General features: G+C 42.1%; 4 protein-coding genes across 7 annotated transcripts in view; 3 read left to right on the top strand and 1 right to left on the bottom strand.

Moving 5' to 3' along the window:
• Positions 1-3,536, top strand: part of Pdcd1lg2 (programmed cell death 1 ligand 2) — a 30,940-nt gene extending 27,404 nt beyond the window's left edge. Inside the window, exons 5-6 of the mRNA XM_059253771.1 lie at positions 2,304-2,396; positions 3,413-3,536. Coding sequence (XP_059109754.1) covers positions 2,304-2,396; positions 3,413-3,536 — 217 coding nt within the window. The remainder of the gene's footprint in view (positions 1-2,303; positions 2,397-3,412) is intronic.
• Positions 3,537-22,427: 18,891 nt separating this feature from the next.
• On the top strand, positions 22,428-104,675 carry Ric1 (RIC1 homolog, RAB6A GEF complex partner 1). Of its 2 annotated transcripts, none has more exons than XM_059259142.1 (26): positions 22,428-22,727; positions 37,598-37,705; positions 48,995-49,074; positions 62,827-62,934; positions 67,936-68,078; positions 68,196-68,332; positions 70,165-70,256; positions 71,360-71,448; positions 74,786-74,930; positions 75,858-75,906; positions 77,539-77,691; positions 79,819-80,022; positions 84,780-84,818; positions 85,099-85,209; positions 86,435-86,524; positions 87,261-87,421; positions 88,312-88,450; positions 93,482-93,610; positions 94,063-94,791; positions 96,785-96,943; positions 97,032-97,168; positions 98,703-98,989; positions 99,722-99,913; positions 101,351-101,528; positions 101,678-101,866; positions 102,814-104,675. In XM_059259142.1, the coding sequence occupies exons 1-26, from the start codon at positions 22,584-22,586 to the stop codon at positions 103,100-103,102; spliced, it is 4,281 nt and encodes a 1,426-aa protein (XP_059115125.1). In that variant the 5' UTR covers positions 22,428-22,583; the 3' UTR covers positions 103,103-104,675. The 2 variants fall into 2 exon arrangements, with proteins under 2 accessions (XP_059115125.1, XP_059115133.1); XM_059259150.1 differs by having other exon boundaries at positions 22,429-22,727; positions 93,482-93,598.
• Ermp1 (endoplasmic reticulum metallopeptidase 1) lies at positions 95,608-152,446 on the bottom strand. Of its 3 annotated transcripts, none has more exons than XR_009378542.1 (16): positions 152,055-152,445; positions 150,409-150,710; positions 143,840-143,967; positions 142,883-142,988; positions 138,239-138,385; positions 137,558-137,650; positions 135,138-135,350; positions 132,679-132,899; positions 126,132-126,306; positions 125,607-125,797; positions 120,239-120,391; positions 117,909-118,111; positions 116,858-116,973; positions 111,080-111,243; positions 110,482-110,990; positions 95,608-97,158 (listed from the first exon to the last, which is right to left on the bottom strand). XR_009378542.1 is itself a non-coding variant. In XM_059259169.1 (16 exons), the coding sequence occupies exons 1-16, from the start codon at positions 152,375-152,377 to the stop codon at positions 97,137-97,139; spliced, it is 2,688 nt and encodes an 895-aa protein (XP_059115152.1). In that variant the 5' UTR covers positions 152,378-152,446; the 3' UTR covers positions 95,608-97,136. The 3 variants fall into 3 exon arrangements, 2 of the variants coding, with proteins under 2 accessions (XP_059115152.1, XP_059115141.1); XM_059259169.1 differs by having other exon boundaries at positions 110,860-110,990; positions 152,055-152,446; XM_059259158.1 differs by lacking the exon at positions 95,608-97,158 and having other exon boundaries at positions 110,432-110,990.
• A 61,435-nt stretch (positions 152,447-213,881) lies between these two features.
• Positions 213,882-231,899, top strand: Mlana (melan-A). The gene is made up of 8 exons (XM_059253769.1): positions 213,882-214,009; positions 215,077-215,174; positions 216,099-216,236; positions 222,266-222,361; positions 223,697-223,778; positions 227,303-227,399; positions 230,067-230,195; positions 231,619-231,899. The coding sequence occupies exons 1-8, from the start codon at positions 213,882-213,884 to the stop codon at positions 231,685-231,687; spliced, it is 837 nt and encodes a 278-aa protein (XP_059109752.1). The 3' UTR covers positions 231,688-231,899.
• Positions 231,900-239,677: the final 7,778 nt, after the last annotated feature.

Raw genomic sequence — 239,677 nt, 5'->3', positions numbered from 1 at the left:
AAACCTGACAAGAAGCCCATGTCCAAGGAGGTCATAGGCCCTAGAAGTGAACCTACCTGTTGTTTTCTAAATGGTCATGTTGTCAAACTGCCTTCTAAATATTTATATTTACACTCATAGATCTGTGCTGCTCTAACCCTGGCTGGAGAAGCTTCTTTTTGCAGTGGGCAGTGGTCAATGAAGAGAATCAAGACTGGTTAGAGAGCTAAGTGACTCTGAGTGGTCAGCCACAGATGGGACATTGACATCAACCTCCCCGATCCAAGGCTTAGGGAACACCAAGGAAGGGGGGCGGGCAGAAGGATTCTGAGAGCTGAAGGATGAGGATAACTGGGTTGGGGCACTCATAAACTTATAGCAGATGTGATGACCTGCACAAGACCCATACGAGGTCGGCCAGTCAAAACTCCAGCATGACAGGGCTCCTGAGACCACAACCCAGTTGGAAGCATAATTGTTAGCTGATAGATGATGAGGGAGGGTGATAGGGATTCACAATCCGCCCCCATGTTGGACATGATTGAGCATGCCCGCCGGACCTAGACACTTCTGCCTAGCCATTTCCGGGTCAAAACATCTCGTGTGACCAGGACCCGTGGCTTTGCGTTGCACAAAGCGCACAGTACAACCATGTGATCTACGCGCGCGTGCATGGAGTAGCCACATGGGCCTGTGTGTGCAGGCGCGGCCCAGCCTTTATAAGCCAGCGCCATGTTTCCAACTCCATCTTTATTCATGTGTCTTTTCACAGGCCTGTCACGTCTGTCTCTCTTTCATATCTTAATAAAACTCTTATTAGTGGATTCTGTCGTGTTTCGTGACATTTCCTCGCAGGGTAAGAGCACTGCCAAATAACTAACAGAGGGGAAGTTGCTTCTCTATGGGAATGTGGTTAGCGACAGGTTGGCCAGGCCCCGGCAGATGGCCCCACACTCTTGAGCACATGAGCAGCACTGGCTGTATTCAGTGGGTTATTAAATTAAATAGAAAGAAGGGCATGAAGTTGGAGGTAAATATGGTGGGGCTGCGTGGGAAGAACTGGAGGAATGGAGGTGGTAGGGGTGGATGTGTTCAAAATACATTGTACATACCCATGAAAATTTCAAATAATAAATAAAAATAGCATTAAAAAAGAATATCACAATATGTAACTTGAGGTGACTTCACTAACTAAAAGCATAAGAATCGAATGAAATTTCATATTACATCCTCTTGCAGGCCGCAAGAATATATTATAGAGATTCAGCTGGATATTAAAGCTATACCTAGAAATTTCAAGGTATTTTTTTCAGAGGCAAGCCATTTATTATTAAATATTTGGTGTTATCCAGATTTTAATATTTCAGCTGTCTTCTGCTAAGAAATTCTTGTGTGTCCAAATACTGTAGACCATTTGGCAAACAGCTAAGCTTCTCAGACCTGCTTAACTTCTAGGTAACTAACTCCCCTGCTGAGCCTAGGAGACTAGCAGGCTCCTAGATGCATAGCTTTGCTTCTTATGCAAATGAAGCTCAGACCATCCCCTTCTCTCAGGCCTAGGGGCATGGCAGAGAGATTGACTGAGGAGATAGGACTTTTTGCATAACCAGGTTCGGTAAGGACTGGAGCAGAATTCCAGAAGCAGACACAGAACCATGTGGCCAGAGAAATGAGAGGAAGACAGAGGTTCAGTAGAGGGTAAAGCAGATCTCTTGTGGGGTTTATCAGGGCCAGGGGTAAGGAGCCAGGAAGGATAGATGGAGGATGAAGGAACAGAGGACGAAGATCAGGTCAAAAGCATAGGAGCTTACTAAAACTATGAGGACAGGAAAACTGGGTACAGAGAGGAGCTGAATGTGAGGACAGGGCTGAATCTATGTAGATAGAATTGACTTGGAAGAATAAAGTGAACAGACTAAAGAACTCAGTGTGCTTAGATTCATTTGATATCCCTCAGATTAGAATCCTTAGTCATTGTAGCATCTGTTCTGGACCCTGATAGAAATCTTCTCAAGGCAGGCACTTGGGGGGAATTCATTAACATGCTTTTTCGTGGTGTTTAGATATTTGGTAATAAATGCTTTATACTAAATCAGATCAATGAAAAAAATCTAGTTTCATAAACTAACAAATTAGAAAGCTATTGTTTAAAATTGCAACTTTTTCACAACAAAAATGATTTGCCACAAAAATCATTAAATGAGTATCTCCACTACTGCTTTAATAATTTAATGTAAATCATGGTCGGCTTTCTGAGAACTTGGTTTCTTTTTAAGATTCATTTTATTTTTGTGACTCTATGGGGGTATGTGTCATGAGTGCAGTCGCCTGCAGAAGCTGGAGGAAGGTGTCACATCCCCTGGAGCTGGAGCTCCAAGCCGTGGAGAGCTGCTCCACAAGGGTCCTCTGCAAAAGCAGTAAGTGTTCTTAATTGCTAAGACCTGTGATTGCTAGTGCCCCCACCTTCTCTCTCCATCTTCCTGTCTCTTTCTGTGTTTACAGAAATGATTTACTATGTTTTTCATTTTTAAGAATTTTGTCACATTTTAATTGATTTTGACTCAATTTTTAAGATGACTTACAATAAAATGACTTCACAGTCCTACTTTTATGAATACTGTATTCAGTGAGTTGTGCTCTCATACCACTATTTAGCACAGACCTCTCAACAGAGACACAAACTTCCCCTGCAAAGCGACATCAGTGCTGCCCATCAGCAGAGTTCCACAGGACTGCTTTCACTTCCTGCCCTTATCCTTTGGAGTGGAGACCTGTGGACTCACTGAGATCTGTGTACGTTAGCTTTGCACCGTTTATGGTGGGGGCAGTTTGTCAGGGAGCGCTCAGGGGTCAGATCAGTCTATCGCCTGTGCTTAGGAAGTCATGCCCTCCATTCTACGCTAGGGGAAGACAAATCTAAGGACATGTAAGATCCAGTTCCTTTATACGAGCAATTTTCTTTCTAGCGTCAACTTTGAAAAAAAGTTTATTTTTTATTAAGAAAGGCAACATTCTTCCAGGGGTGGTCATGTAAACTTGAAGTCCCAACACTTAAGAGGCAGAAAGAAGAGGATCAGGTTCAAGGTCAAGTGGGCCACAAGAGGCCCAAAACAAGAAAGAAAAACTGCAGTTGCAATCTTCATGATTGTGACGGGTGTTAGGATTTGGTCCTTATTTACGTCCTTTAATTATGTCATCAGCCTTCGCCGGCTTCCCAGCCTAAAAAAGCGGTTGAGCCCTCTGTGGGCTCTCTCTCTGTCCCCTCTCCTTTGTGCTCCTTCCCCCCATTGGTCCCCCTCTCTCCCTCTCCCCCCCTTCTCTCTCTCTCTCTCTCTCTCTCTCTCTCTCTCTCTCTCTCTCTGTCTTTCTCTGTCTCCCCTCCCCCCCAATAAAGCTCTAAAAAGTTAACCATGGCTATGATTCTTTTAATCAGCACGCTCCTCCGCTGGCATGGCCATGGGGGGGGGGTGACCAGCCACAAGGGGCAGCGCCGTGGCATAACCAACATTGGTGCCGTTCAGACTCGGATTCACCACCGAACACCAAGGACCTGCTGACTGCTGCTGCTTGCCGCCTCTTCCCCCATCCAGCGAGACCAGGAGACCACGAGTGCGCGCGCGTGCATCCCTCGCCTCCGCTGGACCCCCACACCGCTACCGCCATGATTCTTCACCACAGTAAGTCCGCGGTTCTCGCGGCGTAGTCCGAGTTATATTCTTTGCGACAGAGACGGACACCCCGGGGGTTGTCCTCAAGTTGCACCAACAAGGGCACATTTTCGAGAAAGTAAATGATGTCTTGGTCTACCAGGTGGATCAAGTGTGGTGCAGCTGCAGCCCTTCGCATCCCTTGACGAAGAGGATGGCAAACTTGAGCTGATTCATGGATCTCTCTCCACTCTTTGGGGACGCCCGAGATTGTAGTCTGATCCCGGTTTGTTATTTTATTTTTTTAATTTTTTCTCTCGGCTACAGCCATGGGACAAAAGGGCGGATACATTGGCGGATAGAGGCGGGCACCAGTACACCTGGCCTCATAACAGGGTAAATCTGGCCGCATAACAGAGTCGCGGGAACTTCTGCCAGAGAATGGGCAAATAAGAGTTACTTTATCTCCAAGCTTTCTGCTAAAGTTCTAAACCCTTCTCCTTGCCCACTTTTGTGTCTCCATGTGCAACCTTTTCTGTCTGACTTCCGCTGGCGGTGGGCGGGCTCAAGTGGGTGGGCTTAGGCGGCTTCTACGACTCGCCCTAACTCACCTTAACTCCACCCACTCATTCTCAAACTGCCTTGAGAAGCACAGACGGGTCTGGAAGCGGCTAAGATTCATACAAATAAGTTTACAGTAGTCAGGATGGCTCAGCCAAAAATATTCAGCTTATAGCCTCAGACAAGTCTTCCGGAAAGTATCGGTTTATAGTCTGCCTCCTGGCAGATCTTCCAAAAGCTGTCCTTAAGCCATCGATCAGCAGGAAAAAAAAAAAATTCAGGACATAAAGTAAAATCCATCTCTTGTTCCCCAGACCTCCCCGACTAAAACTTAAGCATCTGGAGATCAAGGCTCCTGACCCCACAGGCAAAAGAGTCATCTGTGGCATTTAAGGTGTGCCAGGGAAAAGATAAAGTCCGAAAACAAAATTGCCAAGTGCTGGCATTCGCTGACTCCTAAAAGCTGTTGGGTCCCTGTTTTAAGTGAGGAAAAGGCCACGGGCTAGGGAATGCCCTGCCAGGCCATAGACAGCCTTGTCAAAAGTGCTGCCTAGAAAGATGAGTCAGCTGACTGCCCCCAGGTACCAAGATGCATGGGTACATCAAGCTAAGACCTCCAGCAGACCTAGGCTTGGCTACAGACATGGCAGGGAACTCAGAACGCAGCAGGGAAGCGATCTGTTTCTTTCCTTCTGGACACCAGAGCCACTGACTCAGTCTTGGGAGTTTTGGGATGCCACCTCTCCTTTATTGTCGGGTACAGAGGACAGCCTTACCACCTCACCTGATTTAATTGCACTTTCAGAGTTACTTAATGAAAAAAGATTTCCACCTAAAATAAGAGCTCATTGCTTCATTCCAGATCCACTGCCTGTGTTTCTCATGTGCATACAGACAGGGCCCTGATCTTTGCCTTGTCCCTAATTCCAGAGGGGGAAAAAAAATTCTCATGTACCACAAGCTTTTCTCTTCCCAGTTCCCTGTTCTAACTCACTGTTCAGCTAATGGTACAGGACCACCACAGAACCGGAGTCCAGAGATCATCAAATAAGACTGTAACACTTGCCGGGCGGTGGTGGCGCACGCCTTTAATCCCAGCACTCGGGAGGCAGAGCCAGGCGGATCTCTGTGAGTTCGAGGCCAGCCTGGGCTACCAAGTGAGTTCCAGGAAAAGGCGCAAAGCTACACAGAGAAACCCTGTCTCGAAAAAAAAAAAAAAAAAAAAAAAAAAAAAAAAAGACTGTAACACTTAAAACGTATTTACACCCCCAGACCCAAAAGCGTCTGGGCGCTACAAAGACTTTAATGTAAACATCTATTACTATGAGATGCTTTTAACAATTGATCACCTGTCTCCTAGATGCTGAACCAGTAAAGGAAACAGGTGCTTTAAAATAATCTGTCTCTGATAAAGCTTAACATGTTTCAAAATCCATAGGGACAGGCCAGATCTACCTCAGATAAATGCCAACATAAAATAATAATGATTCTTTTATCTCTCTAAGTTTTTTCTGTGTCACCAGCATCTTGTCAAACAGAAAGTTCCCAGCCACAGCCAAGAGGGATACATGTCTCCAGAGCAAACGGATGACAGACAGCATCCCACAACGCCTGTCTACCTCAGAAAACTCCCCTTCTCCATTCCCCCCAGAGCCAACCAACGTCCAAAAGTCAGCTGGAAGCAGTTTTTGAGAGGAACAACGCCCCTAGTCCCATCTACCTGCTTTTTTTTATAATAAGGGAAAGTCTGGGATGTTAGGATTTGGTCCTTATTTACGTCCTTTAATTATGTCATCAGCCTTCGCCGGCTTCCCAGCCTAAAAAAGCGTTGAGCCCTCTGTGGGCTCTCTCTCTGTCCCCTCTCCTTTGCACTCCTTCCCCCCATCGGTCCCCCTCTCTCCCTCTCCCCCCTTCTCTCTCTCTCTCTTTCTCTCTCTCTCTCTCTCTCTCTCTCTCTCTCTCTCTCTCTCTCTCTCTTTCTCTGTCTCCCCTCCGCCCCAATAAAGCTCTAAAAAGTTAACCATGGCTATGATTCTTTTAATCAGCATGCTCCTCCGCCGGCATGGCCGCCGTGGGGGGTGACCAGCCACGAGGGGCAGCGCCGTGGCATAACCAACAACGAAAATATAAAAATACCACATTGCACAGACATACATCACTCAATGTATTATGTAAACGTTTACTTCTAGCGATCCCAAACATGGCAAAAATAGCGGCAGCAGGTTTTGCTTTTTTCCCTTCTCTCCTTGCTGAACAGTCAGATTACATTCCTAAATTCCAACCTCTTTTCCCTGTTTGCCCACTGACTTATTCCTGAGACTGATCACCAAGGTCCCACTATCAAAACATCAACGTCCAGCAATCGAAATTCCTTATTTTGACTAACCTAATCAAAATACCCAAGCAGAAGTTACCAACAGGTCCTAGCCCATTCTAACACAGCCTTCTCCTTTTCCCTCTCTAAAATTAACCCTTGCAAAGCTGTTTGCCGCTGTTTCTGCCTAAGTCAGGTCGAGCCGCTTTGTCCCTTGGCGTTGCTTAATAAAGGATCTCTTTGTGTTTGGTTTGTGCTTGGAAACTGGTGTTTGGGTGTGGTCTGTGCCTAATCGGGGTCCAGAGTGGAGCACCCTACCATACTTGGGTCCCTTCAGTCTTGGGAGATTGAAAAGTCAGGGCTTTCTTCTTTTTGAAAATAACTTTCCCTTACCAAGTTTTGTTTAGTTTTACGTGGCATCATGAGGGTTTTTCATACATTTTATAACCTCCTTTCAAATCTGTTCCAATGGTCGGGTAAGCAGATGTTCAACAGCAGACCAAACCCCAAGCAAACCTACCCTGTTTCATACTGTGGCTTGAGTTTTCCCAAGTCTGGCCTTTGCTGACTGAGCACTGGGAAAAAAAAATGCCTTGAGTGTGTGAACAATGTAATTTCATTTCAACTGAGGAATTCTACATTCTTATTTATTGAAAGGGTGGTTATGTTAGTGTGTTGGGCTGTTACAGAGGATGAAGTACAGCTTCTGTCTTCCCCTTCCTCTCTCTCACAAACATAAAACAAAATTAAAAACTCTCTGAGTGGAGAGGTAAGCTGGCTTGGTGAATGGAGCTACCCAGAAGCTATTCTATCCTTGGAAGATCTGGGTAACTATAGAGCCTCGTGAGGCTTGGGGCCACTGTCTGCCCTGCTGATGATAATTCAAGGGCTTCTAGCCACTAATTTGAGATGACTTCCTTAGACCAAGACCCAGGGATGCCATAAGTTCTGCTCACTGATGCCACCATAAATACTGTGCCAGAGGCATGATTCCATCTTCTGACCCCTTGGGGTGCACTGTGGCCAAGCACAAACATGGTAGGTCCTCTTCAGCTTTATGTCTCTATGAGGTGATGTGTTAAAATAATATGAATGTTAGCATTTGGAGGGATTTATAGTGGTGCCATTCACAATTCCAAGTACTTTTACATGAATTACATTGTTTAATCCCTACAAAAACTGTTTATGGAACTTTGAGCCTTAGATTAAGAATCTGGATTTTTGTTGCTGTTGTTGCTTTTGGTTTTTGTTTATTAGGCTGGGGATCAACCTCAGGGTCTCCCACAGGCTAGGTAATTGCTCTACCACTGAACAATAGGTCCAAGAACCTAGGCTATGGAACAAATCAGTATGTCCCTAGAGCCTTTGATATTCCGGGGTTCATGAGCCTTGGCTTTTGATAATGGGTCTCGGTGTACTTGATGTCAGAAACCAGTGTACTAGATATTGTTGGTGCCTTACCCATGCCTCCTTGGGCCTTTTCAGCTGCCAGCAGCACACTACCTTCCCTATTGGCTTTATGTGTTAACTAGAGCTCCAGCTGTGAGCATGTGTGTGTGTGGAGATACAAGGCCTCCCCAAGGCACCCTCTAACCAATGACATGTAGATGTAACCAACTGTCTTATTAAATAAGAAACACAGAGCCGATTCAGAGAAGAAAGCCAAGAGGTCAGAACTAAGAGCCTCACCCTTCCTGCTTCAGCGATCCTCTTCAGCCAAGAGAGCTCTCCAAAAAGGGACCTACTTCCTGTGTGTATGTCTTTATATAGTCTAGCTGCTCTGCCTTCTCATTGGTTGTAAACCCAAACATGTGACTGCCTCGTCACTGCCTGTCTGTAGAGACTTCCAGGTCTTCTATGGTTGGTATTGAGATTAAAGGCGTGTGTCTCCAATGCTGGCTGTATCCTTGAACACACAGAGATCTACCTAGCTCTGTCTACCAAGTGCTGGGATTAAAGGTGTGCACCACCACCGCCACACTCTTGCTATGGCTCTAATAGCTCTGACCCCCGGGCAACTTTATTTATTAACATACAATTAAAATCACATTTCAGTACACATAAAATACCACCATAATGACCGGTGGTATCAGTTGGTGCACTGATATTCTCATGAGTTCTACACTGGTATCCAGAGCTCTCCAGAGTGATTGAGCCTCAGTTAGCCATAGCAGTAACATGCTTTTTTTTTTTTTTTGACTACATATATTAGCCACAAGAGGAAACTGCATGAGCAATAATAGGCTATTTTGAGAGAGCCCTCTGAGTATCTAACCTTCATTCCTGCAGTCTAGAAGGTTCCCAGTATGCTTGCCACATTTTATGCAATCAGTGTTTTCACTTGAGAAAAAACTAGATAACCACTTGCTGTTTTTAAACAATCATTAAAGGGCGAACTGATTTATCTGCTTGATCACCAGGGGACATGGACTTAATGACAAGTTTATATTGGCAATGGCCAATTTCGTTTTCTAGTTCACACACGGCTGGTCTGAACCCATGTTTTTCCCTTTCCCTGGTCAAGATAAAACCATGGAAGCAGTCTTGCCATCCTTACTCATTTTTGTTGTTGTTGTTACAGAAGAATCCTGAGAAAACTTAAAACACTGTGTTTGCGTGGGTTGGGGACAGGCAGGATGCAGAAGCTAGGATACCGTCCTTCCTGCCTCAGGATCCTGCAGACGATGGCCCTCTGATTTGGAATTAAAGGCAGTGGTGGCACAAGACCAGACCAGGACCAACTCCCAGGAAAGTGGGGCAGAAAAGGGGGAGCTTGTAATGAGCTACATTGGCATCTTTAGGCTGTGCCTAGAACAGGGGACACTCCTATGATGCTGTGTATGTTAAATGATCTGCATGAGCTAGAGTTAAAAGGTGATTCTACTGTTCAATGTTAATTCCTTGATTTCATTTGTAACTTCCAACATCATGTCTGCATGATGTATTTACTCTTCCCTCTCTCTCATCCTTCTGTGTTCATGTACGCTCACCACAGAAAGTTCTAGAGAAATTGCTAATTTTCAATAATCCACAAGACCCTTGGTTTTGCTCAACATTAAAAGACGCTATTTCCCAAGTGAATGTAAAAAATGTGATTTCATTTGTTTCCTTACTGAAAGAATTAAGAGAAAAACATGTTTAGGAATTGGAAAAACTAGTAAATCAAGTTGACATAAATTATTATGTGTACTTAGCAAGAAAAGAGTTCGTTAAATTGCTAAAAATTTGGACCCTGTATTCAAGTGTAATCTTCCTCTGTAATTCTGTAAACTCCCATCTGTTTTAAACCTCAGTTTCCTCATCAGTGAAATGGGCTATAGCATTTATCTCCTATCATAAAGAGGATGAAAATTAAAGTGCATAGGGTGGACCTTAACACGCATTAATACAGACTGAATATATGCTAGTTATTATTATTTGTGCATCTACACCAAGCACAATACACAAAAGCTTTTTTGTGGGTGAGTATATGTTTAAAATCTCAATTCTCTGATCATACGACCAAGACGTTCTAATTCGAGAAGTCTGGCATTTAGCCAGGGAACCTGCACATTTAACCTATCTGCAGGCAACAAAGACGCGGTGACTGTGTGACTATTCCTTGAAAGTGATCTCCTTGACAGGAAACAGAACTCATCTTTAAATAATATTTCCTATCCTTCTGATTGAAAAATATATAGGAGACACTCCAAATACAAAGTTAAAAATCATAGTTAATACTTTTTAGAAATATGATTATAAATATTTTGATAGTTGTCTCTTTTAATATTTTACAATAGATGCCACTGAGGACAAGAACAATGCCTTTGGGGGGCACTGTCAACTATTTGGCCACATTTCCTTTTAAGTACTTACAATTAGATATACTGAGCATTCAGTTTTAGAGATATTCCACTTACGTCAATTCTTTGGATTTTCTAAATGATTCTTTTATGCATGAAGTGCATGTAAATTGACTCTGATATTCAATATCTGTTCTAAGAAGTCACATTTGTGAGATTCACTCAACTCTTTGATTATAAAGAACAACTATCTTTGGCACATGCCTTTAATCCTAATGCTCCAAAGGTAGACAGGCAGATCTCTGTGAGTTGAAGCCAGTCTGGTCTACATAGCAAGTTCTGGGCTAGCCAGGACTACATAGTGAGACCCTGTCTCAGAAAATAAGGTAGAAAGCAACAGAGGATGGTAACTGTAAGCTTATTATTATACGATACCAAATATTTTACACTATCTTCAAACTTGATGCAGAATCTAAAATTATATCCTCTAGAACGTAAACTCAGATATTATCTCATGACCTATGATATTTTGTGCAGGTTTCTTGATGTCACAGCCTATCAGCGATAATAGCCATGGTTCACATTGTTGCGGGAACATTGTGGAGTGTGTTTACATAAACCTAGATGGTACAGGTTATTCTGTTCATGTAACCTTTCGATAAAATCAAAAGGCATGGTAAACAGAAGACATGTGAGGCTGCTGTTGGCAGAACACAGCACAATGTTTTGTAGAATCTTTTTAATAAGCAGAAGGGGTATACGCTAATAAAAGAAGAAGAAAGCATAGTAAGTGTGGTGGTTTGAAAGGAAATGGCCCCTAAAGGGAGTGGTATTACTAGGATGTGTGGCCTTGTTGGAGTGGGTGTGACACTCAGTCCACTTCCTATTACCTTCTGATCAAGATGTAGCCAGCACCATGTCTATCTGCATGTCACCATGCTCCCTGCCATGTTGATAATGGACTGAACCTCTGAACTGTAAGCTGCCACCTCAACTAAATGTTTTCCTTTGTAAGAGTTGCCGTGGTCATGGTGTCTCTTCACCACTTAGTTAGAAACCCTAACTAAGACAGCAAGTAATAAATAAACAAGGAACATTGTTGCTATAACTACCAAGATCATACTTGATGCATAATACATATGCTATACTTTTTTTTTTAAGATTTATTTATTTATTATGTATACAGTGTTCTGCCTGCATGTGTCCCTGAAGGCCAGAAGAGGGCACCAGATCCCAATACAGGTGGTTGTGAGCCACCATGTGGTTGCTGGGAATTGAACTCAGGACCTCTGGAAGAGCAGTCAGTGCTCTTAACCTCTGAGTCATCTCTCCAGCTCATATGTGCTATACTTTTATAAGCAACTGTGAATACAAATTTGTTTACACCAGCATCACAGACACCGCAGTAAACACTGCATACACAATGATTACCATGCCACTACTTGATAGGAACTCTTCAGCTCTGCCATCATCCTGTAGGACCACTGTTGTGGCTTATTTTTTTTTAAATAAACCATTATTTATGCTGTAACTCTAATAACATTTCTCTAAAGTGGCCGACAAACACATGAAACGATGTCCAACATCAGTAACCATCCAAGAGTCACAACTAAAAACAAGGATACTATTTTATACTAGTAGGATGGCTAGGAAGATGGCTCAGTGGTAAAGTGCCTGCTGAGCAGCGTGAGGATCTGACTCTGATTCCCAGCACCCACCCACGTCAAAACTGGGTATGGTGAGCTCCAAGTTCAGTGAGAGACCCTGTCTTGGAAAATAAGAACAACAGAACATGACTCTGACTGTCCTCTTTCTGCATGTGCACACACATGCATGCAGAAGAGAGAGAGAGAGAGAGAGAGAGAGAGAGAGAGAGAGAGAGAGAGAGAACCTGATGAGAATGTGGAAAATGTCAACACCTCTCCCCACCAGCACTGTTGCTGGGATTGAGAAACAATGCAATGCTATGAAAAACAGAATGGTGGGTCCTTAAGAAATAAAGGTAGAACCATCCATATGGTCTGGGTACATGTCCAAAGGACATGACATCAGAATCTCAAAGGTATTTGCATACCCATTCATGGCATTCCACCTCACAGTAGCCAGAGGTGGAAGGAACGCAAACACCCGGAGATGGATGGATGTGTTCATAGAATGTGGCATTAATACAGAACGGAATATTCATGGCATTCCACCTCACAGTAGCCAGAGGTGGAAGGAATGCAAACACCCGGAGATGGATGGATGTGTTCATAGAATGTGGCATTAATACAGAACGGAATTTTGCTTTTAAAAAGCAAAAGATAACTTGTCACAGGCCACATGGCTGGGACACTATGTTGAGTGAAATAAGCTAGTTTAAAAAGGCAAATACTGTAGGATTCTATGTAGCTTGAGTTTTCCTGCCTGGCCCACAGTCAGGGCAAATCTCTTTCACCTGCCAGTCCCACAGCCGCTCAAGTAAACACAGAGACTTATATTGGTTACAAACTGTATGGCCGTGGCAGGCTTCTTGCTAACTGTTCTTACAGCTTAAATTAATCCATTTCTATAAATCTATACCTTGCCACATGGCTCGTGGCTTACCGGCATCTTCACATGCTGTTTGTCATCGTGGCGGCTGGCAGTGTCTCTCTGACTCAGCCTTCCACTTCCCAGCTTTATTCTCCTCCTTGTCCCGCCTACACTTCCTGCCTAGCCAATGGCCAATCAGTGTTTTATTTATTGACTAATTAGCAACACATTTGCCATACAGAACATCCCACAGCAATTCTATTTATATAAAGTATCTAAGTAGACAGATTCATGGAAATAGAAAACAGAATGGTGGTTGTCACAGTCTTGGGAAGGAGGAAAACTAGATTTTTGTTTAGTGAGTATGGTTTTGTTTTTGTAAGATGAAAAGGTTCTGGAGATGTTTCACAGTATAAACATATTTGCACTACTGAGCTGTACACTTAAAATGTAGGGTTGTAAATGTATTTATTACTATCATTATTATTTTGGAGACAGGATCTTGCTACATAGCAGAGGCTGGCCTGGAATTTCTAATCCTCTTGCCCAAGCCTCTAAAGTGCTGAATTACAGGTATGTAGCACTATGTCCATCCTCTTAAGTATTTTTTTAGTTTATTTACAATAAAACTGTAAGTAACTAAAAGTGGTAATGATAAAAGAAAACAGTGGTCACTTTACAACATCTTGGATGTTATTAAAACATGACATACAATTAATATTATGAGTTGGTCTATTTTAATTTTTTTCATGAGAACTGTATATTTCTAGAATTATACTTCTTGGGATTTATAATCCCTGAATAATCATATTAAACCTAGTGATAACAATAAGAGAAAGAAAGTTGCTAGGTAGTTACGGGAAAGAGGCCTTGCACACAAGCCATTCTGCTACGGCCAGAGTTCTGTTGACAGTTCTGTCCCGTTCAAAAGCCAGACATGTATGTACTGGCCATACACACTGCTTTGGGTCTGTGGATTTTTGTTTGTCTTTCTTCTTTAGTACAGCAACCTAATGAGCTGCCTGGAAACTCTGCACAATCAGATACTTCATTGGTCCTTGGAGGTATTCACAAGAACCCCAGTCCAGTTACTGGGATAGAGAGGCACATAGACACCTAGTGGGGATCTATGATTAGATAACCTGGCTAACTAGCTTACCTCCCCCATCTCAGTCCAGTCATTTTGAAAGCCAATTTACTTCCTCCACGAGAAGCCATATTAACCTCTAGACAAAGCCTCTTAGCAGCTAACCTTCTCTTGGGACTCCTTCCTCCACACAGGAGCTCTGCACATGTCCTCGCTGCAATAATTCTCCTTCTTAAGCTTTCTCTCTATAGTAACTCCCCCTTTGAAAATTTACCCTGTGAAATTCAATCTTTGAGTTCTCAAAACAGACTCTGAGTCACTGACTCATGGAGGCTTTGGAGACCATAAAAGCCTACCACCCTAGTCCCCAAATTAAGCACACCTGAGACAAGAATGTCTGTAATTCTCAAAGGCCTATTTCCTCTCATTTCATTCCTAGAAAACATAAAAATAACTGACAAGAGCAGGACCCATAACATTACAGAATGGCTTGTTACAAGAAAATATTATATTTACCCTACGTGATACAGGGATAACACAACAGATACAAAATTTTGGCTGAATAAAGAGGCAGAGAGGAGCCGGGCGGTGGTGGCGCACGCCTTTAATCCCAGCACTCGGGAGGCAGAGTCAGGCGGATCTCTGTGAGTTCGAGGCCAGCCTGGGCTACCAAGTGAGTCCCAGGAAAGGCGCAAAGCTACACAGAGAAACACTGTCTCAAAAAACCAAAAAAAAAAAAAAAAGAGAGAGAGGCGACTGAGAGAGGTGTCTGATAAAATCATGGTGAACTTTCCTGTTATGGGGATGTGGTGGTTTGAATAAGAATGGCCCCATAGGCTCATATGCTTGGTCCCCAGTTGGTCAGACTATTTGAGAAGGATTAGGTGTGGCCTTGTTGGAAGAGGTGTGCCACTGGGGGTGGGCTTTGAGGTTTCAAAAGCTCACAACATTCCAGTTTGCTCTCTCTCTGCCTTATGATTGTGGTCTCAACATGTAAGTACCAGGCAACCAGCACCACGTCTGCTGTCTGCCTGCTGCCGTGCTCCTCACCATGATGATCATGGACTCACCCTCTGAAACTGTAAGCAAGCCCCCAATTAAATGCTTTCTTTTATAAGTTGCCTTGGTCATGGTGTCTCTCACGGCAACAGAACAGTGACTAAGAGGAGGGTTAACAACATGTCCTTCCTCTTTTAAATAAAGGATACACATAATATTCAAGTCCGGCATTTTGCTAGACTTGGAGAACTGGTTGAGACATGGGCAAACAGAATAATTGTTGTTGATGACTAAATTAAATATGTTACCAGCTAGTTTTTCTTTCCTAAAAAGACCAAGCAGGGTATGGTAGCTGAATCCTGTAGTCCTTGGGAGCTGGAGGCAGGAATACAGTGAGTTTGAAAATAGCCCAGGCTACATAGCAAGACTCTGTCACAAAATTACAAATGACCAAAAGTGTGGGGGAGGGGGAGTAGTAACTCTCCCCTTCACTTGGCTAGGATAAACAATAACTTCTTTCCTTGTTTTCTACTTTGTGCTGATGTCCCATCCCAGAAATCTCACTTGCACTTGTAAAGGCTTATTAGTAATAATTGTGCCTTTATGGTACACTAGTGATTCCAAGTAATATTTAACTGTGATTTGTGAGAAATGTGGACAAGATAGATTTATTAGTAGCATACCAGTTACATGTACATTGTTTCATATTGACATTTTCACTTTTACCACAAATCTGCTAATATTCCCTACATTTGCATCCTGGAGGAGCCCAGGTGATCACTGAGCAACATGACACACACCTACCTGGGCATGATTTCCTCCTGAACAATCGAGGATGTGAGGAAATCACCATTGTGCCCAGCAAGAAGCTTTATGAGATGGCAAGACTGTACTGTGTATCTAATGAAGCAGATTGAGATAGACCAGGTGAGGGCTATCCCTAGCCCTGATAAACTGTAGCAGGAGGACAGTTGTGCTCCTGGTGCTGCCCATATCCCACCTCCTAGAGTGGTAAACAAGCAGCTCCCCTGAAACAAGGACCTGAAGTCAGCTATGAGATAAGAATGTAGGAACCCTCACCAAAGGAGGTGAGGATAATGGGACAGAAACCAGGGAAGGCTTTACCTTAAGCTAAATGATGCTTGTGAATCATTTTTAAAGAAAGGAGGAGCACAAGAAGAATCCTTGGTTTCCAGAAGAAGGAACTTTTGATGAAGAAGCACGGGCCACAGTCCGAAAGGATATTGAAGAGGCAGCAATAACAAGGGGGGATGAATGATCCCTGTTCAATTCTGGATCACCTGGGCATTGATTTGAACTGTTATAAGATACTTAAGAGGGTCAAGAAGGATATAAATCATGAGGAAGAGATGGCTAATTCTTTGAATGACTATATCCTGGATGATCAAACCTAAAACTGGCAAAAGAACCAAAGAAAGAGGTTTTCCCAAAATCAAAAGTAATAATGGCGCCACCTAAGCTATGACAGTTCCTCAGCTCCCTTACTGAAGCCTCCTTTAAATATGTGTCCTCCATTGCATGAAAATGATCCTGAAGCATGGGATGAGGAATTTGATAATCAATCTAAAACTGAATTCTCTCCACTTTTTTATGAGGACTTAGGAGAGCCTGTGAAAAAGCTAACTTTACAACCGAGGCAAGCTAGGGAAATGAAATTCATTTAGCAAATTCTCCCTGGTCTCATCAGGTGCAATTTCAGCAAAATCCAAGTGTTTATATGCACTAACCTCAAAACTCTAGAAAGAAAGATGGTGTTAGACAGTCTTTGCATATTATCTTGAGAGGCAAGAAAAGTACAGCCATTTGAATTCAGACTAAAAGAAGCATTTGTGTATCAAGTGGATCCTTCACTGCCTTTAAACTTATTTTCCCACTAAATTGTCTCCCACAGGTATTATAGTACAAAAGGATAGACCTTTGGAATGGATCTATTTACACCATAAGGGTCATAATATCCTAATATTTACCTTACTCTTCTTTCTCAATTAGTAAGTCAGGGAAGGACCTGATGTCAGCAATTACATGGGTTTGATCCTTGTTGTATGGTATTATCCCTAACTAACAATCAATTTTTAAGAGCATTACAAAACTCCATGGATTTTCAAATTTCATTTGCAAATTACTATGAAGGATACAAAATCATTATCCAGCTGGCAAACTACCAGATCTCCTCTTATGAACTGAATTGGTGATCACTAAAATTGCCCAACCTTCCCCCATGCCACAGGCAAATACTTATTTTATTTATGGCTCATCTAATGGTACAGGAGGGATTCATGGTCCAGATATTCATGAATCTATTCATACTTTTATTTTCTTCAACCCAACAGGTGGAACTGGCTGTTTTGATGAATCTATTACAATTAATTCATGAATCCTTAAATATCATTTCAGATTCTGCTTATGTTGTAGGATTGTTTCCAGCAATGGAAATAGACTCATATTGTGCACACCCTAACCTTCCTGGCTTTATTGCAGAAGGAAATAAACAAACTGATGCATTAATCTGCCCTATTTTTACTTCTCCAGAAGAAAATTGGGAAGGGGTATGTGTCTGTCATTGCAGATGGAGCCTACTGAAATATTATGGATTTCTCCTCTACTCCTCTGGGTTCAGGACATCAATGACAATAGCGGAGGATGAGGAGACAGTGGGAGTCACCAGAAAGATAGCAAACCTCTAGCAGAAGGAGGTATTGACCACATCTTCCGTCAGAAGTCAAGTTAAGGCCCTGTGCACCAAGGGAGAAGTTATTTTAATTAAAGACTCTGTTTATGAATGGACCTTGGGACCATAATAGATTTATTCATCCATCTGATGAAGGGACTGCATTAAATTTTCCCTTGGGATTTAAATAATCTCCCATTTGCATAGGACATAACATTTGTAATCAGTCCTATTACAGGTAAATGTTGGGCTTATGATCTACAAGATACTAGAACTACTAATTATATGGGTCTCTTTTCAAGCTATTCTCTAGATTTTTCTGATCAATATAATGATAGTAACTAATAGTACTGGACAAAGTTTGGATCTCTGTTCTTGGCAGAATATTAAACACAATGCTTTCACTGTTCTAATATTATAATGTGCTTGCTTATAGGATACTCATGCATCAAATGACAATTAGATTGATCTACAACATCTCAAATCCAAACCACTCTTGATACGCTATTAAAAAAATAAAACACAGTCCAAGAATGGAGTCATGTGAGAATTCTGAGTGCTTGTGAGAAAACTCCAAGAACGTAAGACAAGAGTCTTCTGCCCTCAGGTTCTTCACCACAGAACTGTTCTTGGAATGTGTTTTTGTGCTCCCCCCTGGTGTAGTGGATAAGAGTGAGTTGACTTCAGCTGTTGTTATCCATGTGCCTCATGGAGAAACATGTGCTTGCCATGTGTGGTTTGTGTGATTGAGTACTCATGTGAATCTTCCTAACTCTGAGTATAAATTGCCTTATATTCTAAATAAAGTTGGCTATTGCATGAGATTTTAGTCCACCTCACTTTTAGGCCCTGCTCTCCCAGGGTCACACTGCCAACTAGAGCAGTAAACAGGGAAGCTTTTGGCCTTCAGCAGTCTAACCAGAAAAGTCCTGCGGCTGGAACTAATTTCAAAGCTCCAGGTTGAGTCTGAATCTTTCTGCTATGCTGTAATATTTTCAATTAAATCTCTGGCAAATTTTGAAAGATAAAGTGGGGGAATAACAATGAATTCCCAAGAATTAGTTCATCATGCAGCTTGCAAGTTTATCAACCAATCCTGTTTAATATATATTATATATCTTTTCATGTACCCTGACTACTTCTATATTATTTTAAAGCAAAACACAGCTCAGTTATTCATTATCAGTTTGCAGAAAGTACAAATAATCAGGAGTCATCCCAGAAGCAAACGCACAGGATACAAGTGTAATAAAGCAGATGTTGAAAGCATAATGGAGACACAAACTGAAACTTCCTCATCAGTGGTTCTCATCATAGGCTCTTAGAGGGGTCCCCAGACATTAGAAATGGCATGTTCAGAACCGAAATCCAGCTGTGGTGTTGTCTCAGAAGCCTGTAACTGTATGCAAATACACACAGCCTACTTTTAGACTGGTGACTATTTTTTCCTAATCCTTCTCTCAATACCATGCCTGAAACTCCACATTACTGTATTACTGTCTTTGATTTGCAAGTGGTGCACAGCCCTACTTGAAGCAGGACAACTGGGACATTTCAACCATTGACAAGGTTACTGTTTCATAAACAGTCTTGTTACAAAAGTAACACGAATTCCTTGAACATAATTTAGAAAGTACCACAAAAAGCCCAAAGAAAACATATTAAATACCCATATTTAAAGGGCTTTTTAAACATCAACACTTTGGTACTTTTTTCTTTTCTTTCTGTTAAATGTGTTTCTTCATAAACATGGAATAGTTTGTGTAATAATTTCATTACTTCATAATACATGGTTAACACACTTTTATAACAGATATTCTCTAACGTATTTTACAAAATATTACATCATAAGTATAGACAATTCTATTTAAGTGTGTGTGTGTGTAATTTACTTAAGGTAGGGCTTTATGTAGGTCAGGCTGGCTTGGAACTCATAATTCTTGTCTCCATCTCTCAAGTGCTGGGATTATAGGTGTATTAGTCAGGGTTCTCTGGAGGAACAGAATTTATAGAATGAATCAATCTATCTATCCATCCATCCATCCATCGGGGATTTATTAGAATGGCTTACAGGCTGTGGTCCAGCTAGTCCAACAACGGCTGTCTACCAATGGAAGGTCTAAAAACCCAGTAGTTGTTCAGTACACACGGCTATATGTCTCAGCTGGTCTTCAGTATACACCAGAGTCCCAAAGAAGAAGCTCTAATGCCAGTGAAGGAATGGACTTGCCAGCTGGAGCAAAAACAAGCAAAGTGCAAGAGCTTCCTTCTTCCATATCCTTTACATAGGCTGCCAGCAGAAGGTGTGGCCTACATTAAAGATGGCTCTCCATACCTCAGATGCAGACCAGAAGTGGATCTTCCTACTTCAAGTGATTTAATCAAGAAAAAAATCCCTCACATGTTTTAGGTTTTTAGTTTTTTAGTTAATTCCAGATGTAGTTAATTTTTTAGTTAATTTTTTGTAGTTGTTTTTAGTTAATTCCAGATGTAGTCAAGCTGACAACCAAGAATAGCCAACACTATAGGCATCCATCATGCCTGCCTTATGGGGTATATTTGAAGGCTAAAACTCAGTTTCCTTAGAAAATAATTATAGGAAAGAAAATAGGGTCTGGGTGTCTTTCTTTCTCTATACACACACCATACAATGCCACTGGTCTTTATAGACATTGTTCCAAATTATCCTCCAACAGTTTACAAATGTACTTATTTCCATACACCCTTATCAAAAGTACCACCCTCATAATACAAAATTTGTTAAATTTGATAGAATCAAATATGAACCCGTTAACTTTTATCGGTTTACTTGTGGCTCAAGGTAGTCCAGATAGTTTGACTAGAGTGGTGACCATAGAAGGAAATAGGAACAGAAGACTTGAACACTAGAATTGTTACTATGTTTTACAATGTTAAAACATGATTTGAAAGTTACTTCTGTCACAATGAGTAACACTTACGGAGTTTTAGAGTAAGATATTTTACCCTATCACTCCCAAGGGAGAAAGGCCCAGAAGGTCTCTTTCTGTCCATATTCAGGCCATTATCACAATTCACCTCAACCTGGTCTAAAGACCACTGGGTCCTTGGAAGGAAGAGCAATTCCCAGTCCATGTGACTTTAGGCACATCCACAACTTTGGTGCTATGTCCCCTTAAGAAAAGAATAGCATGATACAGCAACATGATGTGCTTTGGAGCTTTTCTGTGGAATGAAATCAAATCATCCCCTTCAAATTATTTTGTAAACCTTAGTTGCTACAAAAGATCACAGCAGAGAACTCCAATCCTGAAGCTGGCAAGTAAGGTCAAAACTAAGAACAATTAAAAATTACTTAAAAATCACCTATGCAGGAAGACAGCCACATAGGTGAGGCCCATGAAGACAGTCTGAAGCAGAGGTGGAGCAAATATTCTGAGTGGAACTGCTACACATTTTTATTTTCTATCTGCCACGTGTTCAACTGTCTAAAAAGTACTAGACAATGAAGTTCTACAATTTTGCAAGGCAGATCTCTCTGGACTTATTTGTTCAACGGTGTAACTCCAGTAGATCAAGGTTTCACCCACACTTTCATCTGAAAAATATTTTCCAGGTTTGCTATGCTTAAGACACTCCAGGTATGCTGTGTTGGGGGTGGAACACACCAGGAAGGCGACGCCAACCGGCACAAAAGGCTGGTGAGCAGCCAGGCATTTCTTTGGTCAACTTCTATGAAAAGCAGCAAGCGTTAGATCAATTACGGAAAGTTACATTGTGTGTTATAAAAATCCAGATTGTTACTTTGTTTTTCCTGTTTGCTGTTGACCCTGCTACTTTTAAACCTTGGTTACCACATGTTTGAGAAAAGTAACTCGGAAAGATGAAAGGTGAACATGAAAAGAGAAGTACTCTTTATTCAGCCCGCTTCCCCCTAAGTCCACTTCCTATCTTTTCCTTCATGCCCTCAAGGGGTTATCAGGTCAATCTGCTAAAAGCTGTAGCTATTTTTAAGGCTCCAGGTACCCAAGTTAAACACTGCCAAAAGTTGACTACCCCGATACAGTTATCTCTAGTCTGGTCCAACTCAGAAAATTAAGTCCATTTCTTTTCCAGAACATAGTTTACTGGGGGGGGGGGGGGTTGCAAAAGACACCATCTGGGCTTCGTCTAGCGCTATAGCTGGTAGAGGGGCAGAGGGATGCAAACTAAATTAGAAATATATACTGTACTAGATTTAGAACGCCTGGAGACCCGAAGACAGGGGTGAGGCATTTTTTGGCTAGGCAGTTTAGTGAGTGAATTACGATCCTGCCTAGAATGCAAGCTCCGTAAGGGCAAGGACATCCCCCGAGCGAGCACTCACTTGAAACCACGGCACACAAAAGTTCTCTCTCTCGGCACAGACCCCCTCCAGCCTTGGAGTCGCAGAGACCCAGGGCCAAGCGCAGCCTGGGTGTCACGTGACGCTCGCTCCGCCTCCCCCCGCCCCCCCCCCCGCCCCCGGCCCCGGAGCTCGTGCCAATCGAGGGGACGTCCAAGTGGGCCGGGCCGTCGGGATTGTCACTGACTGTGGGCTCTGTCGCCTCTTCCCGGTCCCCAGCCTCACGCTCTCGGTCGTCAGCAAGACGCACCGAAACCGAACAGCCGGCGTCCAGCCCGGCGACCCGCGGCGTGCTGACGCGCGGCGGCCGGAGAGCACCGGGCGGAGCCTCAGGAGCCTCCCCGCCCGCGCCGTGCGGCGTGCTGACGCGAGCGGCGAGCGGGGCGGGCCGGCCTCGGCTCCTCCCGCCGCGGGCCCACTGGCCTCCCGCCTCCCCCACCCGCGGCCCGTCAGCGCCCGAGACTGCGTCGCGAAGCATCGCGTCGGCCCGGCCCGGCCCGGCCCCCGGGCAGATGCCCCGAGTTGCCGCTGTCGCCGCCGCCGACTCGGCCGGTGGCGGTGTGGGAGGTGGGCACCCGGCCCGGGGCCGCCGAGCGTGACAGACGCGGCCGGGGCCGCCGGGGGTGCTGTCGGGGCCGCGCGCGGACCATGTATTTCCTGAGCGGCTGGCCCAAGAGGCTGCTCTGCGCGCCGCGGAGCCCGGCCGAGGCGCCGCTCCACGTCCAGTCCGACCCTCGGAGAGCGTTCTTTGCCGTGCTGGCCCCGGCCCGCCTCAGCATCTGGTACAGCCGAGTAAGTAGGCGCCGCCGTCCCGTCCCGACTTCCCCGGAGAGGCCTGGATCTAATCCCGACTCTCCCCGAACGACCCCGGCCCCGTCCCGACTCTTCCCGAACGACCCCGGCCCCGTCCCGACCTCCCCCGAACGACCCCGGCCCCGTCCCGACCTCCCCCGAACGACCCCGGCCCCGTCCCGACCTCCCCCGAACGACCCCGGCCCCGTCCCGACTCTTCCCGAACGACCCCGGCCCCTTCCCGATTCTCCCCGAATGACCCCGGCCCCGTCCCGACTCTTCCCGAACGACCCCGGCCCCGACCGGACCTCCTCCGAACCCCCCTGGCCGGGTCCTGACTCCCTCCGAACGACGACCCCTGGCCCGACTCCCCCGCGAGCGACTCCGTCCCGGTCCCGACTCCTTCCGAACGACCCCGGCCCCGTCCCGACTTTGCCCGAGCGATCCCGGACCCGTCGCGACTACTCCCGAGCGACCCCGGCTCAGTCCCGACTCCCCCGGAGCGACCCAGGTCCCGCCCGGAGCGACTCCCCCCGGCCTTCAGCCCCTCTCGCCCTCGGGTGGGCTCCACGCACGGGCAGTCTCCACAGCCCCCAGCCCCCGCGTGGCGCCCACAGCCCCGCGCCGGGCCCGGAGCTCCCTGGCCGAGTCCAGACTTGCCTGCCTCTCTCTCTGCCCTCCTTGCCGAGGAGCCAATCTGTTGGAACGTCCCCCAGCACTCCGGCAGCTGTGGCGGGCCGGCTCCCCACTGCCTTTAAAGGTCGTTGTTTTGGAGTCCCGGAAAGCCTGTTGGTCCTTCCCCGGTGTCAGACTGTTGTAACTAAAACTTCAAGAGCTGTTCGGTTGTAGAGGCCTGGTAACTCAGCTGCCGGTCTCCTCCAAACATCGCGGACTCTATAGTCCCTTACTCCTTTTCTTGGCTCCCCTTGGACTCGGGGAGCTGCTGGGGGGAGGGGAGGGGGAAAAGAGTCGAGGAATTCACATCTGTCTGCGCCGCACCTGGAAATAATAAGGCTTGGAGAGAGCGTGGGGCAGAGTTCTTGGCTTTGAGTCCTGGCTTTTTCCTCCTTGTGTCTGGAGTTCCGAGTTGATAGGAGAAATAACTTGGAAAGTAAGTGGTGAGTGGCGTAGCCCCTGTTCGGACGTTGCCGCTTGCTGGAAATCTGTCTGTAAAAATGACAGAATTCTGAGTTCAAAATTGCCCCCTCCCCATTCAAAGAGACAGTACTAATCGATTTCAGAGTGGTGTTCTCGTTGAAAGAGATTGAAGGTTGGTTGACCTTGCTCTTGGTACATGTATGAAACACTGGTTTGGGTTTGGTTAAATCCTTTAGATTTCTGCTTGTTACTGCTGGAATGCCGATAATGCCCTTGATTGTCCTCACACACAGCTGTGGTAAAACCGGTACTAGAATATAGGTAATTTTGGTTTCTCCTCTATTTTACTATTGCATAGTTAGGCTGTAAATCAGACTGTTTGTCACTAAGTTTTGGCTGACCTAATTTTCAGAAAGGTATCAGAACACAGCAGGCTACTAAACAATTACAGCGTCAGCAATATGATGCTCCATTCTGTGCTTAATTGAATTTTTAAACATATGCGCTGTAGTTGGTACCTAAATGAGATTCATTTTCAACATATGTGGCAGTTGAACAACTTTTATTTAGGTCTAACTGTTTAAAGTTAATAGTTTATGTAGAAAAGCATTATTAGAACTTGAATTTTACATTGTTTTCTAAATTTAGTAGTTTTATTTGAATGTAACACATTGTAAAACCTAACAGTTTACTTTTTTTAACCTCTAAAGATAAAAATGTGATTTATGTAAGTTTAGCATGATGGACCAGAAGCCTGTAAGTTACCTTATTTCCCCACACAAAAAGAACATTAAAATGTGTCCCAGTTGACTTAGGGACATTGTGAATATTAATAAAATCTGTTGTTTGGATTTGGGGTTAGGTGCAGTATTATGGAATTTAAATGTCTCCTTTCCTTCAAACCCCCGTTCTACACACAGCTGTGGTTCGCAGAAGTACATTGATTACTACTGATCTCTAGTTTGTAAAACTTAGAATTTTGCATACATACAAAACAGTACATCACATACAGGGAAATAAAAAATGTTCCAAATTTAGATTTGGGGGAATATAAGGGTTCAGAGGCATGGAGTGAGATAAATTTCCTGAATACCTTAGGGAGGCTGCACGGCACTCTAGTTTTACATGGAACTGTGAACACAAACTTTGTTACTTAGAAAATCAGGTTTAAATGTGATGATTCTGAGGTCTGTGATTATAAGGCCAGGTGAGTGGGGAACAAGAGCCAGGCTCCACCTGCCAAGTCTTCTCTTGGAATGTATGTGTGTAGCTCTTCTTATCCTGTGAAATGTTCATTTTAATTTTCTCCTTCCTAAAGTTCACAAAACGTGTGTGTTAAAATAAGATTAGGTTACAAAATGTTAAAAGCAAAAACATCTCTAGGTAAATGAGAGGCTATGAATGGACTTAAAATGGCTTCACTGAGTACATGAATGAGGGTGTTGGTTGACTCAGTAAGGTAGGCCTCCAGAGGAAAAATGCAGTTTTAAAAGAGAAAACTAGCATTGTGGAAGAAATGTGTGTTTAGTCTCAACTGGTTGTTTGAATGTCCAAAAAAGTTGCTGTGTGTGAAATGTTGGTTACTCGTGAGACTATGGGAGCATTAAACTAAAATCTCTAGCACTAAGTACATTTTATGGGTCTTTTAGTAAACTTTATGGACCTCTTATATTTCCCATTCATATACTAAGTTGCTGTTTGGAATTCCAGTGTTTTAGAGTCATATCTGCTTAGACTAGTTTTCTAGCCAAATTTGAAAGATACATGTTAGTGTTGCTTGGACTTGTTTATGAACAAACGTTTCTATAGATACTCATTTTACTTTTTGATAAAGATTTTAAAATAGCACATTTCATCAATAAATTGGGTTTATTGCTTTGTTTCCATTGTGATGTGTTAGTAGGGGTTTGCTTTTTTGACATTTGTGATTCCAATTCAGAATTCTAAATCTAGTCCAGGGGCCAGCAAAGGTCTAAATACATGGCTGAGATGCAGGAAAGTGCTGCCAGCCCTGGTGACCCACATAGCAAAAGGAGAGAGCGGACTGCAGGTCATTCTCGCCTCCTGCTTGTGCCCAGGCATGTGCATTTCCACATCCACAAGTACACCCAGTAAATAAATAAATACCTACTGAAGTCTGTAATAGTATTAGCCATATTTTTCAAGCCCTAAATGGCTTGAAAGCCACCTCGGCTTGGTGGCTTACTCCTGTGATCCCAGCACTTGAGATTTGGGAGGACAAGACAGGAATATTGCTATAAATTTGAGGCCAGCCTGTGCTACCTAGTGAGTTCTAGATCAGTCTGGGCTAGAGTAAGACCTTGTCAAGGAAAGGGAGGGAAGAAAGGGCTGGAAGGAAGGAAAAAGGGAAGAGAAAAAGAAAGATTTAGTATATGTGTGAGGATGAAGTGGTAGAGGTAGTGTTGACGGGATGATATATTTCCATCAGGAGTATTGTTGAAGAATTCAGCTTGGAGGATGGAGCTGCTCTATAAAATGAGATAGGATTCGTGACTGATGAGTATAGTGAGATGAACTGCATTTTGTAGTATATCAGGGGCTATGGGTATTTCTTTAATAGATTCCCATCATGTCTTCTGTCCACCCAAGGGAATTGAAAACAAACAAACCCCCACATGTTATGCTTTCTCCTTATACACAGAATTGCCAGGTAGGGTGGTGCATGCTTTTAATCCCTACACTCAGGAAGCAAAGGCAGGAGATCTCTGAGTTCAAGGCCAGCCTGGTCTACAGAGTGAGACCTTGTCTCAAAACAAACAAACAAAAAATCCCCACAAAACCAAACCAACCAACCAACCAAAAAAACCAAACCAAACCAACCAAAAAACCCAGCACCATCAAACAAAACTGTATAGACACAGTCGCATTCAGCTAAGCCTAATGACATGAGCTGTAGCTATGAAAGTCTACGGATGTTAACCATGAAATATTTAGGATGCTTCCATTCTGAATTGGATACATACTCATCTCAATTTTCGGGGTACTGTTTTCAAATATTTAAATTGCTTTCAGACGTATTTTTGAATACTAATTGTAAAGGATAGCATAAATAGGCAGAGCATCGAAGTGATGAAGCAGCTTATGATATATAGAAAACATTCTGCCCAATGCTGTATGTTAGCTCGTTTGTTGTTGTTTGTTTGTTTGTTTGTTTGTTTGGACACAGGGTCTCACTCTGTCACTAGCTGACCTGGAATTCACCATCACACCCAGAGAATGAAAATCTTTTGAGTTATCACTGTGAGTTGCAAATAAAAAGCTGAAATTGGCAAATCACCACTGTCATATAAATAATGTAGTTGAGGAACTCTGAGCAGAAACTTGCATTCTTGTTGATGTGTGCTAATAGTGAAAAGTCCCTGTTAATATGCACATGGAAAACACAGTGAGGTAGATGTCTCAAGAACCAAGCTGTAAGGATATGATTAGCTACACATCCTCAGGAAAGCTGTGTAATTTCTATCTCCTTTTTCCTAACATTCCCACTTCACTGTTTTAACTCTATTCTATTTACTGCTGCCAGAGACCATCTGTTTAAATTCACATGTCTGAAAGTCTTCTAGGGTTTAACTTTTTGTTAAAGAGTAAAGTTCAAACTCCTTAGTTTGATATCAGAGACACTCCTATCCTGGAATGCTCTCTTGCCTCATCTCTGATCATTAGTATATTACCTATCTTTTTAGCTTCTGTTGTAATCCTTTCTCCATGAGTCATTGTTTATAACTGGAAGTGGTCATTTGTTGATGAACTACTGTTTTGGATTTTTTCCTTCTAGCTTTATTGAACTATGTATGACAAAACTGTAATACTTATGATGTATGGTCAAATGTTTTTATATACATGTATAGTGATGGATCTACCACCTCACATAGTTCCTTTATGTGTGATGAGAACACTTAAAATCTACTTTCAAGTTGTAGAGATAACTCGATGGTTTAGAGCACTTACTGCTCTTGGAGAGGACCCAGGTTCAGTTCACATGCTAGCTGATGACTTGGTATAACTCTAATTTTGGAGAATCTGATGCCCTCTTCTGGCCTCCATGGGCATAAGATAACCTATTTGTGTATATACATACATGCAGACAAATATGCATACACATAAAAATCTTTTGAGCAGTTGTCCTCTGACCTCTACTGTTGTGTGGTACTTTGATTACATTCTGACAATAAAGTTTGCTTTGAGGCAGAGGCAGAGCTAGCCACTAGCTGACCAAAATTAACCATAGAGGTCTTGAAGGACTGAAGGTAGATAGGAGACAGGAAAGTAATAAGGCAGGACTGAGAGAGGATCTCAGCCCTTTTGGATTGAGGAATGGAAGAGAGAGGAGGTCACTGGTGGCTTCTCTGTCACTTCTCTTATCATTCAGGTTCTTACCCCAATATCTGACTCTCGATTTTTTTATTGATAAAGAATAATTAGATAAAAACTTCACTTTACACATACATTGTGACACATTCCCCACACACAATACACACACACACACACACACACACACACACACACCCCTCATGTATAATAATAATAAATTAAAAAAATCTGTTCTGAGCAATTTTCAAGTATATACTAATATTATCTGAAGTTATCAAACTCTGCATTAAATAATAAAAATTGACTAGTCTTATAACTGTGTGTTCGTATTTGACCCAAAACACCCCATTTCCTCCACGCCCAACTTCTGGCAATCTCTGTTCTACTTTTGGTTCCTATGAGTTTTACTTCTTGAGTGTCTACATATGTAGTAGCTTATGCAATATGTGCCATCCTGGGTTTGGCTTATTTTATTTAACATTATTTCATTAAAAGTTCATCCGTGTTATATTCAGTGTCAGGATTTCCTTTTTTTTTTTTTTTTTTTTTTTAAAGACTGAATAATAACCCATTGTATATAAAGCACATTTCCTTTATCAGTCCATCTGTTGATGATCACTTCGGTTGTTTCCACATTATGGTGATTTTGAATAAGACTGTAGTGAATATGGGCATGCAAATAACTTTTAAAATACTGATTTCAAATCCTTTTTTTGTACATATTTGGAATAATACCATTTTGGGGAGGGAGAAGCACAAGTGCACACACAGATAGGTAGGTAAGTAGACAGACAGACAGACAGACAAATAGAGAAATAGGATTACTAAACTTTGTGGTTCTTTAAAAAAAAATTGTAAAGAATGCCCCACACCATTTTCCACAATTGCTGCACTAATTACAGTCCCATCAACAGTTTTGAGCAGTTCTCTTTTCTTTCTCTCCACCCACATTTTATCACTTCATTTCTTGATGAAAACCATCCTCATAGGTACAGAGCACTCTCTTATGGCTTTGATGTGCATTTCCCTGCTAATTAGCAATGCCGAGTACCTGCTGGCTTACTGGCTGTTGTTAATGTTGAAAAAATGTCAGTTCAGGTACATTGCTGATTTAAATTGTTTTTCTTTTTGTTGTTAGCTTTATGAATTGCTTAAGTATCTTGTATCTATGCTAGGTTTGTATTTTCTCCCTTCGCACAGATTGTGTTTTCATTTTATTGAGTGTTTCCCTTGCTGGTTGGGAGCTTTTTAGATTCATGGAGTCCCACCGTTTATTTTTGCTCTGTTTCTTTGCTTTTGGTGCTATTCAAAACTCTTTACCAAGTTTTTCTCCATTTTCATCTGGAAATTGATTGTTTCTGACCCTGTGTTTAAGTCTCTAATTGACCCTGAGTTGATTATGAGTGTTTTATTCTTTTCCATTTGGATGTCTAGTTTTCCCAGCACCACTTGTTGAAAAGGCTGGGTTCCCTTTTGTTCAGTCTTGGAGTCTTTGTCAAGGATTAGGTGACCATGTATGGGGGTGGGGTGCGTGGTTTCTCTCTAGGACTTCTCTTTTGTTCCATTGGTCTCTGTGCTTTGTTTTTATCTAAGTACCATGCTATCTTGATTACTGTAGCTATATACTATATTTTGAAACCAGGTAGTGTGAATGAAGTTTTGTTTTTCTTTTGATTGCTTTGGCTATTTGGTCTTTTGAGTTCTGTATGAATTTTAAGATTGTTTTGTAAATTTCTATGAAAAATATTATTGAATTTTGGTAAGGATTGCATTGGTAATATATACATTTAAACAGTATCAATTCACTATCCATGAACATGGGATATCTTGACATTTGTGTCATATTCGGTATCTTATAGTTTTCTGTGTCATGTGGTTAAATTTATGTACTATTTTTATTTTTAAGTGCTGTTTATAAATAGAATTGCTTTCCTAAGTTCTTTTTCAGTTTGTTTTTAGTGTATAGAAACAATGGTTTTTTGCATATATTTTATGTCTTATTACTGAATTTGTTTGCTTATTTTAACTTTTTTTGTACTTGTGGAATCTATAGGGTTTTCTGTATTGTGGAGGAAGTTGCACTTCTTTCAACTTCTGCTTTGTATTGTAAGTTTTGCACTTAGGCCTTATTTTTAAAACTAAATTTAAAGCTTTTTAGGCAGCAAAACCATCTCATTTTATATTAGCCATGGTGCATTGCACACAGTACAGACCTGTGATACTGGCTACTTAAGAGGTTGAGGCAGGACAATCACAAGTTCAAGACCCTGCTTTTCAAGGAAAGATACACTCTCATTTAAAAAAAAATTTTTTAAAGACTTACTTTATGTGAGTGCTGTATCTGCATGTACACTTGCATGCCAGAAGAGGGCATCAGTTGTGAACCACCATGTGGGTGCTGGGAATTGAACTCAAGACCTCTGGAAGAACAGCCAGTGCTTTTAACTGCTGAATCATCTCTCCAGCCCCTACTATCTCATTTTTGAGATATTAGATTGCTTTTTGGTGCTTTGAAATATTATTTCTTAGATTTTTCCTGTTGTCTACAGGAGGGTTAATCTAATTATATTCCTTTGCCATTACCTGAAGTCATTTCATGGAAAAGAATTTTTGTGTAGTTTTGCTTTTCCATTTTTAATAGTGTAGGTTGTTACCTAAACCCCACTTTTTATTTAATCAATACTCTACTTTTAGACTATCATTACAATTTATTATTGTTGGTCAAAGTCATAAGAATCTTATGTGACTGGAAAATATTTGGAAACTACACTTTGGTATTTATAGTGTTAAGGTGAAAAATCATTGTCATATTTGAGATCCCCTGGCAATTTTGCTTTGTTATATAGCCCTTTTGCTTAAGCATTCCCTTTCTAAAAGTTCCCTACAGTCGAGCATCAGGCCATTTCTCTGTAGTCTTGGGCACCTCTTGAGCTTTGTTGATGTTACTTCTTTGGCTTGAACTGTACTACCTACCCAAATTGATTAAAATGTTCCATTGATGTCTGTCTTGGCTGTGTTTCCATTATTTTATTACTTAAGGCGTTCATGCTACCAAACAACGTTATAAATATGAAAATGTTTGAGAAACTGAAGAGCTGCCTAGATGCATTATTATTAGATTGCTTAGAATTTGGTTATGTGCTGCTCTGTCTCCCTGGATTCCTACTTTCATACATTGCTTTTTCAGAGTACATTATAATCTTTATAAAATTAGAATTTTGATTTAGTATTTATTGTATCTTTTAACCTTTATTAGGAATTGACTGAAATTTTTGTGTTTCTTACTCTTGCTTGAGTGGTGCATTTGTTACAATCAATGGCCTCACACTGACCAGTGATTATTACGCAACATCCATATTTACCTTAGTATTCTCTCGACATCCTGCATTCTATGGGTTTTGAGAAATGTATAATATTATGGTATGTGTTAGCCAACTTTTGTTACTGTTCCAAAATATCTGAGATAACGAGCTTAAAAGAGGGAAAGGTTTGTTTTGAGTCAAAGTTTTGGAGGTTTTGACTATGATCAAAAGACTTGTTGCTTTTGGGTCTATGGAGAAATAGTATATGATGATGAGAATACATGGCAGAGGAGGCCACTCCCCTCATGTCAGCCCAGAAGTGAAAGAAGGGACAGAGAGGAGGGACTCATGTCCCAGTATCTTTCTCAGGGGTGTGCTCCAGTGCCTAATTTCATTTCAGGGGCAGGGGGCTACTTTCTAAAGGTTTCCCTACCTCCTAACAGCGCCATACTCTGGAAACCAAGCCTAAAATACACAGGCCCTTGGGGGACATTCATGACTCAGACTGTAGCATACAGAATATTTGCTGCAGTAAGTAATTCTCAGTGGTCTACCTACTTAGTTCCTTCTTCCAGCACTGGCAATCCCTATTTCAAAACAAACAAACAAACAAACAAACAAACAAAGAAAAACCCACAAACAAAAACAAAAAAATTCTGCCTGTCCTTTTCCAAGTGTCATATAATTGGAACTGTGTAGTATGCTTTTTTTTTTTTTTTTTTTCAGTAATAATTCACGGAAGGCTTCTCCGTGTCTTCATGTCTTGGTGTCTGGATCTGCTGTAGTTAATCAGTTACTGAGGGGCTATCATGGTTACTTCCAAGTTTGATGATATTTATGAAACTACTATAATGTTTGTGTTCTACTTTTGTTGTTGTTGCTATTTTAAACAGGGTCTTGCTTACTGTGTAGCCCAAACTAGTCCGTCAGCCCAGGCTGGCCTTAAATTCATGATCCTCTTGCTTCAGCCTCCTAAGTGCTGGGAGCCACCACACTCGGCTTTTTAAACTGGGGTGTGTGTGTGTGTGTGTGTGTGTGTGTGTGTGTGTGTACATGTTTTCAGCTTATTTGGATAAGTAATGAGTAAATACTACCTTAGTAGGATTAGTGTGTTTGGTTTTGTAAGAAAGCCAGTTATGTAAAGTGGATGTATCATTTTGCATTTTCTTTTTTTTTTTTAAAGATTTATTTATTATGTATACAGTGTTCTGCCTGCATGCCAGAAGAGGGTATCAGATCTCATTACAGATGGTTGTGAGCCACCATGTGGCTGCTGGGAATTGAACTCAGGACCTCTGCAAGAACAGCCAGTGCTCTTAACCTCTGAGCCATCTCTCCAGCCCCCTCATTTTGCATTTTCAACAACAAAGAATGTGAATTACTGTTGTTTTATATCTTTGCTAGCATTTGGTATCAATCTTCTGAATTTTGATCACCCTAATAAGCATTTAATGGTATCTCATTGTTTAAATTTACTTTTTTCTAAAAACAGAGGATGTTGAATATCTTGTGAAAGATTGTTTTCCATGTGTATTTGTTTCATGCTTGTTGAGATCTTTTGCCCATTAGGTTATTTTGTTTTTTACTGAATTTTAAGTTTGTGTGGTTTTTATAGCAGTTCTTTATCAGGTATTTACAAACATTTTCTCCACTCTGTGCCCTCTGTCCTCATTCTCTTGATAGTGTTTCTCACAGATCAGTTTCTAATTTTGGTGAAGTTCATTTTATGAATTGTTTACTTCAGATATTGCATTTTTGGATGAGGTCATTGCCATATCTGAGGTCATCTAGGTTTTTCACTGTTGTATACTAGGACTTTTACACTTTATACACAGGATTTTTATTAATTTTGAATTCTTGAGGATTGTATAAGCTATGCATCATGATGAAGTTTTGTGAATCAGTTTCCATTCTAGCACTATATTGCCTTTGCTCCTTTGTCAAAGATCAGTTAACTCTGTTGACTCTAGGCTCTCTTCTGTTTCTTTGATCAATGTGTCTATTCTTTCATCATGTTTATTGTAGCTTTATAATGATAAGTCTTGAAATTAGTGTTAGCACTCCAACATTCTTCATCACTCTTTGTCTTGAAACTCATCTAAAGATGAGTTGATTTATTGACATCTGTGGTAGTTTGAATGTAATTGGCCCCCATAATCTCATAGGGAGTGGCACTATTAGGAAATGTGGCTTTGTTGGGGTGAGTATGGTCTTGTTAGAGGAAATGTGTCACTGTGGGGGAGGGCTTTGAAGTTTTCTAGGCTCAGGATACTGCAAGTGTCTCAGTTGACTTCCTGTTGCCTGCAAGATGTAGGACTCTCAGCTACCATCATGTCTGCCTGCATGCCATGCTACCCATCATGAAAATGAACTGAACCTCTGAAACTGTAAGCTAGCCCCCCAATTAAATGTTTTCTTTATAAGTGTTGCCATGATTGTGGTGTCTCTTCACAGCAATAAAAACCCTAACAAAGACAACATCCCCCAAATAACTACTGGGATTTGGGCTAGAATTGCAGGGAGAATTGCTATCTGGACAGTATTGACCTTTCGTATCCATTAATATAGAATATTTTCATCTATTCTCTGATATCTTTCATTGGTATTTTATGTAATATTCCTTATATACATAATTCTATTAGATTTATGACACACTTTGGGTAACACAGTATAAATGGAAACATGCTTTTTATTATAAATCATACTTTTTCATTACTGGAATTTGTGAAGATGATCAACTCTTGTATTAATTTTGTGCCTTGCAGCCTTGCTTATTTATTTCAGAATATGATGTTGATTCTTTCAAATTTTGTACCTGTCACTGTTGTCTGTGAATGCAGTTTAATATCTTCCTTCCCAATATGTATATCTTTTGTTTTCTTTCTTGGTCTTGTGACAGTCTGTAGTCAGACTTTCTTTGTACTGCCAGCTCCCAAATCATGACCCAGAGACTTATTACTAAGTTTGAAAGCTTGGCCTTGGCTTAGGCTTGTTCCCAACTAGCTCTTAAAACTTAAATTGACCTGTTTATATTAATCTCTGTTCTGTCATATGGCTTGTTACCTCTCCTTCATACTGTACATCTGAATCTGTGTCGAATCCGTGTCTCACTGGTGAATCCTACCTCTGTTCTTCCCAGAGTTCCTATCTCTGCCTGGAAGTCTTGCCTTTTCTCGCCTACCCAGCTTTTGGACATTCAGCTCTTTCTTTTTTTTTTTTGGTTTTTTTTTTTTTTTTTTTGGTTTTTCGAGACAGGGTTTCTCTGTGTAGCTTTGCGCCTCTCCTGGAACTCACTTGGTAGCCCAGGCTGGCCTCGAACTCACAGAGATCCGCCTGGCTCTGCCTCCCGAGTGCTGGGATTAAAGGCGTGCGCCACCACCGCCCGGCTCAGCTCTTTCTTAAACCAATCAAAAGGTGCCTTGGGGCCGGGCGGTGGTGGCGCACGCCTTTAATCCCAGCACTCGGGAGGCAGAGGCAGGCGGATCTCTGTGAGTTCGAGGCCAGCCTGGACTACCAAGTGAGTTCCAGGAGAGGCGCAAAGCTACACAGAGAAACCCTGTCTCCAAAAACAAAAAAAAACAAAAAACAAAAAAAAAAAGGTGCCTTGGCAGAAACACATCTTCACAGTGTACAAAAAGATTATCCCACAACAACATTTGTTAGGAATTGTGCTACTGCATTGGATAGTAATAAATGCCTCCTTGCCTTGTTCCTCAGATGAGAAAGCTTGGAGTTTCTCATTACTAAGTATAATAATAGGTATAGGATTTTTGTAGCTATTGGAGGTCTCTGAATAAATGTTATATATGTTAGGATTTTTTTTTTTTTTGGCGTTTATAGATACCTTTTTTTTTTTCTTTTTTAGCCTATTTAGTTGGTTTTTGAATGTTGAACCAGCCTTGCATGCCTGGGATATTGTAGCTGAAGTTTTCCTGTGTCCACCCGGCTCCTGCAGCCACTTAGACCCAAGTAAACGCACAGAGACTTATATTACTTATAAACTGTATGGCCATGGCAGGCTTCTTGCTATCTAGTTCTTATATCTTAAGTTAACCCATTTCTATTCATCTATAAGTTGCCTTGTGGCTTGTGGCTTACCAGTACTTCTACATCTTGCTTCCTCTGTGTCTGGCTGGCGACCCTGACTCAGCCTTCCTGTTCTCAGAATTCTCCTCTCTGCATATCCCGCCTATACTATACTTCCTGCCTGGCTGTTGGCCAATCAGCATTTTATTTATTAACCGATCAGAGCAACACATTCACAGCATACAGAGCGATATCCCAGCACTTCTTCTATGCAATCTCTTTCTAAAGAAGAAAAGGGGATAGTATAGATACAATAGGATGAAAGGGTAGATTCATGAACCTACTTTTAAAGAGCAACAACTTGTTTGAAATGTTTTACATTGCTATGGATTTTAGTTTATTGATACAAATTTATAGTTGATTTTGTTTTATATATATATATATATATATTTCTACTCTCGTTTAAGGTATTATGTTTGTGTAGCTCACTTGAAATTGTAGCAGATAATTTAAAAATACAGATTAACAATTAGCTTTCTATGATAGTCAAACTTATAGTCATGTTAAGTTTTCTAGGTATAAATAGATATATTTCAGATAGATAGGTAATTGTCAAACACTTCAAAGACCTACAGAATATGGCATTTAAAATGTTTTAAAAACTTGGACTTTCAGCCGGGCAGTGGTGGTGCACGCCTTTAATCCCAGCACTCGGGAGGCAGAGCCAGGCGGATCTCTGTGAGTTCGAGGCCAGCCTGGGCTACCAAGTGAGTTCCAGGAAAGGCGCAAAGCTACACAGAGAAACCCTGTCTCGAAAAACCAAAAAAAAAAAAAAAAAAAAAAAAAAAAGAAAGAAAAGAAAAACTTGGACTTTCTGGACAGTGAGACACGTCTGCTCCTGGCAGGATCAATTTACTTCAGAGAGGAGGATGGACATTGAAGACACTCTTTATGGAGTTTATCTTCTTCTTGGCAAAAATAGCCATTTGGACAAGAAACTGTTTTTGCCTGAACTGCTTGACAAAATGTTGTATCAACTGGACTTGCCGGAAGGTGACCACTGAACTTTGCAAGGCAAAATGGTCCTTTAGGTTCCTGCTTTGCAAAAGAAACTGCCAGACATTCTACAGGATACAGAGAGAAGTGACTGAGAGACTCTAGGCCTGTGGGCTGAAGACAGATGCCCCAACTTTACAGAGGAACTTTGGATAACTGTGAATATGTTCTATATGCTGTGAATGTGTTGCTCTGATTTGGTTGATAAATAAAACGCTGATTGGCCAGTAGCCAGGTAGGAAGTATAGTATAGGCGGGATAAACAGGAGAATTCTGGGAACAGGAAGGCTGAGTCACAGCCAGACACAGAGGAAGCAAGATGTAAAGGCAGAACTGAGTAAAGGTACCAAGCCACATAGCTAAACATAAATAAGAATTATGGGTTAATTTAAGTGTAAGGGCTAGTCAATAGTTAGCCTGAGCTAATGGCCTAGCAGTTTTAATTAATATAAGCCTCTGTGTGTTTACTTGGGTCCAAGCAGCCACAGGCCACAGGAGCTGCGCAGGACCAGGAAAGCTTTAGTTACACGATATAGTTCACTTGGTCCTGGTACATGATTCTTTGTTGGATTTAATTTTCTAATACCTTGTTGAGGATTTTTGCATCGAAGTTCATGAGAGATTTTGGTCTGTTTGTTTTGGTTTTCATGTAGTAATTTTGTCTGCTTTTGGTAGGATAATGTTGGATTCACAAAATGAATTTAAAAGGATCCCCTATCTACTATTGGCACTTCTGCCTAGGGAAGGTTGTAGAGAACTGATATAATTTATTTAAATATTTGGCTTAATTCATCTATGGTTGTGTGTGGTCATGGTTCTAATTTGGAAAGTTACTAATTATTGATTCAGTTTACTCATTCAGTAGATGTATGTATGACTAACAAATTATTTTTCTTTTTTCATGATTTGCATGGAATACTGAAGGTTGATGATTTGATATTAAATATGCTATAGTTTTAAAATATTGCCAGTATTTTCTATAAGTAACACTCAAATTTTGTTTGTATCTATTTCTACGATATACTACTAAAATAAAATGTACCTGTTTTCTTCCAGCCTAGTGTGTTAATCGTAACATATAAGGAACCAGCTAAATCATCTGCCCAGTTTGGATCTTACAAACAAGCTGAATGGAGGCCAGATAGTACCATGATAGCAGTGTCAGTAAGTAGATCTTTCAAATTTAAAATTATTTGCTTAAGAAGTCATGAAGTTGCATTTAAATGAGATATTCTAATATTCATTTAGTCTTTCACAGGTTTTTTTTTTTTTTTTTTTGTGTGTGTGTGTGTGTGTGTGTGTGTGTATGTGATAGGAAAGCTGTACTGATTTCTACGGGCCTATGCTATTCTACTCTCCACTATATTTTCTTTGTTGACTTGACTTTACATCATGGTATGAGCCATGATGTAGTGCGGGGAATGGAACTTGGGTCCCTGCAAGAGCAACAAGTGCCCTAACCACTGAGCATCTTCCCAGCCCTAATTGCTCAATTCTTGATGAATTATCAAATGGTGTAACACTACTTTGCTGTAGTTTGTTTGCAGGGCCAGTGCTGTGTGAAAAAGCTGAGAATTACTCTGTATGCATATACAGAGTAACTTCAGATTCATAAGCTGCTCAAAGAAATTGAGAAAACTAATTTAGTACAAACTGAAGTGGATTCCACTAAGATGGGTGTTAATTGAAAGCAAAAATTACAGAAAAAACTTAGTTGGACAAATTCCAAAGCTTATGAAGATATCAGACTTTTAAAGCTTGTCATTGTTTTACGTTTTCATCAGAGATAAAAGCAGAATGTCTTGACTTGTGTTGCCTGACAAGTGTTTGTGGCTTAGTGTGGTAAGGATTTGGTGGAAACTTTCTTAGCTTTTGTGAATTTAAAGAGTCACTTTCTGCTACTTAATAGGCAATGAATGGCTTTGGAAAACAGCTGTTTTTGTGTGTGCTGGGATTAAACCTTGGGCAACACACAGGCTTCACCTATTTCTTCCCATGTGACTGGGTTTCCATTGCTGTGATACAAAACCAGGACCAAAAGCAAATTGGAGAGGAAAGGGTTTACTTCAGCTTATTACTCTCGGGTCACACTCTCCTTGAGGGAAGTCAGGGCAGGAACCTGGAGGCAGAAACTGAAACAGAAGCCATGGCGGAGTGCTGCTTACTGGCTTGCTCCTTGTGGCTTTCTCAGCCTGCTTTCTTATAGCAACCAGGATCGCCAGCCCAGGAGTGGCACTGCCCACAATGGGCCTTCCCACTCCATCACTAATTAAGAAGATGTGCTGTGGAATTGCCCACAGCCTAGTCTTAGGGAGGCATCTTTTCAGTTGACTGTCCCTCTTCCCAGATGACTAAGCTTGTATCAAGTTGATGTAAAACTAGCCAGGATACCATGTCAACCAAGGTAATGACTCTAACCCATTTCCCCCTTGCTCTGTGCTTCCTGACAGACTCTGGAACTTCCTTGACATGTTTGTATACCTTCCTCCCCAAACTGTAAATGGGAAATTCTCTAGTCTATGGTAGTTGTCTCCTGACCTGTTGACCATACCACACATGAATAACAACAGCAGGTCCATGGTTTCTTTTAGATCACTGACATATTTAAGCCTGTTGATTTAATGTTTCTGATTAAGAATTTCAATATTTGGACTTGCTTAGTGATAATTTTTGACATATTCTTCATTTCCCATAGTTGTGCATCAAGGTTTTAAATTTTAGTGACTACTGTGTCGTGGTAACTCTGTTTTTTTGGTTTTTGTTTTTTCAAGACAGGGTTTCTCTGTGTCCTGGAACTGGAACTGTTCCCGGTGTCCTAGAACTCATTCTATAGACCAGGCTGGCCTCGAACTCAGAGAGAGATCTGCCTGACTCTTCCTCCCATGCTGGGATTAAAGGCATGTGCCAATTGCGGTAACTCTGAAAAGCAAATTCTTCTAGCTTTCAGAGGTTGGGTTGCTAAATTTTCCCCCAACTATTTATGTGAAGTATTTCTTCTTGTGCCTGCAGTCACTATAGTTTCTCTTCTCTTGGCAGCCAGTTACCTAAACTTTCTTTAAGTTCTACAAGGAGACATACAGGGAATAGTTTCAGTCTCCAAAAATAACTCTCTTGGCCCAGAAACCACTTCAGTACCTGAGACTGCCCCCTCCTCCTCGTTGGTAAGCAGAAGCTACGATCAACACCTATAATCCAGTGGTGGGGGACAAATATTGTCCACCTAACTCCAGCTAGACACACTTGACAGAGTTGGCCAAATATGGACAGCTAAATTGATAAAACTGACCAGCTCCATCAAGCTCTTTCCTGGGTGTTGTAAGTGTTCCACTTAGATTGAGAGTTTGATATTGTTTGAGCTCAATCCTGTAAGAAGAAACCAAACTGAAGCTGTTTTGAATAAAACTTCCATTTTGAATAAGGGTCCAATAAAGTTTAAGTTCCCAAGACCTCCCAGACTTCCCTGGGTACTGACATCCCAGTTAACAAGGTATGAGACGGAAATAGTAATCAAGCCGCCCCACCACACCTGAGTAAATCAGCCAATGAAACGTGGTAAGTGTAATACATAGGAAAATGATCTTCAGAAAGTCCTTCATCCCTGAATCCTGATTGGGAAAAACTTGGCATAGATGTTTGTGGTTTTCAGGCTTAAAAGTGATGTAACATTCTGCTTGGCTCACAGTTTAGCTCCTGGGTCTGTTCTGTGGCCCTGATTGATCAGTAGTGGCTTGATTACAATAAATTTTTGTTATCTGCATTGACTTGGTGTGTGAGCTTGTTGGCTCCAAGAGGACCCCATAGCATTGTCAAGTTCAGTTGTTTTGATAGGTGAATGGATTTTTAGAATTTCCTCTTCAGTCTTTCATGATGTAACCCTGTAACAGTGGCTCTCAATCTGCCTAATGCTTTGACCCTTTAATACAGTTCCTCATGTTGTGGTGACCCCCAACCACAAAATTATTTCATTGCTACCTCATAACTAATTTTGCTACTGTTATGAATCATAATGTAAATATCTGATATGTAGAGTATCTATATGCAACCCCCCAAAGGGGTTTCGACACTGGTTGAGAACCACTGCTCTTGTTTTAGGAAGTTTAGATGTATCTGTTACTAATCATAGTTGAAGTTTATGAATAGAATGAAGAAGTTCCAGGAGTCAGATGCTCTCTAGAGTGCATATAAGGTAGATTATGTGCAGTTACTGTCAAAGAAATGATGGAGTCAGTTTTATAAACACATGGAAATGTTTTCCCTAGAGTACTTTCACAGAAATTTTACCTAGTGTTTAGTTGGATTTCATTTATTTTTCCTTTACTTTTTTGAACAACCAATAGACTTACTTTGATATAAAAATTGAAATTCCTATGTTCAGTGGCAGTTGTGATTTTATTTTAGAAATAAAAACTTGCCTGCTCAGTTTCATTCTGGAATGGGTGCACCAAAGTGAAAGTACCCTGAGATGCTGGCTTATGTGTGCTGCCGGCTCTCGTACCATTAGCTTTGAGGTTTGTAGTAATGTGCATGTACACCGCATATATGGAATGAAAAGAAATAGATTGTGGAGAAATTCTGTACTTTAATTGAAATAAAATCAGAGTCAACTTTTTCTTCTTTTATCTCTGGACTTTAAAATTATATATATATATATATAGTTTGATTAAAGAAGTATAACACTGAATTAAAGTAGTAACAATGTCAAAACATTGATCTTTTCAACAAAAATTTGTAAGTAAATTTCCAAAGGTCATACTCATCCTAAGATCAATACTCAATTAATTGACAGTCTTTTATATAAGGGAAACAGGGAAACATAATTTAGATTACATGGAAGTATTAGTATTATTCAACTTATTACAAGTTTTGTGGCTATAAGAGAAATCAAGATGGATTCATTCTCTTGTTAACATTGATGGAGTCCCTGTATATTCCCGGTAGGAATGAAGATACAACCTGTGGAAAAATTGCCTTGAACCGTGGAGTGTGATTTCCCCCTCCTCTTCCTCCTTTCTTGAGATCCTCTCATGCTCATGTTGCCCGGCCTGGCCTCCAACTGTAGAGATGAGGGTAGCCTGGACAAACACCACATTTTTCTGCTTCTAGTTTCCAAGTTCTGGGATCACAAGGACATCTCACTGTGCCCAGTGTTTTGTTGTTGGTGCTTTTGTCTGTTTGGTTTTTACCTCCATTTTCTTGGATTCCTTTATTTACTTTCAATTTTTTGGAAGGGTATTTTTGCTAGGTATAAATATTTGGCTTTGTCACTAGACCCCTGTTAACTTGTTAAGCAGTTAAAAAAATAGTAAATACGAAAGTACAAGAATAAAATTTATATCAGACCTAGTGGTTTGGGCCTTTAATCCCAAGTACTTAGGAGGCTTGAAGAAGGAGGATTGTCAGTTAAAGGCCTGACTAAGTTACATAGCAGTTTCAAGGCCAGCCTGGGCAACTGAGTGATACCCTGTCTCAAAAAGTAAAAGAATACTGGAGATATAGTAATAGCTCAGTAGTACAGGGCACAGCCGTAGGTTTGAACACCCAAACATTGCAAAAAATAAACTAAATTTACTTAATTCTGTAATATTTATCCCATTCTGCTTAGGTAAAGATGTTCATTTCAGGAGAATATTTTAAGGGGTGTCTAATCAACATTGATGATTATTTAAGTTAAAGATTAGGCTGGACGGTGGTGATACACGCACTCAGGAGGCAGAAGCAGGCAGATCCTGAGTTTAAGGCCAGCCTAGTCTACAGAGCAAGTTGCAGGATAGCCAGGGATACACGGAGAAACCCTGTCTCAAAAAACAAAAAATAAAAATTCATTGTTCATTGTCTTCACTTGTTTCTATGGAGAAATTAGTAAATAGGCTTGTTAATGATCCTTTGAGAGCAGTGTAACTTCCCTGCTCTTCCTACATCCAAAACTTTCTCTATGTCTTTGGATTTCGTAATTTAGCTATGATGTGGTCAGAAGTAATTTTTATTGTGCTCATACTACTTGATGTTCTGTATACTTCTTGAATCTGTGAGTTGAGATCCTCAACTTGAAGATGGTCAGGCATTAACTGCCTTTGCTTTGTCTTTGCCCCCTTTTTATATCTTTACCTTTTTGTTATTTTGTTTAGTTAATATATAATTACATTATTTTCCCCTTTCCCTTTCCCCCTCTAACCCCTTCCATGTCCCCTGACGCACACCTTGCTCCCTCTCGAAATTCATGGCCTTTTTACCTTTATTATTGTTACATATATATCCATAAATATATAAATACATTCTTCTGTGATAGCAGTTGACCGTGTGTGTGTGTGTGTGTGTGTGTGTGTGTGTGTGTGTGTGTGTGTGTTTACACCTCATGGTTTCTGTTAGTCTACTTTTCCCCTCGTTTTTTCTATACTTTTAAAGTGACTATTTTCATTGGGTAGATTGCTTAAATTACCAAACCTGTCCAGTCTGCAGTATGCAATATGATCTCCATTGGGATATTAAGTTGGAGTTATGTATATTTTAACTTGATAATTTTTTTGGAGGGGGCAGGTTTCGAGACAGGGTTTGGCCGTGGCTGTCCTGGAACCTTACTCTGTAGACCAGGCTGGCCTCACACTCAACAGAGATCCACCTGCCTCTGCCTCCTGAGTGCTAGGATTAAAGGGGTGCGCCACCACTGCCCAGCTTAACTTTATAATTTATATCTATATAAAATATTATATATACACATATATAAAATATATAATATTTTATATAGATATAAATGTAATATATAAAAATTAAATATAACATTTAAATTTCCCATGAAAATTTTATTCTCTTGTCTGTGGTTTCTTTCCTTTTATCTGAGCATATTGCCTTGAAGTTCTTGTCTAATTCTAGTATCCTGGTCCTTTGCTTTCCTTTTCCTTTTGTTTGAAAGTCTGTGATGTTGCATTTTAATGTCTGAGAGTTTGTATTTTCTTATGGACACTGCAAGTGAACTATAGAGAATTACAGTTGTTACCTTCAAACTCAGAAAGATAAAATCGAATGCTTCTTCTCATTTGTGGAACCTAGATTTAAACTTGTATGTGTGTGAAAGGGAACTATGAAGGGAAGATCTTAAGGTAGAGGGGAAGGACAGAAGAAGGGATAATGGAACACATGTGACTTCAGAGTAGAAGAGGAGCAATTGGGTAGGAAGGGGACCTGCAAGACGGGCCAGTGAAGGGAGGAAGGGGCATTGGGAAAGTGGGACAGGTAAGAACAGTGTAGATATGAAGGTCCCATAAGGAAGCCCATTACTTTGTTTACTAACTTTAAGAAAAATAAATAGGACATGTTTTTGTTTTTAAATGTGGGTTCATGCTTGCTACCACACATAAAGAGTCTGAGGACAACTTGTGGGCCTTGGGGGTGGACTGTGGCTGTCAAGTTTGACAGCAAGCATCTTTATCCACTTCATCAATCTTTCTGATTCCTTGAATAGTTTTTAGAAGTCCAAATTAGAATCACAGTCATGGAAGAACCACATCTTAGAGTCACTGCCAATTAAGATGACCTGAGTTTGATCCCTGGTACCCGCATGGTATTAGGTGGAAGGAGAGGACCAACTTCCACAGGTTGTCTTCTGACCTCTATGTATGGGTTGTGGTACTTGTGTACACATACATATACACCACTCCATGCGAAAACACATCAGCAAAATAAAGTAAAAAAATTTTAATCCAAGTAAAGGAAATAAAGGCTCAATTAAATTTAAATGCATCATTTGAGGACTTGGAATATTTATATTAGGCCACATGAAATTTCAAAATTGAATTATTCCTGTCCTATCCTTTTTTCCCCATTTCATTGTGAATAGTTTGATAGCTATGATCTTATGATCAAATTTTATCTCTTCGGTATCTAACCTGTTGGCCCTATTGTGTACTTCTAATATTGCATGGTTTGGTTTTTATCCCAGAGTTGTATTTTGGAAATTTTTATTTTTCTAACCTTTTGAAGATAAAGAGCAAAGTAACCAGAGGCTGGAGAGATGGCTTGGTGGTTAAGAACACCTGTAGTTCTTGTAGAGGACCCAGGTTCAGTTCCCAGCACCTGCTTGGTGGCTCACAGCCATCTGTAAATAGCTCTAGTTTACATAAGATCCAGGGGATCTTATGCCTTCTTCTGACCTCTGTGGGCACCAGGCACACCACATGTGATACACATATGTACAGACAGGGAAAACACTCATAAAATAAAATGAAAATCTAAAAAAAAAAATTAAAAGAATGTTTTAACTGTTCAACCTTTTTTTTGTTTGTTTTGTTTTTGTTTTTTGAGACAGGGTTTCTCTGTGTAGCTTTGCACCTTTCCTAGAACTCTCTGTTCTCCAACAGCTTTGGAGACCAGGCTGGCCTCGAACTCACAGAGATCCGTCTGCGTCTGCCTCCCGAGTGCCGGGATTAAAGACGTGCGCCACCACCGCCCGGCCTGTTCAACCTTTTTGTGTTCATTTCAGTTACTTGTGTTCTGGATTGTTTTGTTTGGTTAATTTTCTTCCCAGTTCTCTTTGCTAGTGTCCTGCATCTCTCTATGTAGTAATATGTAGTAATCATTTATTGTGTGTAGATGATGCTATGTGATGTGATCTAACTTTGTTGAGTGCTGGGACTTTTGCAGTCCTGTAAGTCTTTCTGGGATGCAGTTAGTTCTTTGGAATAGTTTGATCTATTCATGCCTTGTTCTATGCTTGCCTTTGAGAATTATTAACTACTCAACTTACTAAAGCATGGATCCTTTCTAGGATTATTGTATGAAGAGGTGAGGATAACCTTCCTGAGTAGTCCACCTTGTGCCCTGTGAACTATGGTTTTTAGTCCTGTTTCTGAGACAGATGCTGTTAGCAAGACTCTTGAGACATCATGCGCTGTTGCCGTTACAGTTCTTTTTCTCTTCTCTTACCAAGAGCTTTCCTCACATCCCCGCCCTTGCTGGTCCTCTAGAATTGCTATTGTGTGTAGTTCTTTCCTGTCAAGGACTTCGTCACATAAATTCTATCTCTAAGAGTTTCTGTCTTCCAGAACTCCCAGCTTCATTTCCGCAGTTTGGAGAAGTCTACCAACCAGGCTGTGCTTCAACTTCCTTTGTCTGTCGTTGTAATTTGAAAATCTTCACAGGGCAGTAAGCTGTGTGAGAGGAATAGGGCCCGCCTTTGTTTCCCACCTTCCACGGATGACAGGCCTTGGTGTATGCTTTGAAAGTCAAAGTCATTGTTGTTGTAGAATATTATTTGAAGGTGTGTTACTGTTGTTTATGTTGCATTTGTTTAATTCTGAAGCTGTGTTACTATGCCTGTCTAAAACACCTGATGGTCTAAAAAGGACTGAATAGTCAATAGCAAGGCAGGAGAAAGGATAGGCGGGGCTGGCAGGCACAGAGTATATATAGAAGGAGAAATCTGGGAGATGGAGGAGTGAGGAGGAGCCAGAGGAGGAGGACTCCAGGGGCCAGCCACCCAGCTACACAGCAAGCCACTGAGGAAGAGTAAGATTTACAGAAATAAGACAACAGGAAAAGCCCAGAGGTAAAAGGTAGATGGGATAATTTAAGATAAGGAAAGCTGGCTAGAAACTAAGCCAAGCTAAGGCTGGGCATTCATAATTAAGAATAAGCCTCCGTGTGTGATTTACTTGGGAGCTGGGTACAAACACAAATACAAAAATGCAAATACAAACAACAACCCATTGTTTTATATATAAAATGTATATTATAAGTATTTTTAAAGTTATTTCAGATTGAAGCATAAATCAACTTCAATTTTAATCCAGTTTTGTTGGAAGCTGAAATCTGGCTCCCCTCCTTCCCTTTTTTTAGAACAGAGGTTAGACCCATAGTATAAACAATGTGATAGTGTTAGGAATATAATTAAATAAATTTATTTGTGCATGGGGGTGTGCATGTCCACAGCATGAATAGAAGTCAGAGGACAACTTACAGGAGTCTGTGCTCTTCTTCCACCATGATGCTCCCAGGGATCAAATTCAGGCTGTTAGATTTGGCAGCAAGTACTTTATCTGCTGAGCCATCTTGCTGACTTAGGATTCATTCGTTCATTGAGGGAGGGTCTCAGAACCTTCTGTGTAGATCAGGCTGGTCTCAAACACAGAGAGATCTGCTTGATTCTGTCTCCCCATTGCTGGGATTAAACCTGTGTCACCATGCCTGTCTCAGAAAAAAAAATTATTTGATGAATGTTGTTCAGATCAAAAGATACTTATCACCTTTATTTTAGCATATTTGTTACCTTACCATTTTCCATTTATGCGTATGCATGTCTGTATGCACAATAGTTACATTATTGTCTTGGGAGAACAGTATATTTTGAGGTGATTTATATTTATTTTAAACATATATAACAAAGAATATGAAAATTAAAATACAATTTACAGATTAGTGTGTGAAGAATTCGGATATTGCAGTCTGCTATTTCATTGTTATTTGAAATTAGTGAATTTTAGATGGTTGTATGTATGTGTGTGCCTGTGTGTGTATGTGTGTATGTATGTATGTTATCAGAGGGAATTAAGATTGCTGCCTGAAAAGATTAAGCAATAGTTACGTGCTTCCTTTATATTATTTTGGGGTCATGGAGAGAAAGGTCATTATAATGGTGCATAGTAATAGGTTTGGTGACTTCTAAAGGGACATCATTTATTACCAAGACTTTAAAAACTTGGTCTAAGGCAGAACTGTTTATGAAATGTCAGTAGTAGATGTCATTGAGATTTAGAAGTATATGTTTGGTATACACAGAAGTCTGAAATAGTTACTTAAAATGATTGATACCAAATATCAAATAGTAAATCACGGTATTATTTGTGTTTTCACTATTGTATTAGATGAAACACTAGCACAAAGTGATGCTTTATTCTCACTGACATTATTTTCTGTGTATGCTTTATTACTTTGGTATGTATGTTATTAGCATTTGATTGTCTGAAGTGTTGAACTTTTTGACCTTTGAGTTAACTGATCTTCCAGACAGCATTTGTATGTCAATGTTACCCTCTTAAGAACTGACCGACCGTTCTGTGTTGCCTTTCCCGCTCTTATGAGTGGCAGTAAAGTTCACAACACTCATCATTCGTGGGAGAGGAGGTTTGTGGCTTTTGCCCTGGTTTGCTTGGAAGCTATTTTTCTTTTGTTTTTCTTTTGCAAGAATGTAAAATTACCATGAGGAATTTGAAAGATAATCTTTTCTGAACAATCTTTATCTTCTTTAATATTCAGTAAATTAAACTGTAGTTTTTGAAAATATATTGCAGAAGGGTAAGTTTATAGTTAAAAGCAAACCCTGGCTGCTCTGGGAAATGTTTCCTCTGTCATTCCTTTAACTGAAAACAGGAAGCCAGTGCTGGGAAGAAATAGGAAACACTGGATGATTTCTTTGGTTTTGATTCTTTCTACTTTGGATTTGGCCTCACTTACCTCTGAGATGATAGAAATTCAGTGTTAGGGTAAAGAAGTTTGGGTAAAAAACTGCTACTTCACTCTATTGCTTGATTTTACAATGAAAACATCTTGAAGGAGCAATTATATATGCATATTTATGTAAATGTAAAGTGGTTGTTTGAGCCCTGTAAGTCACAGATGGACACCGTGATCATATAACATAACAATGGTTTTGTGTTTCTGTTGTTGAGTTGGTTTTGTTTTTGAGATAGAGTCTCTTAGGGTAGCCCAGGCTGGCCAGAAACCTGCTTCCGTCACCCAGATGCTAATACAATTTCTGTCTATAATATTTAGTTACTTTGGAAATTTAGATGTTCAGATTTGAACTTCAGACGTTCATATTTTGGAAATTAGAGACTGACTTTAGTTAGCTGATGTTTAGATTTTGAAATTTCAAGATTTGCTTTTTCCTCCTGTCTCAGAATATATTTTATAGTAAGAAATTTAAAATTTTTATTTTTAACTCTCTCTCTCTCTCTCTCTCTCTCTCTCTCTCTCTCTCTCTCTGTGTGTGTGTGTGTGTGTGTGTGTGTGTGTGTGTGTGTGTGTGTGTGTGTGTGTGTAATGCTGTATTGAAGTAAATGATAAATTTATTTGGGTACAATCAGACATTTTATACTTTTGCTATTTGATAGTATTGCTTTGTAAGATTAGAATTATTACGTGCCCCACTTCTGTAGAGGTCAGAAAGGGCTGTGTATTTTGCACAGTACTCATCTATTGAGTTATAACTTGTTTTAGAATGTCTATGTCCATAATATTCTACAAACTTGATTTCAGTTACATAGTTTATAAAATATTTTTAAAATTTGTTAAGCACATTTTATGATAGATTATATTAAAAGTCATTTTCAATATGTAAAGAGTCTATAATTCTTCAAAGGAGGGTTGAGTGAGATTTCTTTTTATAGTCCTGGTATATAAAATTATAGCCTAGGGTGGCAGTTACAACATTCTAATTTATGGTTAATACAATTTCTCTTTCAGACAGCAAATGGCTACATCTTGTTTTTTCATATTGCTTCTTCAAGAGGGGACAAATACCTTTATGAACCAGTATATCCCAAGTAAGTTTATTGGTTTCATTCTTCTAATACATGGCTTGCAAACTAAATATTTTTTAAAGACTCATTTGGGATTATCTAACATCAGTAAGATGTTAAGTTGCATTTCTGAAATGATGCTTCAGAAATTGCCACTCTTTTAACTGTCATTTTTTTTAATTTAAAAAATATGTAATTCAATAAGTCAAGGAATACTGAGGACTGTGTTATATCCTTTCTTAGACATTCAGAATTACTACTAATATACTCCAAGTCAGATACTCTCTAGTCTTCATTAAAATGGAGAGCTGAGAGATAATATGAAGAGACAAACTCTTAGTCAATTACAGGCTCCTTTGCCTGTGTTTATATGTACTCACACGGAAAAAAACCCCACACAGGCAGTAGTTACCCCCTAGGTAAACTTTGGGGGAGACATGGACTTTTGGTCTTTAAATCTTTAAATGGTGTCATTATGTTTTGCATATTTCCTTCACAGCATGCTTTATTTTTTAATAAAAAACCATACTTTTAAAGCACGACATTTTTTTTTCCTAGGGGCAAACCACTTCTATGTCAAAAATTTGCTTGATGTTACGTGAGAGACTGTTGCCAATATGATTAAGAGGAAACTCCTGAGAAGATTACAAAAACCTTAAAAAAATAAACTATTTGTATATTATTATATACAAATAATATATTAATTATGTAACATAATTATATAAATGATATATTAAAGCAATATATTAAGATATTCCTAAAATATGGATATCTCATTTGTGTATTATTAATCATTAGTAATTATCAGCATAATTATTTTTAATATTAATATTTAATAATATAACAAAATAGTATAATTAGAAATTAGTAATAAATATATTGTTTGTATAATGTATGATATTATTAAATATATGTTAAGCATAGATATAACATATATTAAAATTATATATATATACACACATACATATATGTATTAAAAAGGCCTTACTGAAGAAGACTAAGCCCAGTTATGAAAGAAAACTAGTGGGATGAAGAGATGTGAAATGTGCCTGACACTGTAATACTATAAGGATTGTCCCAAATAGTAGTTGCACTGAGCTGTTCATAATTGTTCATATTAGATAAATGCCACAGCAAACCAGTTGTATTAGCATATGTCTTGATTTCACATTTAGTTTGCACATTATTTCACACCTAGAGATAAATTTCTTCTAGTGTGAGCAGATACTACATTTTTTGGCTGCAAAGATGGCTCAGTTGATGTAGACCCCAGTCAGTTCCCCAAACCCACATAAAAAGTGCCGGGCATGGTGGCCTGAGCTCATCATCCCAGGACTGGAGAGGTGGAAACAGGCAGAACTTGGAGCTTGCTGGTTAGCCAGCCTAGTCTACTTGGATCCTCTGACCTACACACACTTTGACACACAAAAGACAATGACATTTTGGGCTTTTCTTCGTTTCTATGAAGTGATTTCTGCCTATCTTATTGCCTATTTTACTTGACTGAACTTTTCCAAGTTCTCATTGTATGTTAAATAATTTAAGAAAAGTTTTATATAATAGAATTAATGAAATACGATCTTTAGGGTTTCCATTGCTATGATAAAACACCATAATCAAAAGCAACTTGGGGGAAAAGGGCTTATTTCCATTTTATGTCCCGGGAACAGTCCATCGTGAAGGGAAGTCAGGGCAGGAGCCCATACATGAATGCTGCTTACTGGCTTGCTCTTCATGGCTTGCCACCTGGTTTTTTATACCATCCAGGACCACCTGCCTACAGGTTGCACACCCACAATAGATTGCACCCTCCCACATCAATCATCAGCCATGAACATGCCCCACAGGCTTGCTTACAGGCCAGTCTGGTAGGAACATTTTCTTAGCAGAGAGTCCCTCTTCCCAAATGACTCTAATTTCTGTCTAGCCAGCACAGCACTTCAGTGGTATATCATCTTTTTATAATCAGTATATTCACATAGGTAAATCACACTTGTTACATGTAAAAATAATTTAATGATTAACATTAAGTGTGTGTAAAACTCAGAAAACAACCATCATGGACAACCAGGATGTCTGCTGCTAGATAGTGCTCCCTAGACGTGACAGACAGGGAAAATGCACCCATGAACTCTCAACAGTAATGACAATACCAGTTGACATGCCAAAGTAGATGGGGGAAAGTCCGTAAGATCTGCCCCTAGATGAATAACTACAGGTGGTCAGTGACTGCTGGGAAGGGGAAAATCAGTTTCCTCCAAGGACAAGCTCTAGCATAGGATGTCCGGTCCCAGTGGTCAGCCCCGGACACATGTCCATACAAGGAATGCTAAATAAACATGAGAGGCTGTATATATACCATGTGTGTATTTATCTATGTAACAATAATAATTAAGAATTTGGTAGAGGGTAGAACATGAGAGGAGCTGGAAGGGGGGAAGGGGGAGTAACAGGAGTGATGTAGACATAGTCCTCGTGTATGAGTGTCTCAAAAAGTGTTTTTAAAGTAAGTTAAAAAGAAAAAAAAATAGGGCTGGAGAGATGGCTCAGAGGTTAAGAACACTGGCTGTTCTTCCTGAGGTCTTGAGTTCAATTCCCAGCACCCATATGGTGGCTCCCAACCATCTGTAATGAGATCTGGCTCCCTCTTCTGGCCTGCAGGGATACATGCAAACAGAACACTGTATGCGTAATAAATAAATCTTTAAAAAAAAAAAAAAAAAAGACCCGAGAGAGAGGCACATAGGCCGAGCTCTTCTCTCCAGAAAAAAAATAGAAAATAAAATACACGTAATCTTTTTACTTTGCGAGAATATGACTTATAGTAGCTATTCTATGAGTTATTGGTACAAATAGGGTTCTGTTGACTAAATCCCGCCTGCAGTATTTGTGTACTCCAGTACTTTCTAGAGTTACTTATTTCAGTAAGTTTTCTGAAGAAATCATTTGTAAAACAAAAAAAGAATGCTAGCAAAAGTACCTTTTTGGGGAGTTGGTGGTTAGGAGTTCATGATTTTTTGTTTGTTTGTTTTTTGAGACAGGGATTTTTTGTGCAATGGTCCAGAGTCCTGGTACTCACCCTTTAGACCAGGCTGTCCTCAAACTCAAGATCCACCTACCTGCCTCTGCCTCCTGAGTACTGGGATTAAGGGCGCACGCCACCACCGCCTGGCTAGAGTTCATGATTTTAAAACCTGAAAAGTTGTGATCATGTAATGGTCAGAGGAGAGTGAAAAAAGTGGTTTTGGTGATGTTGCCATGTGTATTATTGTAAACACCTATATAATTTAAGATACTTGTTGCCCAAACTGCTGCACAGAAAAGCTGCCCGTTAACACAAGCTGATGCAGTCACAGACGAGCCAGGATTCAGACATGGTGTTACAGTTCCACAGTCCGTACTCCTTAGTCTCTGATACTACATACTTCAACCCTGTTTGCCTCATCCAGCAATCTCCTGCTTCTTAAGACTTGGGGAATAAGAAATAGAAAAAAAGAAAGAATGGGAAAGGTTTGCAATAGCCCCTGAAGATAGAGGCAGCATAACAAAGGCTGGCAGATAATTGTGTCCTCTTCAGTTATAGAAGTAGCCCTGCCTCTTGTTTCTTCTCTCTACATCTTAGGAGTTCATCACATGGACTTTATTTCTAGAGCATCTCAGCTTTCCTGTATTACATGACAGCATCTTAACCTCAGACTCCACATGATTTCCATTACACTCCAGCTGGGCACGCAGCTCAGATACCTCCACCTAATGTTCCTAGCATTCTTGTAGATGCAGGGAGGCAGTCTTCAACAATGATGGCAGTCTTATTAAATAACTTCTTTCATTTCAGATGTCATTCTTTGATGTTCTGTTTGCCTTTTGTATCTTTATAAGTTCCACCCTATATTGAAATCTCTCTTTATCTTTACCAATATGTAGACTGGCTGAAGGCTTTAACGTTTTTTTGCATTGTAAGATTCACTGTGAAATTTTTGATGGAAACTTTGACGTGGATAAATTAGAAATAATTATGTTTAGCTTTGAAATTTGTTTACTTAACTATATTTAAATATGAGTTTAGGAGATTTTGAAATTGCTTATTTCTTCATAATGAAAATAATTTCAACAAATTAGTTCTCATGTACTCTTGGGTTCTTTTGTAGTTGTGTGTTTGTTGGTTGGTTTGGAGGCAGGGTCTCTATATAGCCCTGGCTGTCTAGAACTCACTGTAGAACCAGCCATCGCTCTGTTTGTTTGTTTGTTTGTTTGTTTTCTCAAAACAGGGTGTCTCTGTGTAGCCCTGGCTGGCCTAGAACTCACTCTGTAGACCAGGCTAGCCTAGAACTCATAGAAATCTGCTTGCCTCTGCCTCCTGAATGCTGGGATTAAAGGCGATCACCACCACACTCCTGTACTCTTAATAGCAGAGCTCTCCTCCTGTGATCATTTTTCCACCACTAGTAACATTTATTTGTTTGTTTTTGAGGTAAGGCTTTATTGTGTTGCCCAGGCTTGCCCTTGAATTTATAGGCTCAGATAATCCTCCCACCTCAGCCCCTGAAGTAGCTAAGAATACAGACATATGACACCATGCCCAATTTAACCTCTTTTTTTCTTTAACCAGCTTTATTGAGTCCAGCATTCACTGGAGCTAGAAATATGGTTTAGTCTGTTTGTCTAGCGTGTGCAAGGCCTTGGAATTGATAACCAGCTCTGCAAAAATTTACTAACGGTACTAAAATTTGGGATGTTTAATTAACTGATATTAAACATATAGGTACGCAGTTCTCCACTGGAAAAATTTTTTCCAAAACAATCACTATTAAAGCTCTCACCTTATTCTCCCTTACCTCTTTCTTCCTAACACTTTTCATCAGATATGTGAAACTTCTTACCAGTTTGCTGTCAGTGAGTAGTACTGGTTGGAAAGAGAAGAAATTGAGATTAGCTGTTGTTAATTTCCACAGTTTATCTCCAAAACTCCAGCTGTTTTTGGTAGAAGAAGCCTACATTGTGGGACAGAAATGTCCACTAACTCACATCACACGGAGAAGACAAAAGAGGCCAGAATTAGTTATGTACACACTATAGTTTCCTAGGATATGCTTATAGTCATGTATCACTGTGAGACAAGGACATGTCTGAGAAATGCATCCTGAGGGCACTTCATTTGTCTCAGTGTTACAGAATAGAATATACTTCCAGAAATATAGGTGTTCTAGTGTATGGATCTACAGCTATTACAGCCTCAGTTACGAACTTGGACAGCATGTTACTATGCTGAAACTATAAGCAGTGATATTTGTACCATTGTACAATGATACTTGTGTATCTAACATATCTAAAAGTAGGAAAGGAACCCTCTTGCCTTTACATTTTTTTATAAGCCCAGTTTTGACATCTTTAGGTAGCCAACACCAGGAACTCTGAATACACTTCTGTACAACTGGCAACTCAGCAGTCTTGTTTGTATTAGCATCAGCACCATTACAAACACATGGTGAATGTATTGTGCTTCCTGTTAACAGTGGCTACAGCATCACTAAGCAGTGGGATTTTCCCACCCTGTTTAATTTTATGGGACTACCACTATATATGAAATCCATCTTTGATTGAAACATTTTGGTGGCACATGACTGTACTTTTTTATTACTGCTAATGAGACATTGGCGTTAGTTTTTGTTGTTGGTGTTTTGTTTTCGTTTTATTGTTTGGTTGGGTTTTTGTTTTGGTTGTTTGAGACAGGGTTTCTGTGTGTAGCTCTGACTGTCCTAGAACTCACTCTGTAGACCAGGCTGGTATCAAACTCAGAGATCTATCTGCCTCTGCCTCCCTAATGATGAGATTAAAGGTGTGTGCCACCACTGCCCAGCTGTGTTAGGATTTTAGAGAGAAAATTTTAACTAATTTTTCTTCCTTCCTTCTAGTAGGTGCCTTGTTATTTGGGAAATAGGTGATAGCGGTCTTAAAAATGTTTCTCTTTGAGAGTTTCAAAACATCTATATCTAGTTTGATTTTAGCCTGTGTCAGTTCTGTAGATTTACATGTGGATTTTTAGCTTTTGAGCTCTACATATCTCATGCATCCATTAGCATTTACATTGTAATTGTACTAGCATTTATTAATAGGATGAGTTAGAATATTACACAATCCTAAATTCTGAAACTCCTCTTGTCATAGCCATATCCCAAAGGTGCCATCTGAATCCAAAGACTGATAGAATTATTAAAATATCTACCCAGTTCGTAGATCCCCGCACATTGTTGTTGTTGTTACCACCAGATTAAAGGCCATAGGAATAAGTGTTCTCTTGTAGTTTCTGCCTTTTTTTTTTTTTTTTTAAGTCTCCAGGAACTGTGAAAGCTACTAGCTGCTAGAGATGTAGCGTGGGATGAAGTGCGGGACAACAAAACAGCTTTACTTATATAGCTTGCATAATTATAACATGGTGTATGTTATGGAGACAAATACATCAGGGTTAGGGAATGAAGAGTGGACTACAGCTTGAAATTGAATCCTTAGGATCTTCATTGAGACGATAACACATAAAAAAAGGATCTTAAGGAGTTTGAGAGGAACACAGCATGCACTTAGGGGAATGACATTTTGGGGTGAGAAAATAATGAAGTTTTAGGTTCTAACAAAGGATTTATAATTAGTAAGAAGGGATGTTTTTATGTAGTTAACTATAAAAATGAAATACTACATCGTGATTTTTTTAAGTAATTTAATCCTAGAAAAATGTAGAGCCAGTTCCCTTCTGTGCAGAGAACCACCATGTACTTGAACTCACTCTCCCCTGTCATTCACACCTGAGCCAGTATACAAAGTCCATTTTAGCCTACCAGTGCATATTTCCCGTATCTCTTCCATTGCCTCCTAATTCCCAACAAGACTTCTTTAGTTTGGAACTTGTAACTTTTTCCCTGGATTATTATTATCTTTTATAATTTACCTCTAAATGATTTAAACATATAATTTACTTGCCCTTTCCCTATATAAATTTTCTCATGGTTTTTCTTAGGTTTTAGGATTAGTTATGTTGCTATTGTGTGTGTGTGTGTGTGTGTGTGTGTGTGTGTGTGTGTGTGAGTGTGTGTATTTTTTTCTTTTTTCTTTTCTTTTTTCTTGGTTTTTCAAAACAAGATTTCTCTGTGTAGTTTTTGGAGCCTTTCCTGGAACTCGCTCTGTAGACCAGACTGGCCTCGAACTCACAGAGATCTACCTGCCTCTGCCTCCCGAGTGCTGGGATTAAAGGCGTGTGCCACCACCGCCCGGCCGTGCGTATTTTTTTTTAAAGATCCATTTTACTTATTTGATAGGTAAGTGTTACTAATGCCATCTATTCCATGACTTTGTCAATGGGTTTAAATCAGCACTCTCAATTATAATACTTGAATTATGCTTTAGTGTTTTTAAGAGGTGGGGTGTGTGTGTGTGTGTTTTCTTGCCTTTAACTGTGCTGTATGTAAGTAGATGAGGTCTATATCTGATCATTTCTTGAGTGCCAAGTTTACCTTTCTACGATTAAATCAATTTAAGTGGTTCAGTAGCAGCCTTAAATTCATGTTGTTTAAACTATACTTATTGCCTCCTGCCAAACCAAACCTGAAATTGCTTTACCCAACCTGACTGCAAGTAATCCTTTATGTAGTCCTATGAAGTGGAAAACTTCGAATTCTTTGTTTCTCTTTACTTCCTGTATTTGTTCAGTAATCAAGTTTCATTGACTAACTACACTTCTCCAGTGCTTCTAGAATCATCTGATCACTAGTTTTTCTTCTAGTCTCTCCTGCATAGTGAAATCTACCCTTTATGTTATTTTTTCCAAAGAGAAGACCTAAATATGTGATTCTTAAAAACTTTTATTACTCTCTATTTGCCACAAAATAAAGTCCAAGGTCTCTGGCATGTAATTTGGAGCCTACATTTCTCATATGTAGACTATGGTGGGAGTCACAATTTCTGTGTTTCTCCGTTCTTTGCCCTGGGTGGTATGCTTCCCCACCATCATTTTATGTAAGCGAGCCATCTGGCCCGGCTTTTGAACTCAGAGCCACCATCTGCTGTATCCTATAAAGTTTCTTCCCAGCTCTCTTGTCCTCCTTTATACTCAGGGAGTCACTAGTCCTCCAGATATATTCCATAGCACTCTATAAAATTTTATAGTAGCAATCAATGTTTTATTTCAAAAATAGTGAGAAGTGTATAAAGATTTAAAATGTGAATTTTGCTTTTTTAAATTATAATCTCATCTCACTTTCCATTTGTCCTATATTTCTTGAGTAAATAAATACCCATGTATAGAATTACTGGGTCGTATCACATGCCTAAGTTATTTTAGTTTGGATACTGGCATCATCCTACATAGTTGAGTATCTGATCTTCATGTTTTCCTTTGGAAGAGTTTTGTGGTTTTCCTTTAAAGAATGGTGAAGTTTGTTATGGGTGACAGGTTACTTGGAAAACTTCTGAACAGTTTGAGGCTTGTTTGTGTACTTTATGAGGATGAAGTGAGCCTTTACTTTAGACTGTCTTCCACGGTCTCTCCCCTCTAGCTTGTCAGAACTAGAGCCCTCCTCCAGGGAATCCCAAACGTTACTGGTTTATCCTGTGTCTGACTCGGTGTGGCGTTTCGTACGAATGGCCTCCTACCCAGTATTGTAAGGGACGGAGGTTCTACAGCTCTTCCTTCTGTGCTCTAGCCTTTTACTGCTCTGCTCCACACATTTGTGTCCATGAACGTTAGTCTTTTCCTTTCTTTAACTTAGCGAGACCTCTGTGTTCTACTTGGGTTCTCCCACTGTATATAGTAGTCTGGAAAGTGACTTTTGCTAGAAAACTCTTCAGTTTTCTGTTTGTGACAAGTTCTCACTTTGTAGCCCTAGTTGGCCTTGAAATCATCATTCTTCTGCTTGCTATTGGATGACCGTAGTTTTTGTGTGTGTGTGTATTTTGTCCATTTTTTTTTATTGTTTTCTGGCTGGATAATTTGGGACCATTATAATAGTAAACATGACTACCTATAAGATCATTAGTTTGAACATTTTCAGTTATTTTCTATTGGAGAATATTTAGGCACATTTAAAATTATTCTATTTCATTCAGAAACACTTTCATTAATTATGGGCATACTGGTAAATAGTTACATTAGTATAGCTCAGTGATGAAGTATGACTTAGCATGTGTGAGGCCCTGCATTCAACCCCCAGCAGGTCTTTCCCCATAGAAAGGAAACCAAATCAGATTATCTACAACTGATGAAATGTGTGATGTAGAGAAAGAAACCATTCTGAACTTCAGAACTGGGAAAGGAGAACCAAAGCCTTAAGTTTGGCTAGGAGAGCCAGAACTCCTTAGATCAAGACTAGTCCATTTCAAGCCCATCTTAGAGTTGAGAATTCATGCTCATTACCATAACTGACTATTTTTTATATGCCCACTAAATTTGTGAGACATTTGTTATAAACTGATATTTAAGAGGCCTAAGATAGTAATAAATAAGTAAAGTTAATGTCAGGGCCTGCAGGTCAGTGGTAGTCCAGTGGTAGAACACTTGCATGCATGCACAAGGCCTTGGGAGTCCTCAGCACTGCAAAAAAAGAAATTTGAAAATAAATAAATGAACAAAAGTGAATAAACGTCCTGAAAAGTCATACTAATATTTCAAGGGAAACACTTATGAGAAAGAAGAGCGTTTTATAGATACACACATTTGAGTTATTTGCTGGAAAAAAAGACAGACCTGAAGTAAGTTCTGTGGGGGAAAAACACGGTATAAAAAATTGCACCTGTACTGTACTGTTTTGTTTTATTTTGCTTTGCTTTGTGACAGAATCTCACTTTGTAGCCCAGGCTGCCCTTGCACTCCGTTTATGCTCCACCTGAGTGTAATCACAGACCTGAGCCACCACATCTGATTCTAATTAACTGAACTCTTGAAATTTCTATCCCATACCCCAAATCCATTATGTTATCTGCCCTATTAATATTTTCTTTAAGTGGTACTTAATAGTATTTGAGATCTCTGCACCTGAGACTTTGTTCAAACAAAAGCTTGTTGAATTTGTGTTGTAGCAGTTAACTGTATCACTGGCATAAACCTCCAGAGTGTATTTGAATTTAAAGGTGATATTAATTTTTTCATATAAAATTTATGCATAATTTTATGGTTCATTTGAGTCTTGGTTTTTATAAGTTCATTGGGAACTTAGTCACTCCTGAAGGTCATTACAAATTTGAGCAGTAACTGACCTACCCTTCCCCACCAAAACATTTAATTTTTTTCATTGCTCTTTATTGACGTGAATATGTAATAGCTCATTAGAATAGAAAAGTAGAGATTTTCATTTATATTAAGTACATATTTAGAACAGCATAGGAAACATCACATGAAGAAGGAATGAGATACTTTACAGAAGTCTTTAACAGAGTTTTACAAAGCATTAAGTTGCTGGCTCCATCTGGTCCCTACAAACCAGTTAACACATCATTGTTTATCAATCAGTAACCATAAATAGTTGCTTTCAACCTTTATGGTAAGTTTTAGGAAGTTGCTTTGAACTTCTGTATCTGCGGCTTTCAGCAAAGATATACCTGCATTATCTGGGTCAAGGGCATGGGGCAGTACATAAGATTGTAGCTATGCAATAGCTTAGGTTATAAAAGTTGACTGCATGGGAAATCCAAGACAAGTAAGGTTGATTGTTCAGTTGTTCTCTTAAAGGCAAATTAAACAGGCTGAGTACACAATAGGCTAGAAGTCTTTAAGTCTTAATGATTTCAAGATATGTTATTAACTTTGGTTGTGAGGTCCAGCAAAAGTTCCAGTCTCTTAGAATGTAAGAGACACTTTTAGAATATTGCATCACCATAAGAATGGGCATGAAAAGGGGTAATGGGTTAAAATGACCAGATTTTAGTATATACACACATGAAATTGTCAAAGACAAAAAATGTACCCAGACGCAGTAGCATACGATTGTAATAGCATTTTGAGAGGTGGAGGCAAGAGAATCACAGATTTGAAGCTGGCCTGGGTTACATAGTGAAACATCCCAACATACACACTGTAGGTGGAGACACAAAGCCTTTAAGATACAGAGGGAAATATTGCTTTGAGCATGTGTAAAGAATTTTTCCTACATACAAGAGAAAAATATGCTGAAAACCTGTACACTTATCCCCTGCACTCAGGTTATTATCAGCATCGCCCTTTTCACAGAGTGAGTTCCAAACACCGACCATTCTTTCAGATGTCTCCATTTTAACTCAGGGCTTTCTTCAAGGTTGACTTATTCTTAGCATAGCCTTCAGAGACTACTTTGGCTTTTCCTTTTTCATAAGTCTTACAACACTATTGAATTTTAAGCATTACTTTGAAAAAATGCGTGATTACCACCTTAAATGTGACTATGGTAAATTACTCATTTTCTTTTTAGAGACTGCCACATTAGCCAAGCATACTAGCTGCACACAAACCTGAATGGATAAACATCAACTAGCTTAGCCTGTCAGACGTAGAAAGAATCAAATATTCCTGGTCACTGCAATAGCAAGATGACAGTAAGCCACCATCAAGCTTATATGTGAAAAAAATTAAAAACTCACAATTAAAAAGGAAGCAAAATGGGTTTCTGAGCAACAAAGTAATTTTTACAAAAACCAGAAACCTTAAAAGTTATTGGGTCTCGTTGAACTCTTTGTATATAACTGTGGTAGTATTAACAAACTGAGTGGCAGGATTGTAGATGATTGAAAAGAGAAGTGATGTTAGCAGACCAGTTGTTGACAAGATTGATAGCTGCCACAAAAGATACTGTGTTGGTTACTTTTATGTCAACTTGACATAAGATAGTCATTTCAGAAGGGAGACTCAGTTGAGGCAATGCTTCCATAAGACTAGCAGCCTATAGATAAGCCTATATAGAGCATTTTCTTGCTTAATGATTGATGTGGAAGAGTTCTTACATGTAGGAAAATTTCTTATATACAGCCTATAAGAAAGCAGGCTGAGTAAGACATGAGCAAGCTAATAAGCAGTGTTCCTCCATGGCCTCTGCTTCAGTTCTTGCTTCCTGGTTCCTGCCTTGAGTTCCTTCCCTCACTTTCTTCAGTGATGGACTGTGATCTGGAAATGTAAGCAAAATAAACCCTTTCTTCCTCGAGTTACCTTTGGTCATTATGGTGATATTTTATTTGTGTTAAAATGTGATTTTATTGTATGTTAATAAATAAAGTTGCCTGGAGATCAGAGGTAAAAGCGAGCCATTAAGCAGAAGTCTGGCAGTGGTAGCACACGCCCTTAATCTGATCACATGGCAGGCAGAGTCTCTGTGTGGTCAAGAACACAGCCAAGCGTGATGACCCAAGTCTTTAATCCCAGTACCAACCATAGAGACCAGGAGGTCTGTATAGACAGGCAGTGACGAGGAAGTCATGCGGCTGGGCTTAGAGCTAATGAGAAGGCAGAACAGGAAGGCAATAAAAAGACAGTCACACAGGAGAAGCTCACTCAACGGCAGCGAGTGGTAAGCTAAAGGTAGTCTTGGCTCCTCGCTAGTGCTCTGACCTCTTGGGCTTTTAACTCTGTATTTGGCTCTGTGTTTCTTACTTAATAAGACTGTTTAGAATTTCGTCTACAGGTCAATAGAAACCCAAAGACAGATACATAACTATTAATCCCAGCACAGGCACTGAGGAAGAATAGGCTGGTGATAGCATACACCCATGCCATGTGGAGATAAATTCAAGACAGTTCTGTAGTCTTTATGAGCTGTGTGCTCAGTTTCTTGGCATTGATCTAGCAATATTTTTATGTAGCCATTAATCACCATGGATTTAAATACACACACACACACACACACACACACACACACACACACACAATTATTGCCAAGTTATTTATGAAATATCTAATTACATCCCTGAATCTGACATTAATTCTGATAAATCCCCAGAGAATAAGAATCACAGATAGGGTGTGGAATAAGGTAAAATGAATGAACAGTTTGGACCATACACTGCTGTATGTTGTAGCTGGAGTTTTCTCCAGTCCTGCCTGGCCCACAGTCAGAACAAATCTCTCTCACCCGCCAGTCCTGCAGCTGCTCAGACCCAACCAAGTAAACACACAGAGACATTGCTTACAAACTGTATGGCTGTGGCAGGCTTCTTGTTATCTAGTTCTTCTGTCTTAAATTAACCCATTTCTATAAATCTATACCTTGCCACATGGCTCGTGGCTTACCAGTATCATTCATGTTGGTACTCATGGCGGTGGCTGGCAGCGACTCCTGACTCAGCCTTCCTGTTCCCAGAATTCTCCTCTCCTTGTCCCACCTATACTTCCTGCCTGGCTACTGGCCAATCAGCACTTTATTTATTAACCAATCAGAACAACACATTCACAGCATAGAGAACATCCCACAGCAGTATGTGGAATGATATAGTGCATTTGAGGTTTCCTAGCTAGCGAAGCTCTTTTAGTCTTTTTAAACAAAATGTTTGTTGGTTCTCTTGAGAGTTCACCATAATCTCCCCTTCCCTCCATCCCTCCTCCTGTGATTTTTCCCTCAGTCCCCCAACACAAGTTACATTAGTCAAGCTTACTTGTATCTAGTTTGTATATAAATGTGTCTACTGTGGTAGAATTCAAGTTTGATGTTCATTTGTGAATCTTTAGGATGAACACCTGTAAGTTTGCTTATGTTTGTTTACTTGAATGTATATTAGGTACAGAGTAGGAGCAAATTTAATATCTTTGTCTCAGCCTTGTGCTTTTTCTCTTAGAGGAAGTCCACAAATGAAGGGGATACCTCATTTTAAGGAAGAACATTGTGCCCCAGCTCTAAATTTAGAAATGAAGAAAATATTGGATTTGCAAGCACCCATCATGAGGTACAGTATGTTGGTTAAGATTGGCACTTTCTGACCACAAAAGTCTATGTTGGTTAATCACATGACCAACAAAAAAATTGTTTTTGTGTCAAAATTTATATATTAAGTGTTTGTTGTATGATATAACATACTAAAAAAGATTCTGATAGAATCATACATGTTGAGGAAAAGATAAGCTGTCCCTTTCTACAGCCTCCATACATTTCTTGGAAGTTAAGCTTTTGGATTCCAGTGTGAATAAAGGCTGTATGACAACCAGTGAGAAATACTAAAATACCGAAAATCTATTAGTACCCAGTGATTTTTTTCAAGTGACTTTTACAATTTAACTTTATTTTCTTAATTGTTCTTGATTGACTTTTGGTTGTTACTTAAGACAATTGCTTATTGTGTCCTCTGCATTGTGACTAATACAAAGACTATACAGCTGTGAAAACAGTGAGACTCATTCCCCCAAATAAACTGTTGAGTAAAAAGCAAGATATGTATGGTAATAAGAATATCTGGTTTTAAAGGGTATTACAAATTTGTTGTTCTAGAAGAACACATAAGAAACTAATGGACAGGGCTGGAGAGATGGCTCAGCTGTTAAAGGCTAGGCTCACAACCAAGAAACTAATGGACAGATTTGGGGAAGAGATTTTTTTTTTTTTAACTAGGTATCTTTTAAAAATATTGAGGCATGGGGACAGCAAGATAGCTCTGTTGGTTTAAAAAAAAAAAAGTGCTTGCTTCTGAGCCTAATGTAATGACCTGAATGTAATTACCTCACATGGTGGAAGTAGAGAATTGATTTCCAAAGTTGTTCTCTGGCCTCCAAACACATTCCATGGCATGCCCAAGCATCTCCCCACCAACCACTAGGTAAATAAATAGTAAATGTGAAACAATTTAAAAAAATAAAAAGACTGAACATATAACTATAAAATGAAACTATTGGACTATCTAAATGTAATTCCTATTTTTTAAAAGACCTTTCTGATTTATAGTTCTAACAAAGGGCTTCTTGCATTGTTTCTGTTGTTAAAATAACACTGGAATAAACTGTACAAGATTGGCCTGCAAGTGGTGAGCTGTTGTCATTGCCCTGTTTAGTCTGTCTTCTTCTTTAATCCTCCCATGGAAAAGAATGTCTTTGTTATTTGCTTAAATGTGACTAAGCTGGGACAATTTAGTTTAGCTTATTCACTGTGTTGATCAAAGATTGCTGATCACTTCAGATTTTATTTACTCAGGATGGAAGCCTTTTGAAGAATATAAATTGAGATGGCTTAGTGGGTAAGAATGCTTGCTGCATAAACATGAGACCTAAGTTCAAATACTCACACCCACATAAAAATATGCGTAGTCATGTACAAGGCTGAAGCTCGAGTGCTGTGATGGGCAGACTGGAGAATTGCTAGGGATTGCTGGCTGCTAGCCTAGCTCCAGTTCAGTTGAAGACCCTTTCTCAAGGAAGTAAGGTGTAGGGTGATAGAGCGGTACACAACTTGGCCTACACACACACACACACACACACACACACACACGTAAAATTTTTATAGACTATTACTTGATGCAGAAGGAATTTTAAATATATGTGGGTACCAAACTAGGTAGAACAATCCAACTTGGTTTTATGCCTCCACCTGGTGGTAAAGCCATGTAACACATGGAAATAGGAAAAAGCATTTGCAAAAAGAATTTCTGGGACTGTAAGTGTAGCTCAGTAGTAGAGCCTGTTTTCACCATGCTCAAAGCCCAGTGTCAAGTTCTAGCACCATTAAAGGGAAGGGAGGAATTGCTTCCAACTGTATGACTGTGTTGTATAGTTTATGTCAACTGGACATAAACTAAAGTCATCTGAGAGGAGGGAGCCTTAATTAAGAAAATACCTCCATAAGATAGAGCTGCAGGCAGTAGAGCATTTTCTTCATTAGTGATTGATGGGGGAAGGAAGGCCCAGCTCATTGTGGGTGGGGCCACATTGCTGGTGGTCCTGGGTTCTATAAGAAAGCGGGCTAAACAATCCATAGGGAGCAAGCCAGTAAGCAACACCCCTCCATGGCCTCTGCGTCAGCTCCTGCCTTCAAGTTCCTGCCCTGTTTGAGCCCCTGTCCTGACTTCTTCAATGATGAACTGTGATAAGTAATATAAGCCAAATAAACCCTTTCCTCCCCAACTTTTTGGTCATAGTGTTTCTTCACAGCAATAGAAACCCTAACCAAGACAGTGACTTTCACCTCTGTAAGAGTAGATTCTGAAACTTTAGGTAGTTGGGAGTCTCAGATTTCTCTCAAACTAACAAAAAATTACATTTCAAACAAAACTATTAGCTGGCCTAATATAAACATTCTGGAAATTCCCTATACATTTGTGAAATGAGAGAGAAGACACTGAAAGATTATATAATCAGCTATTTTCTACTATCACAATCAACGTAATCAATTAAAATTGGGGTTCCTGGTTATAATGTTGCTTATAGGAGCAAAAGTACTGTTGTCTTTTATTTTTGATTAAATAAAAAAGTAAAGATTAATACTAAACATCCATCTTTTGTTATTGCTTGAATACAAAGAATGTTTAAAAGATTAATAATTTATAAGTTTTAATAATTGGTTAATCAGAAACACTATTCTACTTCAAGTTATGTGACAGCATGCGATGACATGCATCATATTCCTTGCTAACTTATTAATCATTTAGAACTCGATATCCTAAATTGAAAAATACCTATGCTTGAAAAAAGGAATAATCTGTGGAGCCAATGGTGCAATAGTCTCATCAGAACATACCTGCAGTGAGTTTGTGTGTCTTTCATATGTAGTTACAACTAAGGATGATATTCAGTTGTAAGAACCAGTACAGCATGAAAAGACCGAATTTGTTGGGCTTGATATTTGTTCTAAAAATTAAATGACAATTGGGTGGTTTAAGACAAGGCCCATTTTTAAACTTTTTGGAGAAATATTTATTACTTTATCAACTGACATTAGCCATTGTTTAACAAGTTTGTTTACTTTTTAATTGAAAAGGGTGAATGGTATATATTACATTTTCATGTAGGTAGGTGTTTGTGTGACAGGGGAGGAGGGAGGAAAGAAGGGGGGGGGAGAGAGAGAGAGACAGAGAGAGAGAGATTGATTAACATCTGGTGCTTTTCCAGTCGCTCTCCATATTATTTTGAGATGGCATCACTCACTGAACCTAGAGCTCAACCGTTTGCTTAGACTGGCTGGATCTACTTCCCAACACTCCCAGCACTAGGATTACAGATGTATGCCGCCACACCTGGACATTTTAAGTGGGTAGTAGGAATCTCAACTCAGGTCCTTATGCTTGTGTCATGGAACAGAATCCAGCCTTCCCGGGGAGAGAGCATTGCAGAGAGAGAGAGACAGGAAAACAGCCACATGACCCTGGCTTTGCCCAGGCTGCTCTCCCACTCCCAGACCTGCAAGGAGGCAAGCATTACCGACTGGGCTAGCTTCTCAGCCCTCAGATAGTCTTCGTCATTTATAACACAATTATTTTATGTCATTATCTGCTAATCCAACATTGGGATTGTATAACAGTCTATTTATATTGATGAACTTTTCTTTTTCCTCTGGTTCACATTTTCCTATCTCTATATCTGGTCATTTTTGATGCAGCTTTGTTTATTGTAATGTAGAGATTATAAGCTCTATTAATTTTCAGGTATATTGTCACTACATGTGGCTACTGTTATCAGATTGTACAGGTAAAGAATTTCTATTTTTGAGAACTTTATTAGACAATGCTAGAGGATTGTTTGTTCCATGTACATTCTGTGGTTTCAGTTTATCATCTTTTGGTTAGTTACATCTATTTTTCCTCTTTAGTGGCATCAATCACATCATGCTGACATCATCCTTAGTCTTCTTTAATTTGTTGCCTCATTATTTCAATTTTTTAATATAGATTAAAATTATAATAAAGTTTGTAACTAGAGTTTTCCTGCTTGGCCCACAGTCAGGGCAAATCTCTCTCACCTGTCAGTCCCACAGCCTCTCAGACCCGACCAAGTAAACACAGAGACTTATATTGCTTTCAAACTGTATGGCCATGGCAGGCTTCTTGCTAACTGTTCTTACAGCCTAAAATAATCCATTTCCATTAATTTATACCTTGCCACGTGGCTCGTGGCTTACCGGCATCTTCACATGCTGTTTGTCATCATGGCGGCTGGCAGTGTCTCTCTCTCTCAGCCTTCCACTTCCCAGCTTTATTCTCCTCCTTGTCCCGCCTACACTTCCTGCCTAGCCAATGGCCAATCAGTGCTTTATTTATTGACTAATTAGCAACACATTTGCCATATAGAACATCCCACAGCACAGGTATATAGACAGGTAGTGTTCTATAAGTATTTAATGATCTGCTTTGCTAAAGCTAAAAGTTTTGTCATTTTTGTTTTGTTTTTATTATTTTGTTTTAGGTGACAGTCTCACTGTGTAATTCCTGACTATCCTGGAACTTACACAGTGTAGACCAAGCTGGCTTCAAACTTAGAGTTTTAAGTTTTCCTACCTTACAGATGTTTGGCCTTGCTTGCAGAGGCTTACTCACTGCCTGCCTGCCCTCCCTCCCTCTGTCCCAACTACCCCCCTTTAATGTTTCCTTCTTTCTTCCTTTCTTCCTTCCTTCCTTCCTTCCTTCCTTCCTTCCTTCCTTCCTTCCTTTCTTTCTTTCTTTCTTTCATCTATCTATCTATATCTATCTGTCTGTCTATCTATCTATCTATCTATCTATCTATCTATCTATCTATCTATCTACAGGGTCTTACTGTGTAACCCTGGCTAGCTTGGAACTCATTTTGTAGACCAGGCTAGCCTTGAACCCACAGAGATCCACCTGCCTCTGCCTCCTGAGTGCTGCAAATAAAGGTGTGTGCCACCATACCTGGCTTGCAGAAGCATTTTTTGAAAGCAGTTATATTTATACTCATTGCCTTCCCAGTATGCTTCTTAAGTTAATTGATGTATGTTGCTTGCTTCCCCCCAGTTTACAGTCTGTGCTGGAAGATCTCCTTGTGGCGACTTCTGATGGACTTCTTCATCTTATTCATTGGGAAGGGATGACAAATGGAAGGAAAGCCATCAATCTTTCTACAGTACCATTTTCAGTAGATCTTCAGTCATCTAGAGGTACTTATACTTTCCATATGAGGTGGAACCTGTTTAGTATATGACATATGGTTTGCTACCCAGATATATGAAGTAGTAGTGGATTATAACCCATTCTGTTTCCATATTTTTTATTAGTAGGTTCATTCCTTGGCTTTGCAGATGTGCACATTAAAGATATGGAATACTGTGCCACGCTTGATGGGTTTGCTGTGGTGTTTAATGATGGTAAAGTTGGATTTATTACACCAGTATCCAGTAGATTTACTGCAGAGGTATGGATTGTGTATTCTGAATTATTTTATTTTTCATATATTAATTTTGCTTTGTTATCAAATCCTGTGTTCTCTTAGTTTGCATAATTTTTATTCAAATTATAAGACAGTTGCAGGGTTATTAACTTTATCCTGTGGGAAATTACTATTTGCTTCAATCTTCTCCAGCCCCAACACAAAATCTTTCCATCTTTCCAATAAAGTTAGTTTTAATAAGGTTACTAGCCATTGTTTATAGGATAGTCAGTATGTAAATTTTGTTGATACCAAGCCGTAAAATATGTTAATGATTAGGTTTTCCTTTCCTGCTGATTTTTATTTCCACTGGGAGTTAATAATTCTTTTGTTGTTTATGTTTAATTCTGTGTGTATGTGTGTGCCTTTGCTTATGCACACATGCATGTTTGTATATGTGCAGGGTGTGTGTGCTTGTAGAAGCCAGAGGACAACCTAGGCTGACATTCTCAGTCACTGTCAATCTTGCTTTTTGAACCAGAATCTCTCTGGTCTAGAGCTTACCAAGTAGACTAAACTAGCTGGCCAATGAGTCTTCACCTCCAGCACTGGGATTACAAGTACATAAGAAACAAAGCTGGCTTTTTACATGGGTTCTGGGGATCGAACTCAGGTCCTCACGCTTGCACAGCAAGCGCTTGACTGAGCTGTCCCCTGGCCCGCCCTCCATTAGCTTATTCTTTATGTACTTACCCCTTAACCCCAAACTGATTGTCAGTGCGGTAGGGTCTTCTCCATTCTTTAAATCACTATGTGTTTGTTTAATCTTCTTTAAGAAATTTCTGTTGGAGCTTTCTGGACTACTCCAGACTACACTTCTCCAGACTGGTTGCTTTAACAAAGATATATTTTCTGGTTTATCATCATCATCATCATCTCAAGAATCTCTTTCTTCTTTTAATTATCTATCCTTTGATAGCTATTGATTTTTTACTTTTAGGTAGTAAATGTGTAGGTTTTGCTGCCGTTTGAGACCCAAACTAAAATGGAATTATTCTGTTTTGGTATTCTTTTCTTCTGTTCCTTTCCCCTCCCCTCTTTGTAGCTCCAGTGTTCCTTATAAAAGAGTTCTGAAGTCCCTTCCAGAGGATTTGTAGACCTGACCACCTAATACTCTGATGTTTGAGTTCTTGAAGAGTTAAAAACTAGCAGGTTCAAGGTGGAAACTTGCACTTTTCTTTGATGTTCACTGTTTCTCTCAAAGGAAAAATGTTCAGCTTTCTTTTGGAGTAGAAGTTGAGTCTTTGTTGTCTATTCACATCGGGAGTGTGCTCAGAGAGGATCCAAGTCTTAACTAGACTTTGAACCAACTCTACCATTCTTTTAGAGACACCCAAATTCGCAGCCCTTTTGTGTACCCAGTAGTTCGAAGTGAGCTATTTCTTTTTTTGTTTGTTTTTTGTTTTTTGTTTTTTTCGAGACAGGGTTTCTCTGTGTAGCTTTGTGCCTTTCCTGGAACTCACTCTGTAGTCCAGGCTGGCCTTGAACTCACAGAGATCCGCCTGGCTCTGCCTCCCGAGTGCTGGGATTAAAGGCGTGCGCCACCACTGCCCATGAGCTATTTCTATGCGTTCTTTACCATTTGTGTGCTTTTCAATCTCTACAGTTGGCTAATGCCTTCCGTTTTTTCTTTGTCTTCACTACTTTGTGCTTCTTGGGAGAAAATACTTAGATGATAGTCTTTGTAAGAGATTTCTTATGCAGGTGAAACCAAATGATACCTTGTTAAACTGAATCTTTCATTGAATGAGAATTATTTAAACTAGAATAAGTTTAGGGGAACACTTTTTAAACTTTAACTCTTTTTCTTGTTGTAGCAACTTCATGGAGTTTGGCCACAAGATGTTATTGATGGGACATGTGTAGCAGTAAATAACAAGTACCGACTGATGGCATTTGGTTGTGCAAGGTAAGATGTAGACTTTGACTCTGAGTTAAACTTAAGGTATCTTAACATACTTAGGGACTTGATTATGTCATTTTCATATAAAATATAAAGAAAGGTGTTTTTATTATTTTGAAGCAAAGGTAAAGAATAGATTTCAGAGCCTGAACATTTTAATTTGTAAAGTGAGATGTTTTAAACTGTAGAAAGCTGAAATACAAATAAAAAAGAATAAATAATTTAAAATCTAGAGTGTTAACTGTTAATCCTTTAAGATATCAGTGTTAATATTGCCTTTACATGAGTATGTAATTTTATTTATTGAATATTCTTAAAGCTCACATATAAAATCAATTTTTTGCTGCAATTAATGCAATGGAGAGTTTTAAAATAAAATTGAAACCTGAACACTGTGACATATGTTTATAATCCAAGCATTCAGGAGGCTGAGGCAAGAGGATCAGGAATTTGAGGATATTGATTATAGGCAGGGTTACATAGTGAGGTCCAGACCAGTCTTAGTATTAGTAAATTCCTTTAAAATGGGGGCTGGGGGAGGCTAAAAAGAAGGAAAAAAATTTTATATTCATGGATTTGATTTGGTCATATTCTATTTAGAATTAAAAAATGTATGGTTATAAGTACATTTTTCCTGTGTTTCTCCTTTATCTGAACCTTATAGGTATGCAAAATTATGTTTGTCTCATAAAGCAAGTTGAAGAGGAGGGTATCTGTGTAGAACACACTATGTACTTGCTGTCCATGTTAATGCATATTGTTAAAGTTCATTCTTTCAATGTTATAGATATGGTACTGTATGAATATACCAGTTTATTTTTCTTTCCTCATGTTGCTATGTGTTAAGGTTGTTTCCATTGTTTTTCAGTTATATACAGTAGTATAGTAAACAATGTGTGTGTTTCCTGGAAAATGTTAGGAATTTCTAGAGTATTTAGAAAGGGAATGACTAGACTGTAGCATATGCATCTGTTCAGATTGATGAGATGACTACTAATTACTTACAGAATGGTTTTCTACTTTGTACACCTTTCACTAGAGCATAGATTCCCATGATAATGCCTTTTCTATTTATTTGTCATTTTTCACTAAAAGTGTTGTTTTCACAGTGGTTCTGTGCAAGTTTATACGATAGATAACACTACTGGAGCCATGCTGCTGTCTCATAAATTAGAGCTTACAGCAAAACAGTATCCTGGTGAGTATTTGTAATGTCTCTCTTGATCTGTGAGATTCAGTTCCAGCACTGCCACGCCTCCAGTGGATGGCTGAAAGCATAGGTAATACTGAACCCTGTATACTGTTTCTCCCTTACACATATAGTGAGTTTTGCTTATAAATTAGGCATAAAAAGAGATACTCTGTATATTAGTAACTTTTCTCATTGTTATGACAAAATGCCTTACAAAAGCAACTTAAGAATGGAAGATTTGGGGGCTAGAGAGATGGCTCATCATTTAAGAGCACTGGCTGCTCTTCCAGAGGACATGGGTTCAAATCCCAGCACCCACATGGCAGCTTACAACCATCTGTAATTTCAGTTCCAGAAGAAAGATGCTTTCTTCTGCCTTCTACAGGCATCAGACATTCAAGTGGTCCATTACATGTAGACGAAACACCTATGTATGTAAAATATTTTGGGAAAAAAATAAAGGAAGCATTTCTTTGGGTTTACAGGTCAAGGGGTACAGCCTGTCATGATGGGGAAGAGTGTGGTGACAGGAAGATGAGGCAGCACTGGTTACAGAGTGTCTGTCGTCAGGAAGTAGAAAGATGCGTTCTGGGGTTCACGCTGCTGTCCTGTTTGTAGTCAGTCCCGGCCCCGGCCTCCAGCTGATAGGACAGTGCTGGCCGTCCTCAAGGAGTCTTTCTGGAAACACCCTCACAGATGCCCAGAGGTGTGTTCCGACAGGATGGCGTGAAGATGAGTGCTTTTATTTGAACAGCCACAGTGTGTGCATGTATTGCACTATCACTGTGTGTCCTATAAACAACACAGTTAAAATAACCAACACCTTAAAAATAAGTGAGAATAAAATAGAACAATTAGAACTAAATGGACTCTTTATCTCAAACTTTTTTTTCTTAATTTTTGGGAGTATGTGGGTTCTTGGCTTTGTCTACTATACTACTATACTCGACTTTAGCAGTAAGCCCTCAAGTATCATAGTGCCAGTTAATCTATGATTATATTTTATATCTTATTCCAGAAAACTCAAAGGGTTTAAAAAAAAAAAAAAAGGAAGACTTTGTATAGCTGGTGTCCCTTTCTCTTAGCTCAGGTTCTTCAACTCTATTAGATAGATTCTTGACAGCCTCCTCTCCATTAGCAAATACAGCAACTCACTCTCTCTTTTACACACACACACACACACACACACACACACACACACACACACACACTGGTTTTTCAGTGTAAACCTATTTTCAATTCTATGTCACCATGCAGTTTCTACGAAATGACTCATCATTTGTTTTAGGGGCCTCCTTGCTTAAGGTCTTCACGGGGGCTTGGCATTTCCTGGTGTGGTGTGTCAATCTTTTTTCTGCTCGTATCATAAGCTAACAGGTTTAATGCCTTTTCTGCTTTAATAGTGCATTTATTACATACTAGAGTAAAAACTTTTGCAATTTTAGGTATGACAGTAAAACAGTACATGTTGCTTTTTCATCAGTTTCACACGGGAAGATTTTTTTTTTAAAGACGACAAGCGTGTTAGCCCTGGCTCTCTGCAACTCTTAGCCCAGGTTGGCCTTGAGTTATAGCAGCCATCTTGCCTCAGCCTCCCAAGTGAGATTTGTTCTTAGCAAAGTCAACATACAGTTTTTTTTCTTTCCTTAAGAACTTCCACCTTTTGTTACAACAGCTTTTCCTTGTTTTCTTTTGTCTATCTGAGCTGCCAGCACCCACCTTTGTGCTTTATGGCCTTAAGAAAAATAAAGGTTACTTGAATGCAAGGCTCTACTGTACTGAAACTGCTTGTTTAATTGAATTTTGAATTTTTTACTTCTTGAATTTTTCCATTTAATACTTTGAGGTCACAGTTAATCTTGGGTAATTGTTAAGTATGAAAAATGAAACCACAGATAAGGGGGACTACTGTGCTGGTAATGCTACCAGCTTCCTTTTTATTTCCTTTATTATTGAGGAGGGAGGGGGAGACACATATCACAGTGTGTTGTTGTCATGTTGAGGGCAGAGGGCCACTTTAGAGAGTTGGTCTCTATGCGACCATGGGTTATAGGGAATCAAGCTCAGGTCCTTGGACTTGGCGCGACAAGCACTTTTTCCCACCACTGTATCTCACCAGCCTTTTATTTCTTTAGCTATAAAAAGAATGGTTGTGTGCCAGGCAGTGATGGCACACACCTTTAATCCCACCACTTGGGAGGCTGAGGCAAGCAGATCTCTGAGTTCAAGGCCAGCCTGGTCTACAGAGTGAATTGCAGGACAGCCGGGGCAAAACAGAGAAACTCTGACTGGAGCAAAAACAAACAAAAAGGTTGTTTTATAGTCTGTCTCCATTAGTCCTGGTATCCAAACACTTTGAGTCTACCTCTGCTGTGTCTTATTTCTTAGGATTTGTTAGTTTATTTTAGGATATTTTACTGAAAGCTGGTGTTTCTTGACAGTTGTTTGTGGAAACTTCAGGACCTGGATTACATTGTATTTCTTTCAGAGGTCACTTGAGGGATACTCCACTGTTCTGGACCCTTTGTTGTGTTCTCTGTATAAGGGTTTTTTGTTTTTTTTTTCTTCAACCACACTAATTACACAAATTCTAAATCAGAATGAGAACTGAGTTGATATGTGACTAAGGGCTATCATGGGACTTTTGTTTCTGTTCTGTGGAATAGATAAAATATGGAAAATTTCCCTGCCTCATCTACATGGCAGTTTATCTCTTATTCTCCTTTGTACCATGGATGCAGCTTTTATAATCTTGGCATTGCCAAGTGTCTTTACTAGATTTCCTGATGTGGGTAAGCTCTGAACTTTATCCTCTGACTTTCACATGCTGTGTGAGTCACCAGTAATGACAGATTCTCAGAGTTTGACAGATGAATTCAGAGGGAAAGTACTTTGTCCCAATATTGGGGGACGTTCAACATCATAGTTGTTTCAGTGTGAAAAATCATATAGGGTATTACTTGATGTACTGCAAAAATAAGATATATGCTCCCAACATTCATTTTTATCATGCTCACTATGTAAAAGACTTAACTGTATTTTTCTCTAAGAAGAATGTTTCTGCACCCTTATCCCCATTTTATAGAAGCTGAGAGCTTTGACGTTTATTACACAGTGGTAGTTATTCAAGCTAATCATGGCAAAACTAGCCTTCACTTCCTACAATTCACCTGCATTCTGAGGTTGTTTACATTGGCTCAGGGAAACCCTCCATGAACAGGACTTATCTTGGAATTCAAGTAGTCTGTGCCATTCTGCTTGTTCGGATTTGAACATAGAGCTTGTAAAAAGTACTGAATATTTCTGAGCAATCTTTTTGACCCTTCTCACTATCTTTTCACAGACATTTGGAACAAAACAGGAGCTGTTAAGTTGATTAGATGGTCTCCTGACAATAGTGCTGTAATAGTAACCTGGGAATATGGAGGTCTTTCTCTATGGAGTGTGTTTGGAGCCCAGCTGATTTGTACACTTGGAGGAGACTTTGCGTGAGTGAACAAAGAGAAAATCACTTTAAAAAATTTTTTAGTAGCATATAAAACAGTAGAGCTTAATGAGTACATTTTCATATGTACGCATCAATGCACTTCGCCCGTATTTTCCCTAAGTAGTTCCTCTTCCTTTATGCAATGTTATCTGTGTATTTAAATCTAGAGTGTACACATGATAGAAACACGCAGTATTGTGTCTATATTTCCCCAGTCCCCATGGGCCTCTCTTATTTCTCCATCTCTTCTTTCTTTCAGGACCACTACCACCCTCATAGTTCCCTCTCACTGTCATGTCCTATATTTAGATTCTGCATATGAGAGAAAATGGGATAATCTATCTGTCTGGGTCTGGTATATTTCACTTAACATGATCTCTAGTCCATCCATTCTTTCTTTATTCTTATACCAAAACATTTTGTGAAATTTAGATTTAATTTGTTCAGAATATGTTGATTCTCCAAACATTCAACCTCCTAAAACTGACAGTTGGTTCAATAAAAATGACTTACTGGTCCCAAACACTAGGGAAAATACTCTTCTTTTTTTGAGCTCAGTAAAGTATATGACCTCATGTTAAGATTTAAGGCTGACTGCTGGACTTGGTAGCACATACCTTTAATCCCAGCATACAGGGATGCAGAATCAGGGGGTCTCTATGAGTTTAAGGCCAGCCTGGGCTACATAGTAAGACCCTGTCTCAGAAACAATACTATAAAATACAAAACCAGAAGTGAAAGTGACTGTTCCTTTAAAATAGAAATATGTAATAATGCATAAGTGTTTCATTTTCATAAAGTATTACGAATTTCTGTTTTAAAGGGGCAAAGTCAGTTTGATTTTTTTTTTTTTTTAAGCTGAAGCTAAGTGGTATGTGTATTGTGTGTAATTGGAAGATGATCAAGTTAAGTTTCTGTTCTGTTTCAGTTATAGGTCTGATGGTACCAAAAAAGATCCCCTTAAGATAAATTCTATGGTAAGTACTTTCTACTTAAAAACAGGTGTAACCTATAAAGTGCAGTTTTTTTCCGTTTTCCTCACATTGATTTCATAACATCAGAAAGCATTTTTATCTCAGCAGATTTTTTTTTTCCTACATAGTTCATTTTTGGTGAAGTTTATTGGTGTGTGTAAGATGGGGTTTGCCAGGTGGTGGCGCACGCCTTTAATCCCAGCACTTGGGAAGCAAAGGCAGGTGGATCTCTATGAGTTTGAGGCCAGCCTGGTCTACAGAGCCAGTTCTAGAACAGCCAAGGCTACACAAAGAAATCCTGTCTTGAAACATGCCCCCACCCCCCAAAAAAGATGGGGTTTCTTGCTATGCAACCAACATTTGGCCTCAAACTATATAGGCCATGCTAGCCTTGACCTAACAATCTTCTTGCCCTTGCCTTTGGAGTGACTTTGTCTCGAAAAATAAGGTAGATGACTTCTGATGAATGACATCATCTGGCTTACACACAGCGCGCGCACACACACACACACACGCATGCACACACACACGCATGCGCACGCACACACACACCTTCATGTACTTCATATATAGACACACAAATGTAAGTTTTCAGTATAATAATATTTCTGAAACTACTAGCCAATGCCTTTGAATGGCATCAACTATTATTATTGGAAGTTTACTAGGTTGGAATTTCAGCCACAAACTAAGGATCCAAGCATTTATTTAGCTCCAGGTTCAGAGAGACCTTGTCTCAAAGGAGTAGAGAAAAAGCAATAGAGTAGGCTATCAAAGCCCTCCTCTTGCTTCCATGTGCACCTGTGCCCACGCTGTGCACACACAGGACACACACACAGAGGAAATCAACATTTTGCAGCAGTCTGAACCTCACTCACCATTTTCTTGGATTACAGATTAGAAATTACTATCTTGAAAAATACTATGATGGAATCTAGTTACAGAATATTAATTCTGGTTGGGCTTGAAGAAATACATTTAAATCTTCTCACTGTACACTTCACAACTGAAGAAACCTCTATCTAGAGAAACTAGATAAGCCAAAACTTTTATTACACTGTTTTTGCTGTATACAAAGCTGCATCGGTTGTAGATGCTTCTTCCCTGAGCCTCTAGTCATACGCTGAGTTGTCTTCTGTAAGAAATTTCTTTGTACTTGAGAAGCAGGTAAATTAAATTGGAATGCTACGGAAGGATTTTTAGAATTGGAACCCTGAAATTGAAGCTGAGAACATTATTTAGTGTTTTACCATTCTAAGTAGAGGGCAATGATGATGATTTCCTCTGGAAATAGATAAGGTGTACTAGATGTCTAAGAATCATGGGTTGTAGTTTTCTTATAATTATTTTGTGTATCTATGCATGGTGTCTGAATGTGTGGGCACGCTACCATATGGCTGTCAGAGGACAACTTTATGGAGTTAGTTCTCTCCACTATAACATGAATTCTGGGGGTCAACTCAGGTTCTCATACTTCCACACCACATGCCTTGACTTGCTGAACCACCTTTCTAGCCCTGGGTGTGATTGATCCTTGTCTCTGGTATTTGTCATGGTTTCTCTGTTTTCAATATTTAACTGAAGTTAGAAAGGAAATAAAAATAACTTTGTGTTGCTTTCTCTTATTTCTTCAAGAGCTGGGGTGCAGAAGGCTATCACTTATGGGTAATCAGCGGATTTGGTCCTCAACACGCTGAAATTGAGTCTGACCTCAGGAGTATAGTTAAACAGCCCAGCATTTTGCTATTTCAGTTTATCAAGAGTGTACTCACTGTAAACCCTTGTATGGTAAGTAATTAAAACTGCGTGGTTTTGTTTTAATGCCTCTTAGCAGAATTTTAGAACCTTGTCTATGACCCAAGGATTTGAATATATTCCTAAATTAACTGTACCTTCGTTGTATATTTTCTGTGATTCGTGTACTTCTATAAAATTTATTCCAAAATCTTATTTCTGAACATGTTTTGGATTTTTGTTTTATTCTTTAAAAAAAAAAAAAAAAACACAAGCAGTCTGAAAGAAGCAGTATTTACATGTAAGCTAACTTGAATAATTCAGTCTTAATCTGAGTAAGAGTTACTAAAGTGTGTTGCACTTAGATACTACTTAGAAATATTACTAGAGGCTCCTCAGGGTTTAAAACAAAACAAAAAACCATTCTAGGTGGTTGGGGGTGGCTTAGTTGGTAAAATGTTTGCTTCACTCACATGCATGAGGACCTGAGTTTGATTTCCCACCCCCATTGTCAAGGTTGAGCATGACAGTGTGCACCTATAATTTCCGCTCTAGGAAGGTAGAAACTGGAGTCAGCAAGCTCCATGTTCAGTGATGGACCCTGTCTCAAAACATAAGGTGGAGAGCGATTGAGGAAGACCTTTACTTGACTTGACACACATACATACAGAATAAAAATTCCGAGGCTAGGTATAATAGCACACACTTGTAATCCCAGTGCATAGGAACCTGAAACAAGAGGATCACAGGACAAAAACTAAACAAGACAAGACAAAAAATTCTGTTTTCATGAAAGAAAGGCTTTAAACCAAAGAGTATATTAGGACTCCAGAACTTGAGTTGTGATCAGATCACATCTGGCACAGAAATGTAGCTGTGATGTAAAAAGCAGTGTTCCTTTTACTCATTCAGCTGTAAATTTTAATAAGCTCTTTGAAGAATATATCTAAGAACCTGCTTTGGAAAACATTGCCTATAATTACAATAGAAATATTTTGTAATATTTGTGATAAATATTACAGAATGTAATATAAATGCAACATGAACTTCCCATGTTTACTTCTCTGAATTAATATATATTATATGATTATGTATTTTAATATGCTACATTTATATGCTATGAGTACATATCTCAGTACCTATTATCAATAGCTTTTTAAAGATATTTGGTGTAACCAGTTATTTAAGATTTACAACATATTAAAAATTAATATGAAAATAACCCAGATCTCAGAACTCTATACTATAGTTGAAAATTAAGGATTCCCAGAAAAACAAGAATAGAGTATATTTCCTGCCCATCCCCTTCCAGATCATTTTAAAGCATCCCTCTGTGGCTGATAGGGTAGCTCAGTGAGTGGGACTAGATTCTGAATCCCCAAAACCTACATAAAAGCCAGGTGGGCATGGCAGCCTGTCTGTAATCCCAGCAGGAAGGAGGTAGAGATGGGGATTCCCGAGCAAGCAGGCTAGTCTAGTCAGAGTAACATGCTCCAGGTTCACCAAGAGACCTTGCTTCAGTATATAAGGTGGAAAAGAGATATTGAGGAAGAGACCTCAAGTCAGCCTTAGGTCATCACATACACACACGCAAACATATACATACATGTACACACACACACACACACACACACACACACACACACACACACACTTACACAAAACAAATAAAGCGCCCTTGATTGTATTTTGGACTAAATGGGAAGGGATAGGATACCACTGTCTGATTTTGAATATAAGAAATTTTCCCACCTTAAGAACCCTGGCCCTCTAATTAAAAACCAGGGCACGATTAACTAAAAACAGGAGCTATTGCATTTGTCTGAATATCCATTGAAATTTGCATGGTCAACTGTAAACAATGTGTACTTACATGTAGTTTTCCAGGTGGAGTTCTCATAGTACCACCATTTAGCAATTCTACCAAAAGTTACTCTTCAAACATTTGTAAACCTGGGCATTAGCAAAACACACTCTATAAAAACCTCATTTACAATAGAAATCACTAAACTATTGACTCTTTCCTAAATATAATTACGTAGATTCTGTCATCTGGAGAAAATCAATATTGAGATATGGTACACATTCAATAATAAAACTAAAACAGCATGTTACTTAATTGTCCCTACTCAATGCTGAGTATTTTTATTTTTGCCCTTTTGCCCTTCTTTCTCTTTCTAGAGTAACCAAGAACAGGTGTTGCTTCAGGGAGAAGATCGCTTATACTTGAACTGTGGAGAAGCCTCACAAACCCAGAATCCGAAGAGTTCTTTGGCACGAACTGATCATATGCCAAATCGGGAGAAGAGCCCATTTGCAGATGGAGGTCTGGAGTCTCAGGGGTTAAGCACTTTACTTGGACATCGGCATTGGCATGTTGTACAGGTCAGTGTTCATTTACTGACCACTAGTGACTCATTCATTGGTAATGTATCACTTGGAATCAGCTTTTAATTATTTCATTGCTGTATTATCTCTCAATGCTTTTTTATGTTTTTTCCTTGCCCTTTTTTCTTTCCATTTGATACAGAATATATCCTCACCATTAATAGTGTCGAGAATTAGAAGTTTACTTCTTTTCCCCTCAGTAAAGATGATTTTATTTTACCTTGAGCCTCTGTTTTGCTTCCTCTAGCTCTGGGTTTGCATAGCCTGAAGTATATCCATTGCATGGAGAGTAGTGATTTGACCAGTGCCCGGTCCAGCTGACTTTCTAATTTCCGTGGTTAATCACTTAACAGTGGACCCAAATTGCAAACTTGAGAACATTTGAGAAACTTGGTGTTTATAATTTTATTATTATTTGATGTTTTTCCAAATTATGGTTTCATCCTGATACCATATTTAAATTAGGTTCTTTTAGCAATTTTGACAGATTGATATTTGATATGGATTAATTCTGAATTTTGATGCCAATTAAGATTAATTTGGTATAGTGAGTAAATTGAAATTTCTTGAAAGAAATTTGTATGCATAGTTTCAAAATCCTAAACATTTTCTTTCTCCTTTTGCTACTAAAGCGGATCAGAGCCTTTTCTTGTATTAGTTTCCTTTAGTCTGTTTCTTCATTTTCTTTTAACTTTTCTTTCCTTTTAAGATAGGATCTTGCTGTTTAGCTGGTCTGGAATTCACAATTCTCTTGTCTCGGCCTCCCGAATGCTGGGACCATGCATGTACACTACCACACTAGCTTCTTTTCATTGGTTTCTATGTCCATAATTCTTTGCCTTCTCTGCTTTTATCTTACTCGTTTACTTCAGCTCTCATGTTATTTTCAGTTGGTTTTGAATGAAGATAATGAAAGACAGAAAAATGGTCATTCTATGAAGGGTTGAAGGAGGCATAGCGCCTACATTGACTTACAGTATGCACTAAAAGAAAGTGTATTTACCATACATTAATAAACTCATGGAATCAAGCAATGTACATACCATTTTATAATTAGTAACTTTTTTTTTAAATATAAAACTGCATCAGCTACTTCCTTGACTAAAATTTTCCACTGCTCCCTTCTCTCCTATAGCCATTTCTCTGCTATTTTCATTTCCCCATACTTTGAACTATTCATTCTACACTGACCTAGCATCAATGCCAGTTCTGCCTAGCCAGGTCTGTGTTACCAGAGAGCCAAGTAGAGCAGAGGATCAAAGAAGGTAGGTCTGGAACTAAAAAATCCATCAGGCAATAACAAAATTGAATTTCCTTCCAGCTCAAAAATTCAGTGATTCTTAGTGGCTTGTCCGTGAAGCCTTCCACTAACCAAGCACATAGCACTGACTTAAGGACTTTGGGTACCAGCAGGGCTTGTTGTCCTCTGATAGCTAACTGTGTTCATTTCCACAGATGAGCTTTCTAAGTGTGGATTTACCTAGTCTTTTCATTTCCTTATCCGTCTCTGTTCTTTTAGGTTTAAATAAATATAAAATGGTTTTGGTAAAATAGTTATTAGATGATTAATTTATTTACCATAAGGGTAAACAAGTGGTTCACAAAAAAGTAAGGTAAAAATGCCAAAACTTTATTCTGCTTTGGAGACCTCACAAACTCTAATGAGAAAAAAACACTTTAAAAACTCATAAAAATATAAATAAAAATGCCACAGTTGTGCTCCCAAGACATTTAAATTGTAATAGAATTTCAGTTTCAAATTTCATGGAATTTTTAGAGCTGGAAGGATCTTAGAGGTCATATAGCCCAACTGGATCTATACATGAGGAAACAGAGCTCAGAAAATTACTATGACTCATGCAGCATCACACAAAGGGGTACTGGCCAACCTAGCCTTAAAACAGTCTACATTACAGTAAAAAATCCAGTGTACTTTAAAAGTCCAGGTACTGAATGTTGAATCATATAATTGCTGTTGACCTTGTACTGAAATTTATAATTTGCCCTTGTGGCCATTTTTTTTTTTTTTTTTTTTAAATTTAGCATTGCTCTGCTCTTCGCTAACACTGGAGCCTGGCAATTGGGTGCAGAGTGACAGTGATCTTTCTGGGTAGTGTTTATTAGTGCTAAGGCTTTGCCTAGTCATGTCGACTGCTTGGAGAAATGAGGGGTGTGCTTTCATTCCCCTTCCTACTTATCCTATCTTGTGGGATAAGACCACATTCTCCATTAAAGTCGATTTGTTTGTGTGATTCCTTTTTTTTTTTTTTTTTTTTGAAACAGAGTTTCTCTGTGTTGTTTTGGTGCCTGTCCTGGATCTTGCTCTGTAGACCAGGCTGGCCTCGAACTCACAGAGATCCGCCTGCTTCTGCCTCCCAAGTGCTGGGATTAAAGGCGTGCGCTACCACCGCCCGGCTGTTTGTGTGATTTCTATTTTGTGTGCTTACTAGATAATTTAGAGTTCATCTAATAAGCTCCAGCAAATTCTGTGCTTTCTGCTCATCATCTGGAATACTGAACTATTTTTTTTGTTTGTTTGTTGAAGCCTTCTCTTTTGTATACAACTTAACTTCTACATTAGAAGGTTTTGTTAGTTAAGTGTCTCTAGCCAAACCAAATGCATACACACTGTTAGAAGCAAAGTTAGTAGCTGGCAGTATAGACAGTGTATTTTTTTTTTTAATTTAGTTTTCTTAGTTGCAAATTTAGAAAGTACTGCTCATTGGTTTCTAAAAGGTCTTTATTATTTTAATGTTCTAAGGATACTGATTTTATACTTAACCTGTCTCTAACTATTTTGAAAGATTATCTGTCGCAAAGTAAGAGGTAAATATCAGGCACTTCATTGGGGGAGGTCAGTAGTGAATTGTAAAGGCTATTTTGCTTCTAAGTGATTGGCTCACCTTCCCCTAGTTGTATCAGGAGTGGAAGATGTGGTATTTGGCAAAGATCTAATCTCATCTTCAGTCTTACTAGTTAGACAAAACTAGTCTAGGCTGGAGAGTTTATCAGGAAAAAAGAAGGAAAACAGTTTCCATTTAAGAGAGACTGTAAGAACAGTGAGAGGCCGCTCTGTACCTTAGCACTGTCTCCCAGTGATGTGGCATGACTCCTGTGCCCTGACTTTATGTCTCAGGGTTATTTATTAGCTGCCTCTTTCTTTTCACTATTTCTAACACAACATTAAGTATGTAGGACAAAGTTCAGATGACACATAGCTCAAAAAAGGTGATGCTAGGAAAAAATATATACTTTGTCCTAGTCATAAAATATTCTGACAAAATTAAAAAACCCATTAATTTTAACTTATATTTGGGTTTTGAAGATACATCATTTATAATTTGTAGTATGTCATAGACTTTTGAAGGTTAAAAAAATAGCTTTTTTTTCTGTAGAGATATACATTAGAGTGTGATAATTTGATAAGCTTTTACTGAGCCTTTGTGTTGGAATCACTTTTGCATTGACATGCTAGCTCACATATCACATTTCATAGGAATTAATCAAACATCAAGGTTTGCAGATTATAGGGTTCTTTGATTTTTATTTATTTTACCCAGTGTCATTGATAATGGGCTGCTTGCTCTGGTACACCTGTTACATTCTTTTTTGAATAATTGAAAGCTATTAATTTAGATCTGGTTTTAAGTTGACTTACTGGATAACTGCATTCTAACCCTTTATGAGTTAACTTTATCGAGAGTGATACAAGTGCTTTGGGTATATTGCTTTTACTTGATTCTCTTTTATCTTTACATAATTTCATTGGATTTGATTATACTTTATGTGGCTTTCTGATTTGGATTTGTCTTTCGATATGTATCCGGTTTTCTTGAGTCAAATTAAAATAAATTTGAATAAATTGAAGTTTTTCTTATTTTAGGAACAGAAGACTCTTCCGTTGTTCTGTTTTTCTGTTAATTCATACTCCACCTCCTCCAACTGCTCACAAAAACCAGTTAGTAACTAGTCTCCTAGTTAGTAGACTAGGAGAGACAAAAGAGTCTGTAGAGCTAAATCTTACTTCACATTAATAGCTCACAGAATTTTGTTTAAGTTTGAAAGTGTCATACCAGTGATACAATGACACCATGAACAAAGGTGTACACTAGATGTCATGGGAAACTGCTCACCATTGATGCCTCAGAAGGAGACTTAATATCTGTACTATATAAGGGTTCTTGTGGATCAATCAAGTTGAACAGCCTAATAGAAAAACATAAGCATATCCATACAGGTTTGTAGCGGCATCTCAAGAAGTAGGATAAAAAACAATCCAGTTTCTATTCTCAAGCAACAGAATTTTTGTTTGTACTTACATTGATTGATTTTATATGCATTGCTTTTTTAATCATAACAGTATAAAAGTAATAAAGATTTCCAGTAAAACCAAAACTCTTGCTGAAGCTGTCATTTGTTTGGGGGTGGTCTTTGTCAGCAGACAGACTGTAGTCTGCAATTTGGGGCTGCCATCACACATGCCTCTTAGTCAGTTTGTATTGAGTTTAATATTAGAAACAAGCAATGCTTTGGTGGAGGGAGGAAGTGTGGTGTCTAAACCTTGAAATGATAAGATAGAACATGTGAAATATTGGTTCATAAACAAAGGCTCAATTCCAAGGGCTCTGCTTCTAAAGCCACTACTTTGGCACCTTAAACGTGCAGGAAGCTGAATCTTAGGCTATGCTAAGTTAATGTTGTAAGTTGAAGTATATTTCCTAAGTCTCACCAAACTGATATGTTATTTTCTATAGATTTCCAGCACCTATCTAGAAAGCAATTGGCCTATACGGGTGAGTTGTTATTTTGTTGGTGTTGTAGTAGTCATTCTGGGAGTTGAGCCCTTGTGGATTTATAAGAGTGAAATTTTAATGCTTGATCCACAGTGTATTGCTAATGGATTGCCTCTACACTTTTGTCAAATATAGCTATCAATATTTGAATTTTTAATTTAGCATTTTATATTTAAATCACTTAGTAGTCTCTTCACCTTCTATTTTATTAAGTACTTTGTACCTAATAAAGTGTATATAGTTGTAGGAAAGAGGTTTTAATTTTTTTTTTTTTTAACAGTTCTCAGCTATTGATAATCTCGGACAGAATATCGCTGTTGCTGGCAAGTTTGGGTTTGCACATTACTCTTTACTCACCAAAAAATGGAAACTTTTTGGAAACATTACTCAGGTTAGTGTTTTGTTTTTGTTTTTGTTTTTGTTTAACAAAAATACATTTCAAGATACAAAGCATAAAAAAACTGATAGTGAGGCTGGAGATGTAGCTTGACTGTAAAGCACTTGCTATATTCCCGGGTTCTGGGAGGAACAGAGAATTGGGGAGAGAGACTTGACATTTGATAATTGCCAATAAGTCAGTTTTGATAAAATACTTGATAATTTGATAAAAGGTCTTGAATTGAGATAGTTGGCTTTTTATGTTTTGTTAAGATCATTTACAAATGCTGGGAGATGACTTAGCCATTTGTGGTTTCTATATAAGCAAGGAGACCTCAGTTTATATCCCCAGAGAAGCCATTTAGATGCTGGGCAGAAAGGGCAAGTCACCTGTAATGCCATCCTTGGGAGGTAGAGCTGGGGGATCCCTGGAACAAGCCGCCTGGAGAAACTAGCCATATTAGTAGCCAGCTTTGGCTTTCATTGAGAGATGCTACCTCAAAGAATAGAAGAGCCATCAAAGAATATTCCAGATATCAAATCTTGGTCCATATGCACCCCCTACACACACATCTACACACCCACATATATGTACATACATAACATTTGACAGGCACATAGGCATGAAAAGAAGAAAAAAAAGATTAGTAGCAATAATTGTTTAACTTAGAGTTTAATATTATCTTTAAGACTGAGTTATCAGATGTGGTAAGACTAAATGTCTACAAAGTTAGAAATCGTTCTGTGTGTGATATGTGCATTTGTATAGCAGGGAGGGAGGTGGAGGGTCAGAGGGCGAGTGAATTAGATATTATGAAAAGAAATGAGGAAAATTAAAGTAGGTATCTTTTGTGTACCAGGCACTTTAAAAATACTTTTTTGTTCTTAGAAACCCAGTTAGGACACTAATACTACCATTTGTTAAAGGATTGGGATTCAGGTACTCATCTGAGGAAGAAGAAAGCCAGAATGTAAAGCAGATTGTTTTAGATGTATGTTTAATTATGCTGCTATCTGGTATTGAGATATTTTGAATGACACAGGCATTTCTTTATAGGAATATTTATTTTTTTAAAGATAGGATATGGTACATTATTAGTAAAGACCCTGAAAAAAAAAATTTAGGCAAGAGAGAATGAATCAGAAAAAAATCTGAGCTTTCTAAGAGTATTTTGTTACTTCATTGAAATTTTGGGTAACATAATTAAGGTAAATACATCTTAAAATTTTCTTTTAAGGAGCAAAATATGATTGTGACTGGTGGCTTAGCCTGGTGGAATGACTTTATGGTCCTAGCATGTTATAACTTAAGTGACCGTCAAGAAGAGGTAAGAGGTAACTTCTTTTTTCCCTCAGAAATAATCGATTTTTAATTTTGGAGCTAAGCAGAATTTAATTTTAGGTAGACAATAATCCATTAAAAACTAAACAACATATTATTCCAATAATTTAGCATATTTCAGTAATGGAGTTACTATTTTAGGCTATTTGTGTTGTTTTTTAAGGTGGCAATTTGAATTTGTAAGATGACCTTTTATATCATAATACCCAAAAGGCTGAGACAGGAGGATTATGAGTTCAGGTCTATTGTGAGCTAAATATTGACCCTGTCTCAAAAAGTAAATAAACCTTAAAAGGATAATCTTTTAGCTAGTAGATAATCTATAAAGATTGGTAATAAAACATTAGAAACCAAAAATACGTAAGTATGACTGTTCTTAAGGATAGCTTTATTAATTTATTGGTTTATCTGTTGGTTTTGAGGAAATGGTAGTCTCATTAGTCAGGTTTGAGTACACAGATCTGAAACATGGTCTCATAATATTACATTTACTCTTGATCACATTATCTTTGGTTATTTATAAAGAATTAGCTAGCCAAAATAAAAACATCATTCATTTTTTTGAGAAATCATTGGTAATTCTTTCAACTCCTATTACTTTAAAGTGAGTTGGAGGGGGGGTGGTCTGTACATAAAAATATGACTGATACCAAACATTCTTGGGAACCATCTTTTTTTATATATATATATTTCTTTCTCCCTCCCCCCCCCCCCTCCTTCAGCTCCGACTCTACCTACGAACATCCAATCTGGACAATGCCTTTGCTCATGTCACCAGAGCACCAGCGGAGACGTTACTGCTGAGTGTCTTCCGGGACATGGTGGTGGTGTTTAGAGCAGACTGCTCAATATGCCTTTACAGTATTGAAAGAAAGTTCGATGGGTAAGTCGTAAGTCTTTCACTCCTGCTTATGTTTCCTCCGTTAGGTTTTCTAAAAGGCTTTCTCCATCCTCATATTTTGTTTCATTATAACGAGTTTTGATGATATTTAAGTAGAAGCTGTGAAGAAAAGAGAAAGAACCTGTACTAACTGCTTGAGCTTGTCTTCCGGTGTTATTGGGGGTTGGGCATATAATTTTAGCTGAGATAAATCTTAGATACTTTTTCACAATGTACAAGTAAGTGGCTAATAACTATCCTACTCTCCAGACACATGGAGAAAGTGAAGGTACCGTTCTTAGAGCATCTAACCCCTGCTGCAGTAGATGATACAGTCTGCAGCACACAAACTGAAATCCTGCGGCATTACATGTAGCCTTATATTAGTGACGTCTAGTCAGCATACAGCATGTAGGCCATACTTCTTGGCTTTTCTTTTGTTCTTAGAAGTGTATCCGTTTAATAAGGACATGAATTATATATCTGCTGAAGTACTATGAGGGGTCAGTAATGCAAAGATAAAAAATTAAGACATTACTACTTCAATAGTTAAACTTTTGTCATTTTACAACCAAATAGTTGTCCCTGCCCCCCAACTCCCTTATTTCTATTCGTATAGCTTCTTCCCTGCTGCTGGTTTTCAGGGCATTTTTGTGTTATGGTTTTGTTTTTCCTGCTTTCTAGCATTTTACTGCCTTTCTTGTCTTATTTCTGTATATGTTCCTTAGGTCCCTCAACATTAATAGTCCTGACAGAAGGGTATTTAGGGAGCAGAGGGCAGTAGGGAGAAGACATTTGGGTCTGCTGTAGACGTAAAATGTGCTGTAATGGTGGCTGAAAGGAGAAAAAAATATGTGAACATTGTTGAGCTATGAACTTTTTTTGTTTTTCAGTTCGAATATTACGGCTAGTGTTCAGGTTCTTCAGGAGGTCTCCATGTCACGGTACATTCCTCATCCTTTCCTGGTAGTGTCTGTCACACTGACGTCAGTGAGTACAGAGAATGGAATCACCTTGAAAATGCCACAGCAGGTACAGTGCATTTTCAGAGCTCTTAGGAGTTTATATTTCAGTCTTCTGTGTCTTAGGTCAATATTAGGGCCTGTTTATTTGTTCAGCAAATTCATGCTAAGTGTCTGCAATGTACCTTGCATGAAGCTGCTGAGTTTTAGTGGCAGGCCAAACAGACCAGTTTCTGGTCAACATTAAACAAGTAATTATACATATAAACTATTCTGAGGGCATATACTAGAACCTGATAGTAGTCTGTATAATCAGTCAGAGGAGTTTTATATACCATTTGAATTGAAGCCTGGAGCAGAAGTAGGAGTGTTCTAAGCAAAGAAGAGGAAATTCAGGCAGTCATGCAAAGGTTTACAGACAAGAGACAATATGATGTAATCAGAGGGATAAAAAATTTTAGTGAGTAGAGCCTAGGGTATGAGAGAAGATAAGTCTTATAGATAATATTAGTAGCTTTAGACTTTCATTTCAAATCTTAGAGTTTATTCTCTACAGAGGAAAATGACCATGGAACAAAACTTCATGAAGTATTTGGGAGGGATGCTGTGCTGATTGTAGTGAGTGGTGTTAGTGGCCTGAGCATAGGGAGGGGGGAGGGGAGATGGAAAGAAGGAAAATGAATTTAGCATGTAGGAGACTCGTGGTGGTTAGGAGGGAAGAGGAAATAGAATCCCATAGTTTGTGGGTGTAGTAACCAGGTACATGGTGCTCCCAACAGCTGGTTGTAATTGTTTCCTGTTCCAGGGCTGCTTCTGCTACTGCAGCAGTTTCAAAACTTTATGTCTGTCAGCTGGGAACCTGTTCTCAAGGGGAAATTCTTAATATGGAAATTTGTCATCTCTTAACTGCACCATCCCCCCTTTTCTTCTAATTTAGTTATACATTAAACTTTAGCATTCTCATAAAATTATGGAGAATTAACTGCTTTGTTGGAGAGCCTCTTTCCACTGCAGTTAAAATTGTTATCAGCTTTTATTTATAAGAGTTCTGACTGGGACCAGCCTACTCGAGATTTCTCATTATATGGGATAATATAATTCACATTACCAACTATGTCATACTTGTTCTGTACTCGTTAACTGTTCTGGTCTCCCTCTTGAACTTAATCGATTGCTTTATTCCTTACAACACAGCTCCAGGTCCATCTGTAAGCTCTGTCATAGTAACCAACTAGTCCTGTTTCACACAATTCCCACTACAAGAGTTTAAGGAAAGGTGAGAATTAAAAGAGTCATCATTTTATGTCCCAGGAAACTACTGATTCAGCAGTGATCGTTATTGGATGAAACTCTACCTCACACCCAAGCCTTAGATATCAGAGTATCGTTAAAAGTAGGGAAGAAACAAATTTAGTCTGTTTCCTAAGTTGGCATAATAGGAAATTCATATGAAGACTTTTTACCAAAAACATTGAACCTAAATGAGTTAAGTGTCTAGAATCATCTTCCATTCTCAGAAATTATAGAGGTAAAGAATTAGTATAGTTCTACCACAAGGAAGAAGACTGTCAGTCCATAGGTTAGCTATAAATGAACCACCCAATGCAGTGTTGGTGAGCTGCATTTATGAAGGAAATGTGATTACCGCTGTCTTAGTTTCTTTTCTATTGCTGTGATAAGACACCATCACCAAGGCAACTTACAAGAGTTTAATTGGGCTTATAGTTCTAGTGGATTTGAGTCTATGATGGAGGAGTGAAGGCAAAAGGCTGCTGGACAGCAGCTGAGAGCTCACATCTTGATCTACAAGTGGAGGGAGGGAGGGAGGGAGGGAGGGAGAGAGAGAGAGAGAGAGAATGAGAATGAGAATGAGAATGAATACTGGGAATAGTTTGAGCCTTTTGAAACCTTAAAGCCTGACCACAGTGACACAACTCATCCAACAAGGCCACACCTCTTAAACCTTCCCAAACAGTGCTATCAATGGGATCAGGCATTCTAATATAGGAGCCTATGGGGGCCATTCTCATGCAAACTACCATATTGCTATGTAGCTAGAGTTTTCCTGCCTGGCCCACAGTCAGGACAAATCTCTCTCACCTGCCAGTCCCACAGCCGCTCAGACCCAACCAAGTAAACATAGAGACTTATATTGCTTATAAACTGTATGGCCATGGCAGGCTTCTTGCTAACTGTTCTTACAGCTTAAATTAATCCATTTCTATAAATCTATACCTTGCCACATGGCTCGTGGCTTACCAGCATCTTCACATGCTGTTTGTCATCGTGGAGGCTGGCAGTGTCTCTGACTCAGCCTTCCACTTCCCAGCTTTATTCTCCTCCTTGTCCTGCCTATACTTCCTGCCTGGCCACTGGCCGATCAGTGATTTATTTATTGACCAATCAGCAACACACTTGACATACAGACCATCCCACAGCATTGCTATGCTTCAGAAACAAGCCTTTAAGCTTATTTGTACCCTCATTGAAATCAGCTATTAAAAAGCACTATTGTAATAATCAAGGATAAATATGAATTGAGAGAAAAACCAAAAAAAATATTGTTTCAGTAACATTGTAGGTTTCATGTAAATGCCTATACATTTTAGGATTGGATATTAGGTATCAGAGAATAGATGGCATAGTATTTTGCTTTAACATACCTTGACAAGATTTAGAGAGGGAAAATCTTTATATGAGTCAGATATAGTGGTGATCAGTAGCGTCATTAATAAGGGGTGCAACAGTTTAAGAGGGCTTTATAAAAAGATGTCTAACTTAGTGGCAAGCAAATTAAAAAGTTGAAATGTAATAAGAGTTAGCCTGAGGCCCCAGCACTACAAGGCAAGTCTTGCTTTACTAATCATCATCCTTAAAAACAAATAATGAGACTGATTACAGTCAGATGCCTCTCATGAAAGAGTGTAAGCCCCCTTTTAAACGCTGCAGACTCCCAGGTAGGATCATCTGCCAGGAATCTTGTAGGGCAAGATGGTTTGACTTTTCTAAGCTTAGAATTTTGAGCATACAGGTAGCTCTTGTTTTTCTAAAAACTTGTGAAGTTGCCCCAGAGTATTATAATCATTTGTAATAATGTCAATAAAAATATTAAGACTGTTTAGTAATAATAGCCACTTTTTGAAGAAAAGTCAAATATAGTCTTCTATGGAAATAAGTGAAATATAATGGTGAAATCTACCAGCTTAAAATGAAGTGAGGAGCTAGATACACGGCTCAGTGGTAGAGCATTAGCTAGCGTGCCCAAGGCCCATTATGAAAATTAGTCATACTGTAGTAAGTTCTAGTAAGTCCTTTCAAGGTGAACGCCTGTGTCTTAATCCATGTGTCACATTTGTTCTCCTTCACCTGCTGCCACTTAGCTGCATTGTCTCCTGTCTGAGCGCCTGACGTTCCTACGTGCACTCTCACTCCTACATGTTATTAGAAGAGTCTTCTTTTTTATGACAGACATCCAAAGACACACACTTTCTTGCACATTCTGGGCAAGTGTTGTATCACTGGGCTACATCTGCAGCTTGCCAGTTCAGATACAAGCAAGAACATTAAGTATTATAAAACTAGATTACATAGGGTAGCTGATTTTTTTCTTTGGCTGAGCCCTAAATGATACTGAAAGCTTAAACTGATTGATCCAGCAGGTATCAAAATCTGAGACACAGTACGACCGCAGAATAGTACTATCCCTCTCTCTCTGAGTCTTCTTTAGCTTGTGTAGCCTTAGGCTTCCCTATTTCTGTTCTAGAAGAGCTCAGGTGATGTCCCCAGCCCTTTCCTTCTATGTATTATGAAAGCTCATCTACTTCAGCTTTCCAGCCTTAGCATAATACTTATGTTAACAATTCTCTGCTCAGTTGTCATACACATTTCTATTTGAAAATTTAAGGTTCTTTCTAGCTTAATGTGGGTGAGTGGGGGAAAACAAACTCATTTGCCATTCCCTGAGTTTTCCTCCTTGCCAATGTCCACGACTTTTCAAAAAAGATTTATTATTTGTAATTATGTGTTTTATGTGTGTGTCTACCTGTGGGTATGTGCATGTGAATGCAGATGCTGGAGGAATTGAGAAGAAGGCATTGACTCCTGGAGCTGGAGTTAGAAAGCCTCTGTGAGCAGTCAGTGTGGATGCTGGGAACAGAACTCAGGGCCCTGTCAGCAGGAAATGCTCTTAACCACTTAAGCCATCACTCCAGCACCAACCTCAGGTTTTCCAACACCTCACTTAGATTTTGTACCTTGGAACTATCTTTAGTTCAGACATACTCTTTCTATTTTTTCATACCTAAGTCAGCAGTAAATTCTGTTTGCTTTTTATGGCAAAATAGTCTTCCCCTTTACAGGTGAAAATACTTGATTTATCTGATAGTTGGTTGAAAGCAGTATTTCTCAAACTCTACAGGGTGCTTGTTTAAGCAGGGTAGTGGAGTTTAACAGTAATAATTGTAGACTCTTTACTCTAGCATTTGATTGAAACATCCATAATAAAATGGCAAACTAGTTCCTCATTCCTGAAATCAATATAGTAATTCATCCTGGCTAAATAGAATTTTTTTATGATACTTTTGTTTGAGAGGCATGTGTGGAGGTTTATGTTCTACTGCCCTTTTGACTGACTTTCCAAGCTTTCCTTGAAGATCTGTTGCCATGCAGCTAGGAGATCATTCTCGAGTTTCCCAATGGAGGGGTCCTAGCTCATGTCTTCATTTACACTTCATGCTGAAGTTAGAATACTAGTCCTTTCCCTACTACCCATGACTTCTTGACCTTCCGGGTCTCTCCATGTCCTTTTCCACCTTCTCTAGTGATGCCGGCTAGATGACTGAAATGAGCTCCAATTTAATTAGTTCTTCCAGCATAATTCAGTTTCTGTACTCATTGGTCACTAACTGCACAATGCTATGCTTTGTTCCATCATAACCAGGAAACTTGTTATTCCCACAGTCTAGCAAAGTGGCTGTACACAGTGCAACCCCAGTAACTGTTGTTGGTTGTTTAACCTTTAAATATTACTAGGTGGCGAGGGAATGCTAAGAACAGATCTATATATTAGTATGATGAGTTTCTCTCTCTCCTGAAATTCCAGGCTCGGGATGCAGAGAGCATAATGCTGAACCTTGCAGGCCAGCTCATCATGATGCAGAGGGACAGGTCAGGCCCTCAGATCCGGGAAAAGGACAGCAACCCTAACCAAAGGAAGCTCGTGAGTAAAAGTGTAAGGCATTTCAGGCCCTGAGAAGTTATGAGGCTAGGCTTTATGAATAGAGAAATGTGAGGAGAAAGCAGTGTGTTGTGATTTAGAAGCTAAGAAAATATATAAAATTCATCTTACAACTGGGCTAAGAGAGAAGACTGAAGGATAAGTCCCAAAAGAAGACAGTGTCTCATTTTCCGGATATTATACTGTTTAGGCACAGATTTGTAAACTTCATTTGTGTACTTGAAAATAAAGAGATTGGTACATAGGGTTTTGTTTTTATAGTTCAATGCATATCCTTGGAAAGATTACTGCTACTATTATCTCTAATTCTAAATAAATGTCCCTACTTAAAAACAACAAGAAAAAAACTAATTCTGAAAGTTTACAAAGCTAGTACCTATGAACTTAGAACCTACATGTTCAATAGGAAAACCAAAACCCAGCAATTCTTGTGTCTCCTCCTTCAGCTGCCGTTCTGTCCTCCAGTTGTGCTAGCCCAGTCGGTGGAAAATGTCTGGACCACCTGTCGAGCAAATAAGCAAAAACGTCACCTTCTGGAGGCCCTCTGGCTGAGCTGTGGTGGTGCAGGGATGAAAGTTTGGCTCCCCCTCTTTCCTAGGGATCACCGCAAGCCCCACTCTTTCTTGTCCCAGCGGATCATGCTGCCTTTCCATATCAACATTTACCCCCTGGCCGTGCTGTTTGAAGATGCACTGGTCCTTGGTGCTGTCAATGACACTGTACTCTATGATTCTTTGTATACACGGACCAGTGCTAGGGAGCAGCTGGAGGTGCTCTTCCCTTTCTGTGTTGTGGAGAGAACCTCTCAGATCTACCTCCACCATATCCTCCGTCAGCTTCTGGTCAGGAACCTTGGAGAGCAAGCCCTGCTGCTGGCCCAGTCCTGTGCTGCATTACCTTACTTCCCTCACGTGCTGGAGCTCATGCTCCATGAAGTGCTGGAAGAAGAAGCTACCTCACGGGAGCCCATTCCCGATCCTCTGCTTCCCACAGTGGCAAAGTTTATCACCGAGTTCCCCCTTTTCCTGCAGACAGTCGTGCACTGTGCCAGGAAGACTGAGTATGCTCTGTGGAATTACCTTTTTGCAGCTGTTGGAAACCCCAAGGACTTATTTGAGGAATGTTTGATGGCTCAGGATTTGGACACAGCTGCCTCTTACCTTATTATCTTACAGGTAACAGTTCTCCTTATAAAGGGATAAGAAGTAGTGATCTTAGTTTTAGAAGGGAAGGTATGTCTTATGATGGTGTTTATGGAATTAATGGTCATATTTTCTCTATTGTGTTTATCTTTCATTTTGAAGAGCTAAAGCTTGCCAAATGACCACAGATTTCCTTGAATGTTATAAAAGTTACATTACAAAAGTATTTTGGTATTTATCCCTAACTAGGCCTAAAACAGATTAATGATTTCAGAATATAATTTTAAGTAAGACTGAAGGAATGTTGTAGCTAGAGTTTTCCTGTCTGGCCCACAGTCAGGACAAATCTCTCTTACCCGCCAGTCCCACAGCCGCTCAGACCCAACCAAGTAAACACAGAGACTTATATTGCTTACAAACTGTATGGCCGTGGCAGGCTTCTTGCTAACTGTTCTTATATCTTAAATTAACCCATTTCTATTCATCTAAGTTGCGTGCACACACACACACACATACACACACATACATTCAGGTATACACATACTTTGGCATGCATGTCAAAGAGAAATCTCTAGTAGTGAGCCTTACCTTCAACCTTGCTTGAGACAGCGTGTGTCCAGCCTTTCACTACTGTAGAAGCCAGGAGAGTTCCGTGCTTCTGCAGATTCTCCTGTCTCTACTTCCCATATATCAGTAGAGCTCCATGAGACTACAGAGGTATGGACTGCTGTGTCAGGTGTTTTTTTTGTTTTTTTTTTAACAGATTCTGAATTCATGTCATCAGGCTCGCATAGTAAGAAAGTCACCCACTGAGCCATCTCCTCAGCTGAATTTTTTTTTATTATATGTAATATATATGATGTACATGTTCCATTAGAAATACTACATTAGACTCATGTAAGAAACATTAACAGTGAAAAAAATGGTACTTTGGACATTAGTGCATTCATTACCACAATAATAGATTTTTTTTCTTACAATGTGAAATTGCTGAAAGGATTCTGAATAACTTTAACACAGCATCCAATCTTAGCCTTTCTATGGACAGCCAAGAAGGTTCAGGACTGCCACAATAATAACCTTCATAACACATTTTTCTCAAAATAATGAGACCCCGGAAAATTCATTTCATTATATATTTGATAAAAGGGCTAGAAAGCTTGTTACTACTGTAAATCTGATGTGGATTTCAAAGGCTGCACTAAAGTTCTTTCATTTATACAACAAGCTAACCATAAACCCAGTTTGAATCTCAGACTGAAGCAAACTTTTTACGACATTATTTAACTTCATGACAATGAACTGAAACCAGAGGAGATACTCAAGCAGAGGCTCGCGGCCCTGAGCTTCTGGGATTCATTTGGCTAGTCAGTCCTAATGTTCATAAAAAAGAAAGTCCAGGTAGCTGTGTTCTTCTTCTGCTGACCCTTGTTGCTGTCCCCATTGTGGAGTGGGGACTTTGCCCCCACAGACTGCCTAGGTTGGTGGGAAAGGGGCTGTAACTAAGCTCAGCCTGTCAGGCAGCTTTCGTGAAAGCAGGCAGGGCCAGAGTGGGAAGGAAGTGCTGGCCATGCCCAGTGTGCAGTAGTGCTGCTGCCTGGTCCTGTTGGAGGCAAAACTTTGTCAGCTCTTCAGAAAACACTCTAGGAGACAGACCGAGTGTTTTGGAGTCAGGTAATACTAGATCGATCTTGCTTTTCTACTGACCTTAAACAATTGAGATAACTTCTTTTTTCTGACCCTGTAAACTGGGAATGATGTAACTTTTTACAGTAAAGAGAAAGAAAGGCGTGAGGAATGTAAGAGATGTCTAACGTGTAACAGTGCAGTGAGTCATAGAGGGAACACTCCTAGCAGAGCAGCTGCCTCGCTTTCCCCGTACGGTCCTTCTAAACGCTCCTTTTAGTATTCTGTTGCCCCCAGCCAGCTAATTCCTTGGGCTGAGGGAAGTATCAAGAAAAGAACGGCTCTGCCTATTAAAGTGTATCCTGTAAATGGATTGTCGTCTTCCTTGTTGTTCGTGTAGAATATGGAAGTCCCTGCAGTTAGCAGGCAGCATGCCACCCTCCTGTTCAACACAGCACTGGAACAAGGCAAATGGGACCTGTGTCGACATATGATTCGATTTCTTAAAGCCATTGGTTCTGGAGAAGCTGAGACCCCTCCCTCCACACCTACAGCTCAGGTTAGTTGCAGAATTGTACAGCTTCTTTAGGGCATACACCCACAGGGCATCTTTGGCTAAAACTACTGTATGCTGTGTGTGACCGCAGGAGCCCAGTTCAAGTGGAGGATTTGAGTTCTTCAGGAATCGGAGCATCAGTTTATCTCAGTCAGCTGAAAATGTTCCTCCTGGTAAATTCAACTTACAGAAAACACTAAGTATGCCATCTGGTCCTTCTGGAAAAAGGTAAAAGAATAAAGAACAATTATAATTTTCAGAGCATTGCATTTCAAGGCATTTGTATAATTAAGTCTTAAGAGAATATTTACAGTTGCAAATCATTTTTTTTTTCATTTGCAAAAGACTTAGAGAAGCTGTCTCTATCTTTTTCTTTCCTGTTAAGTTCACTCCTGTTCTGTGTACGTTTTATGCCTTGGTACTAAAGTAACTCTAGATGCACTTGTTCTAAATGTAATTCATGTAAATTACATCCTTCTGATGACAGAGGACCAGAACAAAATGTTAGGTATTGGGAAAGCTAAAGGATTGGAGCATTCTGAAGACCAAAGACTACATCTCTCATAATGGAAAACTGTCTCTTGCAGTGTGGCTGTGAACTCAGAGCGATGGTGACAGATGGGTGGGATTTTCTCTGGCTTGTGAAGTCCTTGCATTGCTTCTGGTGTTACCTGTTCTTGGCTCTTGGGTTTTCTCCTCCCTAGGTGTTTCTTTTATGTTATTTACATTTTTACCGCAATTCTGGGCACATATCAAGACTTAACATGTTTTATTATGATATTTTACTTTTTATCCTGTCTCTGGTAATTAACACTCCTCCCCCAATACAAACACACTGTAAAACACAGCCATAGTGGAGTATCAACAACTGCCAGCCATACTCTGAGTTTAAATATTGGTTAATACCTTACCAAGAGCTCAAATGCCAGGCACTGTTCCGTGCATTTGCATGTTTAGGTCTTAATCCTTAAAACTCTGGGGTTGTTAATAATTGTGCAGGTGAAAAAACAGAGGCCCACAAAAAGACTTGATTACGTTCACATGACTAATCTAAAGTGGAGTGAAATCTGAATCTGAGAAGTCCTGCTTCCGATGCCAGGCTCTCTGCTGCTCCATGCCCTGCTTCTCACTTCAAACCCACTACTCAATTACCAAACTGGCTACACACTTACTCATATCGATGAGAGATGATAAACTATATTTACTTGTCATTAATTTTTTTATAAGTTTTGTTTTCATATATCTATATAACTCAAGTAGAGAGGTTTTCTTTTATGTTTTCCCCTCTTTTATTGGGATTTACAAATGCATTATTTGTTTACTCTACTTTTCCCCCTTCAATTATACACCACCTCTTCCTGGTCTGACTTCTTTTGTCTCCTATTTATTCTTATTCCATATATTCAGTCCTACAAATTGATATTAAGAGATAACTTTGTACCTGGCATGGTTGTGCACACCTTTAGTCCCAGCACTCGGGAGGCAAAGACAGGATGATCTAGCTCTGTGAGTTCGAGGCCAACCTGGTCTGTATAGTGAATTCCAGGACTACATAGTAAGACCCTGTCTCAAAATTTAAAAATGCCTTATGTTTATTTAATAGGTTGTGGTATGATATGGAGAAGCCCTGAAGTTTTTCTTCCTGTTCAGGCACAGTTAGATATTGGATCTCTTACTTCCTTTTCAACTTTTATCAATGCTCCCTAACAGTGTGTAGAGTTCTTCAGCAGGTTGTTCTTTAGCTTTCTTCTGTTTCTTACAGATGGAGCAAAGACAGTGACTGTGCTGAGAACATGTATATTGACATGATGCTGTGGAGACATGCTCGGCGTCTCTTAGAAGATGTGCGGTTAAAGGACCTTGGCTGCTTTTCAGCCCAGCTAGGCTTCGAACTAATCAGTTGGCTTTGCAAAGAACGTACTCGAGCTGCTCGTGTAGACAACTTTGTAGTAGCCCTCAAGAGACTTCACAAGGATTTCCTGTGGCCATTTCCCATTATCCCGGCCTCTTCTATCAGTTCCCCTTTCAAAAATGGAAAGTGCCGAACAGGTAATGTGGAGTTCTGGCAGTTTTACAAAAATTGTATTTTATTTTAGATATTTAGACATGTTACCATTGGTAGACAGTCAAGGAACTCTTTTCATTCAAATTTAAGCAAATAAAAGCCAACTTCTTGTACATTAGTTGGAACATTCACCATTTGGTCAAAGATACATATCAAGTAGAAACTATTCTCTCTTAAGTCTTTTGGGCTTGAAGTTTAACTCACAGATGTAACCATTATTAAATTATGAACAGGTTGAAAACTGAATGTAGAAGCTCCTGTATTGACCTTACTGCAGCAAAGAATCGAGACTGAGTTAGTAGGGAGCCTCAAATGAGCTCAGCTATGACTGTCTGACAGAACTCATCCCAGGTGATGAGTGTCTGTGACAGTTGTGCCATTTTCTGAACTTGGAGAGGGAAAAGTGAAACTGTGTTTGAGTAAAAGAAAAAAGTTGGTAAATTCAGATATTTTTCCAGTTATTTAAACAAAACCTTTTTATCGTGGTATTCGGAAACTTTGGGTTTGTAAGAACCAAGGCAAGTCACTTAGATCAAGAGACTAAAGTGTGGCCTAGGTACGGTAAGAGACATAGGACGGCTCAGAGATAGTCTCTCCCATAATCTCACATCCATAGTTTGAATAATGATACCATACATGATGATTGGCTTTGAACTGATCATATTCGGAACTGCAATACACCTTTTTTTTTTTTTGCTTCTGGACTTACCATGCAGTGGGAGAGCAGCTGTTAAAGTCTCAGTCAGCTGACCCTTTCATAACCCCTGAGATGGATGCTGGCATCTCTAACATCCAACGAAGTCAGAGCTGGCTCAGCAACATCGGCCCCACCCATCATGATGCAGACATAGTCTCATCCCCTGGACCACAAATGCAAGATGCTTTCCTGTCACCATTATCTAATAAAGGTATATATCTAATAAAGGAACAAACTTCTTGAGTTTTGTTTGGGGAAAGATTGTGTGCCATAGCATTTCCAAGATACATCATCATACTTTTTTGAATGTCCTGAAGAATTAATTAGCCTTTAAACATCTGCCTACAGAGATAGATAAGAACAAATTGGCTTTAACAATGCTTTACCATATTTATTTTAGTTATATGAAATACAGGTCAGCACTACGTAAATCTTTGCAATCAAGTATTTTAGTTTATATTTAGTTTATATTTATTGTGTATGTGTGTCTGTTATGTGTGTGGGAAAATACACGTGTGGAAGTCAGAGGACAACTTTGTGTGATTCTCTCCTTCAATCTTTTTGTGAGTTTCTGAGATCAAACTCTGGTTGTCTGTAGGGCTTGTATTATGTGGTGGCAAGTGCCTTTACTCTCTGAGCCATCTTGTTGACCCTTTGCTATTAATTTTGATAAGGAAATACTATCTTTGAATTCCAGGTAATAAAATGTCATCATCATATAAGGAATTCTATTTTGTAGAATAAGTAGACTTTTGTCATAAAAATGTACTTTGATCACTAGTTTTTATTTCATTAATAAAGTTTATGAAAATTCTTTTTCATTTGTTATATATAATTTTCATTTTACCTCTTGGCTTTCAAAGCCTGAAATACTTACTATGTGACCATTTTACAAAAACGTACCAATGTCTGCTCTACAGTAATCGTTAAACCACAAGCAAGAAAGGTTTGAAGCCATGTGTGCTGCTGTGGGATTAGGAAATACAAAAGCTTCAATAGTAATTGGGCTTTGTTTTTGTTTTGTTTTGTTTTTTTTCTGTGGAGGAGGAGATAGCCAATACTTGGGATGGAACCTAGGACCTCCTGCATGCTAAATAAGCATGGTCACTGAACTATACCTCAAGCCCTCCCCTTTATTGATTTATTGATTTATTTATTTGGATTTGTTGTTTTTTTGTTGTTGTTGTTGTTGTTATATTTTAAATCTTGAGATAGGGTCTTACTAAGTTTTTGATTCTGCCCTTGATCCTCCTGTCTCAGCCACCCAAGAAATTGAGACTAAATATCTGCTCTACAAGCCCAGATTAATTTTTTCCTGTTTTCTTAATAGGTATTTACCTAGTCTTGGGCTACCATTTTGTCATCACTGTTACTGAAGCTTCTGTTGTGGGTGAAAGCTTCTAACTGCTATTCTAATTGTAAAATTAGAATGTTTTCCCATTTTAAGGCATATAATTTATTTTTATTGCCTTGCTAGCTCTTAAAATATATGTGTTGTTCATATAATGACTGTTTTTGCAATAGATTGTTTTCATTTTGAAATCTTGAGAAATCAGCATTTAGGAAATAACTAATATTTATAATGAAAGGCAGGTACTCACTTATGAAATGAAAAGCTCTTTTTTAACTTCTGAAACTTCTTCATCAGGTGATGAATGCAGCATTGGTTCAGCCACAGACTTGACTGAAAGCAGCTCCATGGTGGATGGAGACTGGACAATGGTGGATGAAAATTTCTCCACACTCAGTTTGACTCAGTCTGAGTTGGAGCACATCTCCATGGAGTTGGCAAGTAAAGGCCCTCATAAATCTCAAGTCCAGCTTCGGTGAGTTTCTCAGATTGTTGAAAACACAAAAACTTAGCCAGGGTTCTGTGTGCAGGTAGAAATTGGAGCTACTTTCTTAGTACTTACTGCCCTTGGTGTATCAACGGATCTCTTTCATAAAAATCATTCTCTTGTTGCTTTATATATAGTTATTTGCTGCACATTTTCATGGAGGCAGGCTGTCTGGATTGGTGTGTTGTCATTGGCCTGATTCTCCGAGAATCCTCAGTAGTCAGTCAGATTCTGAGTATTGCCCAGTCCTCAGAGATGGATGGAGAGATGTTACAGAACATAAAAACAGGGCTGCATGCTGTGGACCGATGGGCCTCTACAGACTGGTAAGTGCTGGTTTCCACCCCCACCCCACCCCAAAAAAAACAACTTATAACTCATTCATTTTAGAGGTTTTTAAGTGTGTGGAACTAAAAATGCTTTCATGTTTATGTTTTAAAGTCATTTTCTCTAACCATTGTGTCCTCAGCCACTTGAATGGGTACTGTCCATTAACTAGTTTATAGTGTTGGTTAGTTTATAATGTGGAAGCATATGCTGGCTTATGAATGACCCCATACAAGTGGTGGAAGAATGAGACTGGGACTTAGATGGTAGTTGTGTGGTTAAAATAGTGTAAAGTCTGCATGAAAAGACAGGTTATGGAGTCTAGATAAATTTCAACACTCGGTGACAGTTACTAGCATTTCCAGATTAGAAGTAGTGGGTGGTAGTTAGAGGGCATGTCTTTGTCAGCAGTCGTGTACAGATTTGGAGCTCTTTCCTTCCCTTACGTACCAAATGTATTCCAGTTAGTTTCCAGATGATCCCTTTGGGTCTAAAATCTATTATTCCTTGTTTCTTATTGTAATATTAATTTTGAAATAACAGTCCTTGCCCTTACTACTAAGAAATTGAAGACTGCACTGATGTCTGTTAGGAGTTTTTCTGAACACTCGTGTGTGTATGCCATTGTACCTGTGTCCACATCAGAAGACAGAGGTCAGCTTCAGGTGCCAGTCCACAGGAGCTGTTCACTTGTGTTTTGATAGGGTCTCTCCCTGGGATCTGGGGCTGGCTGATTTGGGTAGGCGGGCTGTCCAGCACACCTCCAGAAACCTTATCTGTGCCTTCTCAGCACCACCACACCAGATTTTTATGTGGGTGCGAGGGCTTGAAATCAAGACCTCAGGCCTACACAACAAGTCGGTTATTGACTGCGCTATCTCCCCAGCCCCTCTACCAAGTCTTTGAATTACAACAGATGACAACTAATTTTCCCCCCTTTACTCAGCCCTGGATATAAGCCATTCTTAAACATCATTAAGCCACAACTGCAGAAGCTCAGCGAAATAACAGAAGAGCAGGTCCAGCCTGACACCTTCCAGCCAGTAACAGTGGGTAAGACTCCTGAACAGAGCAGCCCCAGAGCAGAGGAGAGCAGGGGCTCTTCTAGCCGTGCAAGCATCTCTCAGAGTGAGACTGGGAGTAACAGTATGGTCAGCCGAAAAGAAGAGGACACAACACAAGCAGATGAGGAGGAGCCATTTCAGGATGGGGCTTATGACTGTTGTGTGTCCTGACAGCAGCGAGTAACATCACAACAGGCAGTATTATCACAGCAGCGTGTAACTGAGTACATGCTGACTTGGCTGAATGACTTAACAGGTAAAAACAAGGGTCAGAAACTCTTTCATAAAGTATTATATTTTAATGAACTCTTCCACTAAATCTCTTTGACTCCATAAAAAATGTGGTATCAAAGTATCTTTCATAAGGAAAATGTAAGCTGCAGTAGAAAGTAATGAGCATAATATTCATATACATGTAGAGTATTTTGGTTTTATTCACAACAGATTGTTAGTGTGTAGGGATTATTTTGCCCCAGGTGAGCTTTTTCACTACTTATAGCTTATATATTTTCTGGTTCAGTGTATGTCTAGGCTGGTTTTGTTTTTGTGGGGTGGGTTGTTTTTTAACTTTCTTTTAAATAAATGCTAAGGTGCTTGCTATAGCTCATCAGGTACCTGAGCTACTTGTTTGCTTCCTTGTATAGTCAGCTGGACTCTAGTCAGTACTCTGAATAGATGCTACTCTCACACAGTATGGTTCATGGACAGAGACCCCTTGGATTTAGTACTTTGTTCTCTAACAGTCCTGAACTGATGGAAGCTATACCTGTGAGTTAATGTGCCTGTTTGAGCAAGCTTAATTCCTACTCGATCAGTGTGGACAGAGGGTAAGGGGTTCTTGTCAATTATGCTGACACCACTAAATTTTTGTATCAAAGAACTATATCTTTTTGTGAATACTCTTATGTAAATATATGCAAAGGCACTGTCCATATTTTTAAGGCATGTATTATAATCTGTAAGGTTTTATGCTGGATTCTGCATGACTATACTCACTCTTGGAATAAAGACGAGACTTGTTCTTCTTTCCAAAATGAGAGGTCTTTATAGAGACAGGTTTATTGGCTCAGCTGTAAAGTAGTAGTAGTCCCACTGATCATGAAGTGGAAGAGGTTTTGTGCAAATTAATGTAGTTTCTTATTTATTGCTTTTGTAAATTGAATAAAAATGGGCTTTTATGTAAATAGACTGGGATCCTGTATTATCAACTACTAAAATTAGTATGTAAATTCTTCATTGTAAAGTTTAAAAATATTTTATGTATTTCTAGACATGACTTAAATTTTAGTTTTCATACATTATGAAAGCAGAACTACATATTCAGTTGCTTCAGACTAAACACATACCCACCATATGTAATTCTAATTAATAACAGTATTAATTTAGATAGCTTATTTGTACTGTGCAATTTGAACAAGGAATGCAATGTTATTTTTTATGAAATCTTGTTTATTTTTATAACAATGTATTTGATGTGGACCAAATTCGTACCACTATGTAAAACAGCCTCTTATAGTGCAGATATAGCTTAGAAATAAAACTCAGCTCTCTATTCTACTTTTTAAAGAGACAGATTTAGTCCTCTTAGGCAACAATCTTTAGAGGGAACTTCAAAATTATTTTGAAATTACTTCAAATTTCACCAACTATTTAAAATTATTGAATTTGGTAATTTACTGTTATTTACTTTCTACATTAGAAGTGCAATAATTTTACATAATAAAACTCCTGAGTGGGTAAAATATGTGACTCTTGTTACCTGGTCCTTCTGGTGCTACTTTATTTAAGTCGTCTCAAACCACCACCTTGTTCTGAACTTTAAAATACAGAATAAAGTTTCCTATGTAAGTACATGCAGTGCAGCAAAAAACAACAAAAACAACAAACAAAACAAAAAAACTAAGCTGAGATTTCTTCTGTCTCATTCCATTAGGGAGAAGAGCCAGAATTTCTTTTGTGTTATGTCAGTTTCTAGTGTGACTATTTAGTTAATAAAAACAATTTACCATCACAAGCAGCAAATTTCAGATGTCTTAAATAGCTGCTGCTGAGTTAATCTCAACTTTTTTGGTGGTGGTGGGGCAGTATTAAAGATGAGCCTAGGGCCCCTAACCAAGTCCTTCACTAGTAAGTCATCACATCCCCGCCCCCACCCTCCTTTTTTTTTGAGGCAGAGCCTTGCCCAAGCTGCACAGCAATCTGTAACTTGTCAGCTGCTTCAGTTGCTGGGATTCTAGAATTGTGTGCTGCTGGGCCCAGTCATCTCTCGTCGCCTCACAATCTGAACAGCAGGGTCGGGGTTGTTAATGCTTCTCCTGTGGTTCAGGCTGGGAATGACTCTTTGATGAAATGTAGTGTCTAACTAGGAGAACTAGGAAACACCAACGCAAGAAAGTTGGTGAGCTTAAGAAAATTATTCTTTGGTGGTTAGATACTTTTTTAAAAATTTTGTTTTGCTGTATTGTTTGGTTCAAAACATATCAACTCTGTAAGCCATATATTTAATGAGCTTAAATACTCGGCATAAATATTTGAAAGTTAATATATATGGTTAAATATCTTGCTGATACCAAAACAAATCATTTGGGGATTAAAAACAACCTTTGCTTGTAATTAAAGTTGCTGCTACTTCTGTACTGTGTATCCCTCACCCCTTGGTAAAGGTAATAAAACTATTACATGAGCTTTTGTTTACTTATCTCAGGCTAACAGCACAAAAAATAAGGGTATGTATTAAATGCCACAAAAACCAATTTTCATTTTACAGTCTCACCATTTACATTCTTGAAGGTACAGTTCAGACAAATACATTTAAAATATTTATATGTAGATACAAAGTGGGAATATCTAAGTACCTGATGACAGAATATTGAACCATTCATAACATGGGCGTACAAGTTCAAATATAGTGAAGAAATGATAGAAAATGATGCACACCATGTAATCACCAAACAGAAGTGTACAGGAAACTAGGTGTCTTCCCTAGTAGGTAAATAGAAAATGATTAGCACAGTTCCTCATGTCCCTTAAATATACTTTGTGGATTTCCTTATTCCAGACATTTCCAAACAGAAACATCTAGTACGTGGGTGTTTATTACCTTGGCGTTATGTTTTCAAAATTTTTTATGTATAGTATCTACTTTACTTTTTTTAAAGCTGAATAATGCTGTTGTGCAGATATGTTTACTATCCATTTTGAAGGTTACAGTTTGAGTTTTCAATTTTAGAATGTAACACTATAAACATAGCAGTTCTCCCTTACCCTGTTTTGTCTTCAACTGAGGCCCAAAAAGTACTAAATCTAAAATACAGACATAAACAGTTTCTAAATTTTTAATAGCTTTTATTATAGCACACTGTTACACCTATTTCTTGTTGTACCTAACTCATAACTTCTATCATAGATGTATATATAGGGAAAAAGTATGATGTATCACATATCTAAGGCTTCAAGAACCCACTGAGGATCTTGGATCATATCCCCATAGATGAGGAAGAGGATTTGGGGAACCAGGCTTTTCTGTATGGATGTGTTTTCAGTTCTCTGTAGAACTGGAGTTGCTGGATGATAAAGTGACTATGTCCTTGGGCAAATACCAAGTTCTATATGCCAGGGTGCCTACACTAAAGTTCCCATTAGCTGTGAATGAAGGCTCCAGCTTCTGCTACCTAAACCTATCATCTTAGTCCAAGTCTTTCAAGAGCTGCATGAAAGTGGCTTATGTGTATCTTTTTATGTGGTTAGTAGACACGTGGATACCTTTGAAACCAAACTCAAAGTCGTTCTTATCTTAGGCTTGCCAGTGATGTTATATATTTTTGGATACGAGGCCTTACCCAAGTTTATGATTAGTATTTTCTCACCCTTTATGATTTCCCTTCCTCGATACTGTCTTTTGAAACAGCTTTTCTTGTTGATAGGAGTCCACAGTTTATTCTTTCCTTGTTGCTGTGCTTTTGTTTCAAGGCTGGGAAACTACAATTTAGCCCAAAGTTATAAATATTTATATCTGTGCTTTATAGTTGTAGCTCAAACACTTTGAGTTAATTTTAAATTAATTTTTGTATATATGAAGAACTCTAACTTTAATCTTTTGCATATGGATACTCAGTTGTCTGAGTACAATATATGGAAAAGACTTTCCCCCCTGTGAACTGTCAAAAACAGACTATAAATGTGTGAGCTTCTTTCTGGACCCAATTATAACTGTTACAATGATCTGTTTACCACAACAGCACACTAGACGATTCTTGCTTTCTATAGGAAGTTTTGGAAGTACAAGCACTACATTTATTTATACATTCAAGGCTATTTTGGCTATTCCAGGACTCTTGCGGTTCCATGTGAATTTAGGACCATCTTTTCAGTGTATGTACATCCAAAGTGGGACTTGCATAGGAATTGTATGGAATGTGTAAAGAAATCTGAAGAATACGGTCCTTTTTAGTGTCTTGCTTCCCAATCCAGGAACGTATCTTTCAATTTAGACCTTTGATTTCTTTCAGCGGTATCTTGTAGGTTTTGCTTTTTGTTCTGTTTCATTCTTCATGGTATTCTTATAAATGGAATGCTTAATGATGAAATCTTTATAAAGACAGTCATGTCATTTGCAACCAGATATAATTTTGACTCTGCATTTAGGATCTGAGTGTTTTGTCTTTCCTTGCCAGATTGCCCTGGCTGGAACCACCAGAATGATGTTCAAAAAGGAGTGGCAATGACGGACATCTTGTCTTCTTCCAGTCTTTTATCATTAAGGGTGATGCTCTGGGTTCTCACTGATGACCTTTACCAGCTAGAGGAAAGCCTCTTCTGGGATGCTCAAAGCAGAGCATCATTTATTCTGTTAGTATGGTACATTTCACTAGTCCTGCTTGGTCAGGATAATTGGATTAAGTAAATTCTCAATAATTTTTGCAGTCAAGTATGTTTTAAAAAGTTCAACATAATGAGGCATACATACATGCATTGTATCTTTATTGGCCCTAAAAGGAGAAGAACAAAAATTGTTGTTTCACCTTGTATTGAACTGCTGGGAAGGAATCCCCTTAGAAAACTAAGAGCGTGGAGAAATGTCTTTGTCCTGATGCTAGCCTTTCCTTGGGTGCTGAGAATTACTGTGAGTTACAGACTGCAAGGTAACTTCTTTCCCTGCTCTTATCCCTGGCTCCCAGTTTAAAAAAAAAAAAAAAAAAAAAAAAAAAAAGATAATCCTTTTGTGATTTCCTCTCCCAGTGGAGAGGATTTAAGCCTAAATATGCTCAGGATTTTACCATTTGCTAAGCAGGTTATTTTTATTTCTTTGAAATTCAGATGCATCATTTCATTCCAGGTAAAAAGACTCCATGTGAAGTGAGCATTCCCATCTTGAATTCTTGGCTTACACCACTTGTTAAGCAGTTATGCTTAAGCCGTGTAGATTTTTTTTTTTGATATATATATATAAAAGACTAGGGACATAAAGTAGCCTTAATATATGGAGATAGAATAAAAGCAGTTGTAAAAGAGCCATTTTTTTCCAACCAGTATGTTAAAAAGTTTATTTCAGTAACATCGTAAGGCAACAGTTAACCCTCAATAAGTCAGCAAAGCAGTGAAGAAAAGAAACAGACCACACACATTCTTCTAGCAGCTTCCTGAGTCACATATGCTGGCTGTAGTCCAACCTCCTTCATGGTAGAACCTTGGGGGAATCTTAAACATTTAATTACAGCTGCTAAACTGGAAACACGTTGTAGGACAATCATTCTTAAGTATTAAGAACTGTGAAATCACAATTCTTTATATTCCTCCTATTGTGCTGCCTATATTTACTCTCATTAGGGGGGAAATGCATTACTGAGACCTTGAAAATGTCTTTTTAGAAGTGAATTACTCAAGTGATCAGATAATCTTTAAAAGAGAGGGTTACTGATAACTACAGAGTGTGCTTATTAAAAGCTGAAAAAATACTGTATGTTATTACTTGACCATTTCTGGCCTCTAAGCATGCCCTGAAACTGAGCATCTTGTTACTGGATGCATAATATCAAAGTTTCATAATGTTAAAGAAAATCAAAACTGTTGGTATAGAGAAATAACCCAAAGGCAGAAAACCATGATTTTGCCAAAAAGGACAATGGCACCCTGCCAAAAGGAAAGACATCAGAGAACATCTTGTTTTTCATATGCTTCCTCAGCATGATGTTTTACTTCCCCTCCCCTATAATTTCTAGTAATCAATTTCAGATTAAACCAAGACCAGAACATGAGCCCATATTTTGAAATTCATTGAGCTATTAGTACTATTAATTATTTCCATCGACTGTGGTTCTGTACAGGCTGCGAATCTTAAGTACTACCGGACAGATAGATAATACATATACAGCAGGAGCCAGCCACTTGAAGCGCTGATAGATAGGATTTCTGTTAAGTCCAGCAAAAACAGTGGCTCCACTGTAGAGTGTCAATACATGTGGCAGTCAGCACATTACCATTCAGCTCTAGCTGCAGCCCTATGTCTGCATGGGCACAGATAGTTTTTAAGGAGTTAGAGATTAAGCAGGCAATACAAGGAACATGATTAGAAACTTGACATATCACACAAGCAATTTTAAGGAAGTTTTCTCCTGCAGTGCACACTTAACTATGCTCTTGCTGAAATTCAGATGGTTCTGAGGGCCACTCTGAGAGACACCCTCCTGTTCCTCCCTGACAAGTACATTTTTGTTTTGTTTCTGCTTTTCTGTGGCTTTTCTTTCAACTAGCTCTTGGGTCATATTTGTTGACTAACTCAAATTTTGTCTTTTTACATTTGTTAATGTAAAAAAGAAACTAGCATATTTTCCTGTTCATCTGTCACCAATGGAACCCAGAGAAGCCACAAGAGGCACTGCTATGACATACTTCACAAGCTACATCCTTGTCTTCCAAGTGAAAAGCACCATTAAACCTTACTGCTGCTTTTATGCAGGATCTGAACACAGATGAAGGTATAGTTTTCTCCTTCTTATATAAGCCACAACTCAGTGTCAGGCTAGCCAGACTCACTGACAGCAAGTTATAAGACTTCTTCACTTGCTAGAAAACAGAAACCCAATGCAGCAGTAAAATTATGTTCTTAGGATTAACCTTGTATAACAGAGGATGCCTATAAAACAAAGGGAATACATGTTCTATAGAATACTCCCCCCTCCCCTTCCACCACAGAGCAGCCATGCTAGCCACTCAGTGCTCTGGGGAAGAAGTGTGGGTCTTATGCTGCACAAATAAAATAGCCATGAACTGTGAGGAAATGCAGCTGAAAAATGTTCTCTTCCTAAATGACAGGAACATGTTTGAGAGGAAAGCAGACAATGAATGCTACCTCAGGAGAGCGGCCCAGAAGTGGCTTCCCGGACTGGGAGTCAGGCCCAGGGCTTGAGCTTCAGAGCAGACACAAATACACCCTAACGGCTGCCTGAAGAAATGTAGCTCTCGGGCCTTCCTTCCTCATGACACAGTCACTTTCCTGTGACTGCAGTTATAGACAAGGAGAGCCACCATCCACTGACAACAAGTGGACTCACCTATTTCATTAACAGGAGTCTAACAGTGTACATCTTCCTTGATCTGCAAAGGAAAGCTACTGAAGTGGTATGTTGCTGAGTCCTTACAGTCATATAAATGACTCTATGAATGGCAGTATCCACGTGTGCTTAAGTGCCAGAAAACTGGAATTTTCAAGTGACAAAAAGGCCAGGTGCCACTACCCCAGAGTTTAACCCATATGGTACTTGGCCTTGAAGAGTGTTATATCAAAAGTTCTTTGAACATACGCTCATTAAAATTCATTGACTTGGGATATATAACATATAACATGGGAGAGAAACTGCCCAATGGAATGTCCATGGGGCATGTACTCGAAGCACTATTAAAACACAAAGAGACTGTAGGTGCAAACCCACGCAGAGGGGAATGTCCAGTCCGGGAACTTCTCCTTCAGAGCATCAAGCTGAGAAGATCTCTTGTCTTCCCCTGATAGGTAGTGGGCAGCAATGGCCACCGTGACCATTCCTTCTGGCTGTTCTTCTGATACCTGATAGAGAAAATCAGTTAGCCACCTTGGAGTTCAGTGTTCTGGCTTCTGAGAACTAAGTACTATCTGGGAGGCTGGGGAATTCCCACCTGTACTTCTATCCAGAACTGCCATGCAGAGGCCTGGAGTCCATGGGAATAAAAGACAAAGTAGTCCCCTCCTCTGCTTGTGACTGGAGTGCCATTGCCAAGAGACCACTGAGAAAGTGTTGATCCTTTGTGGGTCCGAACATAGAAAGACATATGGCTTGGTCCTGTAAGAGGAACATTTCCATCAGTCAGCAGTGACAAGTGGTACAGTTAACACCGAAACCATACTGTCATGGTTCATCTGTGCTGTGACTTTACGCATACTCTCCACAAGGCAGGAGGTGTACCAGCCTGGACGTTCAGTATCTAGTCACAAGGTTAAGTAATGAGAACAGAAAAAGCAGAGCCTCTAAATGAGAAAAGTAACTGCTGATGTAATATACCTAATCCCACCCCAGCCCAGAAAAGGTTGCAGGAAGAGTTGGAAGGTAATCTGCCTGTGGCAAGTTCCTTAAGGCTCTCAGTGTTTGGACTACGGTAATGGATCAACCTGACTCAAATCCACTCCCTCTATTTATATGTTATCAGAAAAGTCTAGGATAATTTGGCCAAATATCAAGGTACTATTTAGTCGTGCCAGATTGACACAAAGTTAACCATCACATTTCCACAATGGACAATTCATCAGAAAGGGAAATAATTCTGATTTGTTTATTGAAGAATAGCTTGAGATGCCTATGAGGCTTTATACCAAAGACCCAAAATGCTCTGCCAAGAAGTCTGGGGTCAGTCTGCAAGCAGCAGAACTTCATTAAGTTTTCTTAGGTGGGAAGTGACAATCAAATGTAGTACATCAGCCGGCAGCACTATGAGGGAAATCCTAGAAGACTCAACATGGAAAAGGGAAAAGTCAAGTCTTCAGGTCAATGCGTATCTGTTTGACAATGAACTGTAACATAAGATTTCAGTAAGGCTTCTTAAAAGTCATAACCAGGCCAGGCAGTGGTGGCTCTTGAGAGACAGAGGCAGGTGGATCTCTCTGAGTTTGGGGCCAGGCTGGTCTACAGAGTGAGTTCCAGGACAGCCAAGGCTACACAGAGAACACTCCAGTAACCCCTCAGGAGGCTGAGAGCAGGGAGACCATGAGTTTGAAGCTAGTTTGTCCAAAAGTAAATAAATAAAAGGCAGAATAAGCTGTAATCATCTTGAAGAAGCACAGAAGTGTCACAGGACTTGCCTGTTGCTTTTGAGGCCAATTCCATGTCCTCCTAAGGGGGTGAAATGAGGACATGGACTTACTGCAAGTCTGAAGCAACCATTAAAATAAGTTGAATTTTGGACTAAAAAGATGTTCAGCTATTAAGAGCATCTGCTGCTCACTATGTTACCTGGCTAGCCTAGAGTTCCATATATAGAACATGTTGGCCCTGGACACACAGAAATCTGCTTGCCTCCACTGGAATTGTGTATAAACACACCCGGCCTGATTTTAATTGGCCTTTGTATTTGACTATACAAAGGGTTAAAATTTTCATAAACTAGTTGGCCAAGTATGGTGGCACACCTGTAACCTCAGTACTGGTAAATCAGAGGCAGAAGACTCATAAGCTGAGGCAAGATTGAGCTACAGAGCAAGACCCTGTCTCAGGCAAATCAAAGGCATACCCACCAGGCAGTACAGTGTTGTTTGAAAGTGCAGCTGGATTAGTTGCAGATACACATTTCAAACTCAAGGGCAATTACTAAAAATAAAACTATAGCAGGGCTAGAAAGATGTCGCAGCAGTTCAGAACACCTGCTGCCCTTTCTGAGAACCGGAAGTTAGTTCCAGCATCCACATTGAGCAGTTCACAATTGCCTTCACTACAGTTCCTGGAGATTCAACACTCTCCTTCAGGCCTCTTTGAGTCCTGCAGACATATGACATGCATTGACACAGACACACATATGCAAATACAAAACTTTGGGGTGTTTTTGTTTTTGTTTTTGTTTTTTTTCAAAACAGGGTTTCTCTGGCTGTCCTGGAACTTGTTATGTAGACCAGGCTGGCCTTGAATTCACAGAGATCTGCCTGCTTCCCAGGTGCTGGCATTAAAGGCATGCACCACCACTGCCCAGAACAAAAAAAAAAAAAAAAACTTTTTAAAGATAGTTAATAGCTCAGTGAAAATTACATTAAGGCATAAAAAGAGTGGAAGACAAAAAGAACAAAGGCAAAAATATTAACCCTTTAAACTGGGTAATAAAACAGACCCACCTAAGTACTGTCTATAAGAAATCCTCTTTAGATACGAAGACACATAGATTAAAAGAAATGGAAGGTGCTAGAGATAGAGCTTAATGATAGAGTGTTTACCTAATATGTATATAGCACAAAAATAAATATAGGCAGAAAAATACACCATTTTAAATTAGCAGTAATCAAAAGAAAGCTTTGGGGAGCTACAGTTGACTCAATGAAAAACTTCACTGGTGAAAAGGCAATTCTATAAGGTCAAAAAGTAGTCTATAAGACATAACAACACTCAACTATATTCACCTACCAGCATAGCCTAAGTATGGGTAAGACAAAACCTCACAACTAACTGAAACTGGGCCCACGTGACAGTTACAGAATGTCCATCCTACAGTAGCCGCTCACAAATGCTGCAAGCCGCAAAAATATACAAAGTCGGAGTTCAGCTGATTACGACAAAGCTATACCTGGAAGAAGCCAAGGGCCTTCCAGAGGTCAAGCTGAGGCTCGAGGAGCTGTGGTGATATTTGGCTTTTGATTATCAGCCATTTCCTGCTATGAGTTTCTTGTGTGCTATTCTAGCTTTTCCACCATTTATTGAGCACCATTTCCCCTCTACTAACGGAGTATTTAGATAACCTGCGCTAACAGCTATGGCCAGTCAGAACCCCAGTTCAAGCCTCCCTGTAATTACCATCATTGGCAGCATCCGGCCAGGTCTATCCCCAGATGGAGGAAAGTACCTTATCAGAGATACCTCTGTACTCTCTAAGAACAGACTTAAGCATCCAGGCTACCTGTTTGAGAAGGCCTGTCGGATGTGCCAATTAAGCTTAACTTCCTCCTTTCCCAAATCTTATCTCCAGTTCCAGATCTCCCTTTAACTATCACCAGAGGCATCTAGCTGTACACAGGCTGCCTAGCGACCAAGCACACTTTCCCCCACCCTGCAGATAAACGGCAGATAGCCTGGACAGATAGGAGCCACAGGAAAAAAGAAGGCAGTTTTATTTTCTCCCAATGACCTAGCAACTTATAGATTCTTAACATTTTCTACCAATCACGTTTAAGACTATAGTTGAGCACATAAGATCCCTCTTCTTAGATATTACCTGAATTCAGCCTTTAGTTAATTCATTTCCCTTTGGGGTTGCAAATGAATTAACGGTTATTGCCCCTCTATGTGATTCTTACCACCCCTCTGTTTGATCCTGGAAGCCTGGCTTTGCACTGCCAAAGGATTACTGCTTGTAAGTGTATATATACCGGGACTCCCAGGGCCTGGGAGGAAGAAGATTTGGAAGAATAAATGACTAAGAGCTCTGTGTGCTGAGATTCTATTTCCTGAAAATAGTCCTCGCCATTCGTAGTTTCTCTCCTGAGCCCCTGGGATGTATGGTATTAAGGCTGGTCCCTCTAATATTATAGAAGACAAAAGGAGTATTGCCCAAGCCAATGAATCCTTAGCATACAGCACACCTTAACGTATTTACAATAGAAATCATGGAAACTGATTTCTTGGCTCAAAATGAGATTAAAGAAGAAACTGATGTCAGAAAAGAAGGTGGAATATCTGGAATTATTTGGAAACTAAAGAACACACTTCTGATAACAAATGGGTCAATACAGAAGTCTCAGGGGCTGGGATATAGTTCAGTAGTAGAACCCTTGCTTTGCATGGGTGAAGTTCTAGGAACAAGTGTCAAGAGAAAGGGTTTTGTTTTAGTATTTTGAACTAAGCACTAAAACATAACTTAAACTTTGTGGAATCTAGAGCCAGCCTCATAAACTATGGTTTGTATAACTTGCAGGTTGTATAACTAAATGTGTGTATGGGGGTGGGGGGCGGGGGGAGGGGGTGTCAAGGGAAAGTTAGCAACAGTAAAAGGTTTCTGAATAAGCACACACACACACTATGACAGTCTGCATGAGAATGGCCCCCACAGGCTTGTCTAGTTAATGCTTACTCCCCAGTTGGCAGAACTGTTTGGCAAGGACTAGGAGGTGTGTCCCTGGGGGCAGGCACTGAGGTCTCAAAAGCCCACACCATTCCTACTTAGCCTTCCCTGCTTTATGCTCATAGACCAAAATACAAGCTCCCAGCTACTGCTCCAGCACCATGCCTGTCACCTTGTTCCCCATCATGATGGTCATGGACTCTGACCCTCTGGAACTGTGAGCCCCAAACTAAATGCTTTTATTTTACAGGTTGTCTTGGTCAGAGCGTCTTAGCACAGCAACAGAAAAGTAATTAAGACAAACATCAAATGAATCCAAGGTATTTCTAAAGCCTTCACCTATAATGTAGTCCATGACTTAAACACGGCCTTGGATCTGAACACACAACATGAATACTTTGTATTATGTATGCAATGTACCAAATGCTGCCTGAAACATATTTGCTTAGATTTGATATTCATTAGGTTATGAATTAGTGTTTATACTGTCTGTACAAAATTTTCTTCTCTTGCAGAAACATAACAGTCATGTAGTCATACACTTACAATATTTTTACCTTCATTCATCAGCATGTAAATATCAAATCTGACTATCTTCGGACTGGAATGTGTTAGACTTTAATTTTTAGACTTGCTGTTTGAGTTCCTGACAAGTTTCATAAATGAATTTTGTCTTCAGATTAGAACAAAATTTTACCGTTTCTGCATTGGCCCTAACTATACTTCTGCCATTTGTACTACGTATTTATTTGGAGTGGCACTCTCGGCACTGATGACTATAAAGTCAAAATACTGATCAACTTTTGGAAATACAGAAGATGCTCTAAATCCAAAAACAGCAAGTACTCAAGTTGTAATTCTTCATGTAGAAAATAAACGAGGACAACCATTTCCCTACTGTGCAAACCTGCTTTTGTTGTTAGTAACTGGTAAAACTGTATGTACACCAAAGAACTTTTAAAATAAATTTCTCTGATTTATTATCAGTAAATGATTTATTTGTATACCTATTTTACAGCCCCAGAGCCAAATAAAATTTTCTCAGGTGTAAAAAGTTGCAGGTATAAAAATTTTAAGGAACCTTAACCAAGAGCCTGAGCAGTATCCAAAAGGAAATTCATAGCACTGAATGCATGTATTAGGAATAACAATCTAAAGGAGGTAGTTAAGCTTCCACTTTACTAGACAAGAAAAAGAAGAGTAAATTAAATAAAAACAAGTAGGACAAAAGTGGTCTAGAGCAGAATTCAAAGGAGAGTATCAACCAATCCAAAAACTGTTTTTGGGGGAAAATAAATAAAATCGATAAGCTTTAAAGTGTAGTTTCTGCGCAAATTTTTTGTAATCCTAAAACTGTTCTAAGCAATAAAAATATATTAGATTTTCTTGAAGAAGGAAGTTTCAGTTACTGTTAGAAATACTATAAGGTATGACAGCCCATGGTTCTAGCACTCAAGAGGCTAAGGCAGAAAGATTGTGAATCGGAGACCAGCCTGAGCTCTACAGTGAGACTCTCGGAAGGTGGGTGGATGGATGGATGGATGGATGGATGGACGGACAGACGGACGGACAGATGGATAGGAAAACATATATGGCAACTTACTGAAAAGCTTAGGAAGTGAGGTGAAAAGAAAACTGTCTCACCTGTTGCTTCAAAGGTCAACTTTATAGAATCCCATGGTGTCTTCTCTTTGGATATAAGTCTGAAATGAGCAGGATTTCTTGGAGAAATTTCTGGAGCCGGAAGATACCAATTTTTCCTATTGGAAAGGTAGTGTTAATATTTAGGATGCCTTATTAACTGATAGTAAAACATAACTCAGAGAAGAGTTCAGAATATACAAAGGGTTATGAAAAACACCTAATGAATATGATAAATAATGCCAGTTCCTCTGATGCCCAGGCTGTGTAACAAATGCTTTCTAACTTTAAGATCAAAGAAGTTAAGGGCTAGGGAGATGGCTAAACAGTTAAAAGCCCAGGCTGCTCTTGCAGAGGACCCAGGTTCAGTTCCCAGCATCTACATGACTCCAGAACCAGAGATTCAATGCTCTCTTCTGGCCTCCAAAGGCACAAGGCACACACACTGTGCACATAAATGCAGGGAAAACATACATACACATACAGTGTATCGTTTTAAAAGAACAAGAACTACCCAGGCATTTCCACTACCCCTCCTATTTCCTTGATGCAGTCCTGAGATGCCAACTCTAAGACCATCTCAAGCTGGGATGAAGCTGTAACTGTTGTTTGTATTATTTCAGGAGGGTCACCCTTTCTAACTACTACTCAGGTTTCTTGAAGAAAGACTTCTTGCCGGGCGGTGGTGGCGCACGCCTTTAATCCCAGCACTCGGGAGGCAGAGCCAGGAGGATCTCTGTGAGTTCGAGGCCAGCCTGGGCTACCAAGTGAGTCCCAGGAAAGGTGCAAAGCTTCACAGAGAAACCCTGTCTCGAAAAACCAAAAAAAAAAAAGAAAAAAAGAAAAAAAGACTTCTTAAAACATTCTCCTGAGTCCATTATCTGACTAAAGAAATGAGAATTTTGTAGTTATATTACAAACAAGCATTTTTTTTTTGTTCTTTGTAAAGCATTACAAACAAGACTAAGTTGATAAGTTTCAATTAATAAGAACCCTGATACATTGACAGAATTTGGGAACTGACCCCCAACTTAAACAAAAAGTAATGACCAACCTGATCAGAAAGTGCACTGGCAGATACCAAGGGAAGCCACAGAGTGGGGCATTCTCCTCACAGTGAGCTCGGATTGTATCATTGATCTCAGGAATGTGAGGTGTTATGTGAGACATTCCAGTGTAATCAAACCCATTGATCCATATTCCAGAGTCTCTTTTTACTACATTTCCTTCCAAGTTATGAAAAGTTCTACTCATGTGCTAAAAAGAACAAGACTAGTAAGGAAACGGTTTCAGCTACTTCACCCACATTCCTACCCCAGTTCAGAAATTATTAGAAACGGGAAACAAAAAAGACACTTTATAATTACTAAGTTACTATTAGTGTTTTTTTTTTTCTTTTAAACCAGATGACGGATATGTAAATGACTGTTTTATTGTAAATCACAAATGTAGTTGAGTGTATGTTTAAATTATATATAAAATTTAGCTGGGCACTGGTGGCACACACCTTTAATCCCAGCACTCAAGAGGCAGAGGCAGGTGAATCACTGTAAGTTTAAGGCCAGCCTGGTCTACAGAGCGAGTTCTAGGACAGCCAAAGCTGTTACACAGAGAAACCCTGTCTTGGGGAGGGGTGTTTATATAAACTTGATCAGGAACAGTGTGTGTGTTTATGGTCTCAATTACTCAGAAGGCTGAAGTGAAGGATCATTTGAGCCCAGGAGTTGAAGGAAGTCTAGGCAATACTGCAAGAGTCTGCCTCAAAAAAACAAACAAGGGCTGGTGAAATGGCTTAGTGGTTAGAGCGTGTACTGCTCTTCCAGAGCACCCTGGTTCAATTCCCAGCACCCACATCAGGTGGCTCCTAACAACCTGTAACTCCAGCTCCAGGGAATCGATGCCTCTGGCTTCATAGAACACCTGCACTCAGATTCACATACCCACACAGATACATGTATATACACAATTAAAAGTAAAGTACCTTAAAAACCAAATGACAAAAAATTAAATTCTATTCAAATGTAAGTTAGAATTCCTTTCAGAGAAAGATTTAAAACATGGGAAGCATGTGTGTATATTCACACTCATTTCCTCCTCGGTGCATTACAGGAAGCTAATCCATATGCAGAACAAGACAGAAGTGGCAGCATACCACGTGTCAGTCTGAATGCCCCAAAGGCTTACAGTGCATTTAAAACAGCTACTCAGCAGCAGCAGAAAACAACAGCCCGAAGTCAGGCAACAGTGCAGAAAGGGCTCCCGGGGCATGGGTGGGCAAATGGAGGCGCATGTTGGAACTCAGGGCTATCAGCTTTGGGCAGAATACAGCTGCTTTCACTCTATAGAAGCAGGCTATCAGGGATAGAAACTTGCATGGCTGCCAGGGCTTAAATAGCCATTATTTTTTCTTTATGGGGAAAAGAACCCAAAACAAATCACAGTCCTTTCAAAAATAAAAATGTAACTTTTTCTAAATACTACTGCCATAGTTAGAACAATTGGCATGCCACTGAAGATCACTTAAAAACTTCTTCACCAAAGGTATTACACAAAACGGATCACTGTCCTTTAAGACTACAGCCAAGGAGCCGGGCGGTGGTGGCGCACGCCTTTAATCCCAGCACTCGGGAGGCAGAGCCAGGTGGTCTGTGAGTTCGAGGCCAGCCTGGGCTACCAAGTGAGTTCCAGGAAAGGCGCAAAGCTACACAGAGAAACCCTGTCTCGAAAAACCAAAAAAAAAAAAAAAAAAAAAAAAAGACTACAGCCAAGGACTATTTGGCTTCCTTTCAAAATCTCTCAAATTGCAGTATTTTTAATTTTTCAATTCTTAAGTACTGATCTAAATGATGACCCAGGTGGCATTGTGTGACCACACTCTACAACCTCTGTTTAACAAAAGCAGAGACAAAGCTCTGGCTATATAGTACCACTTCTAAGAGGTTTTGGAAAAAGACCTGAAATCTAAAGTCCTAAACTTCATTTTCGTAACCCCTTTTTAGGTTATTTCATCACATATTACTTTGAATGTTACTACGGCTCACTTTTACTAACAATTTTTAATTTCTATTTTATTTTGCTAGTAATAGTGTAAGCCTTTTAGTCAGCCTACAGATATTTATGCAATTGGTATTTTTAAATGCTCATAATTTCCACATGATATATATATGCATATATTATACACACACACCATGGAAAGTGTATCTAGCTAATAAAAATGCCCACCAATGGTCAGTGTTCCTTGTTGCTTTATACACAAAGAAATCTAAACCAACTAAATTATGTCAACAGCAGAAAAGTCAGTTTTCCTGTTCACTAGTGAATCTCAAAACAGACAGAGCAAATTTTATCTCCTGAATCTCACTGTTTATGAAGAACTGCCCTTACCTGAAGGAACACTCTCTTTGGCTTTGGACTCGCAGGATTGGAGCTGTATGGGAAAAAGGTTCCACTGCAGACAAGGAGGAACGTGACTGCACACACCAGTGTCAGAGTCAGCATGGTTTTCTTTGTGCTTTTCACAAGGTAGATGAATTTAATCTAAACACGAGCACAAAACCAGAAAAGTTATGAATTCCTACCATTGGTAGAGAGGTCTTCTAAATGATCTTTCTTAGTGGGTATTGTCACTAGGAGCCTGTGTATTATGACACCCAGTAAACAAAGCAGCAATTCCTCAGGTATTTCCATCCTAAGTCAGAGCCTAGAAAAGGACAGATGCCTTCAACTGGCCAGAATGGAACTTTCTGAGTATGGGCCGAAAGCAACAGGGAGAACGAAAACAAAGCGCAATGATCCTGTGCTCATACATCAATGGAGAAAGGACCGGAACCCATTAGCACCAAGCCACTGCCTTCTCACTGCCGACAGTGGCCAACCCTGCACGACAGATCCCACTGAACTGAACCCAACCATGCCATCAAAGCTGCCAAACTGCCCAAGGTAAGTTTTTATGCCTAAGCATGTGTTTCATTAAAGTTCAGATTCCACTCTAGTGTTTATAACATGCTAATAAGAGTTGGAGTCGCCGGGCAGTGGTGGCGCACGCCTTTAATCCCAGCACTCGGGAGGCAGAGCCAGGCGGATCTCTGTGAGTTCGAGGCCAGCCTGGGCTACCAAGTGAGTTCCAGGAGAGGCACAAAGCTACACAGAGAAACCCTGTCTCGAAAAACAAAAAACAAAAAACAAAAAACAAAAAACAAAAAAAAAAGAGTTGGAGTCATATAAACTAGTTCTTAGATGGATCTTCTCAAAGTTGCATTTGAGGAAAAACTACACTATGAAACGGTCTTGTCCTTTTCAGTTAACCACTGTGAACACTAGACAATGAGTCTGAACTTGGGACAGTGAACATGAATCAGTTGCAAGGTTGGCATCCAAAAACTATATTTAGCTTTTTTATTGTAGACAAATCAGCAAATTGAAAGAAGAGTGCACACCAAATGCACCTGCAGTCCCTCGGGTCTGAGAAACACCTAAACCAGCTGTTAGCTCCTCCTGTTGTTACTTCAGCTTCCTGCCTATACAGAGATACTTCCATTGAGAGGAACATAAAAACATCTATCAAAGTCTGTGCAAAGATAAAGACTCCTCATATCTAGTGTTCCCATATCCTTTTCTGGGCAATTTCAACCAAACAGTACTATTCTTGGATGGGAGATCTTACTCTCGTTTATTACATTAGGAAATAATCACCCTAGACAGCAAAACAACTGTAACCCGATCTGCTCCTCTATCACACTGTCATAATGCCCATAATGTTTCAAATATCCCACCAAGTAATGAGCTTCCCCTCCACTGGAAGCCTGGTAAATTTGGACATACAGAAGCTGTTCAGTTAAAGTTGGATGAAGGAAGGGAAATGGAGAGAAGTGAACATATATAAAATGCTTGCTACAGGGCTATAATTCTGGCACTTCCAAGCCCAGCTACTGCCAAAGCTGTCCTAAAATCCGACTTCAGCCTACCATTTCCCACTGAAGTCCCCTCTCCTCCAAACTGTGAGACTCATCTTCTGGGTGGTTATAAATGATGGACTTGCAGAATGAAGAAGAAGGAGTGGCCATAAAGAGACAGTATGCTTGGAGTCCACAGTTAAGCACCTTTACAGTTGTATTCTTTTACCACTTTTAAGTTCTTAAATGAGTACAGAATCAAATGAAGAAGCTAAGTGTGGTAGCACAGTTGTGTAATCCCAGCACTTAGTAAGTGGAGGCAGGAGGATCAGGAGTTCAAGGTCATCTTCAGAAAGTTGAAGGCTAGCCTGGGCCACATGAGACCTTATCTCAAAACACCAAAATTACTGAGTAGCGGAGCTGGGAGGATGGCCCAGTGGGCACGAGCACTCTGTGCACACATGAGGACCTGAATTTTAACCCCTGCACTCCTGTAAAAAGCCAGGCACGACTATCCATGCCCCTAGCACTAAGGGGTAGAGACAGGAGCTCACAGGTTGGCCAGCCTACCTGAAAAGCAAGCTTCTGGGTCAGTGAGAGTTATTCTCGCAAGGGAATAAGGAAGGGCATGGCAGGGGAAGGTACCTGATGTCATCTTGTGCCCTCAGAATGCCATTCACCCACACATGTATATACAACACATATTAAAAGGGGAAAAAAAAAAAAAGCACATATAAAGGCCCCGGGTGTAGCCTGTGAGTACTATGACAGGGCTGCTTCTCGTGAGTGTCCTGACACCACACCTATCATCAGGCTCTTTCAGCTCTCAGCCAATCGACAGAACCATGACACCCAACAAAGAATAACTCCAGGAAATATGGTAACTTATCACTTAACAAGAATGTAACTGTTTTCTAAAATGTATATTTAATGAAGCCCCAATGGCTAAGAAACCTTTGAAGTAAAGTATATGGTTCAGTGCTCTGTTACCCAAGGAACAACCTCATTCAGTTAGGAAGCCACTGTCTTCAGCACAATGACATATAAACAAGGTGAAGGATAACTTACAGCATCTAAGAGTAACAGCACCGTTTCACATAGTAACAAAAAGGAAATAAATTGTTTTGTTTTAGGGGAAGAATGGTTGTTTTGAGACAGGTTCTTACTGCATAGCCTTGTCCTAATCTAACCTATAACTCACTATGTAGACCAGCCTGGCCTAGGACTCAAAAACGTTAGGATTATAGGTATATGCCAGTCTTCCTGCCTCTGCCTCCCAAGTGCTGAGATTACAGGTACATACCAACATGCTCAGTTGTAAAGTTTTTTTATATCCCAAGAGGCATTCTCTGCAAAAACTTTCCTAATAAGATATACTTTCTGATAATACACTTTTATCTCATTCTTCTGGCTTTCAAGATAGACATGCTTTGGGGACTTTCCTAATCTCCAGTTTCACAGGTTCATTATTCTCACTTGTACATGATCATGGAATAGAATTCAAATATCCTGTACCTGAATCACCTTTGTAGGCACCAAAGAATTGAGTGATTCTCAACCTGGGGGTCAAACAACCCATTCACAGGGGTCACCTTAGACCAATCAGAAAACACAGGTATTTGCATTATGATTCATAACAGTAGCAAAATTACAGGTATGAAGTAGTAACAAAATAATCTTATGGTTGGGGTCACCACATGAGGAACTGGGTCACAGCATTAGGAAGGTTGAAAACCTCTGCTCTAGTAGGATATGTACAACGAAAAGCTGATTCATAATATAGCTGCCTTCAGACTCCCATTTACAGAGGACAGAACTCCACTCTCTCCTTTATGGTTGTGTTGTTTGTTTTTTAGGACAGGGTATCAATATGTAGTTGAGGTTGGCTTCAAACTCATGATCTTCCTGCCTCAGCCTCCCAAGTGCTGGGATTACAGTTACGTTTCTCTGTGCCCAGGTCTCTATGTCCTGTAATCCTCACACAGCAAACCTATCTATTAGTATGGTTTGAATAGGAAATGTTTCCTTCAGGTTTATGTGTTTGGACACTTAGCCCCTAGCTGGTAGGTGCTATTTGGGGAAACTGTAGCAATTAAGGAGGCAAGGTCTAAGTGGACAGAGTGGGTCTCAGGTCTGTTGTCCCCAGTTTCTTGTCACAGTCTCACCTAGACCTGCCATGCCACAGGCTTCCACCACAGAAGCACCACATGCCTTTCCCACTATGATGGACAGTACCCGCAGGAACCATGAGCCAAAATAATTTTTTCCCTTCTTAAGTTATTTTTATCAGGTATTTTGCCACAGTGATAAGAAAAGAAAGAACACTTAACAAAGACAGGGTGGAAGGGTTAATACTAAAACTAGAAGAAGTAAACAGCAAACATTAGGATTCCATCCACCTCTGTAAATGCCAGCAAGAGCTAATCATTACCTTGCAGGTTTTGTTGTTTGTCGGGAAGAAGGTCATTTCAGTACTGGGGAAGTGAGCCTAGGGCGTCATGCATGTGAGGCAGGCAGGCACTCTATCAGTGCGCTGCAGCCCCAGCCTTTAATCTGTATCTTCAAGGCAGACAGTTGGGATGCCAGGTTTCTTTTAGTAAAATATAGCCAATAGCAAGTGGTGTGCATAAGTATTACTTTTTAATGTATGCGGAGCTTTCCTGGTAGCTGAAGAAATTCCTGTGGCTGATGTGGACTATGACTGTGGTATTCCCCTTACCTCCCTGGGTCTTCAGAATCCAATTTCCACAGGAACCACCTTTACTGCAGTGGTATGAAAAACCTCACTATCCTGTCCATGAACAACTAAGCTGTAAGAACTCCAATCCCTGTCTCCACTTGGTTCCCTACCCTCGGACCTCAAGGCATACCTATAGGTAATCAGTAAGTACTCCTTAGGGATTTGAACTGAAAAAAGCACAAAACAGAGAGCTGCTTTCTCTGGAGAGGCTCAGCATCAGCTTCAGAATCATGCCAAAAGAACTTGGCCTGAGAGTTCTGGTCCATACTAATTCACCATCTCTCTTTCCTTTAAAGAGTCCCACGAGGAAAGAAGGTACAAGCAAGTCGTACAAGGTACGACTCCGTCCCTGGGCAGCATACTCACAGAGACAGACAGACAAAAGCATGTTTGGGTGTCACTCCAAGAGGCGAAGTTAATGAAGTGTGGCTTGACATCAATGAAGTAGTAAAATGACAATAAAAATGCCTCAATGGCACACACACAAATATTACTGAAACTACTGGGCATTAACATTGGCCTCTTAACTACCTTCTTCAAAACATGCTCCTAAGGACTATTCTAAAAGTTCAGAAACAGAACACCTCACAATCCATTCTTGGTATATATTCCACACATTCATATCTTTGAGGATGGAGGGCTACCTGAAAAGAGGATTTGGGAACTAGATATGATGGCTTCCAGCACTTGGAAGGCTGAAGCAGAAGGAACACCACAAAGTCAAGGCCAGCTTGGGCTACAGAGTTCCAAACCAGAGTGAGAACCTGTCTCCAGGGGGGAGGAAGGAAGAGAAAGTGAAAGAGGGGATCCGGATAGCTAGGAAGGCAATATATACATTTTAAACCTTAAAACTGTAACAATAAAACAGGGTCTCACCATGCAGCTCTGGCTCGTCTGGAACTCACAGATCCTCTTGTTTCTACCTCCTGAGTGCTAGGATTAAAGTGTGCATCACCATGTCCTACATTTTCTTAGCATACTGAACCCATAGACACCCATCATATCTTTTGTTTAATTTTTTCTTAATGAAGTATAAGCAACATAATTTCACAGAATCCAGTATAGCTAAAGTTATCACATATATAAAAAATAAAAATAAACAAAACCCATTTTTCCTTACAAAATAGGAGGAGAGAATCATCACACAGATGGCCAAAATGGAGGCTAGTACAACATCTGGGGGTATTTCTGAACCACTTCTTCCAAGAATAGGAGTAAACATCTCAAATACAGCCCAGATGAGATACAGTCCATAAAGATATGGGATAAACATCCCCAAAAGGTAAAGAGCAATAAATCTTCCTTGGGCACCTGGGAAAAGAAAGAAAACAAACCTTTAAGATTCTATAAGATGCAGGGTTCATTTTCAGTGTTCATCTGCTTTGGCATCTGACAGAAACTGAGTCAGATGTGATCTAGTGCAATCAGACATTTTCATCAGGGAGAATAAAATACAAATAATATTAAAGTAATATAATAGCATGTGTTCAGAAACATGAGAATGGAATGGGGTATACAGTATAAGATAAATATTTGCATGGCATGAAAATTTAAATATTTTTGGAAAGCCAATTGGTTAAATAAATAATCTCTAGGAGCCTTGCATTTTTAACACTGTTTTTATCAAAAACCAAAATTACCCTACCGTGCTTGTTGAAGTCCTTGTACACGCAAAGCTTTGTGAGCAAAGGAAATGCTACCCAGACAGCACTCATGAATGCAGAGCAAAATCCTTGGTAAGTGAGAGCAACAAGAAAGGCACAGTGCACAGACAATGCAGTGTCAAAGAACACTTCTCCCAGATACTGGTTGCTGACATTCTGAAAGAAAGAGAAATGCAGTCTTGTTCAGTCATTCATAGAGATCTTTTATTACAATGTCTTCAAGCCAAATGCATCTTATTTTCAGCAGGGTCCACCCTTCAAACTGATGAAGGGAGCACTCACATTGCTATTCCTACCAGATGTGACTGATTGCAGCTGCTGCACAGGACGAGGCAGTTGGACAACACAAGAAGGCAGGCATCACACTGCTCTTCTATCACAAGGCTTGGAAACGCCCCCCAATAAAAAGATTCCTAAAAGCAGCCATCCCATGTGCTTTTTCTGTTTCTGCAACCTCCAAACACTGTTTCAAGCAATCTAGTGGTTCATGCAGGACATTACCAGCTGCTGCAGCATCACAGAACACATACCAAACCACCTCCCCTTCCCAGCGATGGCCACGGTGGACATGTGGCTTTATTTTCCTGTCTTTCCTATTGCTACTCCGCCACCTTTGCCACCCTGCCACCTTCTCTACTCTGGATACTTTCTTACACATCTGAAGTTCCTTTTAGAGACATGGAGTCCAAGGGCACCTTATACTATTTGAGAAGAAAGCTGCCTATGGAAGGTCAAACATTTTAACTTATGCCAAAGTGATTCCAGAAATGCAAACCTTAAATTATAACTACAATGCACAGATACCAAAGAGGGCATGGCAGGTCTATAAGCTTCTTTTTCTATCATCTCATTTCTGTCTTTAGGGACAGCACTTTAAAGTTCACTGACAAACAGGTTTGAGTTGTTAAATACTCAGATGTCCAACCCAGTGTGAAGAGGCGTGGTCTTAAAGGAAAATAATCCTAAGAATTCAACCTGAAGGCTAGATGGGTGATGCACACCTGTGGTCCCAGCACCCCAGAGGCTAAGTCAAACACCCTAAAGTTTGAAGCCTGGGTAGGCTACAGAGCAAGATTCTTACCCAATCTGGGAACGCAGACTCTGCCTCAAAATAGTAATAGCAGCAGTAATTCAGTCTGAAACCGAATGTACTCAAAGAGCTTAGTAAGGAACACTGAAGTTATTGAGCATGTTTTACAGGAAATGCCAAAGCTGAACAAATGAAACAACAGTCTTCGATCTGTTTTCATCCACACCTCTGTTCATCCCTCCCTCATGCTTGTCCTTTTCCAATACAGTTGCCTCAGTTTTCTTACCAAATCACGAAACTACTCGACTCTATCCTGCGAAGAATAGGTTAATGGTGGCCTAACTGATTTTTAGGGCCACGCTCCATTTTCACTCTGACCCACTTTCCGTGTGCTATGGTTTTTATTCCCTTGTCTTCACCACACTAGACTTTTTCTTACTATGGCCCAAATGTGTCTTGCACATTCCCACTTTTGACTGATCACCAGCCTGTTCTCTACCAGACACTTATGCTTCTAAAGCCCCATTCAAATGTCACCATCTTCATCAATAAAGGTTCACTCAATGCAAAACCCATGTCTCTTGCCCCTGCATTCTCAAAGCACTCTACTTCACATGCACAAAAACAAGAATCACTGTAATTCTTACATCTTACCAAATGCAGCTGATTGCAAAGAAAGATATCACATTCTCATGGAGCACTCAGCTAAGAGTCTCTAAAACAATGAGGCACGCTACTCAAAAAGCTGAGGCAGAGGAGCACATGTTCAAGACCTACCTGGGAGAGAGTGTGAGTTCAGGGCCAATCTGAGGAAATTCAGTGAGACCCTGTCTCAAATGCAAAAGCAAAAAAGTGGGGCTTGGGAGATAGTAAAGTGCTTCATATGCAAGGATGGGGACCTGTATTCCAACCCTAGAGCCCACATAAATGAGCCTGGTACAGTGGCACTCGCTGGTAATCCCAGTTTGGGGAGGCAGAGAAATGCAGGTAGGTCCCTGAGAATCAGCCAGCCAACCTAGCCCTATTAAGCAAGCCCCAGGCCAGTGAGAGGCCCAGTATCAAAACAGCAAGGTGCTCCTCTCCCCTTGACTGGTCCAGGCCTGCAGCCATCAAGAATGACACAGCAACAATCCAGACAGGGGAGCTCCTGACTAAGCTACCACAGAAAAAATAACTGATCACTGATGCCCTTCACCCTGGGAAGACAAAGAGTACCAAAGGCAGAAATGTGGGGAACGCTAGACAAAATGTACAAAGCCACACCAGACGACATTCTGGATTTGGATACAGAACCCATTTTGGTGGTGGCAAGACAAACTGACTTTGATATGATTTATGAGTGTTTGGAATATGCAAAGAAGAATGAGCCTAAACACAGACTTGCAAGAAAAAGGCATGGCCCTTATGAGAAGAAAAGACCTCCAGAGAAAGAGCTCTAGAGAACAGCGAAAGGAACACAGGACAGAATGAGGATAGGGACTGCAAAGGCCTGGCTGGTGCTGGCAGAAAGCAGATGGAGTAGAGAATCTGCATTTCTAAGGAGAGGACAAATAAACTAAAAGCTTCTGTGTGAAGGGGACAAAAACAGATGAAGGCTGAAGAGGAACACTTGAGGTTGTCCTGACCTGCACATATGTGTATGCTCACCACACATATACATACACGAACACACGTACATAAACATACACTGAAAAATAATAAAAAGGGGGCCAAGGATATAGATTAGTGCAGAGCACTTGCTCAAGCATGTACAAAGCCCTGGGTTCGATCTCTAGTACTGTCAAAGCAAATGCTTCCCTGAGAAATGAAAACTGAGCACATCATTCTTCCCCTGTGCCTTCAGCACCGTGTATACAATCAGACCACTGAAATCAGTGCGAGTAAGTGGAATTTACTCAGCATTTCCATCCCACAATCATGCAATCAACAATATTCAACCACATTCTGATTCACATAGAGAACCATGCTGAGAACAGGCATGTGATCCTCAGTCTCAGTGTGACTCTTTGGGAAACTGAAGCCACTCTGAGAAAAGTATGGTCTGAGCCATAGTAGATGGCTCACGTCAAAGAATCTTTCTTCAATGGGGCATCCTAACATGAAGGGCTCCTCACATCACATTAAATGACAGATAACAAAGACATCTAGTGAGAGGATGCTGATGATAATCTTCATGCATCCATCCTAATCCATGTCAGGACAAACTGACAAATTGGGGACTTGAAGGGGAGTCTGAAGTTGGCTGTGGTTTGTTCTGTCTCTCTGATCTTTTAGAATTTACCCCAATACTTGGCTATCAGGTTTGTTTTTATTAATAAGACAGTTTAAGATTCGTGTTACATTTGGCATCCAACGTTCATGGTACGAATTCTCGAAAAAGCCACTTGCCTGTGGCCTTGTAGTCCCCAGCTCAGGCCTGAGAACTGGGGGTCAGAGAACAGAACAGCCATTATATTAAACATAGAGGTTAGGCAGTGGTAGCACATACCTTTAATCCTAGCTATCCAGAGGCAGAGATCCATCAGATCTCTGTGAGTTCAAGGCCACACTGGAAACAGCCAGGCATGGTAACACACACCTTTAATCCCAGAACTCGAGATCTCATGTCTTCCTTGGAAAAGACACATGCCTTTAATCCCAGGAAATAATGGCAGGAAGCAGAAAAGTATATAAGGCATGAGGACCAGGAACTAGAAGCTTTTAAGCTTTCAGGCTTTTAGCAGCAGTTCAGCTGAGATCCATTCGGGTGAGGACTCAGAAGCTTTCAGTCCGAGGAAACAGGATCAGCTGAGGAATTGGAGAGGTGAGGTTGGCTGGGGCTTATCTGTCTCTCTGATCTTTTAGCATTCACCCCAATATCTGGCTCCCAAGTGTGTTTTTATTAATAAGGCCATTTAAGATTCATGTTACAGGTATCCATGGACTGTCCTGAAAACAAAGAGCTAAGATGTCCCCCTTCAGTTACATTAGAAAATTAAACTAGCCGGGCGGTGGTGGCGCACGCCTTTAATCCCAGCACTCGGGAGGCAGAGCCAGGCGGATCTCTGTGAGTTCGAGGCCAGCCTGGTCTACCAAAAACCAAAAAAAAAAAAAAAAAAAAAAAAAAGAAAATTAAACTATTACTTTCTCACTGTAGTTCATTTTTGGCCTATTATTTCATAACCATAATCCCTAATTTTTGCCAAACAGTTTTACACAATTAAAATCATAACAATATGAGAATATTCTCTAAAAATCAGTATGAATTATATAAAACCGTATTTCTCTTCTCATTCCTAATAATGAGGATTTTGTTTTGTTTTGTTGGTGCTTTTTTGGGGGGCAGGGGGTCTAGACAAGGTTTCTCTGTGTAGCTCTGGCTGTCCTGGAACTCACTCCATAGACCAGGCTGGCCTCGAACTCAGAGATCCACCTGCCTCTGCCTCCTAAGTGCTGGGATTAAAGGCATGTGCCACTACCACCCAGCTCTAATAATGTGTCATTAACCTTGATACTAAGACCATACTTTGCCAAAACTTAGATCTTCAGATGTGAGTATAAATGCTATGTAACTCCAGAAACGACCAAAGTAAAAAGGGACCACTGCTGGGACGTGTCGGGTGAGGGCAGAGGAGAATGGAAAGGGGAATAGCAGGGTACAAGTTATCTGACCAGGGAAATGGAAACGGGGGGACTCTAGTTGGGGACAGGGAGGGAGATAAATAGAGGAGGAGGAGGGTAAAATAACAGTAAGGATGTCTGAAAAAGTTTTATGGAATCATACTACAAACTACTATCTACCTTGTATATAAAATATACATATATAGTTTAATGGAAATTTTCATATAGGCTGACAGTGCTCCCTCCAAGAGCCAAAGACCATCTAACAAAAACCTTAACACCAGGCTTAAGAAGCCCTCTTTTGAGTTTTTGGTCAGAGCTGCCCAAGAGAGTCCCAAAACATTACAGACTATTGTTATTGCCCTTGGTTGCCCCACACAGGTGGAAGGGAAGTCCCTATTGCTCAAGACACCATGTACAGACACAGAACCCATAGGCCTGTAAGCTTCCAGCTTCCAGTTCCACTGACCTGAAAGCCTTCTTTCTCCCTGACCACCTTCTCCCTTCTTCCTTCCAAAGGAGGGAAGCAGCCAACAGTCCTGCCTACCCAGCTGTGAGGCCTGTGGAGCAAAGTGACCAGCATGGATGGTACTAAGGAAGCCCTCAGGGCACAGCAGTGACACACAGAGCTTGGTGGCGACCAAGCTCTAATTGGACTCAGACCTACTCAGAGAGAAATCACGCCGGGTACTGGAAACCTAGCCAACTACCCAGGGCTGGTGAAGTCATGGATCTTGGAGACCTACAACCACTGTTTTATCAAACCAGCATAATCCCTAACTACATTCTAAATGTCCTTATACCCACATATAAGTGTGGTCCTCACCCTACAGCAAAGAAACTTTGCAACAGATGGAGACCATGAGAGAAAATCACAACCAATCCAAATGTAAAGTTGTGAAGCCCAGTCCCAGTGGATACATGTACAAACAACTCTAGACCCAAAGGCTCAGGGAACATTTCAGAAGTGGGGGCACAAAGACTGTAAGAGCCAGAGGATCAGGGAGTTTGCTATGAGGCTATGTCTCCAGTAATGTCAGAAGCTACATACAGAGTCTCACCAACGTGACTGTCTAAACATGAGCTGCACAGTGACAATAACAGTAGACTTGGTAAAGTAGATGGGGAAGCCCACGAGGCCTCAACCCTACACAGAGAATGATAGGCACTGAGGAATGTTGGGAGAAAAATAGTCTTTTAGGGAAGAGCACAATTAGCTATCCAATACTAATGGCCAACTCTATAAAAACATATGTGAGTAACAGTGCATAGACTAAACAAAAGGATATATTATGAACATATACTTACATGCACGTAACAACAACTAATGAAAACAGAGGCCATGAATTTGAAAGAGAAGGAAGGGGTATATGGGAGGGATTAGAAGGTAGAAAGGGAAGGGGAAAATGATATAATCTCAAAAAGTAAGGAAAACCACTGAGAAAATTTTAAATGCATTGTTCTTTTAGGGAAGTGCTCGCTGTGTCAAGTTGTGCCGAAGTACACAATGGCCTGAATACAGACGATGCAGCAGACTTCAGCCTTACAGTCCAGAGGAGAATGGTGAGAGTCACACAGGGATGACTGAGTGGACCAGTATGGGCTGGTGAATGGAAACGCAGCTACAGAAACAACAGCGGATGCAGAGAGCCACACAAGCCTCACCATCACCACCACTCTAAACACTGTGGAAAACACAGCTTTGTAACTCACTTGAATTCTGCATCCCAATTCTGAGAATAAGAAAACGCCAGGAAATTAACACCATGGCAGCATTTTCTATAACAATGCTGAACAATTTCTAATAGTTCTAAAAGACCAGGCACAGTAAATTTCACTTCTGTGTCTTCTATTCTTGAAAGCAGCAAAAAGAAAAGAACAAACGCATCACCACTTACCACATAATAAAACCGTTTTGCAAGCGTGTGTATGAGTATGATTTTGGCCACGGTTGCCGTTCCATACAGGCAGACAGCCACATAGAAGTGGTTGTACCACGAGAGAGACTGTCCGATGAGGGAGACGAACACTGCTATGATGAGAACAGTGACAAGGCTGGTGAACCAGCTAATGAAAGTGATGGCAAGTCCGCACAGGAAGTCTCTCGTGTAGTCAGCATCTACGCAGGAGAAAACAGAGCTAATGTCACCAGCTTCATCAACTCAATTCCACAACCAGCTCGTGCTAAAGGGGCGAACAGGAAAGCAAAACATTCACTACTGTAAGTGAAAATATTGAAATGTCCTGGTGTAGAGAACTGTCAAACCCAAGAATGGATAGGAGTAAAGGAAGCAGTCAAGGAACACAGAGAGTCCAAGGATATTAACTCGTAAGAGTGATTCTGACAGCCTCCTTACCAGGGAAAGAGGAGGGAATCATCGTTTTGGGGATGCTTTGTTTATCCAAATATTAGCAAGGATTTTTAAAAGGCAAAGTTCCACATAAACTCTTGCTAAAAGACAGTAAGCAGAACAGGGCTGGCAGGATGGTTCAGCAGGCACGTACACTGGCCATATAAGCTGAACAGCCTGCGTGCAATTCCCTGACCCCACAGAACTGAAGCCCACAAGCTGTCCACTGACATATGCACCGTGGACACTACCATCCCCACATGCACGAATAGATGAGTAAATGGAAAAAATGTTTTAAAAGATGCTAACATTGGAAAACAATGACAGGGAAAATAACGGCGATAAAGAATTATTGCTAAAAACTTACCTTGAATAACATACAACAATTTAGACTCTGAAACATTTTGAACAGAAATGATTCAGGTAGAAGGAAACAGTTTAGCCAGAAGCAATGCATCCATCTTCTGGACTGTGATGATGGCCTGTAGTGTAGACTTACCAGGACCTTTCACTAACATTCAATCTACAGGGCCAGCAGAATAGCTCAGCAGGCCACCTTAGTGTGACCCCTAGGACCCACATGGTGGAAGGAGAGAGTCAATTCCCACAAGCTGCCCTGATTTCCATACTTGTGCCTGTGCCCACACCCACACACAAAAAAAATACATAAATATGTTTAAAAAATAAAAAGGGAACTTCTACAAACCTTTTATTTCTTTTTGGTTGTATGAAATTTTACTTTTAACATGGGTTATAGAGTTGAAAATAGTATAAAATATTACTGAATTTCAAGAAATATTAAAATTTATTACTAATAAGTAGGGAAAGCATTCTAACAGTTTCTATTTTTTCCTGAGAGGTACACATGCACACCTCTTTTTGTATCATTTACAATACTGAAGTTCTGTTTCAGTATTACTAGAAATTTATATCATAACAAAAGACTAACAACTCTGAGAGTCATGGGTGACAGACAGGCCAAGGAACACAGGGTATCTACCCACAGATCCCCGCACAGCACAGGATATCTACCCACAGATCCCCGCATGGCACAGGGTATCTACCCACAGATCCCCACACGGCACAGGGTATCTACCTACAGATCCCCGCACGGCACAGGGTATCTACCTACAGATCCCCGCACGGCACAGGATATCTACCCACAGATCCCCGCACGGCACAGAGTATCTACCTACAGATCCCCGCATGGCACAGGGTTATCTACCTACAGATCCCCGCACGGCACAGGGTATCTACCTACAGACCCCCGCACGGCACAGGGTATCTACCTACAGACCCCCACACGGCACAGGGTATCTACCTACAGATCCCCGCATGGCACAGGATATCTACCCACAGATCCCCGCATGGCACAGGGTTATCTACCTACAGATCCCCACACGGCACAGGGTATCTACCCACAGATTCCCCACACGGCACAGGGTATCTACCTACAGATCCCCGCACGGCACAGGATATCTACCCACAGATCCCCACACGGCACAGGGTTATCTACCCATAGATCCCCACACGGCACAGGGTTATCTACCCACAGATCCCTGCACAGCACAGGGTATTTACCCACAGATCCCTGCACAGCACAGGGTATCTACCCACAGATCCCTGCACAGCACAGGGTATCTACCCACAGATCCCTGCACAGCACAGAGTTCTACCCACAGACCCCCGCACGGCATGGGTATTGCACTGTGTAACAGGTCTTTGGCCTTATTTGGCTCTGCCTTTCATTAGTTTGGCTAAGGCAGACAAATCAGCTAATTTTACCCATTTCAGGGTGAGTGAATAAAAATGGTTGACTTCACCAACCCTGAAAGTATAATGAGCATACCAATTCAATACTTATCTAGGAATTTTTAAAAATATAAATCAAGCACTATTCCCCTAAGATGCTGTGCTTCCTGGGAAGAAACAAAAACAATAGCTGAAATCTCTCCAGCAAATCCCACCCCCGTTCCAGTCTCCACACCTTAGAGGGAAATACTTACTCCTGTGTCTGGGCTGCAGCAGTTTTGTCCCCAGGTACAGAACAACAGCCATGACCACCATGTAGTTTATTATTGCGCCAACACGAGAAGGGTACGCGATGACAAGCAGGCCGAACACGTCAAAGAAGACCATGTTTCCATGCCGATACTCAGACGAAGACGCCAGCATGTCGGATGTAGCTAGGTATTTAAGAACTGCTAAAATGTTGTCACCTTTTAGTAACAAAGATAAGAAGGTCTAGTAAACGAGTGGATGGTGACTTGCATACAGCCATGTAAGGCAGAAACAGATCAGGCACAATGGGAAATACAAGTGCCTGGGAAGAATGTGAGCAGGCACCCTTCCTACCATGCACTGCTCTCCCCGCTTCTTACCAAATTTCCTGGGTAAGGCCCTGCTCCTGCTCTTCTTCCTCTCCACTTAGAGCTCAGCCCTGGCCCTCTGTTAGAGCTATTCCCTAAGATGACTGAACAATGCCAAAGCTCCGCTCAGGCCTTCCTTGGGGGATACACTGTAGCCTCGGGAGACCCAGTTCTAAAGGCCAGAATTCTGGGGTGAGATAGAAAAAAGCCTCTTGAGAAGCTGGTCGGCACAGAACAAGTTGTTAAAGCATGTTAAGAAGTATTAGGAAGGGGAAGCAAGGCAGAATGATTGTGAATTCAAGGCCAGCCTAGGTCACACAGCAAGTTAAAAGCTAGCCCGAGCTACACAGCAAGACCTTCTCTTAAACAAAAATAAGCCAAAACCAGTTTTTTCTAAAAAGGGCTGGAGAGGTGGTTCTGGGACCAGTGAAACGGTGTTTTCCTAGAATGCATGCACAAGGCCTGGGTTTGGTCCCCAGGACTTCAGGGTGACAAACCAGAACAATAACAGTAAAAAGCACATGTAGTCAGAGCGCAGAAGGATGACAACTTCCAGGCCAGCCTGGCCTACACAGAGAAATCCTACCTCAAAACAATAACAACAAAAAAAATTAAAAATTTAAAACCTTAAAAGGTGAGCCAGGTGTGGTAATGTATGCCTGTGATCCCAGCATCTAGAAGCAGAGGCCAGAAGCTGACAAGTCCTAAGCAGTTGGGCTACACAGTAAGTAATAATGATAGGACCTAGCTAAAAAAGAGCCTGTCCAGATTGACAGAACTACGTCCATGAAGAGGGAAAGTTTCTTTCTCTCTCTCCCTCTTCCTCTCCCTCCCCCTCCCTTCCTCTCCCTCTCCCTCCCTCTCTCTCTCTCCCTCTCCCTCCCTTCCTCTCCCTCTCCACTCCCCCTCTCTTCCTCTCCCTCTCCCTCTCCCCCAGCACCCCTCCCTTTGTTCCTATCTTCATCTTCTGTCAACACCAGTCAAGGCTCTTCTTATCTATCCGCTGAAATGACCGACAGAATGCGAACTCCTCACCCTCTGCCCCATACTGCATTGCCAGACCTATAACACCTAAAATCACCTTAATGAGTTCACTTATAGACTCAGACCTGCAAGGATTCCTTATTCCTTTAGCTTATTTCTGAATTTAAAAACTTTGAACTCACACTCTTACTTATTGGGGTGCTGCACCCCCTGCACATATCTAGAGGTCAGAGGGACACTTTCCCGAGCTGGTTCTCCTCTTCCACCAGGTGAGTCTCAGGAATCAAACTCAGCTTGTCAGGTTGGACAGCAGGTGCCTGTATCTGCTGAGCTAGCTTATCAACCATTTTTTTTTTTAATGCCAGGGTTGGAATCTAGGGCCTCGCACATGTTAGGCAGCACTCTACCACTGAATCCTTGATGTTTTTTAAGTCATCTATAATTCCCTTCCCCTATATACTTCAACCTTATCTTCTACTTCTGAAAATATTTCATTCTAGTCTAAGAGCCTTCCACACCCACGCCCCACCCCCGTTTCTTCCTTCCCCATGCTGTGCTCTTACTTAAAAGGTCATCTTCTCTCCACAGGCCAAATCCCCTGTCAACTCTTTAAGGCTCAGGTTTGCCTCCCTAACGCCTCTAGATCTTTGGGAAGAACCGTTAACACTGCACTGGGTAAGTGCCTCATCTGTCCTCTGTGCACCCTGGCATGGGCCCCTTTATCATTCTCTACTCTCAGCTGGTGCCACAGACCCATGTCTTGATGCTACCTCCAATTCACAGCTCTCACTTCAGCTGCATTCTTTACTACTCAACAACCCTACAGGCCTGGGACCACCTCTTTCAAACCCTCACGGTCAAGCAGCATCCTTACCACAGCCCTGAGTCACTCCTTTCTGAGTAATCACAGTGACTTTCTAAGTTTTTAATTGCTAAGTCAGACAGTAAAGACTAAAATTCAAGCCCTAATCTTCCCAACTCCAAATCTAACTCATTCAACCACACAGGCTATAGAATGTACTTTCTAGCTATTCCATCACTGTATGTCAAAAGCCAAACCTGTTAATACCAACCTGCTCTCTGAATGGAATCTATGAGAATTCTGTCCGCTGTGTCGTACTTGGTGTGATATATGTAGCCATTCTCAATAAAAGCTAAGTCTATTCCTAAGACAAACAATGGAAAAAGTCATCTTACTTTAAAGATCACACTTGTGTTAGGCCTGTTTAACATATTAAATTCTAAAAGACCAAATGGCAAAGCAGGAGGTTAACTGTCTGTCATATTCATGATGTCATAAACCCTTTTCTGTTCTTACAAAATCTGTAACTATGGTCTATAATTTAAAACATAATAATTAAAGAAGCATTTTAAGTCACACATTAGGGAAGAAAGTTTGGGGAATAGAATTCAGGCAGTTAAGAGCAAGATTTACAGTTCAAATAAACTATATAAGTCACCAAAGGAGTTGGAAAGGTAAGACAAGAGGGTGGGAGTCCAAGACCCTGAGGATCTTTGGCATCTCTGGGGATGAAGTGCTAACCTGTTCTCTCCATCTCCCACACTGTGGTACACACCAGCCTACAGGCAGCATTTCAGTTACTATGGGTTTTTGAAAGAGAGCATCAAGAACTCTACTCTGGTGAGTCAGAAGATAAAGCTTTCACATACAGTGTCCTCTCAGAAGCTATTCCAGTGTTCAAGAAGTAAAGTTTGCTTTTGATACAACAGGCCTGGGACTGCTGACAGAATACCTGGAATGTTTCCAAAATCCCTATAGATTCGGAAGTCAGTATCGGAAGGAATGATTCCACTCTGAAAAACCTCCTGAGCCACCACAGAAGCAAATGGGTGTTTGGCTGCTGAAACATAAGCCTGGACCAACCAAGGGTTTTCAGGGCCTGAAATGAAAGGAGACAACACAATACAAGGTTAATCAGAAAGCTCTGTTCAACATACCCACACTTGGCTGGCGGCACAGAGGAAATGTGAGCGACAGCTAATTGATGAGTATGGGGATTCTTTCAGGAGTGAGGAGAAATGTTCTAGGAGCTGGAGAGATTGCTCAGTGGTTAGAGATTTGCTGCTCATGAGGACAAGAGTTCAGTTCCCAACACCCATGTCAAGGGGCCCACAAACACTTGGAACTCCAGCTCCAAGGGATCCTATGACCTCTTTGGACCTTTTTTGGGTGACTGCACAGAGAATGCACACACATTCACAGGCATGAATGAGTACACACACATAAATAAACCTTTCCTTAAAATGCTCTAGAATTATGATAGTGGTACACAACCATGTAGAAACACCTAAAAAGAAAGCCACTGAATTTTACCATTTAAGTTGGTGAACTATAGAACATTTAAATTGTATCTTGATATATATTAAGGCATGATTTAAATATATATATATATATATCCTAAAGAAGGATACAGTTACAAAATATTATCACATTTTTAAGGAAATAATTGTTGTGAAATGGCGCTCAAGAGGCCTTGGTGAGTTTGAGCCAAGGAGACACGCCATGGTGGCAGCGGTCAAGGGGACATGGCATCCACGTGGAAAGTTTTATTGGGGGAAGAGAGCAGGGAAGGGAGGGAGAGAGGGAGGGAGGGGGGGGGATGGAGAAGGGAGGTGTACACCTCATGGGAATAGAAAGAAATGGGGGGGGGAGTTTTCTCCTAAAGGGGATGACATGGTCAGGATGCTGGGTGGGTCCCCAAGGGGTGGGTCTGAATGCCAACATTCCCTAACAACAATGTCAGTGTTCATGTGCATACATATACATTATTAAAAAATCCCAGAAGGAAGTAGAGCAAATTATAACACTGGTTTGCTCAGAGTGCTGCGAAGGCCATGAGTGTTTTACTTACAGATTTCTTGTTCTCAGCTGGTAGAGCCTGGATTTTTCAAAATGAAAAATATATTAATAGTTTAAATCTGTTTAAATTTTATAAGATTGTATTTTATTAACACCTTCAAAAATGATGTCAGCAAGCCTTCCTGACTTTTAAAGTGCTGGTCTGATAGGCCACTGTTTCTGACATTAAGTAAGAATGATCATTCCAGCCACCAAAAAGCTCCCCAAATGAGCATTTCCCTCTGAAGAGTGGGATGATGGAGCTCTGGAGAGTACACACTGTTTTATCTGAAAAGCCAGGACAGGACAAGTTTCACTAGACAGACAAAAAAGGCTGAGGACAGCCATCTGGCACACATTCTCAATCTACATCTGCTGGTCTCCTTGTCCAACACGGAAACACTAACGTGCTTTCTAGAGGACAGCACCACAAGAGAGCTGGGCGTCCATCTCTAGGCAGTGGCGTTAGCTCTGGTTAGTGGAGTACAGAATGGGGTGCTGGGATCATGAGTTAGAGTGCACTTCTGGCAGGAGAAATCTATAAGACAGGCTGCTGCTCTACCAGAGCTTGGGATTTTCCCAGCATGTGAGACTCACTGTTCTCCGTCCTTGGAGTTCTCTGCTGCTCCGCTTTGATTTGGTAGCTGTTGAATATGTTCCTCCTATCCTGGATGATAGCCAAGAAGCTGGAGGTGGAGGGGGTGGATAGCTGCTACCTATCCCTATAGATGTTAGAGTTCAGCTGCTTCTCGCTGATTAAAGAGAAAATAGAAAAAATTTGAGAGCTAAAAAAATCTTGCTGTATCTCACCTTGTGACCTTGAATTTCTGTGTGTGTGTGTGTGTGTGTGTGTGTGTGTGTGTGTGTGTGTGTGTGCGCGCGCGCGCGCGCGCGTGCGTGCGCTTTTTGAGTCAAGGCTACTTAGCCTTGGCTGACCTGGAACTCCCTATGTAGACCTGGAACTCAGAGAGCACCATCTCTGCCTGCCACATACTGGGGTTAAAGGCCTACACCACCAACCTGGCAACCCTGAATTTCTTAAAGGTGTAACTGAAACACAATACAGATCTATTTTTAATGTTAAGAGTATAAAGTAAGTTTGAGAGAGTATTGAAATATGGTACTGTTTAGGTTACAAAAAACACTTAATACTTAGTGTAATTTCAAAACTTAAGCACTACCATGTCTTTAAAAGGTACTACAAAGTAAGTTTCTATCACCTTAGTCATTTCCTCTAGCCCATCTCACCCAAAGCACTACTCACCATTAAGACTCCTAGCAAATCAGGCATGGTAGGACATGGCTATAATCCCAGCACTCTGAAGGTAGGGGCAGAAGGATCAAGAGTTCAAGGGCAGCCAGGGATACCAAGTAAGACAGTCTTGACTAAAACATCAACACAAAAGCAGCTTTTGCAGAAGCTTTGTGTGTAGCTAAAACGCAGTGATGCTTTGTCCAGATTTCTAGCAGAGGCAGGACAAGAGACGGACTTTCCAACGTCAGGTTTAAAGGCCTTGGCTGAGCAAACCTGTGAGCTTCAGGTTCTACCAGGATAACAAGTATATGGTATTTATTGACTATATCCTCTCATCTTCAGGAAAGCTTCAGCCTAAAATTTAAACTCTCTCCAGCTATTAAATATAATACCAAAGAACTACTAAATAGAAATGGTTGCTTTCCATTTCTGATTTTTTCAAATTAATTCAGTGATGGAACTAAATCCCTTAAACTGTGGGTAAAATTTCTCATTTTAATTAATAATTATCATTTTAAATCCCTGTTGGGGAATTCCTGAAGAGCTGCCACTGGTTTGATTCCAGAGTGTTAGCACCTAGCTTTGATCTGCCTTTTGTGATTGCTACCTCCTGTCTCCTTACCTCCTGCTTGAAGTCTTATCTAAGTTTCCTAGGGATTCAAAGCCTATGCAGACTTGGTTTAGGAACAATCCAGAGCACTGTGGTATTCCTTTACTGAGAATTTGCATTCGGCATTGTCCCTTTGTGGGGCTTAGATAAGAGGTTTTGGGTAGAAATTAACTTGTTAAAGGTGTGAATTGTATAACAATAAATGGGCCCTTTGCTAAGCTACAGTGCTTTAGTCTGGAGAGACAATACCCCCTGCAGCTGGAAAAGGCTAAGAATCATCCTTGAGGTGCCTCTATGTCGATTCCATGGACCCATGTGAACACCCATGCCTGATACACAACAAATCCCTTATAATCATCCATAATTAATAAAAGTAACACTCACCATTATACGATGGTGATTTTTTTAAATGGTTTTTTGACACAGGGTTTCTGTGTAGCCCTGGCTGTCCTGGAACTCCCTCAGTAGACCAGGCTGGTCTCAAACTCAGAGATTCTCCTGCCTCTGCCTCCCAAGTGCTGCCACCACCGCCCCGCTAAATATTATTTTTAGTACATTTTTTGTTATAACATAATGTAAAGCATTACATATTTTTATTACATTTTATATGATGTTCTCATTTGCTTCTCTGCTACTGTGATAAAACACTGACCAAAAGGAACTTGCAGGGAGAAATGGGTTCATTTAGTTTACAGGTTACAGAGTCCATCACAACAGAAGCCAAGGTAGAAACTCGAGTTAGGAACCTGGAGGCAAAATCTGAAGCAGAGGCCATGGAGGAATGGCTGCTTATTGGCTTGCTTTCTGTGGTTTGCTCAGCCTGCTTCTTATAAAACTCAGGACGACCTGCACAGGGGTGGTTCCACCTACAGTGAGCTAGGCCCTCCCATATCAATCATTAATCAAGAAAATCCCCACAGACATGCCTGCAGGCGAGTCTGATGGAGGCAGTTCCTTAGCTGAGGTTCTCTTTCCAGTTAACTCTTGTTTGTGTCGTGTTTTCGAAACAATAGAGGAGACGACCAGCACATACCACAATCCAGTTACTGGCTTGGAACCAAGTCTGAGCCTGAATCGCTCAGGTTCCTACACCATGCTATACCAACTATAAAAGCTTACAAGTTAAATTCTCCCGTCTCTATCTTCATCTATAAAGTAGAAGAATGGCAGTATGTACTCCTCAAGTTGCTTTGAAAACTAACTAACTTAATGTACATAAGATGTTTCAAATAACATTTGCATATAATAAGCACTATACAGGAGCCACATGCTGATCACATTATTTTGTTTAAAAAAATTAACAAGGACAAGCAGGAAGACTGCTGGAGCTCAATGACCAGCCAGCCTAGCTGAATGGGTGAGCTCCAGGTTCAGCAAGAGGCCGTGTCTCAATAAGGTAGAATGCAACTGAGGAAGACACCAGATATCAACCCCTCTAGCTACCACAAACATGTACACACACACACCCCCACACACACCCATACAAACATGTGCACATACCACAAACGTACATACCAAAAAAATTCCACAAAGACAAATTAAAATTAGCTCACATCTTAAAAATAAATCTCATTCCAGAGAGTGCTCATTAAAGAGATTACTGACACTAAAAAACTTTCCACTGTCATGAAATTAGAATTGCATTGAAATGCTCAGTGCACAGCCTCACATACCTGTTTGGAATACAAGTTCCTTCCCTCCGACACCTGCTGCCTCCAGGTTAAGAAATGCACGAATCAAACTGGCCCAGGGATGCTGAGTAATAAAACCATGACTGGCCTTAATGAGGAGAGAAACAAATGTAGGTTAAAATAGGTTTTTATATTGCTTATTTGCATGACATAATGGCTATCTTGGAAAGGTGGGGACTATGAGGGCAAAATAAACATTTCTCAAAGGCAGACTCTAAGGCATCGTCCTGTATAAATGGTACGCAGTTGGCCAAGTGGGAAGTCACTGTGAGAATATGCAAAAGTTAAAAAAGGAAAATACAGGAGAGGCAATCCATATAGTTGGGCATTTCTGCGGTGTACCTTCCTCAAATCACCTCTCTGAAACTCGAAGGTTAAAAGTCTGAAGAGAGTAATTATAACATTAAAAAGCCCCTTGAATCAAACACTTTGCTGGGCATAGTGGCACATGGCTGTAATCCCAGCACTCAGAAAGCTGAGGCGAGAAGATCACAAGTACCAGGCCATCATGGGAGACACAGCAAGTCCCTGTTTCAAAAAGTAAAGTGAAAACAGCGGTGGTGGCGCACACCTTTAATCCCAGCACTCAGGAGGCAGAGGCAGGCGGTTTTCTGTGAGTTTGAGGCCAGCCTGGTCCAAAGAGCTAGTTCTAGGACAGCCAAGGCTACCAAAGAAATAGTCTTTGGAAAAAAAACATAAAAAACAACAACAAACAAACAAAAAGTGAAAATAAACAAAAGCATCATATGCTAGCAAGATGAGCTGTTCTCAGTTGCGTTTCTAACATACTGAGCATGTCTGCATTCATGGACATAAGTACAGTATTTGTTTTACATATTATTGAATGACATTACTCATATTACTAATAAAACACATCATTACCAATCATTATTACTCTCATTATTATCAGCTCGAATATTTAAAACAATAAAACCTTACTTGCAAGACATTTTCCTCGGCACCATTGAAGAGAAACACCACAGCATGCTGCAAGGGTTCTGACGACACTGCCATGCCTCGGAGAACTTCGAGCATCACTGCACAGCTAACTGCATCATCACTGGCACCTTGGAGTCAGAAAAGCAGATTCACTTCTCAGTTTCGGTACTTTCCACCACTGGTGTGGAATGCAGCTTTCCCCTCAGAGAAGCATCGTGACAGCTGCATGACCAGAAGCATAACTGTCATCGTGGAGTGACAACTACACCCGACTAGTCTGCTCCATGACACAATCAATACCCACTCAATAGCTGTGCTGATAAGTTAACCAAATAGGACCACAGACACATGGAATTTATCCTCTTCCACCATCCTCTGGGATGCTCTCACTTCTGGTACTCATGGCTTCCTCCGCTCTACCCCTTCCTTTACTTTCAAAATCTCAAAAGCTGCAGCACTTCATGTTTACAGAGGATGTAACTCTCTGTGATGGAAGTTTACACTGCGGGGAGTAACACTTTCTAAGGTTTTTCTGAAGGGATGAAGTACTGGAAAAGCACAAAGGCAGCCCCTGAACGGCAGGATGCAGAAGAGGGAACTGCTGACTGGGCCTGCCACAGCACTGAAAAGGTACAGCACTCAGTCCAATACTCCAGCTCTCCATCAGAAAATCACATTGATTAAAGACTATAAAAAGAGCTCCAGTGCTCTGATTTTTTAGAATAATGAAATCCATTATTTTGACATTTGTATGGACTGATTTTGTGTGCAGGTGGGGGGGGGGGCACGACACTTGCCACAATGCACACATGCAAGTCAGAGGACGCTCTTGGAGAGGTCATTCTTTCCTTCCATCAGTGGGTCCAAACTCAGGCAGCTGGGCTTGGTAGCAGGCATCTTTAAGCACTGAGCCATCTTGCTGGGCCCCATGTGCTGACTTTAAAAGCACTGTGAGAGGTAGTTAAAGGAACTAACTGGCTATTTGACGACACTAAAAAGTTATCGCTACATTTTCTAAGTGAAGTAGCTCATGATATTGCTAGCATTCAAAAGGGTCCTCATCCTTCACCAGGGCAGACTGAAATACAGAGGAGCCAATGCAGCAGAGAGCCACTTCAAAATAACCAAGTAGGAGGGCTGCAGCAGGAAGGAAGACTGGACTGGATGAGAGCGGGAGGCACACTGGGGGTCAATAAACAAGTCTGTTTTCTAGAGAGCTGATTTTTCTCCTAACGGAGTTTAAAAGGCATCTGGAGTAAGTAAGCACTACCCTCACTCAGGCAGGAGCACTTCTGGGTGTCCACACACACGGTGAGGCATGGTGCTACAGCCCTCAGTGGGGACTTGAGAGCAGAGTGTCATCTACTACTTCCTGGTCTAGAAAGCAGACTGATGGCTCCACCTCACAGGCTTTGCACAGATTATACAAGACAACGCCCATTGCCTGGCCCCTGGGAAATATCCCTCCTTAGTTTCCTTCTTTCTCTTTGAAAACTTAGGGAAGGCTCTGTAACCAGGTAAAATAAAATGCTTGCTTTGAGGCTCTGTTAAATTCCAACCCTCACTTCTGCTCAAAAAGAAACAATATTAATGAGACCTCTCTTAGTGATTATTGGAGTGTATTTTAGTCATTAGTCAGAGTGAAACAAAATAATGGCTACATGATTACTATTAATTGGAGCAGGGAGTATAAGGTGATATAGCTAATGTGTACCACTTTTCAGAAAACAGAGGAAATAAATATTTTCTTTTTAATTTGAAACTGTTCTTTAAAAATAAAAAGCAAACAGTAACACTTTCCTTTATTCAAAGTAAAAGTGAAATTGAAAAACATTTACCTTTATACGGTTGATTGACAAATTTAACTCCCCCTTCATATTCCCCTATTTTAATGATTCTAGTGTCTTAGAAAAGACCCAGGAAAGGGTCAAAATATCTTTAGGAAAGTGAAAGTCAGAGGACAGTAAAAGCTGAGTGATTAACTGACATCCCTTTCCATTTAGAATCAACCCTGAAATTGAAGCCACCCCAAAATAACTCAGATGTCTCTTTGGCACCACACAGCAGACCTGAGACGATAAATGAGGTCTTCTATAGGTAACATTACTACTAACTGGTATCAATTCCTGAGTCCAGATACGTTGCTGAGAACTTTAAAACAATACTCACAGGAAAACAAACATAGCTCTGCAGGCCTTCGGGCCCAGGCCTTGGGTGGCTAAAGCAGAACTGCTGGTAAGACTCAGGCCACCCTAGACGACACTGTTCAGGATGTCTCAATAAAACTCCTGGAGCTGGAGCACAGCTCAGTGGTAAGGCATTTGCCCAGCAAGTACAGGTGTCAGGTTCCAGCTCCAGCACGTGCACACACATACATAAATACTCACTCTTGTTTCAATGGGTTCATCCACTGAAAGGATTCAGTTGAAAACTGAATTTGGTGACTGAGTGAAAAGCTATTCTTAGCTTATTATTAGTAGATATTTCTTTCACATTATCAGTATGTGTACTATAAAATTTTAGGTAAAAATTATTTCTAAACTAGAAACAGAGCATTGCTTAGCATGCAGGAAGCCACAGGTTCAATCTGAAAAGAACCAAAAGTCTCTTTTAGTCAATTAAACCATGCATGGTGGGACACTCAGATCAGAAAATTCAAGATCATCCTCAGTTACATAGCAAGTATGAGACCAGTTCAAGAGACCCTGTATAAAAAGGGGGGGTGGTGGCATTCTAATGGCTCTCCAAAGAATCCTTTCATTAGTGGACACACATGTAAGCTGTACACCTGGCACTATGTGAAGAGCAGCAAAAAATGTCATTCAAAATACGTTAGTTGAACACAAGGCTATTTGGCACTCAGAAATCCAGAAGGAAATACAGTGAGGTTCTCTGCCCTCCTCCCATTTGCCTAAAAGCATTTGCCTATGCAGGTGTTCCTCCCCCTCTACCAGGAAGAACGAAGGTCAATCTTCAAAGACAACCTTAGACCCTGAAGAGCCTACAGAGGGCAAGCTCTCCTACTAGGCTTTCCTTCCCATACATGTCAGCTCCACAATTTGCTGCCCGCAGACTCCAGGTCCTTTCCCCTTTTCTGCTTCGGTTTGGGTTTTTCCCAGCACTAAGGATGGAACTTGGGGCTGCACAGACCAGGCAATCACTCTCCTACTAAGCTACACCCCACACCTAGTTCTTTCCCTTTGTCTTGTCACTTTTCAAAAGAAGTTTTGTTCTTTGATGACAACAAGATTTAAGCCAGAGAGCTGAAGCACCTCTTTGAAATGGTTCATTTTCCTTGGTATATCTGCACATGGAATAGCCATGTCTGCTTTTTCTTATTTATCTTTTCTTACAAGGATCCATCCATTCCACATAAGAATTATGAGAGGTAAAGAAAAAATTAGGGTGTTTCTACATTTGTTTGATATTTATATATCCAGTCTTTCTAATATAATGCTCTTCAATAACCACAGCATTATGTGTCCCTTTCCAATTTAAGCATCTTCATAATGAGCACAAGGTGGCCTTAAGCATTAAGTTAAGGCACTTCGGCCTTTTTAAAAATGAATGTGTGGGTACTTATTTCTGAAAAAGCAAAGCATACATTCTAAATGCAAAGAAATGTCCAGTCACAAAATTGTTTCACCAAGTTAAGGCTAGTTTATGTCTTATGTAACTCTAGATGGTTATATTGGGCCTGCTATACATTCAAGTAATCCAGAAATAAGTATTGTTATAATTGTTATCAAGGAAGATTTTCCTTGAGAGATGCTATCGTAATATTTTGCTTACACTTAATCCTTTGAGCAATACTATTAGGAAATTAACTATCATTTTTCTGTTTAACAGTTAAAAAGTTAAAGATTAAGTTAGGCAATAAGCCCAAGAAGGCCTAATGATACTTAGATATTCTCCTCCTGGCCAGGAGGCCCAGCATCTACTCTAGCTCTGTGTGATCAGAGGTGACCAGCCAGAAAAGGGGTCTTCTTAAGTCTAAAATCTCAGGATGCCATTGTAAAGCTCTACTTTCTATTCTTACCTGCCTATGTTAGCTGTTTTTTGGGTTTTTTGTTTGTTTGTTTGTTTGTTTGTTTGTTTTTGGGTTTTTTGCATGTTTTATTTGTGAATGTTTACATGATTATATAAAGAAGAAATTTTAGAGACAATGCAAGTTATTGGTTTTTAGACATGACGCCATTTCTAAGAGAGTAATGGAAATTTACTTACATGATAAAAGGTTTCAGGACTTAAGTACAATGAGCAGACTTCATATAATATCATTTCAATAGTGATTTTTGTTTCACTCTATATACTTTCCAAAAACATCACCATCTCCAAATAATAAAAAAAAATAGTCCTTGGAGCCAGGCAGTGGTGGTGGTGGTGGTGGTGGCGGCGGCGGCGGCGGTGGCGCACACCTTTAATCCCAGCACTTGGGAGGCAGAGGCAGGAGGATCTGAGTTCAAGGCCAGCCTGGCCTACAGAGTGAGTTCCAGGATATCCAAGGCCACACAGAGAAACCCTGTCTTGAAAAACAAAAACAAATCCTTGGAGCTCTGCAGTTAAGAGAGTTTGCTGCTCCATCATGAGGACCAGTTCAGATGCCAGAATCCGCATCAGCCACCACTGCTCACAGATGCCTAAACTCTAGCTCCAAGGAATCTGACACCCTCTTCTGGCCTCCAAGTGCACCCACACATATTTGGGCATACAAACACACAGATACACACACATAAATAAAATAAATATTTCATCAATACATATTTTTTTTTAAAAAAGCAAGAGAGAATCCTTGTAGTCCACAACTACATCAGTACCTCCACATTCTGGGCAAACTGGATCTCCAACTTTCAAGCAAACTGAATCTCTCTACCTCCAAGCTACTGCTGTTGACTATAATGCTCTTCCCTGAGATTAAGGTGGAAGCATAATGCCTCTTTTGGTTTAAGTTTAGCTACACTTACTTCAACCAATACCCTATAAAACAGCTAAGGAAAGTTTCAAATGCTTTTCTTACCATTACCCTTGCCAATACAGCTTGCACTCTTTGGTGCTACTGCAAGGAGAAAGAGGCCCAGAGTCTGGCTCAGGACACATGAAAAAACTATTCAAACTATTGAAAATATGCTTCTGAGAATCTTATATTAAAAAAACAACAACAAGGCCGGGCAGCAATGGCATATACCTTTAATCCCAGCACTCGGGAGGCAAAGGCAGGCAGATCTCTGTGAGTTCGAGGCCAGCCTGTCTACAGAGTGAGTTCCAGAAAAGGCGCAAAGCTACACAGAGAAACTCTGTCTCAAAAAAACAAAAAACAACAACAAGAAGAAACAAACAAACAAAAAACAAGTTCCCAATGACTCATAGCAATAAACACTACCAAGTAAAGATATATGAACTAAAAGGTATACTGTGTGACTCACTGGGCCACACTACAGCTTCCATGAAGAGATTTGTGTGTGTGTGTGTGTGTGTGTGTGTGTGTGTTTTATTTTGTTTTTATTTTTTTGGTTTTACTTTTAAATTTTGTTTTGTAGTGAGGTTGAAAGGGCAGTGGGTGGTGCTATGGGATGTTCTCTATGCTGTGAATGTGTTGCTCTGATTGGTTAATAAATAAAGTGCTGATTGGCCAGTAGCCAGGCAGGAAGTATAGGCGGGACAAAGAGAGAGGAGAAGTCTGGGAAGAGGAAGGCTGAGTCAGGAGACACTGCCAGCCACCACCAGAAGAAGCAAGATGTAAAGTGCCCATAAGCCACGAGCCACGTGGCAACTTATAGATTGATAGAAATGGGTTAATTTAAGATGTAAGAACTAGATAGCAAGAAGCCTGAGCCATTAGGCCAAACAGTTTAAATAATATAAGTGTCTGTGTGTTTATTTGGGTCTGAGTGGCTGCTGGCCCTGGGCAGGACTGGAGATAGCTCCAGCTACAGGGTAGAGGTGATGGGACAGGGAAATGAGTGGGATCGGGACGCATGATATGAAATCCACAAAGAATCAATAAAAAGTTAAATTAAAAAAAAAAAGTTCAATTTAGTGGATTCACGCTGATTTGACAAATATGCATTATGTCAGTCACATCAAGTTCTCTATCTTGCCAGTGTCTACTCAGAGCATAATGTTAAATATTCTACCAGTATGTAACATCCTCAGTGGATGGAAACTGCTAGAAGTAATGTCCTCCAAACCATGTACTCCTTAAATGCAGGGATCCTTTACCCAGAACACCCAAAGGCTACTGCAACCCTGGCTGTGTAAGCACTTACAAATGGACAGACGCATTGGTAAACGAATAAGCCTACTTCAGTCTACCAAAAACATCTCATGTATTCTCATGGGGCTCGTGGGGCACTGTTTAATAATTATAATAACAATAGTAATAATAATAATGAACTTTAGAGAATATTAAATTGTTAGACTCTAAACTGATATTAATTACCTTGCCTCCCATCACAATGAGAAAGTGTTGGTCCAGGAAAAATGGTCCCCACAACTCAAACAGACCAGGGCTAAGTTTATAAACTTTCTGGGCTGTGGTGATTTTAAATGACTGAAAAACAAGTACATACCTGGTGAATTTGCCACTGAGTCAAAGTGACAGTTAGCCAGTACAGCATGCTGGGCTCCACCTCGGGGTTCCAGCTTTACCACAACATTAGTAATGTTGTCATAGTAGCTTGTAAAACCTCCCAAGAAGTCAATGCTAAAGGAACCTGTGGGCCTTTGTATATCTACTGAAATTCTGTGGAGGCTGTTGCTTTGTACTTCAATCAGTTTGATCTGCTCCAAAAGGTACTGCACTGTCAGAATTTCATTTTCGGCACTTCCTGTAGTCCTGGGACCAATGGCTGTTATGTGTTCCAGATAATCCCTGGAAGAAATCAAAAGGATGATGATGACACTCTCTTGCAAACTTAAAATGAACAAATCTTGGAGCAACTTCTACTATGCTTCCCTCGTACCTCAGAAAGTTTAGTTCTTCTGACTTCTCACATAAAGAAAAAAAAAATGCGCTACCCTCCGCCATTTCCAAGACATGGTCTATGGCTGTCCTTGAACTCCCTATCTAGACAAGGCTGGCCTGGAACTCCGAGACCCGCCTGCCTCTGCCTCTCAAGTGCCGGGACTGAAGGCGCTTTAAAAAATAAAAATAAAAAAATTCAGACATCCCAAGAAAATTACCGGGAAGTTTCATCACTGCATATTGCATCCGAGGAACTAATGCTTTCATTTTTTTCCTCCATTGACCCCACATCAAATCAGTACCAAGACTAGGGCTTATATTCAGTGTGTGTGACTGCTGAAGGCTAGATAGGAAAACACTACTTCACAGGCCACTTACGGATTGTTCCTTACTGGGTCTAAGCGGCAGAAACCGATGATGAGTAAAATCGTGGAAAACCGTTAAGAAAATAAGTTTCCAACACGTTACATCCAAAGAAGTGGCTTTTAAAACACAGCCGCAGTTAAAAACTTTCTGCGGGCTAAGGATTCGTCTGGTTTAAGACACAAGTTACATTATCAAAGAGTTCACCTTCCCAAGTACATCCGAGGTCGTTTAAAAAGGTTGAACACTATACAATCCCTAGCACAGAAGAGCCACAGACCATCTGCGAACTTCAGAACTGTAGGCAAAATTCTGAATGAGTGGTCTGTAAGGAGTGTCCACAGCTTTCGGATTTGGGGGCTGGGTGCTTGGGAAGGCAGCACACTATATCACCCCTTTCCAACACCATCCCCAAAAGGCTTTATAATGAATGTAGTCTTGGTTACATACACCCCACTCCCGTCTCATTTTAAATTCAGAGAACTGACTGAAGTAAAAGAAGTGGAAGTTGCTCCAGAAAGAGGGAAGAACGGATGACAGGGGCGTGCTAACATCCGATCATCCGCAAGCGGGGCAGAGTGGATGGTAGAGCCGACTCGATCCACCTGGCCACCCCGAGAAAGCGAAAGGGAGAGCCTGCAAGCCCCGGATACCGGCAATTCAGACCCCAGAGGGACGCGCAGGACCATCCCACTTCCCACCCACGTGCGCCCAGGGACCCCGGAACTCAGTAGACAAGTGCCCGGCACCGCGGCGCCAGACTCACCCGCCTAGGGCTCACGGACCCGGGGCTCACGGGCGCGGGACTCACCGACCCCGGCCTCCCGGACCCAGGGGCTCTCCCGCCCGAGGCAGCAGCGGACGCGCGGCCGGGCCGGTCGGCCGTACCTGGCTTGGTGCGCGTCGAACTCGCCCTGGAGCCCTGCGGTCCGGCTCAGCACCAGCCGCTGCAGCGAGAGCTGCACGAGCGCCCGCAGTGCGAGCAGGTAGAGTGCGAGCGCCAGCACCGTGCGCGCCTCGGACAGCGCGGTCCCCGCGCCCCGGCTTGCGCCTCCGCTCTCCGAGCTCCTCCTCCGCGTCCGCCCGCCGCCGCTCGCATCCTCCCGCGCCGAGGCCTCTCTCTCCCGGTGCGGCGCGGCCGCCGGTCCCTCCCGACGCTCCGCGGCGCCGCGGTGCCGCCTCACGGCCGCCGACTCGGAACTCCATTCCATGGCCGCGACAGCCGCAGCCACCAGCCCCAACCGCCCCGGCCCGCTACAGCCCGGGCCGCCGCGGCCGCCGCAGCGCCTCCTAGTGAGCGGACGGAAACTGCAGAGGGCCAAACTTCTTCTGATTGGCTGGTCCGCTCTGCGGCGACCCAGCGCTTGAGTCCCGGTGATCTTTGGTGGCCCGGGCGGGGCTTGGTGGGTGTGCTTGCTCCCCAGCCTGGTGCTCTCAGATTGCCAAACGGAAAAATACCCATAAACCTAAAAATGAGCAGCCCCAACCAAGAGAAAAGTGCGTGGCCGCTCTTAGCAGAATGCACGAAGCATTTCTCCTGCACTGGGCAGACGATGACTCGGTTTGCCTCTGAAAAAGTAGGATTCTATCTTCAAAAACAAGACGACTTCACATCCGGCACTGGACGAACAGGCCTGTAATCCTGGCACTAGGGAGGATGGCCACTGGAGGATCCCTAATTCGAGTCCAGAGTGAGTGGGATACGTAACAAAGACCCTACCTTAAATTAAAAAAAAAAAAAAATTAAAAAGATTGCATGTCTAATCCCAGCACTCAGGAAGCATAAAAGGGATGATTTACACAAATTAGAGACCTGACCGGTCCACATAGAGAGTTCCCAAAAAGTTCCAGGCCAGTTAGAGCCACAGACGATGAGAGGGAGAAGGAGGAGGAACAGAGAGCAGGAGGGAGACAGAAGCAGGTAACTGGGGCTAGTGCCCCTCCCTCCCCACTCTCCAAACCCTGCCCCTCAGAAAGCCTGCCACCTCCGATCCATAGACCTGCCATGTGATTTCTCTTCTTCCCCCAAGATCACCGGGGAATGCCTTGCTCAGATTAAACCTGGTTTTATTAATTCGGCTTGATCTGGCTTATTGCATCGGCGGAGAAACCCATTACCGGGGATTCAAAATACTTATCAGTGCCATCTCCTTTTAACAGATAAAAATAATAGCTATAATTTAATGAATAGCTGCTGAGTCAAGCAGTGTGCTAAGTACAGACTTTGAAAAGAAAACATTTTTGTTCCCATTTAATAGCTGAAGAACATAAAGGCAGCAAATGAAAAATGAATGTGCTCCCGGGACAGCCTTCTGTTCCTCTGCTACACGGGCACTCTGGAACCAAAGTTCTGAAAAGAAGTTCTTGGGCCAACAAGATGGATCACAAGGCAAATGTACTTGTCCCCACCTTCCCCCAAAGCCTGACAACCAGAATTCTGAACTATGAGTAAATGCTATGTAGAACTGCTACGGGAGAAGGAGAGAACAAACTTCCACTAGTGTCTACTGACCTAAACACACACACACACACACACACACACACACACACACACACACACACGTACACTTGCAAACATACATATCATACAAACACACATGCAAACACATCATATAAACACAATTGTGCTGGCTAGTCTTATGTCAACTTGACACACAAACTAGAGTTATCTGAAAGGAAGGAACCACAATTGAGAAAATGCCACCATAAGATCTGGCTGTAGGGCATTTTCTTAATTAGTGATTGATGAGGGAAGGCACAACCCTTTGTGGGTGATGCCATCCCTGGGCTGGCAGTCTTGGGTTCTATGAGAAAGCAGGCTGAGCAAGCCATAAGGAACAAGCCAGTAAGCAGAGGCCCTCCATGGCTTCTGCATCAGCTCCTTCCTCCAGGTCCTTCCCTGCCTTGTTTGAGTTCCTGCCCTGACTTCCTGTGATGATGGACTGTGATGTGGAAGCATAAGGAAAATAAACCTTTTCTTTCCCAGCTGCTTTGGCCATGGTGCTTCATCATAACAATAGCAACTCTAACTAAGACACACAATAACAAAATAAAAAAACATGTAAATACCTTAAAAATAAATAAGTAATAACTGAAAAAGTCTTTCGATGTCACAGTTAAGTGGCAAGAAGCTGGTCAACGATGTTAGTGGCCATTGCTGACAACTGATCAGTCTTGTTTCTGCTTGCTGGTGCAGTAAGCCTCTTGGATTCAAAGTTCTGTGGCCCACACACATCATGGCTTACATGCCCTAAGGCACTAACCTAGAGACCCACTGAGAAAACACAATGTAGGATTCTGAACTTCTGTGTCTACAACACCCTGTCTACCTCTCAGACCCATCAGACGCAGGACGTGCCTACAGCCACACTGGCCTCTCTCAAAGACTTCCAGGTCATCTCCTTTACAATATCTTGTCATATACTGTTTGGATTACCCAAAATGTGTGTTCCTTCCCTTCATTACCAAGCTAATACCCTTCAAATATCAACCGAAGTGGTCCTTGATCAAACTAGACTCTCTTAATCCAGTCAAGCCCACTTCCCCCTGTGTCCGCTCTTATGCAAACACCATTAGTGCTGTGATTATTTCACGTTTCCCTCACTAGACTGCAGGCTCCATGAAGGCAAGAATCGTGTCTGATTTTACTCAGGACGTTACTCACTTCTCCTAAGACACAGCATGGCAGGTACTATACTGTCAGTATGTCTTGTGTGGGTGAAAACACAGCAGTTTCTGGAAGCACAGAACTTTAGTTTTCTGTAAGATTCTTTCTAGTCTATAAGCTCTATGAGACCAAAAACAATGTCTGTGTTATTTATTCATCACCTTACCCATAGTGCTTAGCTTCTGCCCAGTCTTTGGTCATCACTCACTATGTATTCATTGAATGTGAGAATGAAAATATACATTACCTTCTGTAAGACTCAGATATTTTTTGCTATTTACTTCCCGCCTAAGTCTAGACCCTTTATCATCTTTGGAAAAAGAGTCCTCAAAGTCAGTAGCTGTACCTGCTACAATATATGGAGATATATCAATACATTTCAGTATATCAAGATATGGGTGGTTCTGCTATCTTGTTATGAGTGGGGGTCATAGAGTTTGGTGTGTTGGCTAGTTTTATGTCAACTTGAAGCAAGCTATAGTCCACTTAGAAGAGGGAGCCTCAGTTGAGAAAATGCTCTGCCAGATCAGCCTCTGGGAAACCCTGGGGTTCACTTTCTTGATTGATGGTGTGGGAAGGCCCAGCCCATTGTGTTTGGTGCCACCCCTGGGTAGGTAGTCCTGGGGGTGTAAAAGAAAGCAGGTGGTGAGCAAGCCATAAGGAGCAAGCCAGTAAGCAGCACTCCTCATGACCTCTGCATCAGCTTGCTGTGGGATGGTCTGTATGTCAAATTGCTCTGATTGGTCAATAAATAAAACACTGATTGGCCAGTGGCTAGGCAGGAAGTGTAGGCAGGACTAACAGAGAGGAGAAAAGAAAGAACAGGAAGGCAGAAGTCACTGCCAGCCTCTGCCATGACAAGCAGCATGTGAAGATGCCGGTAAGCCTCAAGCCACGTGGCAAGGTATAGATTTATGGAAATGGATTAATTTAAGCTGTAAGAACAGTTAGCAAGAAGCCTGCCACGGCCATATAGTTTTGTAAGCAATATAAGTCTCTGTGTTTACTTGGTTGGGTCTGAGCGGCTGTGGGACTGGCAGGTGACAAAGATTTGTCCTGACTGTGGGCAAGGCAGGAAAACTCTAGCTACATCAGCTCATCCCTTTAGGTTCCTGCCATGAGTTCCTGTTCTGACTTCCCTCGGTGATAGAGTATGCTATGGAACTGTAAGTTGAAATAAACCCTTTCGTCCCCAAGTTGCAATTGGTCATGGTGTTTGATCACAGCAATAGAAACCTAACTAAAATACCTACGGAGAGAATGTTCCAGGCAGAGGGAAATTAGCAGCCTTCAGATGCAACACTGAGAAAGGCTGTAGCTAAAATGAAATGAACTAGGAAGGGCATTGGAAGAGGTTAGCTAAGAGCAGTAGTCAGGGAGCAGCACGTGGAGGGCCTCATGGCTTCAGCAAGGACTCTGGAGGGTCTGAAACAGAGCAGCACAAAAACCACACCAAGAACAATTGTCTAGTCATACTCCAAGACCCCAGCCTCAACTTTAAGATAACTCAACCAAAAACAGACTAAGAAAACAAGCACTGAACCTAGATTTGGGTTTCCCATCCCTGGTCCTTTACACAAAGCCTTATACAGCTTATACAGTATAAGTGGTGGCACATTTCTTTAATCCCATCACTTGAGATCTCATGCCTTTGCTTGGGAGCACACATCCCTTTAATCCCAGTAAGTATTATGGCAGGGCAGAGAAAGGTATATAAGGCATGAGGAAACAGGAACTCACTCTCTTTAGGCTGAGGATTTTGTAGAGGTAAGAACTAGTGGCTGGCTGTTCTGCTTCTCTGATCTTTCAGCTTTCACCTTGATCCCTAGCTCTGGGTTTTTTATTAAAAGACCATCTAAGATTTGAACAACACTAGCCTACACAACAGCTTTGACTTTAATAACATCTGGGCTTCTACCAGAGGCTTCTTTGACCTGTAGTTTTATCTGTGTGGAAAGAAGACTACAATCAGTTGAAATGCGTACTCTAATTTCTCCATACTAAAGTGATGCTGAGGATAAGACGGAGGTAAAGGCTTTATTAGCCCTATCTGATGGGCTGTTGATCATTGGGGCTAAGTCAGTTCATCTTTCTTGGCAGACAATTAAGTTTTTCTTCTGTGTTAGAGGTTTTCTTATGAGACAGAGTTAGGCTGACGAACAAGCATAGAGATGCTCCAAAGCCTTTCTTTCTTGTTTCCCAGTAACTTAGCTAAACTGAAGATGGAAGACCCGTGCACTGTCAACACACAGGCTCCCACACAGGCTGCTGCACAGCTGACATGCCTTAGATGAGCACCACAGCTTACAGACCTCCTTCCTATAAGGCCTGCTCCCCAAGTATGGTTCCCTGAGCTGAAAGCTAACAGAACACTTGTTACCTCATGTTACATTATCATTAAAATCAAGTGAGGTATCAAGCCAAGAAGTGAAAAGACAGTTGCAAAACCAGTTGCAAAAGACAGAAACTATGCAAACCTAGGAAACTCTGAGAGTAAAAAAGATATAAAAGACAAGCCAGGAATCCCAAATGCAAGCGAGAGCCTGGCTGTCCACTGCAGGGGGGTCGCTGAGGCTGGTCTGGCGTGCTCACTGTCACTGTATCGTGGATTTGTTTCTTTGCTTTGTGTCATGTGTCCCAGGCTGGCCTCACACTAGCCAACGACTGATGACCTGAACTCTGATCCCCTATCTCTGCCTCCCAAAAGGGCTGTGCGTGTGCCATCATGACTGTTTTGTGTGTCACTGGAGATCAAGCCTGAGGCTTTGTGCCTTTTATGTAGGCACTCTACCAACTGAGTCACATCGCCAGCCCAGAAACTTTATAAATGAGGCAGAGTTACATGGAAAATGACTTAGCGTAGATAAGAAAGAAGAAAGGTCAAGGCAGGTGGATCTCGGTGAGTTCAAGGCCAGCCTAGTCTACAGAGTTAGTTCTAGGACAGCCAAGGCTACACAAAGAAACTCTGACTCAAAAAAAAAAAAAAAGAATTAAAATAGACAGAGATTCCAATCAAAATAGAAATGTCAGACAACAGGAACATTGCATATTGACTTCACAAAATTAAAATTATATACATCAAAAACACTCTCTCTCTCTCTCTCTCTCTCTCTCACACACACACACACACACACACACACACACACACACACACAAGGAATAATAGAGTTTGGGAAGATGGCTGAGGACCTGCACTTAACCCTACAGAACCCACCAAAGGACAGGCACAGAGTGACCTATGACCCCTGTAGGGGTGAGACAGAGCAAGGGGACCCTCTGGGGCTTGTGGCACTAGCTGAGCTTTCAGTGAGCTCCTGGTGCATTATGAGACCCTGTCTGAAAAAGTAAGGTGCACACTCCCGGGCACACACAAATGAACACATACACATACCCACAAGGAAGAAAAGAGAAAATAAAAGGCAAGTGAGCCCACGCTGGGACAGAGTTGACAAGTGTGAAACCCAAAGTAAGGATCGTGTGTCTTGTTTGTATGTGCTGTGTGTTTGCAGATCAGTAAGAGAGACTTTAATGTAAACGTGTATATCTGTTCAGCCTTAGTATCAAAGGAGTAGGTGTAGACATGTAACTTACATTGAGAAGGTTATTTTTTAAATAATGGGCATTTCTTACAAGTTTCATTAATAGAACTTACATGATGTTGGTAGGATATATTTTGAATAACTCTCCTGGAAAGCAATTATTTAAGGTGTACCGGGAGCCTTAAAAGAACTCACAGTTTTTGGTAGTGATTTCTTACATAGAGATCTGTCAAAAATGTGCCTTTTAAAAAGAAATATGAAGCCAGACGGTGGTGGCCCACGCCTTTAATCCCAGCACTTGGGAGGCTGAGGCAGGCGGATCTCTTGTGAGTTCAAGGACAGTCTGGTCTACAAAGTGAGATCCAGGACAGGTTCCAAAGCTACACAGAGAAACCCTGTCTCAAAAAAAACCTAAAATAAATAAATAAATAAATAAATAAATAAATAAATAAATAAATAAATAAATAAATAAATAAATAAATAAATAAATTGATTAAAATAAAAAGAGACATGAATTGTGCATGTGGTTTATGTCTATAATCCTAGTATGGGAGGTTTACCATGATCCTACATATGAGTTTTAGGCCAGCCTGGGCTGCAGAGTGAAACCTTGTCTCCAAGGAAAAAAGAGAGGGAAGGAGGGAGGGAGGGAGGGAGGGAAAGCAGGTGTGAGCCCAGCACTGCAAAGCATTTAAAATAGAAAGGTGATTTTAGCATCTAGAAGAGAGAAGAAAGGTCAAAAAAATGGTAGTCTATTCAGTTCGGAACACGTAGATTTCAAACAACATTGCTGAGTCAGTCTCATGCGGTGACAGGGTGCTCACATTACAAACACCAAGACAGAAAGAGCAGACATCCGAACAGCCATGTGTGCTTGCACACACACACATTTGCAATAAACAGTGTGTCTTTGGTGATTTTTCCTTCTCTAGTTCCTCCTTTTGTGTCTCGAGTTCAGTGTTCAGAAGCTGGTGTATAGAGCAGTGTCACCTCAATTCTCAGGAAGACAGTTTATAATTAATTATAGCATGGATGTGATCCAACAAGGGAATACAATTATCAAAAACTTGATAATTTTGGCTGGTCGTCTTCAAGTACTTCTGTCTCTTCCCTCCTTCCTTCCTCCCTCCCTCCCTTCCTTCCTTCTCTGTCCCTGTCTCTATCTCTGTCCATCTCTCTGACCATCTCTCTGTCCGTCTCTCTATCTGTCTCTCTGTCTTTCTCTCTTTCTTTTTTTCTTTCTTTCTTTCTTCCTTCCTTCCTTTCTTTCATTTTGCTTTCTTCTTCCATTGTTGTTTAAGTAAGATAGGGTCTTGGCATGTAACCAGGCTTCCCAGTGATCTTCTTGCCTCTGGCTCCTGATGCTGGAATTACAGATGGGCAACACTTCACCTGGCCTTCTTTCTCTTTTTCTTGTTTTCTCTGACAATATTAGGGATCAAACCCAAGGTCCCACATGTCAAGCAAGTGCACAAGCACTAAGATACATCTTGAGGCTCAGGCAGGTTCTAAACAAAAAAATTTGAAACTTCAATAATAAATTGCTGAACCAATAAAATAACACAAGGGAATTTTCACTTCTTTAAATCCTGCCATTGGCCAGAGAGAATTGGTGTTTTTAAATGCCTCTGGCTTCTAGGTTTTCTCTTCCATCCTTTGCAGCCTATTAGAAAAGAATCCAGCAAACTGAATGTCTTTGGGTATTTATTTGAGGGTCACACATCCAGCTTACTTGTATTTTTCCACTGGGCTCAGGGGAGGCAGATGACTTGATACCAAGAGTGTGTGACTCAGCTGTTTGGAGGGTGGGGGACACTGAATTTGCTCCATGTTGAAAATGGGCTGTTCAAGTCTACTTAAATATTCATGAAGTGTGTGCTTGCCAGAGCTTGGCACATCTACCCAGGCTTGCCCAAAATACCAGCCCTCTCCATAATCTCACTTGGCCTGTGAGCGGTGACCTTCTTTAGGTCTTTGCTGGCCCAAAATAGCTTCTGCAGCTGCTGTATTTTCAAGATGCTCAGAGGAAGGAGCCCACAGTGGATCTTGCATGAAAGTATGACCAGTCTCTCTTGGAGGGAGACAGCGGAGCCAACAGCAGGGAGAATCACCTGGTAGCTTCCTGTGTCTTAGACACCCAGGGCATCAGACTCTAAGGCCTCCTATAGACTGTGATGCCTACTTAGACCCAAATGGTCAGCCATGGTGTCCCCAAGGTCTTCCAGGACTGGGCCATATGTCCAGCAGTACATAGAGGCTGACTGTGCTGGAACCCAGGCCAGATGGCCCTCCTTGAGCTTCATGGACATCAGGCCTACCACGCTGACTTCCTTCCTGCTCACCCTCCAAGCCTGAAGAACTTGGAGCACCTTGCCACACATGTTGTGCAAAACAGAGCCACTTAAAACTGCTTCCGTGTCTTGCTGTCCCACTAAGCTGTAGAATGTCTGAGAACTAATTACCTCACCTACATGTGCTGCCATTTTCCCCACAGGAGAATTAAGGCTCACAGGATTTCTAAGACCCTGGACCACGTTCATGGTGAAAGTTCATCTTGTCTTTTGCTACTCTTCTGGGGAAGGGGTGGACCTTCATCTGCACGGCATTATTGAAATGGAAAGAGAGTGTCTTTCAGATCCTCCGGTTTTCCCTCTGCAGTTGGCTAGTGGATGAAAAGAAGCAGAAAGTGGAGTCTGGAGAGCGGGCCCTGGGGTTAAGAGCACTTGTTGCTCTTCCAGAGGATCCAAGTTCTGTTCTCAGCACCCACCTTGGGCAACTCACAACTGCCCAGATCCAAAGAATCGGATATCCTGTTCTGGCCTCCTCCAGCACCAGACATGAATATAGCACACAAACATACATGCAAGCAAAACATCCATACACGTTAAAAAAGTTATTTAAAAAAGCTTGACCATGTCTTTTTACAGACACCTAGTCTACACTTGTTGAAAGGCAACTTGGGACAACAAGAAAAGCTGCATGTGTAGCTTTACTTGTTAAGTGCTCCTAACAACCTTGTTTAATCCTACACGTGTTCATATCCCTACAGGATATGAATCACCTCTTTATTACTACCTCCTTTTTTTTTTTAATTAAGAAATTCCATATACCAACCACAGATCCCCACCTCATTCCTCCTCCTATTCCCCCCCAGCCTTCCCCCACTAGCCCATCCCTCCATTTCCTCCGAAAAGGTAAGACCTCCCATGTGGAGTCAGCAGAACCCAGCACATTCAGTTGAGGCAGGACCAAGCCCCTCCCCCCCCCCCCCCCCCCCCCGCATCAAGGCTGTGCAAGGTGTCCCACCATAGGTAATGGGCTCCAAAAAGCCAGTTCATGCACCGGGGATGGATCCTGATCCCACTGCCGGGGGCCTCTCCAATAGAACAAGCTACACAACCGTCTCGCCCATGCAGAGGGCCCTGTCCAGTCCCATGCAGGCTCCACAGGTGTCAGTCCATAGTTCATGAGTTCCCACTGGTTTGGTTTGGTTGTATCTGTAATTTTTCCCCATCATGGTCTTGATGCCCCTTGCTCATAGAATCCCTTTTCCCTCTCTTCGATTGGACTTCTGGAGCTTGGCCTGGTACTTGGCCATGACTCTCTGCATCTGTTTCCATCAATTACTGGATGAAGGCTCTATGATGACAGTTAGGGCATGGGGATAGGGAGAAACCTGGTTTGAGGGAAGTTCCCAGGAATCCACAGGGAGGACCCCAGCTTAAACGAATAGCAGTGGTGGAGGGAGTGTCTGAGCTGGCCTACCCCGGTCATCAGATTGGTGAATACCCTAACTATTATTACTACCTTCTTGATGATAAACCTCATAAAGAGAGAGACTTGTTTTCTTCTCTCCTCTCAAGGCTCAGTTCCTTTTGCTACATTAGGAATCGATAAGCAAAAATCCAGAAGTGCCAAGAATAAATCCTCAGTGTCTTCAATTCAAAATACTTATTCACAGGCAGGTGTGGTGGCACACACATTTAATCCCAGCACTCAGGAGGCAGAGGCAGGTAGATCTCTGAGTTCAAGGCCAGCCTGGGCTACAGAGGCCAGGCTGTCTACGGGACTGCCAGGGTTATATAGGGAAACCCTATCTCGAAAAACAAATAAACAAAAAACCCTTATTCACAATATAATCCAGCCACTAGAAGGACTGAAGTATTGGTACATGCTGTTGTGGCAACGAGCCTTGAAAATGTGATGTTAGTCAGTGCACCAGAGCTCATCGTCTTCATCCACAAGAAGCATCCACAGTGAGAAGGAGAGGAACACCACAGTGGGGGGGGGGGGGACGGGGACACTACAGAGGCAGGTGGAGGGGACAGAACTGATGCTTAACATCTGTGAACAACTATTCAGAAGCGGAGAAAATGTTTTGGAACCAGACAGATGTGCCAGGCTTAAAGAATATGGGAATGTTCTAAATGGGTCACTTTTAATATGGTTCATTTTATATGACGTAGAAATACAAGAAATCTAGGCCTTACCATAATGTCTCAGGGAGTAAAGGGCACCTGCCACCAAGCATGAGGACCTGACTTGGATCTGGTACCCTGACGGTAGGAGAGAAACAACTCCCACAAAGGTGGCCCCTGATTGCTATTGGTGCTGTGGTATATACTGGCTTCCCCACTTCACCAAAAGTGTATCTAGATGTGGAAATATAGCTCAGTAGTAGTATACTTGCCCAGCAGGTACAAAGCCCAGGATTTGGTCGCCAGAATTGCATAAACCTGGCACAAGTGCTCACCCATAATCCTAGCACTCGGGAGGAAGAGGCAGGAGGATACGAAACTCACCCTTAACTTCCCAATGAGTTCAAGGCCAGGCCTCACTACAGTAGGCCCTCCAAACAAACAAACACAACGTATTCACTCCATATGATTCACAAATGGCTATGGTAAATAGAAGTCTAGAAGATTTCTTAGTTCCAGAGACAGACACCTGCCCAGGTTCATCTCAGTAAAGCTGGCATCAATGTGCTACTCCTGCTATACACGGATGCTAACAAGCGCCTTGGACTTCACCAGCCGAGTCTTCCTCTCAAACGGCTCCAAGTGCTACATCAGAATGTCTGACCTCCACTTTTCAAGGAAAACAAACAGATCTTCTGCAGAGATGGTGATTCTTTTTATTTTATTTCACTTTGTGGATATGGGTGTCTAGACTGCATGTATGTCTGTGCACTGTGTGTGTGTTTCCTGCCTGAGGAGGCCAGAAGACAGTGCTAGATCCCCTAGAACTAGAATTACAATCAGCCGCCATATGTGTCTCGGGAAGGCAGCGGTACTAGTGACCACTGAGCCATCTTCCCAGCCCCGGTTGATTCTTTAGGAAAAGCAAAGGAAATTGGCCACTTTATAACCTAAAGGGCTGTTGTTGTTTGTGTTTCATCTTGAGGCAGGATCTCTCTGTGTAGCCCAGGCCGGCCTTGAACACCATCCTGCCTCAGACACCTTTTGTATGCTGGGATTATAGGCAAATTGGAACACACCCAGCGCAGCCTATAGTTTTTAGAACCATTGTCTTCCCAGATCCCAGTAATACCTTAGCTAGGTGTCAGATTCATGGTTGAGAGACACCTGAAAGGCTGGGACCTCAAGTTTAGAGATTTAGATGCAAAAGCCAGAGTGACAGGCCAGGTGGTGGTGGTGCACGCCTTTAATCCCAGCACTGAGGAGGCAGAGGCAGGCGGATTTCTGTGAGTTCAAGGCCAGCCTGGTCTGGTCTACAGAGTGAGTTCCAGGACAGGCTCCAAAGCTACACAGCAAAACCTTGTCTCAAACCAACAAACAAAAACAAACAAACACCAAAAAAAACCCCAACAAACACAAAGCCATAGTGACAAATAGACTTCTATATTTTATTACCATTCTAAAGTGCAATCCCATCAGTAAAGAATTGGTGGTTTATTTAGGAAGTAGAACAGAGCATTATCAGTTCCAAAGGGTACCCCTACTCCCCACCCTGCTTCACTGACTAGATCCAAAATTGAGTCTAGGCTCAGCTCAAGCTGGACTACAGAAGGATTTCTGGTGGTTAGATAGAAGCCAGCATCCTCAGGAACCTGTGGCAGGAGGAACATATGTCTCTCCACTGGCATATATCTGTGGCACCTATCAAAGTCCATGCTGGCCTCCAGGCTCCTTCAGCCCCGATCCGCCCATACTTGTTCTATATCTCACAGCCCACGCTAGCATCCACGCTAGCCTGCTGGTCCTTCTCACCCCCTCTACCCTAAACTCCCAGGCTGTTCCAGCTCATGGGTTTCCCTCTCCCCTGCTACTCATCTGCCTTATAACCCACATGATTTTCTATGCCCCTACTTCCTTAGCCCTGGCCATGTCCAGTCCCCTTCTTTTCCACTCTGCTCTGGACTCTTCCAGATGCCTCTAGATTCTCTCTCTCTCTCTCTCTCTCTCTCTCTCTCTCTCTCTCTCTCTCTCTCTCTCACACACACACACACACACACACACACACACACACACACACTAAAACCTTCCCCCTAGACATGGAGCAGCCTTTTGGTGGTTTCTTTACTTCACTCTCTTTTATAAGCATGTATAAACCATTTCCTGATTTGGATTTTTGAGGTAAGATAACTAAACAAGGCAGCTTCAAGTTTCTGGGTGGGGGTGAGGTGATGTGGGCTGGGGGCTGGAAAGACAAGAACCTGGGTGAACTGTAACCCCGAGACCCACCTAAGTCACCAATAGCTGGTTATTGTTCTGTGGAATGTGGATTTACAAGATCTGAATCTTCTGTTTTCCTAATAAATGGCTGCACTCGAGATATGTATGTGAAACTTTTACTCTGTTAATGTTGGCAACTCTTAAAAAGAGAGGATCAGTATATGTGCCAAACACAACAGGTTTACAAACTGGATCCCACTCAAAGGCTGCCAGTTTGCTACCCCAAGGCCTTCACCTTTAAGCCCTGAAGGATATACTTAACTCACTAAAGATAAAATATTTCCCTACATGAGAATCAGGTTATAGACAGGATTCTTATCTCAAGATTTGGGAGAAAGTGAACAACTCTGGTATTGATCAGAGAGCCATTCCCCCTCATATTCCGGTGTAGGTGTGGATGTAATCTTGTCAAAGGCTTCCTTCCCTCTGATCTCTAGGTCCACTCCATTTATTTTACACTAAGTGTGAGTGATTGGGATGAGCCTGACGTGTGCCAGTGTACAGAGCTCTGGGTTTCTAGCAGCAACAAATGCTCTGAAATGGCTTCTTCCCTCACCCATCTGGTATACATACAGGGAACACACTGTATGTGTGGGTGAGTTACAGTGAGTTACAGTGCTAACACACACACACACACACACACACACACACACACACACACACCTCTAGACGTTAGGCCAGGCCTGGGATAAGTAGATGGATTTGTTCTTCTCCTGTGCTCTGAGGAGAAGGGAAGGGAAGACTAAATTGGAAAGGCCTAGAATAAAGTGGGGGTAAGCGATGGGGCAGTAAAGAAACCACCGAGGTGGCTGTTCCATGATTAGGGGCAAGATTTTTATTATGGGTGGGGGTGGGGGCAGGCATCTGGAAGAGTCCAGAGCACAGAGAAAGAGAAGCAGAGTGGACATGGCCATCAGGGCTATCCCTTGGGAACAGAGAAAAGGGAGAGAGTGGCAGAGAACGGCAAGAAAGCGCACTGTGGGGAGTCACAGGAGAGACCGTGTGAGCAGCGTAGGGAGAAGGCGGTCTGGAACAGGGTGCGGGCTAGCATCGTGCAGGGGGAGTCGGGGAGGCAAGAAGGGCCAGGATGCCGGAGTGGAGGGCTTTGAAATGTATAACAAGTACAAGTAAGTAGGATTTGAGGGAGTCTGGAAGTCAGCCTGGGCTTGGCTACGCAACCACAGGTCTACGTCAGTGGACAGCTTGCTTCTTGGTCCTGGTGGACATAGAACTCCTGTGAGGTTGAAAGTAGATAAGAAAGATGCAGGAAGATGATTGATAGTGCACCCTGATAATAGATTTCTACGCCTGTCAAGTTCCGCTTGACCCGTGGAACGGGTTCTGAAGTGGGGAGTGTGGAACTGGGAAATGCTAACTATGAAATACAGACGTAGATGGAGAAAAAAGACAGAGACACAGGATAGCTTCGGGAGGCTCTGGGTCAATACCACAGACCCTGAGTTTATTACTCGCAGCCTTTATATACCCAAAGCAAGGGGGGCAAAAAGACCTCCCCCTTTGAAGGACATCAGTGTAAACATCTCCTTAATACTCAAGCCATCTGTTGACCACGCCTTAAGGCAGAGCCTCTTGTAAATAGGCTTTGAAGTATAAGACACCTGGTAACCACGCCTTTGGCCAAAACATCCTATCATACAGCCTTGCAATGGGGGTGGGGGGATGGAGGGGTGAAACACAGGACAAGCTCAGATGCTCTGACCTTGAGTCAAGATGAAAACAAGCCACAAGCTGGGGTCTCTGTGGGCCCCCACATCCGCTGACACAGTAAGCCAGATCAAGCCAAATTAAAAAGTAAAAGATCAGATTTTTTGGGGCAAAGCACTCCCAGGTGACCCTTCAGCCCCCAGAGATCACGGGTAGGGTGGGGAGGCAGGAGAAAACTCACATGGCCTGTCTAAAGGAGGAGGCTTAAGGGAGGGTGACATGTCTGCCACAGGCTGGGTTTGTACCCAAGTATGGTATGGTTTTAGGTGGGGGTGAGGGGGTCGGGGCTGAGGGGTGGGAAGGCAAGTCTCGAGCAGCTAGCAGCTAAGCTGTGGAACTGGACTCTTGGTTTTTCTGAGAGGGCAGGGTTTGGAGAGGGGGGAATGACCAGATCAAGCAGGGGTGAGCTGGAGATTACAGTCGAACATTGATTTTTTTTTTTAAAGATGGAATGTCATGACATAGCCCAGGCTAGCCTGGTACCCACAAAATAGCCCAATCTGGCCTCAAACTTTCAATCCTGCCTGCCCTGGCCTTGGCCTCCCTAGTGACATTTTTACTTCTACTTTGCCATACTTGTGTGAAACAAGGCATGGAGTAGAACAGGGTGAAAGGTGAGACAAGGGGCCAGAAAGCAGATAACAGTAGTCTTTATCCATGTCCCCATTAAGGATAGATAGTCTCACAGCAAAACAGGACTCCTGAGTGTAATGATACAGTGCGCAGGAGGGACCTTGGTGGGTTTGGAGGCAATGTGCCCCACGGCAGGTGAGGCAGACAGAGACACCATGCAGACAAGGCTCAGTGAATAGTTTTATTTTGGTAGGAGGAAGAAAGCAGGGAGAGGGAAAGAGAGGAAGTGGGGAGAGAGGGGGAAGAGGGTGCACACCTCTTGGGAATGGAGAGGGAGAGAGGGGGAGGGGGCGTTTTCTTTTTTAAAGGGGACTTTACGTCAGGACGCTGGGTGGGTCTCCAAGGGGGGCAGATTAGAATACTAACATTCCTCTGTTTTGATTATTATAAACAGTCGAGTTATGGATAGCAAGTGGGGGGATGAGGGCGCTGAATTCTCGAGACTGCTTCATGCTGACAAGGGGAGAAGTGGGGAGAGGGGAAGTTGGGAGTTGGGGTCACGTGAAAATTTCAGGTGTGTGTGTGGGAGGTCTCAGGTGTCTGTTCCTTGAGGGAGCTGAGGAGGCAGGTTGCAGCAGTGATGTTCCAGGAGCTTGGGGGAATGGCACACCAAATCAGGAGTACAGAAGCCATGGCATCTGCTGTTTCTCGGGAGGTCAGGCGGGAGGAGTGAAACTGTAAAATATGCTCGAAAATGGGTGGGGTCAGAAATGGGCTCTGGAGATTGTTAGTTTTCATCAGACCAGATTTCTTGATACAGTAGCAGAACTTTCCCCAGGAACCTGCAGGTATCCGTAAGACAGCTGGAATAGATTTAGCAAAGGCTATGGCTTTGGGTTAAAAGGTATGAACATTTCCTGGCTTCGGCCCAAATGAAACATATCTTTAAATCTATAACCAGAGGAAATTTACTGAATGGAAGTGGTTGAGTGAGTGAAGGAGGAGGGAGCCTTCCCTAAACATCATCAGATCTGAGAAGGATATGTAAGTGAACAGAAATAAGACAGCTTTCTTATACTGAGAGCAGTCAATTGTAAAAAGTTACATTGAAATCTGTTCTGTGAGTTTATCTGATCTGGTAACAAGGTAAATTATGTCTAGACCTAGTAGTAGCCCTAGGAGAGGGGGACCTGTGAATTTTATACAGAGAACTCCAAAGCAGCTGAAGCAAAGCCTGATCGTCAAATGGAATCAGAGATCTCAGAAGGATAAATCGTATCTGAGTGCAGACCAAGCAGCTTTCAAATCTGTTAAAAAAAAATGACAGGGACCAGTCCATATCCAGTTAGCCATATCCAGGTCTCCACATCATTGACAGAGTGTCAGAACAGCATCAGGTCTGGACCCATCAGGACCATAAGGTGGGAGTTTTCCCATGGAAGAGGGGCATAGGGAAGACTGATATTTTTGTCTAGGCAAAAGGGGTGTAATCAATTCCCTGATGTCCTGCTGTTTGTCCACAGTCTGGGCTGGGTCCTGGTGGCAGGTGTTGCATTTGGGTAATTTGCCCAGAGGTCAGTGTTGCCATCGTCCAGATGAAGACATCTTCTTTGGAGACTTTGGGTCACTGTTAGGGGAGTTTCTGTCTGATATAATAAGCTTTTTGATCAATATTTTAAATGCCATATTCTGCAGATCTCTGAGCATTTGAGGACTGCCTGCCTATTAGGTATGAATGGCTGACTATCAGCTAGTCTTCCCTAAGTCTCCCGTATCTTAGCAGCTTCCATAAGGCTAGGACTTACTGTCTCCTGAGAAGGCAAAGAAGAGTGACAGGGGAAAGATCCCAAGGCTGAATGAGAACAGGAGAAGAGGGGCTTGTGAGTCAGGGTGTGACCCAACTCCGAGAAAAGGACCCTCTGAGAAGAGGAAAAGGACCCTTTTGGTGGACCAGAAACCCCATCTTGATTGATTTATATAGAAATAATAATTCCTTAAGGTTATATAATACCTCTTTGTTCTGCATAAAGAAGGTCAAGTGTCTTATTGCAACATTGGGTCTAGTTTCTTGGTACATCAATGGGCACCATCCCAGCCTGTCTTGGGAACAGGGAGCATAGGATGACGCATTTTCCTCCATAGCTGCTTTAAGCTGAATTGGGGTGTAGGTAGTCAGGACACTGGCTAGTCAAAGGTAAGGAGGGAACCCAGGCGATGGGGTATTTTATCAGAAGTATGTGGTCATCTGACCTAGCTGTAGAGAAAGGCCACGTGTCACAGGTTGAAGTCAGTAGCTGATGCCTGGATGTGTCGGTTGGCCAGATGGAAGCCCACTGAAACAGATACAGACTAGAGTAAAGACAGAGTTAAAGTTTATGAACTTACTTGGAATCTTTTGGCCCATAGTCTTAGTGATTGGGAAAGGGAGACCAGGAGGGAGAGAAATACCATCCTCAGGAGCAGACATGTGAGGAAACCCCATTTATCTGGAGCTTGTTTGACCTCTGTGAAGTGGGTCCAAAGGCTTCTTTTGATCCTCTGAGGCTTATATGAATTTTTATTTTATAAAAGGAAATAAAAGTTTTGGATACATTAGTATTATCAATCAGTACTGAAATCCATAATTGTAGAAGAGCAGATAATGGGTGTCTGCAAAATGGCAGATGTAAACTCATACCCTTGAGTTCTAGCAGAATTACAGATTCGTGTTAAAAAAAAGTATGTATAACTGGTATTTCTATCCTGCATCACTTATCAGGAGACCTAAAAACTGCTCACAAGGAAAGGTTCAAGATCTCTCAAATGTCTTCTTGCAATATCAAAAATTAAGTACATGGCATTTTAAAAAGATTGAAAATCTCTTAAGCATTAGTGCTGCCACATTATCCTGGCATAGTAGCATGCTTTCCCCGCCCACAACTGAATTAGGCAATGAAGTGAGCTGGCAAGTTGGCTATATCACCAGCATGTGGGGAGGATAGGTCTCTAGCCCCTGCCCATTCTAGCCTGAGAGGGGCCACTGAGGAATGCCAGGCCAAGACCAGAGGACTTTCCTCAGTCTGTAAAACAATGCACAGCACAGGCAATTTCCTGACCTTCCCCTAAACAGACGGCCTGAGCGTCTGGTAGCCCACTTATGTTGGAGCCATGGACAGGGAGTGACTTTTTGGTGCCTTTAGTTAAGATGGCAGTGAGGCCATATGACCTGTCTGTTTTGACCTTATTTAAGATGGCACCTGACTGACCATATGATTGCCCTTATTTAAAATGGCACCACCTGACCACGTGATCACCACTATCAAATATGGCGGTGGCAGAAGGAAGGTCAGCCGCCGAATGGGGGCAAGGGCTTGGTTCTGAGCGATGGTGGAGCAGCCAGTAGGGTGGGGGGAGGGACTGCACACCAAGGTCCCGTGGGTGGAACAGGAGGTCCTAGCAACTGAGTTAAGTGAAAGAGAGAAAAGATTTAAGAGATAGAATTACAGACAAGGAGAGGAATTAGAGGCAAGGGACAGGCAAAGGGAACGGGGTTTGCCTGGTGGGCAATTTTAAAGGGTGTACATGCCATGGAAAGGAATCTGGTGACAGGTGATGATATAATTGCTTAGGAGAGACTGGAGGACCATGGCGGGTGTGGGTGACGAGGAGGGAGCTGGGGTAGCAGAGAGTAAGTGCATTTTCCACAGTGAGGTAAAGAAGGTCCAGCAGACTGACCTCCAGCGTCCCAGAGGATCATTGAGGCACAAGATAGCCAATGGACCGTTGTACCAAAGGCTGTTGGCCATGGAATTGAGTGGGCACAGGCTGTCTCCGTATGCCGTAGCATAGGGACAGGGGCCAAAGGACTTAAAGCCGGAAAGACACATTGTACCAGTGAGTGAATCGAGAGGAATCCGCACTTGTGGGAACTGGCAGAAGGGGAGGGAGGAATCTTACCAATCTGATAGGGTGAAACGTCGCCAGCGGTGCTCCAGCCAGAAAAATGGTGGGAGGTGCAGGGTCCCAGAGCTCCTCCAGCTGCCAGGGAGCAGGAGAAAGCAGTGGGATTGCCTGTTGACATCATGACACCAATGTTATGATATTGCACTTGGGGTACCCCCAGCTGACCGGACCAGGGTGTCCCACGTGTCGGGGAAAACATGCTGGGCAGACGCAGTGGCGGACGGCAGCTGGTGGAAAGTCATTCACACCCCAGGCACTGCATCCACGTGGAAATAGTTTATTATAATAGGGAATATGAAGAGAAAGATAGGGAAAGACAGAAAGAAGAGAGAGGAAGAGAGGGTGGGGTAGTTGAGAGTGCACACCTTATGGGGATGGAGAGAAAAGAGAGTGGAAGAGAGAGAGGAAAGGAGGGGTTTTTTTTGTTTTGTTTTGTTTTTTTGGTTTTTTTTCTTAAAATGAGGCTTTTTTGTCAGGACGCAGGGTGGTACCAAGGGACAAGATTTCAAGCGGTGGGTCAGAATATTAACATCACCACTCCATCCACCAGCAGCAATTGCCTAAGTTTCAGTTGGGTTGTTCCCCTTCCGGAGCTGCCCACAGCTCCTTCCAGCTTTTGTGACATGATCCCTGACCTTTTCTTCTGGATGAGATTCCCTCTTGGAGCTCGGTTTTCATTCTCATCTCCTCGAAAATCCTAGTCCTATGTGCTGAGACTCCTGCATAGCCAGGCTAAGCTGACCCCTGTTGAACGTGGCGATGACATTGTGCCTGACCCTCTTCAATGACTTGGTCCTCATTCCGTCCCCCTCTAGCCCTGGGGACGCCCATGGCTACAGGCTGTAGGGATAACTTTTTCCCGTCTCATCCATGGGAACTGTGTATTTTGGGGACATGTATGACTTCTGTGAGCAGTCAGGGCCTGCTCCTACTCCAATGTGGTCTTTCCCTCTTTCTCTTTCCTCCCTCAAACCTCTTCTACTAGTTCTGCTGCATGTGGCATGCCTGCTTGGTGGCATACCTTGGCAGGGCCCACCAAAAGGTATCCACTTACCTTCCTCCACCGGTGGCAGATCTACTCCCTCCTGCCTTTAACAAGGCTTCCTTCTCACATGTGGTCAGGCAGGTGCAATCTTTATTAGGTCAAAACAGACAGGTCATATGGCTCAGTTGCCATATTTGATAAGGGCAATCATATGGTCAGGCACCATCTTAAATAAGGTCAAAGCCAGACAGGTCATATGGCCTCACCACCACCTTTACTAAGGGCACCAGTAAGTCACTTCCTGACTCAGGTATGAGCGAGGGGGTGGGGGTTGGGGGGGGCAGTGTGTTCCTATGCAGGGATAGTGTAGCAGCACTAATGCTTGAGAGATTTTCAACCTTTTTAAAATGCCATGTACTTTATTTTTGATATTGCAAGAAGACATTTAAGAGATCTTGAAACCTTTCTTAGGAGCAGTTTTTAGGTCTCTTGATAAATGATTCAGGATATAAATACCAGTTACAAAAATATGAATTTAAACTTCTCATCAGGCCAAAGACATCTCTGTCTGATCTACATCTGGCTCTCTCTAAACAAAAAATGTACATGCTTTTAACCCAAATCAGTAATTTTGCTAATATATCTAAAACTTTTATGTCCTTTTACAAAATAAAGGATTCATATAAGCCCCAGAGGATCAAAAGAAGCCATTGGATCCACTGCACAGAGGTCAAAAGAACTCCACATAAATGAGTTTGCCTTAAGTGTCTATTCCTGAGGATGGCATTTTTCTTCCTTCTCGTCTCCAATTACTAAGACTACAGGCCTAAGGTTCCGAATAAGTTCATAAAATTTTGACTCTAGTCTCTAGTCGGTATCTGTTTCAATGGACTTCTATCTGGCTGACTGACACATCCAGGCATTAGCTACTGACTTCAACCTGTGAGACAACATGAACCTGCTGAAGGCTGATGTGGACCAGTCCAGCCAAACATAATTGTTCCCTGCCTCTATAGCTAGGTCAGATGACCAGGTGCTTCTGATAAATGCCCCCATTGCCCAAATTCCCTCCTTACCTTTGACTAGCCAGGGTCCTGACCACCTGCGTCCCGCTTCAGCTTGAAGCAGTTATAGAAGAGCATCATCCCTGCCCCACCCACCCCCAAAATAGGCTAAAGGGCTAAGTCAAAGAAAAACCCCTGGCATAGGGGACCAAATGTCTACCTAATGCCCATTGATATACCAGGAAACTGGACCCAATATTGCAATAAGACACTTGACCTTCTTTATGCAGAATAAAATAGATACTATATAACCTTAAGGAATTATTATTTCTATATAAATCAATCAAGATGGAGTTTCTGGTCTACCGAGAGGGCCCTTTTCCTCTTCTCAGAGGGTCCTTTTCTCAGAGTTGGGTCACACCCTGACTCACAAGCCCCTTTTCTCCTGTTCTCACTCAGCCTTCATCTGGATGATGGCAACACTGACCTCTGGGCAAATTACCCAAATGCAACACCTGCCACCAGGACCCAGCCCAGACTGTGGACAAACAGCAGGACATCAGGGAATTGATTGCACCCCTTTTGCTTAGACAAAATAAGATCAGTCTTCCCTATGTCCCTCTTCCATGGGAAAACTCCCACCTTATGGTCCTGATGGGTCCAAACCTGATGCTGTTTTGATACTTCTGCCTACAATGATGTGGAGACCTGGGTATGGCTAACTGGATATGGACTGGTCCCTGTCATTTTTTTAAAAACAGATTTGAAAGCTGCTTGGTCTGTACTCAGATACGATTTATCCTTCTGAGATCTCTGATTCCATTTGACGACCGGGCTTTGCTTCAGCTGCTTTGGAGTTCTCTATATAAAATTCATAGGTCCCCCTCTTCTAGGACTACTACTAGGTCTAGACATAACTTATCTATACAGATGGGTATGCCTCATTCACAGACTTTGTGGTACAGGATAGACTGGTTTCAGATATAACTCCAGATGTTCAAAGTTTTAATATTGGTAAATGCAGCTTTGATAAACTGATAGAACATTGACTACAAAGAGTTCTTAAGAGTCCTTAAATTTGCCGGGCAGTGGTGGCGCATGCCTTTAATCCCAGCACTTGTGAGGCAGAGGCAGGCAGATCTCTGTGAGTTCGAGGCCAGCCTGGGCTACAGAGTGAGTTCCAGGACAGGCTCCAAAGCTACACAGAGGAACCCTTTCTCGAAAAACCAAAAAAAGAGTCCTTAAATTTCTATGGATTTTTAGCCCTTTTGCTATGATGTAAATCCATTCTAGCTGTCCCACAGACACCTACAGTTTCCTGGGAAAAGTTCTGCTACTGTATCAAAAAAATCTGGTCTGACAAAAACTAGCAATCTCCAGAGCCCATTTTACCCCACCCTTTTGCACTTTCCCTCCTCCCGCCTGGGCCAAGGGGCTCTCCAGATATGCCAGCCCTGGCACCAGCTGGCACCAGCTCCAAGGACACCAACCACCAACTGAGGATGCCAACTGGGATGGATACACCCCCACCTCCAGAGAAAATGGCAGCACTTCTAAAGAACACATCATTCCTCAAATCACAGCTGGTACCACCTCTCCAGGCTCATGCAGGCACCTGCCCAGCGACTGGAACCTCATGTCCCAATGAAAGGCGTACCTGCTCACGTGTCTCACTCACTCATTCATCGTCTGTGCAACCAGGGCACTTCTCTGTTCCATCCTTTCTGGCAGCCGTCACTCTTCCCACGGCTACCCCCACTCATAAGGCCAATGGTAACAATCTATTTTTTCCCTCCTAGCAACCTGCCCTCTTAGCTTCCTCAAGAAACAGACCCCTGAGATTTTCATGATGACAGCTAACAGAATGCTTCTTCACTCATGCCTCCCGCCGTGTGTGACTCCCAGTTTCCCCCTCCCCACTTCGCCCTTTGTCAGCTTGAAGCCGTCTCTGAAATTCAGCGCCCTTGTTCCTCACTTGCTTCCATAACTCACCTTATAATAATCAAACCGGAAGAATGTTAATATTCTGACCCACCCCTTGGTGCCACCCAGTTCCTGACATAAAAGCCTTATTTTAAGGAAAAACCTCTCCTCTTCCTCTCTCTCTTCCACTCTCTTTTCTCTCCATCCCCACGAGGTATACACCCCTCAACCCCCCCACCCTCTCTTCCTCTCTCTTCTTTCTGTCTTTCTCTTTCTCTTCATCTCTCTATTATAATAAACTATATATGCATGGATGCAGTGCCTGGGGTGTGAATGACTTTCCACACACTGCTGCCCACCACTGCATCTGCCCGGCAGGCATGTTTTCCCCCATGTGTGGGACACCCTGGTCCAGCCAGCTGGGGGTCCCTCACATGCAATATCATAACAAGTGAATGATTGGGTGAGCTCGAGCTTGTTGTGGGTAGACTGGGTCCAGGATCCTGGCGTGCAAGGGGCTGCCAGGAGGACCTACCTGAGTCATGGCATCAATGTACAGCATGTGAGAGGGACCTTGGTGGGTTTGGAGGCAAGGTGCCCCACAGTAGGTGAGGCAGACGGAGATGCCATGCAGGCAGGGCTCAGTGAATAGTTTTATTTTGGTCAGGGGGAGAAAGGAGGAAGAGGGAGAGAGAAGGAAGGGAAGAAAGGGGGCAAGGGTGCATACCTTATGGGAATTGGGGGGGGGGGAGAGGGAGTTTTCTTTTTTAAAGGGGACTTTATGTCAGGATGCTGAGCAGGTCTCCAAGGGGCGGGTCAGAATACTCACACTCAGTAACAGGGATCTGGGCTTAAAACTTGTCAACCCAGATTAGCGTGAGAATTAACTGGTGTGTATCGAGCGTTCTGAAGCTCCCAAGGTACTGTCAAATGTAACCTGTAGTCATAGTGCATTGATTCTCCTGTGGGACAGTGCAAAGTCCACCCCAGGAGAGTAATAACCTCACGGAATTCTGTTTCCCAGGGACTGGGCGAGCCCTTGCTCCCATGGGTGTGGAGGGAAGATCGTTATTTATTCTGTTATCCTTCAAAGTAACCCGCCAGGGTCCCTGGGATTTTGCCATCCTTTGTTTCAATATCAATCACTTCACTTGTTTGACAGGATGCTTGCCCCTCTCTGGAAGGAGGAAGGACCTGTTTGTGTTGATGAAGACTCCTGTTTTCCATTTCTGGAGATCTCACCTTTCACCAAGAGTATACTCTTGGGCAGAATACTGGTTATTCCTGTTTGGCATGGTGCTGGAGGCTGTTTACACAGGGAACTCCAAACAGATAGAGGCAGAGATGTGCTGTGAGGTGCCTTCCCCTTGAAGCAGGGCCGCCTCTCAGTGCTCCCCTCCAGAGTCAGTATATTCCCTCTGCACCCATTCAGTAGGTACCTGTCTAGCAGCTCTCAGCCATCAAGAAGCCCAGAAGCCCAAGGGACAGACAGATGGGACTCTGGAAGGTGGACTCAGCTCTTGTATCTAAGAAGCACTATTTGTGTACATGAGGTGCTGGGACCCAGCCCAGGGCTTTGCTGGTGCTAGATGAGAACTCTTCCACAGAGCTACACCAACCTGTTTTACCTGTTCTTAGAACTAAAGCTATTCACAAAATCTTAATTAAAACAATCTTATGAACTGTCACCATCTTTTGAAGACCACGGCTTTGCAGCACCGCCTGACATTTCCTGAAAATCAGGATTTTGTAAAAGCTTAACTAAATCCTAAGTATGAGCACTGAGTGCAGTGACGCTGGGATGCAGATGACTGGGCGCATCCAGGCTGACTTTGTTTTAGCTAAGTTCACCCAGCTGGACAGCACGGACTTCAGGGATTCTGCCCTAGCTACCTCCCATCTGGCTGTAGGTGTCCTGGGATTGCAGGTGCATACCGCAGTGTCTGGTTTTCACATGCACTCTGGGGATCTGAATTCAGCTCTCATGCTTGTATGGCAAGCACGTTCCTCATGAGCGGTCTCCGCAGCCCATGACCTTGGGAATTTTTAACGACCCTCAGTTAGAGTCAACGTCATTCTGTCTTAACTGCTGCAAGCCCTTCTTGCAACAGCCCTCTAGCGCCGTCTTCATAGCTATTTCTATTTTAGAACAACCTTTCTCTTGTAGAACAAAACTGTATTTTACCATATTTTTTTTTAAGCCAAAAGCATTTTTCCCCCACTAGAAATGTGTTTCTATACTTCAGGCTCTCTTTCTCATACTTGCTAGTTCCTTTCTCACTTACTTTCCTTTATAAAAATCCCTAGTGTCATTTACGTATTCCTCTTAATGTCATAAAAACAAACAAACAACAAATAAATAAATAAATAAATAAATACACCTGACCACTTTTTGTCTTTTACAAGACAAACCTAGCTGGAAGGTGCCATTAAAGCTTAAGTGGCCCATTATTGGTCATACTGCTCTAATATCTAACTTAAATTCCAAGTTTCATTTAATATAGGTATGATAGGATGAAAGGGTAGGTTATTGAATCTACTTTTAAAGAGTAACAACTTGTTTGAAATGTTTCACAATGCTATAGATTTTAGTTTATTGATACAAATTTAAAGTTAATTTTGTTATATTGTGTATATATTTTTTACTCTTGTTTAAGGTATTATGTTTGTACAGCTCATCTGAAATTGTAATGTATAATTAAGAAATACAGATTGATTATTAGTCATCTATGATAATCAAACTTATAGTCATGTTAGTTAAGTTGTCTATATATACATAGATATATTTCAATTAAGTATGTAATCTTCAAACAGTTTGAAGATCTACAAAATATGGCATTTAAAAAAAGACTTTCCTGGACAATGAGACATGTCTGCTCCTGGCAGCACCAACCTACTTCAGAGAAGATAATGGGCATTGAAGAAACTCATTATGGAGTTTGCTTTCTTTGTGGCAAAAGTTAGCCACTGGGCAAAAAAGTGCTCTTGAGTCAACTGCTTGACAGTATGTTGTATAAAATGGACATGCAGGACACATAGGAAGGTGACCACTGAACTTTGCAAGACAAGATGATCCTTCAGGTTCCTGCTTCAAAGAGGAGACTGCCAGATATTCTACAGGACACAGAGAAGTGAATGAGAGACTCTAGACCTACAGGCTAAACATGGATGCCCCAACGTTACAGAGGAACTTTGGGTGACTGTCCAGGCAGCCAGCTGTCTCTGTCATTCTAGATTTTTGGAAGTTGCATACAATGCACTTCCTGTTTAGTTAGGTAATAGTATATCCTTCTGGGGTCTTCGATGTAGTTAAAGCCTAAATAGTTATAATTTTCCTTGGTTATGATAAAAGATAAGTTAGATATGAAACCTTAGACTCACAAATATAGGATAAATAGAATATTTTCTTTGAATTTGCCAAATATAGACTAGATATTGTAATTGTAATTCTTGCTTGATGACTGTTTTATTATATGTAATTTTACTAAATTAAAGTTAAAACCTTCCTTTTTGATTAGATAGAAAAGGGGAAATGCTATGGGATGTCTTTCTGTATGCTGTAAATATGTGTTGCTCTGATTGGTTGATAAATAAAGCTGCATTGGCTTATGGCAGGGAAGGATTGAGCCAGGTGGGAAAATCCAAGAGAGATAGGAGAAAGAGAAAGGAGAGGTAGAGTGACGCCATCCTGCCATCCAGGGAGCAGCATGTAATGGCACACAGGTAAAGCCATGGAACATGTGGCAACATACAGATTGATAGAAATGGGCTGAGTTTAGTTATAAGAGCTAGTTAGCAAGAAAATTGAACCATAGGCCATGGCCATGCAATTCATAATTGTTATAATCCTCTGTGTGCTTATTTGGGTCTAAGCGGATGCAGGACCAGGCGGGACTCAGGAAAACTTCTGACTACATTCATTCATTGCACAAATCTGGATCTCTTACTCTAGAACATTTGCCCAACCATTTGCAGAAGAGGTAAACAAAACTTGAACTCTCAGGTGACTTTCAGTTTTCAAGGTCAAAATTATGATGGATGTATTCTAAAGATGAATAGACAGGGATTGAAGGCAAGTTACCCATCTTGTACAGAAAGAATACGAGGTGCTCAAGGAGAATGCATCCTTCACTTGAGCCTCATCAAAACACCAGTGAATGATTGGACCACCCTCCACCCTTCACACAGGGGCCTGGAAATCAAGTGTAATGTGACTGACCTGACTCCAGAATTTCCTTGGCTGACAGAAACCAAGCTTCATATAGATACTCATCTTATTTTGTTTTGTTGGTACACAGTAAAGGTACAGTTGTTTCTCTTAGGTATACTATGAATTTTCTTCCTATCGGTCCTGAAGCAATTCACAGGAAACCCAAAAAGAAAAACCACATATTCTGGTCATGATATTTTGGAGGCAAGTGATCACAGAGGAATCTTTAAGCTCTCTTCAGGACCCATTGGTGCATTATACCAAATGAATGCCTCAAAAACAAATGAACTCACCACTTGAGGTCTGGTAATACCTCTTTAACCTAATATTTATCAATTCAATCCAATGCGTCGACCTTATCACATGGCAACATGGACACCCAGGAAATAGTACATGAGCATAAGTCACTCCTGCCCCCTTTAGAAAAGGATGGGTTAGCATGGATAGCAAAAGCAAGGGAACTGAGGCATATAGTATTTAAAATAGGTAGCCAACAGGCAGTGCAGGAATGCACGCGATGAGGGAAGCTGTGAGTATGAAGGAGCAGGGAATTGCGTGGTCCCAATTCAAGGAACAGAAGTCCACACTTTGCCATGATGAAGACAAAGGAAATCCAACTGAAACCAGTGAGAACAAGCAGATGTCGCCAGGATCTATCTTACCCCCTTCTCCCAGGTCTCCCTGAAGTAACTTTAGCTCCCTGGACCTTGCCATCTCTGTCAAAATAATCCAGATGAGATACAGTGTCGTGTAGAAGAGAGGTGGAGGGGATTACAGAATAAAGTGAGCATTCTCAAGGGTGAGAGTGGACAACTGTTAAAGAGACCATTGGGTGGAACATTCTAGGCCAGCCTTGACACTGTTTCAGAAGGCTCTGGAACAAGCAGCTTCTCCTGAGGGTCTTTGTCCTGAGCAAGTCATTGCCAGGCCCGCTTGGGTAGACTCTTACACAAGAGGACAGTGGGCTATCTCTGTTATTTATCCAAAAGCCTCCAGCTCTGTGATACTCTTATAAAAATGCTTAGGCTCCTAGGGCTAGTGTTGGCTAGCTGCCGGCTTTAGGGAATTATTTCTGGGTATGAATTCAAGATTGCATGTGTCCTCTTGTGGCCAAAGATATGACTCAAGTCCTCAAGCCAGTAATTAGTCATGTAGCATCAGCCTTTAAGTTTTACACCTGCTGATTATGAGGGAGGGGTCCATTTCCTGCCGATTTCTAACTAGCTACCTAGGCCCTTGATGTGAAGATCATATTGCATTCCCCAGGGTAGGTAGGGGACCTGAGAGTCCTTATAAAGGAAGCAGGAGGCAGGGGAGTGAGGGATGGAAGCAGAGGTGACACACTGGCAGCCTCCTGGAGCTGCAAAGAAGGATACAGACTCCTCTCCTCTGGGACTCCAGAGTGACAGGAGCCCTGCCGGTCATTGTATAGTGATGCATGTACGTTTGTATTTTAAGCCATCAAGTTCGTGGTCATTTTAGAGTCATCGCAGGAAACCCGCACACCGTGGTATAAGGAAGAGTAGGAAGAAAGGCTCGTCAATGGTTTTAGTCGGTGGTTCATTTATTTGTTGCTGTTCACGTTCTGATTTCCATGTAGATGCGGGGAACTGTAAGTTGTTTTATTTTTGTGCTTAGAGCTGAACTCTTAACCACGGAGCTAAATGACCTCTTTCTGCCTCCACCCCACACCCCAAATGCCCCAAACTTAGTATTTGGAAGCAGTTGGTAGCTGAGGTCTACCAGGTAGTTTGCGACACTCTAAGCCTGTGAGAGATTGAATGAACATTGCCCCATTTTATGTACTAAAAGCTGGGCCTAGTGAGAGGAACTGATTTGACCAAGGAACGTACTGAGTTTCAGGCCAGCAATAAAGCCAAGCCCCAGCCCAGCCCTTGACCCAGTCCTCACTCTGTCCACTTCTCCTGTTTTAATATGGTTTTGTGTATAATAAACACAGACATTTCACATAAACAAGGTCTTGGTTTGGTTGCTATTTGAAAGATGATATTTCTAGCTAGTGGTGGTGCATGCCTGTAATTCCAGCACTTGGGAGGTAGAAGCAGGAGGATCAAAAATTCAAGGTCATCCTCAGCCATGAGTTTAGTTTGAGGTCAGCCTGAGCTATATCAGGCCTTGTCTTAAAACAAACAAACAATTTGCTGGGCGGTGGTGGCGCACGCCTTTAATCCCAGCACTCGGGAGGCAGAGCCAGGTGGATCTCTGTGAGTTTGAGGCCAGTCTGGGCTACCAAGTGAGTTCCAGGAAAGGTGCAAAGCTACACAGAGAAACCCTGTCTTGAAAAACCAAAAAAAAAAAAAAAGAAAAAAGAAAAAACAAACAAACAAAACCCAGGTTTCAATAAACTATCTGTTGTTCTTGGTTAATAAAACCCATGCTTTTGGATGGAGGAGGGGCATACAAGCTCCCACCCCTAGCTGAGAAACTATTGGCGATTGATGGTTGCTAGGAGAGGGAGAGTTGGTTTTCTGTAGAGATGTGTCCCTGGTAGGTTGCATCCTTAAATGGATGGCCCCACCCCCCTGCACACAGGGGTGGTACTAGGTGGACTCAGTGGGCTATAAAGTTTTTAAAAACTTAGAATAAGATATGAAGTAGAGAGGGTCATGTGAGGAGGGAATCTGGGAGGAGATAGAAGGGAGAATGAGGGGAGTATGATTGAAATACATTGTACGCATATATGAAATTCTCAAAGAATAAATTAAAATATCATATTAAAAAATTAATCTCATGGTGTTACAACAGGTTTACTTGAGAACCACATATGTTATAAAAAAAAAATAGGTAAGTCTGCTAACCTTTCACACCTTGGGTTCCTATAGAAGTTCTTATGCTAGTGAGTATTAGTCTAAATATCTTCTAGCCAAATCATGTATAAACCCACCCACATTCTGACACACGACAACAGAAAACAGGCCAACGAACACACTTCTGCCATGCTCTAAGATGACATGCATCATTGTGCTCACCAAGGCCATGTGAAAATAATGAACCCAGAATTTCAGGATATTAATGAGGCGCCATGGGTTTCAGTCCTGCCCCGCACACCTTAGTAAAAATTCATACTTAGTGGCCACCAACGTACTTAATCCTTTTTAGTCTGCTTTCCCAAATAGGAGTCATTTTTTAGTCTACCTGAGTGCCTACTGTGTGTCACATTGATCTATGTGCTGGACATGCAGAAACTGAATGGGCTCCAGCCCCTGACCCGTGGAGCTCTTTTCTATTTGGGACTCAACTGAAAATCCATGTGTCATCCAGATATTTGTGCAGCTGACCATTTCTCTAACCATTTCACCAATGAAGAAAGCAAACCACAGTGCTCATTGCTCAAGTTGGAGCCTGGAACAGTCTCACAGGCTGCTGGGGTCAGGGCAAACCGGAATCCAGATCCTCCCTCAGTAAACTCAGTGGATTGGACCACTGTGTCTATGAATCCACTGCGTGAAAAGGCCCTGGCGCTCTTGTCTGTAATACAGAATCTCTGAGCCTGAGATGCTTGGGAGGGAGAGTGTGGTCTGACCAAGTGACTGATGCAAGGTCCAGTACAATTCCCCCCAGGGATCCAGCTGTCAGCACTTCCCTATTCCCACTGTACCTAAGGCTAACTGGAGCCCATTTCTAATGGTCTATGTTCTGTTAATCTGAGTGGCACCTCAGTAATCATAACTTTGTAATGTTTCTCAAGTTATCTAAAGTGCCATCATGATTGGCAATGCATGCCCGTGTAAACAGTGGTTTAGAAAATAACCCCACAGCTCAGAGGGAGGGTGATCTCAACACTTTGCCTATGCCCTTGCTGTGGACTCTGGAGGAAGTTAGGGTCTGGGCCCCTGAAAATCCCAGAGCTACAGAACGCCAAGTCCATCCTTCACACATTGGGGAGGAGGAAGCACCAAAGCCAGAACGGGGAGACCTTGGCTAACCTGCCCCCTCTTGCAGGTCCCTCAGGACAGGTACCCGACATCTATCTGAGGTGCTGATGTCAGGCAAAGTCTCTGGGGTGTTTCTAATTTGTGCACAGAATGAATCTTATAATTGATTTATTCCTTCCTGGTTCCTTCTGCTCCGAAGCTCAAGGCCAGCTCCAAGTTTGTTAGCAATTATATAGCACTCCACGAACCACGTTTTGAGGATCCTACCGCGGTCTTTCCCTTCCATTCTTCTTCTTTGCTTCTGTTAGCCTGCTTTTCCCCCCTAGCCAAATGTTTATCAATCTATTCTGACCTGCTATAAATTATTAAATTGTATTATTTAAAGACATATCAATATATTGTCTCTCTCTTGAGTCAGAGAATGAAAAACAGGTAATCCTAGCCCTGGGGAGGCTGTTGCAGGAAGATCGTGAGTTCAAGGACAGGTTGGGAGTGAGACCCCGTCCCAAACAAGCAAAAGTTAGAAAAAGGTGAAGCGGAAGAGAGGGAAGTAAGAGTGAGAGAAAGCACGTGTCCATAACAATCTATAAAAGCGGAAGGCTCCGGATCGCACCAATTTTAAAGAAACGCCTTTTATAGCCAAGGCCTGGCAGTTGACTGAGTCAGATACTAGTGTACAGGGGGCAGAAAGATGACAAATTCAACTCAGTTCTCACTGCATAGTAAGTTTGAGGCCAGTCCCATCCCCATAAAACAAAAAAAGCTTCTTGGAAAACGTGAGATGTCTTTAACAGCAGAGTACACAGTCGCTGACTGATTAGGAAATAAAAATTTCCCCTAATTTGTGAGGGGGACTTGTTAATGTTGCTTTGTGATTAATTTTAGATCAAATGTTGTAGCTTCATCTCACTTCTTTTGTTCCTGTCTTTTTTTTTTTTTTTCCTCCGTATAGTTTTGGAGCTTGTCCTGGATCTCGCTCTGTAGCCCAGGCTGGCCTCGAACTCACAGAGATCCGCCTGGCTCTGTCTCCTGAGTGCTGGGATTAAAGGTGTGCACCACCACCTGTCTTCTTTTGTTTCTTTAAAGTAAATTTTGGTGTGGCTCTATGTAAGGAAAAGGTGTATGTGGGGTGTGTGTGTGTGTGTGTGTGTGTGTGTGTGTGTGTATGGTATGTGTATGTGGTGTGTGTGTGTGGTGTGTGTGTATATGTGGGGTGTGTGTGTGTGTGTGTGTGTGTATAGTGTGTGTGGTATGTGTATGTGCGATGTGTGTGTGGTGTGTGTGTATATGTGTGGTGTGTGTGTGTGTGTGTGTGTGTGTTATTAGAGATTGATGAACTCAAGGCCTCACAAGTGCTAGGCAGGTGCACTACCAGGGTGTGCATGAGGCACACCCCCAGTTCTTACATTTCTTTCTATATTAATTTTGAGAATTTTTGCTAGGATTATGAGCGGGCACTACAACACAGACCTTTATGTGTAGTGAAGACCAAACATATGGATTCCCTCATGATGGGTAAGGACCCTGCCAACTAGACTCCCAGCCCCAGAAACATTTCTTATAATCTTATAAATGAAGAATCTCCAATTTCAAAGTAAAAACTAAATTTGAAGTCATATAGGCGCTTATGACCATTACCTTGGTCTAAGCAATACTCATGCCCAGCTACAAGAAGTCAATACACACTGACTAAATTTCTGTGGCAAATCTACTAATTTTAAATGCAAATAACACTATAAGGCTTCAGGGATGTTTTAGTGCTTAAGGGAGTTTCCTGTTTTTCTAGAAGACCTGAGTTTGGTTCCCAGAATCCATGTCAGGAGATCCACAACTGCTTATGTCTTCAGCTCCAGAGAATCCAAAGCTCTCTTCTGGCCTGTGAGAGTACTTACACACTTGTGGCACACACATACATGCACATACACACACACACATACACACACATACACTAAATCTGGGGCCAAGAGTGGTGGCACATACCATTAACTCCAGCACTGGGAAAACAGAGGAAGTGAATCACAGTGATTTCCAGGCCATTCTGGACTATAAAGTAGTGAGTTCTAGGTTAGTCAGAGCTACAGAGAGAGGCTCTGTTTCTATGTATATATAATATATAAGTTATATAATAAACATAATACACACATAATTTACAGACTCCTAAAATAACCTAGTAGACATTAAGGTTTTTTATTTGTTTGTTTTTTAGGTTTTTCAAGACAGTTTCTCTGTGTAACAGCCCTGATTGTCCTGGAACTCACTTTGTAGACCAGACTGGCCTTAAACTCACAGAGATCCACCTCCCCTTGCCTCCCAAGTGCTGGGATTAAAGGACACTGAGTTTTTAAGCTTTCCCTTTAGATGTGTTTCCAGCATGGGTAAGCAGCAGCTTTCCATACGCTCCAACACTGGAGTGAGAAGCTAATCAAAGAACAGTGCTTTAAATAAACAGCTTGCAAATCTTAGGGATTTGTTTTTCATAGATTTATTTTTAGCACTCGCAGTATAGGGGTGCAGCCACCAGGTGTGTGGAGGTCTGTAAAGTTAGTTCTCTCCACCTTCTCATGGGCTCCAGGGATGGAACTCAGGCTTGCTGGGGCAAGCACCTCCACCTAGTTAGTCATCTTATGGCCCCTGTTTATTGTTTTTAACCTAGTATTATATGTGCCTCATTAAGCTATCTCAAATCTGCATTTTGAAACAATAAAGCTAAGAGAGACTCGAAGAGCAACAAAAGGATCGTGTTCACTACTCTGAGGTGGAATTTTGTAATTCAAACAGAAACCCTGAGTGTAGCAAAAGGGACACTCTTTTCCTCAGTCCCATTGGTCTAGTGGCCAAGGGCTCCAAATTAAACAGGCAAAAGTTATATGACAGGAGAAAGGGCTAATCCTTTTTCCCCAGAAAAGCCAAAGTTGATACAAACATTTTCAACAGAAGGTGAGCGACCGTGGAGAAGAAACCACACAAAGTCAAGGGTGATTGGGTCCCTAGAGGTGGAACACTGTAGGGCAGCGGCAGGAAATATGTGAGGAAAGAATTGTTTGAGGTTGTTTATGCAAACTTATCGTAAGGCCAATTCTTCAGCTCTGGGGCTTGGGTGATTATCCAGGCACAGGAGATGGAGGGACATTTGTATGCTGCTTTAGGAGAAGGGAGGAAGGCAGGAAGTGCTCCCAGTGCTGGCTCTTTTCTTAAGTGCTTCCATCTCCAAATCATCAGTGTGCCAAAGTGGCATGTGCTGTGGAATATTATTTGAAGGTGTGTTATTCGGTTATGCTGTGGAACATTTGTTTAATAATGCAAAGATGTGTTGCATACTTTTATGTTGCACTTGTTTAACTTGGTGAAACTGTGTTGCTTTGCCTGTCTAAAACACCTGACTGGTCTAATAAAGAGCTGAACGGCCAGCAGCTAGGCAGGAGAAAGGATAGGTGGGGCTGGCAGGCAGAGAGAATAAGAGAAGGAGAAATCTGGAAAGAGAGATTGAGGATCAAGAAAAGGAGGAGAGGAGGATGCCAGGGCCAGCCATCCAGTTACACAGCAAGCCACAGGGTAAGAAGGAAAGAAAGGTAAATAGCATAGAGAAAGATAAAAACCCAGAGGCAAAAGATAGATGGGGTAATTTCTGTTAAGAAAAGCTGGCTAGAAACAAGCCAACCTAAGGTCGGGCATTCATAAGTAAGAATAAGCCTGTGTGTGTTAATTTGGGAGCTGAGGGTGGGCCTCAAAAGAGACAAAGTACAAAGAGTAAAAAAATAGTAACCAACAACAGGCATGTCTTGGGGCAGTATGTCCTGATCTGCTTTGTGTTATTCTTGACCTGAGCCTGAACTCAGAGAGACCTGACAATTCAGTGCCAAGCTCCTACCATAGCCATGCTTGTCCTGACATGCACTGTGCTCTGCTAACTAGGAAGCAGCCACACTTAGGCTCAGTGCCAAGGATTCTGCACCCAACTGCTATGTGTTCCTAACTGTGACTTGGCCTAGAGAAACAAAGGCTGGACAGTGGGTGTTAAGGGTGCCCTGGCAAGGGTTGTGGGCACCCTGCTGGGCGCCTCCCCTTCTTCTGCAGCTCACCCGGTTCTCCAGGAAGATGTCTTCAAATCTGAGTGTACCAAGAATCGCCCAGAAGGTTTATGTAAACAGATCCTAGGGCCTTGTCCCAAGAGGGTCGGTTGATGTAGGATGTGCACTCCTAATGAGCCCCCAAGGGGTGACTCTGTTGTGGGTCAGGGGGCTACATTCAGTAGCTAGGACTGTCTTTGTCACAGTAAGCTGAGAAGGGGAGCAGACAGCTTCTGTGGGTATCGTGTCACTGGAGGTGGGTGGGAAAAGACAGTCTGTGCTTATGTCTGTTAAGTACACACAATAAAGAAAATGGCTCATCTTTTCCACATATTGTCAGCGTTAGCCGGGATTCTGGCTGGAAATAGGTGGTGCCCTTAAAAAGGTTACGAAAGGCACTATTTACAAAGGTGTGGGCAGGGATGGTGGTGAAGCATGCAGCATCTAAGGCTAGTAACAGTGGGACTCCGTCACCACCCCTCTGCCTACAGAGACAAGGACAGAGTGTGGCTATAGACAAAAAGCACCGCCTAGCATTTGCAAAGCTTGATCAGGATTGTATCTCAGTGTGACATGATAGACAGATGACAGATGGACAGACAGACAGACAAGGACAACAGTCACATTTCCATGAAGTTGTGCCAGTAAGAGCATATTTTGGGGAGATAGGCCGAGCAAGCATATGTCAACTCAGGTGTACCCAACCTTTTTTACTAATTTTTTTTTATTGATTCTTTGTGGGTTTCACATCATGCATCCAATCTCATTCATCTCCCCACCCCTTCACATCTGCCCTCTGCCCTTGCAGCCTCCCTGCAAAATAAAAGAAAAAACAAAAAACAAAAACAACCATCAAATCAAAAGAAGGAGAAGAAGAAGAAGAAGAAGAAGAAGAAGAAGAAGAAGAAGAAGAAGAAGAAGAAGAAGAAGAAGAAAAGAAAAAAGAGAAGTCTCTATGGAAGCTGTAGTGTGATACAGTGAGTCACACAATACCTCCTTCAGTCCATACATCTTTACTTGTAAATGCTCACTGCAATCTCTGGCTTCTGCTACACCCTCGAGACTGGACCCTCACTGGGACTCCTCTTGGATATCCTGATGCTGCCTTGCGTCATGGAGATCCTGTAGCTTTCGGTCTGCAGGTCCAATCCCTTCTCATGCTCCAACTGTTTATAGATGAGGTGAGTGTTGGTTGGGGTGGTCAACCCATAGCCCTGGTTCTGGGCCTGGGTGGTAGCTGGGTTGGTCAGCCTGCCAGCGTTCCCTCATTGACACCACCAAGGTGAGGTCTCCAACACTGCCCTGGCTGGCTCACCCACTGCATCAGGCAGGAAGGATCAGGGCCAGCTCTCCTGATCTCACATCCTTGGGGCTGGCTCACCCACACTCACACCACCAGGGCCAGCTCTACTGTTTCGTCCAGATGAGATGCAGGGTTCTTTCTCCCAAGTGCTGCAGTCGGTGAGCTACAGGGCCAGCTCTCCCGCTCTTGTACTACCGAAGCCAGCTCTCCGGCCTACTGCAGGTGAAAAGGGGTAAGGATGAGGGCATCTTTCCCTCACCTATGCCATCACATGGCAGATGGGGAGGTCAGCCCTCCTGCTCTCACGCCTCCCAGGCAGGCTCACCTGCACCCCCAACAGGGTCAGCTCTATTGTGCTGCGCAGGCGAGGTGCAGAACCCGTTCTCCAGAGTGCTGCAGCTGGTGAGGGGCAAGGCCAGCTATCCCACTCTCATGACTTCAAGACAAGCTCTCCCATCCACCACAGGCAGTGAGGGGTGGGGAATAGGGGAGGGCATCTCTCCCTCACCCTTTCCACCATATGGCAGATGAGGGGTGATGTCCAAATGTAGTGGTATTTGCTCCGCCCATGACCTTGGGCTATAGGGCCCGAAGGAGGTGGTGTTTCCTTTAAGAGCTAAGTGACCTCTTAAAAAGGGAGGGAGAAGGGACACATGCCCCTTCTCCCTGCTGCCTGTGAGGTAGATTTGCTCCGGGTCAGATCAGAGGGCAACTTCAGCTGTCTACTCCGTTCTGTAATCGTGAGTGTATTTCCTTAATTTATATCTTAATACATCCCTATTACCCATTAAATAGACTCTCGTGGATTGATCATAATACCCAACCTTTTGACATTGTAACATGATGCTGTTATCTCTGTAGTTCACACTAAAGAATTTTGCAATTGAATTATTTTTTAAAAAGTCACGTGAGGCTGGCTAGATGGCTCAGTGAATAAAGAAATACCTAGTCTGACATCCTGGGTTCGATCCCCAGTCCCCACGTGTTGGGAGGAGAGAACTGACTTGTACAAGTTGCCCTCCTACATGTACCAGGGCACATACATGCCCTCCTACGTGTGCCAGGGCACATACATGCCATCCCTTTCTAAATAAATGTTTTTAAAAATTACAAAGCAAAAACCACCTCACAATACTTTGCGTAAGTTTTCAGTTGTGTATTGGGCTGCCTCTATAAAAATCCTGGGATGTCTGCACCTGCTAGGAGCCTGACTGGGGATTAAATGCACTTAATTCTCACCACTCAAAGGAGTTACAAAGTCATTACAAGCACTGTTACCCAATACTGGGTCATTGTTCTCAAAGTAAATACAGGGTTATAGGTCTCTGATCCCACATAAAAACTGAGTGAGCTAAGGTCAGTGAGATTGTCCTGAGGGCAGAAGATTGTGGAGGGAAGGGCTCTGTGCCAGATCCTGGAGCCCAGGATGGAGCAAGCAGGGCTGGTGAGGGACTAAGCCAATGCATAAGGGTGATCATATTTCAGGTCCCAGTCCAAAAAGTGTCACAGAGAGGGGGACAGGGTGAGCACTATAGGGGTTCACAGTAGGGTAAGATGACATGGGACTGACACTAACAAGGACTCTCGGGACTTGCAGAGAAGAACCAGTCAGGATATTCTAGAACTATTGGCTTCCGGGCTACTTCCCTAAGAAAGGAGGGGCTCCTCGCATCCCTCCCTAGCCTCAATGCAGGGTGCAGAGTGCCGGCGGCGGCGGCAAACACTCCTAGGGCTCTTTCTTGGAGCTCACGCCCATCTGTATGCCAGGGAGGTCTACCTGTTCCTCTGGGCATGTATCCGAGCTGTAAGGAAAGGAGCCCTCGATGGCTGAATGGGGTAAAACTGTGGGGAGAGGCTGAATGCTGAGGAGGGGTTCCATTCACGTTGCACAAAATGGTCATCTTTGCCCTCCTGATGGTCCTAAGATCAAAGAAGTGTCCAACGTCAACATATGCCCTCTCCCGCTCAGCACAAAGTAAGGATGCTCAGTGGAAGCTGGAAGGATGGATAGATGGACGAGAAATTCAATTCCTACTGTTGTGAGACGGGGGGGGGGGGGGGAGGCTGGGGGGGGCTGGGGGGGCTGGGGGATTTAAGTTGCTGAGTTTGCTAAATCCTTCCTATGTGCCCAACTCTGCACTGGTCCTTCTTAAAAACATGAACTCATTTTGTACATCCAACAACCCTGACGGGTAGGTGTTGACTGTCCTATTAGGTGAGTGAGACTGTGGGACCTACAGATGCCTAGTAACCCACTGTACAGTCCAGTTACACTCCTGCCTGGAATGTAGCCTTACCTCATGCCTCTGTCTCCAGGCTGTGTCTGCTCCTCTCTCACTGTGCTTTCTCTTCCTCCTTATGTGTAAGAAGAAAACCTTTTTAAAAATGTTACTGCACTCACTTTTTATTTATTTGTTTTAATTTAATGCGGGGGGTGGGGGTGGGGGGTGGTAGACACTTCATAACCCTGGCTGGTATTCTACCACTGAGTTCTGGGGATTGAACTCCTGGCCTCACATTGCACAGTAAGTACCTTTACCTGTTTTGCCATCTCACTGCCTCAAGCGAAGTCCTCTGAGACAAGATCCTATCTGGAGGCAGAGGCAGGAGGACAACAGTGAGTGTGAGGACAGCATGGTCCACAAGCAAGACTCTGTTTCAAAACTCCAAACCAACCAACCAACCAACCAAAACCCTAGACCCAGCCCAGATCACCTCTGTCTTAAATATGCTTTACGGAGCTCTCCTGCAGGCAGAGGCGGGCCTTTGGTTTTCTGTGAGTGATGGCCTCTCCCTGCTTTCCTAGGACTGTCCTGTTCTATTCAATCTTCCAAACACTTCCTCATTCCCCTTTGACCCACAATAGCTGTATGGGATGGTTATGGAAAATGAAAGTCTGTTTCAGACATGGGTTAACACAGGTTCAGAGGAATTTAATGACACCTGAAAACTGTACAACCTTATCTTGAAACAAAATGAAGAATTTCTTTGCTCCGGGCCTCTTTCTCCTGGCCTGGAAGTGGCGAATAATTTCATCTTTTACTGAGGAGATTATAGGGCTAAAGTCGGGTTCTGTGGCAAAGGTGGTCAGCTAGCCATGCCTGCCGGGAGTCAGGAAAGATATAAATGGAGTACCACACGCTTGGTGCTTACTGCCTCAACTTACCGAAACTTTCCCAAGGTTATGATCAGTGCATGTGTGTGGAGGTCATCAGCTTTCTCCTTCCATCATGTGGGTCCTAAGGGATCAAACTGAGGTCATCAGATGTGGTGGCAAGTAGCTTGAAGCCCTAAGTCACTTTACAAGCTCTGCTTCCTCCACTTCTATCTGCAACACTTGGCTGACTATGCACTAACTCAAAATGAGTGAATGGAGGACTAAGGAGCTGAGCTCCATTTGCTGATAAGGTTATCAGTAGCATGCTACAGATCATCCCTCTAGGTGCCATAAAAGCCACAAACACCCATCCCTCCCCCATTCCAACCCTCCCCTCTACACCCCACTCTGCCCAGTTTTTTTCTTAACTTAAAAAAAGCTTCCTATTTAATTAGCTTTCTGATTTTGTGTTTGTGCCTCCAACACTTTCACAATGATTTCCTCAATCAGGAAGCACATCCTATCCTGTAACAGGTATCCTTAGTACACACAGGGCCACAGTAAGCCCTGATGACTGCCTCTTTGTTTTAGACAATTCATAGGGACTTTAGGTCTTATGACATGAACCCTGGAAGTCTGCCTGGGCGTACACCACATGTGGGCTGGGATGCTTTCCCAACCTTCTTGGTATAAAGGTAAATAATCCTATTATCAGGGGTCCGAGACGGCCTAGTTTTGTTAGAGGCTATATTGTAGGAAAGCCTACAATGGTGTTGTCAAACACTGGACCATTCAGAGTGCCTCTAAGCACTGTCCCCAGAAGAGGAAAAAGAAACGATTTCTTTTGTTTAATCAGCAGTCACTGTTTATTAACTGATCAGATTATAATTACACCATAGTAGAGATCTTAAACATGAGCAGTTTAAACACCTTTGGTCCACAATTTTTCTGAGAGAGAGAAGGTCTGGCTTTGTACCCCTGACTGTCCTAGAACTCACCATATAGACTAGGCTGACCTCAAACTCACAAAGATCCTCCTGCCTCTGCTCCTGAGGGCTGAGATTAAAGGTGCGTGCCACCTCATCTGGCTGGTTCACAATTTTAAAAAATGTTCTGTTTTTGTTTTTGAGACAGAGTTTCTCTGTGTAGCTCTCTGGCTGTCCTGGAACTCACTCTGTAGACCAGGCTAGCCTCAAACTTACAGAGATCCACCTGCCTCTGCTTCCTAGGTGCTGGGATTAAAAGTGTGCACCACCATTGCCCAGCCCAAAAAAAAAAAAATGTTCTTAATATACACACTTTTGTCTTCTAAGTTGACACATGGCAACTGCTGTTGTATGTGTGTTAATGTAGGTTCAGAAAAGACAGTTACTAATACCTATGAGCAAACAGCCACATGCTACCCAAAGACAAGGTGTTCTTCATGTTTTGATCATCCATGGTCGTATATGGGACACCACCTCTGTCTGGGGAGGAGGCGTGGGTGATGACTTCAAGGTAGGCCAAGCTATCAAGTGAGATGATTAAGACAGTGAGGGCAAAGGGTCAGTGTTGCGTGGTATGAGCAATAATGGAAAGAGGAAAATCTCAGATCAAAGCAGGGCAAGTCTGAAGGGCTCTGACCACTTCTTCAGGTACCATGTGCTTGCGCTTGAGCGCACACACAGCTTCTCCAGGCTGCCTGGGACCTTCAGGTGGTGTAATGCAGGGACCTGTCAAGCATACATTCGAGAAGTTTCACAGTTCAACTCCCATTTCAAGCTCGTTTTTGTCGGAGTGCTGGGAACAAATCTCCCTAAACAGAGGCTCAGCCAGGGCTCGGCGGCTAGCCTCTGGCGACTGCTGTTTTCGGTGTCTTGTCAGTTCCTGTCTTCTGGCACCTTCAGCTGGGGATCCATCTGCTCCCAGCACACTAAGCTGTGTGGCCCATAACCTGCTTTCTCCTGCCTCAGGGAAGTCGTTGGAAGGGCTGGCTGCCTGGACTACATCCACAGTGCTCCCCTCTCTGAGGCCTTGCCTCATCACCTCCTCTGTATCCTCAGTCCATTTTAGGTTAGGAAAGCTTTGGTATTATAGGGGAGGGTTGGTTGCTATGGTTTGAATGAGCCCTCCACTCACATAGAAGCCCCGACATGACGGTACATGCCTGTACTCAAAGCTATTCAGGAGGCTAAGGTAGAAAGGTCGCCTGAAAACAGGAGCTGAAAGCCAGACAGGGCAACCCAGGGAGGCCCAACCACAAACAACCAAACCTCACGTTGAAATGCAAGCATTGTGGTATTGTGAAAACCGGACTTTTGAGAGATAATTTGACTGGGAGGGGATTTGTTCCATTATCACAAGTGTGAGTTGGTTACAGGAGGGAGTTTGGCGTCTTCCATCTTTGCCGTTGTTCTGTCTTCCAGACTTTCTACCATGTGATGATCCAGCAGGAGGCCACTGGCAGAGATGGCAGCCCCTTGGTGTTGGACTTCTCAGCCTTCTGAACTGTGAGCCAATAAATTCTGCTCATCAACTCCCAGTCTGTGGGGCTCTGTTCTAGAGGCACAGACGACCGAGGCAGGGATGTTGGCAGCTGTTCTCTGGGCCAGTGTTCTTGCTTTTCCTGAGGAGCAATGAGCACACCATAGCCTAGGGAGTGTGTGTGTGTGTGTGTGTGTGTGTGTGTGTATGTTTGTGTGTGTGTATGTTTGTGTGTGTGTGTGAGTGTGTGTGTATGTTTGTGTGTGTGTGTGAGTGTGTGTGTATGTATGTTTGTGTGTGCGTGTGTGTGTGTGTGTGTGTGTATGTGTGTGTGTGTGTATGTGTGTGTGTGTGTGTGTGTGTATGTTTGTGGTGTCCCAAATTTCCTAGATGTTTTGTGTTATGACTTTTTTGGCTTTAATGTTTTCTTTGACTGATGAATCTATTTCCTCTGTTGTATCTTCAATCCTAGAGAGTCTCTCTTCCATCTCTTGTATTCTGTTGGTTATGCTTGCATCTGTAGTTCCTGTTCATTTACTCAGATTTTCCATTTCCAGTTTTCCCTCAGTTTGTGTCTTCTTTACTGCCTATATTTCAGTTTTCAAATCTTGGACTGTTTCATTCACCTGTTTAATTGCTTTTTCTTGGCTTTCTTTAAGGGATTTATTGATTTCTTCCAATTTTTTTGTTTGTCTTTTCTTTGAATTCTTTAAGGGTTGTTTTCATTTCCTCTTTAAAGGCCTCTATCATCTTCTTAAAGTCATTTTTAAGGTCTATTTCTTCTGCTTCTTCTGCTTTGGGATGTCCAGGTCTTACTGATATAGAACCACTAGGTTCTGATGGTGCCATGTTGGTCTTTATGTTGTTGACTGTATTTTTGCACTATGCCTACCCATCTCTTTCTCCACTCCATGCAATTGCTGTCTGTGTCTGAGGGAGCCTCTTTTGGTCCGATTGATACTCTTGGTCTAATGGGAGCTCTTGGTCTAATCCGGGCTCTTGGTCCAATTGGTGCTGATGGATTCTGTGTCTCAGGGAGTAGATCTTAGTCCAATGGGCACCAGTGGGCTCTGTCTCAGGGAGCAGCTGTTCCCAATCAGTACAGGGTGGGACCTGTTTTCTGTTCCCAATTGGTGCAGGGTGGGCTTATGTCTCCAGTTTTCACTGGTGTCACAGGGGCCTGTTTTCTTAGTGAGGGGGCGGGGGAAGGGGCATCTGGCCAGTCCCTGGGGCTCCAATGGCTTGGGGGGGAGCGTACAGGATGTGACCTCGGGGTCTAGGGCCTAGGGACCTGGTCTGCCCAGTCTGGAGATGGGGCCATACCTATTCCCAATTGGTGCAGGTTGGTATGTTTGTGTGTATATGTGTGAGTATGTGTGTAAATGAGAGAGACAGACAGATAGGCAGACAGAGAACAGAGACACAGAAACAGAGAGAGATGGACAGACACAGAGAGAGATAAGGACAGAGACAGAGAGACTCTTAGAAAAGAAAATACTGCATATGAAAAAAAAAACAGTAAATATGTCAAAGGTTATCCCAGAGATACAGGAAATTCTGGGGGTGTCCTTGAGAGTGGCAGGCCCTTTCTTGGCTCTTAATGAACTAAGCCCAGGAGTTGGGGTGCTGGTTGCTCATACTCACAGTGGGCCAGTGGCTTTCAGGGTCTCACCCCACAAATTTGAATGAAATTCATGGACCCCAGAGGCTGAATTTTAGAAAGAAATTATGTTAGATTCCTAGGTGTGAGTTTAAGAGAGAGAGAGAGAGAGAGAGAGAGAGAGAGAGAGAGAGAGCAGGTGATGCCCCTATACTGCAGGAGTGGGTCCCTGGGAATGGGGTACCACTGAGGGCCACTGGCTTAGAGTTAGTAAGGCTTTACTTGATGAGGTGCAGAGATGGTATGAACTGGTTAACATAGTTCCCAGTTACAAGGTGTACTTCTCAGTTTTAGTCACATCCTTACATATTGTTTCTAGGAAAGAGCTTCTCATTTAGGGAAAAGAACAAGAAACTAGACCCACCCCCTTTCTGGCTAATAGCTAGGCAGGATTTCTGGGCAGAGAGAATGCTAGGAAGAAGAAGGCAGAGACACCAGGAGACAGAGAGCAAGCAGGATGGACAGTATGAAGTAATAATGCCATGAGGCAGAAAGTAAATTAATAGAAATGTGTTAATTGAAGCTATAAGAGCTAGTTAGAAACAAGCCTAAGCTAAGGCTGAGCTTTCATACTTAATATGTCTCGGTTTTGTTTTTATGTGAGCTGGCAGCCCAAAGAAAAGATGGACTTTAGCATCCTTCCCTGAATTCTGTCTCCTGAGACCCTTCCTCAGGCCCACTCCATCTCAACTCATCCCTGGCCCTGCTGCTGCTGGGCCCTGCCCAATCCCCAGCAGACTTCCACTTCTGAGGTGCAGACCACACCAGCCACAACTGGTGAGTGACCTTCCTGTTCTGTGGCCCACACCCTCTCATCTCAGCATCAGCACCACTGCTGGGCCCTGCCCCCAACTCTGGAGGAATCCTACTGCTCTGGTATACCTCTCCCTGAATTCTGTCCCCTGGGACCCTTCCCCAGGCCCATGCCATCCCAGCCCAGCCCAGCCCTGGCCCCTTTGCTAGGCCCTCCACCTAACCCCAGAAGACTTCCACTAAGCAGGCCCAGGCCACACAAGTCAGAACTGGTGAGTGACCCACTTGTCAGCTGGACTGCTGCCACTGGATTCTCCTCCCTCAAGACCCACACTGCCACCCAACCCCTCCCACCTCATCCTCCTCCCTGTAGTCAGCCCTTTCCCAGAACTCTGGCAGACTCTATAGGCCCAGACATAGTCCACACCACTTGAAAGAACAGATATCACAGGTCCATCACCAGAAGAATATCCCCAGCAGCTCTACTAGAGGCCAGGCTGAGCCTGGGTATCCCAGAAGACTCAGGTTTTACTGGAGGCCAGGCCACATCTAGAGACCCAAGAAGACTTTGTTTGGCTTTACCAGAGACCAGACCAGATCTAGGGACCCAAAGCCCTCCAAACCTCAGCAGAGACACCCTACTGGACTTGAAAACTAATAAGTCACCAAAATCCTTGGCCACTTAGGCCAGAAGACCAGAGAGGAAAGAAAAGCCAAGGAACAAAACACCCATCCAAAAAGACAAAAACAGGAATTAACACCTAGACCTGGATCTATTCAATATAGTACTTGAAGTTCTAGGTAGAGCAATAAGACAACAAAAGGAAATCAAGGGGATACAATTTGGAAAGGAAGTCAAAGTATCACTATTTGCAGATGACATGATAGTATACATGATCCACCCCAAAAATTCTACCAGGAAACTCCTACAGCAGATAAACACCTTTAGTGAAGTGGCTGGTTACAAGGTAGTTAGCTACACCCATGAAAACATAGACAATAGATAACCCCACACCAGCAAAACCCAAAGGAGGGAAACACACATACATACCATCACCACCACAACTACTACCAACAACAATAACAAAAATAACAGAAATTAACAATTACTAGTCATTAATATCTCTCAATATCAATGGATTCAATTCACCAATAAAAAGACACAGGCTAACAGAATGCGTATGAAAACAAGATTCATCCTTCTGCTGCATACAAGAAACACACCTCAATATCAAAGACCGACATTATCTCTGAGTAAACGGTTGGAAAAAGATTTTCCAATCAAATGGACCTAAGAAGCAAGCTGGTGTAGCTATCCTAATATCTAACAAAATGGACTTGAAACCAAATTTAATCAAAAGAGATGGAGAAGGACATTTCATAGTCATCCAAGGAAAAATCCACCATGATGATGTCTCAATTCTGAACATCTATGTCCCAAATACAAAGGCATCCACATTTGTAAAAGAAACATCACTAAAGCTAAGGTCACATATCAAACCCCACACATTAATAATGGGAGATTTCAACACCCCACTCTCACCGAAGAACAGATTTTTTTAGACAGATAAATAGAGAAATAATGGAACTAACAGAAGTTATGACTCAAATGGACCTAACAGATATCTACAGAATTTTTCACTCAAACCACTTCTTCTCATCACCTCATAGAGCCTTCTCCAAAATTGGTCATGGACCAAGTCACAAAACAAATCTTACTAGATTTAAAAAAAAAAAAAAAAAGGAAGGAAGGGAAAAAAAGGACTAATTACCTGTATCTTATCATATCATCATGGATTAAAGTTAGAGTTCAACAACAACACAAACTACAGAAAGCCTACAAACTCATGGAAACTGAACAATTCTTAACTAAATTATCACTGGGTCAAGGAAGAAATAAAGAAATTAAAGGCTTTCTAGAATTCAATGAAAATGAATGCACAACATACCCAGTCTTATGGGACACAATGAAAGCAGTGGTAAGAGCAAAGTTCACAGCACTAAGTGCTTACATAAAGAATTTGAGGAAATCTCATGCTAGTGGCTTAACTGCACACCTGAAAGCTCTAGAACAAAAAGAAGCAAACTCACCCAAGAGAAGTCAATAGCAAGAAATAATCAAACTCAGGGCTGAAATCAAAATAGAAACAAAGAGAACAATACAAAGAATCAATGAAACAGAGAGTTGGTTCTTTGAGAAAATCAACAAGATAGATAAGCTCTTATCCAAACTAACTAAAAGGCAGAAAGACTATCCAAATCAACAAAATCAGAAATGAAAAGTGGGACATAACAATAGACACTGAGGAAGTTCAGGCAATCTTTAGGTCATACTTCAAAAACCTATAGTTCACAAAATTGGAACTAAAAGCGAAAAGAAATGGACAAATTTCTTGATAGATACCACATACCAAAATTAAATACAATATAAATAGACCTATAACCCCAAAGGAAATAGAAGCAATAATTAAAAGTCTCCCAACCAAAAAATCCCAGGGCCAGATGACTTTAGCATAGAATTCTACCAGACATTCAAAGAAGAGCTAATACCAAACTCCTCAAATTGTTACACAAAATAGAAACAGAAGGAACATTTCCAAACTCTTTTTATGATGCCACAGTTACCCTGATACCCAAACCACACAAAAACTTGACAAAGAAAAAGAATTGCAGACCAATTTCCCTCATGAACATGGATGCAAAAATCAAATTCAAGAACACATCAAAAAAATCATCCACCATGATCAAATGCAGTTTATCCCAAAGATGCAGGGATGGTTCAACATATGAAATCTGTCATATGTTGAACGATATATATATATATATATATATATATATATATATATATATATATATATATCTCCACCATATAAACAAACTGAAAGAAAAAAACCCACATGATCATCTCATTAGATGCTGAAAAAGCCTTTGACAAAATCCAACACCCCTTCAATGAGAAAAGTCTTGGAGAGATCACGAATACAAGGAACATACCTAAATATAGTAAAAAGCTGACAGTCAACATCAAATTAAATGGAGAGAAACTCAAAGTGATTCCACTAAAATCAGGAACAAGACAAGGCTGTTCACTCTCTCCATATCTATTCAATATAGTACTTGAAATTCTAGATAGAGCAATAAGACAACAAAAGGAGGTCAAGGGGATACAAATTGGAAAAGAAGTCAAAGTATCACTATTTGCAGATGACATGATAGGATACATGAGCCACTCCCAAAATTCTACCAGGAAACTCCTACAGCAGATAAACACCTTTAGTGAAGTGGCTGGATACAAGATTAATTAAAAAAAATCAGTAGCCCTCTTATATACAAATAATAAAAGGGCTGAGAAAAAAAATCAGGGGAATAACACCCTTCACAATAGCCACAAATAATATAAAATATCTTGGAGTAACTCTAACCAAGCAAATGAAAGACCTGTATGACAAGAACTTCAAGTCTTCAAAGAAAGAAATTGGAGAAGATATCAGAAGATGGAAAGATCTCCCATGTTCATAAATCACTAGGATTGGCAAGATTGGCATAGTAAAAATGGTAATCTTACCAAGAACAATCTACAGATTCAATGCAATCACAATCAAAATTTCAACACGACTCTTTAAAGACATTGAAAGAATAATACTCAACTTCATATGGAAAAACAAAAAACCCAGGATGAGAAAAAGCAATCCTATACAATAAAGAACTGCCAGAGTTATCACCATCCCCAATTTCAAGCTCTACAACAGAGCTATAGTAATAAAAAAAAACAGCATGGTATTGGCATAAAAACAGACAGGTGGATCAATGGAATCAAATAGAAGACCCAAACATAAATCTACACACCTATGGACACCTGATTTTTGACAAAGAAGCCAAAATTATACAATTGAAAAAAGAAAGCATCTTTAACAAATGGTGCTGGTATAGTTGGATGTTGACATGTAGAAGAATCCAAATAGATACACATCCATCACCCTGCATAAATCTCAAGTCCAAGTGCATCAAAGACCTTAACATAAATTCAGATACACTGAATTTGATAGAAGAGAAAGTGGGAAGTAGCCTTGAACACATTGGCACAGGAGACAACTTCCTGAATAGAAGAATACCAGTAGCACAGACACTAAGATTGGCAACTAATAAATGGGACCTTATGAAACTGAAAAGCTTCTGTAAGGCAAAGGGCATGGTCAATAGGACAAAATGGCAGCCTACAGAATGGGAAAAGATCTTCATCAACTCCACATCTTCCAGAAGGCTGATCTCCAAAATACATAAAGAACTAAAGAAACCAGACATAAAAACCCAAACAATCCAATTAAAATATGTTGTACAGATCTAAACAAAATTCTCAAAAGAAGAATCTCAAATGGCAGAGAAACACTTAAAGAATTGTTCAACTTCCTTAGCCATCAGGAAAACACAAATCAAAACGACTCTGAGATTCCATCTTAGACCTGTCAGAATGACTAAGATCAAAAATACAAATGACAGCTTATGCTGGAAAGGATGTGGAGGAAGGGGAACACTCCTCCATTGCTAGTAGGAGTGCAAACTTGTACAGGCACATTGGAAATCAATATGACAATTTCTCAGAAAATTGGGAATCAATCTACCTCAAGACCCACCCAGCTATACCACTCTTAAGCATAAACCCAAATGATGCTCAATCATTCCACAAGAACACTTGCTCAACTATGTTCATGGCAGCTTTATTTGTAATACCCAGAACCTGGAAACAACCTAGATGCTCCTCAACCGAAGAATGGATAAAGAAAATGAAGTACGTTTATACAATGGATTATTACTCAGCTGTTAAAAACAATGACATCAGGAAATTTGCTTGCAAATCAATAGAACTAGAAATAATCATCCTGAGTGAGGTAACCCAGACCCAGAATGACAAACATGGTATGTACTCACTCATAAGTGGATATTAGCTGTAAAGGATAACCACTGTCTTAGTTAAGATTTCTTTTTCTTTTTTTTTTAGATTTATTTATTATGTATGCAGTGTTCTGCCTGCATGCCAGAAGAGGGCGCCAGATCTCATTACAGATGGTTGGGAGCCACCATGTGGTTGCTGGGAATTGAACTCAGGACCTTTGGAAGAACAGCCAGTGCTCTTAACCACTGAGCCATCTCTCCAGGCCTTAGTTAAGATTTCTTTAGCTGTGAAGAGACACCATGTCCATGGCCAACTCTTATAAAGGAAAACATTTTTTTTTTTTTTTGTTTTTTCGAGACAGGGTTTCTCCATGTAGCTTTGCGCCTTTCCTGGAACTCACTTGGTAGCCCAGGCTGGCCTCGAACTCACAGAGATCCGCCTGGCTCTGCCTCCTGAGTGCTGGGATTAAAGGCGTGTGCCACCACCGCCCAGCTTAAAGGAAAACATTTAATCAAAGGGGTAGTTTACAGTTCAGAGGTTCAGTTCATTATCATTATGGCAAGGAGCACGGTGGCATACAGGCAGACATGGTGCTGGCTACATCTTGATCAGAAGGCTACAGGAAGTGGATTGTTTGTCACACTGAGCGAATCTTGAGCAAAAAAGACCTCAAAGCCCGCCCCCACAGTGACACAGTTCCTCCAACATGGCCATACCTATCTTAACAAGGTCACACCTCCTAACAGTGCCACTCCCTTTGAGATTATGGGGGCCAATTACATTTAAACTACCATGTAGATATAACCAACCGTCTTATTAAATAAGAAACACAGAACCAATGCAAAGAAGAAAGCCAAGAGGTCAGAGCTAAGAGCCTTACCCGCCTGCTGCAGCTAGCCTCTTCAGCAAAGAGACCTCTCCAAAAGAGATCTGCTTCCTGTCTGTTTGTCTTTATATAGACTTTCTGTTCTGCCTTCTCATTGGTTGTAAAACCAACCACATGACTGCCTAGTCACTGTCTGTTGGCTGCATCCTTGAACACACAGAGATCTACCTAGCTCTGCCTACCAAGTGCTGGGATTAAAGGTGTGCACCACCACTGCCCAGCTTTTGCTATGGCTCTAATAGCTCTGACCCTTGGGCAACTTTATTTATTAACATACAATTAAAATCACATTTCAGTACAAATAAAATACCACCATACTACCACAACCATGCTACAATCCATAGACCCAGAGAGGCTAGCTAACAAGGAGGGCCTAAAAGGCGATGCGTGGATTTCCCTGGGTAGGGGAAATAGATCTCCTGGGTAGACTGGGAACATATGGGGATGCAAACTTGAGGGATTGGGTAGCAGGGTGGATGGAGGGGGAGAGTCTGAAAAAGATGGCTGGAAGTGGGAAGGCATTTGGGGGTCAGGTAGAAACCTGATGCAAGGGAAACTCCCACAAATCTACAAGAATGACTCCAGTTAAGACTCCTAGCAATAGTGGATATGTAGCCTGAACTGGCCATCTCCTGTAATCAGTGATTGGTGACTATCCCAATTGTCATCAGAGAGCCTTCATCCAATAACTGATGGAAACAGATGCAGAGACCCATGGCCAAACATTAGGTTGAGCTCAGGGAATCCTGATGAAGAGAGGGAGGAAGGACATCACAAGAAACAACTAAGAGCAACAACTCACCTGGCTCATGGGAACTCACAGATTGTGAACCAACAACCAGGGAGCCTGCATGGGACCGACACAAGCCCTCTACATATATGTGACAGTTGTGTAGGTCTTCTTGTGGGACTCTAACAGTGGGAGCAGGGGCTGTCCCTAAAGCTTTGGCTGGCTTTTGGTACCCTACTCCTCATACTGGGTCACCTTGCCCAGCCTTAATACAAGGAGAGGTTCTTAGTATTACCTCAATTTGATATGCCATGCTTTGTTGATACCCATGGGGAGGCCTGCCTCTTTCTTAACAGAAACAGAGGAGGAGTGTATTGAGGGGGGTTGTGGAGGGGAGGTGGGGGAAAGGAGTGGGAGGAGAGGAGGAAAGGGAAACTTTGGTCTGGATGTCAAATAAATTAATTAATTTATTTTTAAAAAAGAAGAAAGATAAAGTTTATCATAACCAATTTAGAAAATACATCTTGTGCCAGGATCCAGCCTGACCACACATCCTGTGCTCTTTCCCAACCATGTCCACATCAGACACAGAATCAACAAAAGAAGTTTACATACAAAATACAGCAACAATATGAAAGATCAAGGCAGTACCTCGTCCCCCGTCATGTTGTCTCCAGCCCTCTCTCCAAACCCTGCAGTCGTATAGAAATATTCTTCCGGATGAACTTCAGGGCACAGAACTTAAAAGAACAATTGTGGCTAATTTTTGTGTTAATTTGACACAGATTAGAGTCACTGGAGAGGAGGGAGCCTCAGTTGAGAAAGAGACTTCATAAGATTGGGTTATAAGCAAGCCTGTAGAGAATTTTCTTAACTAGTGATTGATGTGAGAGGGTTCAGCACACTGTGGGTTGGGCCACCCCTCAGTTGGTGGTCCTAGGTTCCACAAGGAAGCAAGCTGAACAAGCCATGGAGAGCAAGCCAGTAAAGTAAGCAAGGACCCCTTCATGGCCTCTGCATCAGCTCCTGCCTCCAGGTTCCTGCCCTGTTTGAGTTCCTGTCCTGACTTCTCCCAATGATGAACAGTAATGTGGAAGAGTAAGACAAATTAACCCTTTCCTCCCCAAGTTGCTTTGGCCATGGTGTTTCATCAGAGCAATTGAAACCTTAACTAAGACAATAGTCATAAACTTCATCAAAGAATTCAAAGAGTGTAGCTGAAGTAAATTTCAACTACAAAAGAGTTTAAAGAAGACACAAAGAAACCGCTCAATGAACTTACAGAAAATATGCTGTGGGATATCTTTCTGTATGCTGTGAATATGTGTGGCTCCCATTGGTTGATAAATAAAGCTGCATTGGCCTATGGCAGGGCAGGATAAGGTTAGGTGGTACATTCAAACTGAAGAGGAGACGAAGAAGGGTGGAGTCAGGGAGATGCGAGCCCACCACCCAAGGAGCAACAGGATGTCAGCAGACCAGTAATACCATGGCCACGTGGCAACATATAGATTTATAGAAATGGGTTAATTTAAGATGAAAGAGCTAGTTAGCAAGAATCCTGAGCCATAGGCCACAGAGTTTGTAATTAATATAAGCCTCTATGTAATTATTTTATTATCAGCTGTGGGACTGCAGGTGGGAGAGATTCATCCAGACTGCTGGGCAAGGCAGGACCGGAGAAAATTCTAGCTACAAAAATAAATGTCCAAGAAAGCTCAAATATAAAGCTAAATAAGATTATGAAGGCAATCTAGGATTTGAAAACAGAATTCAATAAAAGATAGAACTGTTAAAAAGAACTCAGGCTGAAATGAAGATGGAACTGAAAAACCCAATAATCTAACTAGGAAACTCAGGGGAAAGCCTCAAGTAAAATGAATCAAGTAGAAGACAGATTATCAGGACATGAAGATAAATAGAGGAATTAGACCACGCCAGCAAATATGATAAAAATTAAAAAAAATAAAAAAGAAACATGCAAGAAATGTGGGACACCTTAAAAAAATAAACCTTAGAATTATAGGCAATAGATGAAGGAGATGAATCCCAGGTCAATGGCATAGGCCAGATCTTTAATAATATCATAGAGAAAAAAGTCCTGAAACTAAAGACACACCTGTAGTGATAAAAGAAGCACATAGAACACCAAAGAGACAAGACCAGAAAAGAAACTCCCCATGTTGTATCACAGTAAAAACACTAAATATACAGAACAAAGGAAGGGTATTGAAATCTTCAAGAGAAAAAAAAGGTAAGTCACATTTAAAGAAAAACCCTTCAGAATAACAGCTGATTTCTCAATGAAAACTTTGAGAGCCAAAAGATTCTGGAGCAATGCACTTCAAGTTCTAAGAGACCAAGGACTACTAGACTACCCTACCCAGAAAAATCATCTTTCCATGATATAAACAAGCTAACAGGATTCATGTCCATGAAACCAGATCTAAAGAGAGTTTTAGAAGCAATACATCAGACTGAAAAAATGAATAAGCACAAACAAGATCAGAAAGAAAACAAATGAAGCATAATTACTGGAGCATGAAGTACAACTAAGAACACAAACAACAACAAAGTGTCTTCAATCAACACACACTTTACAATAACTTTAAATATCAATGCTCTCAACTCTCCAATCAAAAGACACAGGCTGGATGAATGGATTAAAAAAACCAAAATCCATCTTCTGTTGTGTACAAAAAAACAGTCTTGGAAGGAGGGCAGAGTCAGAGTAGTCTCAAGCCAGATGCAGAAGAAGCAACATGAAGTTCATAAACTTGAAGTAAACAAGCCTCAGGGAAGCACATAGATGAACAGAAATGGGTTAATTTAAGTAAGAGCTAGTTAGTAACTAGCCTGAGCTATCAGCCGAGCATTTATAATTAATATTTAGTCTCTGTCGGTTATTTGGGAACTGGAGGGCAGGAAAGGGAAGTCTGCCTCCACTCTTGTCTCCACTTTCACAGCTCCAGGACTGCAAGCACGCCTGTTGTGTGTGGCTTTTTTCATGTTGGTTTGGGGGATTGAACTCAGCTCCTCACGCTTGCAAGGCAAGCACTTTACCAACTGAGCCGTCTTCCCAGGCCAAAAGCAAGTGTTTATTGTTACCAGAAACGTAACTAGGAATCCTTTATTTTATCTGGCAACTCTAACTTTGTTAATTTTCATTTCTAAAAAAAAAGAGCAGAAAAATAATAATGAAAGAACAATAAATAGTTCCTGTCTGCTCCTCAGGAACGAGGTGTCATTTGCATAAATTTTCTGTAGCTGTATTCCCCCTGCCTTTTGCTCACTCACTTTCTAAGAAAGAAACCCCAAACTCAGGATGAGCAAATTGCCTAAATTCACAGAGCTCTGAAGCCCATTTTCCTTCTATACCATTGTCAACATCTGGCACAAACTGCTGAAAAATTTTAAATCTTCCTATTCTAGTTAGTTTTGACTTCCTACTTGACACAGCCTAGAGTCATCTAAGAGAGGAATTGCGTGGATCAGATTGACCTGTGGGCCTGTCTAGTGGTGGGAATTGTCTTGATTGTTAACTGGTGTGTGTGTGTGTGTGTGTGTGTGTGTGTGTGTGTGTGTACACTTGAAAATAACTAAGAATAGGGAAAATAGAAGAGATTTCATGAGTTGACTGAGGGAGGGTAGGGATGGGAACATGAAGTATCAGGTGGGGGACCAAAGAGGGAGAGTACTGAAAGAGACTACTGGAAAGTCGGGGGCACATTTCAGGGTCAGGTAAAAACCTGGCAAAAGGAAATCTCCCAGGAATCTACAAGGAAGATCCCAGCTTAGACTCCTAGTAATAGCGGATATGTAGCCTGAACTTGCCATCTCCTGTGACCAGATTGGTGCCTAGCCCAATTGTCATCAGAGAGGTGTCATCCAGCAACTGATGGAAACAGATGCAGACCCACAGCCAAACTTTAGACTGAGTTCAGGGAATCCTGCAGAAAAGAAGGAGAAAGGATTGTAGGAGCCAGAGGGGTCAAGGACACCACAAGAAAACTCACAGAACCAACTAACCTGGGCTTATAGAGACTCACAGAGACTGAACTAAGAACCAGGGAGCCTGCATGGGACTGACCTAGGCACTCTGCATATATGTTACAGTTGTGTAGCTTGATCCTCTTGTGGGACTCCTAACAGCAGGAACAGGGGCTGTCTTTGGCTCTTTTACTGGCTTTTGGGACCCTACTCCCCATACTAGGTCACCTTGACCAGCCTTAATAACTGGGAGATGCTTAGTCTTACAGCAACTTGATGTGCCATGTTTTGTTGATACTCATGGGAAACCTGCCCTTTCCTAAACAGAAACAGAGTAGGGCTTGGGGGGAGGGATTGGGAGTAAAGAAGAGAGGGGGAACTGCAGCCAGGATGTAAAATAAATAAATAAATATATTTATTTAAAAAATAATCTTAGCTTTAAAATTTATCTTACTTTATATGTATTGATGTTTTGCCTGTATATATGTCAATACATCACATGCATGCTTAGTACCCATGGAAGCCAGAAGAGGGCATCAGACTTCAGGAACTGGAATTACAGATGGTTGTGAGCCACCATATAAGTGCTAGGGCTTGAACATGGGTCCTCTGGAAGATCAGCCTCTTGTTGGTTGTTTTTACTCTTTTGAGAGGCCTGACACCCAGCTCCCAAATAAATCACACAGAGGCTTATTCTTAATTATAAATGTCCAGACTTAGCTTGGCTTGTTTCTAGCCAACGTTTCTTAACTTTAAATTATCCCATCTATCTTTTGCCTCTGGGCTTTTACCTCTTCTCTATTTGTGTATACCTTTCATTACTTCTTTTTTTTTTATTTTTATTTTGCAATACAATTCAGTTCTACATATCAGCCACGGATTCCCTTGTTCTCCCCCTTCCTGCCCCCCTCACCTTCCACCCAGCCCACCCCCCATTCCCAGCTCCTCCAGGGCAAAGCCTCCCCCGAGGACTGAGATCAACCTGGTAGACTCAGTCCAGGTAGGTCCAGTCCCCTCCTCCCAGGCCGAGCCAAGCAATCCTGTATAGGCCCCAGGTTTCAAACAGCCAACTCATGCAATGAGCACAGGACCCAGTCCCACTGCCTGGATGCCTCCCAAACAGATCAAGCCAATCAACTGTCTCTCAGAGGGGCTGATCCAGTTGGGGGCCCCTCAGCCATTGGTTCATAGTTCATGTGTTTCCATTCATTTGGCTATTTGTCCCTGTGCTTTATCCAACCTTGGTCTCAACAATTCTCGCTCATATAAACCCTCCTCTTTCTCGCTAATTGGACTCCTAGAGATCCACCCAGGGCCTAGCCATGGATCTCTGCATCCAGATCCCTCAGTCATTGGATGGGGTTTCTAGCACGACAATTAGGGTGTTTGGCCATACCATCACCAGAGTAGGTCAGTTCGGGCTGTCTCTCGACCATTGCCAGCAGTCTGTTGTGGGGGTATCTTTGTGGATTTCTGTGGGCCTCTCTAGCACTTTGCTTCTTCCTATTCTCATGTGGTCTTCATTTACCATGGTCTCCTATTCCTTGTTCTCCCTCTCTGTTGTTGATCCAGCTGGGATCTCCCACTCCCCCAAGCTCTCTTTCCCTTGACCCTCACCCTTCATTACCCCCACTCATGTCCAGGCTGTTCTTGTAGATCTCTTCCATTTCTCTATCATTGGGCGATCCCCGTGTCTTTCTTGGGGTCCTGTTTTCCAGGTAGCCTCCCTGGTGATGTGAGTAGCAGTCCAGTCATCCTTGTTCCACATCTAGTATCCTCCTATGAGTGAGTACATACCATGTTTGTCTTTCTGAGTCTGGGTTACCTCACTCAGGATGATTTTTTTCTAGATCCATCCATTTGCTTGCAAACCTCATGATGTCATTGTTTTTCTCTGCTGAGTAGTATTCCATTGTGTATATGTACCACATTTTGTTTATCCATTCTTCAGTTGAAGGGCATCTAGGTTGTTTCCAGGTTCTGGCTATTACAAACAATGCTGATATGAACATAGCTGAGCAAGTGCTCTTGTGGTGTGATTGAGTATTCCTTGGGTATATGCCCAAGAGTGGTATAGCTGGATCTTGGGGGAAATGGACTCCCAATTTTCTAAGAAAGCGCCATATTGATTTCCAAAGTGGTTGTACAAGCTTGCATTCCCACCAGCAGTGGAGGAGAGTACCTTTCATTACTTCTTATTCCATAGCTGGCTGTGTGGCTGGGTGGCTGGTCCCTGGAGTCCTCCTCTCCTTGTTCTCTTGCTCTTTCTTCTTTTCCTCACAGGTTTCTCATTCTATTTATTCTCTCTGACTGCCAGTCCTAGCTATTTCTCTCTCTTGTCTTGCTTTTGGCCATTCAGCTCTTTATTAGACCATCAGGTGTTGTATACGGGCAAAGTATCACAGCTTCACAGGGTTAAACAAATGCAACATAAACAAAAGTAACACATCTTAAAATAATATTCTACAACAGCAGCCAGTGCTCTCAACCACCAAGTCATCACTCCAACCCCAAGAAACTCATCTTAACTTACAAATAGTAGTCACCTTAAAGTGGAAGATTGGAAAAAAAAATCATTAAGAAAATGGGACCAAGAGGCAAGCAGGCATTGATTTAAACTAAAACTAATCAGAAGAAATTAAAAGGAACATTTACTTCTAATCAAGGGAGCAATTAAGCAAGAAGACATTACAATCCTAAATATATACACACCAAACTCTGGTGCACCCAATTTCATAAAAAGCATATTACTATAATTAAAGTCATAGACTAACATCAACCCATGAAAAGTAGGTGATTTCAGTACTCCACTTTCTCTAGAAGACAAGTTGTCCAGACAGAAAAATAGACAGAAATACTTTAGAATTAAATGACATCATATATCAAATGGACTTAACAAATATCTACAGAATATTCTACCCAAATGCTTAAGAATATATATTCTCCTCAGAAGCCCATGGAAACTTCTCTAAAATAGAGCACGTCCTGGGACACAGAATAAATCTTAACAAATTTAGGAATGGAAATAACTCTGTGTGTCCTACCTCATCATAACAGAGTGAACTTGAAACTAACAGTAAGCAAATCCCTAGGAACCCCAAATTCATGGAGAGTAAACAAGATTGACATACCTTTGGCCCAACTAACCAAAAGAAAAAAGAAAGAAAGCAAGGACCTAAATGAACACAATCAGAAATGAGCAGGGAAACACTACAAGAAATGCCAAAGAAATCTAAAATATTATAAAGTAATACTTTAAAAACTTGTAATTAAGTTGGAAAATATAAAAGAAATAGGCAAAATCAGGGCCTGGCACACTGTGAGTAGTGCTACCCCTGGGCAGGTGGTCCTGGGTTATATAAGAAAGCAGGCTGAGCAAGCCATAGGGAGCAAGCCAGTAAGCAACATCCCTCCATGGCCTCTGCATCAGCTCCACCTCCAGGCTCCTGCCCTGAATTCTAGTCCTGGCTTCTGTCACCAGTGGACTCAGATTTGGAAAGTGTAAGCCAAATAAACTCTTCCCTCCCCATTCTTTTTTTTTGGGGTGGGGGTGGGGGAGGTGTTTATCATAGCAATAGAACGCTAACCAGAACACGAGGTAAAGAGACAAAGGAAAAAAAAACTACAGGCCCATATCCTTGATGAACATATGTTTAAAAATCTCAATAAAATACCTGTAAGTTGAACACAGCCATATAGCAAAAAGATTTCACACCATGTTCTAGTTGGCTTTATGCCCGAGATGCATGGATGATTCAACATATGTAAGTCAATACACATATTATATAAATGGACTTAAAGACAAAAATCACATGGACATAGACAATAGATGCAAAAAAAAATAAAAATCAGCCTTTGATAAAATCCAATATGCCTTTGTGATAAAAGTCCCAGAGAGAGAAAGACTGGATGGAACATACATACCTCAACATAATAAAGCTTATAGATGACAAACCCACAGATGATACCATCCTGAATGGAGAAAAACTTGAAGCAATCCTATTAAATTCAAGGAGGAGTCAGAGATGCCCACGCTTCTCACTCCTTTCCAATTTTGTGTGCTGAAGCGCTAGTTGGAACAATAATGTGCTGTGGGATGTTCTATATGGCAAATGTGTTGCTAATTAGTCGATAAATAAAACACTGATTGGCCATTGGCTAGGCAGGAAGTGTAGGCGGGACAAGGAGGAGAATAAAGCTGGCAAGTGGAAGGCTGAGTCAGAGAGACACTGCCAGCCGCCATGATGACAAACAGCATGTGAAGATGCCGGTAAGCCACGAGCCACGTGGCAAGGTATAGATTAATGGAAATGGATTAATTTAAGCTATAAGAACAGTTAGCAAGAAGCCTACCACGGCCTTACAGTTTGTAACCAATATAAGTCTCTGTGTTTACTTGGTCGGGTCTGAGTGGCTGTGGGACTGGAAGGTGAGAGAGATTTGTCTTGACTGTGGGCCAGGCAGGAAAACTCGAGCTACAATAATGTAAGAGACAGAAACTAAGAGGATACAAGTAGGAAAAGAAGTCAAATTATCCTACAAAATATAAAGCATGGGCTAGAGAAACGGCTCTGTGGTTAAGAGGACATATTCTTCTTGCAGAGGACCCATGTTCGATTCCCAGCTCCCTCATCAAGCAGCTCACAACTGCCTGGAACTCCAGCTTCAGGGAGCTGACCCCTTTCTTACATCCTTGGGCACAGCCACAAACACACATTACATATACATAAATAAATAATAAAAAGTTTTAAAACATATAAAGCATAACCAGCCTTGGGCAATTTCAACTTCCCCTTTCTTTTTCCTAATATAAGGTTTGAAATCATAAGATCTTGTCCTAAGGAGGAAATTTCGTCTTAACCCCCCCATGGTAGGAACAGGAGTTCTGTCAAACGCTTGGGTTATTCTCTCCATGCACGATAACTCTTTCTTTTTCTGGTTGTTTTGATCTGTTCACTGTCTGGGGGCTGTTTCTCCAGATACTTTAGGCTATGAAATAGGAACTAAGAAGGGTTTAGGGCAGGTTGAAATGCCCTCTTGCTGAAACAGTTAAATAGCCTGTCCCTACATTTTAAAAACTCCACAAACCTCAAAATGTCCTTGGAAAGCAGGCCCTGTGGGGTCATAGACTTTATAACTGCACAGAGAGCCAAGGAGAGAGGGCTCCCGGGGAGACAGGGAAAGCGAGCTGTCTCATACTTAAAACACTCCATACTTGCAAATGTTTTACTAATCCCTTTCCTCTTTGATACTAAAGGTGACGAGGGAGCCATGAAGACCATATCTATCCCCAGTGCTGCCAGGGCAAGGCCACCCTCATGGTTGCACTCGGGAGTCCTCCCTCTCTGGGAGGAGCTGTCGAAGGCTGTGTGCTCAAGAAAGAGACCATACTATCAATGACCATGCTTGGGAAGAGAAAGGGGGGAGTTGTTTCCTTTTCAAACCAAACCCCGAAAAAATAAAATCAACAGAAGCCAAGAGCTGTTGTCCTTAATGTCCTTAAGACTGATTGCGCCATTTTCCTTGATAGTGGAGCTTATTTTAAAAGCCTCAGGGGATGAGAGCTGAGCAACACTGTGGTTCACTGGTCTCTCCACCTCATTATGGTGTGCAGGGTCACAGAGGTACAGAGATCTAACCCCATCCCTAGAATAACTGTGGCAGACTGCGGATGTGAGCAGACAGTGAGTGCCAGGCTGTGAGGATGAGGAGAGAGCTGCTGGCAGCCCTTCCCTTTTCTCCTGCAGGATGTCGAGATACGCAATTCTGTTCCTCCCTCAGGGCTTTTTAAGAACTAGCAAGAGCTGGTGAGGGACAAGTTTGGGCTGGATGAACCGGGTCTAACTGAGGGCCGCCGCCGTCTGAAGTAGAGGCAGTCTTTTGTCTCCCTTGAACCTTTTCTGGCTTGTTTTGGTGGCAGTAATCTAAACATCTTCTAAAGAATTCCCCCTTCCCCATCATCAGCTTTGATAGCTGGTAATTCTCTCTCCCACCCAAGCCACTTTATACAGTGCTGGACTGGCCCCGAGACCCAAGATGCCCACAGAGTTTGAATATTATATTATATTAAAGCTGCTTTCACAGGGATGGTCATAGCTTGAACAGTCTCGCTATGTGGTCCAGGCTGGCCTTGAATGCTCTGCCTTCTTGGTTTTGTCTCTCAAGTGCTGGGATCTCAGGTGTGCATTACTATACCTGGCTGTCCTAAGTTCTAGTTACTAAACATCTTCAGTTCTGTGGTAACCAACCCTTCCATTTCCCTCAATAACCAGGTTCAAGTTTTCATTGCTCAAAACCAACAGATAAAAATTTATGTCAGCTTATCCCAGCTACCAGCCTCCCTGAGAGGCTACATTCCCATTCTGCAGAGGAAACCACTTCTGAACGCCAAGATGCAGAACCAGTCAATGCTGGAGCAAGCATTGGGTTCTGAATCCGAAGCCCCAGATGTCTCCTGTCTGCTCTTCATATCGTCAATGCGGTGTTCAGCCTGTCCAGAACACACTGCTTTCTTGGCGTCTTACCTCAATATAATTTGCGCTTCACCCAGTTTTACCCACACTGTAACACAGGCAGCCCTCGCCCTCTAGTGGTGGGTATCTCAGTGACATAGAAAATAGACTGCTCCTCAACCTTGGAACCCTGTTACTCAAAATCGTTTAAGAAGTCAGTCCAATAGCCTTGTCTTAGGGTTTCTGTGGCTATGAAGAGACACCATGACCGTGGCAACTCTTAGAAGAAAAACGTTTAATTCGGGTGACTCGCTTACAGTTTCAGAGGTCCATAATTATCATTATGATGGGGAGAATGACGACGGTCTGCAGGCAGACGATGTGCTGGAGAAGTAGCTGAGAGTCCCACATCTTGCAGGCAATAGGTCTCAGTGTCATACTGAGGGAAGCTTGAGCAAAAAGACCTCAAAGCCCACCCCCACAGTGGAACACTTCCTCCAACAAGGCCATTGCCACTCCAACAAAGCCACACCTCCCAATAGTGCCATTCCCTCAGGGGGCCATTTTCTTTCAAGCCACCACCAGCCTTGGTGGCAATCCAGGCCCTCTGAAGACCAAAACCTGACCCCAGGTTTCTTTGTCTCTTTCTCACAATGTGCTCTAGACACAGAGTTCCCCATCCACCAGCCCTCCCCACATCTGCCCATTCCCACCATCACCTCATGAGTGGCACTTACCTTCCTTCTGGAATGACCCTTTCATGCCTGGTAAACCCCTACTTTACCTTTCCAGGCGCCAGAAAAGTCCATTTTCTCTTGGCCCTTTTCACTCCTCCTGCTCCACATGGAACCGACACACCCACTGCTCTCTAGACAAGAACCTGGGATTGTAATCTGATGTCAGAGCAAACATGGACCGTGACTGTTCACTGTGACCACGGGATTTCACGTTTTCATTTTCTCTCTGCTCACCTTGGGAGCAGAGCTGTGTCTCACCTGTGAGTAAGCTGCTGTGCATGGGTTAGGCCAGACTGATGGTACCCTTTCTCTTGCTAGCGATGGGCTGTTGCTTGGGCCTGTCAGGGAGGAAAAACAGGCTTGCAGAGCGTCCCGTTAGGTACTTCCTAGACAGCCTGCATCACTCACTTATCTACCTCATACTGCCCATCCTCATCAGAACCTCCCTGCCTAGGCAGTGGCATTTAGTTAGACTGACACTTAGCTGTGACCCTGCGAACTCAGGCGTACCTGGGGGTTCGCAGGAAATTCGGAGGCGCCAGCCTTCCTCCAGCTTCAGTAAGCTGCCAGGCTCTGAGCTAGCAATTCCGTGGGTTTTTTTTTTTTTTCTTTCTTCCCATTTTACAGATAAGGACTCTGAAGCTCAGAGGGGGGAGTCACTTAGGGAACTGGTGCAAGTAATAAACGGTGAGAGCTGTGATTCGGGGGGCCTTTCGTGTTAGGAAAGGTGTCTTTCCACACCCGACCCTCCTGAGACCGGCCTGGGGTGCTAAAGAGTGTCCAATAGGTGGCAGCAGAGAGCCAGTCAGTGGCCTGGGAGGTACGTGGTGCAAGTTCTCACCTGGGACAAAGGCAGGGCTGGCGTGCAGAGCTGGGGTGTGGGCAGCGTCACGGGAACAGCTCCCCCTGCCGCGGCTAAGCATTTTCTGTGCGAGCACGCAGGAGCGCTATCTCATTTAGTCTCACGATCCACCTGCGCAGCGGATGCCTTTAGCCTCACGTTCTTCAGATGAGTGAACTGAGGCGGTCAGAGTTTAGACCGAATAGATGCGGAGCAGGCAGTTTGGATTGCAGCCCCAGCTGTTCACGGGGGAAGAAAATGCAGTCCCTTGGAAGTAACAAGGCTAGGGGTGGTCGGGCCTGGTTTGGGCTGGCTCCAGTATGCTTGAGGCCAGTCCAAGGACAGTGACTAAGACCTAACCATGGAGGACTTCCCGGAGGTTGTGTGAGTCCAAGAAACAGGGTGTGGTAGGATTTTATTTTTCAGGCTAAGGTTCCCGGAGCATCCACACAGATCATTTGGGTACTGTAACTCTAAAGAATCCGGAACCCCAGTGGCTGCAAGGCACTAAAACCCCCAAAGATGCGCCTGTAGATCTAGTTAGTGATGGCGGCTTGGGTTTCACAGAACAGACAAGCTGGAGAGTGTACACCTGGCATACGGCAGTGCTATCAGCATGCTGCATCTGTCCATAGAGCCCCTCTGTGGGAGGAGTTGATGAGAGTTTCTTAGATGTCCCCACCCTGGAAGAATGCCAGAACATACTCTCTGAATCGGCTCCTGCCACCAGAGGATGCGACTGAGACCTGGGAGCTTCACTTTGCCCTGAGATCCAAGACAGCACCTCCTTCGTCCGTGGTCTCAGTGGTCTCGTCCTGATCATCCAGCACTCAGCTTGTTTGTAGAGTCCCCCTGGGCGCAGACATCGGGCTCCTTAGCTCAGAACCGCAGCTCTCTTTGTAGATCAGCGATCACCACTAGCTGGATCACCGGACGTAACTCCGAGGGTTAGACTGAAGTTGCTGCCTCCAGATCTGAAGATACCGCAGGTTCGCATCCCTCCCAACTTTTATACAGATCTCCGGACACAGACTGGTCGGGGTGCGTGGACCTGTCTGTAGTTGCAGCCCTTGGCAGAGAGGCAGAGGTTCAGTTCATCCTTTTCTCGAAAAATTAAAAAAAGGGGGGGGGGCGGGGGGAGCTGGAGAGATAGCTTAGCAGTGAAGAGCTCTGAGCGCTCTACCAGAGGACCTGGAGTCCATTCCTAGTACCCACATAATGGCTCACACCCATCTGCAACTCCAGTTCCAGGGGATGCAACACCCTCTTCTGGTCTCCTTGGGCACCAGGCACACTTGTGGCTCACCCACATTCACCCAGACAAAACACCTATACTCATAAAATATGATTTTTAAAAATATTAATTTTTTTTAGTTTTCGGTTTTTAATATAACTTTTTAATTTTAATATAACATTATGGCTGACTTCTTTGAAAATTTCAATCATGCAAACAATGTATTTCTATCATGTTCACTTCCTATACCCCTTACTTTTCCTAGATCCCCCCCACTTCCCTTTACCAACTTTATATCCTTTTTTCCTTGTTTCTTTTCACTGAAAATGGATTTTTCATACACTATATCTTAACTACAATTTCCCCTCTCTCTACTCCATCCAGTTCCTCCCCTCTTCCCCTCCCCTCCAGACCCACTCCCTTCCTGTCTCTCATTAGAAAAGAACAGGTTTCTAAGAGATCACAGCCAAACATGACAACATAAAGTGTAATAAGATAAAAGAAAAACCGTCACATCAAAGTTGGACAAGGCAAACCAACAGACCCTCAAGAGAAGGAAAAGAGTCCTAAGAGCAAGCACAAGAAACAGAGACCCACTTGTTCTCACACTCAGGAGTCCCGTCAAAATACTAAGCAATAGCTATAATGTATACGCAGAGGGCACAGTACAAGCCCATGTTGGCCCTGTGCTTGCTGCTCCAGCCTGTGAACTCATGTGTGCCTTGCTTCGTTGATTCAGAGGGCCTTGTCCTCCTGGTGTCCTCCAGCCCCTCTGGCCCTTACAAACTTTCTGCCTCTTCTTCTTTGGGGTTCCCTGAGCTTTGAGGGAAGGGATTTGATGGAGACCTTCTACTAGACTTTCTTTCCATGTAGTGCCTGGCTGTGGGTCTCTGCATCTCTTCCCATCTGCTGCCAGAGGAAGCCTCTCTGATGATGACGGGATAGAACACCGATAGGAGTCATTTTAATGATTTTTTTCTTCTTTTTTCAGACCAGTAGTGTTTTGTTTTACCCCAGGTCTCTCAGCTAGCTAGTCTCTGGATCTTGGTCACCCATGCAGTGTTGGGTATCGGTTTCATCTCATGGGGTGGGCTTCAGGTCCAATCAGACAGTGATGGGCTGCTCCCACGAGTTCTGTGCCACTGTGGCCCAGGATATCTTATGGGCAGGTCAGACTGTAGGTCTTTAAAAATCTACCGACCCACCCGATTCTGGGCCAGCTCACGCTCTGGTTCTGCCTCAGTGCCTTTGCACTGTTGCTCTACCTGAGAAGATTTTCCTCCTTGTTTTCCTTTCTTTTCTTTCTTCTTTTTTTTTTAAAACATGGCCAGGGATTGAACCCAGGGCCCCATAATTGCTCTGCCACAGAGCCACACTCCAAATGCCCTAATGAAAAGCACGGCCTTCTCCTTGCTGCCATTTAGTTCTTAGTTAATGTCTGTCCTTTGCAGAAAAGTGTAGATGGACTTTTCTGTTCTACCAGCTGCTCCCCAAATAACCACACAGAGATTTAGTATTGATTACAAGTGCTCAGCCAATAGCTTAAGCTTGTTTTTAGATAGCTCTTATAACTTAAATTAACCCATTTCTATTAATCTATGTGTTGCCCTGAGGCTTGTTTATCTCATGTATGTACTTCCCATCCTGCTCACTCTGCGTCTCATGGCATCTCCTCAGACTCTGCCCTTCTTCCCAGCATCCTCCTAGTCTGGCTCTCCTGCCCAATCTCTTCCTGCCCAGCTATAGGCCAGTCATTATTATTAATTATTATTAACCAATTATTAACCAATGAGAGTAATACATATGTAGTGTTCAAAGATTGTTCCACAGCAGAAAGGCTTCCCCTAGGATCAACTCTCTTCTTTCTCTGTTCTGTGTGTCCCTTGCTAACTCTAGTGACAGTCACTAAGTTTCCAGGAGGCTCATATTACCCTCACACAAAGCAAACTCTTGTTCATAGCCCAGCATGGAAACTAGAATCATAGACTCTGAGATGATATGGCCCTCAGATGTGAGGGTAAGGAATCATTGCGGTCAGTTCATCCAAGTCCTAGCTGATGGAGACTCTTGTACTCCTTAATCTGGGGTGGGTTTGTCTGTCTGTGATGGTTAGGGAAGGCCAGTTAGCAAAGGTGACCACTGTGCCATTGCTACATGCTGGATTTTGACGGTAAGTAGAATTATCTCTAGTTTAGTGGGAGTCTAAGTAGGTTCACCTTGAAAAGGAAATTTTCACCTGTCTCTTACAAGCGCATGGAAACTCACAATCTTCAGTGGACAGTTAACCCTAGGGCCACCACACACAATGAGGACACAGACTGTTGGGGCTTGTTTTCCAGACCTCAGCCTATCAACTCTTCATTTCTTTGGGGTGGAAGTCAGGCACCCAGTTAAACTTGGGCTTCAGATAAACTATGTACATATTTGGAAGCAGGTCTCACTGTATAGCCCAAGCTGGCCTTGAACTTGTGATCTTCTTGCCTCAATGTCCCAAGTGCTATTACTGTAGGCACGAGCCACCATGCCTTGCTCAAAAAAATAGAATTTTTTACTGTAATTTTATCCCAACAATAAGTGAGACATTTAAAAAATTTTTTGATTTTTTGTTTTGTTTTGTTTTTTGTTTTTCGAGACAGGGTTTCTCTGTGTAGCTTTTTGCCTTTTCCTGGTACTCACTTGGTAGCCCAGGCTGGCCTCGAACTCACAGAGATCCGCCTGGCTCTGCCTCCCGAGTGCTGGGATTAAAGGCGTGTGCCACCACCGCCTGGCTTGATGTGTTTTTTAAATAACATTTTATTAAAAATTTCATACAATATATTTTGATCATATTCCTTCTCCACCTAGACCTACCCTCTCACTCTTACCTCCCTACCCACCCAACTTTGAGTTCTCCTCCCCCTCTTCCTCCTCTTCTTCACCTATGGAGTGCAGTTTGGGTTGCCCAACTACTCTTGGGAGTGGACTCTGCCCTAGAGTGTGGTCACCCTATCAGGGTCAACACCATTAATGGAATCTCTCTCTCTCTCTCTCTCTCTCTCTCTCTCTCTCTCTCTCTCTCTCTCTCCTGCAGCTATTAAATACCTCAGCTGGTGGTGAGCTTTGTCTGGTTTGAGTAGGTCTTGTGCCCGCTGTCAGAATTTCTTTACATGCAGCTACCCTGTTGTTTCTGGAGAACACTGTCTCCTTGGAGACACCTACTACCTCCAACACTTACACTCTTTCCGCCTCGTCTTCCTCGAAGATCCCAGAGTCATGCAAGGGCAGATTGTGACATGCAAGTTGCATTTAGGGCTGAGCACTCCATGGCTGAGGCATTTTTAGAGTAAGGAAAAAATATACTACATTAGAAGTATGACAAGAATACTTATTTATGTGAAATGCAAGTTTACCTGGACACCCACTAGGCAGCTTAAAAATGAATAGCTTCCCTGGGGTAAAGTGTTGGGATTGGGGAAACACAGACCACCAAAAGCTCTCTCTCTCTCTCTCTCTCTGTTTTCCCTAAAGGGTAGAATGAAGTTAGTTTCTTTCATGCCAAATAAGGAATCACAGACAACCCGTTAGGAATCTAAACTCATGACTATCATGAGACTCAAGATCAAGAATGAAAAAAAAGTGGGTTTTTTTTTTGTTTTAGATTAATAGCCAGAGAAGCCGTCTTCACACACACAGCCAGTCAGTCAGCGCGCAAAGGACTGTCTCCTCAAGAAGGTAAGAGCTCTGGCTACTTCCAGAACAGGGCTTGGGGACTCCTTTGTCCCCTCCTCAGGGTTTTTTTTGAATCTCAAGTGTCAGCAGAATTCCCCTCTCCCTGTCCCTGTTTGTAATTGTCTCACTTCTGGAGTCCACAGTCTCTTAGATTCCCTCTCAGTCCTCCAAGGTTGCCAAGAATGGCGACGGGGGGGGGGGGGGGGGGGGGAAGGGACCACGTGTTGCTGGTGACAGGAACCCCTTTGCACTAGATGTAGTCTGTAGTCGGTCACCCAAAGGGACTTCTGCTGGCTTGAGTGGGTGAGGTGCGCTTGTCCTGTAACTGTTTGCCAAGGCTCTGAGCTTGAGGAAGATGCACACAAAAAACAATGAATGCAGAATTAATTGACCCTCTTGTCTATCAACACAGGCTTCATCCCTATACTACCCATCTGAGATGATCCGTGAGATCAACTGTAATTTCTTTTTTATATCTGGGAGGGGTAAATTACATGCAAAATGCCCCCTATAGAAAGGAGTCACAGGGTAATAAAGAAAGTCCTGATTTTGCTCTCCCATAATCCCTATTCTTCAAAAATGGAGCTCATTAATGTAATTCCATGGGGATAGGTCTTTAAAATGTATAAAAACCATTAAAAAAAACTACCCCACAATAATAGCAAGGAGTGAAGCTCTCGTTACTGCTTTTTAATGAGCTCACTTTAATTATAACCAATGTAGTCTATGAGATTTTTGTTGGTATTCATTTACACACATTTTAGGGTTTGGTGTGTGTGTGTGTGTGTGTGTGTGTGTGTGTGTGTGTGTGTGTGTGTGTGTTTGGGTTAGATGTGGTGGCACACACCTTTAATTAACTCCAGCACTTGGACAGCAGAGGAACACAAGGGCTGTCTAGTCTACATTTTGAGTTCTAAGACAGCCAGGGCAGCACAGTGAGACTCAGTCTAAAAAACAAAACAAAACAAAACAACAAAAAAAAAGAAGAAGTTTTTAATTCCTAGGCATGAGACCTGGATAGACAGAAATAGAAATGGAACTGAATGGGAGGAGAAACAAAGTACCAGATGAAATGAGGTTTCATTTCACTGGTTTGTCTCAGGTGATTTGTACTTGGCCAAAAAGAACAGGTTCCCTTGTTGAAAAGTGGGTTTGGAAGATGCTCTGTCACTGCTACACACACCCTGGCCAGCCTTGGGGTGCGGTGCTCTGGGAAACACATCTCACTGAGGGTTGGAACCTTCTGCTTGGCCAGAGATTGATGACAGAGGTGATTTTGGAGAAAAATAATGCATCTTCTTTTCTTTTCTTTTTTTTTTTTGTTGTTTGTTTGTATTTTGAGACAGGGTTTCTGTGTGTAACAGCCCTGGCTGTCCTGGTACTAGCTCTGTAGACCAGGCTGGCCTCGAACTCACAGAGATCCTCCTGCCTCAGCCTCCCGAGTGCTGGGATTGAAGGTGTGCGCCACTACCGTCTAGCTTCTTTTATTTCTTTTAAAATTTATTATTATATGGTGTGTGTGTGTGTGTGTGTGTGTGTGTGTGTGTGAGTGTGAGAGAGAGAGAGAGAGAGAGGGAGAGGGAGAGGGAGAGAGAGAGGGAGAGGGAGAGGGAGAGGGAGGAGGGGCAGTGCACATGTAGGGCTCAAAAGACGATGCCATGGAGTCATCTTCTACCTTTACCTGGGGTTCTGGGGATCACACTCAGGTTGCCAGACTCGTGTCGCAAACATCTTTACACACTGAATCATCCCTCCAGTGCCACCTCTTGTTCTAGTAACTGCTGCCCTAGGCCAGTAAAGCTAGAGAAAGAACGAATAAAAACCTCCCTGATTTTATCATAGAGTCAAACTAAAGGCCGGGGAGACACATTCCCCCATGATAACTCAGTTTTAATTGCTGTGTTTCATTCGTAGTTTCTTCTTAGACCTTTCCAGTAATTAAAAGGCATCTGAAACCTGAGCTATTTCTAAACCTCTTGGAATTAGTGAGAGGAGGTATGAATCCCCACAGGGAGGACCTAGAGGATGTGCTAGCTGACACCCATCCTGGGGACACTCTCTGTGTGTCTGTGAGATGCTTGAGGGTGTTTTGGATATACTGAACAATGTCCACACACTCTTCCTTTAGGTGTTCTGTGCTCTGAGTCCACACAATGCCACGGGAAGAGGCTCACTTCGGTTACTCCAGGAAGGGCCACGGCCACTCTTACGTCACCGCTGAAGAGTAAGTTAAAAAGCAGACCAAGCCTGCAGACTTCCACCCACACATGCCAACCACTGCCACCGAGGGAGACCTGGTGGCCCTAGAATGCTCTCACTCACACTTCTCTGGGGCCAAATGGAGGGGAGCTAGAAGTGAGAAAAGTTAGAAATTGCTATTCTTGTCTGCATTCTCGGGCCTTGGTTGTTGGTTCTCAAGTTGGGAAACATCTGTCCAGGACCCAGACACCTCCTTCCTTTAGCCTATCCCATCAACTCCTCTCAGGACTCCTGCGGGAACTTTGTAGACAGAATAGCATTAAGTTGCTAAAGAGCCAGTGTGGCCCCCATGGGACTGGACTAGGCCCTCTGCATAGGTGAGGCAGTTGTGTAGCTTGAACTATTTAAGGGGCCCCCTGACAGTGGGATCAGAATTCGTCCCTGGTGCATGAGCTGGCTTTCTGGAGCCCATTACCTATGGTGGGACACCTTATACAATCTTGGTGCAGGGAGAGGGGCTTGGACCTGCTTCAACTGAATGTACCAGGCTCTGCTGACTCCCCATGGGAGGCCTTGTCTTGGAGGAGGTGGGGATGGGGGGTGGGCTGGGGAGGAAGGCTGGGGGGCGGGAGGGGAGGGGAGAGGAGAGGGATCTGTGGTTGATATGTAAAATGAAAAGAGAATTTCTTAATAATAAAAAAAGAAAAAAATTCACACTCACACCCACACATTAAAAAAAAAAGAAAAAAAGAAAAAGAGCCACTGTGGATGAGGGGCATGTGTGTGGGTCTCAGCCTGCATGCAGACTTCAGTCTGAAGATGGTGGCCATGACTTTTGCACAATAATGTCATCCTACAGGAAGATATGTGGACTTCTGAGTTAATTAACAATAAGTATTTATGTGATTACTACTTCTAAGAACTAAGTACATGGTTCAGGGATACTGTTCTATATCTCCGAAAAGGGCCAGAGTCCAGTGGGAGAGTTAGGCGGGGAGTAACTCCAGTATTTGTAAGTGCCCTTAGGGGAACACCGGACATACTCTGCGGGTGCTAGGAATGTGGTTGGAGGTGAACCTGAGCCGGGAGTCCAGCCAGGCTTTGATTTAGACCAGTGGTCTTCAACTGTCCTAATGCTGAGACCCTTTAATACAGTTCCTCATGTGATGACCCCCAACCACAAAATTATTTCACTGCTAATTCATAACCATAGTTTTGCTACTGTTATGAATCATAACATAAATATCTGATTTGTAGGGTATCTGATATTTGATCCCTGTGAAAGGGTCTTTCGATCCAGGGGTTGCAACCCACAGGTAGAGAACCACTGATTTAGACCATCTTTATGCCGTCTGTTCAGAACCCCTGCAGATCTGCTCCCCTTGTAGAAAGAGTTTCTGGAAAATCTTACGTAAACTACACAGAGTCAAACAGCAAACAAGGTACAGACTCCATCAACGGAGTCTAGCTACGAGAATTTCCCAGTGGATTATCCATGCCACAGCATGGCCAGTGGGAGGTAGGAGTGGTGATACATTCTAGCAAATTGTCTAAACAATATATGGCCAATTGTCTCAATACTCATCCATACTGCATATGGATGACTCCACTTAAACTATATTCTTCTTAAACTAGAATTTTATTATCTCCCATTTAGTAGTCTGGGAGCCTAACCAATCAGTTCCCTTCTTCCTTGCTGTCACCCGTGGACATTGCCTCTGTCTAAGTGAGGATGGGATGACATCATCTTTGTGTTCCCCAACAGAACTGAGAAACCAAGGGAAGGCTGGGGCCATTATTTCCCACTGCACACAGCCCCTCTCTCTACGCTCCACATCATGACCACCATGTCTGCCTGCGGTGTTGTAGGGGGGCGGGGGAGGCTCAGAGAAACTAGGGGACGTGGGGTGATGTTGGGATTCAAGTACAGCTCTGTTTGCCCACGAAGCACTAAGCTGGCAGGCTAACAAAGGCAAATATTTGCACAATCCCATTCAAAGAGAGGAGAGGCCGGAGATCAGTATCTCTAACTGCCAAGCTGGAAGCTGGAAGCTGGAGGCAGGCGTTGTGGGCTCAGTAGGCTGAAAGCTGAGTCATCCTTTGTGGTGGGTAGCATTCATTCCCAGCTGGCGAAGCTGGTAAAGCGGCACCCACAGCCAATGCAAAATTACTCTCCGGGTCTAGTAAGGAAGATGGATGCCAGCAAGCCACTTCACCTTCAGCATGAGGAACTGGTGGGGGCCTCGAGGAGACAAAGCCACAGAAGTAACACGGCAGCCCAAACCGCAGGATGCTGCGTCTGTCCCTGGGGCTGAGGGGACAAGTGGAAAGGCAATTGGAACCTAAAATGGAGGGGAGCGACCCCACAGAATGGGGCCCACATGACTGAAGGGGAATTCTGTCGGCTGGTTCCTGTGTGCTCAGGCGTCTGGCCGGTGGGGCACTGGTCAGCTGGTAGGGGCATGGAGAGGCCAGTTCTGGGAGTGGCAGGGAGCGAGCTGGCAACTGAGCTGACTAGCAGTGTGAAGAGCTGCTATGGGTGATGCCCGAACAGAGCAGGAAGCCAACTGTCGTGGAGACTCTCCTTGGACACTGTGCAGAGGCCCACGGGCAAAGCAGGAGTAGGGTTTGGAGAGGCCAGTGCCAGCATCCAGGGCAGGGCATAGGAAGGTGGGTTTGGAGTTGGGGACAAGCTTACAAAGGGCACCTGGGACTTTTCAGCATCGTGTTAAGTAACCCTTTCACTGGAGGCTCATGCTTTCTTACATCCTGACCAAAGTGCTTATGCAGGGTCAGTAGAGTACTATGATGTCTTCCAAGAGCAAAGAGAGGTCCCAGGTTCCAGCACAGAAGAAAAACACCCACTCAGTCTGCATATATGGATGCCATCATGTCCACTGACATCACCAGAGGCCCCAGCACAGTGCAGTGACACCTTGAACCTCAGTCCTTGAAGGAGGGAACCACAGAGTACCTGAAACATCGTGGAACATGATTTTGTGTAGGGTAGTGAAAGAGACCAGGGAAGAACATGAAAAAAATCACCATACAAGGCCACCAGTATCAGGACCCAACTCATCTCGTTGTCTGTTTGAACGGGAGGGTCAGACACAGGGGAAGCAGGACATCTACAGTGAAGCAATACATCTCTGAGGTGCTTGGAGGATATTTCTCCTCCTTTGAAATCTGCCAAAGGTACAATGAGGAAGAACGATATGATGTGAATCCCCATAGCCAGTCAAAAAGGGCTATCCACCTGCTGACCATTGGCTCTCTCTGAAGCCCCAGTAGACAGGGGTTTTTACACACCTGAGTGGGAATGAGTCATCCAGAGAGCTCGCCTAAATGCAGATTCCTAGATGCTGCCTTCAAGAGGAATCAGTTTAGGCCAGGCATGGGGGCCCCACGATCTGAGCTTCAATTGCACCTTAGGTGACTGCTGCCCGTGTTTGAGTGACTGAGGAGTCCTGCTAGGCTGGGCAGCGGCTCCCTGTGGCATGTCTGGCATTCTTTGATGTTTTATGCTTTCAATCACTTGTGTGTATGTTTTAAGTACAACGTGACCGGGCATAAGAAGCTGGAACAGAGCTCTGTCTGTGTCAAGACGCTCAAAGAGCGAGCAGAGGGTGAAGCGAGAGCACGTGCATGCTGGGAACTATGTCAGCTGTCTTCAATCATAAGAGCTACTCCTTGTGACAGCGTCATCTTAGACGGATTTTTTTTTCCAGGAAAGCACTGGACAGTGGACCTAGATCTCTGAATCCTAGAGCTTCCTTGATGGCTGTCCAGTACCACTTACTCTGCTGGTTCTGCCATGTGCTGGCTGTGTGGCCTTGAGCATTTTGACAGCCTGATGTCAGCTGTAAAATGAGCTCTCCCTAGCTCAGAGGATTATTGTGAAGAGAAAATGAACAAGGGGGATGGGTAGCACAGCACCTGGCACAGTATGGTGTCAGAGGTGGTTCCGATGCCTGGGACCTGGGGATCTGTGTCACACAGTTGGTAGCGCTACACATGGGTCAGCCTACACCACTAGGGCAGAGCTTCCCTCTGGAACAGCCCTCTTCCAGATCTCTCCATCCCACCTAGAGTTGGACAGGACAAGCTTGATGCCTTGGCAGCCTTGAGATGCGGGTAGGTGGTCCTAGCAAAACTCCCTCCTTCGTCCACCCTGGCACCCCCTGTGGCTACTCAGTCTAGGACACATAACCCAGCTCGGCAGAGCATTTTTTAGCAAGTTCACAGTCTGGTCCTCAGGGCGTATCATGCCGACTGGCAGTGCCGTGCAGGAACACACACGCCACTGTTTCTGGGACCTTTGCAGCAAACTGTAATGTTTCCCAGGGAACCCTGGACACAGGACACAGCGGCTGGCTAAGAGCCTCAGAACAGCACCCTGATGCTCAGGACAAGATACATAGATAAGTGACAGCGTAACTCTGCACTAGATCCAGCTCAGGCTCTTCTCCCAGGGCCACAGGGAACCTCAAGCTCAAACCCTGACTCTGCCTTGTGATAGCTCTGGGTGGCAAGCCATTGGTCCTCTGAATTTATTTCTTCCTCTGTGACGTGGAGATAATGATTGGTTCCTTGCTGCAGAATTAGGACCCTGGCTCATAGTCAGTGTTCATTTCTACTTCTATTTTCTGGATTGAGTTGGAAAAAATGCTTTAAAAGAGCTGTGTTGAGAAGAAAATATTAATCTATTTTGGTAAATATGCTGTCCATATAAGGGTCAGGTGCCAGGGCACCCCTTAAGCTTGAGGCTTGGGTGTTCCTAAACTAGGCCCTGTCCTTAGATATTGGCGCTGGAGGTCTGGTCAGATGCCCTTTGTAGGAAATGGCAAACTATCTGGAGACTAGAAGATGCTTTTCTGGACCACGAAGAGGGAGAAGGTTGATTGTTTCATTGCTGTCTGGAACGATGTTTCTGAGCTGCGTTGGACGTGTCTATCTCTTGGCCCAGGGCTGCAGGGATTGGCATCCTGACTGTGGTTCTGGGAATTGCTCTGCTCATCGGCTGCTGGTATTATAGAAGAAGAAGTGGATACCAAACCTTGACCGTGAGTGTGGTCCCCTGAAGGGTCCCATCTTCCTCTGAACTTCTGGGGATGCCATGCATGTGTGTGCATGTATATGCCGAATTCCAAGTTCTTCTGACTCTGTCATACTAACTCTGTCATATCACGGTATCCAAGGTCTTCCTGAGGATGATCACATCAGCATCATCCTCCCTGCAGCATCAGGGGGCACCACGGAATAGTCTTCCTTCATCCATTTATCTGTCTATTGGTCCTGTAAAGATCACGTGCAAACTTGTCATACCGCTAACAATAGAAGGGGCCTTGAAAACCTGAACATTTGTGTAGGTTCCAAAATAAGTCTGGGCTTTTTGAGGCCAGCAAGGCACAGCAAGGAAGGGAAATTTACACGTGATCTCAAAGGAAAAGCAAGTGTTACATAGTAAAAACAAATCTTCAAAAACGAAAGCTGGTAGGAGTAGGGTGCCTCAGCAGTTAAGCGCACTGGTTGCTCTTCCAGAGGACCCAGGTTCGGTTCCCAGCATTCACATGGTGGTTCACAGCACTCTGTACCTGCAGGCCTAGGGGATCTTCGGGCACCAGGTGTACACATGGTGGTGCACAGACATACGTTCTGGCAAGATACCCATACACATAAACTGAATAAGTAAACTACAAAATTAAAGCCCCTAGCTAGGGACGGTGGTAACTTCAGCACTTTGGAAGGCTGAGGCAGGAGGGCAGAGTTCAGGCCACCAAAGGTGACCAGGAAGAACCTGTTAAAAAAAATATCCCCAAGCAGGCTTTCAAACACATCACTTCAAAATTAGATTGTCATAGAATCATCAATATACATCGTCCTAGAAACAGCAAAAGCATACTAAAACACAAAGCACTGAACTCAGGTAGGTGAAATATGGCAAAGTGGACTGAAACTTTCAGGAGTGTAAACCCTCTGTGATTCTGACCCACACTTCTCAAGGCTGCAGAAAACCTTCACTCTGTCCTCTCAGGAGGAAGGGAGACCCTAACAAAAGCCCACCAGTGCCTGCCCAGCCTGCCTTCCTGGCATGGCCACGCCCCCAGTCCCCAGGCTTGGATTATACTCCCATTTCTTTTCTTTTCTTTCTTTCTTCCTTTCTTTTTCTTGAGACAGGGTTTCTTTATTTAACAGTTCTGGCTGTCCTGGAACTCACTCTGTAGACCAGGCTGGCCTCGAACTCAGAGATCCGTCTGCCTCTGCCTCCTGCGTGCTGGGATTAAAGGCATGCGCCACCACTGCCTGGCTACACTTGCATTTCTTGAGTGCCTGCTATCTGTAGCCTTGCAGCTGAAAAGTTTCTTTTCCAGGAAACCAGGTGGCACCTGCGTCTCTTTCTCTAATTGCCCTTGTAGCTGAGGGTCCAGAATGTAAACCAAAGAGGCAAGGCACATTGGGACCCACACATCACCAAGCAGAGTCCCCTAGTGAGTTCACACTAAAGTGTGGCTAAGAAGACTCCAAACAAACTGCAGGAAAACCCGAGATTGCCCTAAGCCTAGAACTCCTGCCCATAGGGTAATGCCATGTCCACGCTGAGGAGGGGAGGGACTTCACTTTCTGCCTGCTGACTCCACCTGTGCACCTATGGCATGGAGTGATGACATTATCTTGCAATTGGTTATTTACTGTTTGGTCCCCTGACTCAACAGTCACATAAAAGTCACTCAGTTGTAGGGCATTAAGATTTGGCTTCATTGTCCACCCTGGACTTGCTTGGTGACCTTAGATTAATTTTTCCTAGTCATGACAAAAAACATAAAGAAAAAAAATGTTTCTTAGTTTTTACTTCACACATCTTCATCTTTTACGTTTATTTTTATCTCAAATTATATGTATGTGTGTGTCTATTTGTGGGTATGTGCATGAGAAGTGCCTGTGTCTGTAGAGGCCAGAAGAGGGTCTCCCTGGGGTTGGAGCTAGACAGTGTGAGCCACCAAATGTAGGTGCAGGGAATTGAACATAGGCCCTTAACAAGAGTAGTAAATGCTTCTAACTGCCCCATTTCTCTCTCTCTCTCTCTCTCTCCTCTCTCTCTCTCTCTTCTCTCTCTCTCTCTCTCTCTCTCTCTCTCTCTCTCTCTCTCCTCTCTCTCCCCCCCTCCCCCCTCCTCTATTTTTGATGTGTATAATGTTTGCCTACGTGGATGAAAGAGCACCACATGCATGTAGTACCCACAGAGGCCAGAAGGGGGACATTGGATTCCCTGGAACTGGAGCGATGGATGGTAGTGAACCATCATGCCAGTGCTGGGAACAGAACCTTCGTCCTTTGCAAGAAAAGTAAATGCTCCTAACCACTGAGCCATCTCCTTAGCCCCATCTCCTTATTTTTGAAGTACAATTTCATAAATTGTTCATTTTGTAGATTCAGACTTCCCTTTCTCTTCAAAACTCCCCAGTGAGGGTTCGCTGGTGCCAGGCACTGCCTTGGCACTGTCTTTAGTTGACTCCAACAACTCTGAGAAGTGGGTTTAACCATCTTGCTACCACAGATCTAACAACTGGAATTCACAGAGGAAAGGGAGTGGCCCGAGGACCCACAGCAAGTGATTGGCAGCAGCTAGCTTAAAGCCCATTTTAAAACCTGGTCCCTTTCTCTTTGCTTTAAGGGACTCAGTTCTTTTTGTGTTTTTTAAACCACTCATTTTTCATGACTTTATATTTCAGGAAAAAAGGCTACATGCTGGTACTCAAAGTATCCTGAAGGGAAGATGCCCGAGTGAACAATACTCACGTGATGGTCTTGGTCATCAGGACAGTCCACTGGCTTTTCAAGAAAAAACCCATCAGCCTGTGGTAGGTGGAGAGTGTGCATCTGGGCATTTTCATGCCAGCTGCTTTCAGCTCAAATGAACAAAGTGATTTCCACTGAAAAGGCAATGCGAATATACTGAATGTCACTCAACTCTTAAGTAACCAACAATGGTCGAAATTAGGGCTGGGACCGTAGCTCATGGTGGAGCACTTTGCCTTGTATGCACGAGGGCCTGGATTCAATCCATACGACTGCCCCTCCTCCAGAAAGGCCAAAGTGATCATTTTTGGTTTGTATATTCTATAATAAAAGTAAACAAAATCAGAAGTAGGTTTTCTTAAGTTGTATCTTCTTATATTTAGATTTCACAGTCAATAATGAGAGTCCTACATGTAAGAGCCACAGCATTATTTTCTTCTATAGAACTGAGCCCCCACCACATGTATTAAACACTTGAAACATTAGTTTGGAAGTAGTTTTGTGACATATATTCAGAGACAGAACACATGAAAAGAATATGACTTATTGATTTCATGTTGAAATGACTGTAGTTTGACCACTGTATTTTATCTGATTCACCTGCTTTCTGAAGGTGAAGCTATTATGAATTTAAGTTCCGCCTGTGACTTGCATGCATTTGTGCTCCATAGCAGTGGTGCACATTAGGGATAGCAAAGCAATGGACACTGACTATTGACTCGGATAACTGTGTTTGATTCTTAGCCCCATGACTATTTGTGACCTAGGGCAAGTGACTTTTCTGTGCCCCATTTTCCACTTGACAACATCTCCTAGAATTGTGAGCATTAACTGAGTGATTGACACATTTGTGCTCAGCTGGTAGATAAATGTGTCTCCCCAACCTCCATGGTGTCGTCTTTGGATGATGTCCATCATTGAGCTGCCCCTCCCCCCAGCTCTAAATACACCTTTAGACACAACTAACAGGGAAATATGTGGTGAAGATGGCACGTTTGTTGAGTGCCACACAGGATTCAAGAATTCATGGGCGGGCGAGTTGCTTCAATGGATACCTGCTGCCAAACCAGACAACTTTAAGATTGATCCTTGGGACCCATGGGAAAGAGAGAGCCCATTTCCCCAAATTATTCTCTAACACCCACATGTGTGCTGTGGCACAGGTGCTGCCCCTATAAACAAAATAAATGACTAACTAAATAAATGTTCTTTAGTTAGGACTTGGAAACTCTGACATGAGCAATCTGGGCATAAATACACTTTCAGGTTTTGGGAAGCCTGTCTTCTCATTTTCCTTTCCTGCCAACGTTTCAACATATGCATTTATGAAATTTAACAACTATTCCATTGGACAAAAAAATATGTATGAACATTTGGAAGCTTCAGTCCAGAGCAAAGGATAAACGTGATGCAAACTGTTGCCTTCTCCCTCCCCAGAACACGAACTCTGCTGCCGAGCTCAATTTCCCCTCTTCATTCTCACAGGTTCCCAACGCTCCACCTGCCTATGAGAAGCTCTCTTCAGACCGGTCGCCACCACCATATGCACCCTGAGCGCCAGCAAGGGGCCAAGAATGCTGAGATGATTCCCCTCACACTTTTGCTTTAAGGCTGGTAGACAACCGTGCTTTTCTTTAGAATGCTACATAATGTGCGTCTCTACTAACAGGCCAGTGTTACGTTCTTGTTATGGCAACCAGAGAAATAGTGAGGAATGGTGAGAAATATGAACCTGGGAAACGCTTCAATAAACATTTTAATGCATATTATCTGTCCCAGAAGTAATACTATTAAATCATCATCATCATCATCATCATCATCATCATCATCATCATTTTGAGGGGTAAACTCTCTCTAATGGATGACCTGGGAGCACCTGATTTCTTTGTGAAGAAAAGATTTTTTTTTAACTTTATTTATTCTTTGTGTCTTTCACATCATGCATCTCGATCCCATTTATTTCTGTCCCTTTGTATCTGCCCTCTGCCCTTGCAACCTTCCCCCCCCAAATAAAATAAAGTTTAAAAGGATAAAAAAAAGGAAAAAAAAAAAGGAAAATCTCATCATGGAAGCTGTATTGTGACATAGTGAGTCACACAGCAAACCCTTTGTCCATACATCTTTACTTGCAAGTGTTCCTTGCAAAGAGCATTGGTCTGGTTGGAGGCCTCTGGTTTCTGCTACACTATTGATGCTGGGCCCTCACTGGGACTCCCCTTGGGTATCCTGTTGTGGCCCTGTGGCATGGAGATCCTGCAGCGTTGGGTCTGCATGACTGGCCCCTTCATTTGCTCCAGCAGATCACAGATGGGGTGGATGTTGGGGTGGGCCAACTCATAACCCTGGTTCTGGGCTTGGGTAGTTGCAGGGTCGGTCGGCCTGCCAGTGTTCCCGGTCCTCAGGACCAGGGTGAACTCTCAAGCGTCCCCCCTCCCTCCCTGTGCATTCACCCTCATAGCAAAGAGCAAGGGGCAGGACCAGTTCTGCTTTCACCTCCTCAGGAGCGCTCTCCCATACTTACCTCATCAGGGCCAGCTCTACCATGTTGCTCAGGTGAGGTGCCGCAGTTGGTGAGGGGCAGAGACAGCTCTCCTGCTCTATGACCTCAGGAACATCTGTCTCCCCTGCCACAGAGATGCCCTCTCCCCACACCCACGCCACCATATGGCAGATGAGGGGCGGGGCCTGATCTCCTCTGCTCAAATTCTCAGCTGGTTCATCTGCACCTCAGTCAATAGGGTCAGCTCTACTGTGCTGCCCAGGTGAGGTGCAGGGTCCACTTTCCCGAGTGCTGCAGCTGGCAATGGGAGGGCCAGCTCCCTGTCCACCAAGAGGTGGCAGTGGCAAGGGGACGAGGGTATCTTTCCCTCGCCTTCACCACCATATGGCACACAAGGGGTGTGACCTGCTCTCCCATCCTCATGCCCCCAGGGCCACCTCACCCATGCTGACCTGGGTCAGCTCTATTGTGACGCCCAGGTGAGGTGTAGGACCCTCTCCTAAATGCTTCAGCCGGTGAGGGGAAGGACCAGTTCTCCCCAGTGTTGCAGCCAGTGAGGGGTGAGGCCGTGTCTGTGCAGCCCTAGCCTCGTGACCTTCGTTGTTATCAGGAGCCACGGACATCAACACAGACTGAAGCTACATCAGGGCCATGAACTCAGACATGGGCCCCACCAGCAGCTCAGGCTCAGACATCACCTGGGTGGAAATCGAGCCACCCACCTCCGCCCACTCCTCACCGCTTTCACCTCCTCAGACGTGCCTCTGTCCACAGGACATGAGCCATTCTGTCCCTCTCTCCTTTCCACACCACACCATGCATTTGCTCACCATAATAGTGCCTGACTGGCTCTCACCACAATGAATACTTGAAAATAAAGATGTTTGGATGAAAGGGTTTACTGCCTGACTCCTCCCACGTCGTCATCCCCCTGCCACCATCTTTCTCAAAGCATGGTCTCTTTTCTGTAATTATTATCCTTACAATTATCCTTACACTCGTATACATATACATGTTTATATGTATACTTATGTGTGTGTGTATATGCAATGTGCATAAAACCTACTGAGTCCATATAGTGTTGCTAAGAGCCTGTATCTTAAACCATACATATTAAATAGTCTTAATTATATTTTACTTCAACATTCATAATGAATGGTAAGTTAATTTTCTGTTTAGCTTGAAAGTGGTGTAAGGATTTCAAAGTAAAAGAAGCTCGAGTTTGCTGCTGTGTATTGTCTTAAGTGTCCTCGTGGCAGCTCAAAGCAGGGTCTCTCGTTTCTGCCACTGCACTGCACACTCCAGGCTAGCTGAACTGCAAGCCCCCAGCCAGTGCTGTCTCTACCACCCATCTCTCCGGGGGAATGCTGGGATCACAGATGCACACTGTCACACCTAGCTTTTTGTGAGGGCTCCGGTGCTCCAAACTCAGGTCTCCAGGCTTGCACAGCAAGTACTTCTACCCACGGGCACCTCCCTGACCCCTATTTAGTTTTGTTGAGTTCTCCAACTCTTACAGGAGCATACAAAATAAATGACAAAGGACCAGAGATTCTTGTGTGGTATTATTTACATAGTGACTTTTTCATTCCCATGTATTGATTACCTAATACTTTTTGGTTAGCTATTATTATTATTGAGACAAGGTCTCATGTAGCTTTCGACCAGGCTGGTACTGTTGCCTCTACCTTCCAAGTGCTCCAACCTCAGGTTGTTCATGCAGTGCTGGGGACTGACTCTTGCACTTCGTACGCGATAGGCGAGCACTCTACCCCCTGATCTGCATCCCTCCCCTGATCTGCATCCCTAGCCTATTATAAAAAAAAAAATGGCCAAAATTTTATGATCGCCCTTTTAGATTAGAGACCCTCTAGCTGGCTTCTCCTCCTCTGCCAGAAATCAGGCTACTTTCACCCCTACCCAATGTTACACTCCAGGAGAAAGAACTGACAGATGACTGTGCTCAGGCCTCAGTGGAGAGGCAAGCCCATTTCCTCATCTTGCAACTCCAAGATAAACTTTTGATCCTACCTAGTGGCTGCCTCTGTGACCCTCAGCACACATCTAGCTCAGGCTAAGTCACATGGTGCAGAACTCAGAATCTTCCTCTGTCCCGGGAATTTAAATGGCTCTACACGAAGCTCCTCTTCAGATCTCAAAACCTGCTCTCTTCCTGTGTTAGCCAGTTTTATGTCAACTTGACACAAGCTAGGTTATATAAGCAAGCAGGCTTTGCTGGGCGGTGGTGGCACACGCCTTTAATCCCAGCACCCAGGAGGCAGAGCCAGGTGGATCTCTGTGAGTTCGAGGCCAGCCTGGTCTACAAAGTGAGTTCCAGGAGAGGCGCAAAGCTACACAGAGAAACCCTGTCTCGAAAAACAGAAAAAAAGAAAGAAAGGCTGAGCAAGCCAAAAGGAATAAGCCAGTAAGCAGCATCCCTCTATGGTCTCTCCATCAGCTCTGCCTCCAGGTTCCTGCCCTGTTTGAGTTCCCGTCCTGACTTCCTTCAGTGATGGACTGTGATGTGGCAGTGTAAGCCAGACAAACCCTGTCCTCCCCAAGGTGCTTTTGGCCTCATGTTCCTCTCCACAGAAGAACCCTGAAGGACCTGGTCAGGGCTCCCGTTCCTCACAGTTTCTGAAGGGTAACCGTGTCAGCTCCTGTTCATGAACCCGATGCCCTTTAACACCTAGCTCACCCTAAATGCAAAGATGTCACTTTCCCAGGTAGAGCTACAAAATGTAAGTGAGAATAAAAACAGGCTGCTTTTAAATTAAAACCTAGAAGACTGAAGGGCTGTAAAGAGCTGTGAGCCTGAGACCTGCTTGCTTTGTTGGAGACATTAAGACCCATAGAGAACTCAATGCTGTTTAAAGAAATGTTTTTTTTTTCCACTATATGATTCTTTCTTATTTGATGCTGTCAATAAATCATCTAAAATACCTTTTGTCATTAGAAATATAAGCATAACATTAACAAGACCATGTCTACCAAAGACAAGTATAAAGGATAGGGCTGGAGAGATGATTCAGAGGTTAAGAGCATTAGCTGGTCCTGAGTTCAATTCCCAGCAACCACATGGTGGCTCACAACCATCTGTAATGAGATCTGGTGCCCTCTTCTGGCCTGCAGAGACAGGTACAGGCAGAACACTGTATACATAATAAATAAATATAAAAAAAAGATTAAAGGGATAAACACAACAGAAAAATGACATTCAATGAGATACTAAAAATGTTTGTGCCTTTCCCGTTCTGTCTTATCCCTTAAAATACCATTCTCCTTTCAAATACATGAATTCTAATGAAGAGGAATTTTGCGACCCCAACCCCTGCTTCACAAGGTCTTTGAACCTCATTCACATCTTCAGAGGGACCTCCGGCTTGATGCCCAGGCCTCTCCAGCCTCCCACACTGTTAAGACACTGACAAATCTCTTTTCCATGAGGAAAGCTTCTCAGTGTCCTTCAGAGTGTCAGGGATGACAGACAATAGGCTTGGGCTGAGTACGCCAGAGAGAAATTAGTGTTTGTTGAGAGAAATAGGAGGTACAAAATTGTAGCCCTACTTCTAAAGACTACTCCTTGGATTCACAATCCACTGCAGGCCACCCTGGGAGCCCTTTGCTAAAGACAGAAGTGGCACATGGTAGGAGTCTGCCTGTTAACAACGGGAGAAGTCTAGCCCACATAGAAATGCTCACACTGAATCAGAAAACAGCTTCACAGTAAATCCATGAATGTTAAGACTGGCATTCTGACACTAAAGACCTCTAAGCACTATGCTGAGGCTTTGAATTTGGGATTTCGAGGCCTTTGATGCCTGGACTGAAAAAGCAAGGTGTGGTTGATATATTGTGCACCCCAATAAACTTATCTGGGGGTCAGAGAACAAAAAAGCTACTACATTAAACATAGAGGTTAGGCAGTGGTAGCACATGCCTTTTATCCTAGCATTCTGGAGACAGAGATCCAGATCTCTGTGAGTTCAAGGCCACACTGGAAACAGCCAGGCATTGTGATACACACCTTTAATCCCAGCACTTGAGATCTCATGTCTTGCTTGGGAAAGACACACCTCTAATCCCAGGAAATAATGGCAGGAAGCAGAAAGGTACATAAAGCATGAGGACCAGGAACTAGAGGCTTTTTAAGCTTTGAGGCTTTTAGCAGCAGTTCAGCTGAGATCTATTCAGATGAGGACTCAGAGGCTTCCAGTTTGAGGAAAAAAGATGAGCTGAGAAGTTGGCAAGGTGAGGTTGGTTGTGGCTTGTTCTGTTTCTCTGATCTTTCAGAGTTCACCCCAATACCTGGCTCCGGGTTTGTTTTTATTAATAAGACCTTTTAAGATTCGTGCTAGAGCAAGGAGGAAACGGCCTCAGGAAGGGGAGGTCCTTGTCATCTCTGTAGGATTGGCTTACTGATGAAGAAAATGTGAGCCTAGGAGATCAAGCCTCCACGGCAATGTGCCCACTTGCGGGCAGAGAAGGGTTCAGGGTATGGTGCTGCTTTCATCTCGTTTTCTGAGAGCCAGATGGACGAGAGTGGCCAGAACTCATGGCTGATTTCCTCTGACTAGGAGTAGTCTTTTCCAGTTAGCCAAATATCATGTATAAGTCACACCATCTTCACTGAGGTGGGCTGAACAAAGTTACAGAACAATTTTACAGAATTGCCTTTCTTCTCTCCTCCAGTCCTGATACCGTGGTCTGCTCGAATCCAAGGCTCAGGCTGCTACAGACTCCCGTGGAGATCGATAAGGACACTATGATTACTGCTACGGTAAACAGCAGGCATATTAACTTAAGGAAAAACTCGCCAAAATTCTATCAACTATCATTAAATCAGTTAGACAGTAAGACTGACTTTAATAATTGATGAAATTACTGTACCTGAAGCTACAAATGCTAAGCTTGTTAGCACTTGTGAACATCTGGAGAGGCCTACTTGACTTGAAGATAGCTCAGATCTTCAATGGAACAGGAAGGAGTCCTCAACATTTTCATCTTATGGCTTGACTTCAACAGTTCAGCCTCTTGAGACATCAAAATTCCTTAATCTCAAGTGATGGCAAAACTATATTGAATGTGTCATAAGAACTTTAGGTGGAAATAATTTTTAACAAAACCTAAAACTGTGAGGATGGGAAATTGAAATGAAATTCAACAACCTTCGGAGTCTGAGAAAATTTCTGAAACTGAAGACTAGGTCAGCCTTTTTATTTCTTAGAGACCAGCTTCATGTATCTCAGGCTGGCCTCCAACTATGTATCTGAGAATGATCTTGAACTTCTGATCTTCCTGCCTCCTTAGCATTGGGGTCTGAATTCAGATCCTCATGCATACATGCTAGGCAAGAATTCTACCACCTCAAAACCAAGTAAACTAGGCCTTCAGATAAAAAGCTACCTAATTCAAGTCAACAAATACGTATTGTATACCATGTGCCAAAGGCTGGGATGACAGTGACTGAAGAGGTCCCTCTTAAAAACAGCAGGCAAATACATAGTTGTGAAGGAGTGCTGCTCTCAGGCTATACGCCACTGCACTATCATGGTAGCTGTGGTATGGCAGTGAGAGGGAGATACTGAGCAATGAGAAGCTATAATCAAGCTTTAGAGTCAGAGAAGGGAGGTAAGTCTCCAAGTTTCTGGAAACTACAGCCCAGTACGGTGAGAGGAATAAGAGGCAGTCATACACCTGACGGCCAGTCAAGGCTTCACTCCAGGGAGTCAGTAGCTCATACTGAGTTTTCAAGATTGTATCGAAATTCTGGACTTGGGGATTGGAAACATGTTCAGTGGTTAGTTCCAGTTCTTTAGTCTCCATGGGACTGAAGTTAGGCCACAGTAATTTAGTAAATTAGGTTCTATAAAGAGCTTAGAGAATTCTTTTGAGACAGCAGGTGAAGTGTTAGGTTATTTTGCTTTATAAATTGGGCATATAAACATATTCATTGAATAAGTACCATCCATGTGTAATACGACACATTGAAAAAAAGTTCTGCTGGGCAGTGGTGGCGCACACCTTTTTTAAAAACATTTTGTTTTTGTTTTTCGAGACAAGGTTTCTCTGTGTAGCTTTGCGCCTTTCCTGGAACTTGCTTTGTAGACCAGGGTGGCCTCGAACTCACAGAGATCTGCCTGACTCTGCCTCCCGAGTGCTGGAATTAAAGGCGTGCGCCAACACCCCCCCCACCCCCCACCCCCGCTTGGCGCACACCTTTAATCCCAGCACTTGGGAGGCAGAGGCAGGTGGATCTCTGTGAGTTCACGGCCAGTCTGGTCTACACAGCAAGTTCCAGGACAGCCAGGACTGTTAACATACAGAACCCGTTTAGAAAACCAAAAAGTTTTATTTATCTAAATGATTTATATATGTATTTTATTGCACTGGTGTTTTGCCTGTGTGAGGGTGTCAGGGCCCTGGAACGGGGGCTATAGGCAGTTGTGAGCTGCCATGTGGGTGCTTGGAATTGAATCTGGGTTCTCTGGAAGCTAGTGCTCTTAATCACTGAGCCATCTCTCCAGCCCCCTACAATGCATTTTAAACATCACCCACATCACATCTCTTGAAAACCAAGTTTTGTTTTTTAGATCCTGCTGGGGAAATGGGGAAGGGGAGGAGTGGGTGACTGAGTAGACCAGAGACACACTGGTAAAGGCACTGTCCTAGAGCACGAATATGTATTTAGGGACTGTGAGAGTAGAGGCGTGTCTGTAATCATTGCATGGAGGTAGTACAGATCAAGAGTTTGGGGCTGCCCTAACCTACACTGACAAAAACAATTCCATTTTCCCTTCCACACTGAGTGATTTTTCTTCTCTCTCTCTCTTTTGTGGTGCTAGGGGTAGAACCCATGACCTTGTACAAATTAGGCAAACACTCTACCATTGAGTTATGTCATCAGTATAAAACAATTGTCTGAGAAATCTGAGCAACATTTTAGAACATTGTCCTTTCCACTTTAATAACATTATTTTGATACAATCTGAATGGAAATCTTTAGGCCTCCTCTTTTTCTCTTCTATTTATGTATGTGGGTGT

This window comes from Peromyscus eremicus, chromosome 1 (assembly GCF_949786415.1).
Source record: "Peromyscus eremicus chromosome 1, PerEre_H2_v1, whole genome shotgun sequence".
In the NCBI taxonomy this organism is placed as follows: Eukaryota; Metazoa; Chordata; class Mammalia; order Rodentia; family Cricetidae; genus Peromyscus; species Peromyscus eremicus.
This window is presented reverse-complemented; position numbering and strand designations above follow the sequence as displayed.

What these genes read in the sequence shown, in the direction of transcription:
- Ric1 (XM_059259142.1), top strand. Translation starts at nt 22,584, where the DNA reads ATGTATTTCCTGAGCGGCTGGCCCAAGAGGCTGCTCTGCGCGCCGCGG. An exon ending in TCACTGTAAACCCTTGTATG is followed by an intron (nt 77,692 to 79,818) that starts GTAAGTAATTAA and finishes TTCTCTTTCTAG; the next exon opens with AGTAACCAAGAACAGGTGTT. An exon ending in GGAAGCTCGTGAGTAAAAGT is followed by an intron (nt 93,611 to 94,062) that starts GTAAGGCATTTC and finishes CTCCTCCTTCAG; the next exon opens with CTGCCGTTCTGTCCTCCAGT.
- Ermp1 (XM_059259158.1), bottom strand. Translation starts at nt 152,377, where the DNA reads ATGGAATGGAGTTCCGAGTCGGCGGCCGTGAGGCGGCACCGCGGCGCC. An exon ending in AGATTCCATTCAGAGAGCAG is followed by an intron (nt 135,351 to 137,557) that starts GTTGGTATTAAC and finishes TGTTACTAAAAG; the next exon opens with GTGACAACATTTTAGCAGTT. An exon ending in GCTGCAGCCCAGACACAGGA is followed by an intron (nt 132,900 to 135,137) that starts GTAAGTATTTCC and finishes TCTCCTGCGTAG; the next exon opens with ATGCTGACTACACGAGAGAC.
- Mlana (XM_059253769.1), top strand. Translation starts at nt 213,882, where the DNA reads ATGACCGTGGCAACTCTTAGAAGAAAAACGTTTAATTCGGGTGACTCG. An exon ending in GCAGACGATGTGCTGGAGAA is followed by an intron (nt 214,010 to 215,076) that starts GTAGCTGAGAGT and finishes CTTTCGTGTTAG; the next exon opens with GAAAGGTGTCTTTCCACACC. An exon ending in GCCAGTCAGTGGCCTGGGAG is followed by an intron (nt 215,175 to 216,098) that starts GTACGTGGTGCA and finishes CTCTCTTTGTAG; the next exon opens with ATCAGCGATCACCACTAGCT.